Genomic DNA, 284929 nt, shown 5'->3' on the forward strand with positions numbered 1-284929 from the left:
AACTTTATTTATGTTATTATTATTTATTTTACCCTACTTTGTTATTATTTTGTGTTCATACCAAATCAATATTTTGATACCTAATTATGTAAATTTATATTTATATTAATGTTTATGCCTAAACTTATGTCATTATATGGTTGTTTGACACGAATAAATAAATAACGGATGAATATAATAAAAATCTAATGATATTTAAAAAGAAATGCATCATACTTAGTTTCATTTTGAGTTTATAGTAATATCTTAGCTGATACTTTATGTTTAGCATTGCCATATATAATATAATTATATGTGAACTGAAAACAATCGTGTATTAAAAAGACTATTTTAAAATGATTTTTCTGCCTATAACTTAATAGCTTATCACAACTATTGTCTGTTTTAATTGTGTGTGTGTGTTTATAGGTATTATTTATTATCGTGTTAAAACTGATAATAGATAATTTTTCAAACTATAATACATAAATGTTAAACTTTGTTTTATCAGAACCAAGTTATGTATTCGTGTATTTAAGTTTTTGGTTATGTGGTGGAAGAATATTTGATTAAGGAACAAAGAACAAGTTGAAGAATACTAAACAGATAATAAATGTATAATATAATATCAAAGATTATAAGCTTTTTAAAATATGTATTATAAAATTATTAATAGGTACTTTATGTCAATATAATAAAGTAATAATTGTTCAATAATAAATAGGTACAATCAGGGCCAAATTTAGGGGGACGAACTGGGGAACTTGCCCCGGAAATCTTAGTTGGGAGGGGCCAAATTACCAAATAATAGTGGTATAATATAGAGGGAGACTGAATTATTAGAGGGTACTAATTTTATACTTTGCTCAAAGTAAAAAATATACTATATCCGGCACTGGATACAGACTTTTCTTATTTCATTGTATATGGAATTAATATTATTTTTTAGAACTAATAAATAATTCATTAAAATTATAATATTCATATTATATTATATTATTTAAATCATTTTTCAACTGAGTAATAATAATTTAAAAACATGTAAACAAAAATTTGAAAAATCATATTAGAATGATGTAAGTACCTACTCGTACAATAAATTAATTTTTATTATTTATAAGCCGATGTGTTGTATATATTTTGAAAAATAATTAAATCTAATTTAATTTAAGGTTTAGCTCGATAAATTAATCAAATGCAAGGTTAAATAATTTTTGCATATAATTTTTAAAAATATATATACAGTTAAATTTAATATATTATTTTTTCAAAATTAAAAAATTTGTACTGTGATATTGAAAATATTAATTATCTATTTATAGTGTGTAATATAATAGTTTGAAATTATTGAATTCTTAATTTTAATATATTTTGAAATAATTCTTCTTTTCTTTATGAAATTTAGATGTTTATATATGATTGCCATTTATGTTCAACGCAGTGATTTTTAGTTGAAATAATAACTTTTTTATGTGGGGGGGATTATACATAGAGAAATGCGTAGTTATAAATAATATTAGACTATTAAAAGCGTGTTAGTTAATAAAATAAACTAATATTCCAAATGGATGAATAAAATATTATAATAGTTTATATTCCAATTTTATCACATTTATTAACGATAATCATTATTCATTAGATATGTGCATTATTGTTGCATTCCACGGGAAAGTGTAAACATTAGTAATAATTCTGATTTAATGCATCACAGGGTAATGTCAGTTAAAAATTAAAATATTTAAAAGCACGTTGTGTACTCGTGTCTTAGTACTGTATAATATTATATTCTCATTTCATATAGAGTTTTAAATTGTTTACTACTTAGTGCACGTGCTATGAGCCAAATTTTCCTTCATAAATATTTTACAATTACGTCGACACAAGAATAATCATAAGCGTCATGAGCCTATATAGGCTCTATTACCTCTGTCCTCTAGATGCTGTTTAACTTATTTTTCATAATATTCTGTGATAAAATTTTTTTTTTAATTTTTCATTGACTTAATAATATAATATAATTAAATAATATTGTTAAATCGCAATTAGCTGATAATTTGTTTTATCAACTTTGGCATATTAAATTTTAATAATTATACCTGTAAATAGGTATTTTATAATTAACAATTACAAGATATTTTGCAAGTCAAGTAGCTATTTTCAAGCCTAAGAACTAAATAGTTATTAATTATTATTAAGTTCCACAATACACAAATGATACATTATTAGATTTCTTATTGATATAAATGGAAATGAAAATGAAATACTCTCGTGTCGACCGTAGATACATTATAAATTAATAAATTTCTAAATAAGGTTAAAAAAAAGAAATTCGATCAAAAATTTTAATTTATCTTATTGATGAAAATAAAATTAGAATTAGAATTATTTTTAAAAGTTGTTAGCATGTGTCAAATAAGGACTTTTAATTTTTTAATTTTATTGTTTTTACTCGCTGCCTAAGATAAAGAAAAATGCTTTCGAAGACTATTCTATTCATTACATATGTGTGTTTAAAAAACTGATTACCAACACTATTTTATATTGAAATATTTTCAGTTAGGTATACTTGTTATAAATGTTTTCTTGAGAAAGTTTAAAACCAAAAGTCGTCATACAAAATGCATGTAATATAATACTGTAATAGTTTTTATTTAAAGCCTTAAAAATAAATTAGGTAGATATATTTTGACTTTTTGAGCGATCGAGTTTTAATTTTATAGTATATAAAAAGTTTTGGTTTATAACTTTCGAGGTACTTAAATAAATAATTTTGTTCTCACGGCTAAAATTTATAATTGTAAATTGACGGCGGGTACTGATTTATATTGAACGAACATCCACGTACCACTATTCATGTCTTTCCTGACAAGTTCACCTCACGTTACTCGTGGTTTATCTTCATGTAAAGATTATATTAATGTTATACTTTCAAAGTCGAATTGTATACGATATCTATAGATTCCTGTCTAGAAGGACCAAACTCGAAACTATTATATATATATATTGCACAAAAGAAAAACAGCCATCGTGTCGCCTACCTCTCGCACTTTCCGTTTGACTACTCGGGAAAGTCAGCGAGTCGGGTATGTTTAGTTCTATATAGAATATATAAGCTGCACACTTGCGTCCGTCGGCTATCCATTACTAGTATCGTTTTCCCTCGGCCTTTACACATAACAACAACAACGGCATTTATTTGAAACATTTTTATTATTTTTTTCCCTGGGGTTAGATTTTGACGTCTTGGATTCCATATTGTCTCGGAGAATAATGCACTATAGTCTTACGCCGCACACATTCAAACACCTATAATAATGCACACACACGAACAAAAGTCCGATACACAATTACACAAGATGCACCGGTGTAGTAGTAGCTAGTGAAGGGCAGAGGCGGCGACGACAGGGCGGCAAACGGTTTACTCCTGGCAAAACCTCTTGTCAGATTCAGGATCGATCCTCCTCCCCACCTTGGACGCCCTCTGGTCGTCATGACCCAAAGTAACCGTCGCCGCCGCCACCGGGGGACGCGTTCATACGTCACCGCCGTCTCCTGTTTTTTGGCCGATTCATGTGCCGCCTGGCTACCGTGTGATCTGGCCGCGTGTTCATTCGCCGCCGCCGGTCCGGTTACGATCGTCTCTCCCCGGATGCGAGTTGTTTTTCGTCTACACAGAGTGGCGCCAAGTATGTATTTGTTTTCAGCATTAAATATATTTTTATTTTTTTTTTAAATTATTTTTATTTTAATTCACTATCATTATAATACGTTCACGTAAAATACACGTGCTTATAAAATAGCGTACAATTGTTGGTCGTTACTATATATTTTTAACGATAAAATGACTACGAAATTTTAAACACGTGCTTGTAAACAACATTTTGACACGGGAGCTTAATGGCTCTGTAAGTTTAATAATATTATATTCTAATTAAGATTATATGACGTATAATATTGAATTAATTTTTGAACTATAAATATTTATTTATTATTTAAAAGAAAATAATACACAAAAGCAATAGCAAAAATAAATTGATTAATTAATTTGTATAAGGTACTGTCTGTAAAAAAATTGTTTGTAATAAAATGTTTTTTATTTTTGTTAATCATTTATTGGTTAAAAATTTTGAAAATTTTATACTGGATGAATACCGTTTATTTTTAATATATATTTAATCAATTATGGTCATTAGTCACATATTAATATTTAATGGTAAATATAGTTTTATATTGTAATAAAATATAAACTATTAACCAATAGATTAAATGATAAATATTTAATCATAATCTGTACAGTATAAATAAATAATTGTATATATATATCTACTTATATTTAGTAAATGTTTTAATATTAATAAATTATTTTACAATTTATATGTGAAATTAAAAACAATATTTTTTTCATATTATTTGTATGTAAGTTATATTATTGAAGTTGGTTAAAAATTTTTGTTTTACGTGTAATAAAAGTTTACGTATTTATAGTTTATTTTTGAGTTGTATATGATATCTATTTAGGTAAAAGGTTATTGTTTGAAAGCATTTTGATCGAGAACTGAGAGAATTGATAAAAACAACTATCATTCATTGAAATTTGACATCTATCATGGTTGAGTGCTGTTTTGAATTTAAATTTCATCCGTGCTCATTGGCGTGACAAACTTGAAATTTTTTTGTGGCAAGTCTAATATTCCACCTCCCCCCCTTCTGCACCTTTAACACGATAAAGGCTTTCACTGTCATCTTTTTATAACTATTATAAACTATTATATCTGTCGTAGTTATTACTAAAATACTAGTTAATACTAAATAACATCAATTGGCCATTATCTGTCTATACCCTCTGCCAATTAAAAATCTCAATGGCAGCCTCTCGATTATCCTTTCACCGCGCCACTATCCGTGCTTGTCTGAAATATATACAAGACCTAGATAAACTGTACCAAAACTCTAAGAATTAGTGTTATTAGTGTTTAGGCATATAAATGCATCATCGGACCAATTATATATTTATATGATATTTAGACATATTGAAATTGCCTTACCGACAAAATCCTTTTAGTTCAGAAACACTAGTTTGAAAATAAAATAAAATATGTTAGGAAATATAAAATTGTAGTATTAGAGCGAATAATTTTATTTAAGTTTTGTTATAATTTGAAGTCTAAAGTAAAACTACATATTTTATTAAATTAATAACTTAAATAATTAAAATCTTATAATTGTAGATATTTTAATATATTGAAGTATAAAAGTAAAACAACGTTTTTAAATGCACCTTCCATATTTAGTAAAAAAGTTTATGAAATCTCTTATGACCTATTAAATTTATACCATTTATTTTATTCAATGTTTAAAAAAAGTTAAATTTAATTGGTTATTACCAGTGTTGAAATGACTAAAATATTAAAACATAAATTTTTTATTTTCTAATGATATTACTAAAATAATTCAGGTTCTATAGTTTCTATATTTTATTTGAAATTAAAAATAATCAAGATATAAATAATAGTTGTTATACATATTATAATATTATTGACTATATTTGTATGTAAACATTATTAAAATAACATTTTTGACTATGTAGCACTTTGTATTGGGAATTTATATTAATTTATATATATTTTTTATTTGTTAATTTAACTTATTTTATGTATTTTTTAATAATTTTTTTTAACTCTCATAACATAAGATTTTGAAATTTATTTATTTAATCTTAAATTAAATATTCAGATAATCCTTTATCTCGATAAAATAATTAATTTAATAATGTTTTCGATTAGAAAAAAAAAATACATTTTATTTTTTGTCTAAATAGACTTTTACTTTAGAAAAAATACACGAACAAATTTATACATAGTAAATTGGATCTAATTTATACTAACTTTGGATTTGCAAAAAAAATAAATGTTGAAGTACTTTACATTAAAATCAGGAAGGGGAAGGGAAATACGTGTAAAACAATATATATGCTGATTTTCATAATATATAATTACTATTATTATGTACTATGAAAAAATTGCATATTATTCATTTATAAGTATTATTAAAATGCATGTAATAAAAAAAAACACAGATATATTCCAAAATTAAAATGTTAGAGACACTTAAAAGTTTAATCAGCTTCAAATTAATTATAACACTTGGAAACTCTTGTACTTTATTCGTAGCAAAATTACTCTTAACCGAAGTTTTCTGACCGTATTTGGGTCATTAAACAAACACCATTTGGTATGTCTGTTGAAAAAGAAAAATTGGACATGTAGTAAATGGATTTTGTATGTCTAATAATTAAAAACACTTATTAATTAAGCTACTTTTACTTAGAAATAAATAAATGTTGCAATTCGTTGAAAATTTAAATTTATAAAGAAATATTGTGATATATTGATATATATAATGTATTAATATATAATATATAATAATATATGTTTCTATTATCTATCAGATTTTTTATTGTTTAAGACGTGAATAGTTAAAGTAATCTGTAAGACATTTTTCAAATATTTTAATAGTATAGTATAGTTAAAAAAAAAAAATAATAAGTATAGAGAATTGGAGAGTTATTACGTACTGTATATTTCTATACTTATCTTATACTAACTTCAGTTAACGACAATGGTTTGTTAAGATTGTTTCATTATTTAAGCACAGTAATTATTGAATTAAAAAACAATAAGACTTGACTTCATTAAAATATATTATCTAGATTTTGTAAAAAATACGGCTTTATTAAATTTAATTATTAATTTGTGGTGATCTTTAGTTTTAACAAACCTTTCTTGAAAATTAAAAAAAAATCTTATTAATACAACCTATTGATTAAATTTCCAATCTATAGAGGTGCTGCGAGAAAATTGTACAGGTTTTAGTTTACCCAACAAAGTATTAGCTGAAAAAAACACACAATTGTAAGAATACAGTGTTTAAAATAATAAGTGAAATTTGAAACTTTTTTCTTTATACGTTTTTTAAAACATTTTTCTGATAGTAAAATATTTTATTATATCTTAGTTAAAGCGTATTAGTAGATATTTAATTGTATTTTTATTACAATGGATTTTTAGTGCATCGCTCAACATATTTTAGGTGGTTAAAAGGATATAGGAATTACTATAATAGTATGGTTTACCGACCGGAATTTAGTAGGTACCTACTATATTACAAAACCAAACCCTATTAACCAGTCCAGTGCGTTACTGCAGGTATTACAGTTCTATAAATAAACTAGAAAACGGTGGTTTTTATTAATTTATACACAATACATTTAAATTATTTTAAAATATTAGGGAAAATCAGTAAATGTTAAACGATATTGCATGTGAATTGAAGAACTTTATATAAAAAAATTTGTTATAAAATGTTTTGTGGAATACAAAATTCATATTGTTTTTCATGGCTGAGAATCATTAAAACCATTTATTAGGTGTTTAATATTTTTATAATACATTTTATATCCCAAACAAAAACAAAAAGATGTATTTGCTTACAAACAATTTTTTTTATTAAGTTCTCAGTGTGTTTATGGCTTTAAGTAAAAGGTGTAAATCCTATTACATATTAAAATGAGTCCATTACCATATAAAATTAATCGTTTTTTAAAACTATCGGAATGGATAATAATCTATCAATGTGATGAGTTGTACACAAATATTCTTACGCTTACACACGCTCAAGATTTTCTCATGTAGCTGAATTATTATAATTATTATAATATTATTAATATTTTATAAAATTATTATTGTACTCGTATTTTATAATTTTACATTCGATTATTATTTTATATTTAGATTAGTATGGAGATCATTAAACACGAATTTAAATTAGATTAGTTAAAATGACATATGTGTATAGTTATAGTGTTTGCTGGAATTGAATTTTTGAATAATTGTAAATTTTAGTGTTGGGTATGCTTTTAAATATTCATTTTGTATCCCTAAATTTGTTGCTGACAGTTTATTTATTATAATTTATGACAGTATTATATCATGTGTTATATTTACAAATGTTGGTATAGCCCTTGTTTTATGAAAACATAAGTTATTCATTTTTAACACAAAACTTCATAATTTTTCCGAAATATTTCTTACATCAGATATTCTATTCAATATCTACATTTTTTTTCTTTCATTTTTGGTGTTGTGTGAGTAAAATTATTTACAAACTTTTATTACTTTCATTATAGGTAATTTATTAGTATTTGTAGGTGCTATTATATATTAAAATAAATATTATCTATTGCTGTGTATTATTGCTACTTATAAATACCTATATAAATAAGTTTTGTTTAAAAATTTGGTCTCAGTGTTATTGTAGTTAGATTTTTTTCATGGTGAATTATTTACAAAATATTATATATTATTAGCTAAAATATGCGTTAAATAGATTGCAGTTAAAATAAGAGTCATTCTGTTATTTAAATTAATAAAATATGTAGAATATTATCAATGAAGTGGTTTCAAATTTGTATCAAATGACGACATTCATTATCTTTACACTAAGACAGTGTTACCCTCGACATTTTTTTTTAGGTGGTTCACATGAGTAACATTTTGTATTCGCGTGGACTACCCAGTTGCGTATACAAGGGGGGCGCGGGGATCAGATCCTCCATTGGCTTTTTATTATTTTTTGTTTATACTTACATTGTGCAGTATGCACTATAATGTAATATTTTTTGGTATTATGATCTATCAAGCTATTGAATTTTGACAGCTTTGTCAATACTGAATACCATTTTAATTTTATGTTCGTTTTTATTTGTAGCAAAGTAATATTTAATTGGTCGAAATTATCAATAACTACTACTAATTATACTTTATTATAGCTTATCCTATTATTTATATAGACAAAATACTATATAATATGTATATTGGCTCGACCAGGGGTGGACTGACGTAAAAAATTGACCTGGACGATCATAGGTAAAGGCCCAGCAGCCCAGGTATTATATAAATATCAAGCATACATTTCTTAACATTATAATAGCCTAGACAAATAGAATGAGTGGCTCTCCTCTCAACCAATTCTTCAATCATCGTCATTTGGTTTATTTGGTGTCTACAACTTAAAAAAAATTGTAGGTATTGATAAATAAATTGCGGTCCATGAGCACCTGTAAATCCCAAAATCCTAACAGCCCAGGGAGCGATTGCCCATTCGCCCTCGTCCTCGACTAAAGAGCTATGCCTCCACTGTGAGTCTTTGTTTAAAATGTTATTGGATACTATCGTTTTTTTAGTTATGAGAAATGAGATCATTATCGCTACGGCCGCAACGGGTTTAGTTCACCGCGTATACTTAGTACATATTACATAGTACATATCTACCAATCATCTATCTGAAACTTTAAAAAAGAAACACTCACGGGATTGTTGAAAATGTGCAAAAATGTAATTGTTACAGGAACGGCTAAATATCCTAACACTTATGACAGTTTATAGAAATATTTAATTACAGCAAAAGAAATTTTAGACAAACTAACAAAAAAAAAAAAAAAGAAAACTAGATTTGTTAATTTAATTATTATTTATTTTATTTATGCATTTAATGATGTAGCATTTTATAATAGAGAAGTTTTGACTTTATGGAGTAGATAATCTTCCATATTGTGTTTAATGTGAATTTTGAATCAATTCAAATTATATTCATTGTTCTTTATTTGTTCCTATATTTTACTACCAAAGTTTCGAGAGGTTGAGGGATTTTCCAATTTTCTCCTTCTATTTAGCTATGCCGGTTTCTTATTTTACCCCTCCATCCCTTTCAGAAACCATGAATTCTAGGTATATATTAATGACAAAAAAATTATTTAAATATCTTATAAATAATTATATTTTTTTATTTTAACTTAAATATTGTCCACAGGCCACTCATAATTGAGGTATGTTTATGGATTGATTATTATTTTATAAGCTATCTTAGATGTTATTTATATATATTTGAGTTTGTGTAAAATATTGTCAATTATAATTTTATATGTTATTCTATATAATCTATATTCTATGGTTATGTATATTTACATTTGTGAATTAATTATTTTAATGAGAAAGAATTGTGAACGCTTATTTAATTAATTAATTACTACCTAATTATTAAAGTTGTAAACTTGTTTAAATATGCATCGCATTTAGTAGTGCTGTAAAGTTTGACTTAAGTATGTATGGTCATTATAGCATTATACCGTGGTTGTTGAAGTTTCATTTTCGCCAATATAATAGTCAGTACTTATATATTTTTAGTAATCGGTAATCTCCAACGGGCCCTGACTTACTAGTTCGTAGTTGTATACAATTCAATAATGACCAGTACACTTCGGAACATGTTTCTTATGTATTTCATAATAATTATAAATTCTGTTTACGAAATTTGTAACCTGAAAGATGTTGATATTCTGATTTGCGTCAAGAATTGTTAACGTTCTGTTAGTGACGCATTCGGTATTAATATAAATAATAAATAGATATTTCATTTTGAAACTTTAATGCTGCATAAATTATTTACAATAACAACATTGTATATAAAAAGTTGTTTACATGTGTGTATAACTTAGACTTAACATTCATTATGTACAATAGAAATTTAATATTATAGAGTATATCAATGCTAATATCTATATATTATATATTATATGTACATTTATATAATGTATATACTGAAGACTGCTGTACAGTACACATTCTATTTTATTAATGTATTTTTATTAAAACAATATTATATAATAATTGTATACACTTTTGAATTTATACACATAGAATGATTAGTAAGTTTGGAATATTTTTAAGTTCTTGACACTCATTTTCAATATTATAGTTTAACTTTAATGTATTCTGTGTGATAATTACAATAATATTAGGTTTTTTATTTTTTGTTACGAATTTTTCATTTGATTAAACTTTTCGTCAATTGGATTTCTATGGTTTTATTATTAGTAAATATGTGAGATTTAAATTTCCACTTTCAACATAATTTCAGAAATTGATGTTTAGAACATGATATTATTAATGATATGATATTATATACATATTATACTCGATAAATAATATTATGGTGTTGACTATTATATATATACTATTATTGTTATAGAACTATTTTTGTAAACTGATAGGAACGATGCCGTTTAATGCTTTAATGTACAAAATATACTATACGTATCTCATAGTTTATTAAATAACTCGACTTAATTTAATAAATATATTTGATGTTTCCAGAACAATTAAACAATTTTAGAATTAAAAAATAATCTAGATGATATTTGGAAGATTATTATTTTTTTCAGACATAATATTTAAAATGTTAATTTATTGTATTGTTTAGTTAGCTTTTACAACCCAGCTCATTCCAACAATATTATTTATTATCATTATTCATTATTATTAAGTTAATAAGTCATAAGTTTAATGAATCATCAATGGACCATGGCTATTATAATAAAATTATATTATAAAAATAGTTCATGTAACCTGATAATTATTATTATTCATCTAATAATAAATTAACAAAATGCATTTTTAAATATAACAAAATAGTCAAATTCAAATAATAACATTTTATTACTAAAATAGATAGTATTTCTATCAGTAAAAAAAAAAAAAAACAATACTATTTAAAATAAAAAGGAAATGTAGTAACATCTGGTCTTCAAGCCTACATAATCTTTCAGAAGAATACATGAAAAATTAAAAAGAATTAAGTAGGAGTTAAATTTTAATTTTTAGGTATATATTTTTAATTAACTTTGTACCCATGTTGAGTAAATACATATTTTATATCCAATAAATCAAATGGCGTTCAGGGGCTTAAATTCCCTTGATTAAATGGGAAACAATTTTTGAGAATTTCTCCGAATATCTTGGATCGTTCGTCTTGGAATCCCCACAGACGTCTTTAATTTCGAGATCCGACCTTTGTTATGAACGCTTTAATCTTTCACTCTAGAGATCGATATTACGGGTTGAAATAGATTAAAAAAATAAAAATAAAAATTGTGATGCACTCACTTTTAATGTATCTTTGTAATATCTTGAAACCAAATCGTATATTTAATTTTGATTCAACTATCTTGTAGGATATATTAACATAATAATTATTCGTAAACATTGAAGTCTTAGTTACCTTACCTACCCAAAGTGTTCAAAATGATTAGTCTGCTAAATAATTTAAATGCTAAACTGTTGCTGCTTGTATATATATATTATAATTTAAGGTTTATGTAATTTAATCTTAGGATAATAAATTAATGTTTAAATAATAATATAAAAATTAATTAAATAATATTTTGATGATATAAAATTATTGTAAACTATCATCTTTTAATTGAATAACGTTTATATTATACAAAATGTATTATTTAATATGTTTATATAATTAAAATAAATTCAATGCATAATTTGTAAAGGAAAATATAACGTTGGTATTAAAAATTCAATAATAAAAACTGTATTTAGTTATATTAATTTTTTTAAGAACAAAAGATATAATATTATTTGCTCAATGGTAAATGATAACATGATTATTTGATTAATTTTTTTGAATGATAAGACAGTAAAGCTATAAAATATGAAAGAAGTTTTTATTTTGTAAAATTATTTAAAAATCACATTTAGTAAAGGCGTATTTGAAAATTATTTGTGATTTTTTAGTAATAATAGATTTCTATAGTTCCAATAATGTAAAAGTACTATCTATCGTATTAAATTTATGTGATCAATATTTTAACTTTGGTAAATATAATATATTAATAAGACATTTTATAATTTAGTTTCAAAACTCTGATAAATTGGAGTGCACTTATTCAATGTTTAGATTAAGCCATTTACAATATTTTTCTGCAGTATAAATACTTTAAAATATAGTGAAAATAAACGTGTGCAAATGCATATTTAAAATGATAGCTCTTTTTAAAGTAATCGTGTATTATACATCAATTATGTTTTGATTGTTTTCTGACCACTAAAGCTTCATAAACAATTTCACTTATTTTCGATGCTCTGTAGTATTTAATAGATTTTTATTTTTATGCCAAACTATTTTACTCTTCTAAGCTAACTAAAAAAAAGCAAAGCAAATGCAAATCTAATACTGTGTAATATTAAATAAAAGTTAACTGGCTGATAATATTATAATATCTTCCATGCCCTAAAAATTATTTTTAAATATACATTTTATAAATTTTTTTTAGATTTTTATAAATTATAAGTTCTCTTATAGACATCGGTCATTGGGTATTAAAAATTTGTAATTGTTAATACAAATTTGTATGCAATGAATTATTCTGACTATTCATCGCATTGTGAAACTTGTAAAACTTTTGTATTTTTAATATAATTTAAAGTGTGTGATGCTCGTCACTTTTATAATTTATTATAAAAATATAACTTTATATGTGATACCTTACTCTTTTATTTATTCATTTAAAAAATATATTTTTGGAAGTTTTTGGGTAGAAGATTGTTGGTGTATAAAATGTATTATATATTTATATGTTACAACTTACTATTATTGATATTTATTTAAAAACATGATAAAAACAAAAAAAAACACATTAATATACATCCAATATTGTTTTGTTTATAATTTAAAATTAGAAATGCCTAAGATAATGACTTACAGTTTTAAATGGTCCATTATTAGATCTCTAGTAAGTAGTCTTTAAAGTAGTGGAGTTCGTATATGAGTTTTGTTTAATATAATAATTTGCAGGGAATATATAACTTTTTGTATTGTTTTGTTTAATTAGTAAGTCTGAATTATATAACTATATGAATGTATAACCACTAGTTAGAATTTATTAAGTTCTAAGCTATTTAGTTTCACATACAATTATTCAGTTTATATACATATAGATATAAGTAACGTGACTTTTCAATTTTACAATATACTTAAAGAAAAATTGAAACTGAAAGCGGATATGAATGATTAAATATAAGTTTTTTTTAGCGGAACGATGAATGAAATTTTTCTTCGTGTAAAAAAATTGAGCATTGGAATAAGAATTTTGTCAAAATTAACACATTAACATTAATAAAATATTTTGTAGTTAGTTCTTAATATTTATACCTACAATTTAAAAATGTTATACTATATATTGTTCTTAATACATCTTTCAACCTATATAAAAAAAAAGTTTTCACCGGAAAGTCAAATTAATTTTTTATGAGTTTTTTAAGTTCAAATCTTTACATTGCATATTCTCTCTCAAAATAACTATTTATCCTCAAACGAATGTTTATTTAATTGTAATTTAAAAATTAATTGATCCTTAAAATTTTCAATAATTGTATTTATTATCGTTTACAATATGACATGATAAAATTTTCAAAATATTTTGTCTCTTTTTGAGTTATTTGTAGATAATTAAAATTTTCTACTCTTAGATATTTTTAGTGTCAATATAAAAATATTCACTAAACAAGCATTTTTGAAAATATAATACAACAATATCATAGATTGTTCTTACATCTGTATATAAATATTGAATATACTATGATAATACATTGGCACAATTTTTTTCTATATACTTTTAAAGTTCAAATTTTGATAAAATGTAAAACTTTGAGTATATTATTGTAAACAAGGTATAAACTCTTCAATTTTTATATCTATCGATTTAAAATGTTTCTCATAAGTATTTTAAATTGGAACCAAAAAATCTAAAAATTAAGCAAGCTCATCTATTTTTTAAAGTCATTTGAAGTTTAAATGTGAAAGAAATTATATTATTTAACAATGAATAACGATGTTAATTATTTCATTATGATTTAAAAAGACTATTTTTGGAAATTTAAAATTTTTATGTATATAATTAATTTTACTACACGTAATGACAGTTTCAAAATTTGTAAAATTATTTTAAGTTATTATCTATTTATAATTTTATACCATGAACCTATTAAAACTGTTTTACGGTAAGATGGTATTAATTAAAAGTTAATAACAATAATATATTATAGCATAATATCATAATATTATAATAACTAAATACCAGTAATATAATAAATTCTGTGTTTTTGGATAAAAATAAATCATTTTACCGTAATTTCAATAGTAAAATAAATTATTTTAATAGCAATATCATTAAATCTATCATGATATAATATTAATATACTTAGTGATATTGGCTGACATTGTTGGCAGGTCTCCGCTCCTCAAAATCGTTTTACGTGTACAATGATATTTTATCGTTGAATTCAAATTAAACATATCAATTACAGTGACCTGTGTGATACCTAAAACTGTATAGCTGTACCCTATGTAAACTGTACCCACTTGTCCACCTTTTATATTATGATTTTAACTTTTAAGTTATTTATAAATTCGGGAATAAATATTTTCTATTACATAAATGTAATATAATAAATTAAGCTATAATATAGCTTATAAAGTTATAACTATTAATTGTTGTATTATTATAAAACCAAGAGTAAATTGAAATTTCCACAAAAGCTAATATCTAGTACGTAAAATTGTGTTGTGGACTCGTGTACCTAAATTTCCTTTTTTATGACCTATCGGTTTTATTTTTTTCGAATTATACTGTTCTGAGAAGTTAAAATTTTCTAAATGTCCCATTTAATGTAATGTTCTTCAAGTTTTATAGTCTTATAAGGTTTGGAATTTTAATGCAAAATTAATAATGACATTCTAAATATTTTTATTTTAACCACTGGAATTTTAAATTTTGAAATATTGTAGGAGGGATATACTCGTATAATATAATCTATTATAATATTTTATGTTTTTAAATGCAAACATTATCATTTAAAATTTAAAATTGTAAATAATTTTCTAACACTGGATTATGCCAAAGTACTAGTAAAGCGAGTTGAGTGCCAGTACCTAGAATTCTTTTAGTTCTTACATGTTTAAACAAACAACATATGTATATAATAAGTAGAATTATACATATTATTCTATTCGTACAAAAGTTCACTGTCAATATAAATAAAACGAAAATTCAAAACAAATAAATAAGTACATATATATATTATACCCAGTGTACGTGAACTTTATTGTATACAGATGGAAACTATGTAAAACTTTTGAATAAGTAGAAAATGACAAACTTGGAAAAATTTGCTTTCTAACATGTTTAGTTCAAACATTTGGATCAAATACATTGTGAACTATCTAAATCTAAAATGACAAGATTTTTATAAAAATGTTATCTTATGTGCTATGCCGCTAGTTGTATCGGTGTCGCGAGTTTCTAGTACCCTCAAATGTTGTTACCCTCGGGAGTAAAATAAACTTAATATATTTTTACCGGAGGTAAAATAAACCTATGATAATTATACCTCCAGTAAAATTTTTACCGGCATATTTTATAGTTAATACAATCCTGAATCCAAGTTATGCTGTTTTTATTTTTACTTTAACAAAATAATTTAATTAAATGATAATAAACAATGTTTAATTAACTGCTACTTGTGTTATAATTTAAATGAACCTACGCAAATAGATAGACAGCCCAAAACATGGTACCTATTATTAAATTACAGTGAAACTTGACTTAACGAACACTTCTCTCGAACGGGCAATATGATAATGTCCCGACAATAAGATTAATATTTTAGTGTATTTCAATCTATCTATAACGGATTCTTTGTATTATTATAGACGCGGACAGTAATATTTTGTTCCAAAAATGCATAACGGTCAATAATCTTAGTTCAAACTCAACATAATAAACGTATATAATCATTGCCGATCGCAAAAACGCAACGAGCGATTACACGTTAAATTACGAGGTTAATATGAAATCAAAGTAATATTATAATCAGTTATAATATATCAGAATTATCTACGTATAAAACGAAAAGACCAATCATTCAAATGTTCTTATTCAGTGTTTATTCAGAATCGACCGAGATCAGTTTTTTTCGCAATAGCACTACTCATACCGCATGATTTGTTGTGAGTTAAGCAATTAGTTTAAATCAGGGGCGGATTTTCAACATTTTTTTAGGGTTTATAAAAATAATATGTAACATTTTATTGCGTTGATGCAACGAAAACTCTTTGAAAAATATATACAATAATTTCACTAAATAGGTAAAAACTTATTTATAAGGGACATTTATGATGGCTCCGTGATTGTCCGTTATTATCGTATATAGATTTCACTGTATTTAAATTGTTACAAATATTTATTTAAAAACTTTAAACACCAAAAATAAATTTAAGGGTATTTTCTAACGTTTTCTAATATTACTAACTGTGCATTAAGTTGTATTTTTTAAAGATAATTTGTTTTTGTTTTTTTAAGAAATTAAAATTGACACCCTAATTATAGATAATTGAATGAAAATATGGAAACGGTTTTGATAAAAATAAATAAAAATTATATAACATGATGAAATTATTTCAGTATGTGGACATCTATGTAATATAATTAATTATATTAATTTAAATAGTTTATACTAATATTTAAAAATATTTCATACTTTTCGCTAATTTAATGTATCATAATATTAATAGGAGGTACCTACTGTATCGTTAATTTTGGCGAATATATTTTTTTTTACAATTTTAAAATTTATTTTGATCAATTTTGTGTTCATAATAAATCAAATTTATTCTGTAAATTCTGTTAAACGTCCTAAATATTTTAATAATGATAATATAATAAATTAGTAAGTTAAATAAGCGTTATTAAAATATTTATGTATATAGCTTAAATATTGGCAGTTTAAAGTAATATCCACTTAAAATATCTTGTGTAAGTACCTAATCAATATCTCTAGTCTCTACAACTCGAATAACTACAGAAATGTAAGAATTAAATAGTCAGAATTGACAACCGATAAATTCTTATTTATATTTTTTGGAGGTGAAATGAATAATATTGTTAATCTCAAAAAATATTTTATATAATATCAAGGGTACGTTTTTACAAATATTCGATCATACATTTATATAATTAATGATTGATATTATAAAGCATTTTTTAAATGACATATTCTAGACCAATATTTTTTATATAAGATTGCTAAAACACTTGATAATAAATTATATCTGCCAGTAAACTGATTTAATAGAAGCCATGACTCATACAAACATGCCAAGATCTTTTACAAAAGATATTATTCAAAACCCTTTATCATTAAGAAGTTTCATTAAATATCTGGTGTAACATTAATAATATAGATATATTTTATAAAAGTACCAATACTAAAAACATTATATTTTAGTCTTAAAAATGTTTAACCTAGGTATATGAAAATCGTAATTTAATTTTTTGGACTTTTAGTCAAATAAAATAAATTTTTATGTACTTTTATATTATATTGCATTGCCTTTAAATAAGTTTAATTTAAACACATATATAACTATGTAAATTGTGTATATTTAAAGTAAAAATACATTTTGTAGAATTAATGTTTTTTTAAAGTATTTATTATTTTGATAATTTAAAACGTAGTTTAGACATAAATATAAATAAATATCTCTGTTGCGAGGTATAAATAATAACAATTTATTGAACGAATATGTATAATAAGTTATATTTGACAATTTACCAAGGATTTGGACATCATGTTCTTTGTATAAAATTAAATAAATCATGAATTTATATTTTTTAATGTTTGATTATTCTCGTATGTTTAATTTTAGATCCTTATTTACAATAGATTATTTCCATTTCATTTCATTTTTTAGTTAAAAAAGAGAGAACTTTATTAAAGTATTTACTGTTTACTCATATTATAAATAGGTACATACGTAATTTGTGATGGGAATTCTTTTTTTAGATAAGTGATAAAAAAATTGGAAATCTAATTTATCATATACATATGGCATTTAATTGGTTTTTTATGTTTTGTAATTAAAACTACTTAATGTTCAATCAATTAGTCTTTTGTTTTTATTTTAATTAATAAAGTTATCTGTTATGATAAAAAAGAAGTTACTAAAAAGTAAAAATAATCAGAATAAATAATATAATTTGATAAATTTATCATAGAAATTTATACTTTAAAATATCCCAACACAAGTTGCATTTAAATTTATTTCAGATTTTTACTGGAACGAGAAATGTATTGATTTCACTATATGTGTATGTTTTTTAATTTATACATATATATGTATTTATGTTTATCTTCGTGTTTTGAAGTAGAAAACTTGTATTTATTTTTAACATTGGGCATGGTTTCTGGAATAAAATCTAGTAGGTGGTTAAAAATCAAAAGTAGGAAATCGTCTTTAATATTTTATTAGTAAATTAGGAAATATTAATAAATTATTAAATAAAAGGAAAATTCACAAATGTATGGTTGATACTCGTTGAATAATTCAATAATATTTATCAATCAAAAATTAATAGATATAAAAAAAAAGAATTAATTAGTGGTTACTTAAATACTTCAAACTATTATATTTTTTAACAATAAAGGTTAAATCCGATTATTACATTAATATATTTTAATTAAATTTAAAGTAATTATATATACATTGTGCCGCAAGAGAAAAATTAAAATATCTTTAAAATTTACTTTAATTCACTGTACTTCACAGTTGAGGTGAACAGTATTTCATGGGATAAAAATACCAAAGACAAAGTATAAATGTTTAATATACTTTTTATAATTCACTGTGTGTATCAACAACGAAATATTCCTTGATTATGTGAAGATTGGAATATATAAAATATACATAATTATATAAAAAGTTATATGTACTTTGTACATCAGTAATAAATCCCTCTTGAAATTATTTTAAATACATCAAAGGAACTTACAAATTTAGAAATTTAATAAGTGTATAGAATGAGTAAGTATGAAAGATTGATTTAATTGATTATTTATCATTTCACTTACCAAATATATTAAAATTGTTCATGCATATATTTTTTTGTTATTAAAGAATCAATCACTAACACAGTTTTAACTTTTAATATAGGTCGTTATTAATTTTTTTTCTTAGAGTAGTTATATAATAATATATATTAGTTATGTACATTATAAGTAATCTGTGATATACAGTTTCGATTAAATGTAACTGTATCCAAATGTCTACTGTATAGGTATATGAAAATCCTTTTTATAGTTGGTAGTAGGTACTTATGTAATATTAAAATATATTCTCATAGCTGTACATAAAAAAAAAAAAAAATACTAAAAACTAAAAACATGACGACAAATTCATAATATTATTATAAACTATGATTAATACAATATAAATATTTATATGATATTTATATGATATGTTGATTTAAATAAAATATAAAAACAATAAACATTAAATAGTTCGTCGAAGTCGATAGCTGGCAGTCCGGCACAATCGATAAGCTTCTTGCAGATAACATGGTAAACCCGAGCCGCAATTCATACTGTAATAAACTCGTGTCGCAACTCGTTCTTGATTTAGGCAATTCACCAATATCGATCCTCATTAAACATATGTAGCTATTATTTTTCTATATTATCATAAAATAAATATGGTTTTTATATTTTTGAAACTTTTTGAATTAACAAGAATTAATTAAGAATTTGGTGTTAATATAAAATATGAATATAGTTTTTTATAAACTTAACTACAAAGTAAACGTAAGTATTTTGGCTTATAGGATGTACGCAATATATATTATATTTAAATGTATTGCTTATATTGTTATATAATATTATACCTACTTACTATTATTATTTTTACTTCTTTAGCCGTAATATGTAATTTATTTTATTTTATTTTTAAAAAATGAACAAACTTGTACATTTTTAAGTTTATTAAAATATTTACTATGATGTTCCTATTGAAAATGAGTGCTATTATCTAAGTATTAGTTTGTTTGTAATATATTATAATTATTTTATCTTTAAAATTAATGGAATACGAAAAAACCTTTAAATATACATCTTCTAAAAATATGAATTTTATAACAAGCAATATATTAATAAATTCTATTTATCTTAATGATTTATTTTATAGATAATGTATCTAATATAATTAAAACCTTAACATTTTCTGGAAATACTTGTATATATTATCTTTTATAAAATGTATTATTGTATTATCTCTATCCTTATTATTACAACTAAAAGGTTGGAATAGCTACATGACAGAATGACCTTAAACTATCCTGATTAACAAAACGATATTATGTTCAGTATAAATTTATAATTCAAATTAAGTAAAATATAGTAAAACTAATATTAGCTCTGTGAACCATATAAATGTAAGATCAGTAACAGCGAGAACATCGTTATTAGTTATTAAACTAAAAATTGAATTTAAAATAATGTTGGCCATTATTCAAATGTTTGCTTATTGTACTGGGTTTGATGAACATTTTTAAACTAACAAAATGTTTATAAATGGTATCATATTTTTTAAAAAAATTCTTAAATAATTTTAAATTAAATTAAGAATACAAATTGTACTCAATAAGCCACCATAATAATCATTTCTATATACTTTTTTATTATAGATTATATAATTATTTCTTATATAAAAACAAGATTATGATTGTGATATTTCGTGGATTATATTTATTAATATTATTATTATTATTTTATATTTTTGACAGTTCATTTAAAATAGTTTACACAATTTCTAGAATGATATAAATAGGTTAAGGTTCGTATCACTGTATTAAAAAGACTAGTTTTTAGTATTTTGAATCTAATTAGGTATAATATATATTTAAATTATTTAGTTTTTAAATAAAATCGTTTAACTTTTAACTTAGTATTTATATTGTTGATAAATTAGAGATGAAATAGAGACAAAATATGTATTATTTAACCATTACCATAGTATTACTATAGTATTTAACCCTTTTTCTAGTAAAACGTAATAAATATTATATTATGCTTTAAACTTTATGAAGCTTAAACACCAAAGTCAATATAAATATGTTAATAATAATAACCTGGATAAATATAGAATGTTCACTTTTAACAAAGTAGGAAATATATTTTTTTCTTTATATTAATATGAAATTTAAATCAATTGAACATTTTATATGTATACAAATATGTTACACCTCAAATAAGACATTTCCTTTTTTAATTAACAATTTTATTAACTAACGAAAACAGTAGATATTTTATAAACAATAATAATAATGTTCAAATCATTAATTGTGTAACTGCTGTTTTAAAAAAATTAAATTTCAATATGCAACCTAATAACTTGCATTATTCGTTTAATTAGGTATATGGTTAATAATAGAAAAATAGAATAATAATACATAACGAATACGCACTTCATTGTTAAATATGTTAAGTATAGCAAACTATAGTAATAGATATTTTACTGTTGGAACAATACAATAAGAAACCAAAAAACCTTATTTTTTAGTTAATTTAAGTTTATGTTCTGTAGTGACGTTTGTAGAAATTGAAATTAGTTAACAAATAATTGAGATCAAATCATCAAATGCATATCTATTTTAAGAATTTCATAATATTATATCTACGAGTATATTAGATCAATGTTATATATTATGTATGATTTAAATGTATGTAATATATTTACTTTACCTTACTGATACTAGTAATCAAACTTTGAAATGTTAAAATATTTTTATTTTTATGAAATATTTTTAAATTTATTAAACTCCCTAGTAAAATTTAAAATAATGATTAAAAAAGAAAATGATTCAATGTAGTACCTATTATAATGTATAGTGAAAAATAAACAAAAGTGAGTAAGTGTTTTTTTTTAGGTACTTCCCATTTAATTGCTGTCTTTTCGTTGCGATATTATAAGATCATTACATAAATTTACAAAAATAGTTAAGTGTACATATCATTAGTATCATTGTGTTGTAAATTATTTTTTAGGGTCGCTGTAAGGTCTTAAAATGATCCCAAGATTTTTTGATGAATTGGACCTTTTGGAATCGAGAACCACGGATAGATTAATGATGTTCTAAATATCAAGAGAGTTTCAAGTTTTTCCAACTGTGTTTATGACATTTTTGTTATTTGTGGAATGAACAGCTCGGACACATTTAGTTACTAAGGTTAGTAACTATTAGTTGTATTTTATTTTTATATCAATCATATAATATTACAGTATAATCTTATTACAATAAAATCGATTTTTGTGAATATTTTCTATGGTGGTGTTCATAGTAATAAAATTAACCAATTAAATTTATACTAGGTATCTATTGAACAACATTTATTAGGATATTAATAATAACTTATTACACATGATTTGAGAAAATTATTGCGAGTGTACATTTTTTTTAAATAGTTATAAAGACATTATGTAACTCATTTTTAATATAATACCTACTAGTAATATTAATAATATTTATACATTTTAAACACTTGATATTAACTATAAGAATGCTTAGAATTTTTTGATATTTCACATTTTCAGTAATTACATTTCCTTATATGATATATTTAATATTTAAAAGTAAAAAATAATATTAACTTAAGTTTCTAAGTTTTAATGATACATAAAATCTAGTGTTATCAAGAAGTTATATAAATGTTAAAATGTTAATTAATTAAAATAATTAAATTTATTTATTCGGTTGAATTTAATTTGACAAATATTTGAAAATTATAAATGAACTATAAATTATAAAATTTAATAAAAGCGTGATCTACATGTAAATATTTTAATACCTATGGTTTACTGATCTGATCGTCAATATTGAATTTGCTTATATACATTATCCTTGTTAAAAATACAATAGGTTAGTGATTAAAAAAAAAAATTGAGTTAAAAAGTTTGTTGTTTCAGGTCAATGGTTTTTATATTAACAAATTTATCTTTTAGGATACTCCATAAAAAAACCAATCTGTGTATTCTGATTTTCATTTTTGGTTTATAAGAAATGTAATATCCCAAGTCTTAAGTTTGTTTTCGTTTCAACTTTAAATTTTGATTGGTATTTACTAAATTTAAACACAAAATCCATTTAATATTATTTTTTGAATTTCTGATGATGTTTTAAGTAAGTAAAAGTTATTGTCTAATACTAATAACTGACTTACGTATTTAATTTTAATTTATGAAAACCTAATAAATTTGAAATTCAAATTTACTTAAACTTACATACGTTGTCCATACATTGTTCTTCGTAAATTCTCCTTTAAAAAAAAAAAATTGGGTAAATAGTAGTTAGATTAGTGAAAAATGCATTCGGAGTATTATTTGAGAAATTAGGTTTATTTATTTTAATCCTAATTTAAAAAAAATAATATATTTCTCAAAAATAGAAAAAATATGAATCATTATTTATCATTTTTAAAATGGTTCAATGTATGTTAAATTTCAATAAAAAGTCTAATAACTTGATTGCAGCGATAATCCAATAGATACATATTATAATATATTTATTTTAAAAATGCTATAATTTCATGTTAATTTAAAACATTAATTAAAAATTCTAAAAAATTAGAGTTTTATTTTATACATTCATGTCTCTGACATTCTCAATAAGTAGAGAAACCACTTTGATGTTTGTATAAAGGGGTGTTTCTTTTATATTAAAATTTCTTTTTAGTGAGCATTTTAGTGTCTCTCGCTGTGATGTTCTAGAAATGCTTACTTAAATGATTATGATTCGATAGAAAACGAATCAGCATTTTACGCTAACTTGAACTTCATTGTTTTAAATTATCAAGTAACTTTATGCTTTATAAGAAAATCTCTTAGATAGTTTAAAGTTCAGTGTAGAGTAATACTTCAATTATTCTTTTAACTAAAAATATATTTCCTTTATACCTATATACCTATATATACCTTTTATATATAGGTTAACTTATAATAATGTATTTTCATCTTAAATCTTTAATTATATCTATTAAGACAATGAATAAATACATTTTGTAAATATAAATTACAAAAATAGCTTTAATTAAGATTTAATAACAGAAAAATTAATATTCATGTATGTAGGTTGTATTGTTTGTATTTAAGTTTCAATACATACTAAAATATTATAATAAGTTATACTTGGAAATAATTTTCAAAAATTGTGGTTTTCTATTTTCACAAGTAAACGTTTTCTCGAAATATTTTTAGCCAATTATATTAGCATAAATAGAATAATACATTCAATGACATAAATATGCTTGCTATAAGAAACTAAAATTCAGTAAATTATTTGGAAAATATATTATTATTGATAAAAACGTTCAATTAATAAAAAAAATACTTTGTACAGATTTTGTACAGACGTAAATGTTGAACAAAATTAATTTAGAAATTAGTTAGTTTGTAATTATGTCTTTATTATTAATTTGATATTTTTGGGATAGTTAAACATTTTTGAAAAACTGTTAAAATAAAGAAAAGAGAAATTTATATAAATTAAAATTATTCTGCATCTTAATAAATCTTAATAATTATATTATTCAATATAATTGTATAAGTCTTTTGTAAGAATATTTAAAATTTTATACAGGCTAAATTTTATTAGATACATATAAAGACAGAGATAATAGTAATTTTGTTTAATTGTTGTTCATTATATTTTGTAAATCATAAATGTATATTCATTTGTAATTGTTACGTTAATAATAAAAGCCATATTTACTGGTTTGAATATAATTTGTTTTTTTGATTTTAAGTCAGACACGTGGTATTTACCAACTATAACATTTATTTGAATATAAGTATCTTGTTAGAAATGTATGATTTTTATTTTCATAATATTATTTATAGTTCAATTTCTAAAGAGCTTTTATTTTTATTATTAAATGGAACAATGTATTATTATTTTTTACTAATATCTTATTTTGTGTGTGGGATTGTTTGAGTGATTATTTGTAAGTGTTGTATTTTTGGCTTACTAATTTTTAATGAACTATATATATTGTACAGTCCATATGCTGTATTAACTAAATATTACTTAAGTACCTATCTAAAAATCTATAACTTTAAACATTTAATTTATTTAATAATACGATTTGTAATATTTTTAGCACCTTTCTTAATATTTTTAATAAATGCAATAAACTGCCACTATTAATCAAACGGTTTTATATAATATGACATTACATTTTTAGTATTTACTATATTTTCTGGGATTAAGTTTTATAATAATTTTAAATTTTTACACCTAACAGTTTTCTCTTAAAACATTTCTTCTAAAATTAATTTTCTTTAAATATCAAGCTTGAATTATGACTTAACTTTATCTAGTTTTAAAATGTATATACATAATATGCACTAATAACTAATAGATGACTTATTGAATTAAAAATGGAAAATACGAAATGTATACAATATCACGAATTAGGTAAAATATAAAAATAGGAAAATTATTTTATATTTTTTTTATTATCAATAAGACCATAAAATATATCAAACTCAATAATACTTTTAGAATTTTTGGACAAATAATAGTTAAACATGGTCTAGGAGAATGTTTATCTTTGGTATAGTCTAGAACTCCGAACTACAGTACATTATAGTCTCAGTCACATAAGAGACTAGTGGCTATGTTTTTTCACTTTAAATTCTCGATTTTATTCAAAAATGAAAACTTCCACGTTTGACCAATTATTTTTAACGTAAAATAAAAGTTCTGTTTCAAAGTTTTGAAGAAATATGTTCAAATTTAGTAATTATATCTTGTTTGATAGAGAATGGGAGTTTATATTAACAATGCAATTACCTATTTAATTGTCCAATAATATGTTTTACAAATCAAATGGTACTAGATAAATAACTGAAAATGGTTATTTATATGTATTAGAGTTGATAGGACCTATAGAATGTCTTACTAAACTATTTAATTTACCATATACTTATATAAAAGAAAGCTCATAAATATTAATTTAAGTTATTTTAAAACGAAGAGGGTTTGGTTCAACATATAACTCATTTAGTTCATTATTATTTAAAAAATAGTTGGTTACCTATTACTTATTTTTGAAATGCTTTTTTTTGTGAACCATTAATAATGTATGGAATTATAACCGTTTATATAGTACGTGAACGAATCTTTTCTTTCGTTTCCTTTTACTAAAATATTAATACGTGAAAACCACATCATAGTGCTTCTGTATATTATTTAGTATTTTTATACAATGTAGTATATTTTTCAGTTAAAAAACCAATATTTTTCATTGAAATAAGCAATAAATATTCTGATTTTACAAGTACACACCAATCACATGCTTTTATTTATTTATTTTATCAATATTATTGTACTTTAAGTAATTGAAAAAAATCAATCACATTTTACTTTATCACCTAAATCATTGCGAAATTACATAATATGTACAAAAACATGTTTAAAGCAATACAAATCATTGTATACGAAAAATTAATTTTAAAGGAACTTTACTTTCGTTTAAGCTAATCTCGTATGAAGGTCATATTATAATATGTTGATGTTACGAAGAATGGACTTACAAATTATAGTATTAAAGTTGTATATTATATATATGTACAGAAAGATCATTAATTATCTTTTTATTTTATTCATATAATATGATAGATTTAGTATTATACGTTCGGTCGTTAGAATATAATGTATAGAAACTAGTATGTGAACAATTAATTTTACAGATTTTTATTACCTGATAAGCAAATCCACACATTAGTAATAAACTCGATAAAAATTATATTCCAGCCATATAAATAATATCTCTAAAGTTAAGGCTATATAATAAAAAATAGTTAATTTAATATGAAAATTATTATCACATTTTAATAAATAATTAATTACATCGTTACTTACTTTTTTAATTAATGTTTAGCTCATTAATTTTTAAAAGTATTACAGAATTTTTTTTGGTGAACTTAGATTAATAGAATTCTCTTCGGACAATTTATACTTTTTTAAGACACTGAAGAACCTTTTTTGGGTTTATATTTAAAGTTAAAACAAAGAGTTGAAATTGAATACATATATATATATTTGTCATTCCAAAATACTGGCTGCAGCGTAGGACGTTAAAGTTGTAGGATCTTGATTCTTGGAACACACAAGAATAAGCAAGAATTCTAAAATATTCCAGAATAATTAAATTAAGAAAATATCCAAAATAGAGAATGAAATACTATAAGAAATTATTTTTTTTATTATGACATTTCAATTTGTTTACTGGTGTATATATTCACCAAAATAATTTAGTTTACGATAAAGAAAAGTTATAACACAATATCAACAGTAGAATTTTATAATTTTATTTTTATGATCAATACTTTTCTTGTTTGTTGTTTTATTAAATTACATGAAAGGTCGATTTTTTTTCAGTAGATGTACCAACGTATTATATAAACAATTTATTTATGACTACCCGGTATGATGGTAGTCTACAATTTATTTAATTATTGAATGTGACCACAATTAGTATATAAATGAATTCCGTCGAACATAAACGTTGTAACGATAATTATTACCTAAATAATGTTATCCTTGACTTTTGCATAATATTATGTAGCATGGTCGATATATGGTCGATCGGAATGAAAACTGATAATATTTGGGATACTTGGCAGTCGTTATAATGGATCAAAGAGCCCAAGTTTGTTAGTCTTAACAATGGAATTTATATAGGTATTCACAAAGATATTTAGAATATCCAAGGTCACTCTTGAATTCCAAATTGTCTTTATCAATTATTGATAATTTTCATTCATAATATTAGATTCACTTAGGTCCTAAGTCTTTGAATCATTAGATACATGTAGTATAATATTTTATTTTCCACCATTATTATTGTCATATTTATTTATTTGAACTTCGTCATAAGCAGGGTCGGCCTGGGTACCTGAGGGCCCAGGCAGGAATTATTCTCTAGAGCCCAATAATAATTTTATACTGTATTTTGGGGTAACACAGTACAGCCAGTACAGGGGCCCAGGAACTATAATACGGCAAGGGCCCAGGCAGGAATCCCGGCCCTTCGGCCCTGGCCAGGCCGACCCTGGTCATAAGCGATGATTTGCAAACAGCAAAGAAATAACGAAATAACAGTATGCATAGTGGCATTAGTACATAGAAAAACTAACTTATTAATAACATTGTTAGGTATATAAATAAAAAAGAACCAGTTATGTTAACAATATAATACCTATAAGTGATAATAATTATAAGCACATAATATTATGAATTAAAAGTATTCAGACGTGTAGACCATAATGATGTTCAAGAATCATGAAAGGAATTAAAATGATTTATTTTGTTACACAAGTTCGGCTTGCGTTTTAATGGAGAGTTGCCACTATTATTCGTTTAAATCATTGTTATCACGTTTAAAAATACATTACTGCCTTCGGAATATATAATACAATTTAAATATTTCGTTATATTCAATTCAATAATATACAATTAAATAATCGTATTTAGTCTTGAATATCTTAAATTATGGTAGTCACTTATCGCATTTATTTTTTTTCAAATTTGGTTTTCAAAAATACCATCTAAAACTTGAATAACTAATTAAAAAATCAACAAAACCTAGATCATTATATTACAATATTACCTTTAAAGTTTGGCATAGACAAACTTTGTTAAGTGTGTTTTATACGTTAAACCATGTATATATATATATATATATATATATATATAGGTAATAAACTTTTGTTCAAAATAATATATAATATAACATTCATATGGTTGATATTTAGCCAGTTTTTTTTGTTCTATTGCCAAATGTGCAATACACCTGAATTTACAATACATGTTATCTGATATAGTTTACAGTGAAAACCATGACTGTTTGTTCATTTACAAGTAAACTGAAAGTTTAACGTGATTTATTGCAATTGTTTTAGGTTCAATTTTAAATTCCCAGCGGTGTAGCGAAGAAGCTATTGATTTAATGAATTATGATGTATTTAATTTACAAAATGTAAAGATTGCTCTTTTGGTAGTAAATTAAGGTACAATTATCATATACCTATACATGTAATGAAATAAACCAATATTATAATTTATAAACTATAAATCAGAGAATACAAGTTTATATATTCAATTCAATAATCCAATAATAAGTTATAAAACTATAGAATATATTATTATTGAATTTTAATCGAAATCATGGTTTCAACACTGATGAGTTTAAAAATATAGGTTTAATGATTAAACTTTAATCCATAGAATTTTTTTAAATACTTAATACTGAAATTATATAAAACTCTAAAAAGTATTTTTAAATAGATTTTTTTATAAAATGTATTGCGAAAATCATATGGTCTAGATTCTATTGTAACTTGTGAGTCATATTATCTTCAAAACAATTAAAAAGTTAATATTATATTTTTACTGTTTTCTTTTTAACGTTAATTGTTGATCATTGATCTAATTATTGTCAATTTGTAGTTTTTCTTAAATATGACAAATTGTTTTTTTATTTACGAATTAATGATATAACATGCTGATATTCATAAATTAGAAAAATAAAAATATTATTATTAATTTTATGTAATTTACATAAAACTGCATTTATTTTTAAACTTGGTTCTGAATATTATAATATTGATAATAATGGGATTTATTTTTAGTTAAATAAATAGAAATTGAAAATAGAATGAAATAAGTTTATTCTATTTTTGAGTTTTTTATGAAGTAGAATAGAAGTAATAGAAATAATACAATTGTATGTTACTATCTGCAATTAAGAATTTATGTCTGTTTATTGTCTTACTAACATTTTTAATTTAACAGATATTAAATCATTAAACTGATATATCAGAAACAAGTATTTGAAACTAAATTTAGGTGCCAATAATGTTGTTAAATGATGTGTTACTACTTACCATGTCTACATTCGTATTTTATTTTTGACAAATATATTTTAAAATAATAAAACTATTAGTTCTAAAACAAAAAAAATCAAAATATTTTTTACACGTTTTTTGTCTCTAAAATTACTGTAGGCAAAAGGTTTTAAAAAAGTTTCTAAATACTCAGTTAGATCTTATAAAACTGAACAAAATAACTATTTATTAAATTCATATGAAATACATTTTTAACATTACTTATGATTTAAATTGTCAATAACAAAAATATTTTTGTTTAAAAAAGATAAAAACAAATAACTATAATTAATGTTTTATTATAGTAATATTTCAAATAAATAATTAATTGACATAAGTATAAAACTAAATATTTAAATTAACAATATAAAATTAAATACCTTTCACTTGTTAATTAAATTTTTTCGAAAATATTTCCATTTTCCTGCTGGTTTTTAGTTTTTCCCTATTATTTCGAAAACTAAAAACTAGACATATACTGTAAAATCAATAAGTATGTTCACTCTTCCACTCAGAATCTAAAGTTGCATTTTATCACAACTTTATAAGTATATACACACTTGCAGACAGCATTGAGTAAACCGGACCATTATGAACTGGATGGAAGCAAAACTCACGAGGGGGAAACTGATGACCTATAGCGACCACGGATCATATTTGTTTGCGGTACTCGTGGAAAGTGGGTAACCATTATAGTTTTCTCCAGTCAAGGTAAATTTCCACTATAAATGTTCATGTGTACGTATAAAACGAAACGGTCGTCGCAACTATTTTCTACGCATCCATCTTCAAGGTCAATTACAGTCGATCGTATTGTTTTATTTGTATATTGGGTTCAAAGTAGATCCATCACACCAGTACCCAAACTTTAAACGTTGACTTCAAATAAAGTACTTTTATGCTAAATGTGTAAAAACGTAGTTTTTTAAAATATATTTTTTTCACAAAAAAATGTGATAAAAATGTTTAAAGTTTTCAAATCGAAATTTCGAATTTTAAGATTATTTGGGGACGTCACGTCAGCACCCCGAGAACTAAACACAAAACTTCCAAGTCTGGGGTTGAAAAGGGAAAACGTTACTATGGGAATAAAACGTTTCTAGGAAATTGGCAAAATAGTACTTTTGGAGTGGAAATTCCCAGAGTATACATACGTAAGCAGTGCCATGTAATTTTGATGCGAATCTTCAACCGGTATAACCTATAGTGTTTTCTTCTAACCATATGTAGTATATCTAGTAATATAGGTAATATTAATAATATTATATAGTGCCGTACCTACACTTGTACAGTGGTGATATGAGTACAGATGATCTGATTTACGCGTTTGGTGGTTCTTAAATGTATGATGTGATATTATTGACAAATTCTTTTTAAGAATAGAAGGTTACTTACATCAAATTTTTACTAAGTATATTTTTTACAATCTTTGTTATTTATAAATTTTAAGTTAGATTGTAATTAGATTTTATAATATCCAAACGTTGTTGGTATTCTAATAGACGTACCAAAAGATGTTTGGCATTAGCAGTTTGGCTATGTTTGTTATATTAGTGTCCGTCATAACATATAAGCACACCATGACTCGGGGAAACAGATTAATTATAAAATATCAAAACAAATATTTGGTATTATTTAATTCTTGCTATTACATATTACATATTAGCTTATTTTATATACATATAAATTATAATATAATAGTTATTAATTAGTATTGACTAATCATAGAATATGAAATATGATTTAGGACCATAACTATTTTTTTTATTAATTCTTTAACTTGTTTATTTAATTAATATTTAATACGATATGTGTTCTTCCTACTCTTATCATATATACTTATTGTGCCTCTATCTATAGATTTTTATTTAAAATAAAGAAAAAATAAGGACCATAACTCCAAATATCTTATTGAAAATTTCAAAAATGGTGTATATTACCGAAGCAATAACATATTTAATAATTCATTAATGGTCCCAAGTAATAAAATATTTGCTAGATAGTATATCACGGGGGAAATATCGCATAAAACTATTTAAATTTTTTTCTCTAATCATTACAAACAGTTCAACATATTTTTTTTAATGTGCATAAATAGTATTATAATATCTTGTTTGCAAGTTACCTGAATAAAAATAATCTAGTCTAGTTGGAACTACGATGTAGGTACAAATAACAATTCAATTTATGTTTTTATGACTTTATAGTTCATTTTATAAATAAAATATAACTTTTACAAGTTGTAAAAAAAGACGTTAAACCAAATTTAATATGTAACCTACACAGTACACACCATAAACAATCTAACAGTACATAGGTTGCTATTAAAGAAATTTTTTTATACTTTTTACATAAAATAAATGATTTAAATAACATTACATTGAATATATGTATAACATATACCTACTAAGGTTTCACAAAAATTATTTAAGTGTGCAAGCAACAATATTTTTTTAATTTTTCTTTGAATTATTATTTTGTTTTTATAAATTTCCATAAGGTATCAAAATACTAGGGAAAATCAAGTTTATTTCTAAGTTATTTTTTATTACTTTTTTTTTATGATATTATGTTTTGTTATAATTATATAAAAGTGTTAAAATAAAGTGGATACATGGATTAAGTAAATAGTATTCTCATTTTCTTGATAACTATTAATGTTAAAACAATTATAAAAACACTAATCTTTGATCAACTCAACAAATTATTTTAAGGTAATAGTTAAACACTAATTTTAAATTTATTATTCAATACAACTCTATCTAATTGCTCTGAAATAAAGTTATCAAAGCGAGACCTCAATCATTCTTTCCTTTGTAGATTATTAGCAGATCGAGGAATGTATTTTAAAATATACCTTATTCAACATAAAATGTGTGAAAAACCCTAAATCAATATTTATTTTAATATCATTAAATACATAATTTGTTAATAAATATTAATAGCATTGTTTTATCTTATATATTAGATAATATTTTATTAACACTGTGTTTACAAATAAACAATTGCACAATCAGTAATAAATACTTAAACATTATACAATTATATTTGAAGAGTCTTTTAATTTAATGTCCGTTTATATAAATAATAAGTACCTATATGTAGTACATGGTTACAGTGGTTACGCAGTTAGTGACCATACAATTGTACATATGACATCGACTTAAAGTCTAACTAAATTTTACATATACCTAGATTTTGTGTAATTAACTAATAAAATAAAATATTTATAATTATTTTAACAGGCTGTATTTAATGAAGAACATTAGAACAATAATAAATGATATAGCTAGAGTAATGTTATTGTCAGTGCCTAATGCATTACCTATAGATAAAACGTGTAGTGTGTACTTTTTTAGTATCTTCTTGTGGACACGAAAACAGTGAGTTTAGTAGCCATTCTGGTTACGATTTTATCTTACCGTCAATACGCCGTAGTTAAAAATGTATAATATGCGTTATTATATTCATAGCTTTTAATTGTTTTCGCTGATATCATTATTTAGAAAATGGGAAGCTTTTGCAGGTCATAAATTATCTTGATCATTCTGCGTTTGCACAATTGTCAGTAATCATTCGGCTGTTTAACGGTTATTGACGTCTTTCTCGAGCCATTAATCTTGTGGTTTTTCAATTTCGTTGACCTTATTTTTTTATCTTATCTTTCAATAATTGTTTAAGTGACTATAATTGTTTTTAAAATGATTAATTTAGATTTGAAACATCATAATTTGTTTTAACAATTTTAAATTGATTCTGATTGCCAGTTTACAATAAAATGCTGATTTTGAAAAAAATTAATTTTTAATTTAATAAAATTTAATTACATAAGATTATTCTATACAATATTTTTTCCTTAAAATAAAGGTTCTAAAATATTTGTATTAATAATAAAAAAAAAAGACTATATTCAGAAACAAATACAGAAATACTAAATTTATCAAACAATGAAATAATATCTTGTAAAAAAAATAAGACGATTGGCAGTTGTAAATAATTTTAAATTGTTTCACTTAAAAAATAAATATGTATTTTTTAGTTGAAATAATTGTTTCCTGAATTTTATAAAAATCTAAATTAATCGATTATACCTATAATACAATAGGTCGACAATATAACTGTCACAATTTAGTATTATATTATAGGTATAATTACCTATAATTAGGTATTATTGTTTATTGTTTTACAAGGGTATTAACAAGTTTTTCTCTGCCAAAATATATATAATTTTAATTTAAAATACACTTGTATTTTGTCAATTTTAGATGATTTTGATCGAAGCAAGGACTTTATAATTATTAAATTATGTATGTATTTTTTATGAGTGTATTATCAGATTTAGAGAAAATTTGCTTCTATTCCCATTACTTAGAGTAGTTTTTGGTGAAATAGTTTATATATTTTGTTATTTGTATGGTCGATAATATAAATTCTTTAATTCCATATTAATTTTTTTTAATAACTGTGAAAAAGTTTATAAAAAATAATGAAAAAGTGTACATTTTTACGCAACACTATTTTTTGACAAAACCGATTTTGGTTTTTTTTTTTTTTTGTTATAATTTAGAAAAGAAATACCAAAGATTTGAATTTTTCAAATAAAAATTATTGAAAATAAGTTGTCACATTTTTGAAAAAATTATATGTTCAAATTAAAATAACGATTTAAATTTTTTTTTTTAAATAATAATTATTGAAACTTGAAACATTGTCTATTACTTTAAAATAATTTTCTGTACAGAATGAAATTTTCGAAATTTATAGACCACCTTATTTATACTTTAAAATTTTTTACACGCCATTCTATGGTAATCAAATGTATTTGTCAAAGATCATATCAACCTATTAAATAATATATATTATAAGATAAAGCCGTTTCCTTTCCTCAGATTGGGTTTTTTGTTTATAATGGTCTATAAAATTCAAATTTTAAACACTATTAGTGAAATAATTGGGTTATACCAATATACCATACATTTTGAATTCATTTATGGATTTACAAAACGTAGTATAGGTATATTCTGATTTCTGAGTGTATATTAAATAGTACTTCAAGGTATACTTAAAACTTTCTATACATACAACACAACTAGTTTCTACTTTTTATAATTAGTTTATATATCTATGTAAATTATTATTTATTCATAAAGAAATTCACTAAAATACGAATGTTCTATTAGATATCTTTAACAAACTTCAAGAATCCAATAGACCTAAATTGGTAATTCACTTAAGGTCTACACGTTGTTTATATAATGCCATACAATATTAAAGTAAATAGTAATAATTCGGCGAAACTTTTGAAGTTTAAATGATTCTATAAAACGTGAAATATATTCTGATTATAATTTATTTACTACTTTACATACATATAAATATGGAAACTGAATGTAAAATATTTAGTTACCTACTTCAAAGTCTTGTCCGTCTTGTTTTTATATTCACTATGTTGTTAGTTTTACGGTTTGAGTGGTTTTTACTTTATTTAATTTATAATATATATATTATTCTTTTTCGTTTGATAGGTACATTGATAAAAGTATATATCATGATTTTAAATGTCAAGATAATATGTTTAAAAAATATTAAATTGCATTATTTTAGATTTTATACATACTTGTTTGATTAATTCATAAATGTATATATATATATATATATATATATATATATATATGTACCTACATGGATCATAATTCTGCATGCATTTTTGATCATAATAGTATTAGGTAAAGCAGTCAAAACGTATTCAATAGACTGCAAACTATATATTTCTTATAAAAAATGTTTCAAACAAAATAACAATACAGTTATTAGGTACTAGAAATATATTATATATATGAAACAATAGCAATTCATGTATCTTTTATTAGTATATATATATATATTCCAATTCCTGCACGTGGTAGACAATACTTATACGAATATAATAGAACATTACCTGTTAGCGATTGTAGACTCATTTTAATCATAGCATGTACAACTAAAATAATAATTATTAAATTCAAACAAATATAAAAAAAGGCATTACGTTCATAATATCTTTTATAACTCTATTCAGTTCATACTATTTTAAAATATATTATTTCGTGTATAATATGAATATTACTCAGTAGTATAAGTGTTTAGTATAATTATTGTCACTACATTTAATCGCACAAATTCATTAACATCGTATCTTATCCTTATAAAATTAACCAATAATCAAAAATGTTAGTTGTATATACATCTAAACGTACACGTTTTGAAATTGCGTTTTTTTTATTATTTTTGGGATTCTTTAGAAATATTGTGTTGATAAATACTAAAGACGTTAAGAACAGTAATTTACAGTATGTAGTCAACAATTACAAAATATGTCATTCTTTGTATTTATGTATATCAAATTAATGTTTGTCTTGTCAAAACGATATTTGAAATAATTATAAAGGAGTTACTCTCGAATAATAACTATAATGATTATTATTTTTAAGGTAGTACAACTAAGTGTCATTTTAATGTTGTTATTTCTATTATAATCATATAAATGTTTATTTGTTGGAAACATATTTTAGTTTATTAATTTATAAAGTGTATAATAGAATATAAGCTATACATGAGCCTACACAAACTTCATTACATTAATCAAATATTTTAATGGTGAATAAAATAAAAATGATTTTGGTAAATTATATTTATTATGTTTTGTATTATAAAATTAAACAACTAATTGTTATATTAAAATACAATCAAATAAATATAACATAGAACAAATTGGTGGACATTGTTCAACATTAAAAAAAAAAAGAAAATTGAAAAATTTCAATTTAGGGTAATCATATACAAAATATCATGCACAGTTAATTAACGTTATTTAAATCATAAAATATAACAAAAATTAAATTTGAATGATTGAGTTTGCCTTTAGTATATCAATTTTAATTAATTAAAAAACAATTATAAATGTATGGAATTAATGATTATAATATATACGGAGTGTCTCACGAAGATCTGACAAATGAAATAACTTTTGTTCTAATCAATATTTTTAAAAATTATAAATTATAAATTAATATAATTCATAGACACTTGCACTACATTTTTTATTTTTTAAAACAGAAAATAAAAAACTTAAAAATTGATTAAAAAATTATTAAAATATTCGAAAATAGCCAATTCTCGTTAGTTAAATTACGATCTAGTTTATGTAAAACATTAAAAAAATAGTTAGATTTTAACAAGCACCTATTAAAAAATATTTATATAAAATATTTTTAAAAAACATTAAATTTTTTGAAATTATAATGTTTCTAACATAAACTAGATCGTAGTTTACCTAACAAGAATATTTATATTTAAAAAAATTGTAAAAAATCAGTCATTGGATTTAAAAAAATGTTTTTACCATCTAAATTTTTTTTTTAAATCAGATTTATAAATTGGCTATTTTCGAATATTTTAATAATTTTTTAATCAATTTTTAAGTTTTTTATTTTCTGTTTTAAAAAATAAAAAATGTATACTAAAAATGTAGTGCAAGTGCCTATGACTTATATTTAAATGAAATTTTATAAAAATATTAATTAGAACAAAAGTTATTTCATTATTTCATTTGTCAGATCTCCGTGAGCACTTATACTTGATATACCTATTTATGAAAGCATAACAATTAATAGTCTAGCATTTAACTGGTGATGATTTGAAAAAATATAAATTAATAGGTATAAATTTTGTGAAATTGACATTTTTTTTGTGTTGACAATTAAAAAACAATGATATTTTATTTAAATCTAAACTAATCAATAACCAACACCTAATTTAAAATTCAGTATTAAAATACTATGGAAATTCTATTTTAAAATATCAAGTATGAATGCTAAGATTGTGTTATTTTAGAAAACGTATTACTTATCTAATTTTTAATGTTAATTGGAAATTGTGTACAAGTCATTTATGAGTTTGATAAATGCCAGTCTACATAATTAAACTAATTCCGTATTGTCGAAACTATAACAATAATCAATTTTGTTTCACAAGAACGTAATCCATACATATTTCGTGTTGGATCTTGTTTAATGACTATAGGATGAAAACTTGGATGCATATTAATTTCATTAAATAATATTTGGTTTTATTTCTTTTTTTTAATATTTATATAAATATGTAGTGTTACATATTATTTAATTTAAACAAAGAAAACCTTAAATTTTTTAATCGGAAAAAGTACGAGTATACTTAGAATTAATAGTACATATACGTATTTTAACTGTTTTATAGTCATTTTTTTTAAAAATATTATTATAATTAGTATTTTTGACAAATCGTTTTGATTTTATTTTATCATTTTACACACCTATTTTTTAAACATTTAATCTCTTATACTATATTATAATCATATAAAATAAATAAATGGTGTTATAATAGAACGTTTCTATATTTGTATTTACTAATTATTTTAAATAATTATCACTGATACTGTTTTTGAATTTAAAATTATAATATGTTTTCTTTGTAACATATACTATGAAATGCACCTCAGTTTGATATACAGTGGCTATATAATATTTAACTATAGATACTTGATTTAATAATTACACAAGAAAATTATTGAACATTATCATGTAGTACAGATCCTGTACTCTTTTTAATTTTTTTACCTAGGCATAATTCAAAAGTTTATTTATAATTGATTTTTATTTTTAATACTTTTTTTGGATAGTAAATAAATTAGAAATTAAATTATGTTTAGGTAACTTCAAAGATAGTTAATTTTCAACTTTTAACGCACGTAAAAGTTAATATATTACATTATTGTAGCTCATGGCAATGGGTTGTCAATTGAATGAATCTATTTAAATAGAATATATAAACTTAAGTTTACTTTAAATTTTGCTTTCTTCTTACTAGTTTTCTTATAAATGGTATTCTAATTCTACATTGTAAACAACTTCATATTCATGAAATACATTTTCTTTAGATAATATCCATATTCTCTGAATATGATTAATTGATAACTGAATATTAATTTTAAGATGTATGACACATTTGATTAACAATATCATGTTGTAAGATTATTGTAAAACAATACCTTATAAATTGTAATTAATGATATATTATATTAACAGTATAATTTAAAACGTGTCTAGAATTAATCTAGAATTATACTTTTTAAACTTTTTTTTTTTTAATTGTTAATAAACTTTAAGCTACTATAAAATAATATTTCATAATGAATCACACAATATTTTGTTTCAAAATCTTGCAATTATTAATACCTATATTTGAGTTATATTATTTTTTTATAATATATTTATTTATTATTATTTTATTAAAACCATGTCAAATTTTATTTTTTTCCAGCCTGATAATATTATGTATAAATAACTGTTATATACATAATACATATACCTATACTAATTTAATATTATATTATAATTATATTATAAATATAATATTAAATTAGATCTACAAAACAAAACTTGTCATATTATTATTCATAATATTAGAACAATTAAATTCTTCTGGCCACAAAAAATAGTCATCAATTATTATATTATAAAATTATATAGTAATCGAAACCTATACAAAAAAAAGCAATAGGCTTGGTTTTGTTAATTTTAAATCGTTGTTGCTGTTACCATACCGTAGAGACTTATACTGCCCTATAAAACCACTTTGAGAAAATAAATTTAAAAAAACTTTTTGTTATAAACTGAGTATCAAAATATAAAGTTTATCGAATAAATATAAATGTGGCGTAGTATTATTTGCTTGCTTATAAATTAATGTTGCAGTGCAACATTTTGTCTTCATTGTCATTTATTTGTTTATATCCGATCGTGTACGTAATGGATTAATCGTGTATACTGTACGTCTGTTACCTATAAAGATTATTTATTGAGTCAGGTTTTTTTGGAGGGTTATGGACTTTTATGTGTCAAAACCGATAAAAAAACGGTGTACATTTCTAATATTATAATTTATAACTTATAAACTATAACATATTTATACTGGTTATTAATAGCGCTACTATAACTTTTGATTGGAATAGAGTGACATTGATATTGGAATACTGTACAATAATATGCTAGAGTTCAGATTATACGAATCAATATAGGATTAATATAATTAAATTTATTTTATACAGTTAATTGTAATTATAAAAAACAGTAACAATCTAGTTATGGCTGATGTATCTATAACTTATATTAAATTCGATGTTTTTTTTTTTATATTCGTTCATACTTCAAATATATATGGTGTTATAGTTCCTATACTATTATTTTGATGTAAATTTGAATACTAAATTATTTTAAATATTTAAATCAAATCAATTAATTAAAATGGTTTATTTAATTTCTAAATAAAGTTTAATTGGAAATAATTTATTGAATATAAAATGAGTAAATATAATAGTTAAATAAAAATATATTTATATTTTAAATGCGTTTTAATAATATTATGATAGATTGAAGTATTTTACTAAAAAAAAAAAATGCATTTACATTTTATAAAATAATATAGCTTCGTCGTATAAATAATTTAATATGAATTTAAATATTGGGACGATATCAATGTGAATAGAAAATAAGAATATATTTAATAGTAAAAAGTTTCAAGTTTCTTTGATCAAAGTTTTTGAATTATAATAAATAACGTGATTGGCTTGATAGGAGAAGTCACCCATTAGTAATACACCGCGTTTAGAGGAAGAAATACTATTTTATACTTATTTTGTTAGGGTAAAGATACAAGTTTCTTTTCGTTCACAATTTCTGAATGGGCTTATTAAAAAGTCAATTTGAAGACATGGTTTGAGTTAAATGATTATTATACAATTTAAGTTGAATGTGAAAATAACGCTTATAACGGAATTTTATAAATTCATTTGAAGTTTTTATTTTTAAGTCGTTGTGTAGGGCTTGATTATATATATATATATATATATATCAGGGGCATCATCAATGATTCGAATAGTTTTATTTTGAAATGCTTGAATGCAATGAATTTTTTAGAGGTTATCTGGGCCCCAGATTTGGATATTACAAGACCAGTGTCTTAATGATAGTTTTTTTTTATAAGAGTAATTTTAGTTTAATTTTGAGTTAAGCTTTTTTTACATATTATATGTCTATCAGATTTCTGTAATTAATACTTAGGAGGAATCTTGAACCTATTAATACATTTTCAAGCAATAACAATTAAGATAAAGGTCTTATATTTTTTTAAGTACAAAATAATTTGTACATTTTTGTAATTTTAACGATCTTGTCAAATTTTACCTATAACTATCATTTTTAATATTTTTAAACTGTTACAAGAAAATCTTGTGTGATATCTTGTATCTTATTTCCAATCCTCCGGCGGAACATAACATTTATAATGAATATTTATAACAATTAATAAAAAAAAATTCCGGGGCTAAAATAATTTAATATTAAGAAAACTATTTATAGATTTGGAAATATCTTAATATTTTATTAAAATTTGAATTAGATAATAGGTTTAGAAAGGGACAAAAAAAGGTTCGTCTATGGCTAACATAACTAATTTTTGAGGACAGAATATTTTGTAATATAATGTTACATATTATAGAATAGATCAGCGGTTCTCAAACTGTGGTATGCAAAAGACTAGATGGTTGTACGTGGAGGTCTGTTTTTGGACAATAAACCCATTAAATTATTTAATTTATATTTTATTTAAAAAAATTAATAAATAAAAAATAACTATACTGTAGTTGTAGTATTTTCCTATCTGATTATTTAAAATAAATGTATTTTACTGTACAATTTGGAATTAGGATCGTTCTATTTTTAGATATTAGTGATACGCAACTGATTGATAATCTACCTAAGTGGTACGTAAAAAAAAGTCTGATAACCGTTGGTATAGACATTTTGACGAATACCCATAAGTTTATTCCTGCCATTAAAATTTATAACTGACCATTTAAGGAATTATTTGGTGAACTACTGTATTCATCCTAATTTCAGAAAATTACGTCATTTAACGTTTTTCATGTATACGTCACGTCTTAAATGTTACTACTAAGTTTCAATACACGTGTGAACTAGTTAAATATTTTGTTTTTAATGGTAGCTTAATTTAACAAGTATAATAATTTATCGTTGTTCAATATTATTATTAAATATATAATAAACGTTATTTATCCATTCACATTTATTGAATATATATATATATGTATATAAATTATGTTACAAATAACTTTTATCAATATTAAAAAAAATACACTAATTTTAATATTTTTACTTAAAAATCAAAGTTAATTTTCTATGACGTTTTGCATAGAAAAACTAACCGTCAGGAATCTGTATAATTTATATTTTTAAGAATCATAATTTTAAAATTAGTCATATGAATATAAAATATAAAGCATCTAAAGTACTATTTAATCGTAGAATACATACACACTTTATTATTTAGGTTATTAAATAAATCTTTCTTAAAAATTTGCATTTTTAATTTGATTGAAGAATAATATTTTCAACATTATTTGGAAATATCAATTAGCATAATGTAATTACTAGGTACTAGCCAGTTAACTGGATGCATATAAAATCAAATTTAACTTGATACAAATTTGAAATCCATAGTTTTACTTTCAGAACTTCTTTATTGTTTAAATAAACAATGGTTTTTATGGTGTTATTTATTGTAATTAATATGAATGTAATTCAACATTTAAATATATTCAATTTTTTTGTATTTTATACTTCGAAAACAGAAACTTAGGGTTATATCATTTCTCCATGAACCGTAACTTATACAAGAAGAAATGTCATTTTGAAAGTCCATGAATAATTTAAATTACGAAGCTCTTAATCCGGTGCATAATTAGTAGCATTTAAACATTCAAGTTTCCAAGATTTCTACACTATGTTCTATAGATTAAAGTATTACTCCAGTAGTATCTATAGTAAATTATTTGCAATAAACATATTAGTTTATAAAATTAGACTTTACGATATAATTGAGGTCTTTCTTATGTATTTTTCAAACTTAAGATATTATGAATTATAAGTAATGTAAGATATTTAATAAATATTTTTTAAAGATATTCTTTTAATATATACATATACAAACATTTATACTTTAATCTTTGGAGATAATCTAATTTAAATATAAGTTATAACTTATTTTATACTATTTAAAATATCATATTATAATTATTTTTAGGCGTGGACTTAATAAAAAATAATGTTCCTAAAATTATATTATTGTTTTGTAATTAAGTAAATATATGTATACAGTAAATTAAATAAATAACAATGCAATTGTGTTAAATCGTTTTAAGTTTCATATAATTATAATCTACTAATTATATTGCAAGGTTAGGAAAGGAATTTACGAATTTCATTCGTTTTGGTAGCATCTGTAGCTTGTTAATGAAAACAATTATGAAGAAGATTAAAGGAGTAATAATTAAAATAAATGGTAACTTGAATTATAATAAGGGTAAATTTAGTTTGATTAAGTTAGGTTTAAATAAGAAATCAAAATCAAAATAAATTGATTATTTTAAGTAAGAAATAGTTTATACTTCAAACATTGTATAATATATATAAACTAAATAATTGTTTACTCATAACTATTTGTTTAAAGAATTAACTGTTTTACATACAAATATTAAATAATTTACCTAGTAAAATAAATAAAACTAAATTGAATGTACCAATACCAAAATATTATCTAGTGTAATTATGATTTTTATGATTTTATCATTAACAATCAGTTTTAAATCGTAAAAATAAGAAAATTATATTTCTGATCAAATTGATATTTTATCCGGCGCCCCTCAGGCTGATAATTTATCACCATTATTATTTTCTTTATTCATAAATGATATAAATAAAACTTTAAAATATTAAAATTGTCTCTTACTTGCAGGCGACACCAAAATCTATAATATTGTTAAATTTCTTGATGACGCATTAACACTTCAATATGACTTAAACAGCGTTTATCAATGGTGTAATAAGAATGACATGTCTTTGAATATTGATAAATGTGCTGTTATTGTATTTTATTTTTAAAAAAAATACATTATTTTTTAATTACGCATTAAATAACTCAAATTTGATATGTAATAATGTAATTAAAGACCTGGGCGTTTTCTTTGATTCTAAACTTTCCTTCAGTTGTCATGTTAATTATTTAAGAAGTAAATCATATAAGACACTACTACACTAGGCTTATTAAAACGTATGTGCAAAGATTTTTGTGACAAGTCTTCCCTTAAAATTCTGTATTATCTCGATCTCACTTTGACTATTCTTCTTTGATTTGTCGCATTAACAATATCATTCAAAATTAAAGTTTATCTGCTGTCCAGAATACATTTCTAAGATACTTATTATATAAACTCCACTATAAAAGAGTTCAACATTCTGGGTACGATACTATAATTGAAACCTTCTCTAAATAAAAGATTTAATATCTTAAACTCTAATTTTTAGTATAAACTATTAAATAATATTGCTGATTGTCCAGAAATTCTCGAGTGAATAAATTTTTGGTATAAACCGATCTAATTGAAGAAATTATTCAATATATTTTTATCTCTCTTCTACTTTTTTAAATTATATGCTATATTATCCTGAAAATATGTTAATGTTTGCAGGTAATTCCACTAAGGGTTTAGATTTATTTATTAAAATCCTTTTAAATTTGTCAAATACTTGATCTAATTAACTTTTATCGTATTATTTCCTCTTTTTCTTTTTTCGTCCTACGTTTATCACTCAAATGCATTCATGGTTAGTTATTATGTTATTCATATATCTTTATATTTTTCATTTTTAAGTTTACATAGCTATTTTATATTTATATATTGTTTTTTATATCTATCTATATGGATCTTTCTTTCTATATATTCCTTATTTACTAGTATAATATTACGCGTTATATATATTTATATACATATTATTATAAATTTTATTTTATGTATTAAGAATTTATTTCCATAAATAAAGAAATTATTATTATTGTTAGATTATTATAGTATACGATTAACAGTAATACATTTTCAAAATATGATCAAGCGAGCATATGATATAATAATACATATATGAATTAAAAAACTAATATAACAGAAATTTATAATGAATATAAATTTAACAGTATTCCATTATTTATTTTGAATTAAAATATATTATAATTATATGTGTAAGATTCAATGTTGCTGATAATTGAGGATTTGTCACAAAGGATTTCGTATTTTCGTCGATGTTGATTAATTATTTAGAGCTGTGTAAAGATTTTCTTAATAATAATACATTTGATTGATAATTATTTTATAATTAGAACAAACGAATTATATTATTAAGAAGTTTACAATTAAAAAAATTAAAAAAAAAAAACTGTTTTAATCTCGAAAAAAAATTTATATTTTTAAATGTGAAAGTTTGTTCTCTTCTATTTAATGTACTATAGATATATCTGAAAAGGATTGTTAATTATCAATAGTATTATGGTAAAGTGATATAACTTAAAAACTTATTATTGTCATACGTAAAAAATAAGCATAAACATCAATTAAATATACTGCATATTTGATCAATGGTATAATATACTTCTATATTTATTTTTTTCTTGATACTTTATTTAAATTTGATATTTATGTACATTATTATTGTATTGAATGGTTACTTTTACGTATATATTTTTTAACTTTTATGTTTTCAAAAAAACTTGAAGTAGGCAATTCGTATAACTTATTTTTTTGTTCATTTAGAACTTGAAAAGTTAATTCTAGTTTATGGTCATTTTAAATAGTATTGATTATAAAACTGCAGATAAAATTAATTATATTGGAATGTTTGTTGATAAGAGCACCAAAATAAACAGCCGTTGGATGTTTGAATTTAGTGTTATATATTTTTTATACTTAAAAAAGTTTTCTAAATAAGCTAACACAAATATTGAAATAACACGAATTAAAATGAATCGTAAAAATCAGTAATAGTTTGCAAAAATTAAATTTCAAATACAATTTAAAACAGATTAACTATTATATTTTATTTATTGACACACTATTATATTATAATATAATATATAAATTATATAATATGTATTTAACGAGATATTTACCGAGGTTGTGTGCCGTATAGCCCTCTGTTGATAGTACCTATGCATATATGTATAACAGTATTCAGTAGTAAGGTATTGTGTTTAAAAGAATTGCAGAGTTTAAATTTTAGACATATTTCAATGTTTGTGTGGTGCATAAAATAATGTGGATATCGTTAATGAACGTTGCAAGATCACGACAGATTGGACATATCCTGACACCATGTTCATTATGATTATCGTATACACGCTGTATATTATAGGATCCATTCAACTTTGTTCTGGGTGAAACAATTCGAGTTATTAATATAATAATAACACTAATAGCTATTGTCTCGTATAAGTAATAATATACAACATTATATTATTATATTGGTCTTGTACCATAAATTACGTCTCCAGAAACAAAAACAATATCATCGGAAGCCCCGTAGTGTTTTACGGTCCGCACTGTTAAATCAATCGGTATAACATAATATTGAAAAGTGTGTTATCGTCGGAAAACCCAGTAAGAGCAGAGGTGCATTGGTTCAGCGACTAAATTTGGCAGTGGACACGCGCTTGCACTCAAATCCAAACATTCACTGAGCGGTCGATCGTGGCTTCGAAGATACCTATAATAATATACCTACTAAGCATATAATATAGCAAACTTATTATGTATGTATAAAGTAATATTACAATATGTAATTATTAAAAGGTGCCCGTACGTGTGTACTTCAAAAAATAAACGATGAACGAAATTCGCGTGTGGGAGGTTATCGAAACCATCACAGACCTAGAGTCAAAAGACATGGTAAGTAGATTCATACAATATGTTATGCGGATATAAGGCAACAAATCTGCTTTGCCGACACGTCAACATATTATTATTAAAATTGTTTTTTTCTTTATGAAATCTGGATATTTCCATATTTTAAAAAAAAAACGATTGTGCAAAACAAATACCCAGATAACGGGCCTGGTCACTTGCTAGCTATTTTCACTCAGATAACTTAAATCGAGGTTATTCCTCTACATAGTATATATTATAGAAAACCACATTAGGTTAGGTCACAGGGTAAAACAATTTTATTTGCCGCAACTAGGACCACTACGTGGGTCGTGGATCACTCCAAGCAGTCTCACGTTATTTTTGTTATAAAAAATATCTTAAAAGTGTAAAACTATTATAATAACAACTATCGATCATCAGAAACAGCAATCACTTAACTAACCTCGTTATCTTATTGTCAGAATTCTAACTCTTAAGTTATTACGTATAACTGTTTTAATAATAATTTTTACACATTTTTTTGAATATTATTTACGTTTTAACAAGAATAAACATATAGATTACAAAAAGAAAAATTCCTTAGAGGGTTGGTGAAGTAGATTTAAGCCTTGATTCGTGCCGAATTCAGATCCTCCAACTATAATCCTCGCGGTTTTATCCTATTTCAGTATTTAGATATGAGTAAATATATATTATGTGTGCCTACGTTACCGCATAAGCTTATGTGTATTTATAGCAGCTGTGCTGCATAAATGTGGTTGGTGGACAAAGGTAACCACGTAAAAATTCACTGTATGAATACGATGATATAGTTTTACTCAACCTTAACGCAACATCATTAATAATAACATAAAACAGTCCGGAAGCAACCCTAGAAAAATAAGGAAATATGTATATAAAATAAGAATATTCTCACCGAGTGCAGATAATATGCTATTATGTCTTATCGATTTTGGATCTCGGCTTTTTTTTAGTGGTTGATATGTATATGTGTTTAAGTAATATTTTCTCAGCATTGTTCAAAAACCTCTAAAAAATTTGTCGACAAAAAAAGTTTCTGACGTTTTAACCATTATGCATTTTATAGCATCAAATAAAGCACAATACCAATACGTGGAAGATGGAAGTTTTCTTTGATAATTCGATAATTGCTTTTTATTTATTTTTTATTAATAATATCTTTAAGTTTAATGACAATCTATGTTTAAATAAACATACCAAATTTTAGTAACTAAAGCACCAAAGAAGTTTTATTCACAATTTTTAAATTGTGAAGAACATAGGTACTGTACATTTGAAAATCTATCATTATTACTACTAAACAGTATAAACTTATATTGTTTTTCTTCAAAAATTTCCTTTATACCTTTGCTATTTTGTAACTCAATTATAAACAGAAAATTTAATCTAAAAATAGTTCTCCCCTATAAACATTATTATAATACAGTTATATATATGGATATAGCTTGTTTTCATTTTGATCACCCATATTTTAATAACATTTATGTTGAATAGATATTGTGTTCAAAGTACTATAAGATAAGTTTTATTTTTACCAATATAAGTATTTTAATAGAATTATGTTTCAGTATATATTTAAACGAATATAATAACTTAATATTAAATTTAAATAATATATAAATATAAATCAGTATTTATTGCATACACCTCAACAGTAAAAAAAAGAAAATGCTGAATTTAAAGTAGGTAGGTACCAAGTTTTTTGTATGATATGGAAAATTTGAAAATAAAACAAGCTTACATTAAATACATACTTTATATGTGAAGTAAGTCGTTATTTTATTTAGATGACCCACTTTAAAGGGTGAACCACTGGATAATAACTTATTTTAATGAAAATAAATTTACTTGTAAAATCGCATTTTGCGTTTGTAATATTATGAATGAATTTTTGGCTATAAAAATGTTAAAATTAATGAACTTTAAATATATTGTTTATTCTTATTAATTTTTTGAATATACCGTACATTTTTTAATCATAAACAATAATTTAGGTATTTGTATTTTTGGAATAATCAATATTATTTTAAAACAATTTAATTAAACATTTCTGAATAAAATAAAATAAATATTTACAATATTTAATAGAACTAATTCCTTTTAGTTAATAACTTTAAAAATTATAAATCTTTATAAAAAAAGAATGATTATTTCTCGGAACTTTTGTTGCCAATTTTAAAACTTGACTGTAAATATTATAAATAACCTCCTATATAGATAATTTGTATTTTGTGGTGAAACTTTGATAATATTCAAATTTATTTTAACTTTAGAATTATTTTTGAAATAATAAAAGGACTAAAATTTAAACAAAAGCAATATAATGTACCTCTTGCATTTTTTATCTTTATTCTAAAGTTCTAACTAAGAATCAGAAGTTTTATTTGTGATTACAAGCAAATTTAAGTATCCGTTGTTCGTTAGTGTTTCTTATCATAGAATATTTTAAACTTGATAGTTTGTTTGTGGTTTCATAGTATATTTTATATTATACACTACACCGTGGTATTTATGAACTATAACATGTTCTGTTTGGTTTCAAACTTTTTGTACAATGTTGATTTTTGAAAATATGTTTAAACAATATTAGACACTTTTTAGGGATTTATTTTGAAAGGTCTCGTGATAGGTTTTTATGTCAGTTTAGTAAAATTAAAAATTAAGTGAAGTTGTATAGTAACAAGCTTTACATTATTTTACGATTTGGGTTTTACAGTGACATGTTTTCGCTGTAAGTAAATATACTTTAGGTAAATATTATCGTTAAAACACTTAACGAATTGATCCATTGGCTTTATGCAAGTTAGTTGTCGACAACATTTTAGTCGTATCAGCAAAATAAGGATTTTAAGAGTGTCCTTTTAAAATATGTGTTCTCTAATTGTTAACCGATATAGCTAAATTAAAAGTGAAAAACTGGGAAAATCACTCTATTCTATATGGTTATATAGTAGATTTTAAGAGCACATTTTCACTGTGATGGATGTGATATGTTTAATTCAATTACAAATCAATTTACACGAATAACGATTATAAGCGTTTCCTGCATGTGTGTCTGAATAATCTTTTTCTAAGGATATTTTATAATTTATTGCTTCACTAGTAATATAACGTATTAAACAATTGTTGACAAAAATATAGTATATATTATGTTTTAATAATAGCATATACTTGTTTTTTATTAGCATATAAAAGTCAATAACCACATATAAACGGTGAGAATAGGTTTATAGTGTACATAACTTCAAATTAGTCTAAATATTTTGGAAATTTCATTGTGTATAAATAATAATTTACGTAATGGCAAAAAGTTTCAAATTCATGTGATTTATGTTTTTTTAATTACAACATAATAACTAAAATCGTTAGTGGACGAATCATTATTATACGTTTAAATATCCGATGATGTCAACATTTTAACTTAACGCTTATAAAAAAATGTATGTGGTTTTACACAAAACCTTTTTTTTTTTAATTTCAATGAAAAACTTATGAAGAATCTTGTATTACGTTTTCAAGCCTTGAATATCAAAGTTAAAATGTTATGAATATTTAAGTACAAAATAATTTAAAAATTTCCATAGTTTTAATGAATTTCGTAAACATTTGGACTCAGTGTGTACTCAGGTTACACTCGTTAATCAATAATTTTTTGTACATATATTTAAGGCAATTATATCCTAATTTTTATTATAAAATAATTTAATAATTACAATGCAATAATGTTTGATGGAATAAAAAACTATTTGTTTTAAATAAAAAATAAAATAAAAATCATATCAAGTTTTTTTAAAAATGTATTAATGTGTGTCTTTTTTAACTACATACTCATACTTACATTTTGTTTAACTTATTTCATTGAGATAATCAGCAAAATATATAAAACGATATCATTGTATACGAGATGATTCATTTGTTCAAAAACATTGTATTAAAGATACTGAACATATAAAGAGTATTTTAAGCTATTCAAAATAGATAGAGCATTCAATAGGAAAAAAAATACTATTACGTTATTCAGATGTTTACTGTAATTCCCAATTTTTCGATAAAATATATAACTTGTATGAAGCTGAATGTCTGAATAACTAGGTACCTGTTCTATTCTTTTGTGTACGGTGCAACATCAATCAAAGACAGACAGGCACCGTATTATAGACTCCAGGGACACCAGATATGTGACGGATTTTATTACAGTTTTATTTCATTTATATTATTTTCTTCCTCTGGTAAACTAACAAGTGTGACATATAAATGTTACACGAATTGGATATATATATAAACATTATTATTATTTATATTTTTCCCGATATATATGGAATGTATATGAATAAATAAATCGTAAATCACCATTATACTACGATCGATTGTTCGCAATGTATCAGCCACAGCTCTACAGTTATAATATCTGGTTATGACTGTTATGAGTCGTGCGTACTACAGTGGCATGTAATTCATGTACACGCAGAACTGGATAGTTTGATTATTATCTTTTCTTCTAGAATTTCTTAAGGGTACTTTAAAGTTTGTAAATCGATTTTAAAACATGTGGAAATTCTAACTTACGTCATGAAAAAAATCACATTCCCTAAACTTTCAAAATGATATAATATTGCATACAATGGAGCGCAATCAACGTTAACTGAAAATAGATTGAATATTTAGTTTTATAAAAATATAATATGATTGAACTACACTCTTTCATAAAAAATGCATTAAAATATTATTAATAACTTCAATGCGATTTCTTACTTATATCAAATACGTGAAATACGTCACATATTTAGATTTTTCAATTATTTTTTCAGCGTTTTTAATGTACCTCATATTCATACCAAAACATAATTACCGGGGTTAAAAATAACTACCTAAAAGAAATTTTTTTGTACGATGAAACATAAAGGATTTGATAATATTTTATGCGTACTTGCATATACGCTATAATAATAATCCGATTCACTCTATAGCAATCCGAAAGTATAACATTATGTCCGGATCAGTTGATGTAACTATATTATATATATATATATATATATATATATAGTACAATTTTCTGTTTGGTCGTCGCATATAATTATTATGGCGTCTTTCAATAATATTTCGATTTTATAGCTATAACTCACTACGACTTATTTTGTGTTTACAGGAAAATGAAGTCAACGTTCGTGGCGTTGATGACGGCGCTGGCGTTGTTGCCGTTCGTCTTGTCACACAGGTACATATTACACACCATTTAGAATATTCTACCTACCTTGTTCTTATTTGATAAGTAAATTGATTTTCTTACGATTTACGATGGTGAAATCACGTCGTCCGTCGTTTCTATATTAATATAATCATCATACGAAAAGTCGTGATTGCCGTTTTAATTAATCGATTTTTTGGATTTTTGTTTTATTTTCGTCCGCTGTATATTTATTGCGTGCGTAGCAATCACGTGTACGTTTCGGTGATCCATGGCCACGATCAGGGTTCGCTGTTGCCTAGGACTATGGACAGAGCGATGCCGCCGTCGGTTAGGGTGCTGTACGCCGAGATGCCGGCCAACAAGTTCAGCACGGGCGCCCTGGAAGCTGTGCTCGACCTGTGGGCGAACAAGACGATTGTCGCATGTCTCCTACTCATACCCGAGCCGGTAGGATCGATGCCCGCGCTAACTGCGACCAAGTACAGGATCCCCGTCCTCTGGCTTCCTTCGGTGCAACGAGTGGACCAGGTGAGTTTCTATTTATTTACTGTTTGTTGACCGAGGTCACGTTTTAAATCTAGAATCGACTGTCATCAATTGTCGGTGCTCGAGATGCCGTCCGATATGGCTATATGTGCTCGTTTCTGGTGTCTGATCCATACATTTAATACAAATAATAATACTCATTTTTTTTACCTGTTTTATCGCAATACAGTAACGTGGTACAGAAATAATATATCGCTATGGAAGATGCTCGTATAAATGTTATTAATTATTGTATATAGGGTTGCAAACCTTTTTTAGGTCACGTGCTCAACGTTTTTAATTTCAGTTTTAAAAAAAAAAATTCACGTGTCTAGTAATACATATATTTTGTGGTTAGGTTAGATAGCAGGATGAGATTTTTAAAATTATATACAATCATAAAATATTTAAGAACATTTTCATATAATCTCGTATCTAATCGTATTCACCCATTACATTTTATTTTTTTAATGTGTGTGCTGTTTTAGTTTATCATTGAATCATTTTTAAATATCAGATGTGCACTTCTACTAATTTTATCCACTAATGTATTTCTCTGTTCTGATCACACCCACCGTGGAAAGTAAATGTTTACTACATTAATGTAAAATATAAATAATAGTAGTATAGAATTCGACATTTTTTCAAATTAAAAATATTTCTTGGTAGTAAGGTTCAAACTAACCAAGTTTTATAATTATAGTTACTATTTATTATTATTTAAAATTGTTTTTATTAAATACAAAATTTAACAATATAATTAAAAAATATTATTGATGGCTTTTAATATTAAATAAGCATGTGCCATATTTTGCCACCACCACCATTATATAAAAAAAAAAAAAAAATAGTCACAAACAAAAATTTAATAGTGTACACATATGGCATATTATGGTTGGTTAAAAATTGCAGGAAGTTTGTATTCTTAGTAAGTTCACGACGTTGTTTGATTACTTTTCTGGAAAACAGTAAATATCTACACGTGAAATTTTGATTGATCTAACTTGATTAATTATGATTTATTTGTGTTGGGTAGAGGCTTTGTACAAGGGAAATATTTTATATGAATCGGTTTCTTTACCTATTGTTTCAGAACTCATTTGAAACGCCGAACATGTTTTACACTACTATATGAGCCAACTTTAATTTATTTTCCGTGAACATGTACTAAACTTGCTTTGCAAACGTTTCTTTTGCCCTCCTTTCTTTGTAGATTTATTTTTTTTCTTTGTCGTACAGCGTATTTTGTTAAACTGTAATTGTAAATGCATTAATTTGGCAAATGAACTTGGCCAATATTTCTATTTTCACAATCATGAAACACTTATTTATTTATTTATCTGTTAATGATTATTTAATCTACTTAATCTTTATTTCTGCACTTATGTCATTCTATTAGATTATTTTGTATTATTTAATTTATACTATAGTTAATAATATATTATGTCTACGATTATTATTCATAATGTTTATCGAATTTCACCCAAGTCTTTTATTTCTTTATTGTTTATTTAATATTTACTGCATTTATTAAACAAATAGTTGGTACCTGTCTAAATATATATATAATATGTAGGTATATAGATTTTTATAAAAGAAAAAATGTATATAAGTACATAAATAAATAATACATTAATTTAAAGTTATATCATTATAAATGTATGATATACTGACTTATGAAAAGCAACGAAATTTCAAAACTTTTACGTTTAGATGTTTGTACAACTAACATGTTTGATTATTGGTTAATAAATTGTAGAAGGATAAGATACGATCTTAGTTATCAATGGATTTGTGCAGTTATATGTAGTTACAATAATTATACTGAACACTTATACAACTGAGTAATATTCATAAATATTATACACGAAATAATACATTTTAAAATAGTATCAAATTAGTTAAATGACAATCTTAGAATTACATTTTAATAAAATATAACATTTTTCAAATTGAATATATATAGACCATTATAATTATTGAAAATAGTTCTGCGTTCAAATTCAATTCTATGTTTTACAATTGAACAAGTGTATAGATTCAAACAATTTTAAGTAAAATAAATATTGTTAATTTTATAAGGAAATTAAGTTTAATACCATAAATGAAGACTATGTAAGAATGTATTGAACAAAAACAAAAATAAAATTTCATGTTACATTTATTTAATTTTTAATTATTAAGTTTGACACACCCCCGAGAAGTTCAATCTCTATCTTTTTTCAATCGATTAAAGGTTTTTTTCTTTTAAACTTTTGAATAACTTATTACTTCCAGAAAAAGTTTTGTTTGACAAAGTTTGTACAATTTACAAAATTATATAATGTTTGGTGCAAAACATATGTCCCGATTTAAAATTTAAAAATTGTACATAATATGATTCAATTTATCAAAATATATATTTTTTTAATATTATAATACAGTACTCACATATTTCTACTGTCGATATATTGTACAAAATACTGCTATCTCAAAATTATATTTATATCTAACCTTTGAACATAAATCAAGTGATAAGAATTAATATTTTTATTTTTAGTAAAATGGCTTTAGTACTCGTAGTACATTGAAATACACGATAAAAACACGCATAATCAATATTACAATATAATTCAGAGAAATTATCTTTATGCATAAAATAAATATTGTTCTTCATTGTTAGGTTAATATTTCGGCGTCATGGAGTTTTAGTATAAACCACCCATTGTGTATTTGTTCAAACCACTCCCCTGCTACGAGATTCTTTTTAAGATCTTTTGTATTCTCGATTCAGTTGTAAATTTAAATTTAAAATGTATTACATTTTAATATCGCATTTACATTTATCACAAGATATTTAAATTATATTAACTGTTTCACAATTTCTAAAAGGTACTTTAGTCAAGTTATTTAGTATGCAAACATGACACATGTATATAGGTACTTGTATAATACTGCAAACAACGATAATTTATAACTATCACTCAGAAGTACTACCCAAACTGCTATTTATATGGAAATACTTTGTATGTTTATAAGTATGGGTAAACATAATATAAGTGTGAGCTAATTTGAATAATATACGAACTTATCAATTTTTGGCGTCAACTTTATATAATCATAAAAACTTAAGATATTTTATTCAAACTATTATTTTGATGTTTAGTCAATTTCTCACGCATTCTAATATCGATTAAATAAAATAGTTGTGATACTTTAAAAATGTATTTAGTATGATTGATGTTTTTTGATATTGCAATTGTTTATCTTATAATTTTAATAATAACATAATACATGTTTTAATAAATTGTAATTGCAGACAACAGCTGCAGAACAATTTTGTTAACATTACTAACGAGTTTTGTCAAAAAATAAAATAATAGTTACAGTATTAACCTCGGGCTTGAGTGGAAATAAAAATATAGCTTGACAAATTTAATAAGCGATAAAAGCTTTGTATTAAATTAAAGCATATTTTGCTGTTTGTATGTTATATAATTAAATATCATTGTTATGAATCCGAGAAAAAAAATGTTATTTTATAAATGAGAATAATTATAGAAATACAAAGTATATGACTGATTTAATAATTTAATGCTTTATAAGTAATTTAAATTTTAAATGATAGTTACCTAAAATGTATTTTGTAGTTCATATTGTCTAGTCAATTATAATTTTTAGGTTTATGTTATGTACAAACAATTTGTGATCTTAAATTATCCTTACATATTTTGATATTTATACAGTAAAGTTACAACTTATAAGTAAATCAATATCTATGTCAGTATAATATACCTATAGATTGAATAATTTGCTCGACATGATGATGTTGACAATTATTGCATAATTTGATAATTTATGGCTACGTACTCACTCGGTTAATTGTTTCAATATATCGTGATAGTCATTAGGCATGTTGTATAATGTGACGAATGTTATTTGAACATCAATTACATAGATATACGCGAAAATGTAAAATATATCATTGTATTTAATTTTACTGTTACATCAGGGAATACGTGTACACTGTTATTTTGTAAGCCGTATGCAATTATACGAATATGCAAACATGTTTTATTTCTATATTTCTTAAAAAAAGGAAAATAAATTTTTGCTTCGTGAATTGTTTTAATAATTTACTTAATACAATTTTATCGTTCAGTTTTTAAAATTTTAAGATCATAGTAAAATCATAATTATTGACTTCCTCAAATCTGACTGTACAATATGGTGACTATACTTGATTGGGTTTTTATGTACTATGTCCATTTCTCAAGAACTACAAAAGAAAGTTTTTTTATAATATTATAGTGAGACGGAAAAGCACGCCATATATTGTCGGAAAACGTTTATAGTCAAATATAATTGAACTGAGCAATTGTAGGTTCAACAATAATGAAGCTAGTGATGGCTGTTTTATTTATACTTTTTCGAGACATTATTTTACAATAGTTTTAAAAACTTAGAAGTAAATTGAGAGCCTTTTAAAAAAACCATTTAACAAGGCTATTAGTTGAGATCGATTATTAAATTTGTTTGTTTCGTCAACGGACTGCAAAACGGTTTCCGCCAAACGAACGGTTCTCGTGATCTTCGTTAGTAGGACTAACAGATATTTATCAATAAAATTGTACTGCAATTTATATAACATATTATAAAGCGACAAAATAACAAGTAAAAAATGTATATGATAACAATTGAATACGGAACTGAATGGGCGATGGCGAGCATTGGCTGTACAGTAGGTACTGAACAGACCGATACGATCACTCGTATATAACTGCAGATACGTACGAGAATACCGCGAGCTCGGATGAACTAAGTTAAACTTTAACTGAATCTCATTCGTGAGCACGAAAATAAACCTGAGCAAAAGCACCAAAGCAAATAGCAATAATGGTGATCGAAAGACAACGGCAAAGCAGCTGAAGGAGCACGAGAGCACGCACGTCGAATGATGAAAAACACATCGGCGGCGGCGTCGTAATGGCTTCGTTATCCGGAACACAGGAACGGATGCGTTGATATTACCAACATTGCGGTATTATGGTCGAGCGTGGTCACCGACCGCCGGTCAAAAACCTGTGGTAAATTTAGCGCAAATATTGCTAATTATTCGAATGATAAGTATATTAATTACAAAAAATAAGTAAGATTTAATTGGTTATATTCACCTAGTCACGACCAAGAGATAATAATAGATATGCGTATTGATTATAAAAACAAAGTTCGTCACTAATATGATAATATTATATTTATTATTTTAGATAATGTAATAATATTATGTTATAAGAAAAAAATCTTAAAAACAGAGGACCTTTTTCTTTTTGTCATCTCTAGTTGTTTACATGGATTTTTTTTAAAAGCTAACGCGGATTTTTCTCTTTGTTGGCGAACAAACGTATAGGGGATATAAATGTGACGTGTTGGTGTTGTAAAAGAACTGTTTATTTATATTATATGCATATACAGGGTGTTTCAACAGGAGTGCTCTATATTTTTTCATTTAATAAGGAATTTATCCAAATTCTTAAGATTTGCTTTATACTTAAATAGTGACAGGTTACACAAAATTTTTTTTTTTTTTTTTAAAGATTTTTATATACTCAGTTCTAAAGTTAGAATAATACATACAATAGTATGGTTTTATAGTGATTAAACGTTTATATTAAGGATAATAATTTATAAAAATGATTTTACAAAATATAAAATATAATTTATTATATCTAATGTTGAATCTAATATTTATTTTTAAAAATGGTCATTTTTACAAATCATACAATATGCTAGCTGGTAAATAATAATTAGGTATACTTACAAAAATTTTCAAACTATCTAGCCCCCAAACGTATTCACCAAACGTATTATCAATAGTACACAAAGTTAAATAACTTCGAAAGTTATTATTATTCAAATTTTAATTTTGATGCGCCAAACTTTTCAGAAAAATTATTTAGCAAATAATTTACAGTCGAAAATCTCCTTTAAATAATAATAAACCGAATGAATGACTGAATTATTGGAAAGAAAAATAGGAGTGAACAATGAGCATGCTAAGCGAATCACCCTGTTTATGCATATAATACATACTCGAGTACCCGTATAGAGGCGATACGCACGTACGACGTATACATGATACAAACTAAAAACTATACACATTATACGGTATATAGTGCCCGTATTCATCCAGCAGACGGAGCGTTTTAGTTGGCTCGACTTTTCGGCATTTGCGTTTATGTATAAATATAACACACACACACACATATATATATGTATAATATGCGTATATAGTATATCATCGTCCGAAATAATATAACCGTAAACACGTCGTCGCTCTTGGGATATAAACACTATTCTTGTCAACTACTCCAGTTCCGCCGCCGCCGGGACATTGACAAATAGACGAGAAAGAACTTCTTTGCTGGTTTCAAATAGCATAACTTATTATACGCACGACTACCCGCACCCTCGCCTCCTACCACAACACGTCCTTTTTCATTTATCGCAAGAGGGCGAGAAAACACATTTACTAGATAATATACTTAAACGCACACGCGCGCGAGCTTCCGTATACATACACATACACACGTTTTACCGGCGCCCGAAAGACGCGTCAACAGTTTTCACGCGTGTGTGCGTAAAGTTTGATTCTAACGACTGGTCTTTAAACATACCTATATATTATATAAATAAGAGAAATAATGATGTTTGTACACAGATGCTCCTTTTAACACTGTTAACACTGTTCAAATCAAAATTATACTTGAAAAGAGTCGAAGATAAAATTATACAGAATCCTGGTATAAGCTATATGCGTGCGCTACTTAAATAACTACTGAAACGGACAAGAGCAAATCGGGTGTTTTTTAAAGGAAAATTCTGGGAATACTTTTTTGAATTAAAACGAACGTAGAAAGCGAATTAAAAATATTAGAACAAAGTAGGAACTGAGAAGTTTATGTAGTGGAGAAGCCAGTGTTTTAAAAGTAGTCATGAAAAACAGTATAGGTCAATATGACGTATCGGAGTGTATGCATACCCGAGCAGATACTGCGGAAAACATAACAAGATGGAAACCGGACTCAAAACGACTTAGAAAACATCGGTCAGATAAAATAATAAAAAAAAATTATCTCGATGATTGGGGTAGACAACGCAGGAGAAATATAGGGACGTTATTGATGCGGCGATGGACCTTAATGGTCTTTAATGAGCACGAGGAGAAGACAATATACAAGCATAACGTATAGTACTTAGGCAGACGATGAAATGCGACGAGAAGAGAAATTCCTGACCATAAATCTGGTAAGAGCGTCTGATACGCACACTGCACATATCATACACACACAGACACACATACACCGCGATGCCAAGGCTTTATACACGTCGCGCATCGATAAGCCGCATAATCTTAAAACGTCCCCGAGGTACGCGTATCGCGGACGCCATCTACATCTATCCTCCTCTGCCACCGCGACCAATTCCCTGGCCACGTTAGCCCGGGAGCGCATAATAATAATAATAATAATAATAATATTACTACTACTACAACGGCACAAAGTTAAACGAGAAACGACCGTCGACCGTGCGTCGGTCGAAGTGCGGTTTAGAACGGCGCGCGTGTGGTGTATTATTGTAATTTGTGTGCACCCGGGCCCGAGCTCGTGGATATATGTAATATATGTATTGAGGGTCCGAAATTGAATTCACCAGGAAATTAATGGACCCGCTTGTTCTGTTAGTGTACATATATATATATAAACACATACAGACATACGAGGACTACTGATGGGGAGTAGTAGAGACGTGTTTTGGGGGGGAGGGATGGGAAATGTACGTGCGGAGTTGTAGGTAGAGAGAAAGAGGTCCTCCGCGCTGCAATATTGTTTCACTAACGTCTGCGGCGTATATTATGCACCCAAATCGCCTACCGATTAGCTCCCTCTCACTCACTATTTCCGTATATATATATACATGTACGTACACCCGTTAATAATCGAAACGTTTGAATAGGTAGCTAAGTGCTATCGATTATCGCACGGTATCCTAAAAACATGTTTTAAATTGTTGACGGTCATTGGTCAGTCGATGTGCGATCCCGATAAGAACGGTCGGTTTTGCACTCAAATTGAAAATAAAAATAGTTTATAGTCTAACACTCGGGTCGGATAAAGAGTTGAACTAATTGATTAATCTATTCTCGGTCTATAAGCATAGAACAATAATATTAAACGTTGCAGAATTCCATGTTTTGACGTAATGTAAAATTCAGTGAAAATAAAAGTAGCATACCGTGGTTAAACTGTTGAAATAAATTGAGAGAAAAATGAAATTGTTAATAATAGAATCGCGTGAGTTACGCGGAGACGTGTAGGACGTAGGTATTATTATTTTTTAAATACCGACGCCTCGCTGTATGAAAAATCGAACGCAAACCACCTCCATCGTGACCACGAATAATAATTGTTTCCAGCTCGCCCGAATCTAATTTAATGAAGGAGCATTATAGCTACCACTAACGATGGCGTGTGGGTAACGCATGTCACTCATTTCCGTTTAAATAAATAATAACAGCGTGATTTATCGACTCCGACTCATAAATAGTGAGGTATCACATATAAGTATACCTGGGGGAAAATGATTTCATGTGTAACATTAATTTTCATTTAACGCCAAACGCAATAGAGGAACGTTGTGTATAATATAATATTATTATATACTACGTACATTATTATAATGTAATACCGCGTGTACGTGAAAATAAAAATAATTTACCGCGTACGTTAGATGTATAACAAATAGGTTGACTGTATATTATGGAGTTGTTAATTTTACTGTATATATATAATATATATATTGTATAAATATTTTTTTTTAATAAAATTTTGGTTTCTAAATTTTGAAAATATTACATTTTGGTCATTATTTGACATATATTATATTGTTTCAGGTTGATAGAAACAACGTAAAAATACGTGTACGTGTAATATCCTTATAAACCTCGGCCAGTTTACTGGCTGAGAGTATTTGATAAATATTAATTGTGGTGAACTATGACACACTTAAAACAATTTTAAGTATGATAGATATTTAGGTGTAAAGCGTGGAAAATCTACATCGTCTGTGTGAAAATGCCCGCAGGATTGTATTAATAAGCGGTTTAATTTCTCTAAATGGTATAGGAAGCAACTGTTGACCAACGAAAATGGAATAATAATAATTCGTTTCAAATAGGGAAATAATCGAATATAGAAATGGAATGCATGAGATCTGAAAATCTTGCGGTGATAATAATATTATGATTAGATTTTTAAATGGGAAATCCATCCGAGAAACATATAACCGAATTGGTCACTGAGGTGGTGGTATGACGCATTTTAAAATTGTCATGTCATTTTGAAACATTTCGATCATATTATGTAATATGAATCAGCAAACTACGTGTCAGAAAAGACATAGAAAAGTTGTTCTAATTTCAAGAGGGTTAGAGTGAGAAGTATATAAAAATATATTTATCTGACTGAGCGAAACATTAAGGGATATGGATGGACTAAGACACAGCCGTATATAAGTTATGTCTCGTCTCTCAAAATCATTTTTATGTAATATAACTGAAATATTAATTATATTATAACGTTTCCATTAATATATATTATTAATAATGAAGATTAGGAACGTACGTTTAGTCAGACAAATTTAGAATTCATTGTACTTATAAGTGAACGAAACAATAATGCTTTATAAAATAAGCTAACGTGTAGTTCCGAATTATCATTATAATTTTAATGTGGCAACATTATTAGATTTAGATACATATATTTTGTAAGTATATATTTATATTGAATAAGTAATGACCAATGACACTGAAAATGTTCCAATAAATTATTGTACATTTAACTTAAACATAATAGAAGCACAAAACATTTTAATGTCAAATTGTATTGTTTTTATTAAACTAAAAATACATACACTCTATACAAACATACCGTGTATTTTGTTTTTGCGTATTCATCCATAGAATAATGTGCATGTGTATCTAAATATTAAAGTAAATAATATTACACATGCACGACCGCACGCACGCGCTCGTGTGTGCATTATAATATAATATTTGTTTGGTTGTTATCCTAATAACACGAAAAATAATGTAATATTATTATGGGATTTATAATTTTCTGATTCTATTCATTTACTGAAACGTTGAATTATTTAAGAGATCAGTTTACTTTAATTTTATATTTAAATCTGAAACTATTTATATTTATGTACTCAAAAGTCCCAATACTCATTGATTTTTCAACTATAATTATTTTATTATTATGTCATGATGATTTCCAGCCCTCATTTTATTGAAATTTACATTTCCTTAGAATTGATCAATAGTAGGTAGCCAATACCTATTGAAGATGCTACCGGGAAAATGATTCAGGAAATATTGAATAATATATATAATATGCATTTCCTGAATATTAATGTTAGCATCCATTTATTATTTTAGCTAAAGGTTACATTATAAAAATAATTTTTAAAAAAAAGTAGAGAAAATCACAATTTCTATAATTTAGTTTAAGTTGAATAGTTAAAAATTATCTGAATCTGGAAAGTTTTTTTTTTTAATAGATTTTGAAAGTTTTAATTCCTCCCAAAAGCTTTCTCTCTATATTAATATTTATAAATAAATCAAATATTACAGTTTTAAGTTTAAGATAATTATTTTTTGATTAGTTAAAATTAATCTATGGATTTTAGTAAATAATAAAACTTATTTACTTAATACTTATTAAGATATTAATGGATGTATTCATTTATCTCATAATAAAGAATTTAGGTACCTTTAAAATTAAATTATAAATATCTAAAAAAAAATTCAACTTTTCCTTATTGTCGGTCTGAAAAAAATCCATGATAAATTAAGTTTGAAAAAATGTCTGAGTTAATTTTTAAACTAGCTTAATATTTTTTTTTATTCACTTACAAATAATATATATATATATAATATTATAATGTATAATGGGTCCCCACTGGGCTAGGTTAGGTTAGGCTTATTAGTATTATTTATAAGTAAAATATAACACTTACTAATATAAGTTGAATTAAAAATGAATATCTTTTGTATACCTATTTATTATATTTGTATTAAGTCACAGTATAGTCTACGTATGAATTTCAAGACCCGTCAATAATATACGGTCTCCATTATTAATTACTATACCTATTTCATTGATATTTATTAATAATAATATTACACTATATATTTACACTATATTTCACTATAATAATTGTCGAGTATTATATTATTATAATCGACCATACTAGCTTGTTATCGATAATGTTAAAAAAAATTCGATCACTTCTTATTTGTACTCATCAAAAATTATTTTTGATTTAATAAGTTTAAACTGAACTAATTAGCGGGTTTAGTGTTTGTTATATTTCTGACTATATGTGACGGTTGTAAAAATGAGAACTTTTGAAAATCAAAAACATCATTAATTAATTTCAAACTTAAATAAGAAGTTACATAAAATCGGATTTATTTTGTAATTTGAAAATAAAATAGGACTTAATCCTTAACAAAGAATCGTATCAATTTTTTTTTATAAATGTGAGGAGAATATTGTTTGTCCCGATGAAGTCGTGATGGTCAATGTTTGAATGTTATGCGTGTACATGCATTATTATGTTTTAGTATATTACATTATGATGATCGGTATTATATTGTTCCTTTACTGAGATATTTGCCATGGGAGTTTGGGATATCGGAGGTACTTTCGTCGAAATGTAAACATTACATTGTTGTGCTTGGATAATAATAATTTACTGCATTTTGCAGGAATACCTTCAGCAGTACCAAAGAGAAATCATACTCGGAATATATTATTATAATTTAATTTTATGCACATGACGTGTACAACGATTATTGTAAATTAAGATTTTTCAACTTTCAACAAACATTCTGTTGGTAAAATGTCTTTTTGTACCTACTTATAAGAATATTTGTATACTATTTTTTTATTCAAAATTATATTTTAAAATTAATACATTATATATTTTTTTTAAACATCGATATATATCGTTAATATTATAATATCAATTCTTAATATTTTATCTATATACATACCTAAATGTAAGTACGAACGTATTCAGACCTGTAATAGATTACCAATACAATTACATCATGACCATTTAAAGTTTAAATTATTGATGATTAAATGACTGTGCACGTATATGTCACCAATTATAAATTTAAGTGCTTATAAATAATAGTCGATAGGTAGTTTGTTTTTACTAAAATATTCTTATTCAGAATATGCAATTAAATTATAATGTTGCAGACTGTAGATTATATTTATTTTGAAAATTGACAACTACGAGTATAATATTAATTATTTCAAACATAATTTCATTTATAATACAGCTGTAAAATAAAATCTTGTCTACATAACTATATATTGAAATCTTAAAAATAAATCTCTAAGACAATTTATAAATTAACGTTGGGCCCGTTTATTTTCTTAATATAACCGCCGTTAGCCAGTCCTGTCGGGAAGAAACTTTTTATTCCAAATCGAATACATTGGTGGTAGTACTATATTATTATAATTTTGCATCATATACATTGGTCGATCTTATTCGATTTTTCATATAACGATTTGTATTTTTACAGGAACGTTGGAATGATATGGTAGTCAGAGTATCGATCACGCCATGGGAATTGTTTTCTGCGCTCAGATCGTTCCTGTTGCACACCGGATGGCATAAATTTTACGTGTTGCACTCGATAACGATAGACGAGAGAGTTAGAACAATGCTAAGCATAGCTCCGTTGAGCTACACGTCAGTGCCCATATCTTCCGACTCGTCAGACCTTATGCTATTCAGGTATACGAATCCATATTGTTTTATAATTTTGTTACTTAAATAATAACGATGCAATCATGATTCTGTGTTTTAATTTTTTATTGAATACTATACTTGACGTAACGGGTTGAAATGTGCTTGTTTAAACAATACAACTATATTTTAGCACAAAAATTGATTTACCGAACATTAATTTAATACATGTAAACCGTATAAAAATGTTACACACCATAATTTGATTCACTTAATGTGAACCTTAATTTCCCATACGTTGTAGCAAATACTATACAATGTGAAATATAACTAAAATTAGGAACTTATTTCATTATGAACATATTTATTATTACATACTCTTTTTATCGTTTTAATTTCAAAGTGGATAATGTTTCTATTAATATCTTAAAAAAACATTTTTTTTTCATTTTTTTAACTTAATAAAATTAAGTATTTTATTTTTAAATATTATGCATATTTTATGTTTTTTTATTAATTTTAAAAATTATTATACTATCGATAAAATATGGTTTTTAAAATTAAATTGCTGGATTATAAGCCGACAGTTACTAAAACGATATTTTAAAAATTAGAATTCTTCACATTAATTTGATTTTTATGATAGGTGATCATCAATATTATCTAATATTATCATTATTAAATTTACTATGTAAAATTATTCATGTTTATTTTGTTTAATATATTATGTGAATATATAATATATATAAAAGCTAGTTTTATAGTTCTATAGCGTTATTAAAATTGCCTAGTCCATTTTAATTTTTTTTATAAGCAGACACGATACGATAATATCTATGAGATATTGTTATTAAAATTGACCGTGTATGTAATATTATTATTATGGTAATATTATATTTATAATTTATTTTCTGAAAATATTACCTCATCGTTTCTCGTGACATTTTAGTTTCATTCGCATATGAACTAACACCCAATTACCATAAATCGTTCGATCGAAAAATAATTTCCAACGCCACATAATATAGTGTATATTATTATAGAAAATTATAACGTACACGAGTACGGAAGGTATAACAATGAAAGAAGGTACTTACGCACACAATCTATAATAATAGTATACATTATAATAATTTATTATGTACGATAAATCGTTCGTAAAATTATTTACGCAATGTTGTGGTATTCAGTGTTCACACTGCCACTTATACACAACGTTTATCGCAGGCTCGGAATAAAACAATTCTAGGTTTATCCAATCATTTTTCAAATAGCTTTTTAAAAAAAAAAAAAAAACCATTAAGCATTAAGAACGCAATTAATTTTCAGCTAAATACGAGAAATGAGTTTTTTACTCTTTTGTACATATTTAAGAATAATAATAGCATTTTAACTATAGTTAAATAAAACTTTTTTCCCCTAAATAATTATATACAATTTAAGATTAAACCACAAATTTTTGTTTAAATTTACGTTTGTTATTTTGTATGATGGATAATTTTATTGAAACCATATTATTTTTAAATAAATATAATAAATGTTTATGATAAGATATTTTTATATTTGTAACAATTTCACGAAATTAACTAAAATAGTTTCAAACCCGTTCCGTATTTTCTCTCATCAAAAACTCTAAAATAAGAATTTTTGAGTTTTGTTAGATATTCGAATAGCTAGAAATAAAACATTTATTATTGAAATAATATTGGTGAAATTACGTAAAATTCAATAAATTGGTAAACAGATTTAGATGTGTAAGCTTTTTTTTATATTTTCAAATAAAATACAATATATGTTAATTCTCGTACCTTTTAAAAACTTTCATTACATTTTTACATAATATTTTAATATTTTTTTTCCTATTTTGCTAGCTATCATTAAAAATGTTCACAGAATAAAGCTCTTAATATATATATATTTAATTGTTTTTTATTGCTTGATGTTGATAAAATAAATTTTAATTTTAATTTTCTACAAACAATATACTGTGCTAAAAGGACCCGCAGTTACACTACTGGTTCATACTTTATTATAATTAAAAGTGAAAATAAAAAAACCCGTTCATTGAGAAAATAATTACGGGTGGAACTTTGGGTTAACTTTAAAAATGTATGCGGAAATGCTGTAATACCTACCACTATTGGTTATCACCAGTTGTAGCAATAAAATAACAACGATGATACTTTTTCCCTACGAAACATTAATAATAATAATAACAATAGTTAAGTGTACCCGTGTATAATTGGACGGTGTTTGGTAGAAATGGTTCAAGTCTAAAATCATAGTTTTTCAATAAACGAAAAAAACGTAATAAATGGTACTCAATTCAAAAATATTCTGGTCTTATATGGTATATAATTATTGCAATTTTATATTTATTTTTAAATAAAAAATGAATTTATTATTGTTTACATGGACTTATGTATTCAGTGCACATATTTTATGCATTTTCTAAAGATCATATCATTTCACATTAGATGAGAACATTTAATATAATAATATTGAACATTTGGAAGATTTCAGGCATGCTCACCCCTTTTTCACTTAAATAATTTTGTTATCCAAAATTTGATTTTGGAATTTTTTAAATATGCTTCAAGATGATATTTTCTTATTTTAAAATTTTGTGTACTACATCAAGAGTGATGTAAACTTTTTTTTTCAAATGAAAATCTATTTTTCTACTGTAAATTATTTAGCAGATAATTATTTGTAAAATGTCGATGTATTAAAATAAATATTTGAACGAGTAATTTATCAGTTATTTAAACTTGCATTTTAAAGATATTAGCCAATAGGTCGGTAATAACGAGTTTAGAAGATATGGGGGCTACTGTTACGAATATTTGAACGTAATAGTTATAGTTGTTATTAACTTAACAAAGTTTATAATTTGTAATATTGATTCTAGTATTTATAATGAATCTAATATAACATTCTTTTTATATTTTTGTAAAACTATTTATAAGAACTATTTTCCTTAGTATAAATAGTTTAACAACTGAAATACTATTCGTTTGAATTTTGAATTATAATTTATAGATTCATCGGCATTTACAAAAAATATTAACTAATACATAATCTATTCTTAGTAAAATATAGTTGTTTTAATTTGAAAACAAAAGTTTAATCAAATACTTCTTAAGTAGTGCAAACAATTTTAATAATTATTGAAAACACGGTCTTTAAATATATTTAAAAAATTTCCGAAATTCAGAATCTGAATAAACTCAATATTAATCGATACATGTGCGGATGAGCAGGATCCACGAATCGCGCTGTATACTTATATGATATTTCATATTTTTTGTGTAAATAGATCTATGGTAGAACTTTCGACTTCCGAGGCTTCTGTTGTGGTGGTAGTCGGCGACCGGGACTCGGCGCAAACGGTCTGGCGCCAGGCAGCCGCGCTCGGGCTTCTGCCCGCCGGCAACGTGGCTTGGTTGTGGCTGGACATCGGCAACACCGGCGGCGGCGTGAACGCGACCGGAAAGAGGAGAGGCAACGTGCCGGTGGGAATGCTGTCGCTGCGTCCGGTCGCACCACCGCAGGAGGACAAGCATACTATCAGGGCGGCAGTGCGCGTGTTCGCCGAGTGTATCAAGGACGTGATGGCGGCCAGGTGTGAGAACTGGACACCTAAGGTGTCTAGGGTCGGGGACACGTGCGTGGACATTTTGCGGGGCTCCGAGTTCCCGAGTGATTTGTACAGGTGAGCCGACTGGGTTTATTATATTTTTCCACCGATCGCGCGCTTCGGTATATATTTTTAATAAAGCTGGCCAAAAGTGATATTATATAAATTCGATATGACATGTCATTATTGTAAACGTTATCATTCGTTAAACTCACGAAATCATCTTTCGGACAACTCTGCAAACGGTTATGTTGTCGTTTTGATATGAGACATAATATACTGTTGAACCTCAATAATACATATTAATAATAATAATTTTATTTCTTCTCCGGTAAGCAATGTTTACAAGGTGTACTACACCTACAACTAAAAAATATTTATTAGGGCACCTCCAAAGTCAAAGGATATAGTGGAGGTGAACGTTTAATTACATATGTAATTAGTAAACCTATTAACAATGTTAAATATTATTGAATAAATAAATTAGTAAAAATAGTCTTAATTGAAAATTAGCACAAATCTATTTAAAATTATATATTATTTAAATCTAAACAGTTAAATTAAAGTAAAATTAAAAAAATAATGAATACGTATTTTATGATCACCATAAAAAAAAAAAAAAAAAAAAAAAATGAATTAACATGAAATTCACAAAAATTAATTCTCCATTTAAGTGAGATTTAGTGAAATATTATTATCTTTAACAAATCGTGTTTTATGACTTATAATTACGAGTAGGAGAATTTATTAATTGTATAAATGTACTTAAAAATAACAGCAAAAACATATAATGTACGAAGAGACATAATATTTAAAATTGTACATTCATTATATAAATAAGTTCTTGGTAACAGTAGACTTATTGAATATATATTTTACAAGGTAATTTAAAGTTGTACGTAACTTTTGAATATGGTTGTTATAAGCGATACTCCAAAATGCCATACTAAAAAACACATTGCACTAGAGATTTATAAATCGTTGTTAAAACGTTAACTATTAAGATATTTCACATATATTTAAATACATAAGAAATTTTACGAACCGATATTATTACTTTATTAATGTCCATTTCAAGAATTCATTAAAGTATACACCTAAATGTTTTCAGTGAATGTTAAATTAATTGAAGAACAGATCCAATTATTTATATCACTTTTACAAGATACAGTATACACTATTAATTTGTCAAAACTTAATTATTGTTATTCTTAATTATTTTAAAATGTATAAAGTTAGATTTAGTTGCAATGAATTATTGTTAAGCTAATTTTTTATTAAATTAATAGCTTTATTAGTATCATATTTAAGGTCACGTAGGCAAGAGTTACTAACAAGAAAAACCATATCATCAGCAAAACACAGTACTTTACCTCAAACATTCTGGTTAAGTAAACCATTTATACAAATTAATGATCCAAGTACAGTATCTTGAGGTAAAGAATAATTAATTCATTTTTCATCACTTTAAACATAATTAATTTTTACTTTTTGGTTTCTATTTATGTCATAGAATTTTAATATACTTAGTAAAATTTCTCTTTCTCTACAATATTCAAGTATTTTAAACAAAATGCCATGATAAACAGAATCAAAAAGTTTTTTTAAGTCTAAAAATTCACCAACAATATGTGTTTTAAATAAAAATTATCATAAATATATTTAGTAGAACAATATATAGCATCTTTAAGAGATAATTTATTCCTGAAATAAAATTGGTTATTATTAAATTAAATATTATGATTATTTAGAAAGTTAACAAGTCTGATTTTTATGCAATTTTTTAAGCAGTTTACCTATAGTCATTGGTAGGGTAATTGGTTTATAGTTGTTACAATATCTTCATTCTTAAAAAGTGGAATAACTATTGACTTTTTACACTTGAGGGAAATGCACCAACAATAAAGCATTTATTGAGAATTTATACAGAATAATTGAATATACATACTATTTTTTGTAAACTTATTGAATACTGTATTTAGGTATATTGTATACATAGTAAAAGTAAAAACAACATGATATAAAACTCAATTATGTGGTGTTGATATTATTTTTGTTGTGTTTTGTAGTATACGACAAATATTTAAATTAATCAAAGTATTTTTTATATTTAATCGATTTAAGGAAATTTAGAATATTGTTTTATAGAATTCAAAATGTTATGAGAATAATATTATCAAGTTTTTAAATCAATATTTTGATTATAATTATTTTAAAACATTTGAGTATATGAATTTTATAAATTTAAACTTTTTGTCTGGTATGCGGTTAAAGATAATATTAATTCTATATTCTTGTTATGTATACGTGGTTTATATATACGATAGAACACAGGTAGCTAAAGTTCTCAAACTATCTTAATTATATAGGTAGAAATAGATTTGAGGCAAACGAAAATCAAACCTTTTTAGTTTTGGCGGAATATGAGAAATAGTTATGATAATATATCATATTAAAATGTTACTTTACTCAATTGTGAAACAATTTAACGTTTCTCACAAAATTGTTATCATGAGATACCAAAAACAGATTACACGTCCACAGTGTACCTATAATGCCTAACCAAAGCGCCGTGTTACCATAATTTTATTACTGAAATTCTTTTACATAATTTTGTCAACAACGGTTCATAATCCTATATCATAAATTACCCATTACCATAATACACACACACAAAAAAAAAACTAAACAAAGTATAATGGAGGCGTGTCTATGCTATTTTTCGGAATTGATTCTATATATGTTCATATACATTATATATTATATAGATCATATAGGCATTCATATATTTAGGTGTGTTTTCAAATAAAAATTTGAATGTGTAGAATATAAAAGCTGCTAAAGAATTTTTTGTTTATTTGGCTATTACTTATAAACTACTTGTAACTAACATAACAAAACCAAGAATATTTATGTTAACATAATAGGAATCAAACTTCAGATGATTTAAACAAGACATTATAGACATTTTTTACGAGCTTACTTTATTGTTCTGGTCATATGAATGTTTAAAAAAAAAAATACTTTAAAGTATGACTACCAATGTAATATGCATATAATTATACATTTCTATTTTAATTTTGAACAGTTAAAAAAAATTAAAAAAGTACAAGAAAAATAAGTGTCTAAGATCGATAGAAACTGCCTCATTCCTGTGTACATTCCTGTGTATATCACTAAAATTGCATTTAATAATATGTACAATTGATTAACTATGCCGGACACGTTTTTCCGTCTGTAGATTGTAAAAAAGACATCGAAAATTACTTCTAATCCCATCGTTAAACTAACTTATCCAGGACCGCTTTTGTCAATTTTACGAATTGGACGATTCAGTATAGGTTCGTTGAAATATAATATTATTATATTGTGGCATAGGTATCAGATGTGTGGTTTACGTTATATGCACTATGTATACTATATATCTGGTGCCATGGTACATTAATTTTGGATTGGTTTTGTTACAGTTGTGTTTACGATATCATGTTGTTTTACTGAAAAGTACGGTGAAACTAATTTAAAAAAAATTAAACATGTCTCTAACCCAAAATGTAGACATTTCTCGTCTTTACAGACTCATTTGATAATTATCTTTAAGTTGTACTAACATAACTTTTTATTTATAAATTATTTTTTTATTACTTGAAATAAAAATAATATTAATTAATATGTTAAATATTATACAAATATACAAAGACTATCCGATTAATTTACAAAATAATATTTTTATAGTTAAATTGTTTTACAAATGCTTGAATACAATGAAAAAGTTATCATTTACTAATATTAAGAGATACAATAATGCAACTATATTTTATAAATATAAGTAATATTTTTAAACATATTTTTAAAATATCACTTTTAATCGATAAAATAAGCTTGAATAATTTATGAGTGGTTCTCATTTGCACATACATATAAAAATCAAATTAAAAATGATTCGGACGCAATACTATAACTCATTAGGGAACTTGTAATTCCAGTATAACTATATAGTACGTTGGGCGTACCTTAATAATTGTATATGCATATTATAAATAATACATTTAAACAAATATATATGCATCCTTCTTTATGCTATTAAATTCGAAAGTAATTACAGTCCACTGATATACAATATTTCTTTCAAATTTTTTTAATTTTATAGCTTACAAATGTGATTAGACGTAATAACTAATAGATAAATAAAAATATAAGGCATGATTAAACTTATAATAATTATTGTAAATTTACAAAATCATTAACTTTTTTTATATACCTCAGATTTAAGGTGAGACTGAACGTGTTTGTGATTTTGTAAAATATGATGCCCAAACCCCAAGACAAGCTGTGCCTATTATTTATCGTTTGTTTTTTATTCAGGTAAAATAATATACGACGAGCACATTATTCACGGCCCGCTATAATAACCTAATTTATAAGGAAACCAATTTTTCCTTTTTACCAAAGGTATTGAGAATCCTAAAAAAAATATCGGTGTAAAGGGGCTCATCTGTGTCCACTTTTCAATCGATATAAAGACTACTCTAATCTTTTAGAGAGTTTTTACTGCTACAAAAACAATTTCACCCTTCTATAAATATATAATAATATCAAAGGAAATTAGTGATACTCATATGAACATTTATATATATTTTACTTGTGAAGATAAATTTAGTTTGTACTTTTACCAATTAGGTAAAAACTAGCATTTTTAAGGAAGCATATTTTTAAATTATAGAAATAATATTGATGTATTTCAACTTAACTCCATAAATTTGTGAAAATACACATGTATTTGTAAACGTACATCTTATAAGTAAATTTTAAATACTTAAACACGATATTGATAGAATAAAATCATTAATTACATAGATAAAAATGTAATATATATATATATCTGTCACTTACATCAGCATAATAACATAACTCCATTATATTATGGTAACTTAGCTTATAAAACATTTCTCTTATCGAAAATGTAGCAAACGGCTTAATCGTATACATTTACAATGGCCAATGTTCATTACCTCGATGAAATTGCGTATACGAACGACTGTACATTCAGGAGCTCGTTTTAACAATCGTGTGTATCGACTATCGATTGATTCGGACGTACATTCCATAATCTAATTTAGTGTGCCGTTTCTCAACATAGGAAATAGTTCGGCCGTCCTTTAAAATAAACGTGCGTTATGTGATAATTTCTATTTTTAATGGATTTGTTATTCCTCATAAACTTTTGCACAACATACATTCCAATCATATCAATGTTATGATTAAAGGCGTCCAGCTGACACTATATGTTCTGTTACGGACGCTGTATAATGATATCGGCGATCGGGCAGATCCCGAGGGTTTGTTCCATGTACCAACGCTGTTGGTGGAAAAGAGGTGTACTCGAAATTATTGTGTCGTGTAATACCAATAAATCACGTATACAATGTACGGGAAATCTCCCCGAAACAAACACAACCGGCATTTTGCGAGACGTTTTTTGCAATGACAATTACGAGCACAGCACACGTACATAAACTGCGAAACTCGGTATATAATATTATCATCACGGATCGAGAGGTAATTGGGTTTTTTGTTCACTGTAGACTTTAAGCGTTTTTTTTCTCGTTGAAGTGAATATTTATAACATTGTTTCATCACGGTAACAATTGTAAAGGACTATTATATAATATAAAGTCATATAGATAAGACGAACATTATGCGTGTACGGTATACCAATGCAAAAAGTAATACGTAGGTGCATACTAATTCAGTATTTGATTGCTTTATTACGTAAAAAAACAGAAAACTCGCTTATACTGTATCATAAATGAGTTTCGAGAATATATCGAGTTATTGTGCAGAGGTCATCGTAATAAATGAGTGTGTTTAATTTGAATTTAACAATAAATCATCGTATAATATTAAAAAAAAAAAAAAACAATAATTGTGACCAAATGATATATTATCAGCTTATATTAAGGTACAGTATATTAGATTAACCTGGAAAGTTTAATTAATATTAGCCAGAAAAATATCATATAAGCTAGAACTGACTTATCGTAGAACGGCGTGAGTATATTATATTTCATTATATAAATACAATATATACGAGTATATCAAAGATTTTTTCAATTTTTAGTTTACATCACTTAAAAACCAATGTACAATATATTATTTGAAAAATAGTGGTTTGTTTCAGTCTGCTGAGACATAAGTTCTTAAAAATGTGACAATTTTTATATTTATAATTGTGTGTTCTCCCTATAGCCAGATGTATAGATCCACTCCTAGTAAAAACTAGATCAAACTTTTTATGAAAAACCACTTTAATATCAAAGATAAGAATAAATTTTCTTGTTTCGATCCGGTCATAACGTGATGACAGACGCACGTATAAAATAAACCACGCACATAATTGTGAAACTATTACATTCATTGCTCTGCACGCAGAATCTAGAATTACATTTTATTTTACACTACTTATGTCTTATATCACATTGAAATAGTTTTACTTTATACATTTTTTAATAATAATATTTTTTATAACTACCTTTGTTTGAAATCTGTTCTATTAATATGCATCAATGGTTATATTACAATCAGAAATTTAAATAATGAGAGTATATTGTTATCTGTAGATAATAACACAAATATATAATATTTCATAGTAAAATAATAATATTGTTCACGTACCAACATATACATTTTCTAGGTCAAATGCAACATATTATGATGTGAAACCTATATAAATAATTACAAAATAATTTACAACGATTTTCTTTTAACCTAAATTAAATTAAAATTGCATGAGTATCAAGAAAAACAAGAAATTAATACCAATGACTAAAATATTTTTTTAATTTGAATTTGTGTTGTACACTGCTTTAGTTTTTCATGAAATATGAGTAAGTAGTATAATGAATAGCAAATTCAATTGGAATTTCTGAGAACTCATTGATTTATAGCGTATACATTGTCATCCCTTTTTCTTATTCACTGTGGATATTTATTTTTTCTTCAATAATTTATTGACGAATTTGCGAAATGAATTATATAATTGTCATTATAATTAAATTTGAAGTAATTTGCGAATGTTCATTGCGATGTGTTCATCGCGTACACTGTGCACATACGTCGTTTATTTGTTTTCTGCGATTTTCAACATCAAAAGAAGCCTCTTTAACCATAGTAAACCACAAAGCTTTTGTCACGTTCCTGTATTATTCTTGTCTTGAATATCCTTAAGAGAATTTAATTAGTAATTATTTAAAACTAATCGAAACTAGAATAATCAATTTAGGATAGTAGTTACTAAGTATTATTCTAAATACTGAGTGTATAGTATGTAACAACAAACTACTATTATACCTACTTTTTGTTCATATATTTTTGCTAATACAAATAAGTACACGTAAAATGAGCTAAATAGTTAATGGGTCTTTTATTTACTTTATTGAAATTGCTAGACCTGTTGAAAAACAAAATTATTTAAATAGTATCTTTTTCATTTTTAAATTTAACAGTAACATGACTATTTCAAAGTATTATTTTTCAGTTTATTCTTACTAAAATTAAATTGTGAATAATTTTTAACATAATATTATGTTAAGTTTTTGTACATTTTCTACAGATATTATATTTTCCGTGCAATATTATATAATAACATAAATAATAAATGGATAATATTTGTTTTTCCATTATATTATGATTATTTATGAATAAAAACGAAATATTGTATAATTTAATACGTACTATATCATAATGGTGTATAACATACACACTATAAAATCTCTTTAATCCAAATTAATGTGAATGTTTTGTCCAACAAAATATATTAACAGTCAAATTAATTAAAATGTATAAAAAAACAAAATATCACACCACTATCTTTTTCAGACACCTTGTATACTATTGATTTTCGTGATTAACATTTTTGCAAGGATATAAGGTGCAATAGGTAGGTAGGTGTACAAGATGAGTTTTCCATCGTGTATGTTACCTACCTAAAAATATTTTCAACTCATTATATTTTTAAATGTAGCAATATTGTTTGGCTACATTCAAACATCGTTATGTATATTTTGATAATTATACATAAACTCAATAGTGTATTTTAAGATTTATTTTGCTTTAAATATACGATTATAAAATTCGAAATGATTTATTTATGCATTTAGTTAATATTTTAAAAGTTGAATTATTAATTTTCATACAATTATAAAATACTTAATGGAGATGAACAATTTAATTTTTAAATGATCCGGAAAAATCATATTTACACAAGAATTCATAAAATAATTTAAGAGTTATTAAGGACATCGGAGTCAAATAAAACGGCGTGGCGTGTCATTATTCAGTAACTCACTATATTATGTGCTCGCGTATAAAAGCATTCTATTCGAACTTGATTCCGAACTTGTGGTTGCCCGCGTTAATGGTGTATATCACATGTATGCATTTATATACACACACTCAAATATTTATACATATATATATATATATTACATAATATTATATCGACCAATGACGTTCCCATGATTAATGTTTGAAGTTGTCTCGATGCTTTCATAACTGGTTTTCGCTGTCCTTTCCTCGACCAGTCGTGCATCCACACGCATTTCACAGTCTTTTATCATAGCTGTCGTTATTATATTATTGTTCTTTAAGCCCCAGCTATAACCACGTGTGTAACATCCGAATGATTAATCGGCGAGGTTTTCGCATAATGAATGGTTCCGGAAACGGGACGATTCGCCCGCGGCCTGCGACAGAATCGACATTATCTGTTTTGCAGGAAAGGCGGTGGACTGTCAGTGCCACAGTTTGGGTTATATCAGTGGTGGTTGTGGTGGTAGTGTTTATAGTAGGGTATCCGATAGTAGTGGTGGTGATGGTGGTGACGGTGCAATAGTGGCATGACGAAACGATAAAAAAAAAAAAAATCGAACTCGGACCAATAAATAATGACTGTGCCGGGAAAACTTCTGGGACAAAATTTCCGGTATATCAAATTGAGAAGAGGGGATGTTTACTTTTCCTCTGTCTGCCCTTATTTCTATCGAAAAAAAAATAAAGTCAATACCGGCCGGGTTGACGTCGACATTTTTGTTTTCCTACATTTAACAAGATTATTTTGATTATACTACGTTTACGTACTAAAATATGTTAGAGGTATGCACAATACGCCAGGAAGAAAACAATTATAAGACGGACTTTTTTTTATTCTTTTAATAAGGATTAATTTTATTTGCAAATAACAGTATAATATATATATTCTGTTTTAAAACAATAAAAGTCTGTTTTTGAATTGTCAATATTATCGATTGTTTATTTATTTCTTTTGTCGCCAACTGCGGAAATGTTCTACCTGTATTACTTTCACTATTATGATATATTTATAGTTAAATTATGAAAATCTAGTTGGATTCGAATGCAATTTTTCTTCATAAAACGTAGACGATGTACACATATATATTATGCATAAACTGTGTACTTCGACAAACATGACTAGAGTTAGGAAGTGAAAACATGTAGCACAATGTTAAAAATTCCCTGTGGTCACGTATTTGGGATCTGGATTATTTAACCCTAACTGTATGACTAGAAAGTTCGTCACTGCACCACGTTTGCAGCCTTGTGAATTTGAATCTACTCTTTACGTGATCGATTTACGGTTTTTTCTTTTTTTTAAATGTTAAATACATTATAAAAACACCATTAAACCTACCTTATTGCACAAAGCACACATACATAAATGTAACAACGACGTTTCTTAAAGTGGATTTTATAAGTGAATTTTAAAATATTTAAACATATATAAAATTGGAAAATATATTTTATAAAAATTAATTCCAATTCTTTTATTTTTCAAAAGTTTTATACATGTCAAACAGATTTTTCATATAAAACATTCAACTTCTGAATAAATAAAAATGTAACTGAGTTAACCCATATTTTAATTTTGTGATATACATGATATTTATTTTTTATACTCTTCTGTAGTATATAAAATATATTCCCTTATAATATTATGATTTTGTGAGGTAGTACGATCTACGTCAGTAGAAAAAATTGCAAAACACTATATTACATTGTTTTATAGTTAACTTTTAATTAATTTTTAGACAAACGAATAGTCTTTAGAGTTTAGCCGTCAATTATTTTATACACAGTAATTAATATAAGTGTTTTTTACTAAATAAATTCCACAATTTATCATGAAAGAATATTTATAGTTATTATTGTTATTTATAAAATCATTTTTAAACTAATAATAATTTGTTTTGGATCATTAATATATTTTATGAACTTATTTTTATCCAGACAGATTATAATTTAACTGTAAATATATTAATGTTTTAGAAGAAAGGATAGTTTAAACTTTTAAGTCATAGTTGGATATATTCAAATAATACAACTAACTAAAGGTTAGATAGAATTAAAAAATATGGTTATAAAATAATTTTCCATTTCTTAGTATATAATATTGTTTTACTTTTAGAGTACATTTATACATTCGTTTATAATTTAAAATGTTAAGCATTTCAAAATTACAAGTACTTAACGTTATACATATAAATGATAGCATTTTTAATCAATAATTAAATAAATATTATACTATATCAGTTACAGTGCTAAAAAAAAATATAAATATTTTAAACATTTAAAATAATGATATTTTTATAAGAATTACAATTTTAATATTATATAAGATTTTTAAAATATATGCATATACGTGTTATACTGTATTATCTATCTTCTTATAAATATAAAATGTATTAAATAATATCTATTTTTATAATAAGTACTTATGTATTGACAGCGATCAAGCATGATAGTGAAGAAATATTAGTGTGCCCATTAAATATCGGAATTGGTATTATATGAACTTGACAAATTAATATTTGAATTACTGTGACGCGCGTGTTCAAGCTATATAAGCTTATCTATATGTTGATTTTATGATTTATTAGTTGATTAAAATATCGATGTAGTCAACCAAGAGAGAACTAATATCACGATTTTAATTACGATCTAAATTATAATATAATATCATAAATATTTTATACAAATAAAATAACCTAGTAAACAATTTTGAAAAATTATTCAAATTAGACATTGACATGTGCAAAAAATTATTAAAAATATGTAATAATCAATTTAATTTAAAAAAATAAATAATAAAATTATATAATTTATAGCAATGAAATATTATATAAGTATGTATAAGCATAATACGAGTATGAAAAATATGTTAAATTATATAGCTTATACAAGTATTGATGCTAATATTTAAATCTATTTTTATTGCATTTTAGGATAGTGCACATTTAATCATGTGTTCCATAACACATGATTTCATTTTATTATGGATGCACTCTACTGGAAAATGAATGTAATATTGTACTTTGAGTATTAAAAAACAGAAAAATTATATTGTTTTCTTGAAAATTCTTAAACATAGAATTCGATATCATCACTAATATTTGTAACATTCCAATATAGTGTTTTATTAACTTAATCAAAAGTCATGATCATTAAATGTTTACTCAAAATTATAATTTTAAATATTATGTATGTTTTTTATACACGAATAGAACTTTTACATTTTTGAAATGCTTTTTTAAAAATTTACAGCGGTATGTAAAAATGTGTTAAAAGTAATATAAAATGAAAAGCTTTTTAAATAATTAACTAATTATTGTTTTTGTGTACAAAAATAAGTAATCTACCTTTTTTTTACCATTTGTTTGATACATCGTAAATATAAAATTGCATTTTTTACACTCAAACACTTGAACATTTCAATAAATAATAACATTCAACCTTCTCCAAAAAATTTCCAACAATTATTATTCATATTTTGTATTATTATAGTAGTATTCTGCATAATGTTACAATAGATAATCCCCGTTTCCACCAAAATGAACAATTTCTCTTTTTAGCTAAATTGGATGAAATTATATTCTTTTTTCCATTAGAAAGAAAATTTTTCCCTTTCAACAAAAATAAAAATAAATTAAATATGTATATAGGAAACGATAAAAAAAAAAAAACAAAAATTAAATATAAGACTTGAAAACATGATAGAAAATGTATAGTTCTGATTTTTTTAAGAGTGTAAAAACTAATCATTAGTAGGTATATAATATTAAGTATCGAAAATATAATGATGTGAATTTTATTTATTCACAGTGGTTTTGATCCCGTATTAGTACAATATAAAATAATAATTTATATTTTTTTTTTTTGTGATTTATTTTTTTCATATTTAACATGTTAGTACATAATATACGATAAAGAATTATTATTATTATCTTATATACTTTCAAAAAATTATTTTAATCATCAAAATATACGCGCGGAGTTTCATTTTTCAGGAAAATTAAAATGGGCTACGCCTGTTAAACTATAATATTTTTAACATTAAGTGTAATTTATTCATCGGTAAATGAGCTATGCGGAGAATGGTTTTTTAAAATGTTTCGATTAATCACTTTCGAACGTAAAATGGTAATACTTCTACGCACACTCTCACTTAGCTCACAATTGGAACAATAGCTTATTTTTAAGTTAACATATACGGACAATCATCTATTTAAACAAACAGGTGATAGAATTAAAACCATGTTATGTAAAAAAAAATGCACGGATAAAAAATATATCACTCTAAAATAATTGAAATACTTCGAATGACAACCCGTTATTCGTAGTTATTTTATAAAAGCTACTAATAGTTATAACACAGCGTATTTATTAATTTATTTTTTATTATGCTTGTTGTGCTCGACAACAAATTGTATGTGCATTTCTTTCTAGATTTCGGTATTTCCTACGCTTAATCAAAAAAAAATTTATCTCTCAACATTCACAGAGCAGCATCGTCAACGGTCTTAATATCGATTAGTTAAAATAATATTGTGTTACGCGTTATTATTACCGGGTGAGTGGTGATTTCGGAGATAACCTTTAAATTGCTTAGTAGCAACTTTACGGATGAGATAGGCACTTAGCAACTCGATGCTGATCAAGTTCGTAAACTCAGATTGGTTTACAGTGTAACCCGTAAATGTTCTTCAGTGTCAGTAAACTATAGTCACGTTATCTAACCAGATCGATCCACTTGAGCATTTGTTTATACGGTTGCGTGGCTTTGAATACTTTCTCAGAAATAACAATTAATGTCACGACCTAAACCGTATCATTGTTATTGTATTAAATTAATCTGTCTTCAATAGTTGTTACAAAAAATTGAATATAAATCAGTTTACGTATTTTAAGTATAGTTTTCTATTTTTTTTTTAAATATTTTAAGGATCATGTTAATTAAGTTATTCACAACAAATTAGTTTATGAGTTTTAATATTAACTTATAACGTTAACGCATGTATTATAACTTATAAGTTATAATTATTACCTATTTAAAAATTTTACACTTGAACTTTTTTATTTTTTTTATTTAATATTACTATTTTTTTTTATATTTAATTAAAATAAAATATCTAATAATATTATAGTGCATATTTTCCTGGCACAATCGACGTATACCTATTTAATTTGTGATAAATCTACAGGCACAAAATATGTACGATTTATACTTCCGATAGTCCAAAAAAATCGACACAATTGACGAATATATACGTTTTATGAGACTTCGTCTTACACCTTTTTAGGTACTTTAACAAATTAAAATAAGTGTTATACATGTTTTTTGATTCAATTATGTTAATGGATTTATGTCTTTGCAATTAACTGTTTTAATTTTATTATTTTATTTATATTTTTAAATGATATACTAACACACATATTTATTTCATTTTATTTTTTTTTCAACGATTTTGAAAGGAAATTTAAAAAATAATAATACGGTGGATTTCATAATGGTGGATGGGGAAATTATTATGGCTCTGACCTAAATATATTATTTGTTTAGTTCAAAATAAAATAATAAGCAGATTTGCTAAACGTTGGATAGTATTTTAGTATAAACTATATAGTATATAATAGTATTTAACACTTCAAAACGTATTCTAAACTCCCGTGGTTATTCTAATGGTGATACTACCTATAGAATAATGATATCATGCGGATGAAAAATTGACCATGGATTAATATAGGTACACTTGAATTATTATTGTTTAACCCGAATCTGTTTCGTAAAAATATATAAATCATTTCAAGAACTCGACGTGTATTTGAGTATAATAATCATACCATTTATACGAAATATACGTGCCGTGAGTAATGCGCACCAATAGTTTATTATTATTATGTATATTGTATATGACGTGTTACAGCCCAATATTAAACCCAACCACCCATAGAAAGCATAGGGGAATTTTATAGAACGTGAAAGTTGACAAGGAATAGGCAATATTTATTTGACTACTACACAGTACGATTATAAAAATGGGAAATGCTTAAAACAGATATTATTGTCAAACAAACGCTATCGTGATAGCGATAGAAAAACTGCATTTGGGGGTGAATGTAGTGAGTAGTACCTTATTAATTATAATCTCTATGTATATAATCGCAAAAACATCCCGACAAACATAAAATCTAATTACGATCAGTGATATGTCACGATATAAATACAAACAACATTATATTTTATAATTATTATATGTTATTATCTTTTCTATGGACGCTGTTTTGACTGGAAAAAAAGTACTCGATTTCGAACTATTTTTATCGATTGATTGGTAGGTACTTCTTTCTAAAAGGTATGGTTATGTGAGAATGATCGAAGAATGCCTCGGTTAACCTAATTATTCCCGAGTTCCACCCAATACGTTTTCCAAATGCGATGTATTATCTTATAGTTTTCAAATTCAATATGGCAAATCACCATGTTCTATTTTTTATTTTTATTTATTTTTATTGTTTTCACCGTTATAGTATTAATATAGATATATTATTTCTAAACTTTAATACGTAAGAATTATTATTATCAACAAATCAATCATCTGCAATGGAATTAATTTTAGAAACACTACAAAATAAAAACAATTATGACCGAGAAAATAATTTGATTTTATTATACGTATTATTTTTAATAATACAAGAATTTATTGAAGTTTCAGACACTAAAATAAAATATAAAAATATAACGACATAGCGTTTTATTAATTATAATTTCAAACAAGTAGGTATATCAAAACTCATTTTGATTGGTTTGTCTGAACTCAGTCATTGTAGCGTAGAACATTTTAGTAATTAAAAAAAAAAAAAAATGTATTTATAATCTAAATTAAATTGAATTGATTTAATCAAACTCGTAAAAATGTTTTTTTTATATATACATATATATTCAAACTATCTCTTATCATCATATTATCACTTCACTTCTGGAAGTAATAATATGTCAAAATATTTTTAATGTGATTTGAGGAATACAACTATTTGAGTATCATATACAACAACGAACTAGTATACTGTATATAAAGGGTTATTTTGATGTATTGATATGAAATGTATGTTTAATTTTTATGTTTTGTGTTTAAATATTCACCACTCTCAAACTTATATTCCTGGATTCGTAAAATTTATAAATTAAATGGAATATTTGGTAATTTATAGATTATAAATTAAATGTACATTTTTATATTGAAATTATATAATTACAAATAGAAAAAAAAATAAAAATAAATTACAAATTGTGGTTATAATACTTTAATGGTATTGTGTAATATTCATTTTACTATACAGATTATATTTTATATTTTTTAGAACATCACTTAAGCATTTAAAAGTATTAAAATGTTTTAACCTCCCTATGGGAGTTTTAATGATCCAAAAACATTATCAATGCAAAAATTAATATAAACATTTGAATAAAACACTATAACAGTAAATATATATATAATTATACATAATTTAATATATACTTTATATTTATAAATATATATTTTGTTCGCCTTTGTTAATTGTTTATTTTTATGAATTTTAAATATAAGACGGACTTTTTAAACTTCACGATATAATATTCTTATATTTTTTTTCATCCCATCATTAACTTAGAACAGTAGTTAGTAGGTATCTTTTAACTTTTGAATAACATATTTTCACATTAAAAAAAATTAGCATGGCAAATATAGTATAGTAGTACTATTTTAACCTTAAAACGATGAATAAAAATGCAATCTACAAACGGATAATTGGATAACAGGAGATACAAATTTCCATTTGAACTCAAAAACCTGTTATTTGATAGTTTTAACAATTACCGTACGTCCGTACGCATAAAATGTTAAGAACCTTATTTACATGTGTGTAAATATTTATGAGAAATTTATGCTTAAAATCCGTAGAAAAGAGGAAATTTAAATCGTCGATAGATACAGTTAATGCGGAACAGTGGTGCGATAGTAAATATTTCATTGAGTTTCAATACAATATTATATCAAAAATATACAAATCCGATAGTTTAACAGAAGGAATTTATTTTTAAATAATATTTTTTTATATTAATTGTATTAATAGTATAGTGCAGCGGTTCTTAACCTTTTGTAGAACACGGACCCCGATGAAAGATTTTTAGAGATCGCGGACCCCCTACCAATTTTTTTTCAAATACCTTTTTTTTACAAAACATATCAAGTTATCATAACCAAAATTATAATAACTATTTTATACTACAAATTATAGAAGTAGACATAACAAAATGTACACATTTATAATTATAACACTTGAACATCATAAAACACTTAAATTTAAAAAAAAAAATTGTAATATAAAATTATTTTATTATTATTATTATTATCTTATTCTTAATATTCTTAAAACTTAATTTTTATTTACTTAATTAATAAGTGTTAATGCGATGGTTGATGTTGCATTTCAGTTACGAGTTTTTGAACATCGGGCTCAATACTCGAAAGCTTTAATTGTAGTTCATATTCTACGTTTTCTATTCGGTTTCGAAACTTATTCTTAATATAAACAAGGGCGGAGAATGCTTTTCCACATAAATAAGTTGTGGGAAATGGAATCAAAACTTTCAGAGCTTTACTCGATAATTGTAGATAATCCTTTCGAACATGCAACCAAAAATGTTCTAATGACTTTTGATTGAACTGCATTTTTAAACTAGTATCTGTAGACATTTCTACAAGGCTATCTTCTTCCAATGATGTCAGTCCATTTATTTGATGAATATCAATTTCAAAAGGTTGTCGAATCCAATGTCTACTTATATCTGGAACAGGAAAGTAATCACGGAAGCTACGTTGCATATCACCCATGTGTATTCTGATGTCTATAAACTATAGTAATAATTTTAATAGACATGCTTCTACAACGGAATTTCTAAAAATGTTCACAAAAACATTTATGAACTCGGTTTTTATATGGTTTATAATAGGTACGTTGGTAGTCAAGTACCTACATTGAATTTCAAAGAGCAAACTCAGCATTGTGAAATTTATCTCTTTTTCGTTACAACTATTCGTTTTTTTCTTTTACATATTCAATGTTTTTTCTTTTTACTATATTAGAGTAGAAAACAATCCTTTGAATAATAATGAAAATATATAATTAATTGTATGTAATTATTATTTAGTTAGTAAAGTTAGTTACACAAAATTAAATTGAAAATTTGTTATAGCCATGTCTCAAAATAGTATAAGTTAACTATATTCAAAATTATAATTTTTAATTTATAGAATAAAAGATTTTTATCTTATTAAATAATTTTGAAAATTGTCATATTTTTTTAATACATACCGTTGAATAAATTTTTCATTGTGCTCTAAGAATAATAATGATTATAATGATACTCATAAAATATACAAAAAGATGTACACGATACAAAGACAAGATTTTGAGGATTCGTCTTGCTTTGATATCATCTCATCACAATATAACGATATGTTATTATTGTTCACATATGAAAGCAATGATAAATCATCGCATTCTAAAAACCATTTTGACCATAATATAGTTCAGGTAAAACTGTATTTACTCATAATAATATATATTATATTTTCTTCAACATAACATTTTTCACAGTAACAATATTTTTTAGGCCGATATTGAAAAATATATTTGTAATTTTTTAATAAATGTTTAAGTTCTTTTTTTAATTTATCATTAAACTTACCTATTATTATTTAAAATCTTTACAGGTGTTCTATACTTATTTTTATTTTTGAAATAAAATAAATAATAACGTGTTTTGATAAAATTAGAATATGGGATAAATCGTGATTATTACGATATTAAATCGAGATAAAAAAATAATCAATGTGCTATGTTTTTTTTTCAAAACAATTTCACCGTAAATTGAATTATTTTTATGTTATTTTCTAAGAACTGAAAACTTATATCCATGATTATACTTATTTCTATTGTAAACTTGAATGTTCCAACGTGGAATCATCTGTATATAATTTACAATCGATAAGAGAACCCATAAAAAATTAATTAATCACTACTAGCCAAAATAGTGTTCATCGACTCGATAGATAGATAAATAAATAAAGAACTCTAAACCTAGTGGGTAGTACTATTCGTGTTCGTGCCAAAAATCATAAATCCTTCGTTTCGAATTTTCTTTTATTGTTGAAAATCGGAAAAATTTAAGATTTCGTATACCATATTATATAGATAAAGTACTTCGATATTTGATTTTTCACCATTTCCATACAATAAATATAACAAGAAACTATATTCTGAACTGTAAAATACATTATACAGCAATAGTTTACTAAGTATAATATAATTTATCAAGAAGCTAATGTACCGCATACCTCGAGATACTTATAGAAGATTTTTCAGATATTGTGATTCGGTCGTTCGCAATGTAGAACTAAAGTTTAATGACCGATTAGAAATATAATATAATAATCATACACAATATATCAAAATGTTTTTGTATAATATAACAAAATCGTCTTCAATAACGCATGTGATCCACCTGCCACCGCACCGGACTAAACTTACTGTAATAATTGTTCCGATATGTACCTACCTACCTATTTGTATATACCGTGAAATATATTATCGATGTAATGCATAATATGAACCAGAGCGACAATCGGGACGTGGTTATCGGGATGTCAACCAGACGAAATCTACAGCGCATGCTTTTGATATGCGTATTATACCTAATATACGTAAGTGAACCCAAAATTGAGATTTAATAAAATTCGTTTTCATATTTCGATTACATCGCGGTGTCCGCGTTTAACACTATAATAAAACGTTGTACAAAAAAATTATGATTTCCCTACCCACTTAAATCCAATTTATTTTAATCAATTTTTTAACTATTGAATAATAATAATTATACGTAGGTACTCTATAGTCGATGAAAAAAAATATCTAAAAATAAACACATTATACCATACACTACGGGTTGCATTATATTATATAGTATGCCAATTGCTATTATTTCAAATTTCATACGTCACGCCACTGTTTACCGCAGTGCGGGTTATTTTTAAAGAATAACTTATATGAATATTCGATATTACATTTTGTAGTACTGTTGACAATCATATTTTATTTATTATTCTGTCACGTTAAAACTGTAAACACAAAATAATATTTTTGGGTTGGAATTCTTTTGGTACAAAAATACTGAACATTTTTAGACAACATAACCTTTTTATACTATATACTATACAGTATACACACACATATCATATCATATATATATATATAAAGACGGTATTTAATTTTTTATGACGTACGTATTCTATGATGAAATATTTTCGAAACGCCATATCAGATAAAAACTGTAGTAGGTAACTTTCATAGTTACGTACATTATAGGACGTAGGTACATAAATCATACTGCACGGTGTTCATTAAAGAGCTGATATTTCGATACACAGTTTTGGTTTTTGAAGCTATAGCTACGTAATGCTCGTTTTATAACTTATATATTTCATATATCTTTAAACAAAAATAAGAAATTTTTATTTTGAATTTTTCGACAATTTTCATTTTAAGATTATTTTTTAATTTTAAAGCGTTTTACGTTTTTGGGACACCTAACAATAAAATCCTGCTATTTTTTTAAAATTCCATGTTAAAATTTTATAAGTTTATAAGAATTTTTGTAACGTGTTAACACGGTTTTTACCTGATAGAATAAAATTAATTTTTAACCGTTATTTTTAAACGTATACATAATATAACATAGAAATCGATATCACGGACGGTGACAACAATTAAATGAGATTCGAGAATGCATTTTTTTTAGACTAAAAATCTATGTAAAAAAATTGAAAATTTGAAAACACTCAACTTTTTAAATTTAATAAAAAATATCTTTTGGTTTAAAGTTAAAATTAAAAATACTTAAAAGCATTATATATAGGTAGTTAAATTGTTTTTTTAGTGCTTTAAATGTATATCATCATAATTTAATGTTTGGGTTCGTTTTCCCATCAGAGGGGCAGATAGTTGTCTTGATGACGCGTTTGAGTTATACAATATCTGCTGAGTCGTAATACAATACAATCATTAATAGGTAATCTCAGTGTACGATAAAAAAGCTAAAATGAAGGTTGTTTTACATTGAAACTCACCGCGTGCTGCCTAACCGTTCCAGGAAGAGGAAAATTTATTCACAAATGTCTGAATTCAAATAACGGAAGTCTCCTGTGAAAATTAAAAAATTAAATCCATAACAACTTATTATATAATTTACATAACTAAACGAAAAAGCGTGATATTTAAATACAGTACCGTGAAGCTTGTATTAATTATTATATTGTATTTAAATATAATTTTAATGAAACCAATATTCGATTACCCGCGGGCTTGACATTTCTGGAAAGTTTTAATTAATCGCCTAAAATACCGTATCGTCTATATTATATAGGTACATAATCGTTCGCCGTATGAAATTTTTGTTCCTTCATAACATATATAATATGTTATGAAATATAACAAAATATAATAGTATCATTTTAATATAGACGAACCGAAAAACGATTAAACGTTCTAGAATTTTATTTTTATTTCCAGCTTTGCGCAACGTCCCAGGTTGTCGGTCATAACCAAAACACCCGTTGTCCTGTTGTAATCAGTATACTTTCGATGTTTCCTAACATTTTTTTCTTTTTCGCTACGTGCTGATATTTTTACAATTACAAAAGCGTCGGAGTCGTTAGCCACAGTTAACGGAAAACAACACCCTCGGGCGACCGCACCGTCGCAATGCAATATAATATAATTGTGTGTGTGTGTGTGTCTGGGTTTGTAAAGGGTCGAGAGCGAATTCATATACTATGTGTACTTTTGTTACATATATGCTGCACGCTATGCACGTCACACGAATTAACTTACATGTTTTTGTTATCATATTAATTATTATAATTATTTTAACGGCCTCCCGACGACGTAACTATAGAGTAGTTTCTTGTAAATGTCAGCAGTAGCGTATTTAAGGCAAAATACGAGGAAGACATTTTGTACTTTTTTCGATATCAGAGGTTCTGCATTACTTGCTCTATGCTTCGAAATTCTAATTTTGTGAAGACATTAAAACTATACGAATCTCTCCTAAACATTATATACACTTATTTGCTGTCAAAATGTAATGTATTTATGAAATTAGATAATTTATAGATAAGAAATACATATATTATGTAATTATACAATAATATATAACATTATATGAAGTTGTAATAGTAGTTATTAATTAATATTCATACAAATAATTCAAGTTTGGACCGAAATTTTGAAATAAATAAATTGTTGTTATGCTTTCTCCCTTTGAACAATTTAACAATTTAAAATAGGTGCAGATTTTTCTGTGCATATTCTAAATAGTATATAATATGTCTGCTATCATATATCTCTCACTTATTACCGCTTGGAAAAAGATAAAAAAAAACTGTTTTTACTACTGTAGATTTATATTATTATATCACATTATGATATTCGCGTCTTGCTGTGTATATTTTTTTATTTCTCTACCTCTCTTGGGCATTTTTATTATTATTTTAATACACAAATAACAAAAGTGCAATTACGGCAAAAGAATATTCATTTATTTATTTTTTCGTGTGTATTTTTTTGGTGCAGGCAACTCAGAAGTGCGGTGCACGACGTGCTGTCCGGTCGGTCAATTGGCCGCCGGGCCAAAACCAACGCCGAGAAACCGGACCTCAGCCTTGCCGTCCGATTCGACATTATGAATTCGGTCGCCAACAACCGACATGCACCAAGTAAGTCGGACACGTTTTTGCCCAATTAATTCATTCGTTGAACGTTTGCGGATATAATATGTTTAACTACCATCTCTATAAACGATTTTGCGTAGCCTAACTATACGACACATTTGCACAATTTTATATCGCAATATTGTATATTGCAGTGGCATGCATAATATTGAATGCATCCGACATAATAATAGTATATTATTGTATATATGGCTGGATATGACACGAAATCCGAATGAAAAATCAATAACTCCACTCTATCACTTCTCGCCCGTTCAAACGTCGAATTTCTGGTTTCTCTCCCCTTTAAACCTATTCAAAGAAATCCATATCTGAAGTGGCCATGTTAACTTTATCCATAATAGGTCATCGACCATTTACCAATTCGGGTGTGTATACTTTACCTATATAATAATATGTACATATATTACCTAAAATTACAACAATACTTGTACAGATTTCCATCATGGTGCACACATATAATAGATCACATTTTTATATAGACAAGTACATGGATTATTTATACTATAATATGTATATACGTTTTCTTTGTAAATATTTACTTATTATAAACAGTTATAAACTATTTGATTTTGATGCAAGAACTGCTAATGAGAAATAGAAATATTGATACAGTTTTATAGTCTGACTTATCATTATGTACCATAATATAATGGTATTCGGAAAAAAAACCCCTAACAAAGTAACAACATGCATCGGAAAAAAAACTCGATCATAGCAAAAAAAAGCCTTGTACCAACTAAATACATTATTCGTTATTTTATTATGATTTACATAATTAAATATAATCATTACATTTATCTAAGTATAATTTTCATTTGCATATAATATAATACAATTTTAAGGTAAAAATTTAAAATAATTAATTTTTTAATAAAAATAATCAGATTAGTATATTAGATTTTCTAATGACAGTTAGCCACAACATTAGAAAACAATGCTGCTAAATGACAAATTACAATTATTTTAAATGTTTACCCTTAAAATTTTTTTATATTATATACAAATGACAATTAAACATAGATAAATGTAATGATTATATTATAATGTTGTTAGGGACTTTTTTTTCCTAGATTCAATATAATATAGAATAATATAGTAACCGTTTTGGAAAAAGCTTCTAAAAACTTAATAAGTTTCATAAAACGTAACCACAGATACGTCTCTTTTTTTTCTTGAGTATGTTTAAACTAGAATTTGACTCTTTGGAATCCACCATCAGAAATCAGGCATGATCGACAGAACTTATAAAATTCATAGGAGATAATTTATTAGCTTTTAAATTAAATATATAGAACTAATCATTGCTGATATCGATTTACTATATAAATTATCTCGTTTAAATACAATGAAATATTACCTATACCAATACTTAGTTTATACTTAACTATTGAAAAATCTATAAAAAGGGCAAGAGCACTGTTAAAATATAAAAAGTTTAGGGCCCTATCGGCCAATCCTAGGCATACTAATTTATTCACACCCAGTAAACATAATTTGGTTCTTCGTAGTTCCATTAATTCAATTGTAGATTAAAGCACACTGTTTTATACGGTTTTCAATCAATATTATTTTGGATATTTTTTTCAGGATAGTGTCTTAAATAATTAATAATTATATAATAACTGTTCACATACGCGTGATAAGTGTAGACAGATACTACATACGAAACTTACCTGAATAAATTACTGCTGCTCATAATTATAATTTATTGTGACAATGGCTGTTTGACGAAAATGTTTTCGTTATACCACTCATAATATATGCATGTACAACAATTGTCGCGATTGAAGTATGTCATATGTTGTACACAACTTACAGATACATAATATAGACGATTGTACCGTGACTCTTCGTTATCGTTTGTCGTAAAGTGTTACAACAAATCCATTTTATGTGCCACCTATAATAGTAATAGTTGTTCCTAGTTGTTAAAATATACATTGTTATAAAGACAATTATTATTGCGTTATCGAGATTTTAATATTACACGATGTGTCTTACAACCGATATCATCACATTTCAACCCTGTTGACACCGTTTTAAACAACCCAAGGCACCCATATTTAAATTATGATCGCTAGAGCCCGCACCGAGGTATAATAATTACTATACTTTGTTCCGGCGTTATGTTATATTCACTAGACTTGATTATAGTAGCCCACACTATTGTATGTTAGATTGTAGGTGCATATTAAACCCTAATGAATACGTATTCACTTCTCACGATTTAATATTTATAGTAGAACGTAGTAAAACGTGCCTAATGTTCTTTGGGTTCCTACTTGATATCAGAAACATGATGTCAAGAGGTAGACAGTAGACACATCTATTTGGATAAAATATATTACACGGAATATCATTTTGTTGACTCCGAAATGGCTTTTATAAAAATAATGAATAGAGGTGCGTTAAGTTATGGTAAAATATTAGGGGTTTTTTTAGCGTTAAAATTAACACCATAAAGGTTAAATACGGTATGAAAATATTACAATATAAATAATAATTTATAATATAACAATGTAGTAAATTGTGTAATTAAAACAGCATGTTAAACACCGAGTAACGATATAATATATATATATATATATATAATTATTATACGTGTAAAATGAATACCAAAACATTAAGTCTGTCAAAAGTATTATAAATATTAATAATTTAGTGATTCGGGTGTTTTATTAAAAATTAAAACTAATTGACAAACGTGGAATTTTGGTATCCATTTAAATTACAGCATTACCGCAATGAGTATAATAGTATAGATGATGTACATTATGTATTAGTATTACATATCAAATTATATGATGTATTCCATTTAAGGCTGGATATTTGAAAAAACGGTCAGTCACATAGCAACCATCTCAACCTATCATTTCGTATAAAAAGTTTGAAATATATTAATCATATGCTGTCAACGTGGAGAGTTGCGGTGTCGTTTATAATTCATAATAACTGGTCACGGCAAATATTATTCATACAAGCGATTTATATTACGAGAGATCGCAATCAATCAGATACAAAATTTTTAAATCTAAAACTTTGATCTATCAAATATTATTAACACAAGTGTGTTTTGTTTTCTTACTCTGTGGCTTGAACAATTCATTTTTTGTTTGTTGGTAAATCAATTTATAAGATAAAAATACAATTTTGAATTTTAAACAAATACGTAGTTACTTTTTGTGATTGTAAAAATAAATAATGTGCGTGACAAGATTAGTACTGATACCTACTACATATATATTTAAAACATGTGCATTTTTTAAATGTATAAACGTCAGGAATAAATAATTTGATTAAAGTTTATAGCATTTATTTTCATAATTATTTCCATTCGATTTGAATGATATTTCTTAAAAAATTGTATTTTTATAATATAAACCACGCTTGTTAAAAGTTTACTTCAGCAAAAATAATTACTGTAATTTCATCGTGCACATTTCGTCTTTCTAATAACATGGTATACGAGTCTGGATATTTGTATACGCAAGACTATATGATTTGGAAAACAAGCTTGGTACTTCAATACTTCATTGTCTTTGTTTTATGAATAGTCTTAACCATTTACTCAAGCGCATATTATAATATCATAATATTTTCAGTACCTAATGAAATACTTAAATTTATTCATACCGCTTACGATTGTATATTAAATTAAATACATTCATAAAATATAATTACTATCTGTGAATATAACAATAATAATAAAAACATTTTTTGATCTTCGTCTACCCAAAATAAAAATAAACAGGATAACTCGTTCAGATCGTATACGTCTAAGCTTTTGGATGTTTATAGAAAAAAATATATCATATAACAAATATAGATGACCGCATTAAGAAAAAGACACACGTATACACATATAGGTATATGACTGCAAAAAGTTATTTTATGAACTTATAAATTATAATAATTTGATATATGCAATGAAAAGTTTTACTTTATAATATTATTTACAATACAAATAATGTAAGCCGTAGCTGTAAATTAAATTAAAAACAGCAATTTCGGTATCTATCCTACACTTTCTCTGTTGAATTTAACTTCTAAAACATTATTGATCACACAAAAATCCTGTCATTCTAGAAAACGTGTAAATAATTGAATTCAAGACACAGTCGTACTGATAAAAAAAAAATCCTAACTTAAATTTGTGAAAAAAGTTATTCTCGCACGATTAGGTCCAAAAATGATTAATCGTTTTTATTTTTTCGCCTTTCAAATCGGCGGGCGCCATCGATGTGTGAAAACAAATGATTAGGTTATACACATCAATTTGCTGTGACCTGACGAGCGTCACAGTTGGTTTTTATAACCAAAAGTATAAAATCTGATATTGACACATAACAATGATGATACTGACACGTTCGTTAGGTTGTTTGCGTTATTATTTGATAAAAATAATACCAATGTTTAATTCTAGTGGATTCTTGTAAAATATTTTTTTGTGATTTAAAAAATATTATTGATATGATTGTTATTTAACATCATTAATTTAGTCAAAACTAATCTAACATATGACACTCCAAGATATTAAAATATAATATTTTTGATTTTAACAACGTTGAACAGTGGACCGAAAATAAAATACAATCAGATAATACTGCAGCAGTATCCCAATTTTCAAATCTATTTCTTTAATTGATTTAAACCATTTACTCATATAATTTGTTAAATATAGTTTCATACAACTGTTTAATTAATTAATTTATTAATATTATATTATGTATACGTTTCTCATTTCATATGCCTTGATTTATTTTGAATGGACATTAGTTGTATTTAAACCAATATAACCTTAATTAAAAATAATATAAATCTAGATATCAAATTCGATGTGTGAAATCAAAATTTATAAATTTATCAAGTCTGAATGATAATCAATATTTTGATTAAGTTTAGTTATTTGCATTTCATATTATTATTTAATGGATTCACGAGTTACAATTAATTTATATAAATATATTTTATATATTTATATTAATATTTATTTTAGAAATTATATTTTCTACTTGCTATAAAATAAATATTATATGTAATGTGTGGTGCATTTTATGATCACAGTAAACCAAGGAGGCTAAATTGGCGTGTTTGTATGTGTATGTTTTTAATACGTAAACACACCTATGTGTACAAGAATAATGTCCCAAAAGTTCCATGTTACCTTTTATACAGATTACAAGACATTTTGCACAGATAGTACTTCGGAGAGGTCATTTTCCACAATGCTGTTTGAGAAAAAAAGCAAAAATACGTCAAATAAATATTACGGTAAGCACACCAGTTTTGATCATAAGTCTTGACCACATTTCGGCAAATGGAGCTCTGAATAATATGAATAATATATATTGTCGTTTCCATATTTGAAATCATAAATCATAAATTCACCACATTTTGTCCATGGCCTATATCTAGGTGAGCAAAACTTTAGTGCCCTCCTATACATATTACATATTTCATAGGAATTTTTAATCAAATAATAGTTATTTTATTAAAGCTAAAACACAATATGGCCATTAACTAGTAATTTGTAAAAAAGAATACCATACAGTAGTTTTTTTTTTTTATAATTAAATCTTTCTTTTCATTGCGGCCCTACAACTACAGCATTTTGTTTTAATAAATATAATGTTCCTAAACTATTTTCACAATAAAATAGATTTTAAAACTAATTTTTTTTTTAAATGCTCTTCAGAATATAATAATTATAATCATTTATTGGAATTCGTATAATACCGACGTATTTAATAAAATAACAAGCTATGTTAAAAAGTTTTAAGCTTAAATTTGATAAAAGGACACAGTAATAAAATATCAATATTACACAGCATAAAAAACGGAGGAGATTTTAATCATTAGACATTTTAATTTTGTCATCACTTATCTCAAATTGAATATCAATGTTCCAATTCTTGGACATTTATTTTTACGAGTTGTAATTGATTAGATCTTTCAACAAACTGTATAACATTATAAGGTTGTTATAAATTAATTTTTACAGTAAAAAACTATAAATTAAGTACCTTTTTAATAATATTTTTAAAATATGATTTTATTCAATATTACAATATTTTTAACATGTGAAATAAACATATGTACAATAATATTATGATACACACGCATACATAATAATATGTAAATGGCATATGAAGTTAAATATCGGTACTATAACATATAATTCATACACCTGTTAGAAATTTTAAAGTGATTAATCTATACTATAATAATATACCAATTTTTTTTAGATATTTTATTTATTTATAATGATTACGGGCGAGCGTAAACCAAAATTTTTACTTGTAAGTGCATTAAATTAAATCAAACGACTTAATATCCAAGAAAAATGACATATTGACAATTCATGTGTATGTTTTAGTTGCTCGGCTTAATCAAAATATAAATATCACGTGATATTAACTATTACAATTATTCAATAAATATAAAACTGCAACTATAACACAAATCGTTAAATTTACCTACAGTAAATTCAATTTTGAAAAATAAATAATATAAAATATTGTAATAATTTCATTGTTCTAAACGAATATTTTAAGAAATTATCATTCTATTCTTATAGAATATTAAATAATGGTTTAAAATAATATTTTTAAATGATAAATTAGCATGTGTTATTTAAAGATTTATTTCTATACTCATTTTTATTAACTTTATGTTATTTTGATAATTATATGTATATGTCGAGTCTGCCTATAAGATTTAAATCGTTAAGATAACTGATATAAAAAAGTAATATGTAAGATATCCTATAGGCTATAATACAATATGTCTGCATGTTTAAACGTTTAATATGTTTATTCTACCTGTCTGTAATATGTGTCTACCAAGCCTACATAAATACTGTTGCTGTTTTATTTACGGATAAATACAGTACCTACTAATAACTTTAGGTAAAATTGATTATTAATACATATTATTAACGTATGCTTATATTCCTATAAGAAGAAGCAGTGGACACATTAAAATCAAAACACACCTATTTGTAATAACTGAAATCTTATTTTAAGTTTTAGTAATTATATAACAGTACATATGTTAAAAAAAAATATATTTATAAATAAAACAATGTAGGTATGGACTTCCCCGTCAATGATTACGACTGTGTACGACATGAACTTGTCACGTATCTTGTGACCAAATATGTAAGTCGATTATTATTTATGGACACATTCAGATTTTCAGTAAATATTTCAGTGTCATGCCTAAGCTTTTATTGAAAAAAATAACCACGATGACCAGTATCATTTATTGTCTTAAAGAACATATAGAGATTTTTTTAGTGAACATTTACGCTGAAACTTTTTTAGTATACCTTTTAAGTGGATTGATCTATGTTGGAGATATAGCTAAACTGTACACAGACGTGCGGTGCAGTGGCCAAATGATTTACGGTTAGATGGATTCTCTTATACACGTGATGGGCTTGTCTGAAACTGATTAATAGGTCCAAACGATACGTTTATGTGATGCGGTACCAAAGTCTCTGTCTCCGGACCAATTCGATATCGTATAAAAGCCATGTAAAACGAAACCGATCACGAACAATCTCGTGTCCATTCCATTAAAAATTGGTTGCTCGTCGGTTTGAGTATACTACACGCACACGTGTGTGGTCAATATAGTCATGGAATGTGCACATATGGTATTATTCACTTACATGATGTATACGTAGGTATCCGACGTAAAACTCACGCAATCTTATCATATATTATATACATTTTGTTTGTTGATTGTGTATAACAGGTAGTTTTCATTTTATGTGGTCAATATCCAATAGAGTCATACACGACCGTATTCGATGAAGAAAACTTAACACAATTATTATTATTATTATTATTTCCTAGTTAGTTGTACATCGTGTAATTTTTAATTAAATATTATGTAGATATCTGCAACTTAATCATAGTGCGTGACAATAAATAATATCATTATTCGTTGTTAAAAATGAGAGTTCAATAATAATTGTTCCGGCACGACAAGGTTATTAGTTTACTCGGCTCGTTCAAAAAGTGTATAATACGAAATATAATGAGGCCATTATTGTGCGTGGTATGGTTTTCAATCTCGAGCTGGTAAAAGCAGATATCAGGTTTCTTATTATGATTTTCTAAAAGTAATATTTTAGTCAGCAAAAAGTAACGACCAAGTGAGATGCCATGCGCGTTACGTTCAACATAATATGGACTGTGTAGTAAAAATATATCGCAAAGAAATGCGTCGTATCTTTTCCCGTATTCACGATGTATCTATTCCTGTGAAATGGTATATTGATAAATTATTCCCATCAATAAAAAGTTGTATACATATAGTGTATTATACGACCTCGGACGTTTAATAATCTCAAACGCGTGAAACTCCATTTCCCGAAAAAAATCTTGTAATTGGAGTGGTGGAAAATTTGAAACAAACTCTGAACTCGCCTTATTGTGGTTAGTTATGGGAGGCAATCTTTTTCGTCCTATACATTATGTACCAGTAAATACCGTTTTCGTTGAAACGGTATCGCGTGTTAGATTATCAGGTTATTATAGGACTTTCCATAAATTATGTCCACACCTGAATAAATTGTGAAGGACAGTAAAAATGTACGTGTGATCCGTTCTGGTGTGTGGTATGTCAATCAAAATTCAGTGTTAAATTTAAGAAAATCGAAACCTTGACGAACGTTTATATAACACACGATATAGGTACTTTTCTGGAACTTTTAGCTTGTGTAAACCATTTCGGCAACAAAGTTTTAAGTTTTTAACTGAATGATTTCATTTTGTACTATACATATACATATATGGGTAATAATAATATTGCAAAGGCAACAGAAAGTATGTAAAAAGTTGTGAATATTACAACATAATATATTATAACGTAAGTTAGTCACACGTCGTTGATCGCGCTCTAGCGATTAAAATTCCAAACATTTTTTATTTTTTTCTAAAAAGAATGACTTTTTATTAAATTATATTTATAGGTTTTTCTTCTTAAACTTTTTCAAAGCATTTGCATTTTATTTATTTTATAATTACAAATTGTATTTATTATCTCACTAAAATTTGAATTATACAATATGCAAATTAATTACATCTATAATGCTATATATAACATCATTGTATAGCTATAAAGTTAATTGGATTTGATCTGTACTAGATCCGATAAGAAAATATAAAGTCGTTTTGTCTGAACATAATTGTATGGACTCGTAAATCACTTTAGTAAAATCTAGGAACTATTATCATGTTCATCGTGATCAAGATTAATAGGTAGTACGTACCTTATGTTTTTTGCCTATGAATCTAAATTTGGAATGAAATAGTCTCAACATTTTTTGTGAAGTCTAATCAATTTAATCACATTAAAAAAGTAATAATAATGCATAATGTAAATTCTTCAATTCTGATTTATCGGGTGTTCGCCAATATTTCCGTTGGGTATTTTTAATTCGATTAAAATGATAGCTTCACGAGATAATGAGGGATATATGTTGTGGGTTCTTGAGTTTAGGATTTTGTATTGAACTAAGTATTTACAGGTGTTGTTAAGTGTACAGGTTATTTATGTGCAAAGCTTTTTGTACAATTAAAACGGACTATTTTTAATTAAAACCCGTGAATTTGTGTGTTTGATACTTTGATTGGATCAAATGACACTATTTTAGTCCCCGCAGAATTGAGCTTGAATCGACTAACCACTTACGGATTTGGATACACAGATGTTACAATAATATTGTTAGTGCGTTTGCTAACTATAATTCTATAGCTTTGCAATTATATTTGTTGTACTTAAACGCTGTATTTACTCAGTGGACTATGGTCATGTACCACAAATTAAAAGGATAGTAAACGGAGATCCGAGATTACGGATTAATTGTACATTGATATAGACACAAGTGTAATTATTGCAGGTGAGGTGGTGTGTTTGGTTAAATTTATTTCTACATAGTTTAGTTTGTCTGGCGTGAGTACACAAGTGAAAACATATGGAAACAAAATATAAACTTTATATCATTTGATTAGGAGTAATAAAATAGTGCATCTCGAGAACATTAAATGAAATTGCAAAATTAAATTATTTATTTTGTTGGACAGTATAAGTAAAAGTAATTAACTATTAAGGGTGTTTGTTTATGAAAAGACATTAGCAATAGCGTACCATACATATAGATTTGATTCGCGTTATATAAAGTTCTTGCATTCCAAGTTCGCTTAGTAATAAGACCCGTGTAGGTCGTATAATGTTTAATAATATATATATATATATATATATATATATATATACCAGTAAACGTGAAATTGAGTTGGACTGTTAAAACAAAAACAAACGTCGGAAAAAGTTTGGGACATTTCAATTAGATCGATATCCTCAAACAAACATCAATTATTTTTCATAGAATCTGATCTGAAATTCTTTAAAAAAAAAAACAATACATAATCTATTCCAATAAAATAAATTTAAAAGATGATTTGCATGATCAATACAATTCTAACATAACAATATCACCAAGATAATAGTATAATAAATAAGAAGTAACGAAAATAACTGAACAATGTAATAGGTACATTTTGTTTATCTAATTTTATTTTAAAATAAATATAATAATCAATGATTATTTTAATAATTAAATTACAAAATAATGTAGGTTATAAAATACAAATTATTACATAGTTGGTTAGTTACATTCGTTACACTCTGTAGTCTATATATGTATATATAACAATGTTATATTTTGATTCAAAGAATTCATGGTTTTTTTTAGTATTCATACTTTGCTTTTTTGAAAGACAATAATATTATTATATAATATGCCTAATTGAATACTACCCACCTTTAAGCCTCAACTGTTTCAGCGTTTTATCATCATTTGTTATTATACGTCTTTGTGAACACCATTCTTAGCTATTCTCTTTTTGGTTTTGCTCTTTCATCCGTCCTTAAGTTATTTTGACTTGTTTTCGTTGCGATTTACGTCCGTACTTAAATAATAAAATACGGAATTTTACGCGTACTCTAACTGCACTAAAAATGATGATATTAATTTATTCATCGTTTCAAAGGGATGTTTCAAATAAATTTTATTGACTATTTAAAGTGTTTTCAGCTTTTATTTAAGTATATACCTATATATTATTTGATGATTTTGACGTTAAACAGTTCAACCGTATTTATACAAATAAATATACACATCTACCAAAGTTCTACTAAAAGATTACTAATGCGCCAATGCGAGATCTGTCTTTTCTTTTGTAGCCAATGTTTTTATAATTGAATAATAATTTATGAACAGTAGTATAAGGTTATTAGGAACGTGTTGACTTTGAAACTTTTTATATTTTACATAATATATTTTACACTATAAGTTACCCATATGTGTATTAAAATAAATACATTTTATAAATTATAGTTATATTAATGTTACGTTGTTTAATTGTTTTCATAACGTATGATTTTGTTTTTACTTTCTAAAATTACATCCTAATTGTAATAAATGTTATAAGTACCTGTACCATATATACATACTGTGTATTGGTATTATTTTACGGTTCAGATACCGTTTTAATTTTAAGTACGTTAATAAACTTTAAAATCAATAGTCAGTATTTCGAATTGTATAAATTAATTTAAACAAACGTAATTTTAAAATTGATTAAATTAATTTAAATTTCAGTTATATTTAAGTTAATTGGCATTCAAATGGACCGTACTGTTAACCGGACAATCAAATAAAATACAAAAGTTGCCGGACATTTTTTTTTTTTTTTGATGGTATCCCGAATTAGCAGAAAATAATTACTTGTTGTACTCGTATATTATCAAAAAATCATGCTTTAAATCAGTGGTTCCCAATCTGGGTAGAGGGAATATAAATACTGCAAGGGGCGGAATATAGTGATGTTAAAATAACGAGCATTGTTAAACTAATATCGTGCCATTTTACAATCAGTAAAGTTGAAAACAATAAATTAATTTTCGGATGGTCACCCATCGATAACAATTTTACGAGTATTTTATAATGATTAACCTCTTTGCAGGTAATCTAATATTGATAGGTGTAACGTTTAATTCGCGAATGTACGGTTATCTGTCAGCCTCCGATAAATAGTAATGAAATCCAAATGTAAGCCAAATAATACATTGAAATATTGCTGTCTAGACACGACTTTACGTTTAAATGTCAGCTGAGCCGTACTTTTATTACTTTTGATTTATATTTTATTTTTAAAATAATAGAAAAAAGAAACAATTCTTTAATTATATAATATTATATAGTTATTTTCTATCACTGAAACAAAATAGGTCTTTTAAACTGTAATTTAAGAGGGGCGTGAGTTTTTTTAACAAAAGAGGTGTAGAATAAAAAAAATTTGATAACCACTACTTTAAATAAACCGACAAAAAAACAAAATATCTAGTATTAATAATGTAGAAGGTGTATGGATATACTTGATTACACGTAACACTTGCATTTTTGAGAAACATGGGACCTTATAGGTGAAATATTTAGGTCTAGTTTTCAAAAACATGTTACAGTCAAGCCATCTAGCATTATTTTGGAGTACTTGAATAAATTAACAATAACTTCGTGACGATAAGGTAGTAGTTATTATGTATAAACATTATCAACTTATTGAATTTGATAATTATTGGTATCAAAAATGTAATATTTATTATCAAAATTATTTATAATATTATAAATATACAAATTAATTATTACAAATAAATATACATTTATTGGAAAATTATATCGATTATTATCGTTGATTAAATCTTTATTAAAAATGATGATAAGAAGTGCGTAATACTTACCATAACATTGCATGATGTTAAATGTTATTAAAATATGTATGGTATCGTTGTATCAATTTTATTTTATTTGTCAACTTCATTTATATATACTCAAAAATGATTTTTTAACGATTATTTCAAATTTTAACATTGATTTCTAACGTGACGTGATGTAACACAGTCAGTAAGCACACAAATCATTATCATGTTTATTATATTATTATTTCTAATTGTTTGGCTTATATCATGTATCATGTACCTGATGTATTATTTAAAATACCTAATCTTAACGTTTTAACCAATTAAAAAAATAAAAATGCAAAATTTCCAACAAGTGGTCGTAATAACTTATTAGTTCATGTTACACTTAACACCACACACCCACTGCTACTAAAAGCGTATCATCGTTGATGTATAATTTGTATAACTAGTTTTCCAGAAACCATTGTGACGCGTAAGATACGCATTACGTACATGCTATTATAATGATATATACAAAATGTCCCACGAAGATTTACTCATTTTAAGTGGTCGCTATGCATAATAATACAGTTTCCATAATTGAAAGTGGAGAAATTCTCACGGGCCGCGTACTACAGTGCGTGTAACTAAAAATAATATCTGCGACTGAACATCATGACCCGACGATATTTTATTATAATACCAATGATATTATAATCGAATATTGTCGTACCCGTCCCCATCGTAACTATTTTAAAATTTGAACAAATATACATTTATTGATGTGATAATGTTGTATATCATTATTGCTGTGATGTACACAATATTATAATGGGTGTATAAATTTAGACGTATGTGTCTATCGGGGATATATGCTGTCTAGACCATTTACATTTCGCTAGCGCACGTGGTTGAGACGCGGTCGACGGGAAACTAATACATAAATTATTATACTCGAGTAGCGTTCTAGAATTACAATTTGAACTGTACGTCGGCTATGGGCTCTATATGCACGCGGTATCCCTTTTAAAATGTAGTAACGTCTATAAAAGAGATTAATATGAAGAGAGAAAAAAATTGTAAAAAAAAAAAAACGGTTTTCATACCAGCTATTATATACCATTAATACTATACAGTGAAACTCGCTTCACGTGAAAATTACCATTATAATTTACACGATATCGTCATACTATTATACAACTGGTACACAATATTAATTATAATATTATTAAGTGCAGCCGTCTACTACAGCGAGCATTCTGAGTTGAATCCGAAGAATAATGTACGCACAGGGTACACCTGAAACGTGGCATCAATTCTCTGAACTTTAGCATAAGTTAACATCTAAAGTCACCGGAAAAAGTCGAATCGTTTTTAAATTAAATATGCCTTTATACACGCATAAAAGTAGTTTTTCTTTTAGATTAACAAAATTCGAAGTGACTAAAACTTTGTAAACAATTTTATCGAAGCTATAACGCGTTGGCGTGAGGTAGCAGGTGGATTCGGGTTTCGCGTTGTATGTATATGTATTTTTTTTTTCATACCTCCACTTCTCGTCTCGTCGAGTGTTTGAAGTCGGCATTGACATTTTCAGAACGATTTATCAATTATTCTCCGACTCGTTCGACGTGTAGTAGGTGTACACTGCACATGCTTGTCATGTTGGTTATTGTATAATGCGTGACTTTACCTTACTGAAGTAGTGTTCTCCTCCCGTCCGCAGTGAATGAAACACGTCGTTTTTAGTGTCAATCACAAAATAATACAACAAAACGTTATAACCAATATTGTTATTAATATTATTCAGAGCCATTTTTAGACATTTATGCCTCCCCTATATAATAATACGAATAAAAAAATGTACAACCGGACAACCGTCGATCGTTTTATGATTATTTGGCGGTTTTCTTTGAACCAAGTGCTCGGCATTTATACTACTAAGGAGCTTTTTTTAGGAGCAAAATTGCACTGTCCGAATTACCTAGAAGAGCACTGTATGCACAGCGTTCGAACATCGACAGGCGTCCATCTTGTTATTTTCCTGAAATCTATTTGCTATTTTTTTTATTGTCGTGGTCACTCAGCAATACGTGATCAGAGGTTTACATCGATGGTAGGAAACAAATCTATTTTCTCCGGACTGTTGACAGTATATTAAAGAAAATCTGATGTGATCGACATGCGGTTCATGATAAAATGGTTTTCTCATTTCTAGTAAAATTAGTTAACCGACACACTACATACGACGAGTTTCTGATAATATGAAAAAATCTACTCATAAATATTTGTATTTTACAGAATTCGTATTCTACATAATTACCAAGAGAAAAGCATACATTTTAAAGAAATAAATTGCAACTCAATTTTGTGACTTAATTATTAGTACCTAATAATCTACAATTTATGGACTATATGGTTTATTATATAATATATAATAAAATAAATAATCGATTACGATCGTATTTTGAGGAAATGGAGATGGCATTGTCAAAGAAAATTATCTTGATGGATGAAACATGCGTTTTGGAAAAAAAAATAGTCTTAGAATTACATAGGTAGTCCCAATCACCGCGTTCGCCAACTACGACTAACGCGCCTATTCACGATGTACTTCACAGCAGTGCACTTTACACTCAACGCTGTATATACACTACAGTAAAGCGAATACATTTTTCATATATCTGCGAAATCTTCTTGTGTCGCATTCTCGATATCGTCTATATGACTGTATACGTAGTGTACGATACTATATAACCATTACACTAAGCCACTTTTTCTTTTACACGAGATCAAAAATAGCGTTTTATTTTGCGTGCTTTATATTGTGGCCTTACTGCAGTGCATGGCGTTTTGTATATGTCTTTTTACATATAAATATGAAACGTTGTGCTTGTTCCGTAACAGTTACTATTGTTCGTTTGATTTATCCGAGATGAACATTTTCCCCTAAAAAATAATCTTTTCCAGATTCTGATCAAGAATTTTTCCGGTTTGCTGTGCGTATTCTATTCTGTATTGTTATTTTTTTTTTCTACGCTTATCACCCTATATATTATATTTTGGCCCTCTCTGTCATATCCTTAGTTATTTCTGAAAACAATATTATATGAACTTTCGTTTTTCAAATACAGTTCTAAAGTGTTGACGATTAAATGTGAGTACCTACTTACCTACTGCATTCGTCAAATTTGATGTTTTACTATTAGTATATGTTCACATCATAATATGTTGGTGTCACAACTTTTTGAGCATTGTAAACGATAATAATAAACAATAATATATATTTATATATATATTATGTACACTTCATTGTATATAGTGAATAATAACTGTGCTGTTTAAACTTAGCCTTGTTCGTAATTTCTCATCATACATTATAATAACCCAAGAGTATACATTATAATTATATTTATCGAAAAAAGAATCACCAATATCATACTTATTGTGTTCTTTGATACAATTATAAACTACCCGTGAAAATACTGTACAAAATAATGATAATTTCGTTCATAATATTATAGTGTAGGTAGATACAATATAGGTACCTACTACATATTATATACATTATACATGTATGTATATCCGCGGTTTGATTGTATTTGATGTAATAGAAACTTTGTTTCGAAATAATGTGATCAAAATGGAAAACAAAAACACAACCATCTGAGTCAACATTGAAATACATTGATTATTCATCGTGAACCACGGTTAATGTAACGATAAATCGATACACATTTATTTACACTTTGGTGTAATAATCATATAAATCGGTGGATATAGTTATTTTGGACGGTTTTGGATTACATAGATTTTTCGTAGTGTTTACTAAACATTTAATTGTAATATCCATTTCACCAAACCTACATTAAGCTTAAAAAATGTAGGTAAGTGAGTATCGCTCTGCTGTACATTAACTGTAGAATGGGTCACTATTATAGGTGTGTTATATTTGAATTTAATAATATATTATTACATACTTTACGATTCTGAGCGGATATATCACCAATTGATGTTTGATATAGCTATTAAAGTCGTTTATTTTACTTTTAGTGTTATAGTAGGTTAATATAATTTTTTCCCAAAAATATTACATTTATTATATTATAAGTATTATAATTATTATATAATAATATATATTTATACTATATTATATCGACTTATATAACAATAAATTTAATAACATTTTCTTGAAAATAAATATCATAAAATGGTAAAATAGATATTTAAAGTACTCATGAATACATTACGAGTATATTTTAAAATAAATCAAAAATATTATTGCGTATAGTAAAATTTATTATAATATAAAATACATAAAAGTTTAAGTTCACACAAATAATGTTTTTAAATTATAATAAAATAATTAACATAACATTATTTATCGTTAAAATAATTAATTTCGTCCAAATTGCAACTTATTGTATTTATAAATTGTTTAGATTTTATCGTATCAGTATGAACTACTTATGAAGAATCTTTTATACAATTTTTAAAACTTAAGTACAAAAAGAAAAGTTTTTATACATTTTTAACTACAAAATAGTTCTCAATATTTTGCTACTTTTCTAACTTCTAACTACAAAAAAAAATACAAATAAGATCCAATTTTATATCCAAAACCACTTCCGTTTTTCAAAATCAAAGCATTTTATCAACAACTTATTATATACTCATTCTAAAAAAAAAATACACATGATCAGATCAATACATGCATCACTTCGCTCAGAATATAAAACAATTATAAATGTATTATATTTACAGATATACCTACCTGCTATTCTGAGTATTAGTATTTAGTAAATACACCTCTTAATCCACTATAATATAATACGGGAGTCTATACACCTGTGGTTAGTACAGAGACGTTTGTCACGTTGACCTATTTCTTAAAATAATAATAATAATTTATTCAACCCAACTTAGGTAGGACACAAATACAAATTAATTTAAATTAGTTGATTACCTCTATCTAAAAGCAAGCTTGTGATGAGAAGGAGTGTTTTCAGTTAATACAAATTACTTTTAACAATTTTTTTAAATTTATGAAAGTGAGTATGATTATAATTGTGTAGTATAAAAATAAATAAAATAGAATAGTACTTAAATAATAATCAACATGAACAAATAGCATCATTTATTAAAATTAATGATAGTTTGTCTCGAATATATATTTTTCTATACTTATTTATAAACAATATTTTATTATTTATTAACTAAATATATTTAAGTTATTTATTAAACATTTTTATAGCTCTGTATTAATAATAGACAATAGTTTTGATAAGCCGTAATATTACATTTAGAAACCCTAAGACAATTCTCTTTTCTTATTTTAGGAATAATACTTAAGCGTTAATTATCCATGATTTATAAATCAGAATATAGCTGAAAAAATGATGAGTACTCAAAAAGTTATATATTATATTAAATATGCTTTGGATTTCAACTTAATTAATTAAAAAACCTAATCGATATCTTCGTTATCAAAAATATTGAAACAAATAAAATAGATAAAATCAAAAAAATAATTTTTCCATCGTAAATAAGTGATATCATTCTTTTATTTTCTATCAATGCGTACCTATACGAGCTATATGCAAGCACTTTTAAAGAGTCGTACATTTATCTATTTTACTTATTTATCTAAGTTATTCATCAATAAATTGGAAATAAAAGACACTTCTATGAAATGCAGTAGGAATAGAGAATATTTTATTGTGACATATGTATGTTTTGATAAAATTATAATGATAATCATTTAATCAATAATATACACAAATTAAAATGTGCTTGTAAAAAAATGTAAAAAAACAATCATCTCGTCCTTCAGTTATCTACGTATAGATAACTCACTGAAAATAACTAGTTATTTTTTATTTAAATATTTGATAATAAATTGTTACATAAAGAAATGTCATGATGGTATATTAGAAATTATAGAGCGTAATATACAATCATATTGATTAAAGTACTACAACCATACGACTTTCAGTCGAACTATTACCAATAAACAATTGGAGCGGAACGAATTATTTGTTGTCTCTTGACGATTGATATAACGAAAGCATTAGCCGACAGACTAAAATCTGAATTCAAAAATATAGTATCCACTTTATAATATGCCAAACGGATACGTAACATTATATTTTATTGTACGATAAAATACATTTGGGCGTATTCAAACAATTTTACAAATTGATTTATTATCTGATTTATCACAAAGATTTAAAACGAGTATTTAAATTATTGGTTCTAGAAATCATATCAGCTATTTGGTATTTGATTATAAAATATGAAATTGAAAAGTAACTTATTAGTATCATATTTATAGTTATATATTTAATAACTAAAATTATTTAAATGAACAATGTTTTAGATTACATATCTATAACTCGATAAAAATTCTATTAATTTCCTAACATTTTAACAATATCACCATAATAACAGTGCCAGTAGAGAATACGAGCGACACATGTAGCAATCAAATGGCATTTCAAATTTTAAAATGAAAGAAAATGAAAAAATAGGTTCCTTAATTTAGGTTTTTTTTTAAGTCAATATATTAGACAGTACGTCTAAATCAAATACATCGGAAATAAACAATTGAGAAATATATTTTACATTTAATAATTATTATTTAACAAGTTTTAATTATTTTACAAGTAAAAAAAGTAATTACTTTTAATTTACCCAACCCTCCGTATATACTTACTGAGTTCGTATTTGAATTACGCTCATTATTTATATGATTGCACAATTAAGTGATGCACTGAATTATACTTCTACTTTTATGTATTGTCATAATTTTTTACATTTTCCTCTAATCTTCGAATACATAATAGGATATTGCTTTGAAAACCATAAACTGGCTCAAAATATTACGAAATAAGAAACTTATTTTTAATCATTATCTCTTTCCCTTGTTTTTTTCTAGACTATTTAACTGAAATCAGGCTCTACAGTGACTTATAATAATAATAATAATAATAATATCATATTATATCTACAATTATTTTATAGAAAGGCACAAATAATTATTAGTCATCTGATATATTAAAAGGGTAATCAATAAATGTCGTTTTAATTTTTTTAAACACATATTTGCATTGTTTGAGTTTTAAGTTATTAATTAATAACGACATTAAAACACAATTATGAATATTCCTATATATTTGTTGATTTATATGTTGTAAATTTTAAATATGTGCATAATAATATGTTAGTCTGTGTACATAGTACATAGTTTTTGTTTATATTCATATAATAAATAATATTATTAAATAATTATCACAACAATGTAAAATACTCGTATTGACTGTAACGATACTTTTATAATCGATTTGTAATAAAAATACCAAAAAATTCATTAAGGATAATATGTTATTATATGAGTTTACATAAACACGATGACCAATTTCAGAATGACGTTTGAAGTTTAAAATTATTTAAAAATCTAATTAAGATTTGGTATTTAAGTTTGGAGGGCTCCACACTATTCATGCATACTGACCTCATCAAACATGATGAACACACAAGAAATATATTCAGTTGAGTGTAAGACCACACGTCGAGAAGGGTTACACGTCTTGTGGTCGGTCGTTTAGCCTTCACTTAAGCGGAAATTCGTAAATCGGACACCCCTCGAAATTGTCCATAAGAACTCTCACACACCATAGTATTGGGACACATTTGGTGGGATCGCGTTGATCGTCTGTTCGCTTGCCAGCTGTGTAGTGGTGATGGTGGTGGATGAGGTGGTGGTGGTGGTGGTGGTGGCAGTGATGGAGCGGTGGCGGACGTGGTAGTACTTTGACCGCGTTTTACAAAGCGTGTAAGACAGTGCGAACAAATAAACGGCTCTCATGCGCCCGCGCGATTGCAAGTTACGACGATAGTCATTGTGGTGACCGGTGGTCCGCGATTGATTTCACACGGTTCTACGACTTCAATGTCTGTTTGGAAATAAGTCTTTGAATACATATCTATGTGAGTTAATAGAACAACGATCGAAAAGAAGATATAATATATTGTATTGTACATTTGTACGCCAGCGGCATATTATTTTTCGTAATAATAACAACAACTCTGAACGGTCTCAACATTATCGACTGAATCACCCAAATCATTTAAGATAAGAAATTTCTATCGCTGATGCGATTAGTTGACAAGTGCGCAAATAACACCGAGATAAAGCAATGAGTACTTATCTATACATTTCATACTAATCGAACGCGCGATAATGGCATATTGTAATATCAATTATACAAATATTATTGATGCTTTAATTTTCTTGGATGATAAAATGAGATGAAGTGGTATGACATGAGAATTAAAACTGTCGTAGTAAAACCGTGAGTAAACATTTTCAATTTTTACCATTCAAACTATTAAAGCATTAAAGGCTTATCCATAAAAAAGTGAATTTGACGATTATGTTTTTTATAAATTTTCTGATTTATTTTAATTTCAAATTATTGTGGTTTTAGATAATTATATAGGACTTGAATTTTTATTTCAAAATTATTCATTCATTACTATTTATAACATATACTTGAATAGTATTTATTCACGTTTGTATATTTTTTGTTTTATTAGTATTTCCAATTTTAATATAATATCAACACTTTGATAACCGAGCTCCGCTCAGAACCGTATTTGGAATTTGATGACTTGTCATCGCTTATAAATTCATAGTAAGACCAATATATATCTATATAATATTATAAACGAATGCACTGCAGATTCTTTACTTTGTAAAAATTGTGTGTGTATGTTTAAATAGCGACCTATAATATACTGAATTTAGTTAAATAAATTTAAATGTGTAATTATTATTATATTTATTATGACATAAGCTTCAACTAAAAATTGAGATCATTTTTAAGAAATGTAATAAATACTTTCAATATTTGTATAAATTATATATGTTATAAGTGTACCAACATCAGTGTGCTACAAAAGAGTTAAAATGTATTCTTATCAAAATTATTTGTATTTAATCTGATCTGAAACTTTCTTTGATCTTTCTCGAATATTCAATCGATTAAATGAATCTCGAATCTGGGTTTTATAATTTTTTTTTTTATGTTTTATTTTTTAAATTATTCTTATATTTTAAAATTAGTAAAATACATCAAAGGGATCTTCAGTTTTAATTACACAATTACGTATTGCTTTATTTTTTTATAATTTTATTAAACAATCATCTGGTTTATATTATATATACCCACTTGAAAATTTAGACAAACTTCTAAGATAAAAATAAAATTCCGTTTCCTGCGACCTATTTGGTATTCATTTTTATTCATAAACTTAATTCATTAATAGTATTACTCGGAAGTGTGTAAATAAAACAATGTAAAATAAAAATGATTTCATACTTCAAAAGGTAGATTTTAAGAAAAGTTGTTTATTTTTACTAGTTTTGCAACAATTTTAGTTAGGTTTTATTAATAAAGTTCTATAATTAAGTTTTGTGATTACTTTCTACTACCTGAGGTTTTCTTTTTATTAAATTTCTCAACTCAAATCTAATAGGAAAAAATTGTTAGCATTACTATATAATATACTTATTAACTCGTTGTCTAGTAGGTGTTTTTGTGCTTATGGTTTTCTTAAGTATACATACATATTATAGTCATTGATCAATGTTAAGAGAATGATACGGAATGAAGTTTTCACTGTTGCACTTTTGTTACTTTTGTATCTTTGTATATTTTTTTTATATTTACCTATTAATATCAATAAATTAGTTTAATTTATTTTATTATCATTACGAATAATAAGAATCAATATGTTATAACTACTGACAATTGAGACTTACTTTCAATTTTTAATATTTCAATACTAAATTGTATGTATCAATATCTCTTTGATAAGCCAAAGTTGTTTTTATAATTAATATAATACATATTATAATGTAGATTCAGATATGCATTTCTGCTTAAATTTATATTTCATACACATTCTGTTTTGTATTAAATTGAGTATTTGTTATCAATTGATCGTATTTTATTTTTTGAATATAAAAAATATATACATACAATAAATAATTAGGTAGTATTGTTGATTGAAAATGTTTTATAGATATTATTTCCTAAACACACCTTATTTTTAACCATATAATTATATTGAAAAAAATTCCAATTAAAAAGATTTAACTTTTTAATAAAATTGAATAAAAATCGGGTGTTTCACTTTCAACCTATATGTTTCCACTCGTACGATTCAATGTTTGTAATCAAAGAATCACACACAAATACTTATCAGTTTCTCTGTAGATTCTATGCAAACTACATTGGCTGAATAGAAAATTGTATTTGTATTTGTTACGTCAAATTCTATAGTTGTTGTAAGTTAATTTTCAATACTTTGTATGACGTCAGAAATGTACTGTCAAGAATCAATTTGGTAATTTAGGTTTAATTATTATTTATGTACAATATGTGTTCCATTTTTTTTATTTTAGTGCTAAAAAATGTTGTTTTATTTGTTTGGTTTACCAAAATTAAACAATAATATAATTTATTTAAGTAATATTATATGTTTATATGTGGCACTGTATACGTACATATTCTAGTAAAATTCTAATAGCATTAATATGTATTTATTAAATACGTCAAACATATCTATAAATGCATTTTAATATACATGTATAATACGTAAATAATGTATTTCTTTATAATGTCATACATATTGTACGTCAGATTAAACTATGGTAAATTATATGTATAGTAACATACGTAAATAAGTAAAATTAAATTCGTTTTGTATTGGGTAAAAATAAAATGTAAGAATATTTGCTCGTTAGATTAACATATGTATATGTTACAATCAATATCTGAAATTACCCATTTTATAAATTAATAAATCTACTTGTTCTTTTGTAAACAATATTTTTTAATGTAAATAAAAATATTTTAACCTTCAATTGATAAAGTCGATAAATGTTATGCAATATTTATAAATATAAAATAAAATAACTGGTACAAATAAGTTTTAAAAAAAACGTATTAATAATATTGTTTATAAAAAAAATATACTTGTAAAGTGCTTTTAACAATATAAAACAAATTTAGAAATTTCTTTTAGAAAATAAACCTTAATAGTATAATTTCATTAATTTTTTTTTCAAGTTTTTATAAGCACTGAAATCATTGTATCAAACATGAAAACTAAAAAAATAACAATATAACATTTCTATCTAAATATTATTAAGTTATGTATTTACAGCAAGTAATGAATGAGAGAGAAATTTACTCTTACAAAATTTTTTTATTATTAGAAATTCAGTTATACGAATGGTTATTAACCCCATAAATAATTTTTAATATAAGTGCTCTGTTGTTTTTATCATTATTTTATGATTTATTTATTTTTTGCAATGGGAAGGCGTAAATCATTATGTCCAAGGATAAAAAATTATAGTAAAACGACCAAAAAAAAAGTTTAAATACCTACAATATTGCGTAATAATTATTGCACGCTGCAGTACTGTTAGCTGTGTGTTGTACGTCCAACATACTAAGTGTATTGATTGTACCATTGTAAAGTGTAATAATCTCATGAAAATCTCATTTGATAATAACCGTTGATCTAATTTATATTATTATTACAACATTAAATGATATATTTATATTTAAAATATAGTATTATGTATATATGTAGTACGATAGTGAAACCTACAAATCGCTAATCACTAGTAGATAATAATTTTATTATATCAACAAATATAATTTAATAATTTTATTATGTTAATAATATTTAATATTTAAAATTCCAAAATGAGATGTTTTTCATACAGAATAAGTCCCGATCTGGCGTTTGTGTGTGAATGTGTATACAAATTTAATTTAAATACGGACCGAATAATTAATTGCTATACTAGATGTAAAACTACGAATGACTCAGCGAGTGAAAATTATATTAAATTATTTAATCATTTGCTTGACTTTACTGTATTCTACTAGCCATACACTCGTATGACACTTTATGAGGTATTGGAAATATTTAATCGTTAAGTACAATGATTGGTGAATATAGATAAGTACACCAATAGTATACGAGTTATGTGAGACCGACTTAAAGTATCAACACTAAATCTCCATAGCAAAAATGACAATAAAAAATTGTCTAAGCTAAATACTTCTATTCATATTAATAACAATTGTTAATATACAGAAAAAAAAATGTTTCAAAGTATTATTTTAATGTATACGAGTATATTTCACAGTAAAATGTTTATAAATACTCGAAACTACAACACAAAATACTCAATACTTCTCATAACTCTATCAGGATACAAGCACAAGGTACAAGGTACTCGTATCGAAGATACTGCACTTAAATTCTGATGCTGGTCTATATATTTTATAGAATTTAAGATCATGATTTGGGGGGGTTTAACTTATATGTTACATTAACTGGTCAATTTCCCGGTTATGGTTAAACATAACGCACGTATATTATTATATTACAATGTATAATCAAACACTTGCAAGATTTCTATTGAACATGAATACATGATGGATGATGATGCATTCTATTGTATTGTACATTTATTATTTGCATTATCTACGTTATATTATGATGTTAAATGATGAATATTATAAAAACATATGATATATTCTATATTTTATAATGGTGATAAGATAATTATTTTTTCATTCAATTTTAGATTCCGAGTGGAGCGAGCTATTGATTTTACACTGATATATATTTCTTCGGTAAAGGCTTTCGGTTTTTTTTTTTTTTATGACTTCTTTTACACATAAAAATGTGTTAGCTACATTAAAATATAATACCACTTTAAAATCTTAAATTCAACACAGGTGCATTACATAAGGAGAGGTTATTTTCCAATTTGTGAATAGTTATTGAGAAAAACGTTGATGAATTATTATAAACGGGCATTGGTTACAGACAAACTTTAGTTGTTTCTGAACGAACCGAGCTCTGCGAAAATTCTTTTTTCAAACACAATAATTTATATTATTGCTTTGATATTCAGAGACAGTTGTCTGTTTAACTATAAAGTATTACACTTTGTTTGCACTCTGTAACTTTTTCATAATTAATTACAGAAGACAAAAAATATAAATTTCGATGATTTTTCTTCTATTAAAATATCAATTTTAATATTTGAAAACGCTTGTTGTCACATATTATATATTATAAGCAGCCATACTAGCATTATATTTTTCCTTCTTCTTATTATTATTTTTACCGAGAAATGTTATCCCTATATTTTTTCTATATTTCCTCTGAAATATTATTCTATACGGAACAAAATCCACCCTTGACGTTTATTTATATTTTTTTCGACATACTCTAATATAGGAGGTATGAATCGCGAGTTTATCTTACTGACAACAAATCAATTGTGCTTTGGATGGCTATATATTATGATATACTCGTATATATATATACAATGTTTCTCGTTTATTAAATTTAAAATAAAATTATTACATTTTAGTAGGTATTCCGGGCATTTGTATGTTAAGTTAATTAAGTATTATTGTAAGACAGCATAGCCCACGGTTGAATAATGTACTTGCACTTGAAATTTCCATTATCTGACGGATTGTAAACGATGTTACTGCAGTATTGTAGATATAGGTAAATATTATTATACATAAATAAAAATACAATTTGAATTTCAATAGCCCCGTAGGTGTAATGTGCGCATGATAACATTCAAGGAAAACTTAGATTTTCCGCTTTCAGATATAATATTATTATTAACGATCCATTTGAAAACAGTACCTTACATAGTATATATGTATATTAATATAATTACAATTGAAATATTCAAATTCTGTTTGCTAGTTTCATTATTTTTATTTTTATACGGTCACAATACATCGTACTCAAACATTTTAAATTGAGTACACATAATTTGAATTGGTAACTAATTCTTATAAGTACTTATATAATCTTATTTTGGTTTCGTAATTTCAACCAGCATTTTCTTTTTTGTTCTAGTTCACTCGTTTTGGTTCTAACGTACCTTTTTCTTTCTTCTTATAAACATAAAAACTATACGCATATATATATATATAGATGTCTGTTTTTTTATTTTTACAAATCCTATTATTTTTCTACGTCATTGTTCGTTTCTGTCTAAAGCAAGTAGACGTCGTTAAGTTGTTTAAGTCGTTAAGATTCGATTTACAATCCATCTATCCATCTGCTTGTCTGTTATAATATGTCATTTAGGAACTCAAAGTATGATTCCTTAAAGTTAACGTTGAAGTAATGCCAGCCCTTGGCGACTCTAACTGGAAATCGTATATAATAATGTACCTTGGCGGGTCACGTCATTAGTCAACAGACTTATTAAAAATGTATATCCAGCCTGCTGCGTTAAAATAATATTTCAAATTTAATATAGTTTTTAAATCGAATACAGCTATAATATTATTTATGCATTGTTTAAATTTGACGAAAATAAACTCTGCTCAGGCGTGTATCGCACGGACAAACAATAATGTTTTCCGAAAACGTATACATAATATTATACGACAGTAGTATATAGACAGTAAATCTAAGTTTTGTAACTTTCCGAAAGTTCACATCTACTTTTTTGTTGTAATATTATTCTAGTATAGAACTAATAGTAGTGTCAAAGTAGGTTTCAAACTCGTTTGATATTATTTTTACTTATGTCATTGGGATTTTTCGTGCATCCGTCATCGAGCACAGAAGATTGTGATGTAGTACCTAACAATAATAGCTGAAAGTATAAAAGAGCTGACGTAAATAATGATATAACAAGTCGAATTTATCTTTAAATGACTTACTGTGACGTATGTGGCTTCCAAGAAACGACACAATAAGTACAAAAGATGAGTTCTACCCGTGCAGTTGTACTGTAGGTATACAGTGTGATTCACCATTCATGCTCACTTTTCATATGTTATTCATTAATACAGTTAATAAAATCTGATTTTTTGCATTAAGGAAAGTAAAAATTTTAAGTATACTCAAAGGACAAAGACTATCTATTAAAATTCTTAAGATTTTTTTATATAACTAAGAAGTTTTCAGTGAAGATACTAGCTTTTGTTTATCAAAAATGATAATACAAATTTTCTACTGTAAATTAGTTAGTGGATAATTTTCTAAAAAAATTGACTAAATCAAAATCAAAATATTAATATAAATATATTTTGAACCAAAGATAATAGCTAGGTCCACGGTACGTTTGAATGATATGAACCATAAGATAATTTAAACATGTAAGCAATTTATATTAACCATTGTATAAAATTCAATTATTAAACATTTATGTTAAAAAAAATCCAAAATAATAAATACTGTTTTATTTTTTTTGAAAAACTACTTTTAAAAATTATTATCTAAATATTATAAATGTTTATAACAGAAAAATTATTTGTTAAAATTTTGAATTAGGTACATCAATATTTTTAAAAATATCCACTAAATAATTTACAGTGAAAATTGGAGATTTTGTTTGAAAAACAGAGGTTTGATCGCCAAATGACACTCTTAAAGTAGTACGAAAAATCTCAAGAGTTTAAAAATATGGTGTTTAAGTATAATTAAAAATTTCAAAAATCAGAATTTGAATAAATGAATTATGAAGTGCTCATGCGTAGTGAATCACTCTGTAGTTATGTCAGACCGATTGTTTGCATTTTGTTCAAAGACTTTATACTTCAGAAACGACATGTCACATCTTGAATACACAATAATAATATACGATTATATGTGTGGTTGTACACTAGCTTTAGGCCCAGTGTTTAAGGGCGGTAAACATTGAAACATGAAGTGTTGTTAGTATTGTGTACGTATTTCGCGTCCGGCGGTTCTATTCGAATAAATTTTTGAGTGACATCTAATAGTGTTATGTATAGTATCTTCCTCTCGTCCGATGCGCGGCGAATTCTCTTATCTGTCTCGGGAGTTTTCTGACCACATTTTCATGTATACAGTACAGTTATATTATATGATATGGTAGTCGATGTCGTCGTAATGCGTCGCGTTTCGCGGTTCGTTAACTCGAGTTTTAATATCGTCCCGACCAAAACTACCGCACCGTTCATCGTAATAAATGTTTATAAAATTGTATCTGTGCGCAACCCCACATAATATTATACACCTATATTATTATATACTCATAGCCACAGAAACTTTAAAACGACACAAATGTTGTGCTGCGCGATATGAAATGTAACTGCTGAGTAATGCACGGTGTCGTTTTCTGGGAAAATGTCGTGTCGAAAAAAAAACAAAATGAATGGGAAAAAAATATTACAACAATTATTATATATTATTATATACAAGTTTACATCCGACGTCCGTCGGAAACTCCATTATTTGCTCGCATTTCTGTCCATTCCATCTCACGCTCTTATCTCAATAATCGCTCTCAAATCGTACTCACGTAGTACATACGTTTAACTGATAACGCATTTAATACTATAATCGTGAATAACGTTTTTTTCCACACACCGAAAAATCGTAAAACGTTCGTTCTATACATTTACTTTATTGCCCGAAAATGTGATTTTACGAGCGTATTCATATTTTGCGCTTTACATATTATCCTGATAAATATATATACTTCGGACGAAATCCAAGGGTCCCATTTTAGATATCACCACCGCTCACCCCAAAACCCGACCACGCGCGTTTTAGTTCTGATTTATGATACTTATGAACTTTATATAGTTAAAATGTGTATTTCCTTTTCATCTTTTCACAATTGTTTGTACAATTTTTTTTTATTTTTTTTGTTCGCCTGCGTTTCCTTTGTGACAACATTTCACACCGGATGACGTTAGTGCAATGGCGTGTTCCCGTTTTAATTTAATGAAACTGATATTATACTAAAAACATATAACAATGTTGTTTACTCTTCGCCCGTTACTATATAAACAATGTGCCACGTTGCTTCCTTATATTTCAAAAATAACCTAATTACTTTTAAACCATTCACAAACTTTGACACTTTCAGCAAATTAATAACATATAACTAGTCTGAAACACTTATGACACCGGATGACCCTGTTTTAATAAAAGTTTTAAGTGACGAGCTAGAAGTATATATAGGTTATTACTTATAACAATGGCATTGCGTGCGGTAGTTTACGGGTGTATAGTGTTTATATGTACGTCGAAATTATCGTGCTTCACGTATAATTAATATTTTTATGAAAATACACAACTATTGCATATTTTTTATACTACGAAATTATACCTACCTATTATACGCGTGTACACAAACGAGCAAAAATGTATTACCACTTTATAAGAACTTCTTGTGATTTCACAAAAGCCGAATTAATAAATTAATTACGTTCCAAATACGGTCCTAAAATGTATTTTCCAAATGCATAGCGCTAAACTTATTAATGATTGCGAAAAATAATAATAACATGATTACTACTAAAACAATGTGAACAGATGCGTTAATTTAATTGTTGAGATTATTCAAATCAATTTCTATAGCTAATAGCTGTTATCCGTTAATCAATATATCCATGTTATTTAATATTTATCAAGAATATTTAATATTCTAAAATGTCATATTGGGTTTAAAAGTAAAAAAAAAAAAAGAATGAAATATAACTATTAAGTGTACACGCGTTTTTTATTATAATTCGCATAATATAACACTGTATAATATCGCTTTCAAGTTTCAATAAATACAGTTGCAACAGCAAACAATATACACACGATCAGCCCTTTGCGTCGAATTTAATGCGGTTTATTAAACTTTCTCTCTCCTGAGACAGAATTTCGGCGTATCCTTTATAAACGCATCACCTTGTTATTTTCTAGTGTGGAATGTGGTACGTACGTATCTAAGTAGCTTATTTACAGCTATTATAATATACACTGATGTAGACTTAAAATATTTAACTTAGGTAGGTACCTAAGTAGCTAATATATTAGGTACGTATTACAATAATAGTCCCTCCGTACTTAACATTGTATTTGGAAAATGGAATCCAGCCCCCGCGTTCTCTAATTTATTAGTTTATCATCAAATAGTACGCTTTTCAAAAAAAAAAAATACAGGTGCCTTTATCGGGGTGTAGCGTTTCTCATCTCAAGTGGAGGCGCGCGAAAGGCTTCCAAGAAAGTAGAAAAATTACTAAAGTATTTACATTAATACCACTTTGCTTGTTGTGTTTTTAAACTCTTTGCAGATTTCGCTATATATACCTTAGCCACATATCATTAATTTAATAATTTTAAAACACTAAATGATTCATTGGAGAGAATAAAAACTCCCATAAAGCGAGATTATAATTTATTCGTTTAAATAATCTTGCCCAGTTTTTTTTTTTTTTAGAGACTTCACATATCGACCGTATGAAATTGCCTTAAGGACAATCAGAGCTGACGTATTTTTAATATAAAAATTTACAGGAAAAAGCTCTTACGCTTCGTGCAATGGTAAAATGATCAGATTTCAATGATTTTTATTTTTTTTTTTTTTAAATAAAAATGACTTTATGCAGATTGTACATAATATAAATTGAACTCTAATTAAAAAAAAAACTCTACTTTTAGATGTCGCAATAAAAATAAAAAATAATCTCAAACTGTTGAGTATATCATTTTTTTAAATTTATTTTTCTATCATTATTTAAGTCATTTTAAAAATCAGAACCCAATACGGCTTGAATAAGGTTTTCCTCTTTCAAATATAAATAAAATGATCAATATTCGACTATTCTACGAGGCATGATAGCTTTTCATGTAAATTCGTCTTGGTCGTTTTGACCGTCGAAATAGTTTGATTTTATTCTTTCCTTACGGTCAGTTGTGTGGCCGGCGTTACTAAAAATTGCCAGCATTATCGTTCCTTGATAAATAGCCGACTTCGTCACCCTTAAATGACTTGTATTCTGAAACAGCATTGTAGGGTTAAAATACGCTGACACGTACATAATATAATATGATAATATGCATGGGCACAATGAAGTGCAATTCAATAATTTCCTTCGGTTAAAATTATATCCATAAAACACCAGAGTACTTCTACTGTAGTATAGTGTTTCAATATTAACATTGTATCCATCTGTATGCGCATGTCATGTGATTTATAGGTATGATTTTTTTTTTTTTAATACACACGACCACCAACTATTCAATTTCATATCTGACCCAATTCAATAATAAAAAAAAAAATGTTTGGTTTCTGTGTAGTTTCAATTTATTATTCTCGCTTACCATATATATATATATATACATATTATTATTAGGCATTATATATTTTATACACTTTTTTTTATATTTTTTGAATTAAAAAAAGTAATCCAATTCGTATACATAAAAAAAACACATCCCCGATTGCACAACTTTTTTCCAAACTTTAAATTAGATCAAGTAACTGGATATTTGTCGGGCTTTTAGATGTTTTATCGCAACATTTTCACCAAAATATTTATTGTAAATCGATGACGCGTAGCGTGTGTGCTTTATATATACTTACATGAACTGTCTGTAAACTTCCCGGCGAGAGAGTCGTCCTGAGACTATCGAGTGTAGAATGCGAGTTAAAGTTTGAAATATATATACAGAAAAATTTCAGTTGCACTTCACGCGTTGAATATAATATATTATTCTTTTTATAGGGGCGTGACCATGTGCGAAACAATTTGCTTCCGCCATGTATGTGCAACCGTTAATCATTGTACGTTTTATATCACTTCTCCAAACCCCCGACACACACACACGCACACACACGTATGCATAAAATAACAATAACAATAATAAAACTAAGAACAATGCAAATTGTAACAATATACCTAGTTTTAGAAAATTCAACTCAATATATTATTTGTGAAAAAAATATTGTCGTACTGTTATGCTGAAATCTTTGAATGACGTACTAAATATATGGAATTTCAATAAAAGTAATTCAAAAATAATTTCAAATACTACTTTGTACGAACAGCTGTTTCTTTTCAATAACTTTGAAAACAATATTTTCTCTTCTACAATTATCTGTTTTTAAATATTTTAAATCATTCACAGTTCATTTTTTGTATAAAATCTGAAACATATTTTGCGTGTTAATTTTTTATACGAACTTAATTTATTTATTATTTGATAAAACATTATTAAATCATGATAAAAATATTAAACCTCAATAAAAACTCAATTTAGAAATATCTAATATCGAATTTTAACGACTGTTATAGATTATTGACGCAATTTATATTATAATATGTTGTATATGCGTCTAAAGGGGATTTGACTACCTATATTGTTTTTAATTTACAATAATACTAGTATATTATTCAGTTATTATAAGTGCATATTATTTTATACAAACAACTTAATATTATTCTTTATTTTTAGTTTTAATAAAACTAAGTTTTATTCTTGAAAAATCCATAAGCTTTTTTTAATAATAAGCTGCTATATTGTAGAACGAGTTATTAATAATAAACTTAAAACTGAAAGGAGTCGTTAAAAATTGCATCGTGGTTTTTCATACGAAATCCCAATTAATGATTTAAATTTTTCGAAGTGTGAAGAGAATAAAACAATGTAATGCAAATATTTTAGTTGACTTAGTTGTTGTTTAGCGAATACTTCAACAATCTTTGAAACTCGTGTTATATACATATATGGCTTTAAAAACTTTTCATTCTACCGAGAATTTAAATCTTATAAGAATTATTATACTTTATAGCTAAATGAAAAAATCAATACGCATATTCAATTTTAGGTGTTAAAAATAATAAATAAAACTGTTGTAGTTACGTGTATCTCATGTAGAATCCGAACAAAATGTTATTACCACGTTTATGTCGTTAAACTCAAAACACTATTAGATAAAGTAACCGCAGGCGTGTGAGAGGGCGTACGAGCACAGGAACCCTGAATACGTTTATTTATTGCGATATTTGTAAAAAAAAATGTACACATTATATAACATATATTTATATATTAAATAAATAACACCGTGGTCGCATCTATAACGTGCCATATAGGATGAAAAAACAGGACGACACGGCATGAGCAAAGTAGAAATACGCGTCTTAATATTTTCGTTGACATGTATTCTACTTAAAGGGCGTTGATCAGAATGGTCGCATGTACTACGGTTTCCAATTCGGTGAAAAATTGGCATGTACACGAGTATACAAATAAGGTATTACTGGTTAGAATTATGACGCTTGTACTGTACACGTACCTATATTTATGCTTTTTTTTTTCGATGAAAAACGTATAAACATAAAAGAACGCATTTCGGAAATGTGCTGATCGTGAAAAATTGGCAAATAAGAAAAAAAGGATTTCACACTCAATAATAGAAACAGAAGTAAGAAAAACCCGAAAAATGGTGTTAAACCGCGTGATCGTGATAATATAGAGGAATGTATTACGCAAATATGGCGTTTTAGTTTTTACATAATAATAGAGTACATTATTATACTGTACAATATCGATAACAGTTTTCAAAATTAATGTCATATATTGTGCAACGATGAAATCGTAGGTATGCGGTTCAAATTCGTTCGTAACACACTTGATAACTTTATTCGTTTATTTAGGGCCTCCAATAAAATAATATATTTTGATCTCCTGCAGAGTCCATTAAACGAATGATTTACCGGATGAACGAGTCATTAAACTCAAACTGCAATACATACAATTTGAAATATCGAGTATAAAAAAACCACCGACACTGGTGATTAATTTTATTGGATGACGGGTGCTGTTGCTATATAATCATTTCCTCCCGATACCTTTAAATATTTTCGAATCGAGTCTTTAAAAATAAATTTTAAAAAAACACGCCAGGTGCACAATGTTTTGGGGGTATATAATGATAATATTATAATAACATTATTAGTATGATAATTATAACTATTTATAACCGTAAGTTTATATTATGCAGAAAAAACATTTGTCTGTATATTAAATATAAATTTATATTGTTTAAATAACAAAATTCAAATTAATATTCATTATATAACATTGTATATTTATGCCGATAGAACTGTTTTGGCATTTTGACACATCAACACATTTAAGAATAAAATATAATATTATTACATCAGTGTTGTCTTTTGCGATAAAACAAAACGTATAATAATGAAATAAAATATATCGTTTTCATTTTATTTGAAAGTTCTTAAAATGTTATTATAGCACGGTGTTGCTAGTGTGGTATTATATGTAACAGTGTGTATCATGAGTGTGTGTGTGTGTGTGTGCGTGATTGATGATGATGAAACGAAAAAGGAACAAAAGTATATAGGATATTGCGGCTGTGGACCACCGGTGTTTTAATCCGTTTTAGTTTCCACGAAACAGATGGTCGGAAAAATTATTACAGCAAGACGCAGACAATGACGACATATTTTTGAAATTCTCCACCATAGTCGTCTACTTCTACGATACAAAATACATCGTATTTATTCGTGCAAATCGATAAACCGTGTACAATACGTTCCGCGGGGTCGAGACGTTCGAAGTTAAATATTGGTTCACGTGCTCCGAGGAATACTGCTTTTTAATAGATGATGCAAAACTTTTTATTAAAATGTTCGGTCACGTATTGTATGACGTGAAAACGGTGCGGATGGTCAGGTGCAAAACGGGTTTCCTCTGACCGAAAATAATATAATAATATATGCATTACGCATACAGCAACGTATACGCGTCTACGGCTCTACGCGTAATATCTCCGGTCGACCCTGAACGCAATTAAAACTTTGGGTAAAGATCGCCATACCCTTATATAGTTATATATATATAAACACTGCAGCGTTAACAGATATAAAGTGTTTTTTTATTTTAGCGGTATACCGTTTTTTCTTTCAGTTGACGATATACAACACTAAACGTCTAAACGTCTTTTGTTGCAATTTTTTTCCTTTTTCCGCTACAGATAAATTAGTTTAAAGGCAAAGTAAAAAAGTTTTTTCTTCGCCCCGCGCTTGCCTCATCTACTATACAACTACCTATATATATATATATAATATTGTGTACTTCACTAAGTGCGTGGTTTTTTTTTTCACTTTCATTTCTCTCTATCTGTCTTAGATGGTTATACGCGGGCTTGGAAGAAAGTCGGCACCGTCGGTCCGTCTAGCACTGGTGGACAATCGGTCAAGTTGGACTCGGTGGTGTGGGCTGGCGGAAAAATGGTGCCGACCTCTAATCTGGGCAGACGGGCTGTGTACAGGGTGGTAACCGCCATTGGGCCGCCGTTCGTTATGCACGCACCATTGCAACAGGATCGCCAGTGTCTACGCGGTATACAATGTTATCAAATGACGACGACTAACAAAGACAACATAACGATGATATTCAAAGACATCAAGTTGAACTCGAACAAAAAGTGAGTAACACACAGCAATACAATAGCGAGCGTGGTCAAAACACTTATAGTATTATACCTATACCAGGTTTTCTATAAGTTTGGAATTACTATAATATGCATAATGCATGTCTTAATACGACAACGTGAAGCAACACGTGAATCAATAACAATTAATATTGCTGTGCATTTATATATAGTGTAAAATATTTAATAATCTCATTAATTATATTATATTATCGTTTATCAGTCCTAATTAGTCTAATGAGCGTTTCCGAACGTATTAAACACTCTGTACAAGTACTATACCTATTTATAGTTATTATTACAAACGTATGATATTATATCGTAACTAATGTTCGTTATTATATATAGCACGTCGTTACCGGAAGCGTATTGCTGTTTTGGGCTGTCCATAGACCTGCTGGAAAAAATGTCGAAAGACTTGGAATTTGATTTTCACCTATACTTGGTCGCTGACGGTACGTTTGGGACCCAAAAGCTCCATTGGAATGGAGTGGTCGGTGAACTCGTGTCCGGTACCGCACACATGGCATTCTGTCCGCTGAGCGTCACGTCTACAAGGTTCACGTCAAATACACGATGCCATAAAACAATAATTACAACTTATAGGAAATATTTTATTTTTTTGTTTTATAGATCGAAGTGGATTGATTTTTCTACGCCTTATTTCTACAGCGGTGTTTCAATGATGGTTGCTCCGAAGAGAAAGACTAACGTTCCACTACTTGCGTTTCTGTTGCCACTGAGTCCGAGCCTGTGGATCGCTATATTCGTGTCACTTCACGTAACCACAGTGGCAGTTGCATTGTACGAATGGTTCAGTCCGTTCGGCTTAAATCCCTCCGGCAGGCAGAGATCTAAGAATTTCGGGTAAATATATTTGCTTTTGGATAGCTTTATAGTATTGAAAAATAACTATTATACGTATTCACAGTATGCCTTCGGCGTTGTGGGCGATGTGGGGACTGCTCTGCGGCGCTCTGGTCAATTTTAAAGCACCGAAATCGTGGCCAAACAAATTTTTAATTAACGTTTGGGGCGGATTTTGCGTTATATTCGTGGCTAGTTACACTGCCAACATCGCAGCTCTAATTGCTTCGCTTCTATTTCAAAACGCTGAAGTGGATTACAACGATCGAAATGTAAATACACGATTGTATCGAACACCGTCGTACTATTGTATTATAATACTACCAGTTTATAAAATTTAAGTTGTACAATTTTTACATGATATTTAATTTTCAGATGTTTTTGATGAAAGTCGGTTCGGCTAAATCTTCATCTGCAGAGGTTTATTTAAAAGACAAAAATCCCGCTCTATGGCAACACGTTCAAAAATATTCTGTTCCCGACACAGCGTCGGGTATGCGAATGTTAAGGTAAAATAACTTACAATGAAAAAACTAAAAATATCGCGTAAGCTATATAATTTATATATATATTTAAGATAGTTTGATTTACCATTTGTGCAATAACAATAATTTAGTGGAATGAGTCACAATGATGAATTTCGCATTGTTAAAAAATATTATTGATTGATTGCAATAAGATTTTGGTTATAAATTATAAACGAGTTAATTTACATGTCTGACTGTTGAAAAGAATTAATGAATATGGACGATTTATTATAGTATATTATAACGAGGATCAAGTTAGGAATATAATAATTTTGAGTTATAGTTAAGTGACAACTTTGATGTCTTTGTAATGGTTTTCGTAAAATATACGTGTTCCAAAAGGATGTCGTTATTTGACTAAGACAAATATACTAGAATGCTTGGATGATTTCTAGTTTTAGATGGTTTAAATGTGCTCCGTACGTCTGAATAAGATATATAGTGTTATATATATATAGGTCCAAATAAGGATTTGTAGACTAGATACACATTTATTCTTTCGTAAATGCTTTGTATGTGAGAGTCTAGTCCATTATTACACGTTAACATATGTTTTATACTTTTTAAATCATTATTAAAGAAAAAAAATTTTATTTTTAAAAATCTTTGAAGCGAGATGGTTTTTTCACACAATGAAGGTAAGCTTTTAGTCAAAAAGGTTAATTGATTTGACGGGAAAAGATACGAAACGGTTTTAAGATTAAAAGAGGACATTATTCAGATTAATAGACTAAATTTTTTAATGTTTAATTATTAATACTTTTAATCTCCAGGAAATGCTGTCTCATTATACTGATAAGATTTTATAGCTATATAGCTTGATTTTGCTTAGTATCTAAAAAACTATATCATTTTGATTTCACACAGTGTAAAAAATATATAAGTATAATTAAAAATTATTCTTCACTTGTTTTATTTAATTTTGTTTTAAATCTTAGAAATGGCAGTTTGGACATATTTATCGGCGACAAACCCATTTTGGACTATTATAGTGGAACTGATCATGATTGTAAGCTTCAAACACACGGAGATCCACTGTATGATGATGTTTATGCGGTGGGCATGACTAAAAATTTTGTTTTAAAGGTCTGTTAGTGTATTATGTATTGTTAATAATAAAATAATTTATAATAATTAATTTTATGTATAACAGGAAAAGGTGTCTGCAGCTGTTTCAACGTATATAAACAACGGTTTTATGGATATCCTACAAAATAAATGGTTTAGTGATTTACCTTGCGTCAACCGCGAATTGGAAACATCAGACCTTGGACAACCGACACCATTAGGCGTCGACGCATTTTTAGGTGTTTTCCTCATGTTGGGTTGTGGAATACTAGCAGGCGCTGTTATCCTCTGCCTAGAACACGCTTTTTATCATTACGCGCTACCCAAACTTCGGCAAAAGCCGCCAGATTCGATATGGAGAAACCAAAATATGATGTTTGTCAGTCAAGTATGTTGAACAACATTACTAAACTTGTCAAAATATTATTATTATACTATGCTTATTTATTTATTTGTATAGAAACAAATTCCATTTGTATAATAACATTACTGGTATTTTATTATAATTATTATAATATTGTAACTTAGTATAGCTACTATAAATTTGAATACTGGTAGATAACCGGAGTCTATAATATTTAAAAACAATTTTTTTTTTCAGAAACTTTACAAATTCATAAATAGCGTAGAACTAATATCACCACAACATACGGCTAAAGAACTAGTGCACACGCTAAGACAAGGACAAATCGCATCGCTGTTTCAAAAAAGCGTACGTCGAGTGAGTTTGCCTTTTATGCATCCTCAACATGCACAGGTTAGAAATATATTTACAAATAGTGTATGACTGAAGGTTTTATCGTTTTCCCGTTCTATTGTTACAGAAAGAGTTCGAGCGTAGAAAACGGAAAGGTCAATTCTTCGAAGTCATTGAAGAGATCCGAAGGTTTGTATGTTTTGATAAATCTATTGTTTGTCTTATTATTACTATTATTATTATTATTGTTATTGTTATTGTTATTAAATGTGTGTTATTTACCCGTTTGTATTTATGTACTTTTAGAATACAAAGGGAAGAGAGGGATAACAAAAAACAAAACGTCAGGTTAACATTATCAAACTCTCCAACCGCAGGACAATCTCCGAAGCGAACAACGGCAAAATTTTTGTCACCGGCCAGGTAGAGCTAAACACTGCATATAATTATCATTATTGTCATTATATCAGAGTATTTAATATACACTTAAATAACCACCTATGACCAAAACGGTTTTCAGGTTGAGCCTCGGTAGACGCTACAGCAAGCAGAGATCACGGAGCTCTGGGAACTTAAGTATCCGTCGGTACAGCACGGACGTAGCAAGTTATTCAGAGACCGTGGGCAGACGACTGAGCCAGGGAGCGTCCAACAGTCCACCTGACTTCAACACACGAAAACAACTGATCAGACGGTCCTCAGGAAATCCTAGTCCAGCGGATTCTAGCAGGATGAGCATATTTTCCGCATCTGAATTGATCGGGGCGAAACTTAGCAACAATAACTTATACGTGGAAAACGATCTACCACGCAGCCCCAACCTGCTGTCTCCGGGAGTATTTTTTAGGTACAACTCGTTCACAAAATATTATAAACAGAGTGATCCATATGCAACTGGCCATACTTACAATATTTTATGATTTTGAAAAAAAATTAATTATATAGTTTGAACTGTAAAAACTTGTAAATGTTAACAAAAACGCAATCTCGCCGCGTTGTATTTTAATTTGTATTATGATCATCTATATCTTAGTTTCTTATCAAATATGTAACAGATAAATTTTTAATTCATAATAATAAATATTTTCATAGTTTTTATATAAAATGTATAGTTAGTACTTATCGGTTAGCGCGATTACGTTAAGAGATTTTCTGATAAACACAATTCTATTATTTTGATTATCACTATAAGGCAGTGTTAGATTTATATTGTTTTAAAGCAATTTTATAATCCGCAAGAGAAGAATTCAATTTATACTTATGAAAATAATTAGGAAATGTTTTATAAAATCCTGTAAAAATTGACACTTTCAGGCACTTTCATAAAATTAGTTTGTAATTGGCACGTCATGTCAGTGTCGTATTTACGAGGAGAGATTAGAAAGATATATCTCCCCCCTTAACCTACCTTTTTTTATTTTTAGCTTTTTTGATATGTTTATGGTAGTTGTATTTTTTCATTTATCAATTTACCAGTAGATAATAAAAGTCTGAGCCATTTGACATCAACAATTTTAGTCATATCTCCTCCCTTTAAAGAAATCCTAATTACGCCACTGCGTCATGATACAATATGCATTATACGTTTTGTTAAGTAAATCTACTTGCATTATTTTGTCTTGTATATTAAAAAAATATCTTAAAATAATATAAATCAGTTGATAAGCCTAAATAACTTGCGGTAGTCGCAAAAGCAGAGTTCAAATTGCCGAAAAGTTGCATAGGTTGATGTGATAGGTGCCTAATCGACAAGTGCCTACTATCTATATTTATTTGTTGTAAATAGGATATAGCTGTGTACTATAAAATAAATATTCTCTTGGAATTATGTAAGAATATATAAAATAATTGACTTAGAAAATGACTGTGGCCAGTTGAACGATGGACAGCTTAATATTAGCTGTATATTGGTATACGGTATAATTATATGACAACATTTTAGGTCAAGTTTTTCGTCGGACACCTCGTCGTCACGACCCGACTTGGGTATACAATCGCGGAAGTCGAGCTACTCTCAGGGACCGCCCAGGGTGGTGATCAATGGCGAACAGCAGTCGACTCGTCGCAAATCGGATGACGAGCCACCGGCCACGTTGCCGAGGATCGTAGAGGTAAAAAGGGCTCGGCGGTCTAGCGACGGACACCGGCCGACCAAGAACCGCAAGACTGTGGAGGTGTTCCGGTGGCTCAGACAAGCGCCCAAAACGGAACTGGAAGCGCTGAGCAAGATGTCCGAAGACGAGATCAAGCACTGCATAATCCAAGCGCTAAAGGACAAGGACCCGACTTGATTGCAAGTCGATGGTGTCGACGGTGGGGGCTGCGAAGACGTTGACGACGACGACTACGACGCCGAAGATACCGTTCCGGTGTAGTTTACTTGAACTTCAGTGTATAACAACTATTATTGATTGCATAAGATGTATTATTATAAATTATTATAATTTGATGAACGTAGAAAAAAAAAGCGCTCATTGTTTTTGTTGTTATATGATTTACTCTACGTTTATTTGTTTCCTCGAATAATAACTGATAGTATAATATTATTGTATATTTAAATATTTAATATTAATATGGTAAAAGAAGACTGTCCGGCCGGATATACAACAAGCTCGTTGTTGTTATAGGATTATTAAGTAAATCGATGCTCAAGTGCGTAGGTTAAGTGCTGCTGATGCTGTCGCTCTAGTTCGGAACGACGAGCGAGATAAAGGGACGTCTCCATTTCGGTAATAACGTTATTATGATAATATTGTTGTAAACGTATATCGAAACCGTTATTCCATAAAATGTAGTCGTATATACTATTATATTATATTGTTTTGAATCATGTTTATACTATTATTATATATTTTATGCTCAGATATAAATACTATATTATACTGTAATGTTATCATAAAATTATATTATATTTATCTGTTCATGTAAATGATATATTTATATATGCATATATAAGAAATAATATTACTATTAGAAATAGGGTCGTTACTATAGATAGCGGTTTCTTGTTGGTTCTTAAACAAATATTTCGTCTGTTTTTTACGTTTTTTCGTTATTCATAATCAAGTGTTCATATTACGTGCTATATATATACATATAAATATAAGTATGTGTGCAAGTGCATAAAATTGTTTTTCTCGTTGGTGATGAGGTGCTAAGGTTCTTTGTTTATTAGCACACGGCTGATGTATTCCGTTGAAACAATCCCGAAAGCTAAGAAGTAATATACGTATTTACTTTTTTCAAAACATTATATTGTTAGAAAATATCGAACATAGTAAACCATATTATATGTATATAATATATATATATATATATATATATATGTTTGTGTGTGTACATCATATATATATTGTCATTTGGTTAATTTATTTAAGATTTAATTACAGTCAATTAAAAAAAAACTTTAAAATTAAAAACTAAGTTATTTTTTTTTCAAATGTGCATAACATTATCATAGTAGTTTCCTCTGCTCGTGGTCCGTGTAACCGAATAATTTTGCGCTATACACAGCACGACGAGCGATAATCATGTCATAGTTTGTATATTTTAAAAATATCAAACGTGTGACTACGACGACGATGACCTTGAGGGGAACAGCTGCGGTGCAGAATAAATAATAAAAAACAAATGAAAACGAAAAAATAAATTGTCTACGTGTGCCGGTAGATGGACTCGCGTATTTACCTATAGCATTATATTTACACAGCTTTCGGAAACCAGCGTTCCCGCTACCGTCCTCCTTGCGACTAGGCAACAAAATCATCGTACGTAATCACCATTGGACGGGAAAAAAAAACTATCGTTCCTATTTTCCGGAAACAGTATCAGTCGGTGTGATAATTTTAGTGTTATTATTCATTTAAAGTACCTATCGTACACCGGGGTCTAGAAGCGGTGCTACGAAGAGGATGCGACGTTCGCAAAGACGTCATAACATTATGATAATGACGATGACGATGATGATAATATAATAACGGTGTATATTATTATATGACGATAATAATAACAGAATCGGTGACCCGAGATACGTGATATGCCGGCGACCAACAGGTTAGTGCGTTAGCGGAAACTATGATAATATAGCCGAGGACACGCGCCCGCGTTTCCGCTCCGAGAGGGCACCGCCTGGTGGTGGCGGCGGTGACGGCGGCCGTAGCGCTAGTCGTCGGGCGGTGTCGCGTGTGCGCGCGCGAGTCCTCGGTGCGCCGAAAATCAATATAGGCTCTACCGTCATTTTTCTTACGGGCTTTTTCCCTCCTCGTTTTCAGTTTAATTTTTCCGCCCGCGACGTTCTCGCGCATCGACGACTTTCCGCGACACTGCGCTAAATCTTCTTTATTATTATTATTGATATCTCGTCGTCGTCGTCAACCGTTGTTATTACCCGGACAACCGCACATTGTCGCAGAAGCAGAGCAAAAAAAAAAAACGGTCCACCGAGTCCTCCGAATACCGTGTACTCGTAAGTTTTCAAATACGCGCGCGAAAAATTAAAATATATTAATTAAAAACGCCGCGCGCGTTTCGTTCGGATCTGGTGAATCCGCGACACCAGGTGGCGCCCCGTCGTCGTTCTCACCGCCGTCGCGTATATCGATTGGGCTTTTGATCCTTTTCGCTCGCCGTGTGTCCGTGTGTATACCTTCGCCCGCGCGCGAGTGCGTACGTGCAGTGTGTGTGTGTGTGTGTGTGTGCGTGTGTGTGTGTGTATGTGTGTGTCGTTCATGTGAGTGTGTGCGTGTTTCCGGAACGTACCTCCTACACGTACACAGCCGCCACCGCTGCTGGTGCTACTGCTGCCGCCGATGATAAACGTTTGAACTCGTGGAGGAACGGACTTGTCGAAGTTTTCGTGCCGTACAGTGTGGGAGGCGTCACGAGCACTCTCCCACCCCTCGTCCAATAGTATAGTCATTGTCGAGTTTCGCACGAGGTAAGTCACACTGCATAATAGCTGCTTCGGGTTGTGTGTGGTTTTTACACACTTACCGAGTGAATTTTTCACGCCTATACGTTCAACCCGTTTGTGTTACAGCGATAACCGTTTTTTGTCGGGTGTACAGCGAAAATGGCCGGCCAAGACGGTAAATGGCAGAAGGAAGGGTCTGACCAAAACTTTGATTACATGTTCAAGTTGCTCATCATCGGCAACAGTAGCGTTGGAAAGACTTCGTTCCTGTTTCGATACGCCGACGACAGTTTCACGTCGGCTTTCGTATCCACGGTCGGCATAGATTTCAAAGTAAAAACCGTGTTTAGGCACGATAAAAGAGTCAAACTTCAGATATGGGTGAGTCAGATAATTATTAGAATCGCAATCCTTATAACTATTTTAATATAATACTGAGTTGTCCAAAGGTCCGTTGACCCAGTATCTCGTTTTAAAAAATATAAATGCCATAATAATATATATATTGTCATTGTCCCCTTCCACAGGACACGGCGGGCCAAGAACGTTACAGGACCATCACGACGGCATATTACAGGGGCGCTATGGGGTTCATACTGATGTACGACATCACAAACGAGGAGTCCTTCAACAGCGTACAGGACTGGTGAGTTTTTTTTATTTGTTTCCTATATAAATTATGTACGAGCATAATATATACTAGGTATATACCACGCATGGTAGTCCTAATTTTGTTATAAGGGCGGTCGTTGGGTGGAGGGAGGTGGGAGACGACGACGATGAGTTCAGATTTCGTTACACGACATTCAGACACTCGCATATACATGCGTTTTTATCACGTATACATATGACCTATATTTAAATTGCCTTAGTAATTGGTGGTAAATACAAAATATATTATATGGGTTCGTTCTTACCTCCCACGTTTACGTGTTTCTTTCGCAGGGTAACACAGATCAAGACGTACTCTTGGGACAACGCGCAGGTGATACTGGTGGGCAACAAGTGCGACATGGAACACGAACGTGTGATATCGTACGAGCGAGGCAAAACGCTGGCCGACGAACTGAACATCGAATTCTTCGAGACGTCCGCCAAAGATAACCACAATGTCAAGGTCGGTGCAGTACACTTGTATAAAATTATAATAATACTATACGTATATTATTATCAAATAGGTGCATGCGCACCTACAAAGGAAAAAACGAGTGTATTGTGGTATTTACAGTTTGAGAAGCGAGTGCCTATATTATATATTTATATGGGTATACCTACTACCTTCTACCTATACATTCGTTTTCCAAAACCCACATCATCCGTACATAATTTATAACACCATGTATATATTAGTGTTGTGTGCGTAATCCCACGAGGATGATATTATTATTATTTTTGCACTGTACGCTGATGCAGCCGTTCGTGCCGAAAGACCCGGGTTGTTATCGTTATGTTTAAAGCGATTTTGCTACACCGGATTATAGAGGCATAGGTGGTAAGCGCAGGGTGTATGCATGTACGCATAGAGTTTTATCGTTGAAAAATGATTAATCGTCACCCCCGAAAACTGCCTCGACTACCATCAAAATACGTTACATATACGTAGGTAATGTGTTGTACGCACGATACGTAGAATTATTATTTATTATTGCCAGCCTTATATGATAGCTAGTAAACCATTGCCGGTCAACTTTATAATATGTTCTGTATTGTAGAATATCTATACAAGGGAATTATTTTGCTATCACACAGCCCTCAAAATTCTCAGTTTAATCGTACGGGGTTAATTTGTGTTAAGAAACATCTAATGGTTTGCGATAAAAGAATCACTCTGTATGCGGCGTTAACTTTTGATTATTTCTTTTTTTCAATCGGTCTCTCCACATTAACGAATTGGGTCTGCACTCCCTTCTATACAAATACAAATACACATTACACATAAATATATATTATATAACATAATATATTATATATATATGTATATATTTGAAAATGTTATTTCTTGGCAAACCGTACTTGAATATGAGCTTAAGAGACGTCGTCGCCTAGCGTGACACAGTAATCAATCGAGTCCTACTACGCTGTGGGTCCGTCTGTGACACGTGCGCAACACTGCTTTTCGGGTATTAAAGTTTCCCTGTGGGTCAACTGGGCCACTGGGTCGATGAAATGACATAATAATATTATACAACATAATCATCGTGATGAGGATCAAATTACGTTCTCAACACTCGCCCGCCAGTGGTATTTTGATATGCTGATAAATAAGCTCCCAGACAGAGATCGTAAAACAAAATCACGTCGCGGTTAGTTTAAATAAACGCCAATTCGCTGTTTCTGTTTATTAACCAAAAATGGGGCAAATAATTCCGTTAGTATCACCGTGACGATAGGAGAAAAACGGCGCCTCCGACGGCGAGAAACGCGATCACGTCGTACAGAATATTTATGCGTGTGGCACTCGAAGAGAAAAAAAAGGCCATTGAAAATCAACCGGTGACCCCCGCGGCGTATATACACAATTATTTCCACTTGCTGAGTAAACGGCGTAATTACGTCGCGGGTGTGCGGCCGACCGGACAGCGTTTATTATTACAAATAGAGTGTGTTCAAAATGATTCGTCCAATGGTATTTATTGGAAAGTTGGAGTTTTTTACTAATAAGGGCCCGTTTTAAAGGTTGGCAATTAAATTAAGTTTTTTACAATGTTTACAAGTACCAATGCTACCCACATTACTTGTACGGCATACATCTAAACAATATTAAAATTAATATAATATACTTACTATTTTATTTTTTTTTTTTAATTGCTTTTGCCACCTTTTTCTTCGGACCTTATAATCTGCCATTTAGTCTTGGGGGTACATAAAAACACTGTTTATTTATCTTCCCTTCCGAAAAATGTTGATGAACTAAAAATATGCATTACTGAGTACATAAACATGATTACGGTCGACATACTTCCATGGGTGTATTAGGAACTTAAAGGTTTAAATAAATGCCATGCAAGTAATGATGGTAAAAATTGTACGTATTACTTTATAAGCATCATAACAAAACTTAATAATATAATTTAGCAATTATATAGCTAACCTATAAAACTTATTTCAAATTGTTTTTCACAAATTACACAATGAATAAAAAAATTTTTAAACCAGATAAATTATTTTTTAAAAACTGTATACAACACTACAGGAGTGTCGTGACGACCTCATAATTTAAGCTCAATATTACATCATCGGCGAGTTTTATCGACGAAATCCCTATAGTATAATAAATTGGTAGACATCTATATATATTGTGTGATGTCCTACATAGGCTACAGTTCTCTGTAAATGGCGGAGTATGACATTTTTTTTTTTAATTTTGAAACATTTATTAAGGAATATTACGGAGTATCATAAAAGTTAAACAAAAATTAACTGATTTTACGTGAGCTGTATATATCAATGTTAATATCCTATAACAATGGCGAACTTTTATCTCTAAGCCTGTATGTACAAGCCATAGACTTTCAGAGTAAAGACTCTATATTATATTAATATATCCGCTGCCGGCGCTTTTCAGAATATTGTTCTTTTAAACACCCAAAGGCAGAAAATATATCAATATATGAACTACGACTGAGTAACAAAAATGTTTTAATCGCTGCGAATATTGTCTCCCATTTAAGAAGAGCTTTAAACTTTTAAAATTGTATTACGTTAATGAACGTAGATGCTTATCGCTACACCTTTCGATTGAATGTTTCGAAATCACTATTTATTTTATCCGGACTGTCGAGAGTAGGTCACTTGTTTTACTTGATAAAAGTTTGGTTTCTATATATTTTTACATATATGTGGTTAGAATTATTTAACAAGTTTCGTAGAACAGTCATGACTTACAACTTTTCTCATTGCGAATTTTGGCTTCTCTAAAAGTTTAAACTTACATAATATAAATGTAACCATGGCCTAAAGCCTGATCTAATAATCCATCTTAATTTATTTTATAATTTACTTGAGATTGTAAGTTGCAATTGCAATATTATAACATTCCACTTTTATAACTATAATAAAATACTAAAATATACTAATAGGTACTTCCTGCATCTACTGTATTGTTATATTACGATTATTAGTCTACTTACCAAAAAAAGTTTTTATTTATTTTAATTTAATTTCTTACTAAAACACGGCAGTTGTAGTATTTGGTATTTCAGTTACGATTTTATGATTATTATTTAAATATCAAAATTTTTACAATAAAATAACATTTTTCAAAATATTTTGATAACTCATTTTTGCCATTAATAGAAAATATAAAACTATTAAATTTCCGAGTATAGATTAGTTGTTAAATTATTTATATAGTAAATACTAAAATAATACAATTTACAAAACTCTTACGAATAGTAAGTGATAGTGGTTGTAATTAAAAGTAAAATACCATGTAGTCTTTAATTTAATTATATTGGAGTTGTGGTGTTTCCGAGCAAAGTTTTCAAAATAAAAATGTCATGATTTACATCAGTAAAATTAATGGACATTTTAAATCAGTCATTTATTTTGAACACAAAACGACTGATATGTCTACCTGATACATGACCTAATTCGTGTACTGTAAGTCAATCGGAGAAAGACATAATTTACATTAAAATTATAGATAATAAGAATAATATTTAATATGTAAAACATATATTATTAAAAACAACATAATATTATTTTAAATTATAATTATTGATGGAGGGACACAAACGGCATGACGGTATGGTAATAATATCTGTTTTGTTTACAGGCCGTGTTCGAACGACTCGTGGACATCATATGCGACAAGATGTCCGAGAGCTTGGACTCGGACCCAACACTGGTGGCCGGTGCCAAGGGCACCAGGCTAACTGAACAACCGCAAGGTCCGAACAATCCGAATTGCAACTGTTAAAAGTCTTATACCCGGTTTCGGATACCCACCACGGCCCAACGAGATACTTCAAACAACAAAACCCGTTACAGCAGTACCGAAACACAAAAAGACAGTTAACAAAAATTAAAAATTAAAAAAATATATAAAAACCAAATTTTCAAACAAACTAATAAAACCAAAACCAATAACTCGTGAACAACGGGTCGTTCATATATTGTAGGCTGAAAAGCGATGAGTACTAAAATACAACACACATATACGTATTATATAAACTATATAATATTATGATAGAGCTACTACCTCATCTGCAGATATTGTTTTAGAGACTTGTGTCCGTTTTCTTGTTATTTTGTTGTTCAGTTCAGGCTTCGTATATAATTTACACAGAATATTGTCACATATTATTTAAGTTTAATAATAACAATACAATGTATTGATACTTAATTACATATATAATATTATTATTATTATTATACGCCGGACAATAAAGATTTTTTTTGTTTTCTTGATTTCAGTCGAGTCTATTATTAGCCGTGACAGTACTATTTTTTAGCACAACACTTATTACGTCATATGTTAAAATGTGGTAACAACGCGTATAAGATGGTAAATTAATATCAGTGTATTAACCCCCCGAGGTCTGCAGTGTTTTTTTACAGGCGTTAGAGAAATAAAAAAAAAATTACGTAAAACCAAAGGAGTGCTTTTTGCGACAACCAATGACGTTGTAGACATGAAAAAGATCAAATTATTAACGTTCAACGACGACTTTCGATCACGTTCGCGACGAGCACTCAATGCGGAATATTCGGTGTATATAATGATATTATTATTGTATACGTACTTGACAACGAGTTGACACATTTTTCTTTTGTCTTAATTGAGCGGCGGTCCTCGATCTAGATTTATTCTTCGATGATAATAAATGTTGTGCGCCATAAAATATTATTTTACAATGTTTATGGCCTAGCCGTGCTATATCCTTTTAGGGTGCTTTTGGCGACACAACTTGACTACGTGTTATTGCATCGTTTTTATAGGTATGTTCACCTGCACAACAATAATAATAATATTAATAAATTGTCAACGATCATCGCCGTCTATGAGATATTTACTTTACAATCTTTTGGATTTACGTGCGCCCGAATGAATTTATAATAAAATAATAATTACAGTATACACTGTCGCAGACTGTTCTTATTCCGCACCACTCGGCGTGTAGTTATATACATATTATATATAATATAGTTTAACTACTATAACTAGTATTTACTACTACTAATAATAATAATTAAAAAAATATATAGAGGTACTCGTGTTAAAAATATTTTCTAGTCGAATGATGTTGATGCGCGCACTTTAGTGACGCGTATACATACATAGCGGAGGTAGTTTATTATTATACATAAACAAAATTAATTATAATAATATTATACATAGCAATTGATTGTTCGTTTGGTCTTGATGTTTGAAATTTATCCCGTAAAAAAGAAAACCGTTCTTGAAAACAAAAAAATATACTATAATATGCCATTTTGTATTACACGCTAAACAACAACGTTAATGTGTATTATACATATACATATTTAATATTTATATTATATAATTGTATTTGATTTTTGACTACAGTTAATTATTATTAATTATTAATTATTATTATTATTATTATTATTATTATTATTATTATTACAAATTTATTAATATATAGGTAATTATTATTTCGTGTATAGATAAATTGAAATAAAAACTATCAAACCAAAATGGTATTATTAATTTTACTATTTATTATTAATTATTTATGTACAATTTAGTTGAATGTACACTTGTTTCGCCTTATTTTCTAATGTTAAAGGCAAAGACAAGTGCGCTTTGAAGTGGATTTCGTCATACCGTGTTACATGTTAATAATAATATACTCGTACCTAATATCAACTGACAAATTATATTTTCCTCTACATTTTATTATCAGATAACATTTTTTGACATAAATAGTATTAAATAAATTGTTATAATAAAAATGCTTATATGACATAAAAATTAAAAACTGTGCAAACTGTACTCAATACGTTTTTAATAATTAATTGATATGTGCAATGTGCCTTATAATAAATAGTTTGACCGAGAAACAGAAAAAAAAATTAACAACCGCAATATTGTTTCCGATTGACATAAATTTAAAAATTATTACATTCAATAAACATTTGTGTTTTGTTATTAAATAAAAATCTGTTTGTTTAAGAGAGCGCAAGAGGAAATTTACAAAATGTACACAGTTTTAATGTACTTGTTTATACTTACTCTGTAATTAAACTATTAATAAAATCCTCCTGTATGCCTTTAATTTTTATAATAGGTCAATTCATATAAGCATAACAAAGTAAAATGAATTATTGTGAACTCAAAATGTGTTATGTTATACGATTGTAAGACGGAGACCATACATGTAGGTGTGGCGTCTTCAGTGTAATTTTAAATAGTACCTATCTTGGCAATATTAAAGTATTTTAACTTATGATTTTAGTTTTAAATGAAATTTTATATGTATATATAATAATATATTATTTAAGTTTTATAAAATCCCAACTTTAAGCATTTATATCACTACAAGTCATACAATATAGTTTTATCGTTGAATGTACCTACTTCAAATATTCAATGACATCAACATATTATTATATGCACTGAATACTGATTAGTTTAGCGTACTCATATAGTTAAACATGCCAGTGTACCATAACAAATATTCATATATAATAACACGGTGAACGTTTAAAGTTTTTTTTCATTTACAGTTGAAAAGTGTTAGGTAAAAATATTCTAATAAAATGTACACTAAAAATGAATATCTAATCCTATAAAGATAGTTTTTTTATTTTTCTAAACTAAATGTAAACATTAACCGACAACGTGTGATAAGTATTTATTTTTTTTATCTCACCGAGAGATGTAACTGATAAATCCGTTTTCGGAATACAACTATTATTGATCATTTATTTTTGATATATTATGATAATTCGCGACTAAACGAGTTCGTGGCCAGTGAAGCAAAATACTCGGTATTTAATATGGCAAACATGTTGTACTACTGTCCAGTTTTGTTTTTAATTAACTACTTCAAAATAATTTAATGTATTTATAAATGTATAATATTATTATTATTATTATACGTATACAAGCACATCTGTAACGACAAATATTTTTATGTCGAAACGAAAACTGGCAATTCATTTAAATTCATATTGTATACTGAACGGATATTTCGACACACATTTCTCTACAACTTTATCATGAAAATTTGCAGATAAGGGATTTCAAATTTAATAAATACCCATCACCCGTTAGGCAAACTGCCTTGAGTTTTTATAGACAATGACTGTTTTTTTCATATCGCCCGTGACCTAATTTACAATCGAGACAAAACGTTTGTATACGTGCATAATATGTTTAAAACACGCGGGGTCTACTTCCGGTTTTAGACGGCCGGAATTATAGCACAATATATTGAATTCGCAATGGGCATACTAACAAGTCATGCAGGTGGATGTTAAACACATAAAACTACATTATCAATAATTGTAAATAACATTTCTGCTTATTTCCGTTATGGATACGTTTATTTTATTGAGTAAATAACATTTTATTATTGATCGTTAACTATAACTTGTAAAAACTAAAATAAAATCTATATTCTTATAGTATTTATGAGTTATGGACTATGGTGCTGTATTATAAATCATAAATATTTCTAATATTTATCCATTACCTAACTTATTTATGTTAATATATTTTTTTTTTTTTACTTTATATACTCAATAAAAGTATAATAAATATAAAAATAGCCACATTATTTCAAACAACAGAAAGTATATTATTTTATGAGTATAATAGGTGAAATATTTTGATTACTTTTTGTAGCTATTATACCACGACCACGCCTGATATTAACTCCATCAGGGTCAGTGGACCCATGGTTGTAGCCAAATTTCCTATCAAGACGCCGAGTACGATAATAAAAAGGGGGAAAATAAGTATTCGTTCTGCTATACGGTAGTTGTCGACTGTACCTTATCATTGAGTAAATCACTATAATGTACGCGATAAATTTGAATTCAGTGATAAATCATTGCACGTGAAAAATGAATCTAATCGAAAACGGTCAGTCAGCCTATTAAGTATATTTTATGTCTTTATTTGATATATATAAAGAAAAAATACAAATGTTTATTTTGCCAATTTGCCATGTACTAATACATACTTTTAAATAATGCATTGGAAAATAGGACAACACCTTTATTACATGGAGGGCAATCATATTGCGTTTTTCTGTAGTTGGAAAGGTAAAAGAGGCACTGTCGTGCTACAGTTGTAAACAGCGCATGCTCAGTCCAAAAGGAAAAAATAAAAAGTTTAATATTTATTACTTAAAATGGCTATGAGGCTTACACATTAAAATAACTATTTATTAATTCTGATATGAGTTATAAATCTTAAACACTTTATCAAATTTCTTTGAAAAAAAAATAAATTATTTCTTTTTTGTATAACCAATATCCTCACAAAAGCGATCGTATTTTAGATTGTTCGACCCGTATTGTTATTATATGAATGGCTGGTTACGGCGTGTGGTAGAAGGGGATATCCACATATTTATAATATAATGGCGATTGAAACTTGAAAGCGCTGTGCCGAGCGGTTATCGATATTTTTAAAAATGTAATTCCAGTATTTTGTTGTTCGCTTACCCAATATAAATTATCGCACAATTCGCACGCCACTGGTATATAACTATCATTCTCGGTAATTAAATATAAGTTATATAATTATTATTAATATTATGAATCCATTTTAATCATATTATTAAACATTAATCATTCGATGATCGCTTCATTGACGTATAAGAAAATGAATCCTCGAAGTTATAGCTTAATTATTAGATTAATTTTACTAATTAATAAAATATATCCAAGTAATTTAGATATTATGCCAGATAAACTGAATTCCAATTTCCAAGTATCAACAGATATATCTACTGGTGCAGACTGGCTGGAGTGTATAAGTTCTTGAGTTCTATAGCACACAAGACCCGTTTTATATTTTGTTCTTATGTCTAAATACTTGCACTGTAACTGTTACAGTGTTAAGTGTTACACTTTCAGTTCAGCGGTGGCTGTCTTAGTGGTAGCATGCGTAATAGCACTGTTCTAATATTATTGCGCCTCCAGCTGACAATTGTTAACAGTTTTTTGTGATTTTTGTACCTAGAGGTGCCTGAAAAGTGCGCGCGAGGATCGGTGTCGATTTTGAGTCGGTCCTATAAGAACTTTCCCCATAAGGGCAGTTTTAAGTTAGGTTTGTACGACTACTGATTAAGGTAAGAGTAACATTTACTACTTTTCTTATCGGCCCGCGGTCGGCCAAAGGTCAACCGGCGAACGGTCGTCGCCGCTATCGCCGAGCTCGTTATCGCGATTTCGGGCGGCGCGCAGCTGAAACAGCTATATAAACAAATAGCACACGGAACCGCTCAGACTACCTGCACACTGTATATTATACAGGGTGACGCGTAGTTAGAAAGCTCTGAGCCGCAGGAGCATGAATCACGGCAACCTCGAGGTCGATGATGACGTCATGGAAATTGAATCTGGTGTCTCGGGTGCCGGGATGGCTGGGCCACCAAGTCCCGGACTGGTGGGCGCTAGATCGTGTACCGACGGGGAAACGACACCAGTGATGGGTATTAAAAGAAAGTGCACAATCCCCACACTCACCTCCACTGTGGGGGGCAGTGAGAACCAGATTGAGGCTGGACTGGCGTACATAAAATCTTCGCTAAAAACAGCAATGAACGAAGTGAGATCAGGGGGCGATAAATCGGCGTCCAACCGACTCATGAAGTTGCTTGAAGATATCTATGACACCGTGGCTCCGATGCTAACAAAAAAGGGTAAATTGAGATCACCACTTCTCCCCCCAGCTAAGAAATTGAGAGATGTACTAGTGACCGGCTCAGTGGACAAGGGCCTCAGCAGGCCGGAGATGGTGGACGTCGGAACTGACACCGTTCTGACTCCTAATTGGTGGGAGAGTGAGCAGGAGCGCCGGAAGAAGGAGTCGTCAAGACGTCGCGCAGCCAAGGCAGGTGCACGGGGGCCATCAGCAGTGGAAAATCATGCCGATACTGGAGCTGATTCGGCGATGGAGACGGATGGCGAAGGGTGGAGGGAAGTTGTTGGCAGGAAAGCAACTGCAGCTCCGCACAGTGGAAGAGCAATGGGCCTTCCTATACCTATGAGGACTGGGGCGAAGTTCAGGGCTAAGCCTCCGGCGGTTTTAGTCAAGGTGGCTGCCGGCTCGTCGTACGCTGACACCGTTCGTGCAGTAAGGAATAACAGCGAGGTGAACTTGGTTGAGCTGGGAGCTCAGGTTACTGGCATGCGCAAAACCAGGGATGGGCACTTGCTGGTTGAGTTAGCCAAAGGTGCGGGATCTGTAGTAGCAGCCCAGAAATTGTCGTCGGCCATAGCCACCAGGCTGGGTGATGCGGTTGGAGGAGTGTCACAGCTTAGCCAGTTTACTGTTGTTGAGATTGTTGACCTCGACGCAGTGACGACCGAGGGTGAGGTTCTTTCGGCATTGCGGGCGGCAATACCCGGATCCGAAGATGACCAAGCTGCAATTTGCGAACGACAGGCAGTTCAAATCACTGGCCTTTGGTCCACCATGTCCGGCCAGCAAATTGCTACCGCCAGAATGACTAGAGCTTCTGCCGCTATTGTAACTCGCGTCCCTATTGGATGGACAATGTGCCGCGTTCGTCCTAGGCGTCCTGAACCCGAAAAGTGCTTTAGATGTCACGGATTCGGTCATCGGAGTGATAATTGTTCCGGGCCCGACTTATCGTTGAATTGCAGACGCTGTGGAGAACCAGGACACGAACTTAAAGACTGTTTGGCGGAAAAGGACCGATGTGTTGCATGTGAGAGAGCAGGCATTGAACGTTTTGAACATAAGCCAGGTTCAGGTATGTGCAAAGCCAGGAAGGAGGCGCTCAAGATACTTGCTGGGCACAATTCGCAAGCGCAGTCTCGGCGGGAAGCCAGCGGAGATGGATCACGCTCGAAGCAATGATTCACTGCTTGCAAATCAACCTCCACACCGACTGGGCTGCCCAACAGCTACTTTCCCGAACCGTGCTGAACATGGACATTGGCCTCCTCATCCTCAGTGAGCACAACAGATCCCCATGTAACCACCCCAGCTGGGCTTCTAGTTCAGACGGGAGGTGCTCAATAGCACTGACCACCATTGCGGGCATTGTGGCGGAGGAGACTGGTTCTGGCCCGGGCTTTGCATGGCTCCGATTTGGGAATGTTAGAGCATTCAGCTGCTACTGGACCCCCAACGGCGACTCTGCAGAGGACCGCCTGAATGCCTTTAAGGGATTCCTGGATGGTCTTGAACAAGCTATAAGACAGGGGGAAAGAGAGAATGAAACTCTCCTGGTTGCTGGTGACTTTAATGCTAAGTCCACGTACTGGGGCTCTAGTGTAGATGATAGTAAAGGAGAAGCTCTTGAATCCTTTGCCGCAAGTCTTGGACTCTGGGCCAACAACGTTGGAAGCCACCCTACCTTCCAGAGAGGGGCGTCTTCTTCGGTCATTGATGTAACCTTCTCGGGCCCGGGCCCCTACGAGGTAGTGGACTGGGAGGTCCTCGATGACTATTCCGGTAGCGACCACAACTACATCACATTCAACCTCATTCCCTACTCGCGAACACTTAACGATAACGTACCCATGGGACGGGGTGTACATCTAGGATGGGCCACACGTAAGCTCGATTATGCTGCGCTCTCTCGAAAGTTGGATGAGGGACCACCGGTTTTGGAGGAGCCTGCTTCGGTGGATGACGCAGCAGAGGTTCTCAACAACTATCTGGTTAATGCCTGCGATTCTTGTATGCCCAGAAGAGTCTACGGAGCCCACAAACGGAAAGCAGTTCATTGGTGGAACCATGAGATTGCCGACCTTAGAGCCAAATGCATAAGGAATAGGCGCATATATCTCAGAGTGGTTAAGAGACAAGGCCCTGATGGCAGTACAGCGGAAAGAATTGCCTTCAGAGAGGCACGCAAGGCTTTACGCGTTTCCATCCGTAAGTCACAGAAGCTTAGCTGGGCTGCTCTTTGCGCATCGGTAGATAACGATCCCTGGGGTGTGCCATACAGAATTGTTTCGGGGCGGCTGGGCAGACAGCCACCAGGTTTAGCTGCAATAGGACGCGAAAACGAGATTGCTGATCACCTATTTCCCACTATGCCAATTATCAATTGGCAATGTGTGCCGATGGATAGCCAAGTAGATCCTAGCTTTCCAACCACCACTGCCGAAGGTTACAACTTAAATCATGGTAATGAGTGCCCACCTATAACCACAGAGGAGTCCAGGCTAACAGTCTCACGACTGTCAAGGGGTAAAGCGACCGGGCTGGATGGGATTCCTAATGAGATGCTTTCGCTGATTGCCAATAGGTCCCCCGATATATTTGTTAAAATGTACAATAGATGTTTAAGTGAGTCAGTTTTTCCTGTTAGGTGGAAAAGGGCCAGACTCCTACTTCTTCATAAAGGACCGGACAAGCCAGTATCTAATCCATCTAGCTTTCGGCCTCTCTGCATGCTAGACACCACTGGGAAATTATTTGAGAGGATCCTCCTACTCAGGCTTAACGATCACTTAGAGAGGGCTGGTGGACTCAGTATCAACCAGTTTGGCTTCCGAAGGGGTTGCTCCACCGAGGACGCCATCAAAAAGGTTCTTGACCTGGCTAAGTGGGCCAATCATGGACCCTCAAGAAATCAGGAACTATGCGTCCTAGTGGCACTCGACGTTCAGAATGCCTTCAACTCTGCGCCATGGAAGCACGTGGATGAGGCTCTTCGACGCAGAGGAGTCCCCCGATACCTCCTAAAAATTTTACGGTCATACATGGAGGATCGTACAATTACCATTAGAACAACCGATGGGAACAGCATTGACAGGCCGGTCACAGGGGGTGTTCCGCAGGGGTCGGTCCTCGGCCCCACATTGTGGAATGTATTCTATGATGACATTCTCAGGATGGACGTTCCGGAGGGGGTTCAGCTTGTCGGCTTCGCAGATGATCTAGCCCTACTCGCAGTTGGAGAGACTTCAGACACCTTGGAAGAGGTGGTCAACCCCACATTAGACGCTATTGATGGCTGGATGGGCGCTCACGGACTTCAACTAGCACGGCACAAGACAGAGGCCATCATGCTGACTAAGAAGTGGGCGTATCGGGATCCGGTTTTCGTTGTAGGGGGTCACACAGTTCCTTTGTTAAGGAAATTGCGATACCTGGGACTCCATCTGGACTCGCACCTTACTTTCAGTGGACACTTCACTACTGTTTCGGGGAAGGCGTCCCAGGCAGCGCTGGCTATAGGACGGCTCATGCCCAACCTTGGAGGACCCTCACAGGCTAAGAGAACGCTGCTAATGTCTGTGGTGAACAGCAGGCTGCTGTACGCCTGTCCAACGTGGGCGGAAAGAGCATGCAAGTACGCTATCTGTCGAAACCTTATGATCCGGGCACAGAGGATTGCGGCTCTCAGAGTCACGAGGGCCTACCGCACAGTCTCGGCTGAGGCAGCCTTATTTCTGGCGGGAACTCCTCCGGGTGATCTTCTTGCTTTGGAACGCAAAAGAGTCCGAAGTAAACTTGACGACCCGGACAGAGCTGATTCTAAGGATGAAATCCGGAGAGCAGAGCGAGACATCTTGCTTGCTGCCTGGTCGAACAGATGGAGTCGGGGCGTTGGAGGCGCCTGGACGCGCACGATTCTTCCGGACCTGATGAGATGGACGAAAAGATGCCCCAAAGACCTCACGTTTCATGTAACACAGGCTCTTACTGGACACGGGTGTTTCAGGTATTACCTACACAGGATGAAGCGCGCTCCTGATGCGGCTTGTCTGTACTGCCAACACCCTGAGGACACTGTGGAACACACGATATTTGATTGTGCTTACTGGGATCCGCTTCGGCTGCCAGTGAAGATGTTTGTTGGTAACCGAAATATAACTCCGGGAGACGTTCAGGATTTGCTGTGCGGCCCCTCTGATGTCCCGTTCAGCGAGAACGACCGGCTACGGGCTGCCTCCCAACGTGCCACTCAGTCCTTTTATGACATGGTTGACAACATTTTAAGCTGCAAGGAGCGTGATGAAAGGGTAGCTGAGGCCGAACGAAGAGCGAATCCAGTGGCAGCCGCTCCAACTGACTGACTTTATTATTGTATCGCATTGTATTACATTGTATTGTACCTATTGTATTAATGTTATTTTTAAGGTGAAGCAACCATAATTAGTTATATGTTAAGAATGTGCATGTATTAATGTTTTTATTAAGTATTAATAAACGATGGCAGCAGAGGAGTAGTAGTGTTCACACAGATCCTCCTCTGCTGTCGGTTCAAACGGAAAAAAAAAAAAAAAAAAAAAAAAAAAAAAAAAAAGTGTTACACTTACGAATCAAAATTAGAAGGTAGAGATATGCCATGAGAAAGCATCAGTCATCACAACCTTATAACTAGTGAAAACTATATTGAAAATTTTCCATAAAATTATAAATATATATCCTTGGTAAATATTCCACTCCATACTTTTGTATACCAGTGCCTTTAACAGGTAGTGGGTGTCTGATACATAAATTAAATTTAAATCAACTTAATTATACTGAAAAATTCTAGTTTCCAGACTATATTGTAAGGTATAGTAGGACACTAATTAACTATAAAAAAAAACTTAAAATCTATGGTCATAAATCATAATTAGGAAATTAAAATAAACTTTAATTTACTATTTAGAATAGTATCATGATTTGAGATTATTAAAAATATTTGCTATATATTTTTACTTGCGTCTATAATAAACAAATAGTTAATATGACAAGACTAAACTTAAAAAATAATAAAATAGTGAGTATTAAAATATACGACTGTTTGTGAAATTATAACCTTGGAAACAATTATATATAAAACTTTACAGTCTTATGGAGATTACTGTATTAACGTGTAACTAATAATATGACACATTGTTGTTTTCTCTACTTAATAAAATGTTTATAAATTATTTATATGTAAAAATAGACATTAATTCCGCCAATATTATTTTTTTAAATCTAATTTATAAAGTTACACTAAGTTAACTGCTTCCCTTGTAGAGCCTAGTAGAACGTGTCCTTTAATACTCTACATGATAATCCTGCATCTTTGGTAATTTCCAATAATTTTTCAAATAATATATTACATTCATATACTGTAAAGACTAATAAAACAGTATTTTCTCTGAAACAAAATTGAAAAAATATTCACATGCAGAACGCCGGTAATTCAAACTGAATATATCCAGTTGCTCGTCATTACAAATAGCACACGTTAATAATTAACATCAATAATTAACAAAATAAAAATGTCCGCAAAATACTGATTTATTTTGATGGCTTAAGTATAATATTTTTAACAGTTATCATATCTTATTTTAAACTCCTCAGTTCTTCATCAAAATTATTCATTTTTTTTTCGATCATTCATTATTCAAATTGTATTTGTTGAATACTTTAAATTTTTTAGAAGCTTTTTTTCTCTTCTTCATTTCTATAAAATAGTTCTAGAAAGAAGAAATTATCGAATTATAAAATATATTTTCAATTAAAAATAATATGCGTTATATTAATTTAACTTAATAGAAACTAACCTTTTAATACCTTAATATTTTCTTTTAGACGTTTTTCATAACAATTATTCTTTTTTTTCGATCATCAATTGCTGCTTCTCGAGAGTATTTTGTAGTTTTTGGAAAGTATCAAACAGTTTACATATTTCCGTAACTTCGCATGTTTGTTTTAAGTTCATTAGGCAATGTTCTTCAAAACGATGCAACTGAAAATTAAATTAAAACCATTAATTTATATCAATATGGTTATTGTTCAAGTAATTATTCAAAAATGATTTGTTTAATACTTGTAATTCTCTAGATGTTTGTTTCTTTCTTTCTCTATACAATTCTAGGAATCATTAAATATAATATAAGTTATTTAATTTAAAAAATGTTTACAATATATTAATTTAAATTTTAAAAAAAACACTAACCTCCTTATGTTTTAAACTTTTGCTCCATAAATAAGTAAGTTTTTCTCGTTTATTTTTTTATATATTCCCGAAATATTAATCGATTATATTGATACTTAGAAATTCACTTCCAATTTCTGTATCAAAAGTTTCTCATTTATGTCATCCTAACAACGGAAATAACTAATAAGTAATATTACTTTTTAGTGTATATTTATTTACAATGTATTTATATAACATACGATTATTATTGATTATATTTTCTTTTAATATATATTCTACCTACATATCTTACTTCAAAAGTCTGGAATTTTTGTATCTTAATATTCACAAACATTGCTATTAAATTTCAGAAAATATTATGTAAAATAAAAATTGATTATTTACAAAATTTGTCTAGAGTTTGGTATCAACAATCAACACATTTTTAAAAGCAATTTTGATTAACTTATAAATTATTATGCATTTTTGAAATTCTTTCTTAAATTTATAAAATTCACAATTTACATATTAAAAAACACTTATATCTGTTCTATCTGTAGCACATTTCAATTCTAGGCTACACCTAATAAGGTATGCCAAGCTATTACATTATAAATTATAATATATGTATATTTTATTTACCTCTATATCTTCTTTCCCTTGGAGACTCACAATTATTGTCAGATGAATTGCTGAACCCATAGTAGACTAATAGTGCATTTTATTATACATTCTGGCGATACTTATAATGTCAAATGAAAAACCGATTACAAATTCGTTCGATAAATACGTTTTGAATTAAATGTTAAATGGTCTGCAATTGTTTATTCAAGGATGACTAGTGATGAATTTGTGTATAATATAATATTATGAAGTTATATTTTTATATAACTAGATAAAATATAACAAACAATTATCGTTTAATTTGTCGAGTATTAAGTTTACATTAAGGTATAATGGTATATATTATATTTTATATTTTATGAAGCTGCACAAGATATGTTTTTGAAAATCTGTATATGTATAATGTATAAATTATATCTCTATCTAATAAATAACTTAAATAATATAAAAAAAAAATAAAAATACCTCGAACAAGTAAAAAAAAAGATCTTATTGCATAATAATATGCTATATATTTATTATATATATTATTCATTAATAAATAATAAAAAAAGAGCTAATAGACATGGAAGTATCCTCTATTTGGGAATAACTACATGCATTTTATTCAAAAACAGAAAAATTCTATTCTCCGAACACATTAATATGATATTATATTTTATATATTATAAATACTTAAGTTGAATTGGTTTAGGCGTATACCTAACTATGATATTTGTTATATACTTTTATGCGATGACAGTTGTGCAATTTCTGCATTTAAAAAGTTCATGCAATTACAAATTGTATTTACAAAAATGTACGGTTTTTTCTTGTTATCAAGTATAAAAACCAATTGTTAAAATATTTTCAAAAAACGCTTATATCAAGAGAAATTAAAAAAAAATAAGTATCAAAAACTTATTCAACAGGTTGATTTAGTTAGAAGTTTAGAACTATTCAGAAGAACACTATTTGTAAGAAGTCATTGTAGAGGTTATCACAAAATTCAGCCAGATATATCATGGAAAGTAACAGGTTCTCTGTCTATCTCTTTATCTCAACAATTATTTAAACCAAAATTAAATAAGTAATTAGTAAAAACAATATGATTTTAAAATTATAATTTGGTAATATAAAACTGGGTTCAAATCTATGATATGATATATTATTATATTTAGATATGCATCTTATATAATATATTCTTAAGAAAACTTTTCATTGTTTGCATAGCAGTATTTTATTTTTTTACTGGATTAATTAATTTTTAATTAATAATAGCCTTATAAAGTTGTTAATAATAATTAAAAACATAATTCATTTTTATTTGATAGTTGATAGGTAATATAATTAGGTAGTACAAATACTTTAATAACATCTAATAAGTGTTTATAGATTTATTATGTCTAATTATAATATTTATAATAAATATACACATTTTGACATATTTATATCAATAATTACATAACCACATATATTTATGACGAACTTATTTAAAGTATCTATCTATAAATTAGACAATATTGAGCTTTCATTGCCAAATTTACGCATACACAATACATAAATTAATTTATAATATAGAATATAGACCATAAAAACAATAATGAATTGACCGTTTAAAATGTAATATAGGTAGGTAAACAATAAACATACCTTCAAATTTAATGTTTCAATTAGCAATACACAATACATTAATACTCTGGGTATACAACACAATGCCGTAGTGTATTCGTTTAACTTTGGGTACTTGTATTAGGTTCACCTCCAAAATGAGTTCTCAAAATTAGCTAATTAAGAAGTACGATGGGAGAAGAGCGATTAGATACACTTACTCGTACAATAATATCATGTGGAAATTATATCGACATTTGCACTGATGCGGTTATTATTTTATTATTATTATTATATAGTATAATATTAAAAAAATATTATGTTAATTAATTAATATAAATGTATTTAATTATTAGAATATTAAAAAACATAATAGTTCTAATTAGTACTTGGTATGACGTAGTTAACAACATAATAAAATAACTAAATCAGTTTCTTTGTCAATATCGTTTCCCGATGATCATATAAAATATAAATAAGTTTTATATTCATTAAAAATTATATTATCTATTTATATATTAAAATATAATGTATTAAAATAATAAATTATGTTAAAATTTAAATATTATGCTTTAAACTATATAATTTGTTAAAAAAAATATCATGTAGCTTAAAAAATTGGTGGATGGTCCCCCCACATCTTAAGTTTAACCCTATAAGGGTAGATAGAAATAAGTTATTCTTTATTAACACGCTTAAAACAATTTAGTTAGACACTACTATCAATAACATACTACTGATTAATTTCATTTATAATTTAAGGTTTTTTATATTATGTTATTCACTTTTTGAAATGCATTTACTTATTCCCATCCCTGTTTGTTTTTCAATTTATTAAATTCGAGCAATTTATACATACATTTTTTTTGAACTTAAACAGGCTATTATGGGATGGAAAAATATTTCTCCTAGGTATGAGTTACACCAAAACAACAAAATTGATTTTTTCAAAAATTGGATTTGCGTAAAAATGTCAGTCTTTTTTTAATTTTTTTTCTACTATATTTTCCAGAATTATAAAAAAAGGTATGGTACTAACTAAACCAATTTGATACCAAAAACCACTCATATAATTAAAAATCAAAGCATTTTACTGTCCCAAAATGTTATGAAAGACATAATACAAAATCAAAATCAAAAACACACATCATCATTAAAGCAATACATTCATTGTTCTACTCAGAATCTAGAATAAGTGTTGCTATTTTTATTAAAAATCTATTGCATTTTTTATACTCACAAATTTGCTATAGCTGATCTCTTCATCAATTTGATTCGTTTTATAATAAAAAGTAAACTACACTTTTTATTATATATTTTTCTTTAATAATACTTGATTTTATTACAATATTACAATTGAATATGTTCTTTAAAAAAAAATTAAGATTATAAATAAAATAATTTTATTATTTAAACAATGTAAAAACCATATATTGTGTACAACCCATATAGTTTAAGCAATTATTTTACTTTTAATTACCTATCATTTATTTATCATAAACCGTATTTCTATTTTATTACATTATTAAATTAATAGTTAGTTTATAGTGCACATAATGGTTAATTAAATACCAGAAACCAAGTATATAATATTGTTATTCATTAAAAAAATTAAATTATATTTATAAAAAAAAGATTATAATAATCTAAGTTTTAAATAAATTATGTCATTTCCATTTCAAAATTTCGTCGTGATTTTTGGAGCATCATTCGTTTATCAAACGACTTTTTAATCTGTAACAATGATCATAATTTATTTAATAATCAATAAATAGTAAATTGTAATATATCCACACAAATAAATAAAATTATAAACGATTATAACAATAATATTGTATGGCGTATTGATTAAACATGGTATAACTTATAGCCATGATAAAAACATGACGATATTTCGTTCAGGATTTATATTGTTTTCATTTCCATAATTATGTATTGAAGTGACGTAGCCAGAAAAGTTCCGGGCCTACCACTTTTTTCCAAAATTTTTTATCAAACATTTTTATTAATTTGTAGTTAGGATGAATACTATAGGTAACGATTAACAAATATTATTAAATTTATTATACAACATTATCTTATCTTATCTATTATTAAAGTTTTAATGCACGACATACGCTCCTAATTTTTGAGTATTTTGAAATTTGCTTTTCTGATGTTATATTTAAAGTTACTTCAAAGACTAGAATCCAATATGAACTGAATAAAGTTTTTCTTCTTTAAATTAAATCAAATTTAATTATAACAAATAAACTATTTTACTCCTTTTATTGTTGATCGTTTAAATAGTTTCAGTTTATTTTTCCGTATGACCACCACAAGATCAGAATTAAAGATTGACTCAATTTCCCCCTCGATAGCCTGTTCTAATACCCTTAAAATATAACTTGAAAATTATACAATTATAATTTGAGGTTTATAAAGATAATACTTATTTTTATTTATTTTCACTGTACACCGATATAGTTAACACTGGAAAAATACAAGTTGAAATGATTTTCTACATTACAAACTACAACACAACATAACATATTTATAAAAAAAGAGTTTAACAGTCAAATCAATATTTATTTATACTTAAATATGTTTAAAAAATATATTAATCATGAATCTCAGTTATTATGATAGAGGTGAATAAAAAAAATTATTACCAAAACATGACTTACATTTAACCTAGCTATGTAGCTATTATTTTTCTTGCATTTTAGAATACTTACTTCTTTATTCATAAAACAATATAATATTGACACCATTAAGCCCTGGAATGAGTGTAATATATGTGCAGAATATGACCAAAAAGCAAATAATTCAGGACTTTTTGAATGTGGTTCAGGTAATATAACTAATATAAAGTTTGTAATCCCAAGTAAAGGAACGAGAGCTATGGCTGCTTTGGATACTTTTCTAAAACACAAAACAAAATCAATATTAATATATAGAAAAGAAAATAAGCCTTACGATGGAATTTTATTTTTAAATGTCCTCATTATTTTGTCTTTAAAATTACACTTAATTTAATATTATTAGAGTATATATTAACATTAACTATTCTATTTGTATGATGGTTATTTGCTATTAACTGAAATTATTAAAAATATTACAGATAATATGATTGTAAAATATAAATTGGAAGGTAATTAGGTTAATTAAAATTAATTTTATAATATCACTATCTACTGAACTATAAGTTATAACTTATAATTATTTCTGAAAGAACATTATTTCTTGAAGAACTAGATACTTCTTTTAAAACAAAATTAAAGTTATTTAATAATTAATTTAATTTATTAAGTATAAATCACAAATCTTTTTTATTATTTCTTGCAAAGCTTAATAATTTATACATATATTAAATAATAAATATTTTCCAAAACAGAATGATTCTACATTTTATGTAAAAGTTAAATTTTTAAACTAGGTATCTTAAAACGATATACTATAGAACACATTATTTCTTTATAAAAAAATTCAGCCATTTATCAATAGGTAAAACTATTAAATTTAAGAATATAAATTTATTTTTGTAAAAATATAATAATTATTAAACAATTTTTAATTAATTGTACAGGCAACTAAAAATAAAAATAATATAGACTTAAGTGGAAAGGTTTCTCACAATACCCTAAAGTTATGTAATTCATTAAAAGATTCATTTAACTATATAATTGCATATTTATAAAAACCTATGCAAAATGCTTTTAACATTTAAAAATTGAATTTTCGTCTGATTATCTTATATTAAAATATATAAAACGTAAAAATATATTAATACCTTATTATATCCAACTCGTTTGATGGTGACAATTTTGATTTAATTTTTTTCAACAGCTCTCTCAATACAATGATTAATATTATGAAATTTACCTAGTATTAAAAATTGTATTCAAGTTAATAATAAATATTGAGTGATAAAACATAATAACTCATTAAATCTAAACTTACTACGATAATTATCATACGGGGTCCTTCAAGGATCCAAAAAAAGGGTAACAAACTGTAGCCCCACCAACAGACACTAGATGATTTTTTGTAATAAACCATTGTTACCAATAACCATACAAACGTCATCAACGCTGGTAAACCCCAACCAAATAGATACATACGGAAATTTATTGAATTTATTCTTAAGACTCTAGATTTTATAATTCTATACAGGTATACTCCTTCATTGTACATCCACATAAAACTAGCAGTTTTCGACCATTCCAATATGACTTGACTACCCTCACAAATTATTGGCTAAAACAAAAAAAAAAGCAAATAAAATATTTTTAATTAAATAATAAGAATCAATAACCAATATTGTTATGCTTACTGTATATATAATTCCAAAAAACCAATTGTCATCATCTTTCACTAAACGGATTTGGTTATTACAGTCTACAAGACAAGTTACATTCGAATGATATTTTTTTGTTTTGAATAAATCCAGTTTATCAATATTTAAAATTAATTTTATGAACATTTGTAGTGATAATGCGACAAATAAATTCATGTGTATTTTGAACCTCTGTTCCAATAAACCTCTGAAATTAGTTAAAAATTAATATTTTTAATTTGTATGTAACTAAAAGTATATAACTAATAATATGCAAATTCCTAATACCAGGAATGTATCAAAAATATTTTAAAACCAAATATAATAAAACCAACACGCCAATTTTTTCTATACTATTATCCATTTATATAACAAATTGTATTTATACGTCTGTGAAATGTGAACAATGAACATACATTTTTGAAGTATAGAAAATAAAATAACTAATAACGATACTTCTATAGCTCTATAAACAATTAATTATGATCTAATATATCCCTAACTAACATATTAAGTTAACATATCAATTTAGCCAACTGATACGTAATAAAATACATTTATCAATTCTTTTTCTAGTACCTACTATCGTTCTAACCATACACATATAATTTATTTTATTTTTAACTTTCCAAAAGTTATGGAAATATTCCTTGTTCCCGGGGAACATGGCTTGAGGAATATTCCTAGAGACACATCACTATAATACATCTATACAAGTATTTAAATATGGAAACATTAATTGTTTTATTTATACAAATAATTACCTATTCTATTAAAATAATAATGACTTATTAATTCATAATTATTTGTATACACATAATAATTAAGAATATTTTTTATTAAATTCAAGACTACCTACATTATTGTAATTTATTGATACATAACTTATAATTAATAGCCATATATCTGATATTTTTAAAAAAATATTTAACAATTTTAAAATATAAAATAAATCTTGAAACCTTACACCACTACACCATATCGCTCTAAAGTTTACAACATTGAGATTGAAGTGCTAATTAAAAGCCTATTATTAGTCTTACAATAATTGTTTTTTAATGGGTTTTTTTCAGTTAACACATTTTAGAACAGTTGAAAAGTTCAAAAAGTCGAATACTACCTTAATAGATTGATAAATAAATACCACGGCCCTTAATTTTATTATTTTGTAGTAGGTACTCTGCAGTTTTAAATTTCAATTGTACTTCTTTATTTTTTCCAAAACTGGTCAATTTTAATGTTTAAGAAAAAAAAAATTACGAAAACGATAAACACTATTAAAAAATATGCACATTATTATAAAAATCAAGAATTAATGCTAGACTATTTGAAAGTAAATCTTAGTACTATACCTAAATATAATTAAATACTGTTATTTTTGCGCGCTTTATAAATTATAATATAGTTATATCCTTTCTTCAAATTTAAGTAACCAAAATATATTTAGAATCAAAGTAGATATACGTGTGACAAATTTATAATATACATACATATTTTGTACAAATTAACACTCACATATTATTTTACAGTAACTCGACCATGTTTTAACGAATTGAAAACATGAAACTTGCTGCAAAGTAAATAGTGTCAAATTTGTACGTTATTACAATTTGTATTCAATTTTAGGTTATATAAATACTATTTTTAATGGTATGCTATTGTAGTATGTGGGAGGTACTCTTAGATGTCTAAGACCTGAGGTTCCTAATCCCTTATTATAGCAAATACTGTATATTTTGTTGCACTTCTTAAAATGGTGATTGAAACTCCAAAACAAATAGGCATAGAATGTTTAATGGTTTAATAATATATATTTTCCAACAACATTCAAATCATATAATTTGAAAACCATACACATCACTGTTTCATTAGCAAATGCATAGTATGCGCGTAAATTATCATTTATTATTAAATTTTAAAGTGATTTCGTAAGACAACGTTGAACGAACCTTGTTTACTTTATCAGTATACTAGATTATTAAAACAGATAAATCCACTTGCATTATTTAATCTGTCACAGGCAACAAACACCGTGTAGGATATTAAAATATGCACACATGCATTGTACATGTACAAATGTACAATCAAATATCTAAAACGCACGACCCTTATACAAAAGTCTTCGACTGATTTTCATGGAATTGTTATCATAATAGATTCAGCAATATCCGTAGTATCATATGCTTCTTTTTATTTAGTACTTACTTTTTTACTTTTCGACACATAAATATTGAATATAGTCGACTCACAAAAAATTCTCGTTTTTTTATTTGTATATGATTTTTATTGGTTACATAAAATAGAATAGTTATTATGATTAGAGATAATTTAATATTTATATGTATTTTATATTTGATCAAAACAAAGGAAACAACTATGTTAAGAATCTGTGACGCTTACATTTAACGAAATTTTAGAAAGGGGACATCTATGGGCATTTGTCATGGACAATGCTGTGCAGGATCAGCTAGTTATATTAAAATATAATTTCAATGTACACTAAAATTAATATGCATTTTACATATATTCTAGAATCAACTTGCGTATACGAGTACTTACTTATGCCTGATGAAAATACATAATGATATGATCAATGAAACGATAGATACTAGGCATCCGACTACTTCAATTACTCCAGTGTTAATAGCAATGTTAAGTTTTCGCTTAAAAAATAAATAAACTTGAAATAACTGAATTAACTATAAATTATCTAATTCTACTTTTGTATCGTAGTCTGATCCAAGCTTCTCTAGCATTTCCGTTAGTTCTGGAGTATAACAGCTACTATAATCAGTTGATCCAAACAAATTCGTTACATTTTCCCATTTTCCGTCTTCTGTACAATATTTATAAGCCATTTCTAAAATAATAAAAAATGATCATTAACATAATCAGATTATTTTTATTTTTAAAGATTTATACAAAATAAAAGCAATATTAAATCAATAATCATAACAAATTTACATTTGTATATATTTTTGTAGGTAGAAAATTGTTCACATTGTTGATTCTTAATGTTGTAATATATATGGTTATTATACCTAATCATTATTTTATAGCTATTATTTTACTAAAAATAATGTATTGTTAGTTAGTAATTTATATTGCTATTATTTGACAATTTATTATAATATAATTTGGATTTGATTAATTTTAATTATATTTTAGCCAGATTGTAAAAAATATCGCAACATAATATGTATACAACTTAATAATTGTGATAGTTGTATTAAGATCAAATTCAAAATCTACATTTAAAACTCAAACTGATAATTAATTCTGACATGTAAAGCAAATATTTGATATACTTGAAATTCAAAAATGAATATAATAATAAGTAGGTACTCATTTTGTCAAATCCTTGTTCTTTTGGACATGGTTGAGATACATTGGTATTGGCTTTTGCAATTGGCCAACATGTTTTCTCATCATAAAACCAATTGCAGAATTTATCTGAAACAAAATTTAAAATGCTAAGTACTCAATACTAAACAAATATTATATTGATTAAAAAAAAAAACCTGCCTAACTTAATTAAATAATATAATAAATAATTTTTATATAGATAATATTAAAACTTAAAATGAATATAAAAATAAATACCAATTATTAAATTATACATTATTAAATCATCAGAAAAATAATTATTGGTTAATATAATATACACATTAGTATATGTATAAAGGTAACTACTAATAAATTACTGAATCAGCGACTGGTAAATTATATGTATCCGAAAATATAAACATGAGTTATTAGTGCCTCATTATTTATTTCCAAAGAGAATTATAAATTAAGCAATGGAATATAGTGAGACAAATTTTTAATAATCTATTATTCAAAAGCACGTATTTGTAACATATAGTTTTATTATTTATGTTGTATTTTATAGTACATTGGATTTTACTATACTTACCATTGGAAGTAATTATGTTATACGATGAGTTAGAATCACATGAAGTTAGAATATTGGTTGTCATCTTATTAATTTTTGAATAATCTCTTTATTTTAATCTGTAATAAAAATAATAATATATTTAGCTCGAAATTCTTTATGTTATTGTTAAATTGTGTGTTTAACTTTATAATTGAAACAATTTGTTAGTTATTTATTTTAAAAATATTTTTTAGTAATTTAATGTATTTCAAACATAAAACTTTTAAAACAATATTATCTTAACCAATTATCCGAATTGAATATTATTTTAATAAAATAAATAAATTCTCTATTGAACAAAAAAAAAAAAATGTTAAAATGTTAAAATGTTTAATTTTTTTAAAGATTCAAACGGCGCCTTGAATAGGCAATTTAATAGCATATACAACTGCTGCTTGCGTTTTAATTTAATACTACTATTTCTGTTGTATGCATTAACCGTAAATATTTTCAAAAACAGTTAACATAAGTATTCGTATTTAATACTGTACTATTATGTTTTAGAGAATAACTATTTACAACGTATAAACGATACTAAAATTTCAATAAATTACTGTTAGGACATACAAGTATAATTAACGAAAAATATATCCATATTTTTTTCCAACCACAAACACCTATTACGTACATAATATACTTTATAAGTAAATACATGTTTGATATACGGCACGGAGTATAATATTATGTTTGATCATAAAAACGTTATGATCTAACACGTGTTTAAGGTAAATTAAACTTTCCCAAATCACCACACCAGTCTAAAAAAAACCTTTTTAATTGAAACACCATCAAGTACAGGTACAGGTACAGGTACCAGTACAGGTACAGGTAGCTTATTTTAACAAAAAAAAAACCATAAATTGGTTTATTCACTTCCTATGAAGTTTCCGCTTATGATCACAGACTACTATTGTTAAAACGGCAATAATGTTGAGTGTCGACTGACTACGAAATACAAATATAACTACGTCTACTTTAGATTTAGTAAAAAAAGTTTTCTACAAAAACACTACAACAAGTCAACAAACTATAACACAATAACAGAAGAAACCATAAATGTCACAAATATAATATTAAAATAAAATAATAGGTATGTGTAATTATTTTTACATACTATGATAAAATACTAAATAACTTTAATCAACTTGATGCATACGATTTGATTTATAATAATATTTAATTATAATTCTTATAATACACATTGGTAGCAAATAACAACGTTTAATATAGGTATATTATGTTATACTATAACATTATTAAATCTTCAAAAAGTTTGAAGAATTTATACACATATATATTATACCGTATACTATATTAAATTACATGTATATTATAATATATATATATATATTATTTATTGTTATATTATAAATGCAATTCGGTTCGAGTAAATGTTAAATTTATAGCAAAACCATGACCGAAATCTATACATAAACTTGTATATTGTAATTTGGTAACTTTTTTTAATCAAAATTCACGATACCAATGTACTCGAGGGTTAAGCAAGGAGCAAGGAGTACCTGACTTTCTTTTCTCCTATTGAACTTTTTTGAGTGCTCTTGTAGTGGATTTATATACCTTTGTTGATTTTATACGATCTTTGTCTACTCATGGTATTTTTTGTGTTTAATGATGAGTTAGCAAATCTTTAAGAAACGTGTACGGTGTACACTGTACACCATATATTTTTCGTAACTTTTTTCTGAATTAAGTAGGTAGTTGTAGGATCAACTATTGGTTTTAATGACCAACATTTCAACTTCAATTATATAAATACTATATAATATATATGAGTGAAATACAGGGTGATTCTTTTATCGAACAACATTCAATATTTCAAAATTTATTAATGTTTTAAAAAGAAAAATTTTTTTTCGTAATATTTATTCGAAATAAAACAATATCTTTCGGAGTATTTTGATACATAAATATCAAAATTCAAACGAGTAGTTTATGAGTTACAGTTATTTAAAGTTAATGTCAAAGTAGTGGAAGGGTACAGGGATATCCCTCAAAATATTGGTCTACTACTCCATTTACCAAAACTTTAAATACTTATAAAACAATAAACTATTCGTCCGAATTTAGATTTTTATGTATTGAAATTCGAAAAATATTCTACTTTATATGAAATTGAAATTTTATGTAATCATTCAAAAGGCAAAAACTAAAATTTATAACAATTAAAAAAAATGTTAAATTATTGTTTTATTTCGACTAAAAATAATTATATAAACAATCTTTTTTTCAAAAACATAAATAGATTTAAAAATAATGAGTGTTGTTCGATAAAATAGTCACTCAATATATAATATTTATAATAAGAATCTAATTATCAACATTTTAAAGATTAAATTATTTGATTTTGTAAATGAAAAAATTTAAATTATTATAAAATCAGTATTTTTTGAATAGAAAATTTAATAAAAGTTAAAAGTTTACGTAATAATATTTTAAATCGATATAACTTCAAAATTGTGAAACATTGTGTAATTCAAAATTATTAATAGCAACTATTGATATTCCAAACAATATTTTTTTAAATACTTTACATGGTATTATAGTAACTATATTATAATTTTCATTCTAAAAAAAAAAAAATGATAATCAATTTATTATATTAATACTTACTATGAAAAATCAAAATTTAAATCATAATTTTATTTAAATTTTCAAACCGACACATATTTATAAAAAAGTAACTATTAAAATAAAATAAAATAAAAAAAAATATTCTTTAATTATAAATGTTGAGGCCATTATAAATTTATAATTATATCAATATCATGAATACTATTAACTTAATTACTTTATTATTTTTGAAAAGCTAATTAAAAATTAATATAGCAGTTTAAATTTGATATTTTTAAATTATATTTATCTTTTATTTAATAAGTTAAATTATTTTTATTTCTAAACATAATACAAGCGCTGGATTAAATCGTTTTTATTCTATTCCGTACTTCTACATTAACTTAAGCAAACAATAATGTAACTTCTTACTGCTTGACTACACGCTAAAAGTAGTATAAAAGTGGAAATAATTTATAAGAAAAATAATATATCAATATTATTTAATGAATTAAAAACCTAATTTGTAAATGGTTGGTATAATTTGGACATTTCTCCCAAAAAATTTAAATATATAATTATACAATTCGAGTACGCAACTCAAAACAATTTAAATAAGTCAAACAAATTTATCGTTCAAATAAATGTAGAAATGAAATTATAAATAGGTAGGTACTGAGCGAAATAAGCATTCATCAGAATTTAAGTTCTAAAATATGTTAAAATGTGCTTACCTGAGACTACGGAGTTCGTGAATGACTATTCCACAATAACAGTTGAATGTCCCGCGTGTTTGTGAGTAAAATACTAAAATGCGCATATTCATCTTTCAGTTGTTTCATTGGTTGAAATTTTTTACATAACTGTGTATATATGTAACTGTTTAATTTGAATTCTGTTTCAACTATCTATTAGGGTAGAAATTAATAGTATTTAAATTCTTAACCAACATTGCTTATGATATATGCACTATGACTATTATTAATATATCAGTAACACGCATAAATTAATTTCATTAACAATATTAAAATAAATTTTATTTTTAGGGCATCTTGGCGTATTATAATTAGTCAAAACTATTACTGGGGAATATTTTTTTTTGTTATTGAATTTATATTTATAAATTTAAATTTAATAATATGTGAAATAAATTGTTAAATTAATAACCATACAAATTTTTCAATTTTATTCAAAATGTTTTATTAAATTAATAGTCATCTATCGGTATTGGAATTTAATGAAGATTGCTAAGACAATAAAAATTACAGTATACATACTTTATGAAAAATAAAAACTAACTATAATTTATAAAATAATCATAATATTTTTCATATAGAACAATATAAAACTTCATTATAAAAGAGATACGTTGTTATCTTATGTAAAATGTGCTTTAAAATAATAATACAATTATTTAGAATAAAGAATATATTTACAATTTAACATATTTTATTTTATATACAATATATGAATACCGATGATTTATGTGATAATAATTCAATAAAGAAAACAATTATTGTGAAAACCCTAAAGAGCTCATTATTAAAAAAGCAGGACACCTGAGCTCAAAAGTTAGTTACTTTTCTATCGTTGTCCACCTCGACGCTTGATAGTATATTGTATTATTATAAAAATGAAATAGATTAATCTGTAGTAAAAAAATACTATAAAGAAACTATTATGAAAATCGAAAAATTAGATCTATTTTAATTAGTATGTGACTATGCTAAATTGCTGTATACAATTAATACGAGTAAATGTGTTCCATGGAACTTTTAATCATATTAAAAAAAAAAGCTTCAAAGAATATGATGTATAATACATCAATACATAATTATTATAGACCACTTAGATGTAGTTATTAAAATTATCCAATAGTTGTCGAGAAATTGCTGTCAATGCGTGTATAGTTACTAATTTAGTAGGTTTATAAATTATAAAATGTTATATTATACCTTTTTTTCTTGTTTGAACAAACGACGCCACGGTAACTGCTTTCGTATTACTTTCGCGGAAATTATTAAATAATGAAATCTGTATGTAACGGACAGCCACGGGATAAAATAATTGTCCGTTATAGACAGGTGTCCGTTGTAGACAGGCTTCAGTATTTTAAAAATAATATTAATCTATAAAACATATCTGTTTAATGAAAAATGAAAATTGTATACGTATATACTATATTATATTAATATTGTGCATATTATTATAATCTTTATCATTATTATACTAAACATAAGCAGTATACATTTAATTTTAATATTTCTTAAAAAATGATAGCAATTTATTTCTGTTAAATTGTATCTCAACTTCATAAATTTAATAGAGGTATTCGCAATTAATATTATCGTAATCGGCGATAATGTAATCGGTCGAAATCGATGTTTTACGTGTACCTAATTACGCTCAGTATTAACGCTGTTTCGTAGTTTGTACATACATATAATATTACATTAGGAGTGAACTAGGATTTTTGTCCGTAATAAAATCACCAGTGTAAAATATTAGTGTTCGTGTCTGTAATACAAAGAGTCCGTTATAGACAGGTCGAAATACATTCAAATACATATATTTTTACCGGGACTTTATCATTTTGTCCGATAAGAGAGGTGTCTGTTATATACAGGTATTTGTTAAGTCAGGTTTCACTGTACCTAATTAATCTAATTATATGTATAAAAAAGTGTTTTTGATTAAATTATTTTGATTTTTTTCCACAATAATTAAAAAAATATAAGCCCCTACAGAAACTAAACGAAATTAATTTAAAAAAGCGACTTGTAAAAACAACCTATATCAAATTTAAAAATATATCCTTGTTATACCAACACTATTTATTAAGTGTTTGGAATTTTAAATACGATAATAAATGTTATGATATTAATATATGATATTATAAATATGTTTGATACATGAATCATTTCGATACTGATTTAAATTCGAGATATGTAATACGATTTTTAGATGTTGTGGTCAATACGGAATATAAATTAAAATGAAAATCGTATTTACTATGAAAAAGTTATTATAAATCTACAACAGCTACAATTTATTTTATTTTTATTACTATTTTCAACAGCTATTGCAGCTTCAGTAAAGTTAGGTAATAAATCGGATATAAAGTATATCTTTTACACGATATTTATTCTATATGTGGTATTTTTTGTCCCTTCATATTTCACATATTATTTTGAAGTAAAACATCGATTCATCGGTTGATTATTTTCGCCAATGCGAAATGAACATTTTTAATTCAAAAACATTTGAATAGATGAGATATACAAAAAAGAAATCAACTGTTGCTATTATGATACCACATAACCATCTAGTAACACACAGCATTGCACAATCTTACCGATGAGCAATGGTCAAACACCTAGCGTATACAATTTAAGTAACAATTAACCTATTATTAGAATAATAGTCTTCTAATGTTAATGAGCAATAACACAGAACAATAATTTTAATGGTGAATAGTTATCGACTCTTTAATAAATCATTTGTAGATATAAAAACGATACAATATTAGTATTAATATCAACTACCTACTCGTTCGTTCAACACTATCAGACCACCGTGTACATCTAACAATATGTGAGTATTTATTACAACAACGCAATTTTTTACTAAAATGTACGTTCACTTCAAAAAAAAAAAAAATAAAATAATAATAAAAATGGAAGGAACATAATAGGATTTAGCGAATATTTGGAAAAATAAATAGACTCAAAGTAAAACAAAACAAAAAGGTAAACAAGTGGGTATCGCTTTGTAATACATTAGGAATTTAGTTGAATTGTTATGGTTGTGTTAAATTTGAATTCAATAACATATCATTCTATACTAAAAACGATTCAGAACAAAAACTACCTGTCAGAATGTCAGCCTATATCACTGTAGTATAATTCATGATATTATGTTTTTTGATATAGTTAATAAAGTAATTTATTTTACTTTTAGTGTTACCGTAGGTTGATATAATTATTTCCTAAAATATTGCATTTATTATATTAATAGTGTTTAATTATTATAATAATTATGACAACTTTTATAACTTAAAATTTAATCTTTCTGTAAATACCATAAAACAGTGAAAATAAATTCATAGTAAAAACTATAAATAGATAATATCTTAAAATCTATAAAATTTAAATGTCTTTATATATTTTTAAGATTTTATAGTTTTTGTACGGATTACTCATGAGGAATCTTATGTTACATTTTCAATACTTAGAAATAAAATAAAAGTGTAATTTCTAAGTGAATTACTAACTACAAAATTGTTTTCAATATCTTTGAGATTTTAACAAATTTCTAACGTCAAATGTAAATTAAAAAAAAAACTATGGCTATTTATTTTCAATATTTTAATACAAATATGTCTAAAAAGAATTTATATCTTGTATTAAATTTTTAAGAATTTTGATTCAAAGAATAATTTTTATTAACATTTTTAGAAATAAAATTTTAATTTGTCATTCCTATAAATAGCTTTAAAGTATTTGAAATATTTTTAAAACGTTATCAAATAAAAATAACAATAATATCAACATTTCGTTAAGTTTCAAGAATCTACAATCATTCGTTTTTGAGTTCGACCAAAAAAACAAATTCGATTTTTTTTAAATTTTCCTTTTTCCTTTTTCTCGATTATAAAAAAAAATTATTGGGAATTTTTGATTTGGACCTATTTAAAACACAAATTAGATCCAATTTTCTACCTACAATTAACCTCATAATTTAAGCATTTTATTAACTACTTATCGTGTACCATACACAAATAAACACACATTATTGTTTGATCAATACATACATCGCTCTTCAGAATCAAAAAATGTTCTAAAACATTCGAAAATTACAACATTAATAAAAATATTATTATATCACATAATCCAAAAGCTATATAGAAACTAATAAATTAAATGGTAAGTAAAAAAGGAGTAAATTTTTAATTATGAAATGTAGAATGTAGAATTTATAAAATAATTAAAAATTGATGGAGAAACCATAGATGCTGAAAACAAACAAATAGTAAGAACAAATCTGTCAAAAAATATATTTACAATGCACTCAGTAATATTAATAAAACAATTGCAATTTTTAAATTTTGTTAAAACTTTTGATACCATAGTGTCTGTAGTGTCTGTGTAGACCATAAAAAGTTATTAAATATATTGTTTAGTTTTAAAATTATAGAATAAAGTTTCAAATAGTTATTAAAATTATTAAACTCTAAAGGTAATTTCAAATAAAACTGTACGTAATAAATATCAAATAAATTGTGGCATACTTCAACGGGCACTTGGGTCAATTTGGTTTATTAAATAGTTTTAATTTATTTGATTTTGAAATGGATAGGTTTAATAGACTTTATGTAACTAATACATGTTTATGGTTTTTGTATAAACGCAAAAATCAGTACATATCAAAGCACCTTCTGAATTAAATCGATTTTTACTTAAATGAAATCTAAAAAATAACAATAAATTATGATAAAACAATCTTTATGGCTTTTTCGTTGTATAATAATAAACAATTTCCATTTCAGGATTCTAATATATTAAATAATGATACTAAAAATCCAAACAATTCCAAAATGTATAGATATTTAGGTTTATTATTTGAATATAACATGAGATGGAATTGTCATATTTTCAATTAAATAGTTTAAGTTAAATTATTTCCATGATAATTGATATAATTTAATCAATACACCTATATGGTGCTGCTGAAAATATACTTAATCCACTATTTACACTACTTAACTAATACAGAGTAAAATCGTTCGTATCTATCAAACTAGTTTATCTGGCTAGATCTATTAAATAAATTATAAGAAACTGCATGAGAATCTATTTTATGAAATATTTAATATTTTTATAATTTAAAAATAAAAATAAATATGGAAAAATGATTGTACTCCATATACAATATGCATATTAACATATACTCCCATACTGTTCAATGGAAATTTATAAAATATATTATAATATCATTTTTAAATGCAAACATGCACTATCGAAGCAACATTTTATTGTCATGACTTACTAATTAATAATTACTCTATAATATCGATAAATTTACAATACCGCGACAAAAAGTACTACCTATAAACAACTTGTTGGAAAATAATTTGAGTATTAGAGCGAGGGCTTAGACAACCTTGCCGCCTTCACCAAACAATTCAGAATTATTTTTATAATAAATTTAAAATTCGTTATACATTTATACGCATAAAGTTTAAGAAGCATTTAACATAAAAAAAAAATTGAAATTGATTTGAATTTCTGGTTATATTAATATCAGCAATGTTGATGCTAACTTCTAATATGGTTTATTTAATGATTTGGATTTTTCAGTACAATACTCCTGTCACCTGATGAAGTTCTCGTTGAATCGAATAAATATTTATGATTACAATTTTACATTACTTTCAAAATAAATTATTCATTCAATTATTTAATGCAAATAATGCTACTTCATTTATTTATTTGTGTTCTTAACAACACAGAATCAATATAAACTAAAATGTAACAAGGTACCTAAAAACTACTACAGATAATTTTAAAAAAAAGCCAAAACAACACCATTAAATTATTGTTAATATTATTTTATTATTCATAACTATAAAATAAATTATTCAAATAAATATTTTAAAGAAATGGCTAGAAAAGAAATGATGTTTTAAAATTTCAACTATTATAAAGTTAAACAAAAAAAGGGGGTAACAATTCGACCTTCTGCGGTACAGTTTAATAGATGTACCTATTACATAAAAAAAAAGATTCTGAATGGAGACTATAGAATAAAACTAAAAGTAAAAAGTATAATTTATGATATATTTAAATTGTCATTATATTAATTAATTTTACAATTATACGATAGATATTTTATAAATAGATTTAAAATTAGTTTAAATATTTTAAAATATCATTGCATATAGATAATTAAATATTATAATACACGTAAAATTGTGAAGTCAAGATAATACTTTTTAATTACAAAAAAATAAAACTATTTTTCATAATTTAAATAGATAATTTCATATAAATTTGAACTTCAAATGTCTGTAGAAAAAAATCAATTTTTTATAGCTTTTGATTCCGAAGCTAAATATTGTTATGAGAATTTTTGTATATATAATCGAATTTCGAATGATTAATTAATGAGTAATAAGTATTTAATATTTAGACGAGCCTTAATCAACCAGCTTTTTGTAGAACATATCTTTACCACTCCACTCCGTCTATATAAACTTTAAAAAATATTATTAGTTTTAACTAAGTTGTAAGTAGAGCTCAGATTTATATGTATTTATGAAACCAAAATATGTATTTTACTAATATGATTAATAAAAATTATTAAAAAAAAATGTAATAAAAATTATAAAATATAAATAAAAATACTAATTATCTTAATTACAAATTATGATAACATGCATTTTTAAATTTTCAAATTCAAAAGAAAATAATAATTAGCGGCATTTAACCATGTTTACTATTGGCTGTGGGGAGGCTTAAATCTGGGTACATATTTTTAAATATTTCGATACGGCTAGGAGCTTTTAAAAATAATTTTTTAACTGTAGATATTAATTCGTCTATTTTTGTAAATTTTGATCGGGTGATTTCTCCTATTCGGTGAAATGTGCATGGTAAATACATCAATACAAATAAATCATTTAATGAACAAATTGTCGAAATATATAGAAAAACTTATATAAATTATTATTTTGATAAATATGTATAAACTGTACTTATGGCAAAATATGTAAAAATATGTAAAATAAAATATAGTTAATTTCATTGAAAATCCCTCAAAACGAATTTATCACTCACCTAAATTAATTTATCAAGTCACAGTAAAAATATGTATAAATCCGAGCCCTAGTTATAAGTAATAATTCATTAAGTATCTTATTCATTTAAAATTCGAATTTTTTATACCTTTTGAAATTCTCAAAATAATAAATAATATTTTATTTCGTAGTTTTAAATTAGAAATTTACGTCCAACAAAGTTAATTTAACTGTTATTATGTAATAAATACTAAAAAAAATTCTAAAAACGTTGAGTCTCGTCGAAGAAATCAGTGTTAGACTTAAAAAGTATTATCATCTATATTGTAATCGTCTATTGAGTATTGACTACGACTTTAATATCACATAATATTCGACATGTTTAACATCCTCTATAGTAAACCGAGATTGAAATAGTTTTTTTGAATATGGTAGTTGATTGGGTATTGCTTTGAAAAGTATTACAACAATCAGCAACGTAGGTACATTTTTTCTATGCATTGTGCAACGTAGTAGATATACCCAACTGCTAATGTACGCCGCTGTAATTGTATCCTTTTCTGCTATATAATATACGTCATATGTACCTATATGGCTATACGTATTTGTATATATTTTTATTTATATTTTTTTGTAAGAGTAATTAATTTATAATATTAATAACTCTTTGATTTTTGTATTATTAAACATGAAAAATATCAAAATTTATTGAAACTCAGAGTTTAATAAAAAAAAATCACATAATAATAAAACTATACCATCGATATTAAGGTTTAAAAAAAAAAATATTAAAAATATTAAATTTCACAATAAATACTATTTTGTTTTTAAATAATCTACTCATTAAGTTTTACACCTGACAATATCAAACAAAATTATAGTTTATCGGTAAATTACAACCCTAAAAATATCATACGTATATAATAATAGAAATTAATATAGAATATAGATTGATGTTAATTACTTTTTTTAATCTATTCCTCTCCGATAATGTAAAAAAATATATAAAAACAATAGTGCATATAAATAGAATAAATTAAAGTAATTATTTAGTAGAAGTTAAAGAAAAATAGTTAGGAAAAAATTGTTGTAACCGTTAAATAAGTACAATTACAATAATACAATTTAATGAGAAAATTATTATAATTTAATAGGTATTTAATTGAGAGCAAAATTTTGATTGAATACTTTGTGGTAGTTAAATTTTTTATTTACAACACAGCATTATATTTATACGTATAAAAATTAATAAACAAGTATATAATAGTAATTACTATTTACTTAATTAAAATGTAAACGATTTTCAAGTTTTAACAATATTTTAAAAATATATATTTTATTAATTTATTTGAATAAAAATAAATAATTTGATCAATAGTTTATATTTACGTATTATATGAGTTATGACATATCAAACAAAATTGTATTATGCAAATTTGACTATTATTCATACTACTACAAACATTTGTGAACTAACAATGGATGCTGGGCTGCGATTGTATCCCTGGCCCCGACCTTTTCTGTAAGACTCAACATTTTGACATCTGTGTTGACATGATGAGTTTAAAATTAATCTGATATAAATTATATCACGTGATTAATTAATTATTATATAAATGAAACAGAACTGTACGTTTTCCGAATAATATCAAAATTATAGTCGGTAATACTGTTTATTATTGTTTTATACCTTATTGATTAATTTTATTTTGACTATTAATCGATGTTCAATCACATGTAGATAATGTATATTGGAACATAAATTAATATTAATATTTATATAATATTAGTAATTAGTATGAACTGTGACGGTTTTAAGTTTTGACATTATAAATAATTTTGAGAAGTGAGAATTTGTCACAAAACAATTCTGAAAATGTACCGACTTATTTTATAATTCAAGGCTGTATATAATTAACCCAAATCCCGAAAATCCAAGTCCACGGATCACTACTTTTCAACTTGAATGATAAGTGGCAATAAAAAGCACCTTTTTTATGGTAACTATCCTACAGATACTGAGATACGTAATTAATGTGATTTATAACTTGGTCGTGTTAATCGCCACATTTATGAAGTCGTGAGCAGGTATTTCAAAGACAGTTTTTATGGAATAATTTTCTCGACTTTATAGCCTGCGTTTAATTAATCTCTATAAAATATACAGTCGGGACAACTTGTCAGTATATTATAAACACTCGTAAGTTATACGTAATAATAATTATAATTAATTAATAATAAAGCAAATGGTTGAAATAGTATATAATTTACGTATTTATTAGAAAAGTCTGATTAAACATATGTGGCAAATTGTGGCTGGTTATAAATTATACACGTAGAATAATATTTTATCACTGAAACACAGGACTACCTATTATATTATAATATTTCGTTTATATTTTATCGGCAAATCCGCGAGTTTTTAAAATATTTATTTTATATAATTTTTGGTCATTACAACATTTTACAACTTTTTCCATTTTCCATTACTATATAATTTTATAAGCTTAATTCCTATTTTTTTTTAAGAAAGTATACATTTTTAAATTACTGACATTTTATCATACTAGTTTTCTTAGAATTTCTGCAAGTTATACGAGTTGACTATCGAACTAACAGTTAATATTAATTATATTCATAAATATTTAGCTTAAATGATGAGCGGTTTAGTAGACCCAAAATGTTGCTTCCACTCTACCCCACTTTTACTCGTCTAAAGTTAAAATACTATTATAGGTTATAATTTTTTAATTATTGATTCAATTTTAAATTACTTAAAATTGTGTTAAAATAATATTATAAAAAAAGTACTTATATGCAATTATCTCAACTCTCTACGATATTCCAATAAAGTTAATAGTGTTATTTTTAAACTACTGCAACGTAGTTATATTATACGACAATTTTCAATCAAGATAAACTAATTTAAATAGGTCTACCCGACAAAGCGTAAAACATAATACCTTATATATTATGCTGTATAACTCAATGATTTTCAACCAGAAAGTCACCAATATATAAAAAAATATAGCTTGTTAGTGTTTTTTTTTTTAATGGCTGATAAAAACGGACAATTTATACATAAATTTGGAGGAAATACTTTTAAATACAGATAAGATAGCGATTATGCACGTGACATAAGTTTATATGTGCAGTAAATACTCATGTTTTTAAAGTAATGTTTGGTGAAACGGATTTAGGTTACACAAATTTACTACTGCACACACGTGTCAGATGGTTATTACGGGTAAAGTCCTAAATCGTATATTTAATTTTAAAACCTAAGTAGAAATATTTTTGCAAGATAAAAAATCACTTTAGATTCTTAATTACCTAAATTTTCAAGCACCATATTATAATAAATTTTTTTACATCAAACGATAAAATAAAAATATTTCTCGACAAACTTTGAAAAAATAGAGTAAAAAAGTATACGTTTGATATTTCTCCAATCTTCTTTTTAAGCGACACAAGAGAAAATAATAAATTAAATACAAAATGTCATTAAAATTAATTAATTATTAAAGCTAAAAGATCCAGCGAAAGCCATACTACGTTCAAACAATTTATGGGTTATTAATCCATTTATTATGTCGGAAAAAAATATATTATAATGATATCTTCATCAAATGAAGAAAAATTAATCGAATTATATTTAGACAAAAGGCGTTGGAACAGATTTTCAATAGTAACAACAAAAACACGAGTCAATTTCGAATCAAAATTCAAATCGAGTATCGTGTATTAATCGAAGTAGCTTTGAATAAAATTCTACTATAGCCCACATATTATTATGTATTGTATTAGCCATAATAAATGCATAAAATAAATAAAATAAAAAATAATAATAAAATAAATATAACATTAATATGTTGCTATACACAGAGCAACAGTGTCGTTTTTATGGCGACTTTCGTCGGTGCGGGAAATGTGAGATGAAAATAATCTTAACCCCTCCAAACAAGATAAACCGTCGTACAAGCGCCATTTTTAATCGATACACACACATTTACATTCAATGTGTCCACCCACATATGTATATATGTATATATTTTATAAATCGATCAAAATGGTGTGCAGGTCATAACTCGCGACGCGATTTACAAACACATCACTACAGGACTACCCATTATGTAATAATAATTCGTTCACATTTTATACGCGATGTCTATCTACTTAATGTTATAATAATTCGTTTCTATTATTGGGGTGATTTTTAATATATACGCGCGCGCGTTAGGTATTATTCTTATGCAGCAGCAGCAACAGTGGCTAGCGGTTAGCGGCGCGGTGCGCGCGACGGCGAGAAGAAAAGTCGACGGATAAGGTGAGACAATTGATTAACGAATGTGGGCCATTGGTTTTGCCCGGATTTTTGGGCACCGGTTGCTGGGCAACATCTCACCTGTAATAGCCGTTGCCACGGCGACCAGGAGCCCCGGCGGGGCCATCTGTTGCACGCGGGCAGAGCTCGGGGTATATACCATGACCAAAGCCGCTGCAAAACATTGATGTAGACTATATCGGAGCACACTATTACTGCCTATTTATAGTAGCACTTATGTAATCGCCGGTGTCCCGTCATCGCCGTCGTCGCCGTCGTCGTCGTCGTCGTCGTCGTCGTCGTTGTTGTCATTATGCATCGGTCTTACAACGGTACACAGCACGGCCAAGGTAAGCCAAAATAGTCGTCGATCCCCCCCCCCCCCATTATCTCATCCGCAGTAAACAAGGGTTCGTCGGAATAATAATTTTGTATATTATACAACATAAATCATAACGTTTCGATAATATTTACCCTTTATTGTGTTAATAACGTATATAAGTGCGCACATAACGTAGGTATATTATATAGAGTATATTGTCGCCATATCTTCGAGTTACCGCCGACATTTGCTCTGTCGTCTATAATGTTATGAAGCGCTGAAAAATATTATGGTTTTTAATTTTTAATTTTTTCGTTGTTGTTACACTTCATCCATCCCATTGCCCGGCGTTAGGAGGTGATATATGAATCCAGGTCACCGGTGATCTAACTAGGAATTTGTTTCGTCTCACTCGTCTTTAGATGGTAAACATGTAAAATAAATCACGATTTAAAACTGTTCATACATACATAATATACATAAAGAAAAATCTCTTAAAAACCCCGTTTGAATGCCGTTTCGATTGTATATTACAATCCGTAATGTATATAATAGGTATATACGTAGAACGTAGGTAAAATGTATTAAACGTCTATGTAATATGATATGTAAGAATTATCTTTTTTTTTCATTTTAACTTTTACGGATCATTTTATGACCCACGAATATGAGAATAATTAACAATTATTGTTATTATCGTCTGCTATACGAATCAATTATTAGTCTATAGACGCTTTATTCCATGTACTATGTCTTGAGATGTAATACATTCGAACGGTACATTAATTATAGTACAAATTGAAATATTTTATCAAAAAGATATTTAACTACAAATAACCGCTTGTAACTGCATTTATACCATATCCACTCGACTCAGATAATATATATTACCTATATACATTTTAATCTAATAAATTACTCCTTATATAGTACAAACCGTTAACCAGATATAAATTATTAAAGGTATAACTTTGACATAAAACCTTTTTAAGTGCATTAAATAATATTTTAGAAAAACGAAAATAGAAATGCAAGTACAAACATTTCCTTTACATATTTAGAGTAGATTAATTTTTATTAGGTACCTAAGTATGTACATTTTTACTGACAAATAAATAATATAAATTCCCAAGTTCTTGGATAATTATATAAGAATATACCTGAATAACACAAATTTAACAAAATAATAAACAATAATATAAAATAAACTATTATGACATGCAACATTGATAATGTATAATAAATAAATTTAAAAATGTATATTTTTATATTTATCTGTATGACTATGTATGATATATATATTGCATAATATACATAATTATGAATATGGTAGTTTTTAATTAAATATAAAAATGTATATTAATAATTCATCGGAATTAAACACCTAGGTAACTGAAAAAATGTATAATGGTAATGCTTGAAAATCCCCTAATTTGTAAAAGCTTATCATCACATCGTTATAAGCTTGTTGAATAGTTAAATGATATCAAACTCCCCTGAATCAACGCATGTTTATATTATCATAAATCATAATAATTACTTGTATAATTGTATATTTTCACAAGAAGGTTATAAAACTGACATTATCCAGTTACAATAATCGCAATTTGATTTTTTTTTTTAATCGTCATATTGCTCATATGACATAACAGATATGATAATTGAAAAATAAAAATAAATTTATGAAAACCTTAATCGTTTAATAAACATTGTAATATTGACCGCTTGCGTGATTTATTACAAAAATGTATTTTACAAAATTGTATTAAAAAAAAACTTATTATCATGATAACAGATAAGTTACATAAATACTGTTGAATAAATTTTAGTATTGTTTCTAATATTGACTATGCACAATTTAAACTATAATGTAGAATAAATATCGCAAAAGTTTCTTCTAGTTTAATTTTCAAGTATAAGCCATAGGGTATATAATATTAATTTCCAAATATAATTTAAGTATTTAAAAAATTTGAGTAAATCCGCATCGTAAAACTAACTTGAAATTCTCACATAGTTATATTAAATTAACTACTTCTAATTATATGTAATTATGGAAAATTTCATCTGTATCCATAATTTAAAAATGTATTTAGTACTACAATTATATATTTTATTTTCAACTACTAAATAAAATTAATGGAAAATACACTACAACTGAGACCAAATATTATAATATACTCTTCTCACTTAAACCTCCTCAGCAAAAGATAATGCACATTTATGTTACCTAGAAAAGATAATTTAAAAGTGATTGTTTTAAAATTTGCTGTACCAATAAATTTTTTAATACTTTTTTATCCTTATTCTTTTTATTATATAGGTATACAAGTTTTCGAAATAAAAAATTGTAATTATTGTAAAAAAAAAATAAATAAATCAACAACTTTTCAACTCATACTTACATAAAATAAAATTTATAAACATTTTATATTTCTATAAAAGGTTATTACTTTCTAAATTATTATTAAATTTTTGTTTGTTTCGCAATTTTTACAATACTAATAAAATACTTTATAAAAAGATTAATTTTAAATCCAAAAGTTGGACTGCCTGCAAAATATCACACTTCACCCACTCAAAAATACTATTGTAAACAAGACTAACAATAAAAAAACAAACATTATTGCAAAACCAATATACATTCCACAAAAATATTGTGTTAAAAAACAAGATATAATATTTTAATGCAACAGTCAATTTCGAGTTCAAAAAATACAAAAATTCGATTATTTTTTTTTTACTAGCTATAAAAATATTTTCAAAACATTATCATAAACCACATAAAATACTAAAAAAAATACTCGTATTTTTTGTTTGTCTTAGTTATTAGAATACTTAACTTAGATAAATTTACCTAATAATAATGTATTAGATACTACTATTAGAATATCAACGGATATATTATTAAGTACCTATATTACATTTATATACTTATAGGTATAGTGGACAAAAAGTGCGTTTCTATATCAAAGTATTTTTTTATTTACCTATATGTATTCATAAACATAATATTATATTTATATACCATGTGCTAATCAACCATACAAATTTTCAAACATTTGTTTAAGTTAAAAACTTTTATTAGATAATACTTAACGGTTAACAAACACTTTTAATCTTTTGTTCAAACTTCCACTTTCAAGCTATATAGGTACGCTTATTATGATTAATTTATTAATCAATTTAATAAAATCAAACAGTGTGTAAATTTATTAAATTTATTTAAACAATAATAAGCCAACTTTTAAATTATAATATAAATATAGAGGTTTGGTTAGATTTTCTAGATAATTCTTTTATTTACTATATTTATATTTTATTTTACTATTTTAGTAAATAATACAAAGCAGAATGGGCTTATTGGATTTTTAAAAAATTTAACTGTACTTTTCATTACTTACGTATTGTTATTCATATTTGTCACACTTAAATAAAACAATTCAATTAAAATTATGAAATTATTACATTTAATTTTAATAATTTATTAATTAATTAATTTTAATTTATATAAACTAAATGGAAAAATATTTGTCCATTTTTTAATAAACAATAATGTTTATAATGTAATGCATATAATGTTTCAAAAAGTTTAGTAAACAATATATTATATTCTTTCAGTCCACGGATTTACCTAAAATAACAACAACTTTTTTTTATTTATATAATCTTCAGGAATTACAGCCATTGGATTTTAAATTGCAACCATCATTATCACTTAAAACGTAATTTAAAAATTATACTGATATATTTTTTAAGTGGGTACAATCAGTTCATAAAAATTGAATCAAAACAAAATCATATTGAAAAAAAAATAAGTACTTAATTTAAGATCAGTATTTTCTGTGTTCTAAGAATCTAAAAATCAATGTATTGAAGAATAAGATATATGTATACTGCAGTTGCATATATTACGTGTTTCAAGTGTAGGGTAATTACTAATTAGTTGCCTATAGTATATACTACTATTATACTAGTAATTACCCCCATCCGCTGTTGTATCAAAGTGCCTATGTGTAATGGGATACTTGATTCGTGCTCATCATATGTAAAACGCTTAAAACGACGCATATTGTAACATATTAACATAACATAGTAATTCGAAATAGCATTTTTCCTGCGTTACATTAGTTATAAATGACACTACGTTTAAGAGTTATTGTGAGTACGCATGATTTTGGCATAAACGTGTACATGTTATTATTCATATCCAATCGACTCTTCTGTATATAATATTCAAAAATCAAACTGTCTAAAATAGGGATCAATAGTAATACATTACATTACTCAAATCATAAAAAAATATATCAAAATACTATTTGTTTACTTAGTCTCTTGTTGCCTCCATTTTAATATTTATTTACGTATAATAGTATATTGTAATTGTATACATAATACATTATTTCGGAGAATACTTTCAGAGTATCTCCTCGCTAATAACTTTATAGCTTATTTTTAGTTTAATATTATATATTATGATATAAACGAGAAAAGGACTTATTAGATTTAACTTTAAAGATAACTATATAATTTAAAAATATGGTATCACTTCAAATAATTACAACAGCAAGTTTATAAGATAGCGTGCGTATTATCATTATTTATACTAACTGTATAGATTTAATCTATCCTTATCATCCATACTTAATGGTATTACGTAAAAACTCAAGTGACAATTTACATAATTATTATACCAGATTTATAACTATTATATAGTTACTAATAAAGTGTTTTGCGCAGTTTCTAATTTTTAATCAAAATAAATTCAATTCAAATCTACACAGATTAAATAACAAAATCATGTAACTGAAATATAGTAATTAAATTTAAATATCATATTATTGTGTAAATTGCATCTAATATAAAAGGGATTATGGAATTCTAAATATCTCATGATAAAACCTGTCGAAAAATTAAATGGATTACCAATAAAAAAAGGTTTATACCTATCCATACAATAATAATTATTAAACAAAAGAAAAATACTGATAAATACATAATGTTGTTATCTACTTGCTTTTTTAATTTTTTAATTAGGCAACTAACAATAGATAAAATAATAAAAAATGTATGAATACCTAATGGCTATAGTTATAATTTACTTTGAATAATATATGGATCAGAATTTTTTTATGTAGACTTATTTTATAATTAAGAATGAATGTTTTTTTTTTTTAGATTAAATTTAAATATAAATCAATTACTTTCTGAAATCGTCTTGAAAATTCTATTATTTTATTTTTTCTTAAATAATTCAAACCCACTACAAGCTTAGTAAAAACAAATTAAATATAGAACTAAGTCTCGCTAAATCATGAATAATGTAATAATTTACATAATTTATCATAATTTGTATATTTTCTGAACACCGAAGAACTCAAAGTTTGGTTCGGCAATTAATCTTAATGAGTAATTTCATTACACGTAACATGTTTATTAATAAATAATAATAAAATATATATAGGTAGACATATTAACGATAAATACATAATTTAAAAACATATTTTACACGCATTAATTATTATTATAACTAAAGTAAATATTTTTAATAAAATGAATAATATTTTATAGGTATTCCATAAAACGTATTTTGACTGATGATACAATTTTGAACCTTCGACGTTTGGAACACTACTTTTCTGTAAAAAAAAAGTTGAAAAATAAAATAATATACTATAAAATGAATAAACAAACCAATTTAATTAATGTTCGTTCCTGTTAAAAATTATATCAACTGTTATATAAATATAATAACTAATTGTTTAAAAAAATATCTTTAGTACTAAAACTGAATAATATCTAATAAATTTACCAAAAATCGGTATTTTAAATTTAATACTCTGCATAATAATATGCTAACGTACCTATAATGTTATTAATTTATTATGCATTTCAATATATTATACGACATAGCCCAACAAATTATGGATTCAAAAATAAATAGAATTATATAACTCATAAGTCATGATATCACTAACTACTAAAGTACCTAATGAAATAATAAAAAATCTCTCTATAGGTATATATTATATAAACAATATACACGATAATATATTTAATTGTCTACACTAATTACTGAAATTTCTACTATTTTGAAATTTTTTAACATAGTTTTATGTCAACTCAAAACAGCGTTTTTGAAAGGAAAAAATTATATGTTTTACAATTTTTATCATAATCATTCTTTTTATTTTTATTGATAATAGATATATTTTACTATCTTATATTCTAAATATTAAAAGTGTAAATAAACGGAGTAGTGGACCAACACTTTACTGGATGCCTGTTCAACTCCACTCATCTTAACTCTAAATACTTAGAATTAACTAATAATTAAAAAATTAAAATTAAACATAATAAAATAAAATTGTATACATCGAAATATTCAAAAAAATATTCTGCTGTAAAATATGAAATTAATAATGTATATTACCATCCAAAATAGTTAGAACTTAAAAATGTATAATTATAATGATTAAAAAAAATATTTTTTACAATAAAAAACTAGTATACCTATATTTATTATTTATACACATTACACACACTATACAAATTAACAAATTTCTAGTTAGCAAGTTAATTAAATAAATTAACGCATTGCAAGTTTAAAGAGTATTAATGTATTAGTATTTATTTATTGTTAATCTACTTAAGTTGTCCTGATATACAAGTTTCCAAATTAAATAGATATGTAGGTACTATATTTTATAAAAGTTTACATTGTAATATAGTGAGTGTACCAATATTTAAAAATTAAAATTATTTTTTTTTAATAATACAATATTTTATAGTGTAAAGATTGACTTTAAATTGCAACTATAATTATTATTTTATCTTATCGCATTCAAAGTAATAGAATTGGAATTAATATAGGTAAATATACACCTCTATAGAAGTCATTACTTTCTTTTAAACATTTCAATTTCAAGTTTTGACATTCCAATGTGACATACATTGCACGCATGCAATATCTATGTATAATTTCTCATTAAAAATATATTCTACGTAGCATTGTTTAAAAGTTTTTTTCGCCAAGTATTCTACGAAGAAAGCTGAAAAAATTCATCATCGTTAAATCAAATTTATTTTTACTCACAACACTTGTATTAAAATAAAACCTCATAAGTCATAAGTATTTTTATTCATCTTATTCAATAAATGAATTAACTACATACCTAGTATCTACCTTAATAGACAGTATAATATACATATATTATTATATTCAATTATTAATGATCCAATGACATTCGTAATTAAGCTCATATCAAATTACAAAAAGTCATGTTTAATATAATAATAATTATGATGTTTGAAATATTATCTATAGTGAACATTACAGAAGTTTTAATTCAATTAGATCCTGAAAACCTTGCTGCTCACTTATAAATAAAAAAATTGCATACATTTTTATTTTATTAAAATATATCAGATATAATCTAAATTTAAAGCAATAAACCTTCAAAATAATGTACAAAATTAAACTCTAATATCATAACATCCTATCAAAACTTTCTACGTTTACTGTTTAAGCCCTTTTCATTAACTAGATAAAATATATAATATTAATTGTTTTGTAAATAGTTTAACTTTTAATAGAATACTGTTTAAAATGAACATAAGTTTGTGGTTAAAATATTATTAATGATCCAAGAGTTATAGTATTATGTAATTAATTTTATAATTATATAATAATGTAATTTTATGATTTATGTAAAGACATATAAAATCACATTTTAAATATTATAAAAAAAATTACCGTTATTTTGTACTTAAAACAATAAAAATATTTCAAATATAATACAATTTTTTTAATTCGGTTATTAAATATCAATAATAATATATATTAATATTATTAATCAATAATTGTTTTTAATGATAAAATACTTATTTTGGAATTTATTTTTCTAATGCTTTTGTTTAATAGCTCACAAATCTTTCTCTATAAATAAACAATGATATAATACTTAAAAATGAAAAATAAATAAATAAATTTTCTCAGTGAGTCCATTGAGATAAATAATATATTATAAATTTAACCAGTTAAATTTATTTTAAATGCCGTGTTGAATAAATTATTAGAGTTGGTGCATGCTTATATGGAATCAATTTCCCTTTGTAAACCTAAAATTACTATAAATTTTTAAGATTATTTTTGAACAGAGGTATTGATTTAAATATTTTAAACTATTTATATTTTTATTTTTTTATATCCTTCCAAAAATAGATGTTTCTAGATTTATATATTCCTGATTTCATAAAAAGAGCATTCAAAAATTATTATACTCGTTGGAACTGATAAATGATAATATGATATTATGATATAAATTATGAAATTATTAAATATTTTACATAATAAACGTACAGCAATGTTATCTTTTATTGATCTATGTAAGGTATAGAAATATTCATAAAGTAATTAAGAGTATTTAAACTTTTTGAACACCTGGTATATTCCTTATATTTTATACCCCACTTACATATTATAAATTTATAAATTTTGGTACTAAAATATTTATATCTTTTACCTCAAAATCTCAAGTATACGTGCATTTTAAAATAATAATTACGAATCCATAAATTTAAAAAACGTACTGTAGTCTTTTTAATTAATTAATGATAAGTTAATAATAATAAATACAAAATACATAAGCATTATAAATTAAAATAATCTTGAGCTTATTAAGTTTATATATAGGAAATATTTTATATTTCTTTTATTCGTACAAACTCTACACATAAATAAAAATGTCAGAAAGTTAAAATGTTTAATTGGGTCAATTCTAAAATAAAAAAACTTCTCTCATAGTCAAAAAAATAGAAAAATCTTACTTTTTAAAATATTATAGAAAACTAAAAAATTAGATAAATATAAATTATAATTGTGTTCCAAAAACTAGTAACAAGTGTTTTTTCTGTCTGTGAACTTTACATAAATAAAAATAAATGTATCGTAACAACACAAATGTTTCGTAACAAAAAAAGTATCATAGAATTGATTACCCATTTATTACCAATGGGTAGCTATGATTAAAACCTATATTAACGATAGTTTTGGATAGTTTTAAATATTTTTATAGTAGTTACTTCCAAAAATAAGAAATAAATTTAAAATAAAATAATTAGAATAATACAAGCTTATTAAAAAAAAAAAATGTATAATTTTTACCACAACCGTGACTTTTAATTAATTATATTTTAATGAAAACCATTATAAATTAAATTACTTGATAACTTAATTCCAAATAAAATTCAATAAATATATTTTTTTGTTTAATGTCAGATTTTGATAGTTGGATGATGATTTACTTTACGTTTATATTTTTCGTATTTTATAATTCTAGAACTTATAAAATACTTACACAAATGCTGCCTAAGGCATTTCGGATTCAAGTTTTTAACAAATTTAACCTTTTGTGTTAGTTAGCTGCAAAATAGTAACATGAATCCAAATGGATAAGTAAAATGTTTGCATTTTATTTAATTTGTTAACAACTATATTGTTGGTTTATTTAATCAACTCAGAAAACGGAAAAAAAGGTTAAATTTAAAAAAAAAATCTCTTGTTCAAATAATCTAGGCCAACTTCTATGGCTCAAGAAAATTCGAATTACAAAAAACTTCCAGATAATAATTAATCATTACTCATATTAAATATTAATAATAATTAACCATTACTCATATTAAATATTAATAATAATTTTAATATTTTTTTCGCTTTCATATTTTTCAATTAAGAAATTATAGCATACTTTATATTTTTACATTTTCTGGAAAAAAACTAGTTCATTCTAAAAATGAGCTTTATCGAGCTTTGAAGCTTTATAGTAGATACTATATTTTATGTTCCAGGAACTTTTAAGTTTATAAATACATCTCCGTATAATGGATTTATAAAACTTTCAATTCTCGGTATCACCTACAAATAAAAAAAAAATAGGTACAGGAAATAAATGGTCTACATTGAAACTTTAAAAAAAACTTGTGATAGTATCACTAGAGTATACAATATTGTTTTTATTTATATAATTCAGTCACAAATTGCATAACAATAATCCAATTTAGCGTACATTTTACAGTCTTTATTCAATAATATAACTATGTCGTACGTTATTAAACGGTTGGTTTCATATTGTTTCAGACCTGTAGCTAATAATGTTCCATGCATTTTATTGTCATGTTTAAAAAGTTTGTAAATAGGATTTCTTGTAAACTTATATTAACTATAAATGGCATAGGTATATATTATGTAATATATACTATCAAAAATATATATGTGCATGTATTATGTATATATATACATTAATGTTAGTACAGCTTCCCTTTAAGAATAAGTTTGAAGAAAATGTTTTCCATTATAAATGTCAAATACTTGCACAGGATCGCTTACATAATTGTGTTCTACAGTTTTCATTTGCAAACCCGGTGAACCCAAATAATTATCCCATGTCAATCAAAAAAAGAACAATGCAAATACACGTGACAAAATAAATTCCTTTATGTAATCAGTACATACAATTAATTTATGCATTTTCGTATGGTTTCTCAATAAACATTTTATACTACAATACGGTTTGTTACAAATTATAATAACGTTACAGGTACCACTGTTTAATTATTATTATTTTTTTTTATGATTGATACTCTATTGTGATGTATACATTTTCAATAACTTGGTATAATATATTTTTTAATAATTCAACTAAATGTAAAAGAATTTAATTTTATATTTCTATTGCCAAATAATATTATTAAATGCGTAATAATTATAGAAAATTACTAAAAACTATTAATTAATAGCCTTTGTATCATAGCTATAACACAATTTTTAAATTATTTTGATACGAGAGTGTAATATTATACTTCATCCAAAAAATATTTTAAAAAAATCCTAAATCCTTTACTAGCAACATTTTAAAAAATATTAAAATTTGGAAACATGACATAAGTATTATTATAGATACGCTATAATATAATGAACAAAAGAAACCTCCTCTCAGCAACGTTTTTTTTAATCAAATCTAATAAAGTAATAAACTAATAACCATTTATCATTATTTTAAAGTTTATATAAATTATAAAATTATAATTTAATATTCAAATGCAATCTCTATCTTTATCAAGATGAACGAAAATATACTACACAAGTGCTCTACTCAAAGTTTATACTCAGTTCAATAAAAAAAAACTATTTTCATTGTTATTATATATTATAAATGACTATATACATTTCTATCTCAACATTGCTTATAGATATATTAAGTAAAGATACTTAAGTATAGTATCCTTACTAAACAAGCAGTTTTTCAGTGTCCTAATTTATATTTAATGCTAACAAGTACGTCATTAAAATTTTATTTTATTCTAATTTTAGACTGTAATAAGAATCTGGAAGACTGCAAAGATAAAATATGGAAAAAATGCAATTTTACCATTTCAACGGACCACTCACCACACCCTTCATGGGATAATGTGTGCGTTGAACAACTTGTATGGACATTCAACATACATGCATATGGATTTGCATGTCTTTTTTTCATTTTATCGTTTTATGCCGTTTTTTCAATCTTAAACATCAGGTAAGTCTAGGTATATTTTCTAGGTCTTTTACGTACCACAAAGTTGCATTTAGAAACTTTATTCTATGCTTAGCAATTCATCTAGTCATCTTATGTAACTTAGAAATTAAAGCTAAAAGTTTTAACAATAGATTTTAAACGCCTAAGAATACAAATAAAAAATCTTGATTTAGAAGTTGACTGAGGTAATCAGAAATTATATTACTGTTTGTTCTGAAACTATTGTTTGATGATTACCTAATAAGAATTTAAAATAGCTATTTCTTTGAAGTACCCACCAACGCTATCAATGTGTAGAGGAGCTATATATATAACTATTGGAGCACGTTTGTCGTTTACTATCTCAACAATTGTTTTCATAAACAAAAAAATGAAAAACGTCATATGTAAAAATTGTTATAGCTACCTCAATCCACTTATAAAACACTAAAAAAAAATATTGTTTTTGCTCTCCTGCAAAATGTAGAAAACGTGACTTACCCAGTGTAATACAAGTCGTTTAAACATTAGTTAACTTTATGAAGTTAATAAATAAGTATCCAAGTATACTATTAAATATAAAATTTTTAAATCCTCTTGAATCACAAACAATTTTTATACAATATGAGTAGGTATATCATGAGTGTATAGTTATATAATATTATTTGAATATTCAATAAAATATGTTCATGTAGTTACCATCTTACTTACTTAAAATTGTTTAAAAAAAAAAGTTGTTTTTAACTATATTATATATTAATATATTGCATTCGTTTTAATTTAAGATCACAAACTTCTAACAAAAAACCATACATGGCAGCAATCAATGCATTATTACTGGCTACAGGTATTTGTAGGGCGTTTGTGTTATTCGTCGACCCATATAATACAAGACGAGTAAGTCGATGTCAATTATTAACTGTGTGGAAATATACTTAATTCATTATCTATGTTTCAGAACATTTCATCCGTTGTCACACATTTGACATGGGATCTTGGTTTATGCAGCTTAGTGACAGCCCTGTCCTTATTACAATTGGCCTACTTACAGCTAACTCAAGTACGTTAAATTCAAAGGACATAAACTTTTACAGTCCAAATCAGATTTAAAAATTATGTTTTTATAAATAGTTGCAAGCGGGACCTTCAAATATGAGACGTAAATCAGTCGTAGTGACAGCTACTGTATTAATTGTTGGTGTTCTTGTTCCAGCAGATATAGTCGCATCTGTCGATTACAAACTATGGGTATTTTAATATCAACTAAAAAACAATTATTAATAAACAATAACATCAAAAATCACTGTAATAACAGGTCTTAGGTAATGCCGTGCGTATTCTTTTGCATATTTGGGGAATTTGGCTTTGCTGTTTCTTCCTTTACTTAGGCGTTAAAGTAATGACACTCGTTAAGCGCATGCCGAAGTCGGTCTTACAAAACTTTGATTCACGACACAAGGGTAAGTATGAGTCATACTGTGTGCCATGAATAAAATATAATTTATTAGACATTAGATAAACACTACTTTAATCGATTATTATTAGATTCTACGTAATACTTATTAGAATACTATATAATTATGTAGGTAGATACCTAATATTATTATTCCATAAATAGATTTATTTTTTATAAAAATATTAATATATTTTTAATCAATAAATTTTACTTTTTAAATTTTAATATTTTTTTAATAGTTTGATAAGACTTTAATTTTTTTCCCTTTTCGTAAAAACTAAAAAATGTTGTGTACATTTTTATATTTAAATACAATATGAATCTATTTAACCTCGTATTAAAATATCAAGTTATAATACCTAAAAATGTTACAAATTGTATTTATTATTGTAAGCACCAAAAATCTAAAAAGATCGTTATAAAATTAAAAAGGTTACGAAGACCTTTCATATTCATATTTAAAAAAAACTTGTAAAAAAAATGTTTATATTATTTGCCTACTATGAAACTTTATTCTAGCCACGGAATTCTAACTTAATTATTTTTTTTATAGGTAATAGAATGCTTTCCATACTCTAATAAGTACTTAATTACTTAAGCGTAACTTAGAAAATTTAAAATTACCTAAATATTAACTCAAAACAAACAACAATTAATTTAACTCCTGCAAACAATTTGTATAACACTTAATTGTAATATTCACTTAGTCATAAAAAATCTAAGAACTATCTTCAGTTATATAAAAAATAATAGCTTAAAAATTAAAATCTCAATAATAGAAACTATAAATTCGCAGACAACAAATAATATTCATATCAAATTGTCATTATTTCTGAAATTACGAACTTTCATTATTGTATTAGGATTTTGTGAATCGTGAAGTGAAATTAATCTTAAATTTATACCTGCATTTAATATTATCCCGCAGTCTTTAAAATAAATGTTTTAATAAATAAAAGAAGAGTAAAAAATCAATTTTATAGAATAATAAAAATATCAAAGAAAATAGTATTTTTTTAAATAAAATAATTAGGAAAAAATTAACTGTTAGGTACTACTATTAGTATTGCGTAATAAAATATAAATAAATTAAGACAATAATTATAACAATTAATTAATACAATAAATTGTTAAATTTATCATACATATTAAATAACATATATTATTACTTTGAATATTAATCTTATATTATTATTTTATATAGGTATAATGCAATTAGGAATATTAGCTCCGTATAATAACTTGGCTACTTCGATGGCAGCTGCATTGGTACCAGCACTATTAGTTCCACATCAATCAAAATCAGACTCCAAAGATAAACCAAGTAAATTTGATAAAAATAAAATTAGTCTTATTTAATAGTTTTACATTAATATAAACTTATGAAATTAAGCTGTCAAGATAACAGCGCCATCAGAAGTTGCTAATAGCTTTAATAGAATGAATCGACGAGCTAGTAGTTTTGTACAAAGACAGAAAAGATCTGGATCATTGTTAAGCCCGACTACACCTTCGAGAAGATCGAGTGAAGTTCAAAGTATCATTCAAAGTAAACGACTGCCTAATAAATTATAATTTATATATAAAAACTATAATTTATTTAACAAACAAAAATATGTTCATTGCAGAACGACTGAGTTGTGTGGAAGGAAGTAAGCAATTTCTGGTATTAAGTCCTAGTAACAATGCTAGCGACAGTGCAGAACCAGAAGAAAGTTCATGGCGTAAGAGTTTCGCCAAATCAATATCATGGCAATTCCCAAAAACTGGAGAATCAGGCATTACAAATGATACTTCACCAACAACATCGTCATCGTTACTCACGCCATTACAAGTAAAATTCACAAGCAACACAAAATTACAAGTTAACTATATAACTTGCATATGATTACAATATATTAATTATTTTCAGCCACAAAGAAGTTTTAGACTTAAGTCTACCGGCCAAGCAGATCAGGAAACCAGGCCTACAACCAGACATTCGAGCAGTTTTTCAGATTTAGTCAGTATTTAATTATACGAGTAAAATGTAAACTTTACACTAACTGACATTTAAATATAACATTGGTTATTTTATTTTAGAGTTCTGAAATGACCTTAAGTACGATATTAAATCATATAGCATTTGTAAATCGAGGAAATGGAACAGGAGATGCTAAAATGGATAACGTTCGAAGACGTACTTCTAAAGTCGCTGTAACTAAATCAGAAATCGTCTTAGTGATAAAAACTGTACATGTCTGTGCAGGGCTAGCGATGTTATTATGTTTTTTTAACTTTGCTACGGATATTAATTTGATTGGTGAGTATTAATAAATAACATACTAACCTAAACTATATATTTAAAACAATTTTCAACTCCTACTTTAAGTGACAATTTTTTCTATCTTAAAAGATAAACAAATAAAAATGTAAAGATAAATATTATAATAATAGGATTTAAATATAGGCGCACCTATAGATAAAAAAATATACTAAAAATTGAATACAATAAATTAACCATATTTTTTCTACTTTGTTATTCCACTAAATATATAAAAATATGCATTATAAATTATACATTAAATATGTATTAGAGTAAAGGGCTTCTAGTATTTATTTATATTTTGAGAATATCTCTAGTAATTGTTTAAATACATTAAAAAATGGGGATGATGTGTTCATTTTACTGTAAAATATTTTTTAACATAAATAGGTGGATACCTACTTTATTGTTCTAATTTTTAATTCATCAAAACCTATTGAATGAGAAATTACATTTTATTTAACGAATTATAATACTTATTATTACTAATTAAACTACATAAACGATATGACATTTAATTGAATTGTGATTTTAAAAAATAATTTAATATACATTTAATTAATTACAATAATTTTAATAAGAATAAATTATTTGTATTCAAAAATATATAAATTACCAGCATATTGACATATTTTTATATTTTAATTATTTGTTGATTGAATGATCATTGATTGGGAGTCAAAAACTTTGAATGTTTTTTTCTTAGGGGGGGGGGGTCCCGAGGAAAGTGAGTTTTTATCATTTCAAGACGCAATTTTTTTTAATTATAATAGGTAGTCTGCTGTATTTAATTTTTCCACTTTTAACTTCGGATTTTACTGTTTTTTAAGCAGGTTTAATATCACAATAAAAAATAATATAGGTATACACTATAACCTAACCCATAGATGCAACTAGAGCTCTATTTCTGGGTAGGCTAAATTGATGATGCAACTCGTGGGGGCTTTGCCCTTACACCACTAGATTGATAACATATAAAACTGGGTGGGCTAAGCCTACCCAAGACACCCCCCTAGTTGCACCTATGACCTAACCTACACATCTATTCAAATCAACATATGTATATATTAATTCATATAATATTATTAAGTTATTTTTTTAAAGATTGATAAATACATTTAGGTAGGTAGGTACCTAAATTGTATTTTATTGACTTATATCAGATACAACATAAATAATTATCATTAATCAGTTTTGCATTTTAGATTTAATATCAAAATATAATTTGTTTAACAACATTATTATTTTTAAGGAGTTTACTCATATGATAAACCGTGGTGCTGGCTTATATTGCAAAGTGTGGTTCGAATTTTGGAATTGTCATTAGCCTGCATGTTAGCAAACCTGACGAAACAACCAGTGAACGTTATACACCACACTCAATACACGCATCCATTGAGAGCAAAACTTCGAGGGTCATTTTTCATTTAGGCCCTGAAAATCAAAAATTAAAAGGGTTAATTTTATGACTTAAAAAATAATACAATCACTGAGTTAATCTTAAGTCTGACGGGAGTACTACGCAAATGAGATCGGGACCATTATTTCAAACGTGCAATAACAGATTTTACAATAACAGAGTTTATATTAATAGGTACATAATATAAATTTTATATAACATTTATGACTCAATTACATGAGATTATATTATTTTCTATTATTATTCACTTGAATGATTTTAACATTATTTGCGTAGTATTCCTTAAGAAATATGCAATCGTTCTTATTTTTAAATGTTTTCCTTATATCTCACCTTACACATATTATATAGGTATCTACCACCTATACACACAAATATCTTTATAAATATTAAATATATAATAAATATATATATATATATAATATTATATATATTATATATTTTACTAGCAGTTTAGGTATATTTTTAGAAATTCGAGTATCATCACTCAACAGGTTAACTACTTTATTTTACACTATTATTAAGTATAAGCGAATGCATTCGGGAAAAAAATCTGAGTTACCAAAAATATTTTATGTTACCTATTATAAATGTATGTTACCTATACCTATGTAATATGAATGTTATAAAGCGCGTGCGTGTGTGGTAGGTAGGCGATTAGGATCCATTGAGCATACTATTTTGTTGTATACGGTGGCACATTTAAGATTGAATTAATTGAATTATAGTCCGTAAAAACATAAGAAAGGCCGTTAAATCTTAAATTATTTTCTGGATGAATGGAGAAAGAGTTCATTAAGGTACATACAATTGAAAGTAGCATTAACTGTTTATCACAAACATTTTAGAATTGTCAATACATAACTATAATTATATGACATAAAAAATACGAAATATAAATAATTGTTAAAAAAAAAAAGGCAAAGAGAACACACCTGAACGCCATCTCGTCCCCGATAATAAATAAGTAATAACCCACTCTTCAAAACCACCACTGCGTTAAAGTAAATTTGCTTAATGAATTATTTTTATTATTCTTTATACAAAATAAACTATAAAAATAGATTGGGTATTAGTAAAGTACGTATATTTATTAATATAAATTATAATAATTCTTTTAAAAATAATTTATTGTTTTTATTTTTATTTTTGCCTAAAAAGGTAAACAATATTATAATATACTTATTACTTATATATAGGTATTAGGTTCATTATCCTACGCGTAGTAGAATAATAAATTATAATATCAAATATTTTAAAAATGTCAATTATAATTTTTAGATAGGTAGTTGTTACCTATTATATAATATAGATTATGAGTATAGATGCTTCTGTGCATTTTAAGATCATGATAAATAATTAGGTATTAACATTTTAAAGACAGATAAATAGGTATATCAGTAAATTTAGTAAGGCTGTACTTAATTGTAACTAAAAATTAGGTGTTATATCTATATACGTTACCTTTGCACATCATGCGATAATGATATTTAAATGATATTCAAAAAAACATAAAAATATAGGCAATCTATAACACCTATAAATAACCTAGGTATAATAATCTTTATATTTTATATAGACAAAAAAAAATGAACGAAAAATCGCCTAAATATAAATTTAAATAAAGGAATAAAGTATTTCTGATAACAAAGTGGCATACACAAACATTTATGATTTAAACTTTAAAGGATACCCGATACTTTAAAAAATAATATATGTTTTATAAAAACATTTTCACTTTTTTATATGGTGAAAAATAAGCCAAGGTGGGTTTGAACAAACCCCCACCATACGTGTATATGCCACTTAAATATCATTTATAGTATACCTAAGTATCTATATAAAATATACAAAAGGTTATTCACCAATCATGACCACCCCTATTTTTTCCCCATTAATAATGAATTTATTCAAATTCTGATTTTTAGAATTTAGAAGTATACCAACTTAAAAACCATATTTTAAAATACTCTTCATATCATTTAAGTAATATTCTGTAATGAAAAAACTTATTAAGATAATAATTTATATAAATCTAAATCAAAATAGAAAGAGTTCTAATTTATTACATGTATATATTAATGAAAATAGTCCTTACTAAATAAGAATAACATTCTTACAAAAATAATATATATTAGAGTTGGTACTTAATAATTAATCTAGAACTTAATTAGGTACTATGTAATTTATAAAAATAAATGTCAGTAGATTAATATGAAATACTATAATTTTAAAATCATTATAACCCTGATAATCCTTAATTGGATAACACAAGGTTAAAGTTATAATTTTAATTGTTATAGATACCTGATACCTACATAAACATTTTTTGAAACTATATATTTAACAATTTACAGAAAAAAGGTGATTCTCATTTAAAAAATCAAATATTTTAAAACATAGTTTTTAAGTACAGCCATTTAGTCATATAGATACTTAAAAATTCCAAAAATCAGAATTTAATTAATAAATTATCAAAAGAACAAATTGGGTAAGCATGCTCGGTACTTAGATTACATATACAAATATATGTGATGTATAAATAAATTATACATGCAAAGTTATACCTATTAAGCTTAAGTGTAGGTCAATGTTTTCATTTTAAGAGGACATGATGACTGCATGTATAATTGTATCTTCATCTTACAATTATATAACTCAGAAACTTTGCATTCAACAGAATACATTTATGAGTCAGTGGCGGATTCAAAGGGGCCAAAGGACCCCCCCCCCCCCCCATTGGCATAAGTTAAATACACATTTAAATTTATTGTCTATTTGTATGTATTTGTTAATTACTAAAAAAATTAATACTTGCGTTTTGGACTATGCCCCCCCCCCTAAAAAAATTAAATCCTGGATCCACCACTGTTATAAGTTGCGTTGTAAGTTTTACTATTGACCTAGCCACCTAGGTAATGTAAATATTGACATATTATCAAATCAAATAGTAAGAACATTATCTGTGTTCTCAAGTTAGTTATTTTTAATATTTCAATATTTTTATTTTAAATCAAGTTATAAGTACTTGACACCTGAGTAAAATTATATTTAATTTAAAAATACTCATAACTTGCTATAAAATTTATATAACGAAAAAACTATTTAAAGGACAGAGATAATATTCTTTACTTTTCTTAATATTTTACATTTAATAATATTAAAACTAACAACATAAAATGAGTTTTTCTGAATGCAAATTTACTAAGTTGTAAATTTTTAAAATACAGCATCATTCCCTCTAAATAACTGAACTGCAATAATTATATCAATATTTTTAACTATTAAATATTATTTTTCGTAAGTGTTGTATTTGTGGTATTTATTAGGTTTATAATTAATTATAGAGTTTAGTATATTTTGTCATTTATTAATTATACAGTATATATTATAAATAATATATAAATCAATAAAAAGTTAGTCTTTATTTTAAATCATTTAGTTTATACGAGATACAAATTATTGTTACTCTTGGTTAGAGGAAATCACTAATTTACGTATTATAAAACAATTTATTTATTGTTTATTAATTAGTATTAACTATTAAGTATCAAATTATTCAGCGAAAATTAATAATAACAATAGTCTAAACCAATATTGAGGTTGTATACTACCTATTACCTACTAATTTAAAAGGTTTCAATTATATTATTATAGATACCATTTGGTTTATTAAACAAAATCATACTCCTATAATTTAAATTTAAACCCTTCACTTACCTATTTTAACACTAAAATTAATAATCTTGTATACTTACTAAACAATAATCAAAACTATAATTTGTAATTAATCACTATTATTTTTTTTATTTTACTATTTAAATATTTTTACTCTATGAATTATTCAAAGTTTCTAAAGAAATTTTTAACACCACAGTTATAATATTATATTGTGTATAGTATAAGGGTAAAAATAATTTAACAACAATTTTAATTGTTTATTTTTTATTACATTACATTGTAAAATGTATAAATATAAAAATTCTTATAGTTAATAATGTTCATTCATAATATCCTTTTGTTATGATGTATTAAAATAAGATAACTATTAAGCATATTATAGTATTATATTGTATAACCAATAAATATTTTATTAAGATTATACTATGCAATATAATGATCAATATGGACATAGAAGTAGAACTAATACCTTCTATTCATTGACAAAATTTAAAAAAATATATGTACTTAGTTCTTTATCAATAAAAAAAAATACATAAATTTACTTATGTAGTATGTATATATCTGTTATTTGTATGTAGTATTAATTACTCAAACCCTCGACCATTGATTATAGAATAGTTATTAGTATAAACAATACCTACATTAGCAAATTGGTTACACCTGTACCTTGTTATAGCTGTTACAGTGTGGCTAGGTAGGTCAAGTGGGATGTAATAAAATATACACATGTATATTAAGTATTTAACATCATAACATTAAGCACATACAATTTATATTTATTGTTTTTTATTTCACTTAAACCTGGAACCTAGAACCTGCATTTTGGTGATTATAATTAAACATCCTAACATTGATTAAATACATATAATATATATAAATGTATATGTATTTTTAATCAATCATTCTAGTTTAATTTTATTTAATATTCTATATCAAAATCTTAATTACTGGAAAGTAAAATAATAATACAATTTTTAAAATTAAAATTAAAAAAATTTAGCTTCAAGAATATTAAATGTACTTTGGACACAACTACCACTCACAAAATGGATTATAATATTTAAAAATATGAAGGAGGTTTGAATTTTTGGAATGCTAATTTTGATCTCACAGTTACTTAAGTTCCCATTAGCATTCATCTAGTTTTGATGAAATAGTGTGTACCTAAAGTTATTTGTATGATGACAATAAATTAAAAATTTGATCATTTTGATCTATAATAATTTATATGAATAAATAATGCAGATATAAAAATAAACAAATTTATATTTTCTCAGAAACATATTCATTATTCATAAAATAACACTAAAGCCTCTAAATATCATATAATTAAAAAACTATTTATGTTTAAAAAATAGATCCATAGTATTTTGATATATTTGATTGCCTAAACATACAGGATCCTCATTTTTCAATGAAGCTAATACTTCAAAGACTTGTCTGAAAAAAAACATAAGATTAAAATTCAATTAAACGGAAACTTTGCATTATGGGTTTTTAAACATGTGATATAACATCATAAAAATATTTAATAGGTAACACTTTACAAATTCATAGCGTAGAAATGTAGAATATAATAAATACCATACAAAATATTGTAATATATAGAAATATGTACATTGTACATGTATTATGTATATTTGAATAACTTATTATTTTTATGAACTTACCTAATAGTTGATGGTTCATTTCTTCCTTTTACCATAGAACCATCAATAAATTTTTCTTTTTTCACTGAATTAAATTTGGTTTGTACATAAGAATAAGAAGGATGTGTTTGTTTTACTTCACACCATGGGCAATCTGTTTCCAGCATCAAACGATTTGTAGGCAATTCTGATACTGTTTTTAAATTATCTTCTGTCCTTAATGAACTAAAAAAATAGTACATTTTAATCAAAATATATTTTCAGTTCAGAATACCCGTGAGATACTCAAAAAAAGTAAACAAATATTTCACAGATGAAAAAATAAATCTCATTTTATAAAATTAATTATAATTTAATGAAAGTAAAAATATCATTATAATTTAATTTAGGTAAGCAATAAAACAAATATTCATAATGATAACATATAATCTATATACTCAATAATAAGTTACTTCTTGCTTATTGTTTAATTAATATTATGTATGTAATACAATAATACCTACCTATTATGATTTAAACATTTTTTTTAGAATATTTTTTTTTATGAACTTAAATTTTATAGATCTTCTGTGATCTTATATAACATAATTCTCTTTTTTCTAATTTGTTTATTCAATAAAACATAATTTGGTGAAGAAAACGAGAGATTTAAATATATTTTGTATAAGTATATGATGAATTAATATATACATGTTATAACAGCGGTTCCTAACCTGAAGGTAATTACCCTTCAAGGGGTAAAATTGGATTTTCTGAGTAGTAAAGAAAGGACAATTTTTTTTTTATTACTGTATGAACTATGTATTATTATTAACTCTGCATTAGTCATAGATACTAAAATTGTAGTATTGTAATGATATAATTAATGTTAATATAGCTTTGGTAATTACCTAATGTTCTAATGACATTAATAATTAATAAATTAAAAATTATCATTTAGTTTTTTTGTTTTTTAAACTTAATTTGTTTTTTGGTGGGGGAAGGGGGAATATTTGCTACTCTCTAATCCAATTTATGGGTAATATTCTCTAAAAGATTGGTTTATAATAAATAGAAAAATTAACAAAATATTTTATGATACTTAAAACAAACTAAAAACATTAGTTATGTTTATAAATATTTTGCTTACCATCCATTAATACCAATATAAAGTCCTAAGTTAATTATATCTTCGGCCTCTTTTAAACTTCCATCAAAAGAATGCACAACACCTCCTGATTTTATAAAATTGGGATTTCTCTTCAGTATATCTAAAAATGTAGGAGCTGCATCACGACAATGTAGAAATAATGGTAGATTAAAGTCTTCACTTAATTTTAACTGCATTTCAAAATATCTAAAATAAATATACAATATAATTTATAATATATTACAATGTTTAGCAATAACAGTATAAAACTACAAACTTTTCTTGGACTTCTCTGGAGCAAAAATGTAATCGTTGATTATCAAGTCCACATTCTCCTATTGCTACTACTTTTGAACGATTATTTTTTATCAAGTCTGATAAACTATTTAAATACGATTCAGGGTTTTTGGCTTTAGTAAACTCATCACAACGTGTTGGATGACAACCAACAGTACAGTAAAGATTTTCTATAATACTTATAAGATTAAAATATAAATTATACATGATATTTTAAATAAATAATATACCACTCAATGAAGCTATCTTTAAAGATTCAATGGAATCATCTAAGCTGCCACTAGTTATAATAATCTTTTTAAGATCATTTTTCCAAGCACGTGCCAAAACATCTTCTAAATCGTCTTTATGCTTTTTATTACCATTGTAGATTCCTTTAAACATGGGATCTGTCAAATTTGCTCCAATATCTAAAATAAAATCATAAGTAACCAATAAGGAAAAACTAAATACATAAAATGTACCTTTTTCATTAATAACAAAGGTACCTACTATAATATGTTTTTTTATTTATTTAGCGTATGGTTACTATAATATTAATAACGTACCAATAAACGGAATAGAAGACATTTTTGTAAACCTCCAGAGTAAACTTGATTTTATATACATTCAATTTCGATCAGTTCAATCATATTATTTTACATGACAAAATATATTTTATAATTCTATATTATCAATTATCATTCCTCTGATAAAAAATATTAAGAAATGATTATTTATTATCTATACCACTGAGATAGATGATATAATATACTGGAGCAAGATTGCACAGAATGTGATGATTGTACATAATTCGCCATTCTCGCAATGATAAAAAAAAACGAGCGGTCCCGAATTTGCTTACCACATCACACAAGCCAAAAGAGCAAACATTTCATTTTTACATACGATGGACGTGTAGACGTGGAGACGTATAATTATGAATTTATGAATATTTTCATTCATAACTCCTAATTATTTACCTATTTCAATTATTTTCTTAATTCTTTAAATGTAGACATGTAATCATATTATTATATATTATAATATATATGATATGAAAAGAGATTAAATTTAACAATAAATTAAAATCACACAATAAATTATAATTTAAAAAGAACAACATAAAACTGTGTTAATAACACACATATTTTATAACTATATACAGTCTGTATATTTATTATTTATATAAAAGTACAAAATAATTATAAATAATAATTGTAAATATACACAAATAGGCAATAGCCAATAGATAATCTAAAAACTATTTACATATTTTTAAATAAAATTATTTTTGATAATTTTTTTCGAAGAGAAGATATACATATACAATTATTATTATATATTATTACATTTTACCTTTATCATTGGTGCGTGTATGTGTACAGCGGTCGATCCATGAGCTGAGCTTGGAGAGCTTTGTTAATATTATATATATTGTAATTTGTCATTAATATATAATAATATATACATCAACAATAATTAAAAGCCAATTTGGGGATGCATTGGGGGAAATATAGAATTATATAGAAACCGGATTAGCTCCTAGATCCTTTTGTATTTTATTATAATTTTTTTATTGATAGAATTTTATTTGTTTTGTCAAGATGCTTGATAATTATTTTAAAATTTAAATATACATTATATACATTATTTTATATTATTTGAATATTTGAGCTAATTTTATTAGAAAGCAAAGTGTGGATATAAATGATATAATAACCCGCATGTACGACGTCCTCTTAGCAATTTAATCATATTTAATTCTTTGATATTTTATTTAATCTGTAGCTATTGTGGAGATGACCACATTCGAATTATGCAAATAAGAAAAAGAAATAAAAAAAGATTTAAATATCTAGTAATGATTTGTAATATATTTTACACGGCGCACGCCACAGGTGCTACAGCCACACTTGGTGTAGGCTAAGTAGAGAGAGACCACACGTCCACATGACCGCATCAAACACTACAACTTTCATTAGACTAGACTGTCCAGACTACTGTGAAATTACTGCAAAACAGTCTACTTTCTGTCACCTGAAAAAAAATCAGATTACAAAAACTAATAATATATAGGTAATACATTTAACTATAACTATCTTTACAACTCACATTTCATCATAGCAAATTATTCATTGGTTTAATCTCAAGAAATATGATAAATAATAAATATGTATTATGACTATTATGTATTTGTTTTTATAAATTGAATGTCAATATGTTATATTAACCTTGAGAATGCGTTTTCTAGATGCTTCATCACCATAAATCACTGATATTTTATTTATATTAATGACTTCTGTGACTTGTGAGACAATTTTTCCAATCAACATTCAACTGTTCATTATTCATAATTATTTTAATTACAAAATTAGTAGTTTCTCCTTTTTTTACTTCTTTTAATATATCTCAATACTCATAATAATAATTGATAATCTGGTAATTATCAATCATAACTTTCCTTCTACATATAAAAAAAGACTTTTTAAAATTGCTAAGACGCTAAGTATAAAGAATAAAATGAAAGCATAATATACAATAATATTTAATCTATACAGAAGAATTAGTAAGCAATATTTCTAAAGTAGGTACCTATATAATTTATTGAAACAATTTTCAAACCTCCTGATGACAATACTTCGGTCAATCCCTTTAGATTAGCTGAATTTGTTTTAGATGTTAATACATCAGAAATATCAGACAAACTTGTTAAGTTTAACAAATTAATGGATACATGAATTTCAGTCTAAAATGTAATTGAACTAATCGAAGACATTGTCTTGCAGCCTATATGAGCTTGTTGATCTGAATAGTCAATAAATGCATATTATACATAAATTTAATGATCAAAATATTTAGATATATTATATTTACCTAACTTGATAAATTATTTTATAGTTATAAATCATAAAAATTTATCATATTACAAATTGTGGAACAGACGAGCAGTACAGGAGTAACCTACGAAATATTGCAGGTTCACTACTCCACTTATCTGACATCTATAGTATAGATTCTATACTGAATTATACACGAGTAAAAATGCTTATTATTATTTATCAATTACTCGTCCAAAATTCAATTTTCATATATCAAAGTATTCAAAAAATCATTCTATTTACGAATTGCTTAAAAATGCTTGTTGTAAATAAAATAAGTAAAAAAAAATTTTTAATATATTTTATACCTACATATTTTAATTTTTTTATATTTCACACAATATAAAAAAATACCTAGTTATATAGGTCTATAATTATTAATTGTACCTATTAATTATTATATACGTTTTAAACAACACAAAGCATAGTATGTATAGTAGTTATCCGGTATCCTGCTACGGGCATGGACCAATTATTGCGCCTAACATAAAATATTCGTTTATATTTCGTTTATATACCAATTGCGCTCCTTATATTTTAGGATAAGTATACCTTTTGCGTTTGTATAACACATATTAAAATGCTTGAAAATTAAAACTTATTTATTGATAAATTGATTACTGGTTAAAGTGACTGAGTATAATATATTTTATAACAATATCGAGAATTTTATGAAACGAATTATTATGTAATGTACCTATTATACCTAACTGGTATTTAATTTTGAATAATTGACGATCAAAAGATAACTTGTAAAATGCGAAAAAAATTATTTATTTATATTTGTATTATGTAATATATTATGTATTAATACTCACAAAAATAGGTTAATGTTTTCATTTATTTTCTAATAATTATAAATTTATAACAAACTAATATATTTTTCTTAGGTATTGTAAAATGTTTTAAGCAAAATTGGTAAACAATCCCTTCAGTAATTTTTTATATATAATCAAAATTATTTATTGTAATTTATTTTGTTATCTGTATAGTGTACAGTGTATGGTGTATATAGGTTATAATTATTAAATTTTAATGAAAATAAGAGTTTTACTCCTATACATTATTATTTGAACAACAAAGCACTAAATAAATAATAGTTCAAAAATATAATTATAAGTATATATAGCCATTTATAGTAATTGTTAATTAAAGTTATATTTAGGATCAATAGAAAAAATAAAAAAATTAAAATAAGTATGTATAATATTATACCGCTGAATCACTAATGAATATAGGTATGTATAATATATAAAATATTTACCTTCTACTTATTGCTTATCATAATATAATATTCGTATTAACAATTTAACGCTTGACATCTATATATAAATTCTATGGTACTTATTTTATATACCAAGCCAATCATATTACAATATAATAATATATAATTACAAAATATTGTGCGTCGATTCCTAGCTACGGAGTAGGGGCCGAATTCTGACACCGCAGTAGGTTAAGAAGACGTGTTGAACGATTCAGTTAGACGACAGTTATATACATGAACAAATTGTAAATTTTTAATGACCCGATAATGTGTCGAAGGGTTTTAATTCGAATTTAAAATATAATTATTTCATATTTAATGTATTAATGTATTATATATATATGTGCTGTGCTTGTTATCTTATTGATTCCCGTCATACATAACTGTAGTGGATTACCTATATCGTACTTCATCCGGAGAACTATTATACGCGCAGGTGAAAGTTTTATCTAATTGTTACATCTATTAATAATACATTTTAGTATTGTAAAATTGTATACCTAATAAGTAATAACTCTACCTGCCTCTATGGCTTTGCAGTGAGACCGACAATTTAATACAGAATTATATTTACATTATATATTTAGGTATATCTTCTATACTGAAAACACATTTTATATATTATAATGTTTCTAGTATGTTTCTACAACAAAAAAAATCAAGAGGACGTACCCGCAATAATATGTTGTCTCCGTCTTACACACGTACATGGCAAATTTTCGTTCAGTAGTTTCAATACTGACAATACTGTGCTGTCTGTGATGTTAGTTATATTACAGTGAATTGACCTATTATAAAATACAAAGGTAAAATTATTATCTAAGGCCCCACGTAGGCTTTTATTTATATTATAATTATTTTTAAGTAAGTTATGACTTTTTTGAAACTCTACATGGGGGTTCTAAATAATAATCTTACCTTTAAAATGTATAATAGGTCAATTCACTCACTCTAATATCAAAACTAACAGCTCAATATTGAAGCTTATGAACGAACATTTGCTATAGGTATGACGAACATGTGAAAGACGGAGACAACACATGCGAGTACTATACGTCTTCTTAAGGCAGTGGTTCTCAATTGGTGGTCCTCGAACCCTCAGGGGTCTGCGTGTTGATGTTAGGGGGTCCATGGTTGTGTAGTACTGAAGTGATATTTTTATTTTATTTTAGTAAAATTATTAAATTCATAGTGGTTTTAAATTCTAGATGTTTTGAATTATCACTATTGAAACTCGCTTATCGGGAAAAAGGTCGACAATTAATAATTTATTAATATTATATCATTTTCATATGAAAAAATAAAATAGATGTTTAATTACAATTAAACAAGATTGAAAAGTAAGTATTCACAAATAAGGCCAATAAGGGGTCGCTAAACCAATTTAAGTTATAGGTACCTAGGGGTTCGTGGTTTCATACTAAATGGGAACCATTTTCTTAAGGGTGTAAAGAGGTACTCTTATTAATAATGTACGTTCATGTTCATTAAAACTTAAAACCTATAGATACCTACTGAAAAATAAGTATAAATAAATATTTTATTATAAATATTTTAAGTCCTAACAAAAATTAATTATGTGACTATTCGTTTGAAATTCAATGTTTATACATTGAAGTACATCACACAAATGGTCTTCTTCGAAATATTAATTTAAAAATGTATGTTTTTTTATTAAAAAAAAAATACCTATTTGTATATAATCAATGGCCAGTAGCATCAAAATGCTCTACAATTTACATATTGTAAGTATAGAACCAATCATAGATGCGAGTGTGCGACAGCCGCTATATTATAATATTATTTTTAGTTGTATTTTTAATTTGATTAATAAATTACCAATTTTAGTCAATAATTCACATCAATTTAACATAATTCTTGAATTAATTAAATGTATCATTTTTAAATAATATTAAAAAACTAATTAAGTTAGATTATATATTATATTATACTATACGTAATATATGTACCTATATATAATCTATATGTAATATAGCATTTAATCCTCAAAAATAATTGCTGGCTCACGTCGGTAGAGTTAAATGTAGTATATTTCATATTATAATATACATAATACTATTAATACTGTAGTATAGCTATGAGGATCTTTTATTTATACTTTGTATAGTAGTTACTATAATAGAGGCACAATACTGTTTTATAATAATAATAATAAAATACTGCAAATTATTAAAACATTAATGTAGATACCTAGTTGGATTTTAAAATGAGATGGCAATAGATTTCTTTAAGCTTTTAAAGAAATCACGTACTCATTTAAAAAAATTTAAATACTGCAGGTATACTGTACGAAAAATTGACCACAGTAAGTTTATCTCAACATTGAGATTGCGCTATATATTTCACCTTAAACGAATTGTAGGACAGAAAGTAGTTTATCGTGTTTAAACGTACAAAACTACAACTATTGCAATCTCCAAACCAGAACGCCACAAATTGCTATCATACCGAATGCTGATTATGTACATATGTACTATATAGTAATAGTATAGGTACTGACGGTAATGTATAGTGTATAATATGTGGCTTTGTAGCGGCAGTGTTATGCGTATATTATAAGTATGAATGTGCTCTATATAATATAAGATTGTGGTGATTGCATATTATATATACAGGTATTTTCAACTCTTATAAAATATTCAAATAAGAATTTTAAATAGAACCCACACCACATTATCTCCATTCTTCAATACAGATTAAATGACATCGGCGTCCCAAAAAATTATACAGTTTTCCAACGCTTAAGCTTAACCACGTTTGATGTTCCATATAACGATTTAACGCGTTATGTTACGCATTAATATACTCGGTTATTCGTATACATAGTAAGTACTTTCATGTGCAGTTATCTAATAAATAATTGAATAACAACATGTGCGTGTTTTCTCTGTCTTACAAATTTACAATGTAGAAAATTTGCGTTAACTAATATTTTAATTATTATTAATTATCAGTTTATACAATACACACCTCACTTAAAAATTAAAATATCACAAAAAAACCAAAGTACAAGTACCATTATATAATTCTGTTAAGTACTTTTAAGTTTAACTATAGTCATATATTGATATATATATACATAATCTATATAGGTATATGTAGACAACATATTTTAGTATTAAAGATATAAACACAAAACTTAGAATTAACATAATAATAATATTATATAGGTAGTCTGTGTTCTGATGGAGGTGTTTTTTCAATATTTTAATTTTTAAGCAAACTTTGACTGAGTTAAGTATTACATTTTAAAAATTAACATATCAAAAACAACCTCTTGCATAAACAATGCTATACCTTTTTAAGTTTGATATTATTAAAAGTTAAAATTAACGAAACTAAACTTACTAAACATGAAGTTCACATATTGAACGTAAATTTGCGATTGCGATTTTACGCATTTTTAAGGCGGTTACATCAAATACAAGCTCTTAAGATATTTTATTTTTCAATCAAAAATAACTATTCATTATTATAAGTGAAAAATATTAAAATTGATCGATTATAAACCAAAATTTTATTTTGATTATTCTTTAGTATTGGCTCATAAATCATGATTATAAAAAAATTAACTAGGTATTTAAAAAAATATAAAACGATATGACATGGTAGGTATCACAAAAAAATATGATTTTCGAATTAATGCATTATTTTGTTTCTTTATAAAAAAAAGTGTTAGTGAATATACACTAATATACAATAATATATTGTACTAACAGTTCCTACTTATATTTGGCGTGAATGCGTTTAATACATTTAAGTGGCTATGTATAATATATGCACTAATTTAAGTAAAATTTTCTATTTTTAAAAATAATATATCTTTATTTAGTTTGACCTCTCTACGTTTATTTTAAAACAGTGTTTTTATTATTTTTTTTTAATTTAATATAAAAGTATTATGCTTTTGCAGTTTATTAAATTAAAAATATTTAAGTTGTCGTTAAAAACAAATAAAATACAAAATAGTAATAAATTTTATTTTGTTGTTTTTGTTAAATGAATTATAAATACTTCAATCCCTTAAAATAAAATTATTTAAAAATTTAAAAATTAATTTAGATAGTGAATATTTAGGTACCTATATGTAAATAATGGATAATTTTTACAATTTTCCAAAAGTAACTACTTTAATTATTAATTTCCTCTTTATACCATCATTCACGCCGAGTCATACATCTTACGATATTATACACCACCTTATTTATTTATCGTATATTTGTATTAGTGTACCAAATTATTGTTCATTTAAAAATATCCATTGTTGTACATTTTAATCAAAAAAATTCCATAAGATTTACATTTACATGATGTAGGTACCTATTATATAGTATACGTGTAACTGATATGAGGATACCTGCAGTTGGCTATTTGTATTATAAGATATAAAATATAGGTATAGAATCTATACTTTAGATATGCCGAATGCTCATATATATATTGAATGGTAGTTTTAGGAATCAGACAGACTTGTAGGCAGCAGACGTCTGCATAAAGTCCCTCCGATATGAATGTATTAAATACCTTAATGTTGTGTACATATTATATAGTACAGTTGCATTATAATTTATTTATTTCAATTTAACATTGTTGCAATCTACAGTGTAATATGAGTAGTATCATGGCTAGTGACTAGTGAGTACTGCTGAGTATAATAATTGTTTTGAAATTAAAAGAGTTATCACCACTTAAAAAACACATAGTAACTAATTAGGTATATTGACATATAGCTATATAATATAATATCAAGTCTTCGTGATTGTTATTATTGGTGTCTGATCGTCGCGACTCGATAATATATTATGGTCTTAGGAGTAATAAACGATTAAACTGAATAACATTACAGTATAATATGATTTCCTGCTAAATTATTTTCACATATAATATAATAAATAATAATAATATATTATTTATTCGCATAAAATAATATTCATTTATCAAGTATCAACTAAGTAATAAAAAATAGGTAATGTGTAGAGTATATACGCACCGTGTTCCGATAAAATATGTCGTTTCTTCAAAATGTTTAAAGAACATAATACGATAACTATGCATACAGCTAGGTCGTCCAAGATAATTTCAGTAGTATTTTAGTTTTAAAATATTTCAAAAACTGTTTCCATGAAAGTACGATTCCAGACAATAGCCAATAGGAAAACTCCGACAGTTGTTTACTGCATTAAGCCAGGCAAACCAGCAAATAGCAAATGCTGAAAATATGGCCTATAGGTATAAGTTTTATAATTAACTTATCGAACACAACCTCTTGCAAAACAATGTTAAATATACCTTCAACCTTGACATTTGATATTATTAAAACTAACGAAAATAAACATGAGGTGCACATACTGAACGTAAACTTACGATGTTACACACGATGCGAGCACGTCAAATGCAGGCGTAGCTTTTTAAATATTTTGTACTATAAGATAATTAATCGCATTAAAATATCAAATAGTTTTAATATAATGTAGGTAGTAGAGGTATATGTGGGTGTTCTAAATTTTATTTGTCATCAGTGACATAGGGCCCGTAGCCAGATGAATTATTCGGAGGGGGGGGAATAGAAAAAAACCAATATAAATCGCTGTCTTCCGATACAAATGCTAGGAGGCCAATGCCCCTTTCTGCTCCCCCGAGGCTACGGGCCTGCAATGGCATACATTGGATGGTGCAAATGATGGTAGCACTTACATCACCAGAAAATCATAAAAACGCATATAATTTCTATTTTCAAAAGTCATTAAACAAGTATAACAAATACATACTGTATAATACAAATATACAATTGTAAGTGTCATTTGTATACTAATTAGATTCAACTATAGGTAAACAATTTTTTGGTGATACGACTGATACGCATGACTTGAATACCGAGTTGAGAATTTTTAATAGTATTTTTAATTAAAAATATAGCAACGTTTCAGTATCTGGCAAATTAGAATCAAAAATAGAATATATAGGTACTTAAGACAAAATTATATCCATTAAGGATTTCCATTAATAATGAAGTTATTAAAAATGATCTTAACCGTAGCAACTATTAACTAATACAAATTGTGAATGATTATTTTCCATATCTTAGAACGACGATAGGCAAAGAATGGTTAAATAGCTTATTATAGCTACTTTACAATTTAAAAAAAGTTATAATATTAGTAATTGATAAGTTTAATGGAATATGTTTTAAAGATGTCAGTACTCGACTCAGTTAAAATACAAATTGTTCATTATTATTTATTTTTTTAATGTTATAAATAAAGTTTTTCCTATTAAAATAATCCAATGTCTATTTTTTAATTTCATAAAAAAAAAAATTGGTAGATAAAATTAAATTTCTTATAAGTCGGGGATTTATAAAGGAAGTTGGACTATTGGTGGGTTATAAATTAAAACATTTCTTTTTATACCATCAAAAATTGAGGCCAATTTATGCCACTATTTGTCATATACTAGTTTTATAAATAAATATATACATTTTATATAGTTTATTCATTATTATTAACAATTATTAAAATATATTTTTTATCGTATGATGTGAAGTCATGAAGATATATAACGCATGCATTTTTGTAGTTTTGTTTATTTATTGTTTCAGTGTGGCGCTAGCCGCTAATCCCTATGATATAGGTATGTACAGTATACGTATGACTATAGAGACCCGAGACCGCAACATATTATTTACCTATTTACCATATTATAGTACCTCACGTCCTCATCTATTCAACCTCAAAATATGTTCTCTTAGTTCGATTAAAAAAAATAATTGATGAATAATTGGCGGGATGCTCTTATTTGCTTTTCGAATTTTCGATACCTAATAAATTATTGTCGATTAGTAAACACTTAACTACTAAGTCTTCCCCTCTTGTAATTAATAATAAATTATTGTAATTGTATTTGGTCATTTGGATATTTAAACAAATCTGATTTACCGTGCATTGACCCAGTATACTCGTATTACTCCGTGACACACGTCCTTCAAGCTGTGTATACCTACAAACAGTACAAACTAGTACGTATTTATCTATAAGTATGTACAAAACTGTTTCCCAAAAATAAATCACGAGGTCAAGTTTCTGTAAAATTGTCTACGAACCAAATAAACTACCTATATGATAATTAATATTATAGCTAATATAATATATATAGATGAAATTTAAATATGTATATTATTTATAGTATACTATACCTATCGTCTATTACATAATAAATTAGATAAATTAAATATAATTTATACAGAGATATAGCATTGAAATATCATAATTTAATCATATATTGATATATTATAAATACCTAAATGAGTAAATGATATATTGATAACTGATAAGTAATACATTAATTTAAGTACAGCCTTATGTCCTTATAGCTATAGAGTGGTCTATTTAAATGGCTACACTTATTTAATATTTACATTTTTGTGTTTATCATAAAAATGTTTTTTAACATAATCTATTAGCCATCTAATTTAATGTTATTTGTACAAAATACTTAATTGTTGACTAGGTACCATATTTTTTTTATCGTAGTGATTTTTAGGGTTTTTAATGTTTTTATTATTTTTGTAAAAAAAAAAAGTTAGATCAAAAGCAGTATACTTTTACAAAAATGTTGATGTAGATATAAAGACTTATTACCTCGTATACCACCTAATACATATCGAAATATGTCAAATATGAATATCGAATACTGAACAAATCATTTTTATTACTAAATATTTGGCCTAAGTAAGCGGAGGGAATTAGCAAAGGGTAAAGGACACTGGACAATAGTTATATAAAAACTTTTTTCCAAAACTACAAATAAATGAATATAGGTAATCCAATAATCAAAAAGTATAATAAAATAAATATAGCTAGAAATCACCAGGTAAATATATATATATACCTATGCAGGACAAAAGCTATTTCTGACATCCAACTTTAAAATTATTTAGATTTTTAAAAAAATAAAGCCTATACCTAATATAATCGAATATGTGCGCTATACCGCCTTTATGGTATGTACAGTAAATAATATGTGTACTGTGTTAGTAGTATGATGAAAAGAAGTCGCCCAACAATGAAAAATAATTGGCCTATTTAAATGTTGGCACCCACCACATCCCTATTAAAAAACTCAAATGGTGCCTCTGATCTAAGGTATGTTTGGTGTTCCACAGAATAAAATACCTATGCAATAATAATTCATTTTTATTAATTTTATTCATATTTTATTCTGTACTTATGTAATTCTGTACTATATAGCCACTAAAGGTGTGATACTGTGATGTCCATCCACCAGAAGAATTTGTATGCTGCTCATGAGTATTTAGCATTTGGCTAATATTATAGTCATAGTACATGCGCCGTCCACGTGGTTTTTATTATCACGATTTGCGAATTATCAAGATAATATAAAAATGTCAATTAAGTGATCGATTGTACAATCACTACTTGTAGTATTATTGTCAACGGCTATGGCAAGCGCCAGATGTTGTCGGCAGACGGCAAGACGATTCTTGATAAACGTTTTTCCACAATCGCGATTCGCGACAACAACTTTACCAATAAATTACTATATTATAATTATGTAACTAAATTATAATAATAAATAAAATATACTATATGCTAATTCAGTATGAACTCCTAATCTTTTTAGTTTTTAATTATTTAATAGTAATTTATTGTTTTTGTCATTGTGTAGGTACCTATTGACTATTTAAAATTTAGATAGCTATAAATATTGTAATTGGCATATAAATTATAATTGCGTGATTCGTCATACGGATTATGTGAAATGTGAGATGTGAGACAGTAGCAATGACCACCAAGCAAAGTTCCGTTGAATTTAATAGTAAATTGTGCTGATAATATTTTTTTTAACTGTTACGAGTTTTAAACTACATATTTGATTAGATGAATTATTTTTCTAATATGAATTTTGAATTAAATCGTGAATCTATAGTTCCTATCTTACTAATAATATCAGCTATGTGACTGACTTTATAATAAAAAGTAAGCATTAATAGATTTGAACTGAAAAACAGTGAGAATAATTATAAGATATCTATATAGTATATATAATATTGTTTTGATGTTGGAGCAGAACTTTGGAGCATGTGTTTAACATTTTTACATATTTTGTAATATAATATATTCATATTATAGTTACTTTTAACTAAATATGTGGTATTCTCTGCTTTTAAGAATTCATGTCTAAATTTTTAATGCCGTATTGGAATTTGGCAATATTTAATTAAACTCAGTTGACATAACTAATAGTTAGGTACTAAATTAAAAATATTTATTAATAGGTAGTAAATAAATGATTTTATTAACTATGACTTCAATGTTTTCAGGTACTTATTTGTTAGATCGCACTATACTAGTGATCGTGATGGCGTTTGGTATCGTTGATTATATTGTGTTTGCAATAATGTTGGTAATGTCGGCTTCAATAGGCATATACTATAGATTTACCGGTGGCAAACAAAAAACAACACAAGTAATTTTTAGTTTACTTATTGATATTATTTTAAATTATTATTTTTAAAATTAAATTTCAATATTTAAAGGAATACATGCTGGGTAATAAAAATCAAGGCGTTGTACCAGTTGCGTTTTCATTGATGGCCAGTTTTATGTCTGCTATAACATTATTTGGCGTGAGTTCAGAGAACTATTACCATGGTACACAATTTGTTGCTATAAATTTATCATATGTCTTGGGAACTCCAATAATTGCCTACATATTTTTACCTGTATTCTTCAAACTTGGAAATTTATCTGTTTATGAAGTAAGATGTAATATTTTTATTGAAAGTAGAATAGATCTTTCTCACTTTTATATACTTATAATTTATTGTTCACATACTTGCTAGATATTAGGTAATTCAATAATTTTTGTACTAATAGTAATAATATTTATTTGATTGGTACTTATAATATATATTTTATATTTACAGTATTTAGAAAAAAGATTTGGTCGATTAACAAGGACTTTTACATCTATGGCATTTAGTATGCAAATGATACTTTATATGTCAATAGTGTTATATGCCCCGTCATTGGCTTTAGGAGCTATAACTGGATTATCTTTAACCTCTTCTATTATACTAGTGGGTTTAGTATGTGTATTTTATTCAACAATTGGAGGAATTAAAGCAGTCATTATTACAGACGTATTTCAAGTAATTATTCAGTAAATATAATCATAGTCGAGTATATTTTGTTAACTGTATTATTTGCTATTTTGTTGAAATTATCAAATAATATTATATATTTACTGTTGTACTAGTTTCATAAATTTAAGTTTTTGATTAATTTATATTTATTAATTATCTTGGGTGTAGCTAATATTTTGGATCAAAATGAATTTAATAACTATAACATATTATGGTACCTAATTGGAAAAAAATAACCCTAGTATAAAAATGAATCAAATAACTAATTAGCAGGGCTAGGATTTATATGCGATAAAAATAATTGGAACTCGCGTCGTATGCTATCTACATGAAAAATGTATCTACCAAAATTGTGTGTTGGCGTTGTATGTTATCTACAATTTTCCACCCCGCAATTTGTAGATTGTTGGTGTCGTCTGTGCATCTAGACATTAATTACATTAAAGAACTCTTTTTCATGTCTTCAAAAAACTGGTCAAAAAGATTCTTTGATGCATTGAGTGAACGTCACCACTCTTCCATCAACTGCCGTTCCAATAAGTTAGTGGCACCACGTGTTTTTATGCCATATTTTATTTTGAATTAACTTTTTGGCATACTTTAGCAGTGGGTAAGACACCACATTGTTTTAAAAAATTGGTGCAAGATTCATCATTGTAAATAACATGTCTATAAAAGTCAATAAAATGTTCCATTTTGATTTAACAAAAAATAATTACATAAATAATTTAATAAAATAATTTAATTTGAAAATAATTTAAGCATACACCACTTTTACAAAAGTCATATGTCTACTAGCTATGATATGTGTAAAGTGTAGACTGTAGAGTGTATTATTGATGTTTATAATTATACGGTTACACCTGCAATATTAGTCTCCGTACAAAGTATTAAGTAGATATCAACCGAAAGGTAGATAACATATAACGCGATCAAAGTTCAGGTAGATAGCATACGACGCGAGTTCCAAATAATTATAAAATATGCATTTAAATTTTTATAAGATACACACAAAAATGTAGTTACAAAAAAAAATATTTATTTATTTAAATACATCAGTGATTGGCTGTTTGTCTTAATCAGACACAAACGCAGGAAAACATTTTGGGAGGGGGGCTAGAAAAAATGTACATAAATATCATACTATATTAATTTGTAGGTCAGATAATTTATTTTTTATTTCTGATATTTCGTAGGGGTTTAAACACCCAAAACCCCCCCTGCGTTCGCGCCTGGTCTTAATATAATATAATTGAGAAATAAAATAAAATAAAATGATTATATCTAATAATTCAATATTATAAAATATAATAATTTACAAATAAAATGAAAAATATATTTCTCCAAGTATGTATTTCATTTTTAAATATTTTGTTTTCTTGTTTAATTTACTAAATTTTTATATACTGAGTGATTCATTGAACAACATTTATATCTCAAAATATATTAATGCTTTTGAAAATAATTTTTGTAATAATTTTTTAAGTTTTTACTTTTTTAAATAACAACATACACTTTTTATTTCATATTCTGAAGCAAAATATTTTTCATGCTATTTTGATGTATAAAAATTTAAATTTGGACGAGTAGTTTATGAGTTACAAGTATTTAAAGTTTAGATGAGCTGGTTAGAGAAGTATGGAAATATCCCACTAAATGTTGGTTGGTCTACTACTCCGCTTATTTAAATTCTAAATACTCATAAACTACTCCTTTAAATTTTGATTTTTATGTATTGAAATATTTCAAAAATATTCTAGTTTGGAATATGAGATTAAAAATGTATATTTTTATTAAAAAAAGTAAAAAACTTAAAAAATTATAACAAAATAAAATATAATAAAATATATTTTTTATAAATGTTATAATTTTCTAGATATTATGTAAACAAAATTTTTAAATAATGAGTTTTATTCAATAAAATAATCACTCAATAAATAAAAATAAGTATGTGCATAAAATATAATATCTAAATTGGCAAACTTTCTAGAAGTTTAATTTTCATAAAATATAAATATATTGCTATGATACCTTTATTACAAATAATGGAGCAAGTTTATTATATTAAATTCTTTACCTACATAGGAAAATCACTCTTATTTTAATTAATTGTAATAATACTTTATATTTTACCATCTATAATTTTATTATTATAAAAGTACATAAATTCAACAATTTTTACACTGGGGATTTATTTTTTTGCAGTTCTCAAGCTATACAACTGTCATATCATATTTGATTTAATATACATTTAAAACTAGGTTCACACTAGTTTGTAGACTGTAGTGTTGTGTCACATATGTATAATGTGTTTGAAAATGTTTAAATATGTATAAAATAATATGAGTTAGCGAGAACTCGACTTGATTACCAAGTTTATTTTTTATGTCAAACTTTATTTATTTCAATTAAAATTTTAGTCATTACTTATGTTTGCTTCAATATTTGCTGTAATTGGAGTTGCTATTTATGAAACTGGTGGAATATCACAAATTTGGAAGATTGCTGATAAATATGGACGAATTGAATTTAATAAGTACTTTAAATTTTAAATTTAGATAGAAAATATAACATTAAAGAATATTTTAAACATTAATAAAAATTATTTCATATTAATAACAAGGATGACCTTGTTACAACCCTTAGATATATTTTTTTTAAATTGAAAAAATATTTTAGTTTTAATATAGATCCCACAGAAAGACATAGTTGGTTTAGTCTGGTGATTGGTGGTATGTTTACCTATGTTTCACTGTATGCAATTAATCAAACACAAGTACAAAGGTATTTAACTATGAAAGACTATAATACAGCTGTAAAATCTTTGTGGTGTAGCTTACCCCTTTTGTCATTGCTATCTATTTCAACAAGTTTTTCGGGGTTGGCAATGTTTTCAAAATACCATGACTGTGATCCTATCAAGTATTCATTGCTGTTATATAAGTTTAGATCAAAATTGTAACACAAATATTTTCAAAGGTCTGGTCGTATATCACGTGGAGATCAGTTGATGCCTTTGTATGTATCAGATACTATGGGATCAGTTCCAGGATTGACTGGATTATTTGTTGCTGGTATATTCTCAGCTGCATTAAGTTCTGTTTCGCCGGTGCTTAACTCTTTAGCTGCAGTTACAATGGAAGATTATCTTAAGGTATCTTAGAATTTCTAATTTTATTAATTATTGTGCATATTAAAATAATAATTTATTTTTTGTATTACATTTAGCCTTTTATGAAACAAGAAATTTCAGATAAAAAACGAGTATTTTATATGAAAATATTAGTCCTTACCTATGGCGCAATTTGTTTGCTATTAGCTTTTTTGAGTCAATATTTGGGATCAATACTTCAAACTTCATTGGTTATATTTGGAGTGATTGGTGGACCAGTATTAGCAGTATTTACAATGGGAATACTATTACCTCATGTCAACCAAAAAGTATTTTATTCCCACTATTTTTATACAACAAACTATCAGTTAACACTATTTTATTATTTTAGGGTTCATTGAGTGGGCTTGTAATCGGCTTATTATTTTCATTTTCAATTGGGTTTGGTAGACCTAAAGATAAAAATTTGCCAACATACATAGATGGATGTCCAGGGCTAAATAAAACTCTTCAGCTATCTTCCTCGTTATATAATGAGTAATTACAACTTAACTATATTATGTTTTTAACTTGGTGATTTTTTTTATTCATTATTTAAAAATTCATTAACATTGAAAGCTAAATTTAGGATAAGTAGTTAATTAATTATTTAGCCTAGATGAGCAAAGTAGTGGATTAATATCATGTTGTTTAGTAATGATTTATAAAAACATGAAAATATATTTTCTAAAACATTGAAATAGTGAATGTTCTTACAATATAGTAGTGCATATTAAATCTTTTGCATCAATTGACTTAAATTTAATAATATTTTTAATTTAAGCTAATAAATGTAAAATTTATATCAAACTTATTACGTTATAATTTACAAATGAAAATTCATAAAATATTGCTTTTTAATGTTGTCAAATTTTTGCGTATGATTGAAATTCAAATATTGAATCGATATTGAATAAATTATTAGAAAACTGAAATATTACTATTAATTTTAATTTACTAAATTTGATTTTTTTAAGGTTACCAAATGACAATCATCATTATTATTATTGGTATCGCATTAGTTATTTGTACACAATAGTCCTTGGTTTTATGGTAACATTCTTAATTGCACTTGTGGTGAGTTCAATTTTCAAAGAAGAGCATTGTAATAATCCAGATTTGTTTACACCATTTGTTGCCAAACGTTTAAGAAAACGTGGATTATTATTGAAAAAAAAATTTGTCAAAATGGTTTGTTTTTATAGTCATCAATTTATTTACTGTTTTTTTTTATTATTATTATTAATTATGTAATATTTTTATTGTTTTATAGGATATAAGTAGTCCAGATGAGTTAAATCATATATTAAGATAAGATGGATTTGTTACTATATTTTTTTTTCATTATACATTGTTGAAGATCTTTTTACATTTATATCGCTGGTACATATTATATTTTATATAATCAATAATAATGATAAAACCTTTTTCGATGTTATTAAATGTTTGTTTTTAAAGACATCTATTATAGATTATGAATCAGAGCAATATAAACCAGGCAGGTAATTGTCCAAAATAGACAGACAAAAGTTAATAGTATATCTTTATATTATATCTTATATAAGAGTAACTTCAAGTAGTGACAATGGGTGTGGCTAACAAAATACTACTAGAAGCATAATTTTATTATTTCGACAACTGCCTAGATTGCATTTTGGTAAGATTTACAGTGTAAAATAATTTTTAGACTGTGGTTGATTTTCAGAAGCAATAGCTGTTGACGAGAAATAATTTAATCAAAGGGTGTAGTGTGGCCATCCCAACTAAGGTGGAAAAGACAAATTATAGTTGACCATTTACTATGTTACTATGTAACATATGATCATTGTCTTAACAACATTGATATGCATGCAATTATGATTATGAAATGACAAAAAACCAATGCTGGTATGATAAAAGGAATCTTATCAAAAGAGTATACTTTACTAGTTATAAATGGATTGTCTCAAGCATACAACATATATTATACAAATTCTACAATATATTTGCTATGTATTAATAGCTGTTACAATTTATACTAGATATAATACAATTGATAAAAGTATTTTATCAACTAAATTTATATGTTTTATAAAAGTATGAACATTGTATAAAATTTTTTAATAACTAAAAAAAAAAAAAAATATTGAACAATTTTGTGCTAAATGTATTAAAATTAAATAATGATTAATAATAAATTATAAGCATATTAAATGGTTTTTTTGGGTTTTATGCTAAAAGTAAAATTATAATAAATATAGTAACTATACTAATTAATAATGTAATAGGTAAGTGTATTATACAAAATTTAATATTAACTAATATTGGCCAAATATTTCTTTTAAATTAACATAGTAGAAATCATGATGTTTAAGCACTTTTTGCATTTTAGTTTTTAATCTACCATAAGCTAAATATAATGGATCCTCATTAGCTAATTTTAATTCCTTGTTTCTGTACAATACTTTGTCAATGTCAAATAAAAACAGGTAATATCTTAGTTGAAACAATAGCTGGCCAGCTGAATACTAAAAATATAAAAATAAATATCAAATAATAAACTTTTTATTGAAAGGAAATATGTAATATAATAATAAATAAGGATTCCAGATTATTTCACTATGATTTATATAATTGAAATTATACCAAAGTGTTTTATATATTTTAATGGTAATTAAAGATTTAAAAAAAATATTATTACCCATGCTTAGTAATAAAAATATTTAGGTTTACATTACAGTTTGAATTACAATAAAACTTGAGTTTAATCATAGATAATAAAAGAATGGATTGGCCATTCCTATATTAACAACATAGGGGTTTGCGAGCCGGAATGTGGATGAGAAACAGACTGCTTTTATATAGTGCTCTCACTCTAGTAAGGGGTTTTATCGTTTATTTTATTATACATTTTGATAATTGATAAAACCCCTTGTAACCTCAAAGTAAAATAATGTTCATGCCCATTGCTGATAGCCTATCCATTCTTTTATCATCTATGACTTCAATGAAATGTTTAGTTTTTTTTTATTATTAGTATTAAAAAAATATAAGAGTTGTGGGAGGAAATGATATTGTATCATATTTCAACTTACTAATTATTATACTTAACTAATTTAGTGTTTAAATATATTTTAAATACTTAATACAGAAGCTATAAAAAATAAATGATTAAAAATATTTACTGAAATACCTACTTCCTTTTTTAATGTTCCAGATTCACATTGTATACACATTTCATCACTTGTATGAGGCAAATATTTGCTTTTATAATCACAAGTACTTTCGTCACAGACATAATAACTCTAAAAAAATAATAGAAACAAATTATACAAGAATAATTGTGCACGCATAGACATATAAAGTAAAACTTCTAAACGGCACTTTTGGTCAATAAAATTTTGATTATTTAAAGGAAGTAATAAATTCTTGAAATTTATAAATGGTTAATGTCTAAAATCACTAAATCACAAAACAGATGAAACATAGCCAGTCAAAAAATTTATATTTTAGTTATTATTGTTTAGTTAATGTATGGTTATAATATTATCTTTGTAATTGTTTGTGTCACAGATGTCTGTAATACGAGATTGTTGTCACTATATCGTGTTTTATAATTATTTTTAAATAAGTGTGGGCTATTCAAAGTTTCCAAATCAAAGAGTTGTGGAAATGTTCTCATTAACATAAAAAAAAATCTGTTAGGGGAAGTTTTACTAAACTTAGATTATTAAATAAAATGTAGACAAAAATGTATCACCTTATAAAACTTTGTTGTATGCTTCCTTATATTTGCCCATAAAATATTTTCCAACATCCCAATATATTTATATGGTGAAATAAAACATTCTAAATTAGAACACTTTTCCAAGGAAAATTCTAATTTACCATTAGGCTAAAATATTAAATCAAGTCAGTTCAAATTATATTTTCATATGAGATTAATAATCTAAATAATACCTTTTTAATTACTGGTGTCAATAATTCTAAATCACTTTTACAACCAAGACATTTGAATTTAAATCTAAATTTATGATTTAAAATATTAATTAATTCAACATTTAATAATATAGATGTATGTATTTGGAATTTAATACTCACGTGTCACAACCACTAAATCTTGTAGCATCATCCAAATCAATTGCATTTTCTTCATGTGAATTCTCATAAATGGTGTTTGTCCTTTGATTTTGGTACAATGCAGGATCAAGGCCTATTAAAAATAAAATAGAATAACATTTTGCAAAATCATAAGATGGCAACAACCAAACCTAAATACTCAGCAATCATTTTAGCATCAATGTCTTCTAATGGTGCACATAGTCTCATTATTACTGGATGTATTTGTTGTGATAAATAATACTTAAAATCGATTTTTAAATTAGTATTATTTTTTAGCTCGTCTACATGATAAACTCTTTGAGTGGATGCAAGATTTGTTCCATCCTATTGATTATAACAAATATTTTTTTAATAGTTTCTCAATCTACTTAACAATAAAAATATAGAAATAAACTTACTTCACAAACAACATATGATACAGTATCGCCTTGTCTAAATTTAATACTTTGTTTATTAAGGCGTTGAGCAATGGCTACATGTGGTAATGCTTTAGCATCTGAATAATCTTGAGGAGCTTTAGTTAATGTTTTACTAATAGCCAAAAGTCCAAGAGGAACATTATTTCCCTCACAATCGGCTCTAAGTTTTTCTAATTGCGCACAAATATTTGACACTCTTTCTTCAGGAGACTGATCACATAATATTTGTCTCAAGACAAATCTAAATTATTTAATTATGTTTAATCAACAACTATATTATAATTAAAACATATAAATAAATAAAAAAAATTAATTTTACCGTCCAGCTTCTTGTGATAATTGTGACCAATCTCTTCTTACAATATCCAATCCTTTGATCTCTTCCTTAGTTATAAATTCACCTGAAGGTAGTTTTGATATAGATATAGCAGCATATTTTTTTTTTTTTAATAATAACATGTATTTAAAAATGCCATCAATATCTAATTCCACTTGCTTATACATTTTATTGACTTCAGCTTTAATCTAATAGTAAATAATAAATATTTAATAATGAGAAAAAGTATATTACACAAAATAGTAAATACATACTTTATAACCAATTTTCATAACTTGATCATAGTCAACACAGTTTGAGTTTATCATTAATGAATCTGTATCTCCATAAATAACGTCAAATGATAGTTTCTCAACTAATGCTTTAGTACTAATTAATATTTCTCTACCTTTAGCAGTAATTAATGCAGCCAATGGCTTAGCATAAAAACGGGAATGTGTAAATCCCAAACATCCATACATACTATTAGCAGTAAGTTTTAGTGCAGTTTGCCTTAAATTATACTAAAACAAAATTAAAAATGTACAACTTTATTTAAAACATAAACCTAACATTCATATTTAAATGCATAATTAATGTTTTATTTATATTTTAGTCTTTAATTGAATATTAACAAAAATATTACAATCTATACTAACTAAACACACTTCACGATATACATTTTAAAATTAAATTAATATTTATTAGTATTCTATACATTATTGATACACTCTTCATACTTATAAATACTAAATTATCATATTGATCAAACTAAAATATCCAACTAATAATAGTACCATTATTATATATTATATTACAATAAAAATTTAATTATTAAGATAATAACAATATATTATAAATCACCTGCTCTTTAAGTGTAGCAGATATTTTTGGATCATTCATTAATTTCTTTACTTCTCTTCGTGAATCTACCAATGACTTAATTTCGGCAGGTAAAATTCCACGGGCAACAGATTGATTTGGAGTTAATTTTAATAATTCAGCTATTTCATCATCACCCTAATTCAAAAAATAAATTGTTAATAAATTATACCTAATACTAAGTATTATAATTAATGTAAACCTCTTGAGCTAGCAATGTTCGAAAGCTAACTGTAGTGAAACAAATATTGTATTCTTGAATTATACTTGGATAAAGTGAGTTGAAATCCATTAATAATATCATTTTGTTATAAAAACCAACTTTTGGATCAAGTACAAGACCTCCTAAATATTGAGCTTTTTTACGGCCATTTTTTTTATTATTATCTTCATCTACATTATCTTCATTCTAATTAAATTGATAAAATATAAATATACTATAAATGTATACATACAAAAATTAAATTTACTTTGTTCATTGATCTTTTTTTATACTGTTTATCGGGAAGTATATATCCTTTTTCATTAAAGGCATGTAATAAAAGATATTCATTCCTTTCGGCACGGCCACCAATTAAGGTTCTGGATAGTAAATTTCCTGCGACTTTAGTTATTTGTAATGCTAAAGGTAATACATTCATTTGACACATAATGCGCATTATGCAAGAAGTATCCATAATTGTAAATTTGATTAGCTGCATTAAAGATACAGCTGAACTGTAAATTTATATTATATATTAAATCATTTTTTCATATATATATATATATACATTAATTAATTTTAGAAACATACCAATACATATAACTAACTTCATCATCAGATAAATTAAATTGTTCATTTTCTTTGACATTGAGAATCTACAAATTAAAATTAATAATAATATAAGTACATGGTACAGACAACAGGGTGAGGATGTTGACACTTGCTCACCCAACCTTACTTTTATGCAAGCTTTACCATTATTATTACTTTATATGCCAATGATAAATTATTAAATTTTAAAAATGATTTGGAATGAAGTGCAACTAATATTTAATTATTTTATAATGATATTTAAAATATTTCTATTTATAATTTTTAAGCTTTAACTTGTACCATAAGCATAGTAATATCAATGAAATACAGGGAATCCAACTTGTGTTATTTAAATAATTAGATTATTACTAATAGTGATGTTTGGTATAGCTTGTGTCTTTTGTGAATTGTGATGATAATAATAAAACTTCTTTCTATACAATCATACCTCAAAAGTAAAAATAAAAAAAAGCCATTATATTGAAAATATATTTACAGAAAGAAAAATGCGCTTAAATCAGTTTTAAAAATACTCTAAAAATGTATATAATAATGTTAGCATTCAATTTACATTTTGGTAAGAAATAAAACTAAAAATACATTTATACATTTTATAAAATAGGTATATTTGATATTTTAGATTTTTATCATTACTATTAGTATTTATCTTTACACTAATAATAACTAAATAAATCACTACTCAAGTACAATTTATATTAACTTTATAATCTGAGGAATATTTTATGAAATGTTCCAAAATTTTTTTTTAACATGTTGACTGCCACATGGCCGTCGGCGGTCATTCAATTGATATTTGTTTTACGCCAAGAATATTTTTCAATGTATTCTAAATTTGTAAACCCAAATATTTGAAAAAATAGAAAAATAGAAAAAAAATTGTAATAATTCCCACTACGCCACGGTCCTTATTTTAGTGCATTATTGTAGCGCCATAGAAAAGTTAATAATATAAAACCAAATGCATTTATGGTCGCAGGCGGTCATATGGTGTGGTAGTAATGATGAACTATGGGCGCTGGTGGTCACAAATGTATAAAATTTGAGAATTACAGATGACCGCCGGCGGCCATGTGGCAGTAAACGTGTTAAATAAATACATACATTATGTAAAATTAATAGGTTCCTTACTTTGCATAGCATCTTAAATGATAGTATAATTATTAATTACTGATTTAATAATATAATATACCTGCTCGGATAACGAGTATAAATCATAACTCCTTGCTTTAATTAATTCTTTTGCAGAAATTTGAGTATCACAAATCAATCTGCCACTGAGCACACTTTTTTCAGTCATAAATTTTCCCTAAAATTAATACCAATAAATAAAATGTTGATATATTAATTATGTTATAATTACTTTTTTGGGGAATAAAGTTCTGCGAAGACGACCAATTTTTGACCAGTTTTGTATTTTGTTAGCTTCTAAGCGATTTACAAGCGTTGACAGTATGTGACTACATATATCATGTCCAATTATCATATCTGGATCAATTTTGGATAACTTGGCAAGAAAAAAAGTTAGCAATGCTCGTTCTGAATCCATTTTTATAATTTTAGAAGGATCTCCACATTTTTTTAATTCTTCTTGATATCTGACCGGCCATGGTATATTACTTGGACGTGATATAGCTAATTCAAAAATGAAAGTTTATTTAATTATAAATAAGTAGTGCTAAATTATTGATTTACAAAATAAGTTATATAGTTATATAAAATAAAAATTTAAATATGCAGTTTTATAGGCAAAATATTTTACTAAAAAGTAAAATAGTATAACTAATTACGTTTCATATAATAAAATATAATTTTAATCACCACAAAAAAATTGATTATGAAGAGGAGTTGGTGGAGCTTGATCTAATGGGAAATGTGTATGCACCAAACAACTTATAATTATTATTTCATTTTGTTTTGTTTTTTTATTATAAGTAATTCTTGGATTTAAAGTCATTATGACTACTGGTGGTGGCGAAGAACTAGGTGCTAATTGAATATTTTTCATATCTAAACATAATACCTATAAAATATAATTTATTAAACATTTATTGATAAAATGCGAAATAAGGAATATTTCAATGTAAATATAATATATTATTTACCTCTATTTTGCACCAACTCATAGGATTATTTGAAAGTTGAGGAACTTTTATGTCTAACCAACAGGGTCCCTTTATCTTTTGATCTAAAAGTAGAAGCTCTAAGAATGAAGTATTTGTACCAAATATTCGACTAAATGTTTTGCCACTTAAATCTTCAGGCAAAGGTGGATGTGAAGCCTAGAAAAATAAAAAATAAACTTATTATAAAAATTATTATTTAATATTTATGTTAATATTTACTAACAGAATATCTTATCTCCAAATATTCACTCTCATCTGCAACATCAGCTAAATCAAATGCATATTTTTTAGTAATTTTGCGAGATTTAAAATTTTGAATTTGGTACTTGTCAGTGAGATTATTAAATTCGTTATAAACATCAACCATTTTTACTTCTTCATTGTCAGATGTCTGTAATATTATAAATTATAATATTAAAGTGATTTAATACTTATTAATACTTATAGATCTTACTGTATTTCTTGGAAGTAAAAACATTCTTCTTTCAATGTTTTTAACTACTACACAACAGCTTACATAAGTATCAAAATTTACAGGTTTTACTTTACCAAAAAGAAATACAACTCCAGGCTGTTTGAACACATCTTCAAATGCATCCAAGTAAAAAAAACGAAAAACCTATAATTAAATTATCCAAATTGTTAATTAGTTAATAGTCATTAATTGTAATAATTTAATACAGTGAAACCATTTAATATAATTAATGTAAGATGTAGTTTGAGACTATTTTTTTTTAAATTTATTCTTATTAAAATGAGTATAACTAAAGAAGCTGAATAATTAATTAATATTAAATGATATATACTATATTATAAATAAATACAAATAAAAATATTGACAAACTTGAGTTCCATTCTTATCTGTTGTCAGGGGCAATTTAGAAGAAATATCATGTGGTAAAGCAACTTGTTCTTCCTCTTGAACACTATTTAATTTTAAACAATGTTACAAATTTTAATTATAATGTATTTTATAAATTATAATATAATTTTAAGTTATAGTTACTTACTTTTAATGATAAAGGTATTTTTTTTATTTAACTAACTATCTAGTATCTATTAGAGGATATAAATATACAATTGACTATGAATAATTCAATATTTAAAGAACATTTAAATAAACTTTAAACTATAGTTTATAATTATAAATTCAAAATATAATTTTAATTAGCAAGTTATGAAAATATTAACATATATGTATAATATATATATATATAGTGATAATACTATAATAATTAGTGTTGGCCAACGATATCGATAATTCGATACGATATCGATATCGTGGGTATTTTTTCAATAATTTCGATATTGATATCTAATAATAATTATCGAAAATATCACAATATCGGTGTGATTAATCGGGGCTCGGAATTTTGCGGTTTTACGGATTTAAATTGGTGGAAAGAAAACGAATCTAAATACTCAGCTGTATCATTACTAGCCAAAAAGTACTTAAGTATAGTGGCCACTAGTGTTCCCTGTGAACGGTTATTTAGCGAAGCTGAACAATCATTTCCAAGAAAAGAAATAGATTATCTCCTAAACGCCTCCAATCAACTGTTATTTTTGAATTCATATTTCAAATCGAACCCAAGTTCTGAAACATTGATGGAAAAACTGCTCGAAGAAGAAATTTAAAAAATAGTATATAATTGTTAATTAATAATTAATTTACACTCATAATATAATATTAAAACAATATGTATTCTATACTTTTAATATACTTTCAATACACTCGTAATATAATATGCATTCTACACTTTTAATGTTTTAAATTTTTAATATACTTCGATATCGATATCGGTATTTTTCCGATATCGCAATACGATATCGGGGGAAAAAATACGATATCGATATTGAAAATTATATTGTTGGCCAACACTAATAATAATAGTAATATAATACTAATAACATTTTGTAGTATGCTAAAAATTTTTTATTAGTGTATCCATTTAAACCATCTGTGTAAATAGGTATAAATAAAAACAAATTAAAATATTTATTTTTATTTTAAATAAGTATCACTTTGAAATTATTGAATTAAATAAAAAGAAACAATAATTAAGTCTATTTTTAATAATATTAAGGTGAAGTTATATTTATAATTATTAATTAAGAATTAAATTAGTGTTAGTTATTTTCATCAACTTTTTAGCTTTGTAAAAAAAAGTAATCAATCCCAATTGAATTATTTAAGAAATAAAAATTAAAAAATAGTATTACTTTTCAATGGGCCATTTAGTTTCTTCAAACTCAATTTTAATTTCAGTTTTTGTCAATTCTTTTTTCATATTTAATTCTGTAAGTTCCATAAAACTTTTTTCTGCCTAAATAAATTTGAAGAGTTAGTTACAATTACAAATATTTTACAAGCTTATTATTTTAAGTAATATACTTGGATCGCTTCTTCAAAATCAAAATCTTCAATACAGTCATCCATACTTTCATCAAATTGTTCTTGTTTTATGGGATTTTCTGTTAATGGTACTGGCTAAATATTATATGAAAAAATTTTTAATTTATATTAATAATTTGAATCTTTTAGTCATTATCAATTAAATTTAATACTGTACTTTGCTTATTGATTCTGCACTAACTTCTTTAGTTTGACAATTATTTTTAGTAACATCACTGGGTTCATTTAATTTGGAACTTGGACTTTCTATATTTTCATCGGCCTTTTCTGTTTTTATAATAATGTTATTAACAGGTGTCTGAGGAGATTTTAAAACAGTAGAAAATGATTCTAAATATCCTCTGTAAAATTATAAGTAATCAACTTTTTTTTTAAATTTAAAAACTAAAATATTAATTGGTTTAAGCTTGCATGGATTTTAGATTATTAAAATTATTCGCAGACAAATCTATGTTATAACTTATGAGTTTTAAAATATGGCCAATATTTTGAGCATATACAAGAAATTATTTTAAAGTTAACTGGTTATATACCAGTTTAATATTAAAAATTATAAGAACTTACTCCATTTTTACAACAATAATAAAATTGTTATACTCTACCTAGTTTGATTTTCTCTTTTTATTTTTTCTGTGACTTTATTATGGACCAATCTTGTAGCTTTTGTAATTACTGGTTTATCCAATTCTTGAATTAAATCACCAAGAATATCATCTTCGTTTAAATTAACTGGCACCTAAATAAATGAATACATTTATAAAAATAAGAATGTATATTTTATAGTTTTATAAGGGTTATAATTAACTTAATAAAAACTTATTTTTAAAAAAATGTATAAATATATAAAGCAAATAAAACTTTGAAGCATCATCAAAATATAAGAAGTTTTGCTTCAACAAGATTGACAAACATTACTATTAACTGTAGTCGGTTCATAGTTATATTTAAAACATATTCTAAACTTAATTAAAATTATTTAATATAGGTACCTCTTTTTTTTTTTTTACCGGCATATTAGCAAACATTTTCTGGATATCCCTATTTGAAGAGGGAAGATCTTCTTCAAAGCTTTTATCAGCTCTACTTCTTTTTTTACCTCTTCCTTTTTTTCCCTCTTTAACAATAGATTCCTCGTCCAAATCATCGTCAAAAATTTCTCTTCCATCTTCAACATATCCATCAACATCAACTAGCAGAAAAAATGTAATATTTAAATATTTATACTAAATGAAAATTTGCATTTATAAATTAAATTATATTTATTTACAATCATCAACAATCCAATTATCCTGTTGTCGTTTAACTACCCTATCTGTGTATTCTTGTTCTGAAATTTCTTCATAGACATTTTTCATAGGTTCTACTTCATATTTGTGCTTAGTCCCATCAGTTTTGAGCTTTTTCAATTTTGCTAATGCTTCAAAACGACTTGTTTGTCCAACTTTTTGTCGTCTCGGTCTGGATGTTTCTGCTTAGTAAGAAAATAATAAGATTATAAGTCCATGAATCTATTAAAATAAAAACTTACCTGGATTATCATTCATTTTAAAAATAATTACTTCTGCACACAGTGGAAATTTTGAATTTTTAGCATTTAGTAAATTATAATTACAATTTATAATACACAGTAAATAGTTTATAATATTGCAAAATGTAATTTTTTGTAAATATTAAATATGTACTTATGTTCTAAATAGTAAATTTCATAAAGTAATATTCATAATATTGATATTTTTTATACAAAATAACACAACATAACCTAAAATAATTAAGGATTTCCCGCCAATAAGCAGATAACCATTTTTAATCTTGACAAAGAATAACCACGGTTAAATATTGAAAATAAAAATCTAAAAAATGTTAAATGATGATACCACAGAATAGATATCGATACAATTACTACTTGTGATATGCATCATGTTTGTTTATGTACAATGTTTATCATTCACCATTATTAAATATTAATCATTATAGGTATTATACTTTTATACTATTATAGTAATAGTCGAATACTCATTTTTCTTCTTACGATTTTGAGTTTGATACTTATTGTGGTTTTGTATACATTTTAGAATTTTAAATCATTGTGGTCCACTGATGAATGAATATGTTTTGATAATATTCCCAAAGGAATATTTCTTTAACTCGTATTAATATTTAGTCTTTGATTGTCAATATTATCGACATACCTACCTATATTGTGATAAAGATTTAAACCAAACTTTACAATAAATGATTCAATGTCATGGATTTGGATAAAACATTTGAAATAATGCAAGGAGAAAATGATAGTATTAAATCTGGTAAGAAATAATATAACATATTTTCTTAATAACTTCATGGATTAAAAATATATTTATTATAATTTTGTTCACCATAATAACTATTAACTACAACAATTTATTTAATTGTAGAGTTATTCTTTTTGATTGCCAAGTTTCTGAAAGATAGTCAATTTAAAAATGCTTTTGAAGTAAGATATTTACATATGTATTTTAAAATATTTAATCTTAAGACTATTTGTATAGTTTTAAAATTTACCATCTATTATGGTAATATTATTTATTAATATTTTTTATTTGTTTTATTTTTTATTCATAGGCACTTAAATTGGATTTGAACGATTCAAATGTAAGATATAATTTTGAACTATTAAAAATAAATTGTATTTTTAATAAAGACATATTTTATTTTTAGATTCTACCAACACGTATTGATTTCTTAGGAGAGGAAAACCAACAAACGTTTGATGAACTGGTATTATTTATTTATACATATATATATATATATATAAAAAGCATCCATAAGAAATTCCAATAATAAATTAATACACTTAATCGGTAGTTTTGAGAATAAAAAAATTAATTTTTAAAGTTTATTAAGTCTTCAACAAGATTACTTTAAATCAAATTTGTGTATACTTGTTATGACGCTTAAAACATCAGAATTTAAAAAAAATATTCTTAAAAATTGAAAATTTTAAAATGTTAATGTATAATTTGCGCATACTTATGAAATAATAGTTATTTATAGAAAATGCTAACAAAAAACAAATAATTTAATAATACTGTTAACCAAATTATAGTTAATTTAATAACAATGTACAAGATGTCAATTGGTGTCATTTAGCATATGTAACAATGTTCATAAATTCATAAGTTCATTAAATAAACAATCATTGAATTTGTCACTAGTCACTACACATATTATAAATAATTTGAAATATTTTATAAACTTTTAAGTTATAATTAATAAAAGTAAAGTTGAACCATATTAATTATGAATAATGAATGAAGTTTTAATCATGATGTAAGCTTCACTTGTCATTTAAAATAGTAAAATATTATTTATTTTAACATCATCTTAGTCCTTTAGTATTGACAAATAGAATGAATGTTTATATTTAAGAAATTTTTTTTAAATTATGGTAAATAAATTTGCAAAAGTTATTAGTTGTGAAATTATGATTATAAATAAGTTATTTTTTAAATACATAATTTTACCAAGTAAATGTATTTTTAGATTGAAAAAACTGTATCTAGTTATATACTAGTATACAAGGTATAACAAGACTATTTAACAAATAAAGTAACATTTGTAATGGAAATTTGTCAAATAGTCATGTTACAACTTATATACTAGTTGCTTCACTCTTAGGCAACTACTCTGTTCTTCTACTAAAAAAAAAAACATTACTCAATTTGTTAGGCATAACTATCTGAGTAGTTGACTGGGTCTTTTATGTCTTCAAATAGAGATGTGACAAAGTTACTTATTTTCTCAGATAGTTTAAATTAAAAACATTTTTTGATTTACTTCATATAACTCCTGTAGATAGTTGAAGGGTAAAAACACTAAAAACTAATTTTATCCCTCTAACACATTCATCAATGTTTTGATATGACAATCAAATATTGCTTATACAAAAAATATTTTATTAACTTGAGCTTATTAGATCTGGAATAAAAAAAAACTATTTAATATATTTAATTTCTATTAAAATAAATGAACACCTAATAATTAACAATTATAAAGGGTAAGTATAAAACTATATAACTAAATGATCACTTTTCATTAAATAAAATAATATACATGTAAGGAACTTTTTAAATTCCAACTTATTTTGATATATATATAGCATAAAATATATTTAGGATTATAAATTATATCATGTAGTATGTATATTCATCACAATATTTGTAAATAAAATTTATGTAGTAATTTAAATTCAAAAAATTTAATTACCTATAAAAATATATGTTAAATACATTATTTTATCTTTGTATATTTTTAATAGTTTAATATTAAAATTAAATTAAGAAACATTACATTAGTAAAGATTGTTATGTTACAATTTATTTAAAACAGTTTTATGATCATTGATCATCAATCTTCATTATCACATTTATTGTGGATGATGATAAATGGCATCATTTACCTTGTTATTAAATGCATTATGATTTGGTCAGTATTATAATTAAACTATTAAATTTTGTTAGTATCTCCTATAAGCATTAATACATTATTACATTAGTATGGGAAAGTTATATATTGATGTTTTTATTTTTCAACTTTTAAGAATTTATTTTTAAAATTCATTTTTTCAGCATCATAATTAATATATACAAATATTATACACAGATAACTTGTTAAATAAGTTTTTTAATAGCTTAAATTTTATAATAAGGTAGAGAAAATCATGGCTTACTGGGAAATTGTATATTTTCACTGTATAATACCCCCTTCCATATTTACATGCATTTCTGGAAATTAAGTCTTTTCGTTATTCAACACTTTGGCGATTAAATATGTATGGTCATATAATAGAGTATTAATTAGTCATTATAGTAATCAATTATAATATTACAATAGAAATATATTTTAGATTCTGAGTGAAACAATATAAGTATTGATTTCAGAATCATGTCTGAAGTTATCTTTTATATACTCGCTATACCGCTCGATAAAAACTGCCGACTAAGTTTCTTAACTTGAACTTATAATACAAAGATCCTCATAATTCAAGTAATACATGTAGGAACCAAAAATTCTAAAACTAAAAAAAATTTTTAAAGATCTATGAAATTCAAATTTGGACAAAATTAAATACTTAAACGAAAACTAACAAATTTATTATGTAGAAATTCAAAAATATTTTTCACAGGGATTTGAAACTATGTATATTATTATTATGTATTTATAATTTATATACATAATTAACAATGACATTTTCAATACACTTAATTAATTTTATGCTATAGCCTATTTATACCAAGAACACATTCACACCATTCTACAGTAAGTTGACGTTGACTCAAAAGATTAAAACAGTAATATATAATATAAATGAATACTATTGAACGAGCTAAGGAACATAAAAAAATTTAAATAAAGTTGAAAAAGACATTCTAAAGTTAGAGCAATATTCATTTTCAAGAAATAATATATTGAGTACTAAAAGTTAATTATTGAGTAAGAAGTAATAACTAATAACTTATTGTTTAAAATTTAAAATAAATTAATAATTTACTAAAAAAAAATTAATAAATTATTAGGTATTAACAGTAAATATTACATTTCATTAGTTAATAGTAATAGATGAGTGATTGGAGTGAGTGATTTTATTCCCATGTGGGTGGCCTCTTTTTAATATTTTGACCTATTAATGGTCAATTTAATATCCACACATTCCACACTCTGAAAAATGTTTTGTAATACTATTTTTAATATTCTTGTTTCAGGAACGGAAATATAATCATATTAAATCCGATCACTTATTAGACATTTGTAAACGCATACGATTATTGAGCAACTATGAAAAATCCTCAGTTCCAGTGGTTTTCTCATTACTTGGAAAAGGAAGCTTTTCACTTGTTAATACACAAAGTACATTTTTAATACATTATATTATTTGAATTTGTATTTAAAATGATTTCCTGTGTTTTAGAAAAACGTAAATATCTATCACTTGCTGATTGCATTACACGTCAACATAATTCTTTGCCATTACCTCCTTTACATGTTCGAGGTCAAAATATCGGTAATCATCAATTATTAACATATCTGTCCCATTTATTTATTTTAATTATATTTTGCAGTTAAAGTGTTATTTGGTCGTGAAATTTCTGGTTCAGTTGATAAAAGATATTTACTACCTGTATCCAAATTTTCAAATGTGGAATTTCATGGACGAGTTCTTGGCCATTTAACTGCTGTTTACTGTGTCTGTTTTGATACAACTGGCAGATATATCGCTACTGTATGTTAAATTTAATTATAAATTTATATTATTTAACATTTTATATTTTTATTTATATTAGGGAGCTGATGATTATTTAGTTAAATTATGGGAGGCAAATACTGGAAGACTTTTATCAACATTAAGAGGTGCTAGTGCTGAAATAACAGATATAGCAATCAACACTCAAGCTACATTAATTGCAGCTGGAAGTATGGACAAAGTATTAAGAGTCTGGTGTCTTCAAACTGCTAGACCAGTAAGTTGTAATAATAATTTTTTAATAAAAATAGATGAACACAAATTTGATAGAAATATGAGTAAATTTAAAAGTATACAAATATTGGCACTTTATCAAAATCATTAATCATCATTTATTTGTTTTATTTAGATTGCTCATATAGTAGCACATGCTAGTATGATTGTAACTGTAAATTTTTGCCCTCAAACATTTAATGGACTTGGCTATATAGCTTCAACTAGTACTGATGGTTCAGTTGTGTTTTGGCCATTTCGATCTAACAATGGAAATACAATTTTTGAGTGAGTTATTCATTTATTTTTTTCTTGAAGTTATGATTGTAATGTATTTATATTTTTCAATTAATATTTATTTGATTATTATAATATTAAAAATTTATTTTTATTCTTACAGATCTAATTTAACTGTTTATAATGAACGTATGCGACCAGGTAGTGCCAAAATACTTTGTGGTGCTTTTTCAGCTGGTGGTGTAATGTTTGCTACAGGCAGTGCTGATCATAATGTTAGAGTATACAAAATGACACCCCCATCACCAGATGCATCAGCTCCAGTGCGCTTAATGGAGGTTGAAGCTCATTCGGACACTGTTGATTCTATACAGTGGGCTCATAGTGGTTTAAGATTTAGTTCTGGTTCAAAAGATGGAACAGCATTAATTTGGGCTTACAAAAATCAAGAGTGGAAATATAAAACATTGCATATGACAACTAAGTTAAAAAGAAAGTTAGTTAAAACAAAATGTATATTAATATTTAGTACATAATTTAAAGATGAACAATTAAAAAACTATTAAATAATTAATAGTCTTGTAGAAAAAAAATCTGATGAAGAACTTAAGCAAGTTAAACCATCTGTAACATACTTATGTTGGGATCAAAGTGACCGTTGGATTATTACTGCGTGTACAGACATGACTATAAAAGTATGGGATTCATTTACTACTGAACTTTTACAAGTAATGACTGGACATAAAAAAGAAGTATATGTTTTAGAATCACATCCATTTCATTCTAAGGTTTGTATAAACGTGTGTATTATAGCATATTTATAAGTTAATATATTATAAATTCTGAACGGATGGATGAATTTATTAATTTTACATATAAGATTGTTTATTTTTTTTGAGTGTACGCGTTAAGTAATAGAAATAAGCTTTGATTTTCAACTTTAAAGAATACTTTTTGAATAGTAAATTAGATCTAGTTTGTACCTTTAAAGAGGTTTAAATTAAAAATTCCTTGTATTTTTTTTATAATCAGAAAAAACATAAATTAAGGAAAAACAAAAATTTTTATGCAAATTCAATATTGTTATTAAAATAATTGTTTTATAATTATTATATAACTATAGATATCTTAAAACTTTTACATATTATTATATGGAATACAATTTTAAATATAATATATAGATTAATATTAAGATATCACCTTTCTATTTATATTGTGAACTTATTTTATTTTACGGTAAGATGATGTTGATTAAAAAGTTAAAAATAATAATATAATAATATGGTATGAATATATATATATATTAGCTACATCAAAAAACCATATGAAATATACTTCTTAATAATCATTTTTTGTAATCATATATCATTGTATTCTAATTTAACACACCATTAATAGTTATCCACTCGACACCTAATATACAGCAAGCCATTTACTTCTATTTTTTTAAATCTAATTATTAAATTTATTTTACTTAAGATTTTGTTGAGTGCTGGTCATGATGGCAAGATATTTATATGGAATATTATAACTGGAGAAGTATTAGTATCATTTCAAAATTCCATTGAAGGTCAAGGTTTTGCTGCATTATATGATGCTAAATGGTCACCAGATGGGACAATGTTCTCAGTGACTGATTCACAAGGTCATTTATTAACGTACGGACTTGGAATACCCTCGCCCCGCAGAAAAGTATATTATTTTATCAATATATTAATATTCTATCTTATTTAATAACTTATAATTTTTAGTAATAATAAATATGTTCTAGGTTCCATATGAAGTATTTTTTCATACAGATTATCGACCGTTGTTAAGGGCAGCCGATCATTCCGTATTAGATGAGCAAACTAACACAGAACCACATTTAATGCCTCCTCCATTTTTGGTTGATTCTGATGGTTCACCTTATCCTCCAGAAATTCAAAAACTTGTTCCTGGAAAAGAAAATGAAGGGCTTTTACAACTGGTGGCAGATGTAATAATTAATGAACTAGGTTAGTAACTTTTGTCTCACTTTTAAAAATAAAATAATTAAAATAATACATTCTTTACTTTGCTCAAAATTTGAAATATTAAAATTTTAATAATATTTCTGTCATTAATTTATTTAATTTTAGGCCGAACTGAAGTTATTGGAATTCGAGGAACTGCTAACATGAATACTGTTGAGCATTTATCTAATAATTCACCTAATCAGTCTAGTATGTAAAATATTGTTATTTTATATAATATATTACTATTAATATTATGAACATTATTAAATTTTTAGGAGTTATTAGTTTACATCCATCCGTAGAACAAAATAGTAGTTCATTTTCATTTGAAAATAGACCAAGAATTATTTGTAAGCCATTAAAACCATCAATAATGGATCAAATTCAAAACCGAATGTATGTTTATAATAAAAGTTTTAAAGGCGCACTTTGTACAAGCATGATTTTTATTATTATAGTACTCTTAAAAGATAATTAATACATAACATTGTATTAATAAATATGTATTATATATTAATGATTTATTATATAGAAAAATTTTGGGTGTTATGGAAGAAGAAGAGTTTACTTTAGAAAGTGATAAACCACTAGTAGTTGATGAAAAACCACAAGTTTTGTCTGTTAAGCCAAAAAAAAAGCCTCAAGCAAAACATTCATATAGTACTAGAGCAACTAATGTAGAAAATGATCCTCAAGTTAGTTAAATAGTTATATTTTTATTCAATTAAATATTGTTTTCAAGCAGCCAAAATATTTATTTTATTTTTTAAATTATATTTTAGGAAAATAGATCGTCATCAAACCCTGAAGAATCTGAAGAGGAAGATGCTGATTACACTGATGGAATTGATTCAGATGAAAAAGTTGAATCACTGTCAGATTCTGATTCTGGTACTAGCTCAGAATATTCTGATTGGGTGGCTGATAGTGGCACCAATCTTGAACCACCTAAACGTACTCAACATCGAAGACGTCGCGTTAAAAGACCTACTACTCCACCTTCATCTCCATCACCTCCATCATCTCCACATGATGGACCTAAAACTGTGCCTCCTCGAAAAGTACTAAAGGTAAATGTTAAGAGTTCAAACAATTTTTTTTTCATGGTTATATATAATAATATTATGTTTTTTATTAGGATGTTCCAGAAATATATAGACCTTCTGAGTGGTTTTCAGAAGTTTTACCAAAAAAATCACCTTATTGCCCTCAAATGGGTGATATTTTAATGTTTTTTGAACAAGGTTATAATTTATATTTAGAAGCAGTGGAAGCAAAAAAAGTTTACAAATTAAAAACAACACAATCTGCTCCATGGGGAGAATTAGAACTTAAAGTAAGTCATTTTAATTATACTTAGAATATTTAAAGAATTATATTTAGTATTAATTGATTAATTAATTATAAGGAACCTCAAATGGTTAAAGTAATTGGAATAAAATACGAGATTAGACCTCCTCGTTTATGTGGATTGCGTTTAGCTGTATTGAAAGAAAATGGTGATCATACTTCTTTCAGTTTTGACCTAAAATACCATGATATGCAAGATGTAATAGATTTTTTAGTCTTACGACAAACATATGAAGCTGGGTTAGCAAGAAAATGGAAAGAAGGTTTATTAATTTATTTTAAATATTTAAATTTTACCGTGCAAGTTATTAATTATTTCAATTTATTGAAGGTCAACGATTCCGAAGTATGATAGATAATGCTTGGTGGTGTGGTAAAATAGTTGAACAGAGTACTTCCCGTTCACCTTTTTTGTGTTATCAAGTTCTTTGGGATAATGGTGAAAAAGAAAATTTAAGTCCTTGGGATATGGAACCTATAAACCCTAAAAGTATGGATTTGTTTGTATTATTGTATTTTATTGTTTTTCATAATTTATGTTTGTTAATTATTTTTATTATAAATAAAGGAGAACCACTCAATGGTATGTCATTACCAGTGACTACAAAAGAAATGAAAGATATATTATACCGACCAGAATCTGGTAATAAAGAATGGCCTAGTGGGTCTCGAGATTTAATTTGTGACCGAATATTGAGAGGATTGCATGATCTTATGGGAATGTCACTTGCAGAACCATTTCTTGCACCAGTAGATATACAAGAGTATCCGTCTTATGCATATATTGTAGAATATCCTATTGATCTATCAATCATAAAAGTAAAATACTTTATATATATTAAAAACAATAATAATACCTAATTAATAAATTTAATATTTTAATTTTAGGCAAGATTAGAAAATCGTTTTTATAGACGTCTTGCAGCTGTACAATTTGATGCAAGATATGTAGCAAGTAATGCTGAAAAATTCAATGAAGAAGGTAGTGATATAGTGAAAAGTGCTCAAATTATCACTGAAATCTTATTGAAAATTATCAAGTATGTTGTAGTATTGTACAGATTTTTGTATTCATAATACTTTACTCCCAATATATTAATTATCAAAAAAATTTTTTCTAAAATAAAATATATTCTCATTTTTAAGTTATTATTATGCCAAATTATTTGTTCCTTGTGATCTTTGAGGTATTATTGGAAAAAAGTCAAATGTGTAAACTTATAATTTATTTAATTTATTTTTTCCAATTTTAATAAAGCCCAAATTTTTATAGATCTTCTTCGCCAGTTGAAGTTCCTGCTCTATGTCGCCAATTACAACAAAATTATAAAAATAATGAAGAAGAAAAAAAAAATTTACTAACTGATGATCGATCGCGTAGATTAAGACCTAGATCATTAAGAGAAAGAAGTCGACGAGAATCTAATCAGCCATTTAATTGGAAATTGGAGTGTAAAAACTTTTTGAAACTTATGTGGTTGTCAAAAAATAGTACCCCATTCAGGTAAAACTATTTAGTATTTACAGCTGATTAATTTAGTTCCATAGAAAAAAAATATTTAGTTTTATTTACTAGCACTTATAAATTAATAATTTTTATACTTAAGATAATCAGTTATACTCATGTTTAAAGAATTTCAATCCCAATTATTTGCAATTTTTTGTTTATCATTATCAATAATAATAATATATTATTATTATTGTAGTGCACCAATATTCATTTAAAAAAACTTTATATTTTAGAGAACCAGTAGATTATAGTAAATATCCAGATTATGATCGAGTTGTTAGTACACCAATGAATTTAACAACCATTCGGGAAGATTTACGTGGAGATAATTACAAAACTCCACTAGATTTCTGTGACGATGTTAGACGAGTATTTAATAATGCACAAACTTATTTTCAATTATATCCTGATGAAAAGGTATGTTCTTTGTATAATAATGGTTTAGTTAAAATAATAACATATTTAAAAAGTTAAATTATATAATTTGGGGGTCCATTGAGTCCACTTTTCCTGGAATGACAGGCTAAAGCCTTAACCATCTTTAAAATTTATAGCAAATAAAAATGTTTTCATGTTTAAGTTGGAACAAATTACTCAAGAAATGATAATTATGTCAGAAGAGAACATAACTCAAATACTTAACAATTGGGAAAGACAATCATCTAAACGCCCCACATGTAAGTAAAATATTAAAAGACAAAAATATTTTTAACAATCATATATGTTTTCTTAATAGCTATAGTAAGTCACTTAAGTTCACGTCCTCAAAGAAGATGTCGCTTAAAAAGACAAAGAGAATTAGACAATAGTCCAAGTGAAGATGAAAGTGATGCTGATTTTAATTTAAGAACCAAAAGACCACGGAGGTTAAGAACAATTGCAATTAAAGAGGAAACAACAGATCAATCATCATCAGAAGAAGAAATAAAATTTGATCCTAATCAACCTTCAACTAGTTTTGCACATAGTAAGTTTAATTTATAGTTAGTTAGTTTAATTACTAAGTTAATTTTTAATTGTTAATTTATAAATCAAATGATTTTAGATGAAAGAAGTGAACCTAATCGTGTTAAGACAAAAAAATCTATTGATATGCCATCAACCAGTCGTGAGATTAAAGAAGAAGTTCAGAGTGATGATGAAATGCCACTTAGACGTCATTCATCAAGAATTCGTAAATCTACTTATCGTGTACAAGAAAATAATGATGAAAGTGATGAAGATGATGATTATACTCCCACTAAACCTCAACGGCCAAAACGATTAGTTAAACCACTTCCACAAGATAATGATGATAGCGATGATGAAGTTATGCCTACCAAGCCGTCTCATAGTAGGCGACTCCCAGTATGTACAGAAAGATTTGAAGTACCACCTATTACTAGAAGACAACCTACAAGATTTCATGATGAAGAAGACAATGAAGAAGAAGATCAACCTACTAGAGCTAGAGCTACCCGATCAAGATTTTTAAACACTGAAGAAACTGATCAGAGAGGAACAAGAAATTTGAGAAAGAAAAAACGTTGGGATTATGCCAAAATGTTAGATGTATCTGGTGTAAGTAGTGAAGAAGGTGCTGATGATTGGAAACCTTCGCCAAAATTTTCCAAAAAAATATCTTCCCGTCATAAAAGTCAAGCCTTAAAAACTAGAAAAAAAAGGAATTATGCAGAATGTAGTGATCAGAGCTGCAGTAGTGATGATAATAATGATGACGATGATGATGAAGATGATGAAGAAAATAGTGTTAATATAAGAGTATCTGTAAGCAGTAGAGGGCGAATTAGAAAATTAACAGCAGAAGCCAAAGCACATTTGTTTCGAAGATAATAAAAATTATTGTTAAAATTTCTCATTTTTTCACAACTTGTATTATATATCTTATTTTTTTTTTTATATATTATTTTAAAATTTAATTGTCAATACAATATACAAAAAATTACTGATAAATATGATATTGTTAATTCAAATTATATGTAATAATTTAATTATATTTTTAGTTTATTAAGATGCATTTAATACCTAATTATGTTTTTATAAGTATATTGTAGAAATTCAAATTGTTTTCTTGAAAATCTAAACTTTTAATTTTAACTTTTATTTTTAATTAACTCTGTTTTGATAGGCATGACTCACTTGTGTTATAATATTAAATGTCTAAACTATTGAGTATTGATTATAATTTATAATATTGGCCAGGCATATTATGGAAATTTTATTTTTATTGTTTTTAATATTTAAAATTATTATGACAATTTTAAGGGGAAAAATGTAAGATATTGATTAAAAGTATTCTTTTAAAATATATAATTATAAGTATATAAATACCAATATTTGTTTTTAAACATTATTTTACTTAATTTAAATTATTTAGGTTTTTAATGTTTTTATTTTGTTAGTATCTATAAAATATAAATCATAGGTGTGTATACACAGGTGATAGGTGCTGCACCTTATAATATATTTTAAATACTTATTAAACTTTTTGAAAATTTAAAAGGCTTATACAGTATAAATAATTTTAAAAATGTTAAATGCAGAATAAAATTAAAATATGAGTATTCAATGTTGATCAAATGAAAAATGATAAAACTGTTTATTATTGTGAGAAATTACTACTTACTTTTAATTTGTACTATGTGCATGTATGACATATGTTGTTCTATAAACAGGCATTAACTGTTAAATCAGTGAGTTGCTTACATTAATAGATGTCAATAATACTTTATCATATAATCAAATTATACAATTACATCATTTTTGTCTATGCCATAATTAGGAAAACTAACTGGGCAATGTGGTTTGATTAGTGTTCTATTGAGCTGGTTAAAAATGAATGCTACACTGGATACAAAATACTACGCACGTCAAACACCTATAGGCTATAATATATACAAAATTGGCATTCGTTCAATACGCAATATACATCACCATTTAATATGTGATGTATTGATAAATAAAGTTTATATCAATATCAGATGTACTGGAAGGTGCAGAAGTGCATCACACTTAGCCATCATAGTCAATCATGATTTTTAAATAGTTTAATCAACTATTATTCTGTTTTTTTTTTTTTTAAAGTAAAACAAAATAGTTTATAGATATGTCAAAACTACAATCAAAAATAAAGAAGATAACTGGTCCAAGTTTGACTTTCCCCAGGTTCATTTTTGGTCAGAGTTACATATAGCGGTACACAAAGCACAAGTCTTGTATATAATATGCCTTGCGCTTGCAGTTTTGTGCCTTTGATTTTTTTCAATATAATATACCATCCGTTCGGCAATTTTCCACTTCTAATCAATAAAAGGATACCTAATAATACATGAAATAACCTAATTTGTTAATAATAGGTAAATAACCTACACAAATCTAACGACGAACGACGACACAGCGACTAGTAGCTGTTCTAGCATAGGAAATAATTCCGCTTTCCGCCTCAACTGTACTAACAACGGCATCCAACTACTTGTCGGAGACTTTGGCTCGGACTGATTGGTGAACAGATGAGCTATATAGGACATCAGCGGTAGTAGTTTTGACTTTTGAGTACAATTGAAATACGAGTTGGTTTGAGTGACTTTGCATTTTGAAGTGAAGTTTTAGATAGAAAGTGACTGTAATCTGCAGATTCATGAATAAAGGTGGAAACTTTAAGATCTTCGCATAAAGTGACGTTTGTGAAATTACCATCATGACAACTCAACCCCTTGTAAAAGATCTATCCATCTCAGCACTACCTCATCGCATGTTAAAAAGAAAGTGGTGTCATGACTTAGTAAAAAATAAAACCCATATCCGGATGCATATTACCATTCTGCACATGAAATAAAACTCATGAACGAATTTGGCCCTATGATATACATTTGTAGCGAAAATTTAAATTATTACTGACTTATTAATAGTGTTTAAAGTTGAAGACAATTTTAGAAAATATGGTATCAATACAACTAATACAAGCACGTATACTTTTTACTAAATGCTTTATTTAAAAAAATATTTATTTTTCGATTTATAGCTATGTAAAATAAAATGTTGAATTTGTTTTATTAATTATATTGTGTAAGATCTGAGTATCTGACTCATGATATTCATGTTCCACTTCCACATAACATAATATTTACAATCCTTGTACCCAGTTTATATACCTATCTTTGATGTATCCGTCGGCGTTGTATTCTTGTATTTACAATTGACCACGTTTAATGTATACGATGTTTCAACTATTTATTGAAACATAAAACATTATATTCTACGTATTTAGTATTTATAGCGTATGCAAGTTGATACATTGACCATGAGTCCATGAACATGTTCATATAACCCTATGTACAAACGAATCTTTTGTTAAGTATACATAAATATTACATATTTACGATTTTATTAGTCATTATTTCGTTAATTAGGTGATATAATTTAAGTATTATATGTATATCTTTGACAATATAAGGAGAAATGATAATTTGTATACTAGTGATGATTATTAAACAATTTTTATGTTATGAAGTCAAATATATGGTATTTTAAATATTTGCGGTACATACATTTTGTATAAAATAAAGTAAGAAAAATAGAAAAAAAATAAAAACAAAATAAGTTTTATACTTCACGTCTTTTTTAATTTAAAATATTTAACGCCATAGAAAATTTTATATTTTTTAGATTCTGAACGGAGTGATGAATGTATTGACTTTACAATGATGTGTGTTTTTTTTTTTATTTATTTTTTTTTTTTGTGTCTGTCATCACTTTTTGGAGTAGTAATAATGCTTCGATTTTTGACATCAGCCCCTCTTTGAAAAGGAAAATTCATCTAGTTAGTACTTTGGGGATCAAAAGTAAAAAATTTCTAAGCGTCGGGAAAAACCCTGAAAAAATTACGGAAAAAACGGAAATTTTTATGAATAACCACTTTTTGACAAAATCGATTTTTTGATTTTGCTGTAACTCAAAAACGAATCATTGTAAATACTTGAAATTTTCACCAAATATTTATATTAGCGTTATCTATTTACGATTAAATTTTCAAAGTATTTAGAATTTTTTTAAGCTACTTATAGACAATTAAAATTTTTGACTTTTTAAGTTTTTTTCTTAAAATGCCGATAAAAAAAATGTAGTTATCCAAAAAATCTTTAAAATTTAATACAAGGTTTATTATACGTTGAATTTATCGTAGTAAAAAAAAATAAAAAATCGTTAGTCACAATTTTTGTTTATAAGCATTTAAAGTTCAAATGTTAACGAAATATATCAAAACCGCGAAAATCATTGACTGACAAATCATCTCCGTTCAGAATCGTTTTTCGTATACAATGATACCTGTCATTGCATTCAAATTTAACACATCCATTATAATGACCAGTTACCTACTCTCTATCTCTACTATACGTCTATACAGCAGAGCGATACCCACTTGCCCACTTTTTAATTATTATTCTGTAATATAATACTATTATAGTGTATGTGTATTTAATACTGACTTTTTTGTAATTTTATTGCAATGTAGCTGAAAACCATAGACAATTTGTTGTTGAAACCATCGAAATTACGATTATTTGAATTTGAATTAATATCTTTATTTAAATTTAAATAATAAAATGATAACTAATAGGTAGGATTTTTTTAGGGGGTGCACACACTATCAAAAATTGTATAAAACATATTGTAGTATGCGTTCATGTATACAATTAAATATAAATCTTTAAAACAAAATATAGTAAATATGGCCAATGAGGAGGGGGGCTATGGACCCTGTGCCCCCTGGATACGCCACTGGATGTGTACCACGTATATCTTATCTTATAGACCTAGCTACTAAAAATAACTCTGCAACTTTTATAAAAAGTTATATTTTATTTAGTGAATAATTGACACCTGTGTCAATATACTATTAAACGAATTAAACGAATCAATATAATATATGATGAGATGAAAAAAATTGATTTCGAGGTACCCAATACATAATTATATTATAATATGACTTTATAATATTATATTATTGTTATAAAAATGATATAATTATCGGCAACATAATAACACTGCAGTAATGTACCTATTTTGCCTATACTATACGCCAGGTAACACTTTATTTGGGGCGATGTAATTCAAAAAAATCAAATTATTACAATGTGTCATCATGTTGATTAATGAAATATAAAAAGAATCTAATAATATTAATGTTACCTATGCAGGGAAGCGTGTTGTTGGGGTGTACACCTAGATCTAGCCAACCGACGAGCTGACCAAAACTGTAACTGTTCCTCACCTTGGGATCCCTAACAGGCAAGACGCTGTCCACGGTAAATTCGGCGTCGCCCAGCGGCTCATCATCAACGACTGCAGCTGTTCCTTTGTCTGAGGTATCAAACTATCGACGATCTGCATTGATTCATACGCAAGCGTCTGATAGACGACGATCCACACACCGACAATAACAGCTTCTCCATCACGTCACGGGTCACGCTTTCAACAATCTCGCTGATTTGGTCTGTGTTGTCGAACACAAAATATATAATATATATATATATCATATTTATGTGATGAAATTAAGATCGAGAAAGACATAGTTTAAGTTTTAATAATAATAATAATTTATTGTAACCAAACATATATACATTATACAATGAAATAAAATAAAATAAAAAGTTACTAAACCCCTATAAGCCATAGCTTGTAGTGGGGTTAAGAGTTCTATTTTTTTAACTTTTATATAAGATTTATAATATAATAATAATAATCAGTACATAAAGTTAATCATATATGAAATTATACAATATAAAATAATAGTTGATATTTATTAGGTAATAATACTACAGTTTGGATAACAACAGTGTGGATAACAAAAAAATGTATAGCTGTTCAAATAGAATAGGTACATAGAATTATTATTGTAGGTACATTATATAAAATTTATAGTAAATAGTAATTACATTTTAGAATAAAAATGTAATAATGTATTTATAATATTAATTAATTTATAAATTTTTTATACATAATAAAATTTTGGAAACTTAATATATTAATGCTGTATTTGATACACAAATCAATTCCGACGTAAAATGGGTTCATTTTACCAAAATTGGAGTTACAAGTATACTTGGTCAAATTAATATTTATGTGATATCTTGTACTGTAGTCATGATTTGTTGGCATAAGTAAATGTTTATATTGGAAAATTAATAATAATAAGCGTTTTTTATAAAGTTGATCTAAATTTTGGATATTCAAGGAGTTATAGATGTTAATGATAATATTAGATGATGGTTTGTTTAGAATATATTTAATTAGTCTATTAATTGTTCTTGATAAATTGTTTATATGACTAGTATAGGTGGAGTGCCAGAATTCAATACCAAAATTTAAGATTGATTGAACTAATGATAGATATATATAATGCGTTTATGTTGTATCCTACATATGTATCTAATATCCTTTAGGATATAAAAGAATTTTCTAATAGTTTTTGTTAAAAAATGTATATGGGTATACCATTTTAAGTTATTGTCATAAAATAACCCAAGGTACTTAATGTTATCTACTCCTTCTAATAAGTAACAATCTACTGTGCAATTAGAGTAATTACAAGATGATGTGTGAATATATATTTTTTTCTCATATATATTATGATTTGTATTATTAATTCTGAAATGCATATATTTAGTTTTGTTTAGATTTAGTTCTAATAAATTAATATCAAACCATGATTTAACATGGTTTACAATCATGTTTGCCTTAGAATATAGCGCATCAGATGATTTATCAGACAATAATATTACAGTATCATCTGCAAAACAAATTATTTTAGCATTTAGTGCTAAATCAAATAAATTATTAATAAATATTATAAAGAATAATGGTCCAAGGACAGTGCCTTGCGGTACACCATGGGTCACTAGTAAAGGATTACTATAGGTATTATTAATTTTAACTAACTGAGTTCTATAAGATAAATAAGAACTTAATAGTTTAAGGACACTACCCCGAATTCCCGCATTTTCCAATTTTTTTTAAAGTAATTCATGATTAATTGAATCAAAAGCTTTTTTAACATCAAGGAAAATTCCTATCATTTGTTGTTTTTTATCAAGATTATTACGAATATAGTGATTTACTTGAAAATGGGCATTACTAGTAGATCTACCATTAATAAAACCATATTGGTTTTTATCCAAGAATTTATTTTTATCGAGAAAGATCATAAGTCTAGATTTTAAACATTTTTCTAACAGTTTAGATAGTGATAAAGAGAGTGAGATAGGACGATAATTGCTACAATCCAATTTATTTCCATTTTTGAAAATTGGAGTAACAAAGCTTTCATGGCGTTTTTGTTTTCGACTGCAGAGGAGACCATCTTGTCGTTGATAAATGCATTGTGTACAATCGTCTTGAACGTTGAATTGCAAACATAAATAACTTATTTGGAATATCGTCAGATAACGTGTCAGATAAATTCAGACGAGCACAGCGTCATTTATTACTAAAGCTAGCATCAATTCTAATCGGACGATATTAGGATTTCATTTTATTTTTCAAAACACTATTATTAATAATTACTATTTATATTGATATATTATATTGTCTAGTAGTATTATAATAATTTAACGAACATTTTGAGAATTACGATTCATATTGTACCCATTTTAAACTTTTTGATGATCTTTTTTATTTATTTATTATAATATTATACTTATTCAAATAGTCATTCAATTAAACTCTATGGACATATTTTTCCAATAAAAAAATTTGACGATTACGAGCAAGTGCACATGTTATTATCATTATAATTTTAGGTATAATTATATTAAAATTTAATCAATACTTCTATAGTGTACAATATTATAAGACAAACAAAATAATAATATTATGTTTTAAAAATCTGATTAAATTATGTTCAAAAATATAGATAAATCATGGTACATCTAAAAACAATTCCAGGAATTTACTTAAAAACATAAAACGTTGACCGTTGTTCAACTAATGGAAAAACTCAGTAATTGTGTACTTACATACATCTGAATATATTAAATTATTGTTAATTAAATATTGGTACTTGTTTGTTATCGCCCCGCCAGTATGCTGTATAAAATTTATCACCCCGCCATATAGGGTGCCGTTATTATACCTACAATTATCGTATTTAGCTCGTGATGGATGATCTATTTTGGGAAATAGAAAAACTATTGTACATTTTATATTAAACCATATTAGTACGCTGCTGGCTTTCGTTATTTTATTAAACTTTGACTTCGTTTGAAACCAATACAAAAAATTACTTTTTAATTTTTTATTTTATATAATAAAATTAATTTTAATGAATTACTTACAGTTGTTTTTAACAATGATACTGCAATTACATTTAAAAAAATAATAATATAGTTAGAACTAGTGAAATATGTGAAAATGGCCATATAATGTTTATCAAGGGGTCGCGATAGCGTTGTCAGAAAAGAAGTTGCCGGAAGGAAAAGGGTTTAAGAGTTAACAATTGGTTAACTGGTTCTTGACTACCAAAATACTATATACATACAATTGTCCATTTCATATACTACTGGGCTCGATAAATGTCTTCAGTAACTTTTTGTAAACATGAGCTAAAGATGGGACAAAATGCTGAGGTCGATTGGAGTAACTATCTACGTGAAGTATGTATATGGAAGTTAGAAAATAACCAAAATAAATAAATTGGTGGTCCCGGTCTTATTGATGAAATAGATGAAAGTTTATTTGTGCGCCGAAAAAATAATGCTGGACGTATTCTACCTCAGCAATGGATTTTCGGTGGAATATGTCGTGAAACCAATGCATGTTTTATAATAAGTGTACCTGATTGATCGGAAAAAACAGTGTTACTTATAATCAAAAAATATATAAGACCAGGCTCAGTAATATTGTCAGATTGTTGGAAAGCGTATAATAATTTGCAGCAAGCGGGATTCCAACATAATACTGTAAACCATACATATAATTTTGTTGATCCGGATTCCGGACACAGGGGCACACACCCAAATATCGAGAGGTTGTGGGGTTCTGCTAAATGGGGAAATAAGAAGCGTCGTGGAACGAACAGAAATTTTTTGGAATCATATTTAGCAGAATTTATGTGGAGAACACGTCTCGGAAAACAAGACGCATTTGAAACCATTTTAAAAGATATATCCGAGTTCTGGCCTCCACCAAAATTATAATTATATTATTTATTTACTAATGCATTTATACATATTTTTTTAAATGTATAAACATATATTTATTCATTTATTTTTAAATTTTTTATTATTAATAATACATACATATTTTATATTTATTTATTATTTTGTTTATTTTACGATCCCTTAATAATATATATCGACATATTAATACCTGAATAAATATATTTATTTATTACTTACCTATATTAAATTTGTGATCATAAATTATATTAATATTACGTAGGATAGGATTATACTAATAGTAAAATATGGCCCTTATTACTACTAGCGTTGTACGCTTGTGGTGAAAATATGAACTACTGAACCGTAACACAATCTGCCCGGGTGATGGGCTGCTGATAGCTAACCTGTATATTATCTTAAACCGTGACCGGGTCTTTATCATGAACATATATATTGTTATGGTTATTGTTATGGTCTTTATTATTCGAACAAGTGCTTATCACTATTATAATATGAATCTGATATTCTGATTAGTGATTACTGTTTACCTACTGATAGTCGACATAAATCTAAGATCGTGGTCTAGAATCTTCATTCCTCCACTCATTGCTTGTTGCTTGAGCAGTTAATTATGGTTTTATGTTTTGCTGTGCACTATGTAATTTTCTGTATTTAAATATTAAACAATAATATATTACAAACATGAAAAAATAAATAGATTATATTATTTGTCATTATAACAAAAATAGGTATTAATTAACAATTATCTAGTCATTTTATATTTAAATTAATTAATATAGAAAGATAAACTTTCAACAGACTTCATTTATTTTTGAAAATACTTTTTAAAACGTGAGTATGCTTAATTAAGACAATTTAATATTAACGTTCCCAATTTCAATTTGTTATGCAGTATTGTAGTAATGTAGTATGATATTTTTGTAATATCTAGTATATAAATTATATAATTAAATACTTATTTCTATCATGCCATCATGGTAAAAATAAAGTGATGTAAGGTGTAAACATAAAATAAGATTTTAGATTAGGTTTTTATTAAGTACCTACTGTGTTTCATATGCTGTTGCACTCAACATTTTGATTCCAATGATACTTTCAAATGATTTGCTTTGAAAAAAAAACCGTTTATATGGTTGGTAGTTTGGTATAAGTCCTATTAATCTTTCTGATTAAACCATTGTAAAGTTTGAATCTTATCTGAACTTTGATTCTTGCGAGAATGTTAACTTTTGAAATATAGCCATGTCAGAAATAATAGGACAAACCATCTAACTTCTTAGAATCAGGGCCATCTTCAGAGAAGAGTAAGAAGGCATGGACCAGGGGCACACATTTAATTTCAATACTACTTATGAAATACATTTTGAAAAAAATAACATGTTTATAATGTAGTGATTATTTATATCTTAAAATCATATAAATATAAATAGTTATTAAAGTTAATTAGTTATTACTTATTACCTAGTATGTATTTATACATATTTTATATATCTCAAATGGTTTTTTTAAACAAATGCAAATTTCTCATTTGTAGGAAGAGGCACAAATGCATTGTTTTGTTAGGGACCCAACCAAACCTCTATACAACCCTGTTTAGATGTGCATACTTTGTCATTTTAATTTATTATTTTTTATAAATTTCATATTAGATTTAAAAAAAATATTTAATTTTTATTTTATGTGTTTTTCAACACTTTTCTCTCTTATTATCTATTAGTACAAAAATATAATTACGTAATTAGAGACTTGACAGTTAAGAATACTTTAAAAAAACTTTGAGATTAATTCTGGTTATATATTATGTTTGTTTATGAATAATTTGACCTTGCAAACATTAAGCAATTTTAATATTTGCGTTTCAACCCGTATAAGTTTACAATATATTTTTCTGAAGAATGAAAGTAAATATTAATACATAACATACAATTTTTAATATTGTTATTATAAATTAGTATAGTAACTTAACTATTTGTTTTTATTTTTACAGTGTTTTGTCTATAACTGTTCAAGATGCTTAGGCTTTCAAAAGCACTAAAAAAACACGGAGCAAATATTCGTGGCTTTAGCGTTTTGAAAGCTAAAACACCATATGACACTATTTTTAAAGTTGGGCAAGAAATAGAAGGCTTTGTTGTAAAAGAAGTCAGGCCTGTTGCTGACTTTCAGCTCACTGCATTGCGTCTCGAACACCAGAAATCTGGGGCAGATTATCTGCATATTGATAGAAACGATACTAACAATGTTTTTAGTGTCGCATTTCGTACAACACCAAAACAGTCTAATGGATTACCACATATTCTTGAACATACTACTTTATGTGGTAGTAAAAAATTTCCGTGTCGTGATCCATTTTTTAAAATGCTCAATCGTTCTATGGCAAATTTCATGAATGCCATGACTGCACCTGATTATACCTTTTATCCATTTTGTACTGAAAACCAATCCGATTATTATAACCTTATGGCGGTGTATTTAGATGCTGTTTTTAATCCGATGTTACGAGAATCTGATTTTCGTCAAGAAGGATGGCGTTTAGAACATAAAGATGTGGACGATAAAAATTCTCCAATAGAAATAAAAGGGGTTGTTTATAATGAAATGAAAGGTGTGTATTCAGATAATCAACAAATTTACAATGAACATTTTCTGAATAACATTTTACCAAGTAATACATATGGTATCAATTCAGGTGGTGATCCTAATGTTATACCATCTTTAACTCATTCTGATCTTGTTGCTTTTCATCATAGATATTATCATCCAAGTAATAGCCGTTTCTATTCTTACGGTAATTTTAACTTAGAAAATCATCTTAGATTTTTAAACGATACATTTTTAAAAGATTGTCTAGCAGATCCATCTATTAAAGTTGAAACAAAGGTTCCAAATGAAAAACGTTGGGCAACATCTAAACGTGCACACGTTGCTTGTAGAGAAGATCCAATGGTGCCTAAGGATAAACAATCATCTTTAAGTATTGGCACCCTTTGGAGCGATATAACTAATACGCAAGAAACCTTTGAGCTAGCCATACTTTCAAGATTATTATTAAATGGACCTAATGCTAAGTTTTATAAAACTCTCATAGAACCAAACATTGGAACAGATTTCAGTGCTGCAACTGGTTTTACAGATCAAACAAGAGATTCATTTTTTGCAGTAGGGCTTCAGGGGTTAAATATATCAGATTTTGAACGAGTGGAATCAATTTACGAAGATACAATTAAATCAATCATTAATGAAGGTTTTGATAACCGTGATATCGATAATATTTTACACTCAGTTGAACTGTCTATGAGGCATCAGACTTCAAATTTTGGATTACAACTCTTATATGGTACACTGCCCATTTGGAATCATGATGGTAATATACTAGATTCAATGTGTGTCAGTGAAAAGATAGATGAATTTAAGAAAAAGCTGTCTAATCATCCTAATTATTTACAATCACTAGTTGATAAGTATTTGTTGAATAATAATCACAAACTTGTAATGACAATGTCACCAGAAAACAATTTTGAAGAACTTAGAAAAGAAAATGAAGACAAGCTTCTAAAAGAAAAAATGACTCCTTTATCTGATGTAGACAAAGAGAACATTTATGTACAAGGTTTGGACCTTCGAAAGCAACAAGATGCAACACAAGATGTCACATGTTTACCATCTTTGAGCCTTAATGATTTAAAAAAGACAACTGATTCTGTACCACTCATTAAAGAAAACATAAATAACACTCCGGTTTTCATATTTCCACAACCAACTAATCAAGTGACTTACTTTAGAAGTTTAATAAACACATCACATTTATCTGATGATTTAAAAACTCTAATTCCACTATTTTGTAATATTGTTACCAGAATGGGTACTAAATCTATGGACTTCAGACAGTTTGACCAATTGGTGAGGAAATCCACTGGGGGTTTACAAGTGTCCCAATCAATTATAGATTCGCCTTTAAATTTATTCAACATGAAAGAAAGTATTATTCTAAACTCTCATTGTTTGGACAAAAATGTTGATGAAATGTTTGATTTGTGGAAACAAATATTTACACAAGTAACTTTTGAAGATGAAAACAGATTTAAAACTCTTTTACAAGAAGAGGCAAGTAGTTTGGCCAACAGTATTTCAGGTAGTGGACATATGTATGCAATGCTGTGTGCAACTGCTGGTATTAATCCAATTGATGCTCAACGTGAAACATATGGTGGACTCCAATATGTTAGTACCATGAAAAAAATTGCCCAGATTGATGATTTAACACCAATACTGAAAAAACTAGAAGAAATCGGTACAAAAATATTGAACAAAAATACTATGAAATGTTCATTAACCATAGTAGAAAACAACTCTACAGCAGTTAAAGGTCTGGAAGGTTTTCTTAACACAATTGCCGGAAATTGGGATCAGTCAAATGAATATAATAAAATTGATAAACAAGATGACAATGTAAAATGTTTCCATCATGTGTTACCGTTTTCCGTTAATTATTGTGCAAAAGCTTTACCAGGTGTTCATTACGCTCATAAAGATTTTGCTCCATTGAAAGTTCTTTGCAAATATATAAGCTCGAAATATTTATTGCCTACAGTGAGAGAAAAAAATGGAGCTTATGGTTCTGGTGCCTCGCTGAGTATGTCTGGAAGTATTCAAATGTTCTCCTACAGAGACCCAAAACCAATTGAGACATTTGAAGCCTTTGATGGTGCTTGTAATTGGGTAAATAATAGAAAAATAACAATTGAAGAATTGAATGAAGCAAAATTAGCTATATTTCAAGGAATTGACCATCCAGTTGCACCAATGTCAAAAGGTAATGCATTATTTTTCAATGATATGGACCAACAAATTAGACAAGAACACAGAAATCAAATCATGAATGTAAAAATTGAAGATCTTGTAAATGTAGCTAATTTATATTTTTCAAATACAAATTTTGCTAAAGCTCTAATTGGTCCAGCAAATAATGACATTCATTCAGGAACTAATTGGAACGTGACCAACCACGAAGACTTATAAAATCATATTATTATATTAAAATATATGTATTAAATCAGCAATGAACTATGTTTATTAATGTTATTCATTTTAGAAATAAATTGTTTTTTTTTTTTTTTATAATATAATTTACTACAACTAAAGATAGTATAAGTTTTGAGGCTAAATAAAATTTGATGAATTTTCAGTTAAACATATTTTATAACTTTATTTTAATAAATACACCTTATTATACAGGTTGTTCCATAGAGAATGTCTGGATTTAAAAACAATATATTCAATTAAGTATTATACTTTAAAAATTGAACCCAATAGTAATCTAAACTGCGGGCAAATACTATAGAGTAGAATACAAAAAGCTCTATAGAAATCAGGTGACAACATAACACTAATAGCATTTACATGTTTATATTATTATTATTTCTTACCAATGGTATAATTTTTAAAATATTTTTATTCTTTTTAACTATTATTATTAATAGTAAAAAAATAAAAAATAAAGTTTAAGTCTGGGAGAGGTGCATATAAAGTTCTTAGACTTACGTCGTTTTTACAATACACGATTCTCCGTGGTATTATAGAAAGTATATTAATAAAATATTATCTTAATTTTTTTTTAAATATAGGACAAAAAAGAATAGTAGATTATTGCAGTCAGAGGTGCAAACCTAAGAGTAAAAGAGAGACAATTAATCAATACTCATTACTCAGTGGTCAATTTTCAGACAAAACAATAAGCATACATAAATACACTTATATTATGTAATTTACAGTATAAGGTAAGTATGATATAATGAAAATATATTTTTGTTTTATAAGTGGATAATGAATACTTTTGTTTTATCCACTTCCCCCCATAATTGTAACTAGTTTGGGCCTCTGACTGGATTAACTTATTTTATTAGTTATTTTTATATCTCATAAATCATAATCTTAAAATTTAATATATTTTTTTTTAATTTTCACACATGATGAATCTATCTATAGATAACACATTCTACGCATTATCTCAATTTTCAATATTATGTGACTTACATCGGTTCTCAATTTAGGGGTTCATTTCCCCTTTTCATTATTTACATAGTTTATATTCAAATACATTTTAATAAAAAAATCTTTAACTCATAGTTCAAGAGATTCTATTATTTTGGCAAAATTATACATGTTCAGTTTTAATATTCAAACACTATTACAGTAGAATCATTTCACATGTAAGGATACAAACTAGTTTTTTTAAAACATAAATTGTGTTCAAAATATGAAGGTAGGTACACTAGAATACTAGATAGTAGTTAGTACAATTATAATTATTTTATACAATTCAAAATCAGTTACTTACAGTAAATTAAAATCTAAAATATCACACATGAAAATTTTAACATAATTTTTTATTACACAATCTGTTGCAATGATAGGACAATAAGCTTAATTGATATAATATTTACATATCACAAGAAATGAGGAAACACAGAGTGAGAAAACTTCTAGATTATCAATGTAAAAGTTATTTTGTTAAATGAAATGATTTAATACTAGGGAATCAAATTCAGTTATTTTAGATATATATAATGATAAAATGAACTTATTTATAGAATAAAAGAAAATAGATGCCAATTCAAATATCAAGTATATTAAAATATTATTACTTTTAGATGCTTCAGAAATGAGTTTTAATCATTTTATATCATTTTAGAAATATGATACACAAAATATTATTTAGGTTTTAATTTTCCATTATTAACATCTAAAGTACTATCAAAAATATCAGCCAACATATTATCAGAGGAAGCATCAGAAGGAATATCAACGTTTGTTGCACAAGGAGAACTAGACTCTGATGAGTTCATATTATAAGGGTTATCACTACCATCAATATTTGATGATAGAAAGTCTTCCATTTTCTCATGAAACTCAACTTCCATTTCAACTGGTAACGCATCTAAAATAAAATGCACAATTAAAAGTTTATACACAATCAAGGCCGTTCAGAAGGGGGAGGGGTGACTGGACCATTTTGGCCCAAGCCCCGAGGAGTTTGGAACATTTCTAGGAGACCCCTTTAAAGTCTTAATATAAAAATATATGTCAGGATTTAGGATTACTTGGTGCTACATAGACAATTCATTCAAACCTATTATTTCTAACACCTTTTTCTTTATGAATTATCAATAGCAATAATACAATTTTATAATGTCTCTGTAGGCTAGTTTGTTATAATATAACTATATTTAGTTAAACAAGCAACATTTTTAGTTATTCTAAATGGTAATAATTATCGGAGTGTTCAAATTGGTTCCTGGGTTTTTACAAATCAGAATTGGTTTCCAAGTTGTTAAAAATTGGGGCTTAGTAATAATAATAATAAACAGTAACAATGTATAACAAACATTTAAAATATTAAGATTTAACTAATTATTTTAATATAAATGAAGTTTTTTAACTTAAAATATATTTGTATAATTCTAAATGTAACAACAAAAGGAGTTTTGGTATGAAAAAATCAGTTAAAATTATTGGAATTAAGGAACAGTAGCATTAACTTGATTATTGTTTACTATAGGAATATGAAATTTATTATGCATTTCTGTAAACTAATAGTTGCAGACTATAATCTATAAGAATAATTAGAAAATTATTTTTAAAAGAGGTACATTTTTGCGTGGCTTTGTGATTATGGATAGTCCTTATAAAAACCCCAAATTATTTCCATATTTAAGATATTTATTTATTTCCCTAAAAAAAATACTGGACGACTGGACCTCACTAAAAACTGTATAAGTTTTAAATAAAAATATACAATTAAAATTAGGTAATTTAGAGAGAACATATAATTTCAACCATAACAATATCCTATTTAATTTATTGCAATGATTTCCAAGTAAAATGTTTTCAGAATTATTTTATAACTACAATTGTATAAAATATAAGGAAATTAAGAATCAGCTTTCACTAAGATCAGAAACTCGAGTTTAGAATAAATCATAATTAAATTCATACCACGAGCACGTGCACCAACTTCTTTGTATAATTCTTCAAACTTAACAGTAGTTAAATCTTGACCATCTTCATTTCGTTTTTGAAGAGCAGTGTAAACTAATTTTTCTACTTTATCAACCCATTTGGATTCGATTAGTCGTATGTTGAATCGATCTTTAACACTGCATGGTAAATAAATATAAATTTTATTAAAAATATTTATTTATGAATTATTAACATGTAAATTAATGGAAAATAGGTACCCTAATAATTTTAGTTCAAGTCATGTTAAACTGTAGTAACGGCTAAAGACGTTTAAAAAATGTTTATAAAAGTAAATATCATGCCCTAAATAAGGTACTTTTTAATAAAAAAGACTTACATTTGATCTATAGTTGTAGATCGATTACACATCTTTGTGAATTAAGATAGATGTTAAGGTAAATTCAAAATGGCACTTGTGTTTTCTGCTTCTAGATCAGAATAAAGAATACACAATACAAGCGTTGAGCTGAATTAAAGATTAGTGAAATACTGAAACGTCTGAAACATATATAACGGACATTAAGCAGTTTTCCGAAACCATGGATGTAGATCAATATTCAGTATTTCAGTAGATGAAAAGTGAGAACAGCTATATCTACTACTAACAAAAGTAAACAATCAGAATAAAAAATAATTTTTTTATCATTTACGTTTTGATAACACCGCAGAATAACACTATAAGTAGTCTGGGCAGGGATTACACCATAGCCACGAAATTGATTTCACTGAATAGATAGTACCACGGTCTTAGAAGAAAGATAATACTGTTCGCTTAGATCATATACGTATATGATCTAAGACTGTTCCGAATAAATTACTACGAATATATTACACTACTCACCAAAATCAAGGAACTTAAACTGAAGGACCAACTTAACGTAGTCCCCCGACTTTCTCCGATCGACGTCGAACTTGAGTCAATATTTAGAATATTTTTAGCAACTTTAAGCAACCAACATTAAAAATCTTATAGAAAAAAAAATATATTAATGCAATCGTATATTCGTATGTTTTTGCTATTTTTAACTTGCGAAAACATTTAATTATCTAATGTAACAAATAACAATGAAGGTAAGACAAAAACATAAAATAATGCATCTATTAATTTAAATGTAAAATATAATTTTTCATTTTTCCTATATTTATTTAGTTCACGATTCACGAATAAAGTTCAAAAATTGAGAAGGTGCCTATTATCAAGAAATAGTATCTACTGATTTATCCAATATTTTTCTTTTTAATTATTTCTAGATTTTTAATGTATTTATTTTATTTTTATTACTAAATATTAATTTTAATGTTTGAATAATTAATATTTAAAATAGGTACATATTTTTAGATTTTGTATAATTGTATGCATATTTTAGCGCTTATTTTGGTGTTTTTAAGTGCTATAAGTTCAAACCCTGTATATATCATTATATATTATTATATATAATGTATATATAAAATAAAGCTTTATACTAACTGATGGATAATTAAAGTGTAGTACTGTTGTATATCCTAAACTATAACAATAGCTTAAAAGTTGAATTTTTAACAGTACTTACCTTAAACCCTATAAATGCTATAATGTAAGTTTACACTCAGAAAGGATTTTGCAAGATTTGCATTTTAAAGAGAGGCTCACACAAGTATAATATACGAGTATGAAAAGTGATAACTACGGTAAGGATGATGTTTATGCACTAAAAAATGTATAAATTTGTATGCACTAATGCACTAAAAAATAGTTAAGTATACATGAAAATTTTAAAAATATGCATTAAAAATAAAGAAATGCAATAAATATATAGAGACAAATTTAATTATTAATAGAATATAAATTAATTGGCTCAATACTATTTTTACGTGCTCGCGCTTTATATTAACTATTGTGTACCTATTACATTTTTGAATTGTCTTATTTATTATATAAAATTTAATTAAATATAAGAAAAATTCATTTAAAAAAAAAGTTGCATTGAATGATTATCATTATTGTTTGTTAAATGTTCGGTTGTAAATCTTCGTCTATTTGTTGCTAATACGTATTAGAATCTATTAGAAGAAAAATCCCTTACACGAAACTAGGTACTCTACATCGGTCGTGCTGTCGTAGACTAGATGGCAATACATATAGGTACCTACTATCAACAAATTATTAAATATTCTGTTAATATATTTGATAACATTGTAATGGCTCACAGTTTTGATTCATAATTGTGATAATTGATGAGGGTTATCCAAAATTATATTTAAAGGTACCCTATTTACTGCCTATAACCATATTGAATTCTCAACAATAATAAATAGGAGATAATTTGTAAAAAATAGATAATCAAACTTATATCAAATTCAGTTAATAAAATATAAAATTACGGTACTTTTCAGCATTTTACATTGACAACCAACCTTTAAATATGAGTTTAAAAACAGAAAAACACAAATTATGCACTTATAAATAAAAAAAAATGGTAAAGTATGCTATTATATGTAAAATAAAATTTTGATATTTTGAATATAGGTATCATATTATGTATATACACATTTATATACAAGAATAGAAGCTATTGAATAACGTAAAAAAAAATATGCAAAATCATAACATTTTAACCCTAGTAATATCATTCTTACTTTCTATATACTTATATAATTTCCTGCTGTTCTTGCTGGACTTCTTAGATTTGCTGGACTTCTTGGATTTGTCCGACTTTTTGGATTTGTCAAACTTCTTAGTGCTTCCGCGTTTAATAACATTTCCGGCAATTCCTCTGCGATTATTGACTCGGATGTCTCCATCTCCGGAATGCATCTCAAGTGCTTCAAGTGCTTGTTTGATAAGTAATGGATTCGTGGAGTAATGAACTAAGTACGTTTTAAAATAATTATCTATTTATCTATATCTGAGCTCTTTAAAAAGTGTCTTTTATAAGACTGAATTGATTAGGTAAGTAGTCCACAGATAGACAAACGTATACAATTACTAATATAAGGTCATCGGCCATCGTTTATAGAGTTCTAAGAAGCTGCCCACATTTCATTACAGACGCAACCACAGAATGCAAAATAGATGAATTTTTACAAAATATACAAATGTAAATTACAGTAGATAGATTCTTAATTCTTATTATGTCGAACCGAACTAAATTAAAACCCACTTGAAACTACTATTAAATTTAATAGCGTTTTGCTCTCAATAACTTCGTTATTTCGAATACACAAATAATATTTTTATTACGGTAAGAACAAAAAATTAAGCAGTACATTCAGTAGGTATCCTAGGTATAATGATTGTGATTTCACGCATTGATAGTGAATATTTGTAGTCATTGGTATTTTGTATACAATATAGACATATAGTGAAATGAAAAATAAGCGTAAATTAAATGTCCTTAGAATTAATTTTTACATTGGTTCTTACAAAAATAAAAGTAATAGTAGTATATAACTTAGTATAACTATTTACTATATAACTATAGCTACTATTATATTATTATTATTGCTTAAAAGTTTTAACTTTATTCATATTCTCACTCCCAGTCTCAGAGGTTAGTCGTAACTCCAGTGGCGCCGATCTATATTTCATGTTATGGGGAAAAAATGCTGGTGTTAGACCCACCTACTAAAAAAATGTTTAGTTAGTAACGTTCGAATGGTACTATATTTAATTCTAACTATATACATACAAGATACTGCATAACAAACTATTTTTTATTATCATCCACCCACCCATAAATATTTCTGGGGAATTTTCCCCAGTCGATATCCGTGTTCGGCGCTACTGTTAGTACATACCAAATTTAAATATTAACAAAACTGGATATTTTAACGAAAAATAACGATTATATGTATAGTTATCTATTTTGTTTTAAGTTATTACAAAAATATTATTTAAAGACACCAATTCGTGTATTATTATTTAACACTCACAGAGAAGTATTCAAAATATTCTGTAGATTAGTTTTAAGCTGTTTATGCCATAAACTTATTAACACCTGCAGTGGCGGCTCGTCAGGGGTCTTTGAGATGGCGAACTCACCATAAAAAAAGGTAGTAAAGCAATAAAAAAGTTTGAAGAAAATTGTAGTACATATAATTTAATATTTTTGTCTATTTGGAAAATAATTATGATGGTTTACGATATTAATATTGATTATTGATAATATTATAATATTTTTACATTAATAATGAGAAGACGGGTGTCATTCAATAATAATACGGGCGAAAAATATCGATAACAACAACTAATTACTAATTTATGCGATGCCAATGGCAGAAACTTTGAAAGAGTCTAGTCTCAATGTCCTGTACAACATTTATACAATATCTACCCCGCCCTCCGCCTTGCAAATAAAATTTGTAAGTACATAATTGAATCTCTCGAACGGCAGACTCCCGAATAAATTTAAATGTCTGGCTAATAATAATAATATTACAACATAATAATACAGTATATAATCTATGGATTTGGATCTATCATATTAATATTAATCTATCATCTATGGTAATCATCAATCTTCGCTATTCGTCGGAGACGATTGACGATTGTAATAATTTTAACAGAGAAAAAAATTGACGTACAAATCGTTAAACCGTACTTTAATAAATATAATATTTTACACGCATATGCCGTTTTGTTCAGCTTATTTATATGAAATATCTCAATATCTTTAATTCGAAACGTGGTAAAGACGGACGAGGAAAGGTGTTCCTGGGTCGGCGATGTGGTTACTGAACGTATGGACATTAAATATGACACAACTAAGTTTCACAAAAAAAATCGATGTTTACGTGAGTTTGATTTTCTATAATTTTGGAGCTTTAATTTACTTTTTTAGACATAAAATAAGTACATACTTATTGCACTGGACAATCTGCTACACGCCGGGTGACGTATACGTATGCATATTTTATTCCCGAACGCGCGATGCATAAAATACGTGAAATCAAAAATACATAATCGTCATATTAGTATATTACCAGACCCATTTTATATAATAATTTATATTTATATTAATTGTATAAATAGCATTTTTCATTTTTAACTGGCCGAGTACTTGACTAATATAAGTTTTTTTTATCCCTAACAAAAATAAAAAGTTTTCTGAAAAGACGCATTAATATTTTTTTATAATTGTCTGAATTTTGAATTTTGATGACATTATTAGATATATTTTATTTCATATTTCTGTGAAAACTATTTCTGCTCAACCGATTTTTGTTTTTTTTTTTGTAGTAATTTAAAAACGAATAACTATAGTTATTTGAAAATTTCAACAAATGTTAATGTTTGCATTTCTTATACATATAATAATTTTCAAAATATTTTGACTATACACTTATAGGATAAAATAACAATAGCATAATACCATAAGTAGATGCATTTATTATATATATATATTAATATCGCAAATTATCTGAGCATATTAACATTAGAACCTATTGATTATTTTAAAATCAGTAAAAAATACTAAATAGTATGAGTAGGTAGGTATTATTCCTAAACAGGACGGTACCGAAACGGGAATGATATAGTCACATGTGTATATTATAACGAGTCGAATGTGAATAACTGCTTGTATTTAGAAATTAATTTTATTGATTTTGTAAGTCCTTCTTTATTTATACGTAGATCGTAGATCATAATCTATTAACTATTTAGTATGTAATATTAATTGAATGATTCAACTTTTAAATATTTTTAAAATTATTAATCATTTATTACAACCAACCCGTAAACTGCTGTATAGCTACTATAGACTAGGTTAAGTATGTCACTATAACGAATTTGTACAATTTGAATTCAATTTTCAATGTATAATAATGCATTAATGCATTGTGTACAATGTAAAATTATGCTGGTCGAAGATGGTCTTATTTGTTGGTGAGAAATTTTACCAAACAACTATTGAAATAATAAAATTATAATTTAAAAAAAAATTCAGGATATACAATTATTATGGTTTAACGTATGAAATTAATTAGATACCAAAAGTTTCGTATGCAAGACAGCTGAAATATAATAATAAATACTATAAAATCACAAAGAGTTCTATTAAAAAAAAAAATTATAATATTTTTCATCCATGGCAAACGACAATCGTTGTCATTTGTAGGAGACTATTAACAATTCTAATAATTGTATTGAACAGTCGTAAAACAACAGCCTTTAGTACATGACAAGTATTCTCATTTTCATTTCATGCTGTTTATTTTCATAAAAATGAATTTTTATTCTCATTTAGAATCACGATGAAGATCGATATGAAGAAAATTTGCAGTTTCTTCGGCGGCGGTGCACTACTACGTATAGACTGAAGATTGACACAATTCGGTTTCCCGGGAACAGTCTACGATTACGTAAGTTTTTTTCTTATTCTGTTTAGGATTAAATTTACATTTTAAACTTAAAATAAAATATATTTATTTATATGAACAATCGGCTACCCGGACGATGTAATCGACGTAAGCACATATTTTATTCTACTATTCACGCCGAGTGACGTATACGTATGCATATATATTTTATTCCCCAACGCGCAATGCATAAAATACGTGAGACCGTAAATACATAATCGTCATATTACCTGCAGACCCATTTTATAGAATAATAATTTATATTTATATTAATTGTATAAATAGCATTTTTCATTTTTAACCGACCGAGTACCCGACTAATATAAGTTTTTTTCATCCCTAACAAAAATAAAAAGTTTTCCGAAAAGACGCATTAATATTTTTTTATAATTGTTTGAATTTTTAATTTTTAAGACATTAGATATTCATTTTATATTTCTGTAATAACTATTTCTGCTCAACCGATTTTTGTTTTTTTTTTTGTAGTAATTTAAAATCGAATTACTATAGTTATTTGATAATTTTAACAAATGTTAATGTTTGCATTTCTTATAAATATTATAATTTTCAAAATATTTTGACTATTCACTTATAGGATAAAATTAACATAGCATAATACCATAAATAGATGCATTTATTATATATATTAATATCGCAAATTATCTGAGCATATTAGTTAGAACTTATCGATTAATTTTAAAAATAGTAAAAATAGTATGAGTATGTATTATTCCTAAACAGGACGGTACCGAAACGGAAATGATATGTGACTATATGTGTATAACGAATTGAATGTGAATAACTGCTTGTATTTAGAAATTAATTTTATTAATTTTGTAAGTCCTTGTTTATTATATGTAATAGATTATAATCTATTAACTATTTAGTATGTAATATCAGTTTAATGATTGAACTTTTAAATATTTTTAAAATTATTAATCATTTAGTTCTGCTAAACCGTATAAAACCGTTATAAAATTATAATTTAAAAAAAAATTCAGGATAATATACAATTATTATGATTTTACGTATGAAATTAATTAGATACCAAAAGTTTCGTATGCAAGACAGCTGAAATATAATAATGAATCCTATAAAATCACACAGAGTTCTATAAAAAAACATTATTATAATATATTTTATCATCCATGGCAAACGACAATCGTTGTAGGAGACAATTAACAATTCTAATAATTTTATTGAACAGTCGTCAAACAACAGCCTTCAGTACATGACAAGTACTCTCATTTTCAATTGTTCATAAAATATTTCAATAATTCCATTCCGAAGCGTAAAGAAGACGAATGAAGAAATAAACTATAGCTGTTTCTTCGGTGACGGTCACGTTTGAACTTTAATATGGCACAGCTTGATTTTGTCGAAAAGCGTCGAAGGATACTTACGTAGGTTAATTTTCTTATAATTTTGGGGTAGTAATAAATTTACTATTTATACATAACATAAAATATAAATGTTTATTGAATTTTACAAGCTGATACCCCGATGACAGACCTATATTTTATTTTCGATCGTCCAGTCCAATGAAGTGGTCAGCAACCGGCGGGGTATTGTATATACGACCCGTTTTAAATTCTAAAACACTGCAATTTTTTTTTTATTTATATTTTATTATTTTAAAGTTCTAGACAATATTTTTTTCCATAATAAATAATTTAAGAATATAAAATTTTCATTTTTATCTGGTCTGCAAACTGTTTTTAATTTATGAATGTGGCCTGAGTGTTCAAAAAGGTTACCGATCATGCATTAATGATGAAATTTCCAAGAATAAAATAAAGTCATTATAAGTACACCTTAGAATTTAGATCCTGGATATGTAGCGAAAAATGTATAATGATTTTACAATTATGTAGTTTATTTTCTGTCTGCCATGAATTCTTGTAGCAAATATGATCTATTTGGTACTTTGGTTGGTAAATAGTAAAATAAAATAAAAAAAATTCAGATCTCGCCATAATATCGGAAAAACAAAATAGCTGGAAATATTACCATATTTATATGGTTTTATTTTTTGGTGAAAAATTTTACCAAAAAAATATTGAAATAATAAAATTATAATTAAAAAAAAAATTTCAGGATATATAATTATTATGGTTTTACGTATGAAATTAATTAAATACCAAAAGTTTCGTATTCAAGACCGCTGAGATATAAAAATAAATACTATAATATCACATAGAGTTCTATAAAAAAAAAACATATGATCTATCACATTATTACAATATTTAGCATCCGTGGCAAATCGACAATCGTTGTCATTCGTAGAAGACTGTTAATAATTCTAATAGTTTTATTGAACAGTCTTTAAACAACAGCCTTTAGTGTATGACAAGTGCTCTCATTTTTATAGAGTATTTCAATAATTTCATTCTGGAGCGCAAAGAAGACGAATGAAGAAATAAGAGCTAGCTGTTTCTTCGGTGGTGATGATGCACGTTTGAACTGTAAATGTGGTACAGCTCGATTTCGCCGAACAGCGTCGAAGAATACTTACGTAAGTTAATTTTCCCATAATTATGGAATAGCAAATTTATCTTTTATACTTAAAATAAATATTTATTGACATGTACAAGCTGCTATACTTGGATGACAGACTTATATTTTATTTCCAATCGTCCAATGCAATGGCCGGCAACCAGTGAGCTATTGTCTACGGCCCGCTTTAAATTCTAAAACGACGAATTTTTTTTTCTACTTAAAGTTCTAAACATTATTTTTTTTGCATAGTAAATAATTTAAGTATATTAAATTTTTATTCTTTTCTTGCCCGCAAACAGTTTTTAGTTTGTGAATGTGGCCCGAGAGTCCAAAAAGGTTGACCACTGATCCAATGTATAAAATAGCTAAGAATAAAATTAAGTCGTCAAGTATACCTTGGATCCTGGACATAGCAATGAATGTATATTTATTTGATAATTATGAAGTTTCTTTTCTGTCATAAATTATTGTAGCAAATATGATCTATATTAGGACTTTGGGTGGTTAATAGTAAAATAAAATAAAATATTTCTAATCTTGTCATAATATCGAAAACACAAAAAAACAAATGTATTATTACGCTATATACTTGTATAATATCGACAAAATAATTTATTAATTTAATTTTAATTAAAAAATGCAAATTATAGAATTTTGAAAATTTTACCAATTATCTACATTATGATTTCTCTATAGGTAAATTGTGTAATTTTAAAAGCATTTTCATTATTTAAAACAATTAAATTTTTTTTTTTTTTATTAAGCCGAAAAAAATTATAGATATGCAAATATGATTTAAAATTTAATACAGGCTATTTCATCGATCGTTCACTTATTTACTGTAATAAAAAAATGTATAGTCACGGTATATTTTATAAACGTTTAAAATTAAAATTTTGATTATATTCGGCTAAATCTATAAAATGTTCAAATTAATTTTTTCGTCAGATATTCATAAAAATATTTTCTTTTTATATCTACATTTTAAAAATATTATATTGGAATTCTCATTAGTTTTTTTTTACCAAAAACAAAAACAAAAATAATATGTTTACTGGAAAGTCACATTATTTTTTATGACTATTCGAAGTTCAGTATTATACCTATAACTTATTAAATGTTTATTATACACCCACCCTAAAAATAAATATTTTTTCTCAAATAATTTTTATATTTTGATATAGTTCAAAAATGAATAATCTTAGATACTTAAAACTTTAATTAAATTCTTATGAATGTATTTCTTACAAATAGTATTTTTTCAAAATATTTTGAAATTATGTATATTTACGATATTATATATTTTGTTATTATTTAAAACATTATTTGTAGGGACATAAAAGTTTTTTGTACATGTTATACTATACGTACACAAGGACATTTTTGACATACGTAGATTAATCTTAAGATATTATTTATTCAAATTATTTTACGAAAGGGTTGTATCTATTGACTCAAAAGTATATAACAACAATATAATACGATATAAATTATATTTATTATTTATACAATATTATAATAATAATTATGATTTATGATTAATGCAATGTTTTCGAAAAAAATGTAGCTTGTCAAACTTTACACAAAAAATAAAAAAATAAAATACTTAGCAATATCAATCGACAATCAACATATAATATTATAAGTCATAATACATCAAAATTATACTTATTAATGAAGGTTGACTGACTGTCTCTTTCAAATTCAAATTTCACACACTAATTACAGTAATAAACTTAATCACTAATGTATAAAGCAACACTGTAATAATTACTTCTTTATCTTTAATTTAATGTAATTTTTGATTATTTTGTAAAATGGTACTGAAAATTGAATTCCTCAAAACATTGACTAGGTACTATTTGTTACATGAAACCATAATAAAGGAAATGTATGAATTTGTTTCTATTATGATAGGTGTCTTCAGATATATATATGTAAGTTTACATGTAAGAATATGTAAAATTAAGTTAAAGCACTGCGTGATTAAAACCAAGAAAATGTAGAAATACTAACTCAGAAACATATCTATAATTATTTTTGTTTAGTTCACTATTTTTATAGATTAAATTAAATAATTTATAATCATCTTCATTAGAATAAAATATTAATACTTTGCAATATCTATAAAGATTTGGTCTTGGTCTATAGTTTATACGTTTCAATTCTACGTTAATATGTCAAACAGCTAAGATAGAAAAATAGATCGTATAATATCACAAAGAGTTCTATAAAAAAAAGCCATAGATTTATATTTATCATATTATAATATTCGTCATCTGTGGCATACGATAATCGACGACATTAGTAGAAGACGATTAACAATTCTATAATAGTCTTAATGAACAGTCGTTAAACAACAGTCTTCAGTACATGACAAGTACTCTCCTTTTCATTTCGTGCTGTTTATTTTCATAAAATATCTTTATACTCCCATTTAGAATCATGATGAAGATCGTATGAAGAAAATTTGGAGTTTCTTCGGCGGCGGTGCACCACTCCATATACACGATTAGCAATATCATTAGGAAGCTGATGAAGTGATGAATAACAAGAAAAAGTGTCGCAGGGCTGTGTTTGTTTAATACTATAATTTTTTGAACAGTAGTACAGTATATTATGAATATTTACTTAAATTATATTTAATTTTTATGGTTTTTTTTCTGATAATATACTGTACTACGGTTTTAGGTGTTCTTTTTATTTTAATAATACATTGAAAAATTACCAATTTTTTCAATTTTTTTTCTTATCACAAAGCAAGTTTGTCTTTGTGTATGTTTAAATTTATATTTTTTATAGTTATTGTATTGTTTAACTTTCTTATAAAAGAGAGTGAGGAATTAAAAAGGTGGCCACCGAACAGAAAGTTAAACTGCAATATACTATAATCATTTTAGTTCTTGTTTACATTTTTAACTGATAATTTATCAGTGATAAATTATGAATATAAAATTTCAAATTAATTTAAATTCAAAAATAAAAGAACACCAACATAAATTTCTTAAACATTAAAATTTTACTTTAAGTTTAAATTACATTTAATCAGCACATTAGTTGAAGTTTTATAGGAACCGAACATTTGGCTGGATCATGGACTACCCATCGTCGGAGAATTTGTCACAAAGCTGATGGGAAATGTGTCGGCACTCGGCTTCGTTTCACCCGGAGGAAGATTAGCAGCATCAATAAGAAGCTCATCTTAATATCAACTGTCCAAAGAATTGGTTTGTAATATAATATAATTTTTAGAATCGTAGTAGGTTTAGTATACTTTATATAAATATATAATATTTATTAGTGAAGAAGAAGAAGTTGTCACAAAGCTGATGGGAAATGTGTCGGCACTCGGCTTCGTATCAACCCGGAGGAAGATTTGCAGCATCAAAAAGAAATTCAACTGATAATCAACTGTCAAAAGGGTTTGTTTGTAATATATTATAATTTTTAGAATCGTAGTAGGTATAGTATACTTTATATAAATATATAATATTTATTAGTGAAGAAGAAGTTGTCACAAAGCTGATGGGAAATGTGTCGGCACTCGGCTTCGTTTCAACCCGGAGGAAGATTTGCAGCATCAAAAAGAAATTGAACTGATAATGAACTGTCGAAAGGGTTTGTTTGTAATATATTATAATTTTTAGAATCGTAGTAGGTATAGGTATACTTTATATAAATATATAATATTTATCAGTGAAGAAGAAGTTGTCACAAAGCTGATGGGAAATGTGTCGGCACTCGGCTTCGTTTCAACCCGGAGGAAGATTGGCAGCATCAATAAGAAGCTCATCTTAATTTAGTTGTCCCCCCTTTACGCATTAGCGCTCATCTCTCATCCACTCATCCAACACATTGACTATCGCCGGCCGGCAACACACACATATTATACACATTACCCGTTTTATATTATATAAAATTATTAATATCTACATAGTTTAAGTTATTGTATATTTTTTTTATTATTATTTGAATGCATTCATATGATCTGTGGCGTATTTAGGAATTTTAGGATAAGGGCAACACATATTTTGCCGCCTCTCCTCTATTAAAAAAAATTAAAAAACTTCTATGCCACGCAATGGTGAAACTGATAATACCATAGAATACCATGTTATATAAATACTATAGTATTTTATACCTCCATGGCACACATTTGTTGTGAAAAATATTAATGATTGACGTCACTGCGACAGTACTCTTAAAGTACGAAATAAAAATTTGCTGCCCCTCTAAATCTTTAAAAATTTGCCGTTCTGGACAACTGGACCCAAAGCCCCTACCTAAATACGCCCCTGCATATAATGCGTTCGATGTGGATTAGGCCTACTGGGGACACCACAATAAAAAAACGCGCCTCGTGTAATACCTCATAAAGTTATTAAACAATACGGACAATGTTATTGTACGTCGTTTAATAATAAAGGTGGTGTGGAAAATTACCTAACGGCTAACACTGTTATTCTTACCTTGCAAACATTTTTTTATTAATTACCAATTAAATAATTATTTATATCAAGAACCGAGAAATATTAATGTTTTATAAAGTATTTCAATAAAATAGTTTTGAAAAAAAAATATTCTTTGACTTGTTACAAAAAGACTCCAAGTAGTTAGTTATTAATGTCATTATATTAGTAACTAGTTCTTATTTTACAAATACACTAACTAAAGCGGGTCAAGTTTAATATTGCCAGAAATATTGTATGTAGATATCTATTACTTTACTTAAAACATTGAATTTACACATATTTTTATTTACTAATTATTGTGTATACTGTATTTTATTAATGATTTTATTTTTATTTCATGTAAATTTGAAACTTCATATTTTACTAATTTACTGACGCATTGGTTACGTATGTATTTGTGTTTTATAATAAAATACAAATGTTTGAATGTGAATATGTGATTGTACATATTTGGATTTTATTAACCATAGTCTACAAATGCTACAATTCCTCTAAATTCATTATGTTCTTAAACTTTTACGCTAACCAGTTTTCAACAAAAGTGATATAAGCGAATAGCCGTAAAATTAAAAATATTTACGAAGTATTTATATTACCATTTTTTCTATAAATGGTATAATTTTTAAATAATTGTTATTCATTTTGAGCTCTTTATAGACAATTATAATTGCGTGCTTTATTAGTGTTTTTTAATAGCAAAAATTGATAAATGGGTCAAAATCCTTGAAAATTGAATTAATTATTTCTTAATCAGTTATTAATTTACTCATTAAAAATATAAAAAAAATTATATTCACAATATTTTTATAAACGTTTACAGTGGCGTAGTTAGGAATTTTAGTTTGGGGGGGGGGGGGGGTGGCAAAATTTCAAAATTGTTCATAATAATCATGGTTTATATAACGTCAAATACACAAGTATAGGTATAGCAATATAGGTAGTAATTAGTAATTAATTTTAGTAAATAAAAATAATAAAATAATACAATATAATATAATATAATGATACAATATAGAACAATATACTATGCAACTTCTTAAACAACTTTAATATACAGTTTTTTTAAATTACAAAATGTTGTTTAAAAGTTAATTTTCAGGGGTGGTTGGAGGGGTAAGCACCCCTTTTGCTTGTTGGGCTACAATAATTACAATACGTGGTGAACACTCCATTTATTGTAGTCTAACTTCTAACCTAACCTATGTTCAATTCAATGCGACAATTCATCGATTATATACAATATACGTACCTATATACATTACATTAAATTATTGAGATACAACCTACCTACATAAGTATATACTAGGTATATAAATTATAAATGTATAAAATTCAAAAGTATGTTTTAAAACAATAACATCGCTATTGTCGCACATGCAGTCCACGGGGGTGCCAGAGGGTGCTTAGGCGCTTAGCACAACACCTTACTTTGAGCTAAAAATATTGTTAAAAATGTAATTTTGCGTTTATAAAAATAAGTATAATAAGTTTGTATTATTGTATTGGTAATGCACTAATACCATGGACGATGGACGTACTTTATATATATAATTTACATATTATATATGTACAATATTGGGTATTTGGGTTTGGGATGTTAGTATGTTACCTATTTATAATTATAACGCATTTGGATTTTAGAAACGAAACTTTAACATCATAAGCTATCGGCTTGTCAATTTATAGGTAATTTTATTTTTCAATTTGGTTTTTACGAATTAAATGTTATAAGTATCTAAATAAATCCCACAACAATTTTGTCAATAAAAAAAGTTTTTAATAGAGATGTACTGATGTCTAATGATGTTTTAGGATTAAAAGTTTAATAGCATAGGTAGATGTCAAGTAATATTAAACAAACTTTAATAGCAAATTTGAAAAAAAATAATTTATTCATTATTGTAGTTTGTTGATATGTACCTATGTAATTTTAGTACATAGTCATAGTACATAGTAATTATTAATACATCAGTGGTGTCATTTGGAGGGGGCAATTGCCCCACCACCCCTGATAATTTTTATGGGCTGGTCAAATTTTTGGTACGATAGGATAGGACCGCTGGAATAGTGGCTCTGCTCATTAAATACATAGTTATATCCCCTAGTGGATTCTATGTATGATATGTTATGATATGTATGATATGTTCATAAAATCATATAATGATCGGCAGTCGACACACTATCTATTTATAATCTATATCCGCAGAAAACAGAATAGAATTCACGGGTTATCGCATAGATAAAGAAATATTCAAATATCTGTAGAACTATTGTTCTGCGGTACTGCGGTAGAACCACTGAGTAAATTACTCATAGGTACGCGTGTCACGTTTATTATCATTATCTTAGAACATATTATTATTTTGTACGTTATCATTGCATAGTAAACTATTAATTTACATACAAGCATATCGATTGCCAAGTACAACGCCGACGGACAAACGAATTATATTACAATTGATGCCAATTATTAAATAATTATAGTGTTGTATTATTTTATCATTACTTTTCCTCGCCGCGACCACAGTCGACACCTACTATAATATTATAGTCTCGGCCGAGGGCGGTCGACGGTTTATGGTTACGTTAGTACTTTAGTTCGTCGCTCGCCGCGGCTTTTTGCGGTCGGTCTGTGTATTTTATGTCGACGAAAACACTACAACAGTCGTCAATCATCAGACCTCAGAGGCTCAGACGTCAGTCGACAGTCACCATCCAACGCAGATTGTGGCTTGCTGCTGATCGGCGTCTTCTAAAGTTCTAACTCGCCATGACATCGTCTAATACCGTCCAATCGGAAGTAATGTAAGTTGTATTGTTACGGAATACGGATTAACATAATCGAACTACGTTAGGTTTGTAATGTTAACATTTTTATGTTTAAATATATTTGCTTACCTACTATGTATTGATAATATTTATTAATCAGTTGTGAACATAAAACAATAAACGGTTGTGTGGGTAGGTTTAATCGAATGACTATAGTCATTAAAACCACATACATAGTACAATATTTGTTCTCGTATAAGTACATACCTGCATTGATTACTGTGATCCATTGCAGTTCATTCGTTAATGATGTAAATATGGTCTATATTAAAAAAGTGTAAGTTACAGAATTTTGTGTTTTAAAATAAAATATTTATGTTTGGTATTAATCCTCAAAATCTAAATATATACGCCTAAGTAATGTATTAGAATCAAAAATAAATATATTAAAAAATTCACGTTTTGATTTTGAGTAAGTACCTAGCGTCCTAGCATGGTTATCTACTAGATAGATAACTATAACACCTAGCAAAATAAAATATAACTTATATTATTGAAATAAGCTTATATTTGTTGTGTTTAATTAGCATTCTGATGTTCGGTTAGCCTATTTAAGTTAAATATTTTCTAGAAATATAAATTTAAATGAATATTAAAATTAGTTGGATTCTAATAAGATTAGTAAAACTATTAATTTCAGTTCTTCCACTTTATATTTATATTTAAATATTATTAAAATAGAAGTTTACCTTATCTCATACACATATGTTCAAAATGACTGTCGATTATTCTAATGAACAAAACAAGTTAACTATCGTTAAGGCATTAATACCTACTTCAAATTACCACATAAGTATCTCATATCTATGATTTTATTTGGTAAACGAGCATTAAAAAAATATATATTGTTTGCATTAATATAAAATTGTATAGTTAGGTAGGTATAATACAAAGTGTCATGATAGTTTTAAAAATCATGAATTCTTTATTACATTTGCTGATAGCTTTCAAATTTTTATATTTAAAAATATAATTATACATAATTTCAATTGTGAATTTATAATGAATTATCAATATTGGTATTTCTAGGATCAATTTTACCAAATTGACCTTTGCATTTTTATCTATTATAACAGTTATTTTGATTATTATTATTTTTTCATAGTTCATTCAATTTAAATTATCACTTTTATCTATCTATCATTAAATAGTATTTTATAGATACCTTTAATATTACTATTAATAGCATTAAGTATACTCTGTATAATCAAATTATAGTATTAATTTCAATAGATAGATTTTATTACGTATAAAGATATCTATTTGTTTAAATAATTTAAAAGCAAAATGTTTAATAAATTTCCAAAATAAAATCTGAAGCAATTTCTTAACAGTTAAATCATAGATATAATTAGGTAGTTAATTTATACATTGTATAAAGCTACTATAGATTAATTAATGGTTAATCAGTTTTTGACAAAACTGTCTTGCTATTTAGATGAGAAATTTCTATTAAATGTATTTCCTTTTATATTAGAAATTGCCATTATGGAAAATGTATTAGGTAGTACATATTATAACTTACCTACTTATTCAGTAACATAATCATATGACTTACCTTATAGGAAATAGTACATTTTTATAATCATTTATTATTAATTAACCATAATGGATTTTATATTATGGATTAATAATGGCTACTGGGACTGTTTATTTTTACATTTTTACATTTTTATATTTGTTGAATTGTTAGTGTTTTGATAAAAAAAAATCAAACCACCTGTTACATTAATTTGCATGTTGAAATGGTATTATTTGTATAAAATTGACTGTTGTATTACTTGTAGTCTTTTAATACTTCATTTTATTTTCTCATATATTTTACCATCAAAGGTCAATTTAATTTGTATTTTTCAGCATTCAGCATTCATCGTGATTTTTTATTTTTCTATTATATTTTAATAAAACATAGTTTGTTGCAGTATAATAATCTATTATAGTAAATTATGTTATAATATATTATATTAACATAACTAACTAATTGAAGCAATATATCTCATACATTCAGTTTTGTCGTCCAATTAATATTGTTAGTTTTAAAATATGTCTGAACATTTTAATTATAGTTGAATATGAATTTTGGAATAATTACTAATTAATTATTTCTAGTTAACCAAACCTGACGCAACATATAATCTTATTTATTCTTACAAATTAAATAATATAATATCAATTTTGAATTATTTTATTATTAAAAACTATAAGTATATTTTAATATTTATAACTTGAAGTCTGAATTGTCTAATAATTTTCCTTTGTCATACCTACCGGGCTATCAATTCCTATATTCTATTAGTATAATGTTAATGAATAAGGTTTAAATTTCAATGAAAAATCGAGGGTATTGATCAAATAACCATAAACAACTTAAACCATGGGAGTGAAAATATCTTAACTTAGTATCTTTGGTTATTTTGTATCTATACTCTTAACCATAGGCGCCATGTACATGGGTGCCCGGGGGCTAAGGCACCCATTAGAATATTGGATATTTATAATGTGTATTTATATTCAAGTTTCAATAATTTTCAAAGAATATCTTTTAGTTTTCAAGAAGCACAATTTAAAATTGAAAACATAATCATATATTTTTTTGTTTAACTTATTATTACTTATAAATAAGCTATCAATTTGATATACATTTATTTTGTTGTATGATTATTAATTAATATAATATTTTATAATTAATGATGAAATTGCATTTTTCAGTGTACAGCATGGTAAATATTATTATATTGTATAGTTTAATATTTATATATACTAATAAAATTTATAACACTAATAGACGCAATTTGGAGAGCCAAAATTAAAATATTAGAAAATTGAATAGTAATTAGCCCCAAGGCGATTCCGTGCATTTTTAAATTTTACAGGGAAATTGTTACTGACCAGGGGATAAGCCCCATCCCCCAAATTGTGCATTCACGTCTATGATACCAAGACTGGGAAAGGCACCAATTAAGTTTTTTATAACTTGGCGCCTATGCTCTTAACTCATGATTAAAGTTGAGGATGCTAAGCCCATTCAATTCTTCCTTCTAAATTACACTTAGAGGAATAAATACACATCCTTTCTTATTTAAAAACTAAAATTTGCTAAGTTATTGTTACTATTACCTTACTATTTTTAATTTCAATGTTTAATTATGTTTTTACTTAATCTACTTGTATAACATTGGTATTGTCCTTTGTATAATATTATCATGTTAACCAAATAAATACATTTTTTTTTTTTCAGAAAACTTCCACCTTCTGAACGTTTTTCGTGAGTATTGTTTTATTTATATTTTAAATTTACTTTAAATAATTTAATATTCATTACTTACAGTAGTTTTGTATTAGGTTTTCTTTAATACAAAAAATAATATAATAATTTATTAATTTTTATTAAAATTAATGAATATAGACTCTAGTTAATATTGAAATTGTGTACTATATGAACCAAATAATCCTAGTAGATATTTTTTAAGATTTCTATAATTTAATATTTATTTAAATTATTACATAGGTAGTATTTAATTTTTTAAATAATAGAATCATTAGTTTTTTGTAATATATTATTAATATTTAATATCAAATTATATATTTACCTAATTTTCTTTATTTATTACATAGTATAAATATTAAATACTCAAATGTACATTCTTAGATTATTACCTAAAATAATAAATGGAGGTATAGCTGGTATAATTGGAGTAACCATAGTTTTCCCACTGGATTTGGTTAAAACAAGACTTCAAAATCAAAAGCCAGGTCCTGATGGATCTTTCATGTATAGATCAATGTAAGACTACAAACATAATAATTAACTTTATAATATTTTAATATTTTAAACTAATTAATAGGTTTGATGCATTTCGAAAGACATATGCTTCTGAAGGATATTTTGGAATGTACCGAGGATCTGCTGTAAATATTTTATTAATTACGCCAGAAAAAGCCATTAAATTAGCAGCTAATGACCAATTTCGGCATTGGTTGGCACCGTCTGGGTATGTATTACATAAAAATAATTGAATAGAACAGAAGAAACATGTTAAAAACTCTAATTTTTAAGGAAGCCTTTAACGTTAATACGCGAAATGTTGGCCGGTGCAGGTGCTGGACTTTTTCAAATTGTTGTTACCACTCCAATGGAATTATTGAAAATTCAAATGCAAGATGCAGGACGAGTTGCTGCACAAGCTAAATTAGGTATTTTCAATTATTGTTATTATTATTTTTTTTTGTGAAAATACTGAAAATTGATGTTTGTCATTAAATTTAAATATTTTTGAGTATTGGTTTATTTGTATCATTAGATAAAAAAAAAAATTTAAATCTTACTATTAGTCAACTTTTACTATAGGGAATTATTTTATATATTTGTTCATAAAATCTCTTCTTTTTTTTTAGAAGGAAAAACTGTGCCAAAAGTATCAGCTACGTCATTGGCACGTGAATTAGTTGCTTCAAAAGGGTTATTAGGTCTTTACCGTGGTGTGGGAGCTACTGGAATGCGTGATGTAACATTTTCTATTATTTATTTTCCAATGTTTGCTCGACTAAATGCGTTAGGACCACGCAAAAAAGATGGCTCTGGTATATTTTTTATATTTTTCATATGAACATTAAACATAATTTATGATTTCTGTGTATCAGGCGATGCAGTATTTTGGTGTTCATTTGTGTCAGGTTGTGTAGCTGGTTCAAGTGCTGCTTTAGCTGTAAATCCAATTGATGTAATTAAAACTAGATTGCAAGCAATTAAAAAGTCTGATGCAGAAGTTGAATATAAAGGAGTTGTTGACTGTTTTATGTAAGATAGTAATATTTATAAATAAATTAAGTAATTTAATATTATTATAAAATTAATTTATATTTTAGGAAAACATTACGTAATGAAGGTCCCTTGGCATTCTTCAGAGGTGGTGCATGTCGAATGATAGTGATTGCACCACTGTTTGGTATTGCACAAACTGTTTATTATTTAGGGGTAGCTGAAAGAATTATGGGTGTGAACAAATAAAGAGGCAATATTCAGTGTAAAGCAATAAAAATGTATCTGCAATTAGTTCACTTTTATCCTTACACAGTATTATTGTTAGCTCATTTTTGCGTTTTCACATATTTCTGAGGCATAGTTATATACTTATACGAATTTCAAATTTAGTACCTATGGTGGCAAACCATTTACCAAATTTCACTAAATTATATTTGTTCAATTATTTAATTCAGAGGCCAATAACAGTTCAGGGTTGTTATGATTTTTTTTGTTCTATTATTTTTTGTTGGCTTAAACAATTTACATATTTAGTTGTACTATAATATTTTTATGAAAAAGAAATCATTTATTATACTATTATAATAAATAATAGTTAAAAGTAGGAAACTTAGATGAAAACAATCATTTAAATATATGTTACTAATGTTAAGGTTGAAATTAACTGTGATTGTTTATGAACATTATCTTCTTTGTGTACTTAAATATTACCTATGCTGTCATGCATTCCGTGTCCAATGTAACCGTGATTATATGTTAATGCCAAATTTTTACTTTACTTATCAATATTAATGATGTAGTATTATACTTGTTTTAATTATTTTAATGATGTCTAAAATCTATAATAAATTTGACAATTAACTTTATTAACTAATTAATTCTGTTTTTGTTTATAATTATTTCACGTTTGCTATAATGCTATAAACATTATTAAACTTGAAACTTATTAATTTGAATTATAAAACAGAGATATGACATAATATTTAACTGTTTTTTGATTGAATTATGTATTGCTTTAACAAAATAAGAATTATAAATGGATATTGACTTATTAGAATTTTTCTATAGATAAGTACAAACAGTATAAATGTTTTTGATTCTGGTAAATATCTTACTCTGATTGTGACATACTGACATATAACTTATCAGTTTATCGCTATATTATATATATATAAGTATTATTATTATTCTATTATATATTTAAGAACATAAAAAAAAAAAAATCACTGAATCAGTTTCTTTGATATCTCTATAAATTATCAAAAAAAATACAAATTATATTTCTTAAACATTTATGCTAAACTCTAGGTTTATAATTTAAATATGTTATCATAGTATTTAAATGTGATTATTAGAATACTATATCCGCTATTGATCATAAAACTTTAGAGTGTCTATTATTATTTTATGTCATCTGAATAACGTAAGAAATCTGCAGACATGTAGTGTTTGATATTAATTAATTTTAAGTGTACCAAAAAATTGCTAGTTAATAACAATGACATTGACAAATGACCCTAATTTTTATTAACATTTCTATCGTTATATACTCATAATGAATAATTGGTATATAATTATGTATCTGCTATGTTTCAGTGATGAATGTTTCATATCACTTGTATCTTCCTAAAACGAATAGGTATTAAAGTATTAAAACTTTAGAAATATATAGCATTGAATTAGAAATTTATTATTTTCATAGTAATCTATCAACTTGAGGGAATTAGGCAATAGATTCAGTCATATGATACCTATATAAGTAGGTACTTAGTATTAATATTTATTTTTCAAGGATAGTGCTCCTATAGAACCTATCATTCAAACTATGAAGCACCTATTCTTAGACAAATGTAATTTTTTGGTGGGGGGAGAGGGAGGATATTAATTATGTGTTATACTCACAGTTTTTAAATTAATATCCTCGTAGCTTAATTTATGGTTTGTATTTATAATTCTTATCTTATATTAATTGTTATACTCAGACTTAACTTCAATAAAAAGTCATTATTATGATTATTATTATTTATAAAATGCTAGTATACCTTCACTTCTCCCGAGAAAAAATTAAATATAAAATAGTGCTATAAAAAATAATAATTACAACAAATTAATAGTGAGGTTCTAGTAATAACAACTTATTGAGGAACATTATTACATAAAATGGCTTTTTGATAGAGCAAACATTTTTTTATTGACAATAATTGAAAATTTCACACGTTTATAAATAGTTTAAAAATAAGTCAATTATAGTTTATACCATGTATAGAAAATTTTAATATAAAAAACTGTTGATAATATGCAGGTATCTACTGTTATTCATTTTTGAATTACAAGAAAATGTATTTTGTCAATAACTAGTTTTATGTAAAAAAATACCATTGTTTTATGACTCCAATAAATTTTCAAGAAAAATTCTGGAAATTCTTTGCTTTTTATATAAATGAAAATGAAATCATTTTTATTGTTCCAGCTCCAAAAATCGAAAGAAAATAAAGATACTAAAAATAACAAAGAAATAAAATAGGTATCTCTTTAAAATTACTAAAATCAATACCTATAGCCTATAGGTGTTCATTATTCAACTTCAGCAGGATCTACCGCTTTAGAGTTTAGATCCAGATCATTATATCTATGGCTAATACTGTATGTCTGTATCCAGTATGATAGGTACTATTGATACCTACTATATCCATTATCCTGCATATTATACATATTAAAGCTAATAAAAAAAATTATAAAAATTTGATGATGTAAAATGTATCCAACATCCAACTATTCAAGTAAATATATAAAAATTACGTGTTACGTGAAAATTGATAAAAAAATTGAATTCACAAAATGTTAGCAATTTCTACTAATTATTTTAGATAGGTGATAGGGATACCCAGTCAATAACACTCATTCAGGAACCTGATATTAGACCTACAACGAGATATAGGGATTAGGGATATTGCAATTTTTAATTTTTGATTTATTGAATTTGTTTTAACGAAAGTCTACACACTGTACTATACTTCTTGAATACCAATTTGATTTCACTAATACTTCCATGAAATGTTGTCAAGAAACAAGTCTTAAAAAAATAAAAATTAATTGAAATACCTACCTAGGTAATGTGGTAAACTAGTAGAGTAACCTGTGGAGTGTGGTGTTATAATAGCGCATTAGGCAAAACTATTGCGTATAAATAATTTAATATTTGCTATCTGGTCAAGTGACAGGTATAACACGTCTAATACAATTTTATCAATGATTTTATGTAATATTTCAATATTTGAGTAGTATAAAAGTACTAAAAATCTTCAAAACTCAAGGAGCAAGTTTATAAACAACCCACCTTACCACCCACCCACAAACTAAATTTACTTGGACCAATGTAATATTTTTAGGTTCTTCTTAAGTTAAATGTTTTACTAACTTTTACAATTTATGATATAGATTATAGATACACTTATTTTTTACGTGAATCAGTAGTAATAATAATAAATACCTACTATAATTAACGACACATAATGAATAAAATCATAACCAATTTTTAAGTTACTTATTTTAATAATTTTTATTAGATTTATGAAAGCATGCGCCCTCTTACCCCTTTAAGTGCGCGTCTAGACCTAAGATTTATAAACAATTAAATTTAGT

At 26.3% G+C, this 284929-nt stretch overlaps 11 protein-coding genes and 2 long non-coding RNA genes across 22 annotated transcripts; 8 read left to right on the forward strand and 5 right to left on the reverse strand.

Annotated features, from left to right (window-relative positions):
- The first annotated feature begins 3539 nt into the window (after positions 1–3539).
- LOC132921067 (glutamate receptor ionotropic, NMDA 3A-like) lies at positions 3540–134509 on the forward strand. Of its 2 annotated transcripts, XM_060983895.1 has the most exons (19): positions 3540–3665; positions 22761–22942; positions 52671–52739; positions 52955–53240; positions 65884–66098; positions 69370–69765; positions 91714–91856; positions 127674–127971; positions 128326–128535; positions 128611–128844; positions 128909–129116; positions 129220–129353; positions 130310–130457; positions 130525–130827; positions 131041–131196; positions 131264–131325; positions 131443–131559; positions 131657–131983; positions 133079–134509. In XM_060983895.1, exons 3-19 carry the CDS (start codon positions 52675–52677, stop codon positions 133425–133427), a joined length of 3651 nt encoding a protein of 1216 aa, XP_060839878.1. In that variant the 5' UTR covers positions 3540–3665; positions 22761–22942; positions 52671–52674; the 3' UTR covers positions 133428–134509. The 2 variants fall into 2 exon arrangements, with proteins under 2 accessions (XP_060839878.1, XP_060839879.1); XM_060983896.1 differs by lacking the exon at positions 22761–22942 and having other exon boundaries at positions 3544–3665.
- Positions 134510–135319: 810 nt separating this feature from the next.
- Positions 135320–141460, forward strand: LOC132920158 (ras-related protein Rab-3). The gene is made up of 5 exons (XM_060982323.1): positions 135320–136072; positions 136175–136429; positions 136576–136694; positions 136994–137165; positions 140826–141460. Exons 2-5 carry the CDS (start codon positions 136208–136210, stop codon positions 140967–140969), a joined length of 657 nt encoding a protein of 218 aa, XP_060838306.1. The 5' UTR covers positions 135320–136072; positions 136175–136207; the 3' UTR covers positions 140970–141460.
- Positions 141461–156409: 14949 nt separating this feature from the next.
- LOC132920808 (PDF receptor) lies at positions 156410–166906 on the reverse strand. 2 transcript variants are annotated; one of them, XM_060983486.1, is made up of 10 exons: positions 166859–166906; positions 163533–163630; positions 162962–163069; positions 162337–162476; positions 162176–162279; positions 159614–159824; positions 159241–159537; positions 159071–159162; positions 158016–158202; positions 156412–157032 (listed from the first exon to the last, which is right to left on the reverse strand). In XM_060983486.1, exons 2-10 carry the CDS (start codon positions 163594–163596, stop codon positions 156961–156963), a joined length of 1275 nt encoding a protein of 424 aa, XP_060839469.1. In that variant the 5' UTR covers positions 163597–163630; positions 166859–166906; the 3' UTR covers positions 156412–156960. The 2 variants fall into 2 exon arrangements, with proteins under 2 accessions (XP_060839471.1, XP_060839469.1); XM_060983488.1 differs by lacking the exon at positions 166859–166906 and having other exon boundaries at positions 156410–157032; positions 163533–163599.
- Positions 166907–178375: 11469 nt separating this feature from the next.
- On the forward strand, positions 178376–199143 carry LOC132921930 (uncharacterized). The gene is made up of 12 exons (XM_060985183.1): positions 178376–178596; positions 189940–190144; positions 190909–191020; positions 191082–191183; positions 191255–191371; positions 191439–191583; positions 192784–192903; positions 192973–193128; positions 193208–193413; positions 193492–193581; positions 193662–193881; positions 195137–199143. Exons 1-12 carry the CDS (start codon positions 178560–178562, stop codon positions 195313–195315), a joined length of 1689 nt encoding a protein of 562 aa, XP_060841166.1. The 5' UTR covers positions 178376–178559; the 3' UTR covers positions 195316–199143.
- A 1093-nt stretch (positions 199144–200236) lies between these two features.
- LOC132919589 (deoxyribonuclease TATDN1) lies at positions 200237–202766 on the reverse strand. The gene is made up of 6 exons (XM_060981303.1): positions 202612–202766; positions 202294–202473; positions 202044–202233; positions 201767–201973; positions 200659–200862; positions 200237–200428 (listed from the first exon to the last, which is right to left on the reverse strand). The coding sequence occupies exons 1-6, from the start codon at positions 202670–202672 to the stop codon at positions 200326–200328; spliced, it is 945 nt and encodes a 314-aa protein (XP_060837286.1). The 5' UTR covers positions 202673–202766; the 3' UTR covers positions 200237–200325.
- Positions 202767–206391: 3625 nt separating this feature from the next.
- LOC132919587 (putative sodium-dependent multivitamin transporter) lies at positions 206392–220903 on the forward strand. Of its 5 annotated transcripts, none has more exons than XM_060981298.1 (11): positions 206392–206627; positions 215553–215698; positions 215769–215990; positions 216159–216383; positions 218798–218913; positions 219057–219299; positions 219357–219531; positions 219606–219818; positions 219881–220026; positions 220506–220719; positions 220802–220903. In XM_060981298.1, exons 2-11 carry the CDS (start codon positions 215591–215593, stop codon positions 220841–220843), a joined length of 1704 nt encoding a protein of 567 aa, XP_060837281.1. In that variant the 5' UTR covers positions 206392–206627; positions 215553–215590; the 3' UTR covers positions 220844–220903. The 5 variants fall into 5 exon arrangements, with proteins under 5 accessions (XP_060837281.1, XP_060837282.1, XP_060837285.1 ...); XM_060981299.1 differs by lacking the exon at positions 206392–206627 and adding an exon at positions 208902–209037; XM_060981302.1 differs by lacking the exon at positions 206392–206627 and adding an exon at positions 214873–214893.
- On the reverse strand, positions 216669–217343 carry LOC132919591 (uncharacterized). The gene is made up of 2 exons (XR_009660657.1): positions 217145–217343; positions 216669–217046 (listed from the first exon to the last, which is right to left on the reverse strand). It is a non-coding gene; the product is annotated as an uncharacterized LOC132919591 (long non-coding RNA).
- Positions 220904–221418: 515 nt separating the features above from the next.
- LOC132919585 (DNA polymerase alpha catalytic subunit) lies at positions 221419–232335 on the reverse strand. 2 transcript variants are annotated; one of them, XM_060981296.1, is made up of 27 exons: positions 232131–232335; positions 231870–232070; positions 231592–231791; positions 231205–231338; positions 230760–230943; positions 230582–230677; positions 230410–230513; positions 229031–229112; positions 228641–228805; positions 228410–228577; positions 228166–228342; positions 227882–228083; positions 227424–227695; positions 227253–227369; positions 226040–226104; positions 225717–225963; positions 225449–225655; positions 225229–225384; positions 224640–224888; positions 224368–224573; positions 224028–224289; positions 223779–223953; positions 223609–223720; positions 223468–223531; positions 223268–223402; positions 222705–222812; positions 221419–222035 (listed from the first exon to the last, which is right to left on the reverse strand). In XM_060981296.1, exons 1-27 carry the CDS (start codon positions 232144–232146, stop codon positions 221826–221828), a joined length of 4314 nt encoding a protein of 1437 aa, XP_060837279.1. In that variant the 5' UTR covers positions 232147–232335; the 3' UTR covers positions 221419–221825. The 2 variants fall into 2 exon arrangements, with proteins under 2 accessions (XP_060837279.1, XP_060837278.1); XM_060981295.1 differs by having other exon boundaries at positions 231870–232073.
- A 257-nt stretch (positions 232336–232592) lies between these two features.
- LOC132919584 (bromodomain and WD repeat-containing protein 1) lies at positions 232593–244784 on the forward strand. The gene is made up of 27 exons (XM_060981294.1): positions 232593–232905; positions 233017–233075; positions 233204–233233; positions 233300–233359; positions 236344–236488; positions 236550–236642; positions 236701–236861; positions 236923–237099; positions 237232–237383; positions 237496–237828; positions 237910–238120; positions 238812–239024; positions 239104–239329; positions 239453–239536; positions 239605–239725; positions 239862–240024; positions 240112–240399; positions 240468–240665; positions 240738–240942; positions 241011–241169; positions 241248–241498; positions 241568–241719; positions 241953–242183; positions 242423–242606; positions 242770–242866; positions 242926–243156; positions 243235–244784. Exons 1-27 carry the CDS (start codon positions 232848–232850, stop codon positions 244020–244022), a joined length of 5070 nt encoding a protein of 1689 aa, XP_060837277.1. The 5' UTR covers positions 232593–232847; the 3' UTR covers positions 244023–244784.
- An 8152-nt stretch (positions 244785–252936) lies between these two features.
- LOC132919586 (presequence protease, mitochondrial) lies at positions 252937–257558 on the forward strand. Its single transcript, XM_060981297.1, has 2 exons — positions 252937–253198; positions 254355–257558. Exon 2 carries the CDS (start codon positions 254378–254380, stop codon positions 257384–257386), a length of 3009 nt encoding a protein of 1002 aa, XP_060837280.1. The 5' UTR covers positions 252937–253198; positions 254355–254377; the 3' UTR covers positions 257387–257558.
- Positions 257559–258487: 929 nt separating this feature from the next.
- Positions 258488–261007, reverse strand: LOC132919590 (uncharacterized). Its single transcript, XM_060981304.1, has 3 exons — positions 260724–261007; positions 260363–260523; positions 258488–259304 (listed from the first exon to the last, which is right to left on the reverse strand). The coding sequence occupies exons 1-3, from the start codon at positions 260753–260755 to the stop codon at positions 259078–259080; spliced, it is 420 nt and encodes a 139-aa protein (XP_060837287.1). The 5' UTR covers positions 260756–261007; the 3' UTR covers positions 258488–259077.
- A 10616-nt stretch (positions 261008–271623) lies between these two features.
- On the forward strand, positions 271624–273661 carry LOC132921745 (uncharacterized). The gene is made up of 4 exons (XR_009660934.1): positions 271624–272451; positions 272526–272646; positions 272725–272842; positions 272922–273661. It is a non-coding gene; the product is annotated as an uncharacterized LOC132921745 (long non-coding RNA).
- Positions 273662–276108: 2447 nt separating this feature from the next.
- LOC132921309 (mitochondrial glutamate carrier 1-like) lies at positions 276109–282161 on the forward strand. 3 transcript variants are annotated; one of them, XM_060984268.1, is made up of 8 exons: positions 276109–276501; positions 279764–279790; positions 280175–280309; positions 280371–280517; positions 280583–280719; positions 280921–281106; positions 281167–281323; positions 281392–282161. In XM_060984268.1, exons 1-8 carry the CDS (start codon positions 276467–276469, stop codon positions 281531–281533), a joined length of 966 nt encoding a protein of 321 aa, XP_060840251.1. In that variant the 5' UTR covers positions 276109–276466; the 3' UTR covers positions 281534–282161. The 3 variants fall into 3 exon arrangements, with proteins under 3 accessions (XP_060840251.1, XP_060840252.1, XP_060840250.1); XM_060984269.1 differs by having other exon boundaries at positions 276111–276551; XM_060984267.1 differs by lacking the exon at positions 276109–276501 and adding an exon at positions 276768–276802.
- The last annotated feature ends 2768 nt before the right edge of the window (positions 282162–284929 follow it).

The sequence above is a fragment of the Rhopalosiphum padi genome, chromosome 2, assembly GCF_020882245.1.
Source record: "Rhopalosiphum padi isolate XX-2018 chromosome 2, ASM2088224v1, whole genome shotgun sequence".
Classification (NCBI taxonomy): Eukaryota; Metazoa; Arthropoda; class Insecta; order Hemiptera; family Aphididae; genus Rhopalosiphum; species Rhopalosiphum padi.

Excerpts from the sequence above, each read along its gene's own strand:
- LOC132921067 (XM_060983895.1), top strand. The coding sequence starts at position 52,675 with ATGAAGTCAACGTTCGTGGCGTTGATGACGGCGCTGGCGTTGTTGCCG. Across the intron at positions 130,828-131,040 it reads ATATGATGTTTGTCAGTCAA|AAACTTTACAAATTCATAAA; the intron begins GTATGTTGAACA and ends TTTTTTTTTCAG. Across the intron at positions 131,984-133,078 it reads TCTCCGGGAGTATTTTTTAG|GTCAAGTTTTTCGTCGGACA; the intron begins GTACAACTCGTT and ends ACAACATTTTAG.
- LOC132920158 (XM_060982323.1), top strand. The coding sequence starts at position 136,208 with ATGGCCGGCCAAGACGGTAAATGGCAGAAGGAAGGGTCTGACCAAAAC. Across the intron at positions 136,430-136,575 it reads GAGTCAAACTTCAGATATGG|GACACGGCGGGCCAAGAACG; the intron begins GTGAGTCAGATA and ends CCCCTTCCACAG. Across the intron at positions 136,695-136,993 it reads TTCAACAGCGTACAGGACTG|GGTAACACAGATCAAGACGT; the intron begins GTGAGTTTTTTT and ends TTTCTTTCGCAG.
- LOC132920808 (XM_060983488.1), bottom strand. The coding sequence starts at position 163,596 with ATGACAACCAATATTCTAACTTCATGTGATTCTAACTCATCGTATAAC. Across the intron at positions 159,825-162,175 it reads TGTATTTTCATCAGGCATAA|AGGTTTATTGGAACAGAGGT; the intron begins GTAAGTACTCGT and ends AACTAATTTCAG. Across the intron at positions 159,163-159,240 it reads CCCGTATGATAATTATCGTA|GTAAATTTCATAATATTAAT; the intron begins GTAAGTTTAGAT and ends TTTTAATACTAG.
- LOC132921930 (XM_060985183.1), top strand. The coding sequence starts at position 178,560 with ATGCATCGGTCTTACAACGGTACACAGCACGGCCAAG. Across the intron at positions 191,021-191,081 it reads ACCCATATAATACAAGACGA|AACATTTCATCCGTTGTCAC; the intron begins GTAAGTCGATGT and ends TCTATGTTTCAG. Across the intron at positions 193,582-193,661 it reads CGAGCAGTTTTTCAGATTTA|AGTTCTGAAATGACCTTAAG; the intron begins GTCAGTATTTAA and ends ATTTTATTTTAG.
- LOC132919589 (XM_060981303.1), bottom strand. The coding sequence starts at position 202,672 with ATGTATATAAAATCAAGTTTACTCTGGAGGTTTACAAAAATGTCTTCT. Across the intron at positions 201,974-202,043 it reads TCCAGAGAAGTCCAAGAAAA|ATATTTTGAAATGCAGTTAA; the intron begins GTTTGTAGTTTT and ends TATTTATTTTAG. Across the intron at positions 200,863-201,766 it reads TATATTGGTATTAATGGATG|TTCATTAAGGACAGAAGATA; the intron begins GTAAGCAAAATA and ends CTATTTTTTTAG.
- LOC132919587 (XM_060981298.1), top strand. The coding sequence starts at position 215,591 with ATGGCGTTTGGTATCGTTGATTATATTGTGTTTGCAATAATGTTGGTA. Across the intron at positions 215,991-216,158 it reads GAAATTTATCTGTTTATGAA|TATTTAGAAAAAAGATTTGG; the intron begins GTAAGATGTAAT and ends TTATATTTACAG. Across the intron at positions 218,914-219,056 it reads GGACGAATTGAATTTAATAA|TTTTAATATAGATCCCACAG; the intron begins GTACTTTAAATT and ends AAAATATTTTAG.
- LOC132919585 (XM_060981295.1), bottom strand. Across the intron at positions 231,339-231,591 it reads CGGTAAAAAAAAAAAAAGAG|GTGCCAGTTAATTTAAACGA; the intron begins GTACCTATATTA and ends TCATTTATTTAG. Across the intron at positions 224,889-225,228 it reads CTGCTACACTTAAAGAGCAG|TATAATTTAAGGCAAACTGC; the intron begins GTGATTTATAAT and ends ATTTTGTTTTAG.
- LOC132919584 (XM_060981294.1), top strand. The coding sequence starts at position 232,848 with ATGGATTTGGATAAAACATTTGAAATAATGCAAGGAGAAAATGATAGT. Across the intron at positions 240,400-240,467 it reads CTCCTCGAAAAGTACTAAAG|GATGTTCCAGAAATATATAG; the intron begins GTAAATGTTAAG and ends GTTTTTTATTAG. Across the intron at positions 242,607-242,769 it reads AATTATATCCTGATGAAAAG|TTGGAACAAATTACTCAAGA; the intron begins GTATGTTCTTTG and ends TTCATGTTTAAG.
- LOC132919586 (XM_060981297.1), top strand. The coding sequence starts at position 254,378 with ATGCTTAGGCTTTCAAAAGCACTAAAAAAACACGGAGCAAATATTCGT.
- LOC132919590 (XM_060981304.1), bottom strand. The coding sequence starts at position 260,755 with ATGTGTAATCGATCTACAACTATAGATCAAAT. Across the intron at positions 260,524-260,723 it reads TCTACAACTATAGATCAAAT|TGTTAAAGATCGATTCAACA; the intron begins GTAAGTCTTTTT and ends TTTACCATGCAG. Across the intron at positions 259,305-260,362 it reads AGTTGGTGCACGTGCTCGTG|ATGCGTTACCAGTTGAAATG; the intron begins GTATGAATTTAA and ends ATTTTATTTTAG.
- LOC132921309 (XM_060984268.1), top strand. The coding sequence starts at position 276,467 with ATGACATCGTCTAATACCGTCCAATCGGAAGTAAT. Across the intron at positions 280,310-280,370 it reads TCTTTCATGTATAGATCAAT|GTTTGATGCATTTCGAAAGA; the intron begins GTAAGACTACAA and ends ACTAATTAATAG. Across the intron at positions 280,518-280,582 it reads CATTGGTTGGCACCGTCTGG|GAAGCCTTTAACGTTAATAC; the intron begins GTATGTATTACA and ends CTAATTTTTAAG.